The 288,358-nt window shown below is 43.2% G+C and overlaps 4 protein-coding genes across 8 annotated transcripts; 2 read left to right on the forward strand and 2 right to left on the reverse strand.

Annotated features, from left to right (window-relative positions):
- The first annotated feature begins 7,591 nt into the window (after nucleotides 1-7,591).
- RAB5A (RAB5A, member RAS oncogene family) lies at nucleotides 7,592-62,900 on the forward strand. The gene is made up of 6 exons (XM_040352977.1): nucleotides 7,592-7,749; nucleotides 33,086-33,346; nucleotides 49,276-49,427; nucleotides 56,376-56,498; nucleotides 58,306-58,399; nucleotides 61,757-62,900. Exons 2-6 carry the CDS (start codon nucleotides 33,181-33,183, stop codon nucleotides 61,870-61,872), a joined length of 651 nt encoding a protein of 216 aa, XP_040208911.1. The 5' UTR covers nucleotides 7,592-7,749; nucleotides 33,086-33,180; the 3' UTR covers nucleotides 61,873-62,900.
- A 15,304-nt stretch (nucleotides 62,901-78,204) lies between these two features.
- On the reverse strand, nucleotides 78,205-108,353 carry PP2D1 (protein phosphatase 2C like domain containing 1). The gene is made up of 3 exons (XM_040352978.1): nucleotides 108,276-108,353; nucleotides 94,091-95,058; nucleotides 78,205-78,927 (listed from the first exon to the last, which is right to left on the reverse strand). Exons 1-3 carry the CDS (start codon nucleotides 108,314-108,316, stop codon nucleotides 78,236-78,238), a joined length of 1,701 nt encoding a protein of 566 aa, XP_040208912.1. The 5' UTR covers nucleotides 108,317-108,353; the 3' UTR covers nucleotides 78,205-78,235.
- Nucleotides 108,354-111,486: 3,133 nt separating this feature from the next.
- Nucleotides 111,487-217,100, forward strand: KAT2B (lysine acetyltransferase 2B). 4 transcript variants are annotated; one of them, XM_040352979.1, is made up of 18 exons: nucleotides 111,488-111,758; nucleotides 155,488-155,614; nucleotides 157,820-157,965; nucleotides 158,127-158,216; nucleotides 167,654-167,835; nucleotides 172,019-172,210; nucleotides 175,351-175,457; nucleotides 178,973-179,092; nucleotides 183,257-183,393; nucleotides 186,653-186,861; nucleotides 189,782-189,908; nucleotides 193,847-193,957; nucleotides 198,578-198,721; nucleotides 202,757-202,871; nucleotides 206,473-206,509; nucleotides 210,089-210,147; nucleotides 212,854-212,968; nucleotides 216,801-216,889. In XM_040352979.1, the coding sequence occupies exons 1-17, from the start codon at nucleotides 111,570-111,572 to the stop codon at nucleotides 212,946-212,948; spliced, it is 2,187 nt and encodes a 728-aa protein (XP_040208913.1). In that variant the 5' UTR covers nucleotides 111,488-111,569; the 3' UTR covers nucleotides 212,949-212,968; nucleotides 216,801-216,889. The 4 variants fall into 4 exon arrangements, with proteins under 4 accessions (XP_040208914.1, XP_040208913.1, XP_040208915.1 ...); XM_040352981.1 differs by having other exon boundaries at nucleotides 212,884-212,968; XM_040352980.1 differs by lacking the exon at nucleotides 172,019-172,210 and having other exon boundaries at nucleotides 111,487-111,758; nucleotides 210,084-210,147; nucleotides 212,884-212,968; nucleotides 216,801-217,100.
- Nucleotides 217,101-230,068: 12,968 nt separating this feature from the next.
- Nucleotides 230,069-258,679, reverse strand: SGO1 (shugoshin 1). 2 transcript variants are annotated; one of them, XM_040352984.1, is made up of 10 exons: nucleotides 258,524-258,679; nucleotides 251,463-251,619; nucleotides 251,169-251,365; nucleotides 250,164-250,265; nucleotides 247,389-247,447; nucleotides 245,656-245,786; nucleotides 239,291-240,106; nucleotides 237,727-237,933; nucleotides 235,824-236,022; nucleotides 230,069-230,735 (listed from the first exon to the last, which is right to left on the reverse strand). In XM_040352984.1, exons 2-10 carry the CDS (start codon nucleotides 251,602-251,604, stop codon nucleotides 230,606-230,608), a joined length of 1,983 nt encoding a protein of 660 aa, XP_040208918.1. In that variant the 5' UTR covers nucleotides 251,605-251,619; nucleotides 258,524-258,679; the 3' UTR covers nucleotides 230,069-230,605. The 2 variants fall into 2 exon arrangements, with proteins under 2 accessions (XP_040208918.1, XP_040208917.1); XM_040352983.1 differs by having other exon boundaries at nucleotides 245,647-245,786.
- Nucleotides 258,680-288,358: the final 29,679 nt, after the last annotated feature.

The following is a 288,358-nucleotide window of genomic DNA, read 5'->3' on the forward strand; positions in this document are numbered from 1 at the left end:
GCGGCGGCCTCGTCGGGTCCGGCGTCCTTCTGCGGCTTTGGGTGTCCTCTTCGGCGGGTCCGGCGTCCTTCTGCGGCTTCGGTTGTCCTTCTGCGGCGGGTCCGGTGTCCTCTTCGGCGGGTCCGGTGTCCTCTTCGGCGGGTCCGGCGTCCTTCTGCGGCGTCCTCGCGGCGTCCTCTTGTCCTCCCCGCTCGTTTCCCGCGCCGAGTTTTGAATACTGCGCCAGCATATACCGAGCGCAGTACACTCAGGCAGGCTCGGCAACTGTCGTGCTCACGTCCTGTATGTCCAGGACGTGACCGCGGAAGAAGCCGAGACTGGCCGACTATACCCGAGTGTACTGCGCTCGGTATATGTCGGCGCAGTATTCAAAACTCGGTGCGGGAAAGCGGGTATCAGCGTATATCGCGCACCCACGATTTTGCCCTGAAAATTTTCAGGGCAAAAAAGTGCACGATATACGCCAATAAATACGGTATATATTAAATTGGTTTGCACAAAGGTTATGGCGTCTACAAAATACATGATATTTTTATGGCATTTTTATAATTTTTTTATAAATTGTTTACTAGTAATGGCGGCTATCAGTGATTTTTAGCAGGTCTGCAACATTGCGGCGGATAGATCGGACAACATACTGACATTTTTGAAACTTTTTTGGGAACCAGTGACAATATTACAGTAATCAGTGCTAAAAATATGCATTGATGTGAATGGGCACCGTAGAAGATAATATGATATCCATTGTCATGCATTGCAGAGTGATGGCAGACGCAAAGTCCAAAGCGAGATAGAGGAAAGAGTAACCGCTCAGATGAACCAAAGAGCCTTCTCACTGGATCCAAACCATGGGTGTCGGCGATGCAATAGTAATGCAAAAATAGGGGATAACTTGGACAGCCGCACTCCAAAAAACGTTCCTTTTATTGAAACTGGTCACAAAAAATACATGCCACAGCAAAAATTAGAACAGAATCTGACGCGTTTCACACCATTACACAGTGCTTAATCATAGCTCATGATTAAGCACTGTGTAACAGTGTGAAACGCGTCAGATTCTGTTTTAATTTTTGCTGTGGCATGTATTTTTTGTGACCAGTTTTAATAAAAGGAACGTTTTTTGGAGTGCGGCTGTCAAAGTTATCCCCTATTTTTGCACGATGGCAGACGCAGGTGAAATCGCACTAGTGTAAACTGGACTTACTGTTTGGCTAGAATTATTTTTTTCTGTTAGCTGTGCCCAACCTGGAAGCTGTGGGCCTTGACTACAGAGTGTTGCCAGGTTTTGAGGCTCTGAGCCCACACACAAAACAATTTGGCGAAATGGTGTGCCCGCGTTTCAACACTAGGGTTGCTTAGCAAAAGTCCACATCAGGTTCGTTCTGTGTAGTTTCAAAAGTTCATCCAGTGCTGGTGTGATAGAATTCTCTTTAGCACTACCCTCGTAGGAGCTGCTGGTTAGTTTTGGGCCTTGCACGTTACATCGTTCCTCGTCGTCTAGGGGTTGAGAGTCAGCAAAGAGTTCAATGTCCACAAGTTATAGTTACTTTTCTTTCAATTTTATTTCCAAACAACCTGTAGAACTAGAGGGGTAAAGGATCAGGGGAAGGTTCAGGCGCACAAGGCAGATCACTGGGGAATTGCTAAACTTCAAAGTCACACTCACCACTTTCTCTTAAGTGGGTATTGCTTACCCGGATAGGCCCCTCTCACCTGGCCTAGCAGCCGGGATGATGCACGGACAAGAATTATCTCAGTCTCTGCCACAGACTGGTTGCAAGTTCAGATGAGGGATTCCGGAATCCTCTGCCACAGGATTTGATACCCGAAGATCCAGCCTTACAGTTCTGGAGCCTTTAAGCCAACCCGGCACACTGTAAGGTATTGTAGGCTTCGGTCAGGGCCGGCCCTACCATGGGACCCGATGGTACCATTGTACCAGGCAGCACTTTCAGGGGGGCAGCACATTTCCTGCCTGCACACCATCCCATTCTGCCAGCTCCACTCTCCACTCCACTGTGGGGCTAATTGCCGCCCGACCGCTCCTCCCGTTCCGCTCTCCGCTCCACTGTGGGGTTAATTGCATGAATAGAGCCATAACAGGTCCTTTTTATACTCCTATATACATGTATAGAGCCATGATAGGTCCACTTTAGTTATCATGATATAAAATAATGGATGTGGGGGCATTATGGTGGGCGTAATTTTTTGGGGGGGGGCAGCATTTCATTCTTGGTACCAGGCAGCACAATGTCTTGGGCCGGCACTGGCTTCGGTACATCCTTCAATAAGTTACCAGGCCTCTCCCGAAGTACCAGCCTTTCACTTTGTCCTTTCCGGGACAGGTCCTCCCCTGGCTTCCTCCATTGAGTGGCTTCCTCCCGCAGGACAGACAGCACAGGATTACCTCCATGGTGTAGGCCCCAGTCAGAATAACTGGGCCTATCAGGCCGGAATGCAGCCTCGGGCCAGCTTGGTCCCGAGGCTAAAAAATCACACAACACATACCTCGCACCAGGAGGGCCACGAGCTGAAGAGCTTCGAAAAATGGCCTCTGCCCCTTAAGTATCCTTTCCCAGCATGCCCAGTGGGGAGACCACTCCCACTGGGCTGTTCCCCAGGAAAGACACCAAATACACCATGACCTCCCTTAGTTCCAACATTGGCCTGTGGTGGTACCGCTACCTACAGGCAAACAAAGGGAAATTCCTCCAGGCTGATTTAGCCCCAATTAACAAAGTCTGAGCTAAACTACCAGCCCAGACACCCTCTAAATTTGACATCAGGAGCAGGGCGCTACATCTACATACTGTACATTGTAACAATAATCTTGTTACAACATAGTTATCAGTCAAGTATTATGTTTACACAGGAGCCTCTATCTTTGCTCCTGAATCCAATGAAGAGGACATATCTCAGTGATTTTCTTGAGTAAAACACCTGAAACAGGTAGAGAAGATTGGGGGTGTAGAAGGTACTGTAGACCAAAAGTATTTTCCTTTTGGGCAAGTGAGGTACATATCTTGTACACCAAAGGTCCTGTAGCAGTGGGACAGACAAGCATAGACCCCCCCCAGGAGCCCTGGGCCCCTCCCGCCCTAATGTGAATCAGCCACTGTCTAAATCTGGGGTCTGGCCAAGGGGTAGGCAGGAGAGGTGACTGCCTTGGGCACTTTAGCAGGAGAGGAGCGCAAAAATATCCTGTAAGCTATGGAGGTGAAATAATTAACGGTTCATAGCAAGGTGGTGCACTTTGGCTTTTTTGCCTTGGGCAGCAAGGTGGTGCACTTTGGCCTTTTTGCCTTGGGCGCTAAAAGACCTTGCCCTGTCACTGTCTAAAACCAAAAACTGTTTTGGGGGCTGGGGCCAAATACTATTTTAACTCCTGAGAGAAATGCATGGTTGCTACTGCTTAATAAAATTCTCACTGCCTGGCTATCTTAGGCCCAGAAAAAGCATGGAACAAGAAACATCAGCGCTGGGCCAGAACACCAAAAGGTGACAACCTCTAATTGTGTGCTCACACTGGCCCTTTAACTGCTTCCCGCCCGGCCAATAGTAATATGACGGCCGCAGGAACCTTTCGCAAATCCAGGCGGCAGTTATATGACGTCCTGAGATTCCCGCAGTGTGGAGCGCACGCACTCGCTGCATCACTGGGGACCCGATGCACATGCCCGGTGGCCGCGATGTCCGCCAGGCACCCCGCGATTGCTCGTCACAAAGCCAGGGATGTGGATCTCTGTGTGTAAACACAGAGATCCACGTCCTGTCAGGGAGAGGAGACCGATGGTGTGTCCCTTGTACATAGGGACACCGATCGGTCTCCCACCCTTGTGAGTCCCCTCCCCCCACAGTAAGAATCACTCCCTAAGGAAAACATTAACCCCTTGATCGCCCCCTAGTGTTAACCCCTTCCCTGCCAGTGACATTTTTACAGTAATCAGTGCATATTTATAGCACTGTTCGCTGTATAATTGTGAATGGTCCCAAAATAGTGTCAAAAGTGTCTGATCTGTCTGCCGCAATATCGCAGATCGCCGCCATTACTAGTAAAAAAAAAAAAAAAAAAAAAAAATGTCATAAATCTATTCCCTATTTTGTAGGCGCTATAACTTTTGCACAAACCAATCAAAAAATGCTTATTGCGATTTTTTTCGCCAAAATATGTAGAAGTATACATATTGGCCTAAGAAAATGTAAATGGGTGATGGTGACTGCGCTGTGTAACTGGGGAGGGGTAGAAGCAAAGAAAGGCCCACCACGTGGGCAAAATGGCCACTGAGGGCAATAGCCACTATGGGCAGGCAAAGTGAAGGCAATAAACCCAGAAAAAAATCTCCTGCAAGCAGCATCTTTGGATCTCCTTCCCATTTAAAACAATGGGAAACCGCGGCAGTACCGCCCGCAATACGCCTCTATAGAGGCGGTATTAACCCTTTATCGGCTGCTAGCGGGGGTTAATACCGCACCGCTAGCGCCCGAATCCCGCGGCAATCTACGACGGTATAGCGCCGCTATTTTTAGAGGCGCTATACCGCCACCGCGGCTCCCGTCCCAGTGTGAAAGGGGCCTTACAGCGTTTTAACGTTAAAAATAGCGCTATTAGAAAGCTTATAAAATGCTCTCCATGCATCTCAATAGACCCTTTCACACTGAGTCCTGCAAGCAGCATCTTTGGAGCAGCTTTTGGGCGCTGAAAAAAATGCTCCAAAAAACGCCCCTCTCAATTAAAAATAATTGAAAGCGCTGTAAAAACGCCTTACCCTTTCACACTGAGGCACTGCAAAAACGCCCTAAAACGTTAGGGTCTTATCAGTGCTTTACCAGCACATTGGGATTGCAGATGAGGCTTCGCTCGAATAATGCTCGAAAAACGCTCAAAAAACGCTTGAATAACGCTCGAAAAATGCCCCTGTGTGAAAGGGGCCTTAGAGTTACACAGGAGGTCTGGGGCTAGAATTTCTGCTCTCGCCCTGATGTTCTCTGTAAGACGTGTGCTTTTTATCGATATGTGTGAGAGCTTTAAACTTTTCTTCATTATTTTTGTTATTTAAAAATTTGCTTTTAACACTACCTTTATTTAACGGCCAGGTAAACAGGGAACCAAAACCATAAGTGATGAAGCCCCCCTTTAGGAAGGGGGCTTTCAGATCCCGCCCCCCACCATGTGAATGGGTATCGGCAGGGCAGCCATCAGAAATTGTGGGGCCCCCTACACAGCTTTAGGTCTGGGCCCCCCTGATGTCCTCCTCCATGGGGCCCACTGACCTGGCACCTGACCTCACCCCACCACGCACAGTGGGCCCCGACCTACACACACCTGGGGTCTGCCCACCTTTCCACCCTCCCTTGCATCTTGGCAGCCAGTCCGCTCTGACAGCAGCTGCATTGTATTAAAGATGGCATGGGTTGTGACCCATGGTCTGGGCCCCTTGGACGTGAGGACCACTTACATGTGTACCGGCTGTACCCCCCTGATGGCGGCCCTGATGGTTACTTTTCTTATCTTCCCAACATCACTCCCTGGTCACCCCACAGACACTGCAGGAAATCCCTCCCCATTCTGCCCCAATCATATGCTCCGCACTCCTCTCCTGTACATACCGCCCCCATCATACCCTCCACACTCCTCTCCTGTACATATCGCCCTCATCATACCCTCCACGCTCCTCTCCTGTACATACTGCCTCCATCATACCTTCCGAACTCCTCTACTTTACACACAGCCTCCATCATACCCTCCGCACTCCTCTCCTTTACATACTGCCTCCATCATACCTTCCACACTCCTCTCCTGTACATTCTGCCTCCATCATACCCTCTGCACTCCTGCCCCCATCATAACCCCCACACTCCTCTCCTTTACATACAGTCTCCATCATACCCTCTGCACTCCTCTCCTTTACACACTGCCTCCATCATACCTTCCGCACGCCTCTCCTGTACATACTGCCTCCATCATACCGTCCGCACTTTTCTCCTGTAAATACTGCCCCCATCATGCACTCCTCTCCTGTACATTCTGCCCCCATGATACCCTCCGCACTCCTTTCCTGTACATTAGGGTGACCAGACATCCCCGGTTTCCAGGGACAGTCCCCGGATTGAGGACACTGTCCCCGGACCAGGTCTGTCCCCGGATTTGTCCCTGGATTGGATTTGAACAGGGGCTGGGGCAATTTCAAAGACAGTCAGTGCAGAAGTAAAAACAATTCTGAATTACACCCCCCGGTCCCCAGCTCCTACTAGCTTAGGGGGATGTATTTTTCCATTATCTGTGCCCCTTTCTGATGATCATGTGCTGGTCGGAGCGTAGGGAATATTTCTTCAGTTTCGGGTGAATGCCCATTCAGCTCCGCTCGCAGGTTCTTCTGGCTTGGCTCAAGTCCGCCTGCCTGCTTATCTCCGTGCCTTCCCTGGCGGATTGATTTTCCCTTGCTCCCCACCCAGTAGTAGCCGGGGCCCAAAGAGTGAGACTCGAGAGGCTGTAAAGCAGGCGGCAGTGACGGGCAGAAAGTCGCTGATTGCTGCCATTACTAGTAAAAAAAAATATGTCCCCGGATTTCATTTTAAAAATCTGGTCACCTTACTGTACATGCTGCCCCCATCATACCTTCCACACTCCTCTCCTGTACATACTGCCCCCATCATACCCCTCCACCCTCCTCTCCTGTACATACTGCCCCCATCTTACCCCATGCACTCCAGTCCTCCAGATTCAGATGTAAAGGGAAACTGCAGAATCAGATGTAAAGGGGAACAAACCATGTGCATTCAGATGTAAATGGAAACGCTGTGGATTCAGATCTAAAGGGGAACTCTGTTGACTCGGATGTAAAAGGGACTCTTGTGGTTAATTCCATATGATTAGAAATGTTATTTAATCACAAAAATATATGTATAGTGTATACTACATTAACAAAATTGCTATGCATTGCTTTGTACAGAGATAATGAATTTAATGTACTGAAAAAAAAAAATTTGGCGTGCGCTGCTTAAGCGTTCGGGTTTGGCTTGATGAAAAGGTGGCAACCCTAGCTCAGGGCGCAGAGCACTGTGAACCGAGCACACCCAGTTGTGTGGCAAAAGTGAATAAATATTCACACTGATTCTCCTCCTGGCCAATCAGTTTCCCTGTTGGCTAAAAGGACAAACATTCCGATTGATTGCTAAGTAGGAAGGAGGAGACGGAAGCCGCCATGATGCCCGCAGAGGGGAAGGGTGAACCCTGCTGCCCGTTGCCCAGGTGAAGCGCTGCCCGCCATAGATGTTGTAGGTGCTCCGGACCCAACCGAACGAACCAATGGGGGGGTGTGCACTGTTTGCCCCCCCCAAAAAAATGTTTTACCACCAGCCGCCAATGACATTAATAATGTTATACCGATACATAGAAAAACTGGAATTTCAAATAGTGTTTTATTGAACGTTCACTTTAATAGCTCATGGTAAATGTGTGTCCTGTAAATATTTATGAATACATCTGACAGAGTTGGGAGGGATGCAGTCCTTCCATTGGCTCAATATGACGCCCCCCATGCCCATCCCACACACCGCACTATTGTGTACACAATCACACCAGTTTGTCCCAGCGGCTTCCCGTCTGTGCAGTGACGTCACGGAGGTCATGTGATCGGGCCAGAGCAGAGCCATCGGGCAGCCCAGGAAGCTGGCGGAGGAGGGAGAGCCCGGACAGGAAACCGATCACCTGATATGACTGGCCGGTGACTGTGTGGCCCCGTGTGTCCGGTAATAGCGGGGAGCCGGGGCTGTGCTATGCTGTGTGAGGAGGGGGAGGGGGACTGGTGACATGGAGCTGCGTGTGTTGTTATTTACATGGCGCCGAGCAGACCTTTAGAGTCCGGCACTGGGGACCCGAGTCAGAGGTCTGCTTCTACTCCGCTCATTACATACAGAGACAGGCTGAGCCCGGTACCGGGGACTGGGAGGAGAGGAGAGGCTGTGCCACAAGGCCTCAGCTCCACCTCTCTACACTTCTAGTGACAGGCACAGCAGAGTCCGACCAACCTGGACACCTCCACAGGCCGGCCAAGCCCGACACCTCCACAGGCCGGCCAAGCCCGACACCTCCACAGGCCGGCCAAGCCCGACACCTCCACAGGCCGGCCAAGCCCGACACCACCTCAGGCCGGCCAAGCCCGACACCACCTCAGGCCGGCCAAGCCCGACACCACCTCAGGCCGGCCAAGCCCGACACCACCTCAGGCCGGCCAAGCCCGACACCTCCACAGGCCGGCCAAGCCCGACACCACAGCAGGCCGGGCGCCACCATAGGCCAAGGCCGGCCACCCCGGTGCTAACGCAGGCTGACCTTAGCATTCGCTCACCGTGCATTGTCAGAGGATACAAGAAAGGGCCAGAGACTGAGGAGGAACGGGGTAAGAGGAGAGGGCGCAGAGACTGAGGAGGAACGGGGTAAGAGGAGAGGGCGCAGAGACTGAGGAGGGACGGGGTAGGAGGAGAGAGCGCAGAGACTGGGGAGGACGGGGTAGGAGGAGAGGGCGCAGAGACTGAGGAGGGACGGGGTAGGAGGAGAGGGCGCAGAGACTGAGGAGGGACGGGGTAGGAGGAGAGGGCGCAGAGACTGAGGAGGGACGGGGTAGGAGGAGAGGGCGCAGAGACTGAGGAGGGACGGGGTAGGAGGAGAGGGCGCAGAGACTGAGGAGGGACGGGGTAGGAGGAGAGGGCGCAGAGACTGAGGAGGGACGGGGTAGGAGGAGAGGGCGCAGAGACTGAGGAGGGACGGGGTAGGAGGAGAGGGCGCAGAGACTGAGGAGGGACGGGGTAGGAGGAGAGGGCGCAGAGACTGAGGAGGAACGGGGTAGGAGGAGAGGGCGCAGAGACTGAGGAGGAACGGGGTAGGAGGAGAGGGCGCAGAGACTGAGGAGGAACGGGGTAGGAGGAGAGGGCGCAGAGACTGAGGAGGAACGGGGTAGGAGGAGAGGGCGCAGAGACTGAGGAGGAACGGGGTAGGAGGAGAGGGCGCAGAGACTGAGGAGGAACGGGGTAGGAGGAGAGGGCGCAGAGACTGAGGAGGAACGGGGTAGGAGGAGAGGGCGCAGAGACTGAGGAGGACGGGATAGGAGGAGAGGGCGCAGAGACTGAGGAGGAACGGGGTAGGAGGAGAGGGCGCAGAGACTGAGGAGGAACGGGGTAGGAGGAGAGGGCGCAGAGACTGAGGAGGAACGGGGTAGGAGGAGAGGGCGCAGAGACTGAGGAGGAACGGGGTAGGAGGAGAGGGCGCAGAGACTGAGGAGGAACGGGGTAGGAGGAGAGGGCGCAGAGACTGAGGAGGAACGGGGTAGGAGGAGAGGGCGCAGAGACTGAGGAGGAACAGGGTAGGAGGAGAGGGCGCAGAGACTGAGGAACAGGGTAGGAGGAGAGGGCGCAGAGACTGAGGAGGAACTGGGTAGGAGGAGAGGGCGCAGAGACTGAGGAGGAACGGGGTAGGAGGAGAGGGCGCAGAGACTGAGGAGGAACGGGGTAGGAGGAGAGGGCGCAGAGACTGAGGAGGGACGGGGTAGGAGGAGAGGGCGCAGAGACTGAGGAGGGACGGGGTAGGAGGAGAGAGCGCAGAGACTGGGGAGGACGGGGTAGGAGGAGAGGGCGCAGAGACTGAGGAGGAACTGGGTAGGAGGAGAGGGCGCAGAGACTGAGGAGGAACGGGGTAGGAGGAGAGGGCGCAGAGACTGAGGAGGAACGGGGTAGGAGGAGAGGGCGCAGAGACTGAGGAGGGACGGGGTAGGAGGAGAGGGCGCAGAGACTGAGGAGGGACGAGGTAGGAGGAGAGGGCGCAGAGACTGAGGAGGAACGGGGTAGGAGGAGAGGGCGCAGAGACTGAGGAGGAACGGGGTAGGAGGAGAGGGCGCAGAGACTGAGGAGGAACGGGGTAGGAGGAGAGGGCGCAGAGAATGAGGAGGAACGGGGTAGGAGGAGAGGGCGCAGAGACTGAGGAGGAACGGGGTAGGAGGAGAGGGCGCAGAGAATGAGGAGGAACGGGGTAGGAGGAGAGGGCGCAGAGAATGAGGAGGAACGGGGTAGGAGGAGAGGGCGCAGAGAATGAGGAGGAACGGGGTAGGAGGAGAGGGCGCAGAGAATGAGGAGGAACGGGGTAGGAGGAGAGGGCGCAGAGAATGAGGAGGAACGGGGTAGGAGGAGAGGGCGCAGAGACTGAGGAGGAACGGGGTAGGAGGAGAGGGCGCAGAGAATGAGGAGGAACGGGGTAGGAGGAGAGGGCGCAGAGACTGAGGAGGAACGGGGTAGAATACAAGAGACAGCCTATATAAAATAAAGACCATGCTAATGAAGCTTACTAGAAAGCCTTGACCCTCTAAACATGAGTGGTTATGGTAAGCGTGTGTGACTATCTCCCAGGGGGTCCACTCTTCCACATGTCCAGAATATCCACCGACTCCACTCCCACATGTGAAAGGGTAATATGTGCTTAAAAACAAATAAGCACACAATAGTGAAATCCCTTTAAAATTGAATTAAGCACAGTATGCACTCACATAGGTTCAGTAGTAACAGCGCTTCAAACAAAATAAAGCCAGCATCCTGATTGGAGAAAGTCCGACCAGCATGGGTGATGATGTCCCCACTTAAGGCAACGCCCTACATGTATCGTCAGACACTGTCGGCTGAATCTGGGACAAGGACTCTAGCACTGAATGCACTTCTGTGATCTCCAGAAGTACAGCCAAAAAAAATAAAATAATCTTTTGCCGGAACCCTTGCTGAGAACGGCTGCATTACAGCATTTAAAGTTCAATAGTAACCTAATACTACTTGTGTGTTTGTTTTTTATTCTTCAATGTCTTTTAGTCACCATCCCACACATATGGGTGTGTTGGATGCTCATGGTTCTCTGTGGCTACTATGACACTGTTGTGTTCCTGCAACCCTCAATAGAATTAACTGAAATAAAAGTTTTTTTTTTGGGTGCTTCTTCATATTACAGCGTGTCAACCTGTTAGTACAATCATTTTTGATATATAGAGAACTGCAGACCATACATGGTGCAGTTTTCTTTCCTTCAACCACTGATTGAAGGGGAAAAATGGCTCGATTCCCTCATCAACACAGTCTGTGTTGATGAGGGAATCCTTCCTGCTGCGCTTCTGTATTATGAGAGCGGAGGGTTTCCCAACTGTCAGAATAAAATAATCCCTGCTGGCAGCTTTAGCTTGCCAGCCTTCTAATGCAAACTTGCATTACAAAGGTTGTGGACTACTGGTAATGGACTGAAACCTGACGTCAGAGTCTCTGTTTTGATCTTTGAGAATGAATTGCTTCACAGTACAAGCAGTTAGAGAGGTCGAGGCATGGCTTGTTTAAACTCTTGTAGAGCTTGGTAAAAATGTTGTAAACCATTTAATGTCCATTGCCTGGGCACAGTTGGACATTAAATATTGTTGATGCTGCAGCAAGACGAAGGCCGTACAGTGATGACGTCACTTCTTGATGAAACTTTTTTAGGCTTTAGCCAGTCAGCATCAGATCTGCTCCTGTCTGATGCTTTTTGGATCATCTAACATTGTGTTGTTACAAACTAAGGAAGGTCATCGTTCTTTCAGGATCTTATGTTTGATTTGTAGCAGAGATGGAAAAATTATAATGGCATTCGGGAGCCAGTCTTTCCAATCCAGGAGCCAGCAGGCCAACTCCATTGACCTCGAAACTTAGGAGCCAGCATTGATCACCTGGCTCCTGGGATTTGTAAAGCCCTGAATTATTATAGGGTGATAAGTGTATTGTAACACCATGAGACTTGTCTTCCGGCTTGCTGTTATTGATCTTTGTTCTTGCCTATGCAATCCATTTTTTTCCCCTTGTAAAGGAACAGATATAATAAACTGAGGACATTATAGGCTGAATTCACATACATGTGCTACAGTTGTTGTGAACAGTCACTATAAAGCCACTTTCACACAAAGGGTCCTATCAGGTCTGCCTGTTAGTTTTTCAGGTGAACCTGATTTGACCATCTATTCACTTCTATGGACCGGTGGGTGTAAACTGACCTGTGGTCATTTACCCCAACCTATCTCCGAACCAATCCGCTTAAAGAAAAATGCAAGGGGTTTGGAATCCCCAGCAGTACAAACAAACGGCAACTTCCCCAACCTATAACTGACCCTAACAGCAAGGAGCACATGACAGGGCGACGCATGTCAAACAGAAACAAAGAATAAGTCCTAGCTCAACTTGCCAACCAACCTTCAACAAACTGAATTGTCCTGTCTGCGGATAGTACTGGGGTGCCTTGTCACAGCCCTGCAGCTTATGCATGTATTTGTAAATGTGCTCAAATGAAACCCCTGTTTTTTAACGTGAACTGTTAATACTATTTGGTTTGTTGCAGGCTGGTTGGTAAGTTGAGCTGGGATTTTTTTCTGTTTTTGTTTGTTTTCCCCCTATACAAGTTAAGGCCAAGTAGAAGTACTGATGCTTTTTCTCAAGTACTTGTGAATACCAATGCCTATTTTTAGTGTCCTGTGACCATTTTTTAGAGCTCATTTACACCATAGATAAATGAAAACTGATGAAAAACCTGCACAGATTTCACTTGCAGAGACATCAGTTTCAGTATTGTTTTCATGTGCATTTCAGTGAGTTTTCATAGCCTGTTCACATATGTGCTGGCTGGCCGAGGTGCGAATTCAGTCTGGTTCAGGTGCGATTTCTTAACTCCTACACTACAAGTCGCATTGGAATAGCACCTGAACCGCTGAATGAAATTGCACTGCAAACCGTCCCGCACATATGTGAACCAAGTCTCGTGTTCTAGTATTTAAACATTTTGCACAAGTACTCGTACAAATGCTTAATATTGGCATCAATACCAGTATCACTGGAACGCTAGAAGGTGATCTGTCCTCCTTCGTCTAGACCAGGGGTCTTCAAACTACGGCCCTCCAGGTGTTCAGGAATTACATTTCCCATCATGCCTAGTCATGTCTGTGAATGTCAGTTTTGCAATGCCTCATGGGATTTGTAGTTCCGCAACAGCTGGAGGGCCGTAGTTTGAGGATCCCTGGTCTAGACGGACCGGTTCAGAGGGCAATTGGGTGTAAACAGACAGTAAAGAGTCCATTTACTCCCAGCTGCCTGCTGAGCTGTCTGTGTCCGCTCTGCAAAAACGGTGTGGACACGGACCTGTCATCAGGGAATCCGAGGACAGATCCCCTGCTGATCTAATCACAGTCCACTCTGTGTGAAAGAGGCCTAATACACATTTTAAAAATCAACAGTGAATGTTGGTGCATCTGTTGCAATTTTTTTTATTTTTTTCACTTTTCTTAATATTTACATCTAAAACGTGGATGGAAACTAGCTTATTTGCTTTATCTGAAGCAACATTTTCCATACGCTGTATACTTACCTGGTTAGTTCTTGCCTGTATGAGAAGTTCATACTGTTTAACTATATTGAGGCAATGAGTAGAATACTGCTATTGATGAGGCTGTGTTTGTGTTGTGTATAAATTGATTTTGATTACCAGTGTATATAGAGAACTAAGATTATGCATGTAGGAAAAATGGTCAGGAAGGACAATGGGGTTGATTTGCTAAAACTGGAGAGTGCAAAATCTGGTGAAGCAGTGCCATGGTAGCCAATCGGCTTCTAACTTCAACTTGCTCAATTAACCACTTGCCTACTGGCTGGGCACTATTACTACCTTCCTGCCCAGGCCAATTTTCATCATTCAGCACTGTCACACTTCGAATGACATTTGCGCGGTTATGCAGCACTGTACCCAAATGAAATTTATATAATTTTTCCACATCTGGTCTTTCACGGCAGCCACCTAATGAGACCTCGGCGGCTGTCCTGAAAGACTTCTGGAGAAGACATTACCAGTAAGTAACTCCATTTTTTCCCCCACACAAATAGAGCTTTCTTTTGGTGGTGTTTAAAGAGGAAGTAAATCCTTCAGATCGAAGCCCCCGCAGTCGTCCACGTCGTCTCGGAGTTACTTCCTCGTATCGCGGCTCCGGAGCCGCGATGACGTCGCACCCACGCTTGCACGCGGGAGCTGCTGGTAATAGCACGACGACTGAAGCAATGGCACATAGGTGCCATTGCTTCAGTTTGCCCCACATACGGTCCGTGTTCATCCGATCCCCCATAAGGGGAGAGCGGAGGAAACACAGTGTGCGGGGACCGTCCTGTCAGCTGCCAGCTCAGTGGGGATTTTACGGAGGATCCCCGCTGAGCTTTTACGGACACACGGAGCAGATCATTACCCGCCCGTGTGAAAGGGCCCTTAGGTTGCACATATTTGAAAGATTATCATTAAAAAAAGGGTTGCAACTTGTCGCTCAAGTGTGAATGGAGCCTTAATAGTTGGCAACAGACATTTGTTTTGGCGGTCTCTAACAGTCTGTTAAAGATATATGGATTAGATGACTTATCCAATCATATGTTGCAGTGATCAAGAGTCCAGGCTTTTTGCCCTTCCTATGGTATGCACCTTTGCACATTGGACTTGGGTACGGGATTTATTGACTGATGCAGTTTTGTTTTTGGCATATAACATTTTATTACAAAGTTTTTCTCTCAAATGTACCCACAGTTTGGCTTGTAGTCTTTGGATTCCTATTAGTCTTAGAGCAGTTCACACCAGACGTGGTTCCTCTCAGTTCCGTGTGCTTTTTTTCTGCACAAAATGCATGCACAGTGTTTTCCATGTATTCCAATGGCTCTAGTTCACACCATGCAGTCAGTTTCTGTACCGGAAGCTGACTGCATGGTGTGAACTGTACAGAACTGCATTTGGTGTGAACTGGCCCTTAAGCTGGCTATACACTCGTAGAATTCTGTTAGAAATCATTAATGGGGTCAAATGGACATTCATTTTTATCCACAATGACAGGATAAATCGAAGGAGCAGGATAGAAACTTTTTTTTTTTTTTTCTTCAACCTGTGATTTTCTAACCGTGTATGTGCTTTTTGTTCAGAAAATTACATTCATTCCGAAAATGAATGTTAAAAGCAAACCGATTTGAAGAACTTTCAAATGACATTCGTCCAGACATCAAATATACAAAAAAAATGATATTCTATCTTCCTTTATTGTGCTACTCTTATATATTATTAGTGAAGATTACTATGTAACAAGTTAGTGTATTGAATGTTTTTGTACATTTACCCCCGGTCCATACACCAGTGCAGCTTTGAAATGGTGCTACTTCAGCACCATTTCAAAGCTACAGATCAATGCGATTTGGATCAGCGATTACATTGCGACTTTAACAGGAGCCAATGCAAGTCACAATGAAATCGCAAAAAAGTAGTGCAGTATCTTATTCAAAGTCGCTGTGACTTGAGTCACAACAATTTTAACAGTTCCATTCCTGGCAATAGGGTGCGACTTGTCATGCGATTTTGAACTGTCAAATCGCATGATAAATCACACTGGTGTTAACCAGGGCTTGAGATAGGTATAGGATTGATATGGACAATCCCAGAACCGTATAGATTTGCCAGTGTAGCTCTGGTACATGGGCATCTTTTATTTCAGCCAAGCATATCTGTCAACTTTTGAAATGGGCCAGTAATGGGCAATGAGGCCGTGAAAAAAACACCTTTGGACAATATTCACTCCATGCACGATCAGCCTTGTATTTTGTTCAGATTTCATTCTGTTGTTGGCTCATTACTTAGACTTGCTTGTTGGCACTATGAAATACTACTTCAGTATCAGAAAGCACAGATTTCAGAAACGTTATTCTTCCAGATATGGGATTTGTAAAAACATTCAGAGCCCCTTGTTTTACAGACTATTCCAACTTGTTTTAGATAAAATGTATTGTGACAAATGCTATTAACAAAGAACTGCAGGTTCCAGTGTTCTGCTTCACTGAAGAAGGCAGATATCACTCTCAGCCTTTTGTGAGTTGGGCAGAACAATAGAGAAATCATGGTAATTGCTTGTACTGTTGTGGAAGTGTAGAGCTATTTCTGAATATTACTTTTCGGGGCAAATTTAGAAGGATTAATACAGGATATTTCAGAAGCCCCAGAAAAATAATATGCATCATTTTTAAATATTTTGATACTTTCTTAGCTGGAGGTAGACAAATTCCTATAACCCAACAGAGCAGGGTAGGATAATCTAGTAATGGCAATTCTGAGGAGCCAAGCATTTTTGCTCCTGATGACATCCATAGAAGAGGCTCCTAAAAGTTACGCAGGCTATAGGGCTGCCTATGGAACCAAAGCCTAGTCATTTGGCCATAATATCTCTGCTGAAGGAATATTACCATTCAGAATTGGCTGATCATGTCATGTAACAGAGGTCTTGTGCAAAGTGCCTAGAGATTATTTTATGTGCTCAGCAGACAGTTGCATATTCTACTGGAAAGCTAAATATTTTTAGCCTATTACGCTTTATTTACGCATTTCAGCAAGGTTTTTAATTATAGGTCAACTTTTAATCTTTTCCTTAGTAATACAAAATGCAAGTTGGCTGATGCATTTTGAGGGATAGACTCTCTTCCTCAGAGCTCTGAAGAAGAGGGTCTTTCGCTCAAAACACATCAACCTAATTTCTCAAGTAATACAGTAGGCTGGTGTGCTCATTTTTTGTTTGTCTGTGTGTTTTATTTTTTTTTTTATTGAAATTTTCCCTTATCGGACAAAGCGCTGCAAGGCCGTGAGTAGGCCTTTGGCATCATAGGGATATTCCTCTCCATTTCCACATTTGAGTGTGACAGTGTGTTTGAGTCTACAGATAATCAGATACAGATAATCCTCCATGCAAGTGCAATTTAAGGCCTCATTCACACGGGCATACTAATCCCATATGCCTGTGTGAAGGGCCACCTTCAGCTACACAGGTCATGCAGGGGCATTAGGACAGCCTGTTGAAATCAGCGACAGACCCCGGCTGCATGGACCTTCACAGGCATCCCAGAGACTGATGCACTTGTCAGGACGCAGTCAGACTGCTTTTTAATCCATGCAAAAATAAAACACATGGAAGAGCCCTTTGGGATTCCTGTGGTTCAACACCAAAACTGCAGTTCTTGTGGGATGTTCCTGGTCTGCAGTGGTCATGACCTACCAAAGTGGTCCAGGGAAGGAAAACTGGCAAATCGATCACTATAGGGTCATGGGCGGCCAAGGCTTGTTAATGTATGTGGGGAGTGAAGGCTAACCTGTGTAGTCTGGTCAAATAGAGTTACTGTAGCTCAAATTCTGAAAATGTTAAAGGGTCACTAAAGGATTTTTTTTTTTTTTTTTTTAGCTAAATAGCTTCCTTTACCTTACTGCAGTCCTGGTTTCATGTCCTCATTGTTCGTTTTTGCTCTGATGTTGCTGTAATCCTTCTCTGTTCTGGACACTTCCTGGTTGTCTGTTTCCTGATGACCACAGTACTGGGAGATTCTAGTTTCATTTTCCAAACTATCACTGTTCTATGGCTCTGTCCAGCACAGAGGCAGGATAACATGCAAAAACGAAACTAGAGGTACATTATACGATTGATTTTTCTCTATTTTTAATCAATTTTAAAAGGAATCAGTTAACTATTATGTCTCCATACCCTGTAAACAGTCATTTTGCCTCTAGTTATACGCTAGTTTAATGTTGCTTTTGATAGAAAGGTATCAAAACACAGTTTGTTGCGAATGAGGCTGCAGACCGGTGAGCTGACCGATGTCCACAGCCAAAACTGCCTACAATGGTCATTTTGAGCATCAGAACCATGAAAAAAAATAGTTTTAGCTTTTAGTATTACTTTATTATAAACTATTTATATCTCCCTTCCACCCTTTATATAGCTCCATGTCTGACTCCTAGTTAAAATGCCCATATATCCTACTTCTGTGTGTATTTATTATATATAGTATGTAAGTTATATATTTTATTACCGGTACTTTAACTTTTTCCCAGTATAAATGAACCCCTTATAGTAGCGATTATCTGTTCTTTTTGTTACTATAAAGTGCTAATTTTAGTTTGTTTAACCCCAAAAAAGCATGCTGCTGCTACTAAACATCTTAGGCCTGGTTCACACCTATGTGTTTTTTGGTGCTTTTTGCAGAAATGCACTACAGTTAATTTAACAAATTCTTAGTTATGATGGCTGCATTTGTTTTCTTTCTTTATGCGTTCTTTTTACATGGTGATCTGGCCAGTAAGGGCCCTTTCACATGGACGTGTCTGTGTACGGACTCTGTTATGCTCAGCAGGGATCGCTCCGTGGATCCCTGCTGAGCAGGTAGATGACAGGCCTGTCTCTGCACACTGTGCAGAGACCGACCTGTCAGAGTGCCGCTCTCCCCTATGGCATATTGGATGAAGACAGACAGAAAATAGGGTTTCTATCCGTCACACTTTGGCGAGTCGGATGTCACCTTAAATGGTATGCCCGTGTGAAAGGGGCCCAAGTCTGTCTTTCAATAGAACAAGTTGTTTTGCAGCAGTTACAGGGTGGAGACAAACCATTTACTACTGATGGGTTCTTACAATCATCAGTTTTTATTTCCGTAAAATGTTTGCTGTTTGTGTATCTAAATCTGGTAGTGCATCTAACCCTTCCCTCCTCCCAGATTAACAGTGCTGCTGTCCAAAGGTGCCCCTGTGATCTTTCATCCAGAGTGGGGGCGCTCTAATACAGGAGGTGTGTTACTGACCAGATCACCAGGTGAAAGCAGGGGAAAAAAGCCTAAATAAACTAATACAGCACCACAACCAATGATTGGTATATTTTTGGTTTGGGGTTTAATACCACTGTAAAGGATCTGCTACTGATGCTTTGAAGCCAGATAGCATACATTCGGAGGTCTAGCAGAGTCCATGCTTCCATGGGACAGGAAAAAGGGGACCTACTCAATATTAGGTGGGTGGTGGTAAAGTTTTGGCTGATCAGTGTGTACACACAGTCACACACTCACACACAGTTTTGTATTGCATACAAGTTTGGTTATTGTGTGGGTTCCTTGTTTTAGAATATATCCATTTGCCACTGGCCTTTGGGGAATCACTGGTGTCACTCTTGGTCATAGTTGAGATCTGCTTATAAAATGAATAATAAGGAGATAACTGCTGCTATCGATTATACTGTACGCTCGTTGCCACTGTTTTGGGCACATGGCCTTTGATGGTCCACATGTCCAAAACCCGCACTGCCAAGTGTTATATAATTATTAGCTGCAGATGTCTCATGAATTATTTATTCATTCTCCTGTTAACATGCCATTATGCTTTGAGTCCTTTATAAATATTTATATTGTCCATTATTTCTTCTTCTAGGGCTCTGTAACAGACCTCCAGGGGAGAAGGGTGAAGAGAAGGGCAGGTTTTGCAGTACACCAGTGTCTGGGCTCACAATCGAAGGGTCTGTTGCATGGAAGTCCAAGGAAAATTCCTCCGGTTTTTAGGGGGAACTGTAGTCATATTTTCAACCATAGCTATTATGAAAGAATGAGGTTTATTTTTTTAAATCTGAACTTGTTTTGATTGAACGTTGATTTAAATGGATTTTTGGTTCCTGACCAAGTGGTCCTGGCTCCTCCCTCTTGCCGAGTGTCCCCCAATAGCAAGCCTCTGAAGACTGCGTTCGTCTTTTTTAAACATGTGTACTAGGAAAAGTGTGCTGTTTCAGGCTGAATTACTAGGGGTGTGTCACTGTAGTTGCAGAGAGTACAGAAGTTGTGTATTGGTATAGTGGTAAGTGCTTAGGAAAGTTTCATCGGCCACAGGTAAATATTGCGTCGCAAAGCTGTGTGAGTGTACAACAGAGGAAGGGGGAAGGGTGAGGAAACCATCTGTAAATGCTGTGAATGTTTCTTTATCATTTACCTTAAAACTCTTTATAATTCGCTAAGTATTTGAGTTTTTAGATGTGATTGTTTTAAATAAAATGCATCAAACTTCCCAAATTCTGAACTGCTTTAACAGTTATTATCTGCAGGCAGTACACATGCGTTCTACTAGTCTGTGCCATATTGGGTGACTCCATTGACTATGCTATTTTTTTATTCCACAATTTATCACCACTGACTGCCGGCAGAATACAGTGATCACTGCTGATGACTATAGTGGCTATAGAGCCAGGTTCAGTGCAACCAGCCTTCCCATAGATGGATCGAATCTGAGCCAGTTGCTGCTGAACAATTCGAGATCCGATTCATCTGTTACCGGCTATAGTCGGAGAAGTCGCCCTGCAGGCTTGCATACAGACACCATTTGTAATCGGAGCTGTGAAGAACTCCTAGTAAGCTGCACCTTGACATTGAAACTACCTGTCGCCACACCTGACTTTCCAGGCACTTCACCTTTCTGCCACTGCAAATATTCCACCACCGATCCCATGTCGCTGATCCCACTTGTCACCTTTACAGGGATATGCAGAGGAGGATGGGTTGAGCCTGGAGTTTCTGGGCTTTCTGCCCACTTCTCCTGCTTCCCGTGACAGCTCCTACCCAGTGCAGTCTGGCCTTTGGGTATTTGTGTACGCTGTGTATGTTCCCAGGGGAAGGCAGAGGACGTGCACAGCCCCAGGGTGCGAAGAGGAGGAAAGCCAAACACTGAGATGCCCACCACCCCTTGCTACAGAGCCTTTCCAATGGGACCATTCTAGAAGTCAACATCTAAATCTATTCTTTTATTTCCTTTAATTTTTAAATTGAATGTCAGCACTACTGTTCGTTACTCCTCCCTTCTAAACTATTCAACCTTCTATAGTATAGTATTTTAATTATGTAATCCAAACTAAAGGCCCCCATAGACATCCCTGCTGAAGTCTTAGAATAATTATAGGATGGTTATGCATGTCATAAATGCAGCGCTTCTTCCAGCATCTGCTGACTTGTTTACTTAACTGGAAACACAGATTAGTTTAACAGCTGCTTGTTACTATAGGCAGCCTTTTGGATTATTTTCTGACACATTGTTAAGAAGTATGAGACCAAAATAAAAGTAACATCCGTACTCTCCTTCATACTGCCGCATCTGTGTGATGTTGCAGCTCTCCCACATTGGCTCTAGGACTGTCGCATGACCATTGATCAATTCTTGGTCTGCTTTGAGCAATGACTGTCAGTCACTGCTCTCCTCTGTGCTCACTGAAGGGCTGGGCTGGGCGTGGGAGTGACTGGCTCCAGCTCTCCACCACGCTCTGTAAGGCAGAGCCAGCTGTCAGTCAGGCAGTGAGGATGGGTCCCGACACTGTTGTTGAAATGCTTCCCAAGCCCAGAGCCGCTCTGTCTAGTCAACTGATAGTGGTCAATAGCTCATATATTGCATTTCACCAATTCTTTGGTGTAGTGGCTGTGTTAGGCTGGGTTTACACCTATGCAAATTGAATGCAGGTTTCCCTGCATCCAATTCGCATAGCAGGAGAATGTAACTGGCTCTCTATGGAGCCGCTTCACATATCTCCGGGGGCGGCTGCGGAGCGCACTGCACAGAAACGCTGTACTTTTTAACTCTGCTTCAGGGCCGACTTCAGGCAAAAATTCAATCCTGAACCGGAGAATAGTGTTCCTGTGCAATCCACAACTGGTTCCAGGCTTTTTTTCTTCTCTTTTTCATCTTGCCTAGTGATCCTGCCGTTTTAATACACTTCCTGTCCCAGGACGACATGCTCAATCACAGTGCCGACTCTATGGAGGAGAGGTGTTGTCACTCTAGAACAGGGGTGCCCAACCAGTGGCTCGGGGGCCACATGTGGCCTGCGACCTCTTGCTCTGGGATGGCTGGTTTGCAAGCCCAGATTGCAGGTTGCCGACCTGCCATCCGAGAGCATCAGTGTTGTAAATGAAGCCAGCGGTAGAGGAAGCAAGCGGCTTTTCAGAAAGTGCACCACACCTGCAGGATATAATAGACGTCTATGGCAAAGTTCAGCTAACCGACAGGAAAACCACAGGTACACTGCACCGCAATAGACCATCAGTGTAAAAGCAGCCTTAGGCCCCTTTCACATGATCGGTCCGACCCAATCAGACCCTCGAATCACCTCTATGAATCGGCAGGTGATTAGAGGGTTCATTTAAACCTGCCTACCTCCAATCCGATCCGCTAAAAAAAACAAAAGTGGATCTGTCCCCTTCAATCTGATTGGATAGGAGAGCCCATAGAGTAGATTGGGCTGTGTCAGACTGGACATAGACCTGTCATCTGCCCACTCTGCTCATTGTGGCCCGCGACTGGTTACCAAGTCGCTTAAGTGGCCCTCGGCCTTCAAAATCCGGGGCACCCCTGCTCTAGGACAAGAAGTGTGGTGGGGCTATATAAATCGCATAGATGTACTGGGCATGATTGATAATATTGCAGAGTGCACAGAAACTTACAAGGTTATCAGATTTCTGGCAGGATCAACATGTGCACTTATCGAACAGATGTAACAAATATGGTATATTTTCCAAAAGGGACAGATAAGAGAGTTCACTGTTTACAAGTTGTCAAAAGATCCCTAAACTTGTAATGTTTGCCTTTGTTACCATACCCTTGTCTATATAAAGATCCATCCTATTGCACAGGGCAGCACCCCTTCTTTTTTTCTTTTTTTTTGTGATTGTAGAACTTTATAATGAACCACACTAGTATCTTGTCACAATGTTGCGTAACAAATAATGCAGAGGTATAATACATACTCTAGTGCAGGCAAGTGATGATATATATATATTTTTTTTTTTTCGTGGAAGCACAAGAGGGGCTGATTTATTTTGCCTATTGTCCAACTGCAGTACATCACCACGCCTGATCCATTCTACCGCTGGCCTACTTTCTCTAGTTGATGTGTTCGCATAAAATGTCTTGTGATGAAGGGAAAACCAGGCGAGACATTTATGTGGCTAAAAAATACTTTTTATATCTTGCTCAACGTAATTTATGCAGTTTCTTGTCTTGCCATGATGAATTTTGTATCTGGTTTTGGAACGCTATTTATATTTGCGCTGCATGCAGTCTATCATCATCTAGTATCACAAAATGAATCGGGCTACCTCTGCTATACACAGTTTAAAATTAGTCTGTGCTTTACTTCCAAGTAGGACAGGTTTTGTGACAGCTTTGGCTTGCCATATAAAACAATGATCATTTCATTGGAGTGATTGCTTTTACATGTTAAGCAGGCATCACCACTGTCCTTTTTTTTTTTTTTTTTTTTTTTTTTAGACCCGACGATTGGCTCTCTTGAAATAGCAACTGATGCAGCTGTTATTACAATCAGCGGGAGGGGATGTTCTGCGGCTTGCCTGGGCTCTCCTGTCCTACCAAGAGATCCAAGCCACTGGCCAGAGACCGGAATCGGCTTTAATCAGGTCTCAGATGTAGTAACCGAGAAGCGACGCCACTTCTGGTTTTATTCCGCAGCCATAGGTGATCTTGGTGCAGAGGAGGGGTTTGGGGTCTTTTAAACCCCAGATGCCTCCATAAAGAGTACCTGTCAGTGCCTATTGCAGTCACAAGGGATGTTTTGCAGTCACAAGGGATGTGTATGTTCCTTGTGACAGCAATAAAAGTGATCAGAATTTTTTATTTTTAAAGGGACAGTGTAATCCTCCATGCTCATGCTCTAAAGCAAACGCATATGTAAGTCGTGCCAGCAAATGTAAACGGTGTTCAAACCACACATGGGAGATATTGCCGAAATCGTTAGAGCGAGAGTAATAATTCTAGTGAAAGATCTCCTCTGTAACTCTAAGCAGGTAACTGTAAAACATTTTTTTAAAGCTTCGCCTATGGAGATTTTTAAATACCATAGTTTTTTTTTAACCATTCCACAAGTGTGCTCCCTTTTAAAGCGTGACATGTTGGGTATCTATTTACTCGGCGTAACATCATCTTTCACATTATACAAAAAAATTAGGCTAACTTTCCTATTTTTTTTTTATTCATTGAAGTGGATTTTTTTACATATAAATTGCGTTTAAAAGACCATTGTGCTAATACAGTGTGACATTAAGCATTGCAACGACCACCATGTTATTCTCTAGGGTCTCTGCTAAATACACACACGTGCGCACACACAGTTCGAAGTGATTTTTTAACAAAAAATACTGATTTGAACTTGTAGGCAACAAATGTCAGAAATAGGCCTGGTCTTCAAGTGGTTAACCTGTGATGGGAAAAGTGTTGGCTGTTGGACATTTTACTAGTTATCGTATAAAATGTGGTTCTATTGAGTTCAATAGTTCCTTACTTTTAACATTCTGCTGTTCCAATAAAGGTCTTTAATGAAATTGCTGCACCCAAGCCTTTGGAAGTGTTTAATGTACTAATCAGGAGCAGTATGAGCTAGGTATCGGCTTTTAGTGTGTGTGTGTGTGTTAGGTTTGTTTTGTTTTTTCTCTTAACAGCTGCATGCAAGTCATAGTTGTATGATAGCAGACTCTCATAGCTTGTGCTTGGCTTCCTATTCCAGTTGAAGGTTACATCACACTTAACAACTAGAGGTGTGTCCACAGCTTGTAGAATTTCTCTGAACCTTAGTCAGCTCATATCACCTGCCAGGTATGAACAGGTCCTAGCAGTCTGGAATGTAAAGCTTTCAGACCTTTTGTGTTTCATTAACTTTACTTGTCAGAAATGTAATAAAATAGTACTCGGTATCTTATTGAGTTACAAAACCTTTTTATTTTTTTCTCTTTTCTAAAAATGGAATTCTTTGTATTTAAAGAATTCCATTTTTAGAAAAGAGATAAAAATAAAAGGTTTTGTAACTCAATAAGATACCGATTACTATTTTATTACATTTCTACATTACATTTAAATATTTTTTTTTCATAGGTGTATTAACCTATGAAAAAAAAATATTTAAAGGAAAAAATAGATTGTTTTACTGTTTGTTTGTTTTTCAGACAGAACCTATAATATATTATGAATGACAGACTCCCTTGTCATAGGCAGATGGCTTGATGACTTATGCTGGCCATCCAAAAAACAATGTCTGCCTCCAAAAAAAAAAAAAAAATCATAAGAACTTCTTGGTCAAAGGAATTTTCAGACCCTTTATGTGGTTTTCATTCAGAACACAGAGTAGCCCCGAACCGCCTCTTCTGTTGTGCCCACTGGCACGTTGGGCTTCTCTTTTAGGTGTGCTGTTATAGTAAGTTGCTTCCTACGGTGGAATACCTGTGGGCTCACTCCAAAGACAGGCTGTATGCATCTATTGACACACACAGCATTACTTGGTCTAGCCCCCACTTCCTCCTCACTAAATTTGACAACCGTAGGAACCAATGCTTCTGCATGTCGGCCCCTGTGTGAAGAGGGAGATAGGAGAAAAGACTTGACAGGCACAGGCATGTGGGCTGATCCTGACCATATAGTTGTGATGTTTCCTGAGCCTGGACCAGCTCGGTGACATATGCCAATAGTGGGCTTCAGCCCGCTGTAAATGGGTGAGAGGAGTGCAAAACTAACTGCACTCCTGTGATCCGCAGGAGAAGTACAGCCAAATGAGCTTTGGTTGTACTTCTCCTTTTTAAGGTAAAAATACATTTTGGCTTTTAAACCCCTTTTTATAGGTCCAACAATGTGGAATAAGGTAATACTGAGTTTACCTGTACTATAGTCTGGTTCCTGGCTCTAGACAACCTATGGTTCTTGGCACACAAATGGTTTGATAGGCACAAGGATAGGGGGTTGTTTATTGTATTATGCTAATCCCCTTTGTACTTGTCTGTATTTTTCTGTACTACAGGTAATTTGTCATGGCACAAGGGAGCTGGGCCAAATAAATCACCCTGCAGATGGCCCACAGGAAATGCAGACCACAACCCAGGGTGATGGCTGTTCCCTTGTCCTTTTATAACATTGCTCCCTTCATCCGACTCAAGGCCAGCAAAAATGTGGCCTGTCTGACAAAATCAAACTTTTGTCCCTTTTTTAGAACCTTCTGCTTCCAGAGGACAAAAAACACTACACTTCTTTCCTCTTTCCAGACTCTGTTCCTGAATTGGAAATGGAACCTTTAAAGGCAAAACTTTTGATGGTGAAATGGCAAAATACAAAGGGGAAATGCACACTGTAGCCAAAGCTGTATTTTTTAACCCCTGCATTTTATGAGCCACAAGTTATAGCTTTTTGACAGATGCTTTCCACTGATTGGTGTGCACTAGCTTTTTCTTCACATTCACATCACCTGGTTGGCCACAGCCAAAACAAGCCCCCATGAGTGCTAAAAAGCTGGTTAAGTCAAAAAGACTTTTGCGCTGTATAAATATTGGCCTAATCCTGAAAGGGTATTCACTCCTCTTAACCACTTGCAGCCCGCCAATGACAGATTGACGTCGGCAAAGTGGTTGTAGAATCCTGACTGGACGTCATATGACGTCCTCAGGGTTCTGAGCCTCTGCGCGCCCCCGGGGGCGCGCATCGCGGCGATTGTTGTTGCAGGGTGTCAGTCTGACACCCCGCAACACCGATCAAGGTAAAGAGTCTCTCACGGAGACTCTTTACCACGTGATCAGCCGTGTCCAATCACGGCTGATCACGATGTAAACAGAAAAAGCCGGTAATCGGCTTTTCCTCACTTGCGTCTGTCAGACGCGAGTGGAGGAGAGCCGATCGGCTGCTCCTGTGACAGGGGGGGGTTTGTGCTGATCGATTATCAGCACAGCCCCCCGAGGATGCCCACTGGACCACCAGGGATGTAAAAATAAAAGGTATGCCACCCTAGACCACCAGGGATGAGGACACACAAAATGGATGCCAATCAGTGCCGCAATGGATGCCAATCAGTGCCCACAATGGGCATCACTGATTGGCAGGCATTGTTTGGCACTGATTGGCATCCATTAGTACAACACATACGATAGTGCCCATCCGTGCCGCCTTATCAGTGCAGTACCATCAGTGAAGGAGAAAACATACTTATTTACAATGTTTTATAACAAACAAAAAAAACGTTTTTTTTTTTTTCTAAATTTTTGGTCTTTTTTTAATTTTTTTTTTTTTTTAGCGGAGAAAAAAAATCCCAGAGGTGATCAAATACCACCAAAAGAAAGCTCTATTTGTGGGTACAAAATGATGAAAATGTAGTTTGGGTACAGTGTAGCATGACCGCGCAATTGTCATTCAAAATGCAACAGCGCTGAAAGCTAAAAATTGGTCTGGGAGGGTGTATAAGTGCCCTGTATGGAAGTGGTTAAGCATTTTGCTCAAATTTATACTATGAAAAAGAAATGCCTATAGCCCAATCACCTCATTCTGGGCTCCAGTCATTTTTCTCTGATCGCATAAGCGATTTTCACTTGGTACAGAGTTCCGCCCCATCCAGCTGCAGCCTGCAATACTTTGATAGGCTTCAGGGCTGGACGCTGCACCTGCCCCTCTTTTTGCAGCACTAATACACCAAGAGGGACACAGTAAATGGATGCCCTAATGTGCCAGGTGCCTTATTTATTAAACACCATATATGGACTAAATGTATGTATTGTAATATTTTATAATTCCTGTTCTCTTCACATTTAGAACCATGGTAGGTTGGTATGATGACATCTTTATCTTTGTGCCTTCAAGCATTTTTAATAAGTCTCCGATTAAGCCGTCTAGCATAGTTTGTGCAAATACTACTGTGGTGTATTTTCCATTCATGTAAAATAATATGCATGGTTTTAATAGGATTAGCGATGTGAAAGCACAACTCTTTTATTGTCCCAGTTAATGTGTTGTGTGTGTGTGTGTGTGTGTGGGGGGGGGGGGGGGGGGGGGGGGGGCAGCAGCATTGTGTCATTCTAGCCATTTCAATAGTATTACTGTTACTGAAAGTTAGATCTTCCTACACCAGTGAAGCTTCTTGGCTGGGGAAGGCTGCCGCATAGTGTTGTTCAAAGAACTGCCCGAAGAATGTAATAATTATTCACATTGGCATGCACAGGATAAATAATAAAAAGAATATTGGTGCCTGATGTGTAGTAATATAGAACAGTGAGACCCCCATACCATATTTCCATTTTACTTATAGGATTTTATGCCAGAAGCTTCCTTTTTTTTTTTTTTTTTTTTTAATTCTTGGATAGACTGAGGAATACTATAACTGTTCCACTAGACAAAGTAGAAAGTGAGGGAAAATCTGCCAGAATAACTACAAATCTAATAGGCTCTAGCTTTCTTCTACTCTACAAAAGAGATGTATTTGTTTTGTGTTGCTATTGGAGATTCCCCTTCACTTCCAGTCTAGTAAAAACGCAGAGCCTCAAATGGCAAAAATCTGACAGGTTCTAACCCTTGCCTCCATCCCCTGCATAACTGTTGCATAGTGTTCCCTATGTGTGCACATATGTACTGTAACTGATGCAGTGTTCCCTATGTGTGCACATATGTACTGTAACTGATGCAGTGTTCCCTATGTGTGCACATATGTACTGTAACTGATGCAGTGTTCCCTATGTGTGCACATATGTACTGTAACTGATGCAGTGTTCACTATGTGTGCACATATGTACTGTAACTGATGCGTAGTGTCCTCTGCATATACACTCATGTTACCAATGCACAGTGTCCCTTGTGAAAAGTCACTTATGCATAGTGTCCCCTACACTCACTGACAGACACACAAGTCCTGCTGGCACACATGGATTCCTCCTGGGGACCCTGGCGCACACATGCTCTCTTCACACAAGCAAACACCGAGACACTCTCAGTGTTAATTGTTCATTTTTTCTTTTAGAGGTCATGAAATTACAATCAGTGAGACTGATAATTTGATGACCAGGCTGTCAGATATTATTATAATTTTTTTTGGTGTGCAGAAAGCAGTAAGCGGGACTTGGGGCTAGTTTACACTTGTTTCAAAACAAGGCTTCAGACAGGCTTTGTTAAAGCTCTCTGATTGCCAGTCAAAGCCCCTGTCACTAAATAAAAAGGTTGGCTTACAGTCCTGTGAACACCTTTTTGTTTGGGTATAATTTTTGAAGCAAAACCAAAGCAATGTCGCTTTAGTGGTGCTTTAAAGCCTCAATGGAAGTCTATGGCAAAGCTCGCTTGAAGCAACACACACACAAAGCACAGTGGAACCTTGGATGGCGAGTAAAGCGGTTAACGAGCGTTTTGCAATATGAGCATTTTTTTTTTTTTTTTTTTTAATCCGGACTCTGTTGGCGAGTGTTGTCTCGCAAAATGAGCAGGATTCAAGACTCAGCGGTGTGCAGTACCACATTTGGCTACAGGGGCAGGGGGAACTGGAGGTGTTCGTAAATGCTTCGAAACACTCAGAAATACTCAGTTTCCGAGGGGTTTCCAAATGCAGCCGAATGGTCTGAGTATTTGAGTCTCTCCGGTGCCCCCACCTCTGGCCACATGTACTTTGGCTCCCGCTGCTGTCAATCAGTTAGTTAGCCAATCAGGGGAGAGAGGGGGCAGGGCCGGGTTGGGGCTCCATGTCTGAATAGACACGGAGCTGTGCCTTGCTGTGGGGCCACTCGACAGAAGGGAGGGGCCAGGAAAATAAAAGAGGTCCCGAGAAGAGGAGGATTGGAGTTGCTCTGCACAAAACCAACTGCACAAAGGAGGCAAGTATAACAGGTTTTGGGCGGGTTATTAAATTGTTCCTCTGTTTAAACATTAACCCTTTATTTACTCTAATTAGTCTTATTAAATCTTTATTCTACTTTACCATTTAATTACCGTATTTATTGGGGTATAGCGCGCTCCCGCGTATAGCGCGCACCCCTAAAGTTGCAGCGGATTCCTGTGGAAATTTTTTTTTTGTACTTGCAGTTTTGGTGTCTTGCGCGGCGGCCTCGTCGGGTCCGGGGTCCGGCGTCCTTCTGCGGCGTCCTCCCGCTCGTTTCCCGCGCCGAGTTTGAATACTGCGCCGGCATATACAGAGCGCAGTACACGTGTATTGTCGGGCAGGCTCGGCAACTCTCGCACTGACGTCCTGTACGTCCAGGACGTGAGCGCGGAAGGAGCCGAGACTGCCCGACTATATCCGAGGGTACTGCGCTCGGTATATGTCGGCGCAGTATTCAAACTCGGCGCGGGAAAGTGGGTATCGGCGTATACCGCGCACCCACGATTTTGCCCTGATTTTCAGGGCAAAAAGTGCGCGGTATACGCCGATAAATACGGTAATACTTTCCTGCTGATTTTTTTATTTTTTCTATTTTATAAACTATTTAATAATAATATTTTTTTTTTTGCTTTGTTAATTTAATATTTTTACGTTTTTAACGTATATTTCCACCTTTTACATTGAAAAAAGCGCACATTTTTTAATATATTTAATTTATAAAATAACTTTTCCAATGCTTCGTACCATTGCTAACAGCTGAAGTGTAAAAAAAAAAGACCCTAATATAACGAATGGTAGTTTTCTTTACACATTACAGTACATTATTTTTCATTAAGTTTCTTTAAACATGATCGAAGCAAAGAGTATTGCCATCTTGTTTGATAACCTAATGTTTAGGGGTTGTAAATCTTTAAAATAAAACTGTTCTTCAGAATCGTGAGACTCATGGTCTTTATTCTAAGCAAATAAATTGTGATTCTCAATTTTTCCAGAATTGTGCAGCTCTAACAGGTTTCGGCAATTGTATTTCATATTTGTAATACTCCTTTATACTGCAGCCAATCTTTTTGTGAGTTTCTTAGTGAATGTAATCAATTGGCATTCTATATCCCTCCCAATGTTTAGCAATAGGAAGACATGAAGAAAGAGTGAGTAGAGTGTAATTTACCTCTGTGTGTATGCACTCGTGTGACTCTAAAGTCACATTGCCTGCACAGATGAGGAGAAAGGAGAAAATTAACAGCTTAGTAGGGAACTGAAAGTGGAGCATGCTCAGTAGATGACAACAGCTGGTTTACACAATCGCAGGCTGCAGTAGAACATGGAGAATGTGTGACGCTTAAAAATAAAGAATTGAATAAAAAAAAAAGACTGTTGAAGGCAGGAACAACTAATATATTTTAGTACATTTAGCTTTGTGAGAATGTGAACTCTGTTGTATAGCATTTAATGAGAGTTTTACATATTCTGGGTTTAAATGACACTTTAAGGGCTTGTTTTTACTTACAGTTGGGTAGGGGGATTGTGGTAAAAATGGGAGTTTGAGCAATGTATTTTACTGCCCCCCCATCCGTAAGCTGCAAAGGCAGCAGGATGGTAGTGTACACATGCCTGCTAAATGTGATAATATTGAGGCTGTTAAAAAATTATCACCCCTTACATTTCAATTGGGCCATGTACTTTTTGGAGGGGCAACAAGCACTGGAAATGTTAGCGAGGAAAGGGTATTGGAACCCATGGATAGAGAGTGATGCACACCCCTGATATGTCTTGAGAAAAGAGAAAATTACCCCTAGGGGCTTTGTGCTGCAGCAAGGAATAGAAACGTACCAAAAAATATATAAAAGTATGAATTTATTTAAATATGTTGTACGGAAAAAGCCCCAAACAGTAGGGACTCAAGATATGAACTTGGTAAAAAACATAAGTCATACATGGCAAATAAAAACACAAGGTAGAACAAGTACAGACATAGCATAAGTATACAAATACTATGGGCGAAAAACACCCCTCCGCCACCCACAGCCATATAGGTAGATGGCAGGATGCGGGTAAACCTCCTACAAAAGTGGACTAGTGTAGAAAATCCCACTGCCCGCCTCGGGGCGCGGCTTTGGCGCGCTATCTGGTGACCTCTCGTAGGCCCGGGCGGTACCTCTCTTGGTGGTGCACCTGAATTTGGAGTCCTTTTCTACACTGACCCAGGGGAGCTCCTCTCCCCTTTTTCCACCCCTCTGGTACCCCCCGGGGGAGTTTGATGGTGCGGCAGTGGTTCATCTGGTCCGGGTCTACGCCTTCCATTGGACGTCTTGGGTGAGTGGCAGTGGGATTTTCTACACTAGTCCACTTTTGTAGGAGGTTTACCCGCATCCTGCCATCTACCTATATGGCTGTGGGTGGCGGGCCCTCTTTGTGTTCTTCTGTTATTATGTCCCACTTATCTATATGTATCTCTCTTTGTATGTATTTTCTTTCTTACAGAACCTATGGCAGCGTCTAACTAATACTCCCTGAAGAAGACCACTACTTATAAAAGGTCGAAACGCGTAGGGGTGGTTTTCGCCCATAGTATTTGTATACTTACAGTACTGTTATGCTATGTCTGTACTTGTTCTACCTTGTGTTTTTATTTGCCATGTATGACTTATGTTTTTTACCAAGTTCATATCTTGAGTCCCTACTGTTTGGGGCTTTTTCCGTACAACATATTTAAATAAATTCATACCTTTATATATTTTTTGGTACGTTTCTATTCCTTGCTGCAGCACAAAGCCCCTAGGGGTAATTTTCTCTTTTCTCAAGCACTGGAAATGTATGCAGGCCATACATGGGTCGCATTCCAAAAAAAAATGTTTCTTTCGAAAATCGGATATTTCCCACGTTTTTTGTAAGCCCGTGGTGCCACCATTGATTTGGAATTTGACCAACCAAGCCTTCAATTTTAGCTCATGTTGCTACAGAAACAAATTTTCATAGCTGGGAATCTTCTTTCCTTTCCAGGAATTTTCTATTCTTGTGCTAATGCACATTTCGTTTTTATATATTACTCACATGATTCTCCCATCGTTCAATAGGTTAGTTTTTCAAAAAAATTTCCAACATGCCCGATCGCTCGGTTGTTGCTGTGGCCCACTAATGGTGCAAAATTTAAAGTAAAATAATTTGAAAAGTTTTTCGAAATAAAATTCTTTGGGAATTAGAAACATGTAATGCCAACCTAGGTCTAAGGAAAAACGGTAATGGCAAATAAATTAATATTTAGTTTTTTTTTAGCAAGGAAGGGTTAATGGGCTATTTGTTCTTTTACAGGTGCATCCAAAATGGATGCCTTAAAATGTATACGGGGAATACAGCCCAGTTGCTCAGGGCTTCGTTTTTTTCACCCAAAGAAAGCTGTAGTGCATCCGTCTATCCCCATTCCTTGTGGAAGTTAGTTGGATTGATCATGGAGCTGGGGGAGTGGAGTTGCACAGGGCAAAGTGCATGAAGTTGATAATCTATGTGATTTCCTCTCTAGATAATGAATTTAAACTAATAATTCTTTTTAGCTTTGTGCCCTATTAAAGTATTTTCTTTTTTATTTTCAGATACCCAGAAGGACCCCTTAAGTGATTCCTCAACTTCATTGCTGCGTGGGCTGTTGTACAAACTTTCATAAGACTTATCTGTCCAAATTTTAAATATGGCTAATCGAGGGGGAGCCACAAGACCCAATGGACCAAATGCCGGAAATAAAATCTGTCAGTTCAAGCTAGTGCTTCTAGGAGAATCTGCAGTTGGCAAATCTAGCCTAGTGTTGCGCTTCGTAAAAGGACAGTTTCATGAATTCCAAGAAAGCACAATTGGAGGTTAGAAAATGATTCACTACCGTTCTCTTTTTTGCACTTATTGAGACAGTGTTTGTGTTTTGGTGTTACTTCACAATTGCTACTTTACTATATTATTTACAAGTTTATTGAAAGATACAGTTTTGCTTTGACCTAAAAATGCTCCACCTCTCAAACCTGCAATGTCTATTTATTTGTATTGGTTCCCAGAGTTAGTAATGCTCACCCAGCAGAGCTCTACTTGCTAAGAGGAATGGAGATTGACAGCAGGACTTTTACATGGCTGCACTCCTGTATGCAGCACCTTGGCCTGTAATTTATTTTTCACAAGGTGCACAATGTTTTTGATCCTCTCTCTTAAAATATAATTAGCATTGGGTGCTCTCTGATACTTTATGTAATGGCACAGTCACATTTGGACTTTCTGCGAAACTGCTGTCCACAGGAAAGTGGAGATATTCCTTAAAATGGAGGTTTTAGATATGCAGCCTGATAGACCATGTACTCTTTCTGTGAACTGAGAAAAGTGTGTGGGCCACTCAGGTTCGATAGGGAGGGTTTATGTAGACAGTGCATCTGCAGCTGTTGCTAGAGTGCTAACTGGGGATGGAGCCCGTCATGGCTCCTGCAAGGGTGACCCCTGGAAGTCATACATCTATGATGTCTTGCAGCAATGAATAGAGTGGCAACCTCAGCCTGGACTCCGACCAGGCCACGCCCCCCAACATGTTTCCCTATGACTAAGCTCGGGGGGGGGCGGAAGGAAATGCGTTGGGGCGTGGCCTGGTCGCAGTCCAGGCTGAGATTGCCACTCTATTCATTGCCGCAGGACATCATAGATGTGCGACTTCCATGGGTCACCCTGCCTTCCTTTTACTCTTTCTGTGAACTCGGTTGTGCTGTAAAGTATATCTAAGCCAAGGAGCAAACAGTTAATATGCTGCATTTTACCAGTTCTTAGGTGTTAGTTGTGTATCCATTTGCTTTATTTAGACAGTTTTTCCATTTATATTTTCATGTTGCTCCTGTCAGTAACACACGTTGTTCTAGTTTGAAAACACTAGGAGCAGAGTTGGCTCACTAGAGTGCGCTCTCAGCCTGGACTCCAAACACCTTCCACTCCTCACCTTCATAACATCGGAAAGAGGTGTTCTATAGTTCACAAAAGACATTGTGTGAGTTGGTAACATTGTATGAGATTTCACTTCAGTGCACATGAAGTGACAGGGACTCTGGATTTTTATGGCAGGATAGATTATTTTTTTAAACTTTTTCTAAACGTATTTTTTTTAACTGATTTAGTAAGTGTGCAAAAAAGGGGGCAATATTCCCCCCCCCCCCCCTTCTTCTTTTTTTTTTTTTTTTTTTATACCTTTTCTGGCCAACCTGTGATACCATCCTTCCCACACATGCACGTGGGAGTCATGGCCGTAGTACGGTGCTCTGGAGGGATAGCACAGGTATGCCGTACCTTCAGAGCGCATGCGCTGGTGACATCACCTGCTGCATTCCATGTGAATTTTTCCTAAACGGTGCAAGTTGGGAGTGTGGGTCGGGGAGCAGCGACCACCGCGATTAACATTTTGTTTTGCATTTTTTAATAAAGGATATAAACTGGCTCCAGATTTTTTGGAACTCTGCTTTAAGTGCGGAAGAACTATACTATTGCTTAATTGCACCTAAATGAAATGTTTTCGCAAGTAGTTAATTCATTTTATGAAAGTCAAACGTAAATTATCTTCAAAGCAAGATCATGTAGACTTGAAGTGCATGTCAGGGCACTTTAATGACCCTGCAAGTACAGAATAATGCTTGTTAATCTGCAGAAATGCATTTGGCTCTTTCCTTCTGATGACTGACACCACATGATCATGGCATGGAATAGTGTCAGCCCTACCCAGTTTTCTGTTAAAGCAGAGTTCCACCCATTTTTTGTTAAGTCAGCAGCTACAAAAAGTGTAGCTGCTGACTTTTACTAAACGGACACTTGCCTGTCCAGCGATGCAGGCAACCGGAGCCTTGCTCCTCTGCCCCTCCTCTCTGTGACGCTGTCATAGCAACTGTGGGGCACCCAGCCGTGACTGTTTACGGCCGGGCGCGCATGCACGAGTCGCACTCTGCTATTGGCCAGGCAAACTTCTGGGACCTGTGATGTGTGCCAGAAGATTGCTGGCAGAAAGGGGCCACCTAGGGTGAGAGGAGTCGCCGCCTTGGGGGCCGAGAAGAGGAAGGAGGACAGGAAGTCCCACTAAAAAGAGGGTACCCCCCCCCCCCCAAAAAAAAGACGTGCCAAATATGGCATGTAAGAGGGCAAGGAGTGCTTAAAGCAGAAGTTCCACTTTAAACCACAATTCTTTCCACTCGTCTCATCTTCAAAACATAGAGACTAATTGCTCTATAGTTCAAGATAAAAACTGGGAGTAGTCTGGCAAAGGAGGCATATACTGGACAGCTCTGAATTTCAGACACTATCAGTAAATGTGTTTTATTGCACTTGCTGAACAGATATAACACATTTAAAGGGAGCAAATGAGAAATTCATGGTCAGGTTTTACATTTTTTTTTTTTTTAAGTGATTACATCTGAATGGAGAAGAATGTCAAGCTAACAATAGCCTTTATATGATCTTCAATGCCAGCTTAAATAAGTTAGGTGAAGTGCAGTCACAAGGTACTGTGTTTGGAAAGCATTTTCCCACAGCATGGGCCTCACACCATTATTCATTTTTATCCTTAATATTGAAAAAGGCTTCTTTCAAGATATGTCCAAACTTCACAATGTATGACTCATTGTATAGTATATGTGAAGAATCAAAGGAATGAGAGAACTGTGCATGAAAGCTAAATCATGTTGGTGAAAATAAATAATATAGCTCTGATATGTGGCATCAACTAAATATGGAAAAAAGAATGACTGTGCTCTGCAGTGGCAATGCTTCCGGTCAGATATGTTGATGCCGACTAAACGGCAATATTCTCAAGGAGTAGAGATGTGTGTTTTTTGTTTTTTTTCTGTTCTTGGCAAGGTACTTTTTGTGTATGCAACAATCCTCTGACCCTGAGTGCGCTTTTTACACAGCGCTTGGCTTTTAACGCCTATATGGAGCTCTGACTTGCCTCCCATTATCTAGCAATTTAATAAGTTGCTCAGGGCAGTGTGTAGTATTAGTCCTGTTCAGAAAGACAATGATCCTTACAATGTGCGAGATCTATCTGAGGTCTAAAAGAACAAACAATGCTGACATGGCATCGCCCTCCAGTGTATCTCAAGCCTATTGAACATTTGTGAACCTTTTAAAAAGGGAAAGTGTGAAATATATTGTAATATAACAAAACTCTCTGGGTCTACTGAAATAAATATTAAATATACACTACCAGTCAAAAATGTTAGCACACCCCCATTTTTATTGAAATTTTAAAATGTTTAAATCCAGTGAATAACTTGATATGGTACAAAGGTAAGCAGTAAAGTAATGGGTTAACAACTCGGTTGTTCTGCAGTAATAGAAGTAAATTAAGCCTTGAAAGTTTACGCTTGCAATTCCTGCAGGTATCTTAAGATTTCTTGAATACTTACACGCTTTCTGTCTGTATAAAAGCAGTGTTGAAACTGTGTTACTACACCCTCTTAAGCAATATTTGGACAGTATTATACTGCAGGAAGTGGTATATTGCTCTCAAAATTGCAAGAAAAAGGCAATTATGACCCTTAAAAATTGCAAAGGGAGCCAATGTGTCAGTGAATACAGTTTCCTACACCATTTAAAAGCACTTGGAAACTGGAGGAAACTCTGACAGGAGGTTGTCTGGCAGACCAAAAGCCACAACAGGTTTAGAAGACAACTTTTTGAGAGTCAACCGCTTGAGGGACAGGCAGCTCACAAGACAATGGCTTCAAGCACTGCTTAACACTGATTAAAGTAAGCAAGTCTCCGTTTCAACTGTGAAGTAAAGACTTCAAGCTGCAGCTGTAAGAACACCATTGCTAAGATGGCAGAATAAGAAAGAGGCTTGCCTGGGCCATGAAGCATTGCCAGTGGACTCCAGAAGACTGGAAGGTCTTCCGGACCAATGGATCAACATGTATCTGCCGCAAGGAAAACAATGCATTTGCCTTGGACAGCAGTTTTCGGGGGGCAGTGCTGCTGCTCCCAGGCTCACTCTACCTGCCACTTCACCCGCTGCAGTAACCCCCGCAAACCCAATGCCCTGCAGCTGTCGGCTGCCCTCCCACCGACTATGGGAGCTGCAGGGCACCCATAGAGGATCGGTTTGTCTAAATCCTCCCTTTAGCGCCCCCAACCTTCCTGATTGCCAGGCGCCATTTCCATGCAACTGCTGGCCAGCTCTCCCACTTCCCCCTCCCCCAGTTGCAGAAGCTGCTTTTGCAGGAGATGTGGATAGGCGGGGGCTGCTCCATGCAGTTGCTGGTTGGCTTTCCCACCTCCCCCTCCCGCCGGCTGGTCATGCTACACTGTACCCAAACGTTTTTCTGATGGGTACTTATGGATGGCACCGATGAACACTGGGTGGCACTGCTGGGCATCACTGATCTGGCAGGCATTCATAATGCTGACAGTGCCCATCCCTGGTGGCCATGGGGGACATATAAGCTGATAAACAATCAGCGCAGACCCCTCCTGTCAGAGTCGCCGATTGGCTCTCCTCAAGTCTGGAAAAGCCGATGAACAGCTCTTCCTGTTTACATCGCGATCAGCCGTGATTGGACACGGCTAATCACATTGAGAGGCTCCGTCTTTACCGAGATCGGTTTAGTGGTGTGTTTTTTGCTGGACGTCATATGACGCCCAGTCAAGATAACTGAACCACCACCCGTCATTCTGCTATAGGCCAGGCGGAAAGTGGTTAAAGAAACGGTGTATATGTGTATGTGTTAAAAATATACAACCTCTTTAAGACCTGAACTGTGGAGGGCAGGTGCAGACTGGCACAGAGCCAACTCGCACTCTTGCAGCAGATAATGCATGTCTGAAAAGGAGGTTTACACACAGCTGGTATCATCCACATGAAACTTTATTGGAGACTGCTCAGACAGAACACCATGGCATGCTCCAATAAAGTTGTTTGTGGATGATAACATTGGTGCGCAACCTTCCTTTTCAAATGGCATAGAATTGTATTATTATTACAAGTATATGTCCAGAGCATCCCAACCTTTTACATCAGAACCCCTTCACCATCAGAAGTCAAGAGTTCCCCAGCATCTCTATATCCAAGTCCATCCCCTTACCTTGTGCTACTGCCAGGAAGAAGCTGGGGGCAGTGCTGGGAAGCAGAAATGATGGGGTCTGGAGGACCAGAGGAGGCTGGAGTCAGCTGATTATTGAGAATAAGGGGTGCTACAGCTGCAAAGAAAGGAACATGTTCTGTAGGATGAGTTCTGTTCACTAACTACTGGGGTGGGGGGCAGAGACTACCTCGTCTGCGGCTGCATGGAGAAGCACAGGATCTGGCAGAGTTCTGTCATTCTCTCTGCTACCGACTGCTGGGTCAAGGTGGGGAAGGGGGGGGGGGATTGCTGCTGCAGGAAAGGTGCCAGCGCCACATGAAATTGTCCTGGCAGGACAGATTCAGCCAATGAGCCTTTGGTTTAATATGTGATGTACTGTATATTTTCAAAGGAGGAACATGACTATAAAGCAATACTCCTACATATGTGTTTGGTAGCTGTTAAGTGTCACACCACTGCACCCAAGGTTTCCAAAGTGATGCAGTGTTTGTATAGTTACCCCCAATAGAAACGATCATCAGTTCATATGTGCAGTATGTACAATGGCAAATATTTCAGTTAAAAAGGGGGCAATATTCATTTTCGAGTGCCTCTGGACCATCAGCATAGCCACCAACAGTATATGGTTCTTAGGGCAGTAGACCATTGGAAAATTGAGTATTGGGTGCCTAGCTCAGCTTTCCATTTCTTGAAGGGAGACCAGCATAAAATACAGATATACCTGTCAAGTTGTTAGTCAGCATAGGAATATCCCCTTACATTAGAGGTTTGTATAAAGCAGTGTGCAATTTGGCTATAGCAGTAGTATTTGGACCTAGAAGAGTGAAACTTTCTTTGGAGGGTGTAAAAGGAATTTAGAGCATCGTGGGAGTAGAAGTCTCTAACATGTTGGATTTCACCCATTTTCCAGAAATAAAGGTTCAGATCGGGGATAAAGAGCTGTAGTACAGCAATAGGTATCCAGAAAGGGATCCTATTGTGTCTCAAATGTTGCATTAAAGTGATTGTAATGCATGAAGGTAAAAAACCTTCAGTGTGCAGCAGCCCCCCTAGTATTTACCTGAGCCTCCTTTTGATCCAGGGGAGCCTTGATTCAATCACAGCCAGTCAGCCAATCAGGAGATGGAAGGGTGTGACCAGGCTACGGCTCCGAGTCTGAATGGAGACACAGAGCTGCGGCTTGGCTTGGGTGCCCCCATAGTAAGCTGCTTGCTGTGGGGGCACTCGGCAGGAGAAAGGGGCCAGGAGTGCCGATGGGGGACTGGAGAAGTGGAGGAGGGTCAGTTCTGTGCAAAACCACTGCACAGAGCAGGTATGACTTGTTGTTGTTTTTATATAAAAAAACAAGACTTTCAATATCACTTTAAGTAAATATTTCTTTATCGTACATCACGGGACACAGAGCGGCATATTCATTACTATGTGGGTTATATGGAGTACCTTCAGGTGATGGACACTGGCAATCTCAAACAGGAAGTCCCCTCCCTATATAACCCCCTCCCATAGGAGGAGTACCTCAGTTTTTTCGCCAGTGTCTTAGGTGTTGGTCACGGAATAGCTTTGCCTCCACATCCTTGGGATCAAGGCAGGCTAACCGGATCTGTCCAAAGTGCCTCAGTGCCAAAGTGGACAGTACCCGGGCCCCCAAGCCGGGGGTTTTGCCTATAACGCTTCTCTCTTTAGAGAGCTGGACCCTGGGCCCAGGACTTAGAGCCTTTTTTGTTAAAGTGCCTAATGTAACCTGTTTGCCAGGGTGCTGTATAGGTCCAGGACAGTGGGTTCCTTCCAGGACCCCAGAGCCTGAAGGTCTACTACGCTACCCACGGAGATGGGTGAAGATTGGACCGCTTGCTGTGCAAGGTCCTGCGGCATGGAGCAGGTAAGAGGGGGGGCCTGCGGGACTTGGTTCGACAGCGGGCCCTCCAGGGATCTATGGGGAGGTTAGCCTGTGTATGCTCTGGCATTGGCAGTTGGGGCCACTATGTCTAAGAAAGACAGGATGGTCTGGATATTTTACCCCCCAAATATTGGATTCCCTGGTCTGATTGCAGGTAACCATCTGGCTGCGCGCTAGGTGGGTAAAGGGGGCTGTGGGCCTATACCTTTCCCAGAACTTAGGTCTTAACCTACCAAGAGTTCCTACCTGGCTGGGTGTCAGGCCGCAGGCAGCTGAAGCCTAGCCCGCTCTGTGTCCGGTAAAGGGATGCTTTAAGGCTCCTCTGCGCTGTGGCATGTATCCTGCATAGCAGGACTCCTGGTGTCTTCCAGCATGGCCCCCCCCCCCCCGATAGCGGGCGCGTGCATGAGAAATAGCAAAATTTCGCGCCATTTCGGAGGGGGGGGGGGGCGGGGCGTCAGGTTCATAGGAGGAAGGGGCGTCCCTTCCTCTGTGATGTACAGCTCATTCAGTCTGAGCCTGGAACAAGGAGGACACAGAGCGGCAGCGCTGCGGCTGAGAACAGTGACACCCGGTGGCGCAAGCGAGTATTGCAGTTCTGGAATTCAGAACTAGCTTAATTTTGTCCAGCCTAAAAAATCCTTATGGCAGCAGGTGGATACTAGCAAATTCTTCTGTGGGGGACAGTGTGCTTTAAAAAAAAAAAAAAAAAGAGAAAATATCTATCTCTATCTATCTATCTATCTATCTATCTATCTATCTATCTATCTATCTATCTATCTATCGGAAAAAAAAAAAAAAAAACTTTTCTTTTGAAAAAGAAAAAAGCACTGACTGGATTCCCCACCAGGTTTTTGGTCATCAGTAGTACTGTTGTTCCTTAAACCACATATATTATCTCCTGATTACAACAGTTGTTGTATACGGGGGTACCTCGGTATTGTACCATGGCTCCCAAAGGCTCGGGATCAAAAGGGGTCAAAAAACCAAAGGGTTCCCCCTCGGATTCTGAGGATACGAGTCAAGCTATGCCGGTACTCTCCCCACCTGTCAACCAAGCAGTGGTGGGTGCCTTGGGTGAGCCAGTAGGGGGGTCTGGTGCTGAGGCTGGCCCAGATCCACCCAACCCTGTGTTTATCACAGAGGAGATTCTAGCCGTCTCCCTAGGAGGGCTAGAGGAAAGATTGGCAGCTATGATCACCAGATCTATGCCAGGCAAGAAGCGGACTAGATCCCCTTCGCCTAAGGGTGTATCCTCGGATAATGAGGTTCTTTCCCCGGAGGAGTTAGAAGATCAGGAGGATCAATTGGACCAGAACCTAGAGGGTTCAGACATTGAGGAATCTACTGTAGAGGAACCATTTTCAGCCTCCCAAGCGGAGAGTTTATGGATACAGTATTTGACAGACATGGTCCGCTCGGCCTTTAAGATGCCCTTACCAGAGCCTCAGCTTCCGGAGGTTTCCTCTTTGGGATCCTTAAAAGCGCCCTTGAGCAACGCAGTTTTTCCGGTCCATCTTCTGTTAGAGGAGTTAATCTTCCAGGATTGGGTACGGCCGGACAGAATTTTTCTGCCGCCTAAAAGATTTTCTATTATCTACCCTATGGAGGAGAAATTTGCCAAAAAATGGGCGCTCCCAGCCGTGGACGCAGCCATCTCCTGTGTAAATAAATCATTAACGTGCCCGGTGGAAAACATACAAATGTTTAAAGACCCGGTGGATAAACGTTTAGAATCACTTTTGAAAGCCTCCTTTGCTACGGCAGGAGCAGTGGTACAGCCAGCTGTGGCTGCTATCGGGGTCTGTCAGGCTTTAAAGGACCAGACAAAACAGATGCTTAAGGACATTCCTGCCCAGCAGGCTGAGGAGTTATCTGATATTCCCAGAGCTTTGTGCTTTGCGGTAGATGCTATAAAGGACTCCATCCAACAGGCGTCTCGTCTATCTCTATGTTTGGTGCATATGAGGAGGCTCTTATGGTTAAAGAACTGGGCGGCCGAACCACCATGCAAGAAACTGCTGGCGGGGTTCCCCTTCCATGGAGGGCGACTCTTCGGGGAAGATCTGGATAAATACATTCAGACTATTTCAAGTGGCAAAAGTACCCTTCTACCAGTAAAAAAGAGGTTCCGGGGGCCCGCCTTTAAAAGGCAGCTTTCCCCTATGCCGAGTACCTCAAATTCCAGGCAGTATCGACGGCCTCCTGCACGATCCAACTTTAACAATAAGTCGCAGGGACAGGCCCCTGGGGGCAAGAAGCCATGGTTTCGCAAACCAACAAAGCCAGCCCCTAAGTCTGCTTTATGAAGGGGCGCCCCCACTCACTCGAGTGGGGGGAAGGCTTCGTCTCTTTGCAGAGGTTTGGGAAGCCGACATCCCCGACAAATGGGTCCAGTCATCTGTGGCCACAGGCTACAGATTAGAGTTTCAAAAGTTTCCTCCGCCTCATTTCCAGGAATCAAGGGTTCCGAACGATCCAGCAAAAAAGGCCTCGCTGCTAGCGGCATTGGATCGTCTGCTTCGCCAGGGCGTGATAGTAGAGGTACCAGCCCAAGAGAAGGGGCTAGGTTTCTACTCCAATCTGTTTGTCATACCAAAACCCAACGGCGATGTCAGACCCATTTTGGACCTAAAGAGTCTAAACGTTTACCTAAAGGTCCAGTCATTTCGGATGGAATCCGTTCGGTCAGCAGCCGCCGCGCTCCAGAAGGACGACTTTCTGGCGTCTATAGACATAAAAGACGCTTACCTTCATATACCGATCTTTCAGCCACATCAAAGATTTTTGCGCTTCACGGTGGCCCAGCGTCACTTCCAATTTGTGGCGCTCCCTTTCGGGCTGGCTACGGCCCCCCGGGTATTCACGAAGGTCCTGGCTCCAATTCTAGCCAATCTAAGAATCCAAGGGGTCACGGTCCTAGCATACTTGGACGACCTCTTAATCATAGATCACTCGGCTCCTTGCTTGGAGCGAGCAGTAGCCCTCACGGTTCAGTACCTGGAGAGGTTCGGTTGGATCCTAAACCGAGAAAAATCAGCATTTCAACCCTCAAAACAGTTGAAATATCTCGGCATGAGGTTAGACACGGCTCAGCAGAAGGTATTTTTGCCCCTGGTAAAGGTCAAAGCTATCAAAGAATTGATTCGATTGGTTCTAAGCAAAAGAGAGCCAACCATTCGCCTATGTATGCGTTTACTAGGCAAGCTAGTGGCCACGTTCGAGGCGGTACCTTACGCACAGAGCCATACTCGCGTCCTACAGGCAGCCATTCTAACAGCTTGGAACAAGAAGGCCCAGGCCTTGGAGTTTCCTTTAACTCTATCATCAAGAGTCCGGCAAAGTCTGGGCTGGTGGTTAAACCCTCAGAATCTGCTAAAGGGAAAATCTTTCTCCCCCATAGCCTGGAAGATAGTGACCACAGATGCCAGCCTGAAAGGCTGGGGAGCGGTCTTGGATGGTAGCACTCGCCAAGGTACTTGGGCAGAGGCGGACAAGCAGCTGCCCATCAATATCCTGGAGCTCAGAGCGGCTCGGCTAGCCCTCGAGGCTTGGACAACCAAATTGCAGGGGTCCCCGGTGAGGATACAATCAGACAATGCCACAGCTGTGGCATATATAAACCACCAAGGGGGAACCAGGAGTCGCGCCGCTCAAAGAGAAGTAAGCTTAATTTTTTTATGGGCAGAAGCTTATGTACCCTGCATATCGGCAATATTCATTCCCGGAGTGGACAACCTGCAGGCGGACTTCCTAAGTCGCCAAACTCTGTCGCCAGGGGAATGGTCTCTACATCCCCAGGTCTTCCGGACAATCTGTCAGAAGTGGGGTGTGCCAGACGTGGATATCATGGCATCAAGGTTCAATAAGAAACTAGACGGGTTCATATCCCGGACAAGGGATCCGATGGCCTGCGGAACCGATGCGTTGGTGTGCCCTTGGCATCAGTTCAAACTTCTGTATGCCTTCCCCCGGCTACAGTTACTACCCCGCCTGTTGCGCAGGATCAGGGTGGAGCACAAACCAGTCATCCTGGTAGCTCCAGCATGGCCCAGGAGGGCATGGTACTCACTAATCCTAAAGATGGCAGTGGGAGACCCTTGGACGCTTCCTCTACGGCCAGACCTACTCTCGCAAGGCCCGATCCTCCACCCTGCATTACGGCGTCTAAACTTGACGGCCTGGCGGCTGAATTCCTGAGTCTCAGGGGTAGAGGGCTGTCTAGGCAGGTAACCTCTACCCTGATCAGGGCTAGAAAGCCGGTCTCCAGGGTGATTTATTACAGGATCTGGAAAACCTACGTAGGCTGGTGTGAGTCCAAGTAATGGCTTGCCCGCAAGTATACCATTGATCGAGTGTTTAAGTTTTTCTCCAGCTAGGAGTGGATAAAGGCCTGGCATTAAGCACAATCAAAGGACAGATTTCAGCTTTGTCAGTGTGGTTTCAGCGGCCGCTGGCCACCCACTCGCTGGTTAAGACCTTCATGCAGGGGGTCTTGTGTATTAATCCTCCAGTTAAATCCCAGCTTTGTCCGTGGGATTTAAATCGGGTTCTGTCAAGTGTACAGAAACAACCTTTTGAGCCACTCACTCGCTGGTTAAGACCTGCTTGCGGGGGGTCTTGCGTATTAATCCTCCAGTTAAATCCCCGCTTTGTCCGTGGGATTTAAATCGTGTTCTGTCAAGTGTACAGAAACAACATTTTGAGCTGTTGGCTTAAATTCTTTTGGTTTCACTGACAAGGAAGTCAGTAATTTTGGTCGCCATGATTTCCGCCAGAAGAGTATCGGAGCTGGCAACCTTATCCTATAAGGAACCATATCTTATTTTGCATAAGGACAGGGTCGTTTTCCGCCCTCATCCTTCCTTCCTTCCTACCAAAGGTTATATCCAGTTGTCATCTAAACCAGGATTTGGTATTACCATCCTTCTTTCCTGAACCTACTTCCAGAAAGGAAGGGTTGCTGCATACCTTGGATATTGTCAGGGCCATGAAGGCCTATCTTAAAGCTACAGAGAAGATTTGAAAGACAGAGGTGTTGTTCTTTTTGCCAGATGGGTCCAAGAGAGGGCAGGCAGCTGCAAAATCCACCATCTCGAGGTGGATTAAACAGTTAAACACTCAGGCCTACGGCTTGAAGAGGTTGACTCCTCCTTTATCAGTAAAGACTCATTCTACCAGGGCCATGGGCGCCTCCTGGGCAGCACACCATCAGATCTCTATGGCTCAAGTTTGCAAGGCGGCAACCTGGTCTTCAGTCCACACGTTTAAAATGTTTTACCAGGTGGACGTTAGAAGGAATGCTGATACAGCCTTTGAGCAGGCGGTGCTGCAGGCTGCGATTTAAGACCCTCAGAATCGGGGGCACCCTTGAGTTAAAATTTAGATTTAAATTTATTTTTTCTCGACTAAGTTGGATTTATTATTGTTATTTGAGTATATCTCTAAATTAAATCCTTTGTCTTGGGAAGATGTCTCCCTCCCCTCATTAAAAGCATTGCTTTGGGACATCCCACATAGTAATGAATATGCCGCTCTGTGTCCCGTGATGTACGATAAAGAAAAAGGGATTTTTAAATACAGCTTACCTGTAAAATCCTTTTCTTGGAGTACATCACGGGACACAGAGCTCCCACCCCTCTTATGGGGACCATTTTGGGAGGCATACTGCTTGCTACAAAACTGAGGTACTCCTCCTATGGGAGGGGGTTATATAGGGAGGGGACTTCCTGTTTGAGATTGCCAGTGTCCATCACCTGAAGGTACTCCATATAACCCACATAGTAATGAATATGCCGCTCTGTGTCCCGTGATGTACTCCAAGAAAAGGATTTTACAGGTAAGCTGTATTTAAAAATCCCTTTTTTTTGCCAGTCTTTAATAGAGGCATATATAGTTGGCATAAATGTAGTGGTAGTGAAAGGCGGTCCGTAATACTGAGCAGCCACACATAAATTCTTATCTGTTGGTATATTGTAAAGGGCTGTGCAAATTGTTGGTGCTATATACTGTTAATCCTAATATAATAATAATTTAAGGCTGCAGCAATATCTACTTATTATGGCTGTTTTTTTAGATCTCTGATTTTAAAGATTTTAATGTTTAGAGAAGTGATGCTTCTCAAAGCATACATGTTTAAAATGTATTAAACTTTTATATGCTTTTTCTGTGAGGAGCTTTGGGACCTACAAAGGGTTTAAAGATATTTTATTTTTACAATAGTGCTTCTCTAAGATCGACACAGTGGGGGATTCTGGGCATTTCTCTCTACTCCTCATTAGGAGTATAGTAAAAACCTCCTGGCTGGTAAGTGCAAAACACTGCATCAGTTACTTGAGAACCCATTCAAGGTAATGCAGACAAAAGTGGTCTTCTAGGAAGAAATCTTTTTTTTTTAAACGGAATGTTTAGTGGCTTTGTATATATTCTTTATTTTTACCATCGGGGATAAAAAAAAAGAAATACAATTCCAGGCATGAAACCTCATCCTCCTCTAATTATTCTGCATGTCAGGTACTTCTCAAAAAGCCAGGATTTCTTTCATCTTTCTAAATTTAGCAGCAAGCTTAAAGTGGGAACGTGATTTGGGGTGCCCATTGTCTGAGGAAGATTGGGACTCTGTCCACATGAGTCACAAAAGCTCCTTGAACATCAAATGTGCAAGAGAACAGTTTTAAACTAAGAACTAGATGGTATCGTATTGTATGCGTCTGCAATACTTAAATTCTACCCTGAAGCTACAAATAAATGCTGGAGCTGCAATGCAGATGTGGGAACCCTGATTCACATTCGGGGGCAGTACCCCTGTTTAAGGAGGGAGGTTCAAGGCATAACTGTGTCTGTAAGAAGTTGTTGCTCAGATTGTAGCTACACCATACCAGTCTGTCTAAACATCAGTTTTTCAATTCCCTAGCAATGCATATGGTGAGCACAGAATTGTTTTCCTGCGTTAACAAAATGGCAGATTTGGAGGAACTGATAAATATCACGAAGTATAGTGCTCACTACATTGCTGGTTACATTGTAGATCCACAGCTGAATACAGTAATCTGTTAGAGTCGGTTCACACTAGGGCGACACGACTTCCAGCGCGACTTTCAGAGGCGACTCCGACACGACTTGAGCATGAACCACAGGGTGATCTGGGGCGATTTACAGCACGACTTGAAGTTGTCTCCAGGACAGGAGACTTTCCAGTGGCCAATCAAACAACAATCAGCTCTAGGGGAGGGAGGGAGGGGGGCAGGAGAGGTTTGCCTGAGAAATGTATGTTATCTTCCTGGAAAGTCGCTTCAGTTAAGACAGTGATCAGACTTGGATCAGACTTGGATCAGACTTCCATTGAAATCAATGGGTACAAATCGCCTACAAGTCGTGTGTATTAACACCACTCCCATTCACTCCCATTGTTTTTCTCGACAGCGCGACTTGGGACGACTTGAGGCGACTTCAAGTCGGATCCCAAGTCGCCCCAGTGTGAACCGGCTCTTAAATGGCATTGTTTAGGTACACTTTTAGATACTTTGAGTTGCATCAACATAGGGAGCATCTTGGATGCTCTCCTGCTTGGATTTCTGCTCCCTTTCCCCAGCTGCATGCTCTGCTACCAATCTTCTCTTCCTTTTTTCCTTTCTTTTTTCCTTTTTTCTTTCCTCCAAACCTGACTCCAAGGGGTTACACATTTTTCCATTGCTGGGCTACTAGTGCAAAATCTGGTGGAAGAAGTGACTACTTATGTTATTTTGACTACATTCTGGTGATAATTGTATTCTTTGGTATGCTTCTTAAAGGGGTTTTAAAGGTACAATTTGTTTTCCTAAATAGCTTACTTTACCTTGGTGCAGTCCTCCTTCACTTACCTCATCCTTCCATTTTTCTTTTAAATGTCCTTATTTCTTCTGAGAAATCCTCACTTCCTGTTCTTCTGTCTGTAACTCCACACAGTAATGCAAGGCTTTCTCCCTGGTGTGGAGTGTCGTGCTCTCCCCCTCCCTTGGACTACAGGAGAGTCAGGACGCCAAATACACTAATATACAGTTCTTTTCTCTATCTGCAACGTAGAGAGTGTCCTGACTCTCCTGTAGTCCAAGGGAGGGGGCGAGCACGACACTCCACACCATGGAGAAAGCCTCGCATTACTATGTGTAGTTACAGACAGAAGAACAGGAAGTGAGGATTTCTCACAAGAAATAAAGACATTTAAAAGCAAAATGGAAGGATGAGGTAAGTGAAGGAGGACTGCACTAAGGTAAAGGAAGCTATTTAGGAAAAAAAAATTTACCTTTACAACCCCTTTAAGCCTCACCCTGTAACTTGGTCACCATGTTTGTGTTTGCCTTGTACATTGTTTTATTTTTTTTGCAATAAAAAAAATTGTGAAAAGAACGTCAGGCATGAAATATTTCCAAATAATTTTAATCAGCAGTATGTTTTTCACATTTTCTATAGACTGTTATGCAGTTTTAAAGTCTCTTGTTTTCAGAGTTCTTCAGCCCAAGCTCTGATTGCATTTTTAGATAACCCGTAGAGCTTTGTGAATTCTTCTTTTTTTTTTTTTAAGTGAATACATATATAAAATGTGTGAAGGTAACTTTAATTTAGGAATCAAATGTTGGCAATAACTATACTACTTCCAGTATAATCGTAGCATTTCTAAGTGTATGCTTAGGCTCATAATAACTTGAAAAGGTTTATATGTATTTGACTAAAGTTTCAAATAAGGTGTTTTTTTTTTTTTGTTGTCGTGTTCTATTTTAGAGTAAAAGTTTAAAATAAGGCCACGTTTCTCTTTCTTATTTGATAGCGGCATTTCTTACCCAGACTGTCTGCCTTGATGATACAACAGTAAAGTTTGAAATCTGGGACACGGCTGGTCAAGAACGATACCACAGTCTAGCTCCAATGTACTACAGAGGAGCACAAGCTGCAATAGTTGTATACGACATCACAAATGAGGTACTGTGTGTCTTTTATCCATTCATCTTTTGTATTTGGCTTGCTTTTGCATATATATGTGTGTATATTCCAGAATCTGCAGAAGTTTATAGATGCATCATTATTTCTGGGACTGATTCTGTAAAGGGAAATGGTAGACAGCAAAAAAAAAACTGCTACCGTAATAGCCAGAACATCCACCCATAAACAAAACTGTTATAGAAGCATGCATGTCATTCTGAAATACAAAATGCCCATCCTACTTATGTGCAGATTTTAAAGTTCAGGTAAAGCCACTCCATCAGTTTTTTTTTTTTTTTTTCTATCCTTGTCCCTTAAGGGAGATTTCACTTTCTGTTCCAAAGACAAAGCAGAAGGTTAGGGGCGATCTTCCCAAAGTAAGAAATCTTCTTCGTTGTCACCTACTCCAAAAAAGTTTGGATTTGGTGGACAGTGATCATCAGGATCAACGATGAGCATGAATCAGCCCAGCAAAGACAACACTAAAATCCTGACAGTCTTTCCTTCGACCTATCTATCCAAAGTTGGGGGGGGGGGGGGGGGGGGGAAGCATGATTTACATGCACTTAAATATTTTTGTGTTACCCAGATCAATTTATAATTAGGAATTTTTCCCCAGCTTTCACTTGTTCCAGGTCTGAGGCTGCATTCACACCTGAGCGTTTTGTAGCCTGAAGCACGATGCTCAAAAACGCTAGAGGGGAAAAAATACATTATTCCCTATGGAGATGGTTCACATGTCCACGCCAATACGCCGAACGCCTGAAGCTCAAACAAGTTCCGGACCCTTTTTTGACGCGCGGTTTGGTCGTTTTTGAGCGTTTCCATTTCCCATAGAAAGTAATGGAAACGCTTGATTCAAGCGACTAGCTACGAATCGAGCTACGGGTGTTTCGTCGCTTTAATCAATGGAACATTTCACCCAGGCAGAAGATTAAAAAAAAATCTACCAATATAGCAACAAGTGATGAAAAGATGATCATTTTTCCTATTGGGTAAAATTAAAAACGTTGAAATACAAAAACGTCAGACGACGCTGTATGCAAAAGCGCAAATAAGCATGAATACGCGCGACAAAACGCCGGAAAAAAAGACCGAACGACCGACGCTCAGGTGTGAATGCAGCCTGAGAGATGTGAAACCTAGGCAACCAGCACTTTAAAAATGCAGCCAACAATGGCAAACCACTTCTTTTTTTTTTTTTCTTGTGATGGGTGAACCCTAAAGGTGCATGAAACTGAAATGCATGCAAAGGGCATGGCCCATCTGGTTTTTATTTTGTTTTTGCTGTACTTGGGCAGAACATCTTGCTGCCAAAACCCACTTACTGGTGGACATCATGATAGTGTGGAAGCACCATTCTATCTGCCTTTGTAAAGTGTGTGCTAGGTGTCCCCAGCTTGTAATCTCACTAAGCTTGATGAACTTATTCTCCCTCACGTATTTCTGGTCCTCATCAGCACCTGATCCATCCGACACCTCTAGGGGTGCGACGGATCAAAAAACTCACGGATCGGATCGATCCTCGGATCAGGAGTCACGAATCGGATCATTTTCGGATCAGCAAAAAAAAAAAAAGACAAATCTTGTTACACCCACCAGAGTTCTATATTTCATAGTTATTTTCAACACAAAATGGAGTTTATATGCTTAAATACAGTGTTTGGAAATCCGACGGACTGTTTACATGTTACATTTTAAAAGCAGCAGCAAACCTGCTGACCTTACATGCTTGCTAATGTGACAGAACACCTCTGATTTTCACATTTAACTAAATGTGAAAATCAGAGGTGTTCTGTCACATTATTAAGCATGTAAAGTTTGCTGCTGCTTTTAAAACTAAACAGTCCGTTGGATTTTTAAATACTGTATTTATGCACATAAGCTCAGTTTTGTGTTGAAAATAACTATAAAAAATATATGATCGGACACACACAGCAGGGCTTCACCTGTCAGTGATTATTGTGGGGTATGATGGTGTCCCCATAGTGTGTGTGTGTGTGTGTGTGTGTGTGTGTGTGATGACAGGTGACACAGTGTGGAGGGGAGGAATGTGTCATATACTCGCAATGTATTAACTACCGTATGTGTTCTGCTCTCGTCCTCGTCCAGAGCTGGTGATGCCGAAGAGCATCCTCCCCCGTCCAGGAACACAATAACAAACACTCGGCCTCCCCCTCCTCCTCCCCCCCCCCCCGGGCTCCGCAGCACTCCTTCTCCCTTCACACATGGCTCCGGCCAAAACACTAACACACGCTGCCTGCTTGTAACGCGCCCGCTGATTGGTTTGGAGGCAGGGCAACTCTGGGTCGTCGCTTCTGTTCTGCATCCTGATTGGCCGAGTGCTAGCGCCTCCTTCTTTCTTGTCAGTCAGTGTACTGCAGTGAGAGGAGGCTGAGGGAGCTCGCAATGTACGGATCACATGTGTGCCGATCCGAATAGGTTGATCCGTGCGGATCACGGATCAATGACGATCCGTTGCACCCCTAGACACCTCCCTGAACCAAAGCAGGGGGGTCATGAAGAATTACAAGAAATTGCAGCCTCACCAAGAAGCCCCTTTTTAAAATCGTGTCTCTTGTTAGATTGAAGTTCTGCTAAACTCAGAGTAGGGTGCACTTTGTGACCTCGCCATAGGACATTTGAAGTATTTCCTGGAAAACCTAAGCATTTAATTAACCACTTGAGCTCCGGAAGATTATAAATGTTTTACTTATTTTACATTTTTTTTTTTTTTACTTGATATGGTGGCGATCAGCGACTTATAGGGTGACTGCGATTTTGCGACAAACAAATTTAACACCTGACACTTTTGCTACTTTTTTAGGAACCAGTGACATTAATACAGTGATCCGTGCTAAAAATATGCACCGTCGCTGTACTATGACACTGGCTGGGAAGTGGTTAAACATCAGGGGTGATCAAAGGGTGCATTCTATGCATTAAGATGAAAGGCTTTTCTGTGTGTAGCAGCCTCTCCAGCACCCCCTAATTACTTACCTGAGACCCATCTCTCTCCAGCAATGTTCATAAGTTATTTAGCCATCCGGGAGACTCCTCCTCCTGATTGGCTAAGCCACTCCCGTGGCTGTCAATCAGTCAGTTGGCCAATCGGAAAAAAGAGGGCGTCAAAGCTCCATGTCTGAATAGACACACAAAGCTGAGACTCGGCGCGGGTGCCCCCATAGCAAGCTGCTGGCTGAGGGGTACTCAAAAGAGGGTGAGGCTAGGAGCAGCAAAGACGGACCCGAGAAGAGGAGGCTGCTCTGTGCAAAACCAGCTGCACAGAGGAGGTCAATATAGTGTGTGTGTGTGTGTGTGTGTGTGTGTGTGTGTGTGTGTGTGTGTGTGTTTTTTAACAAGACTTTACAATTACTTTATAACTGTAAGCCTAGCTGGTATTTTTTCTTACTGTGGGGGATGTGCCTTTACTAAAGGAAGGCATGGATCCATGTCTTTCCTCCTGACAGAACGCCTTGTTTACATAGGCAAACTGCCATTCTGACTGTGTACCAAATGATCAGAGGGTGCCACAGGCATCAAGTCTGCGGTACCCGCCCATAAGTGCCACTGGCAGCGTGCATTCGCACTCGCTACACGGAAGTGCAGGATCACGTGTGTGTGTCATATATATATATATATTCTGATCCTGTGCACAGTGGCCACACTGTAGCAATAAAACTGCTATAGGACGATCGCTAAGTGGTTAAAGGACTGTGTTGCATCACTTTTGTAATGTACAACCTCCCATGTCTTGGGGCTTTGGGTTAGTGTTAGATATGCTTAGTTACTATAGGTTTGCGCAAATTGGAATATGAGGCCCTGAATTGTGCATAATTTAATAACAGGTTGTCTGTTGAGATATCCACTACCACGGTTTTCAGTGTGAATCTGTGATCAGTGATTGAGACTTTTGTCCTGCCCAGTGGCAAGAAATCCGAGAACACCAGGTTTGAAGTAATAGGGTTTTGCTCATTCAGATGTTCCACCAAAAAAAACTTCTGCTGCCGTGCTGAGATATGGTAAAGAAGTGGTGCATAATCAGGCTGATGGCTGCACAACAAATGTGACGTTTTTATTTAAAGATTCTTGTTATACAGGATTTATATAGCGCAAACAGTTTGCGCAGCGCTTTACAACATCAGGGAAGACAGTAGAGCTGCACAATTAATCGTTAAATTGTGATCTCAATTGAACCCCCCTGACGATCTCTATTGCAGGGTTTGCCGATTCTTTCATATAACAAGTGGAGAGACTTATCTGCTCACTCAGCTGTAAAAAGAAAAAATCCGGGCAGTCTGCCAAGTTCTTAACATGAAACATTGTAACTAACACTAACCACTTAAAGTCTAAATCTTTTTTTGACACTTGTTTCTTAAGTTAATATCAATATTCTTTGCTAGAAAATTGCTTGGCACCCCCAAACATTTTTTTTTCATATAGAGAGAGAGAGATATTTAGCAGAGACCCTATGAAAATAAAATGGCAATTGCTGCAATATATTATGCTACACTGTTTGCCCAGGGGTCTTTCAAATGCAGTTTTTTTGGGAAGAAATGCACTTCAATGGGAAAAAAAACAAAACTGTAAAGTTAGCCCAATTTTTTGTTTTTTTTGTTTTAATGTGAAAGTTGATGTTAACACCGTGAGAATCATGGTCTATCTTCTAAGCCAGGGGTCTTCAAACTATGGCCCTCCAGTTGTTCAGGAACTACAATTCCCATCATGCCTAGTCATGTCTGGGAATGTCAGAGTTTTACAATGCCTCATGGGATGTGTAGTTCCCCAACAGCTGGAGGGCCGTAGTTTGAGGATCCCCGTTCTAAGTAAAGAAATCGTGATTGTCATTTTAGCCAGAATCGTGCAGCTCTAGATGACAGTACAATACAATTCAATACAGGAGTAATCGGAGGGCCCTGCTCATTAGAGCTTACAATCTAGAAGGGAGGGTCAAGTGGCACAAAGGGTAGTAAAGGGTTAGTAAAGGTTTCAAACATACATCAAGGTGCAAAATGAGATCTGTCCAGTTTCGAATTTGGAAATGTTTACAAGGTTTACCATATCTAAACAAAGGAGCACCATTACATCTGAGTGGCCAGCCTTGGATAGTGCCAGCCTTGGATAGTGGGACGAGAAGGAGTGCAGCGAATTCTTGCATAGTGCTTGTTGGAGAGGAGACCCGTTGCTACATATATATGTATGAAAAGCAGCTCCCCAATTTAGATTTAATTTGATATTTTGAAGAGCTGTATTTAATGAGAGAGAAAATTCCATGAGCTTCTATGTCAAAAAACAATGAAGGTTGTTCCTCTTCATTGTCACTGTATGTAAGTGTTGGCCATGACTGAGCACTGTGCTGCTTTCATGCTTGGCTGCCTTTTAAGTCCCAGCAGACATAATGTGTCTGTTTTTCCAGCACAGTCATTTATTGTAGATTAAGAAAAGTAAAAGTTGAGAAACCCTTTGCCTGTTGAGATATAAACACTGTCCTAAAGGCAAATTCTAGCTTATGCCATGTTCTTTTCAAGTAACACAAAAGGACCTCTTTGTGACATCTTTGACGGAGTACGATTATCTAAAAATGTAATATAATAATGCCATTTACATAGCCATGTGTTTTGGTTCTAATCAGAGCTTAATGTATTATTTGTGCAGCCTAATGTTTTCACTTATCGTTTCTGCTCCATTGTTGCCTTAATACTTTTGTGTTGCAGAACAATATTATAATTTCAAAACGGAAATATTTTGAGGAGTTTTTGTTCTGTTTATCTTTTTATGTAAAATATATTTTTTACTTTTTATTTTTCATCCTTGAAATCACTTTTCCTTTCTTCTAAAAACCGAATTACAGGCACGAGTATCTGTTTGAAACGCATACAGTACAGTGCATCTGGAAAGTATTCACTGCGCTTTCACTTTTTTCACATTTTTAGGTTTTAGCCTTATTCCAAAATGCATTAAATAACAACGTAAACATTTGTTTGATATCTTTGCAAATGTATCGTGTGCACGAGAGCCAGCTCGGAATTTGTGTGTGTAAACACAAATGGACATAGGTTTGAATCCTGCTGAACTGGCTGAGATTCGTACCATGTATGGGCAGGCTGAATGTACTCAAGTTGATCGATCAACTTGGGTGCAAAAAGCCTGCCAGATTTTACATGCGATTTTACATGCTATTGGCTCCCACTGCTGTCAATCAAATCCAGTGACATGGGAGCAGAAGACGGGGCTGAAACCTGTCTGTGTCAATGAACGAAGTAGTGGGACTCTGAAGCGTGCCCACACAGGTGCCCCCATGGAAAGTGGTTCTCCGCGGGGGCACTTGATGAAGAGGAGGGCCAGGAGTGCCGGTAAGGTACCCCAGAAAAGGATCTGGGCAGCTCTGTGCAAAACCCTTGCACAGAGAAGGTAAGTATAATATATTTGTTGTTTGAATAAAAAAAAACAAAAAAACGTTTTAACCCCTTTAAACTGGTTGCGTTTGAAATGTTAAAAATACATTTATTGATTTGGTATTCATAAATACAGTGCAGCATTAATTTGTGTCTTTTCTATCTGCCTGGAGTTCAGCTTCAGAATTTTAAGATATCTAGAAGGGAGTTCAGTATTCTCAGTCAGACTAGCCTGTGATTTGCCTTTATCCATGCATGGGAGTTCTGCCCCACTAATAGAGTATCCATTTGGGACCAGCACAGCCCCCCCCCCCTTGGTTATAGTCTGAACTCCATTATTTATTTTTGAAGTATGACAACCAATCAGAACTTCTGACCTACACAGTATGTGACATGGTAATGGCCACTGAATAAGTTATTTTGTGTGGAGGCTGTGTGTAGATTAACAGTAGGTAAAATGTTGTACTGTTTGAATTTTAAAGTACTATATTTTAATCCTGCTGCCATACAGAAGCACACCATAATCTAGACTTGTGAATTAAATATGTTTCAGGAATCGTTTGCAAGAGCGAAGAACTGGGTGAAAGAACTTCAGAGACAAGCAAGTCCCAATATTGTGATAGCTTTGTCTGGTAACAAAGCCGATCTTGCTTCCAAGCGGGCTGTGGACTTTCAGGTAAGCTTGGCCTTTCCTGTTTAATTCATAGAATCTATTTTATACTTCTCACCTATATAATAATGCCTTTATCATTTGTGCAATAGAATGTGTTTTGTATCTTCAAGTAATTGCAGTGTTTTTGTCTTGGTTACATCTGCATGCAATACAAAGCTATAATTATAGAGTATAATTGCTATTTCTGTCATTCGTCTTGTACTTACGTTTGTTTTCATTTCAAACCATTATAATTGCATTTTACTTCCTTTTATATCGTGGTAAACCAATGTCAATGGATGCTTGATTTTTATTTATTTTTTTATTTATTTTTTTATAGTGTGTGTGATCTGATGTCGTTATTACCAGAATGTACACCGTGTTCGGTAGAATGTGTTGCAGCACATTATCTTGATTACAATTGTAAACGGCCTTTATCATTAGAGAATGAAAACTGAATGTATGCCAATCAGTGGCGTCGCTTCAGGTATACCAACAGTTGGGTTCTTGGGACTGTATTCTCACTCCTATACAGAACTATTGATGAGAGGAGGCATTTTAGCAATTGGAAAACACTTTATCAATCAGGTGTTTTGTGAACAAAGCCTGGTCTGGATCCTACCTCTGCAAACACATTAGCTTAGCCTAGGTTTACACTTGTGTAGTTCGGGAAACCCCTTGATCTGTGCACCTTTCCTGCACTGCATTCATATTGCGCTGCCCTTACAATCTACAGCAGGTGTCGGTGCAATCTTAACGACACTCCAAACACAGTGTGCTTTGGCCGCAGTTCCAAAATTGGTGCATGAACAGCTTTGGTGTAAAATGAATGAGCTGAAATCGCAACACACTGAATTGCATGTAAATTAAAGAGGAATGTCGTGCGGTTCCTGGGTGATTTTACTGTTCATCATGTGAACCAAGGCTAAATGCAGGTGCTTAAAGCGGTTGTAAACCCGCATCTATTTTATTTTTATTTTTTTCACCTGCAAGGAAAAAGCCATAATGAGCTAATATGCACCGCATATTGGCTCATTATGAAATGCTTACCTCGGATTTCGCAGCTCCAGCGCTGTGATTGGCTGGAGCGGCGATGACGTCACTCCCGCGCATGCGCGTGGGAGATTTTCTTTCCGGCATGGGTCAGCAGGGCCGCCCCTTCAGCCGAGGATCCCCCCTGCGCATGCGCCGCTGCAATCAGCGTCGCATTGCGAGGGGAATATCTCCTAAACCGTAGAGGTTTAGGAGATATTCTTTATACCTACAGGTAAGCCTTATTATAGGCTTACCTGTAGGCAAAAGTGAAAAAAAAGTGGGTTTACAACCACTTTAAATTGTAGAGATCTACATTTAAATTCATTGAAGTGCTAGTCAAGGGGGATGTGACCATTTCCTTTTTAAAGGGTTAGTTCGCCTTTACAGGAAAAAAAAATTAAAAAGTGAATGAACACCCGGCCTACACCCAATCAGAATTGCATCCGGCAGCCAAACACGTGTAGTAAAGCCATTGGGCGCTGTAAAATATTCAACTCATGGGGGCTGGTCCTCAGGTGTCAAAATCACCCTTCATGTTTTCCCTTACACCAATTGTTTGTATGTGCCTCCATAAATGTATTACTTGGTTACAGGTTGTGAGCAATGTCCCTCTTATTCCTAAGATAACAAGTGCTAAATGCTTTTATATAGGGATACATTTATAACATGGAAAGGACCCAGTTGGTGTGAAGTAGATTTTACAGTTTTACTAATGGAAAATTCCTTTAAAATAAACTGAGACAATCTTTATCCTTCTACTGAATGTTTAATGAACACGCTTTGAATTATTTTACAGGAGGCTCAAGCTTATGCAGATGATAACAGCTTGTTGTTTATGGAGACTTCTGCCAAGACATCAGCAAACGTGAATGAAATATTTATGGCAATAGGTAAGTGCATCTGCCACACAGGAGAGGCAATATGGATTGCATACAGTAAATGTATTTGTATATGTTGTATGAAAATTCAATATGGAAAATGGTTTAAAGTGGTTGTAAACCGTTAGGGGTGCTCAACCGTTTTGAAGAGCATAGGTGATTTGACTCTACACCAAAAATCCCCACTGTACTACTGTTCTGCTTTTTTTTCTGGAACCTAAAGCACTAGTGTGAGCTATGCAATTGTAAACCATATAACCTACTTTTTATGCATTTTGTATTCAGAAACCAAAGCACTGGAACGCATGTGGTGTGAACTAGCCCTAAAAGTGTAAGGTGACCTTACACTGGACCCCAGGGTGTTCATCATTTCCATCCTTTTGTTTTGGCGATTTCTAACTTGAGTACACTTTAAAGAACTGTATCCAATCATTTTTAATATGTATCGTAACTTTTTATTATATTCTGTATTAATAAAGATTTGTTCACTTTTAACTATCTAGAAATACTTTCCATTTACTTAAAGTGACCCAATACCGTTAAAGTCCCACTCTGAGGGTTTTCCTCTATAATTTAGGGATGTTGGTACCCCACTAGCTACTATTTTTTTATTCACAGTTTGAAAATCTGCAAAAGTGTTCTTTTTTTTTTTTTTTCCAACGCTATGTAAGAGAATTGAGATTGCAGAAAAACATTAGGCCCCTGTTCACACAGGTGTGACTTGTCATGCAACTTCACAGTTATAATTCGCATGACAAATCACACGCCATTGTTGGCAATGGAACTGATCAAATTGTTGCGACTAAGAAAGGTTCCCGCACTGCTTTTCTGCCGATTTTCATTGTAACTTGCTTAGACTTCTGTTAACCACTTACAGGCCGTTCTGGCTCACGTGCCCGCTGCCCACTCGCATTGTGTCCCCCGCCTTGCAGTGGACGCACACCCTTCAACGGCTCTTAAAGGGGACGACGTACCCATACGTCATTTTGCAGCAACATGCCACTTTGCCGACATATATCAGCGTGAGCCGGTTGGCAAGAGGTTAAACTAAATTGCAAGTTACAATGAAATGTGAGGTGCAAATCGCACTGATCTGTGGCTTTAAAATCGCGCTGAAGTAGCCAGTGTGAACCAGGGCTAAAGGTTGTAGTCCTTGCACTCAATGGGCAAAACAATATAAAGAGACAAAAATTACTAAATTGTTAGAAGGGGGTGTTTTTCCTTTCTACTACTTTCTTCTTATGAGTATTTCTGGACGAGAATAGAGGTCAAGCACCCAAACATCACTGGCTGTGGCCTTCCCTCATGGGAATAAGCATTTGGCTGAAGAAAAAAATCTATTTTACGTTTTATTCATCCATTTTTTATGATTTTATGATTTTTTTTTTTTTGTTTAATATATTTTTATTGAAAAAAGGAATGCAGTCACAAAAAATAAATAAAAAATACTCAGAAAATAAGTCGTTGGATTAACATACAGAGTGTCAGCAAGATTCATAATAAGAGCTGCTTGAGTAACCCGAACATACAACTTAATAGTAAAATAAAGAAAGAGGAGGAGAGGAGATAAAATGGAAAGGGAGGGGGGGAGGGGTCAAGTAGATAGGCTGGCACCCATGGCAACACAAGTGACTTTAAAATAGTTAGTTTAGTAAAACCTCAGAGGGGGGGTTAGATCCTCCAGTGTTAGTAGAAATGAAATAACGGGGAGGGCGGGAGAACAGTTTAAGACGCATGGGTATCCTGAGGGGCCGAAGATATGATGTCCTTATAGCAAGGGGTGTTAAGGAACGAGGACCATGGGGCCCAGGTTAAGGTATATTGTTTAGTAGTGTCTCTTGCGATGTGGGCGAGTTCTTCCCTTAGACTTGCTTCAGATACTTTTTGTAGCCAAGACTTCATGGTTGGAATTGTAGGTTGACCCCAGAGGGTGGGGGTGAGAGCCTTGGCTGTATTTAGGAGGTGTGGAATGAGTGAGCGTTTATATCTTCCTATAGGCATTGAGGTAACGTGAAAAAGAACTGTCCATGGATCAAAAGGTAGGTTAATTTTGGTGATTTGATGGATCAGGTCTACCACTTCAGACCAGAAAGGACAAATGAGGAGCCAGAACCACCAGAGGTGGCCATGTGTAGTGTCATGTCCACAATTTCTCCAGCATAGCGGGGAGTTAAAAGGGAACATGCGTTGAAGTTTAACTGGTGTATGTTGCCATCTGGTGAGAAGTTTGAAATTAGTTTCTGCCATAGAAGAAGCCAGTGAAGGTACATGTGTAAGTTGGAGAACTTTGTCCTTTTTCTTGTCTGTAATAGTAACACCCAGGTCAAGCCCCCACTTGGTCAGGTAATTCGGATAAGTATGGCTTTGCAATTCAATAAGAGCTTTGTAGAGCTGGGAGATAGTGTAGGGGGGGGGGGGTCTTTATGAAGGAACACATGTTCAATACCATTGAGATTTTTAATGCCTGTAATGGTTGGGGGAGTGTCTGAAGAAAGCAATTCAGTTGGTTGTATCTCCATTTGTCCATATTTTCATGAGTATGATGGCAGGCAATGTGTTATGTGGGAGGTAATCTTTTATTGGGTGAATTTGGGCGTCTCTAGATTATAATGGCCTTTACACAATGAGGTTGATTTACTGAAACTGGAGAGTACAAAATCTGCTGCAGCTCTGCATAGAAACCAATCGGCTTCCAGTTTTTTTGTCAAAGCTTAATTGAACAGGTTGAAATTAGAACTTGTTTGGCTACCATGCAGGTTTTGAACCAGTTTTGGTAAATAAACCCCCAATTTGATCTAATTAAACATCATCCACTGGGTATTGGTAACTACAGGTGCCAGCTGTTGCCTTTTTTTTAAGGCTCCCTTTACACCTGTGCCAAAGGTTGCCGGTTTTGTGCGTTTGTCACACAAAGGCATAGGCCAGGGATATGCAATTAGTGGACCTCCAGCTGTTGCAGAATTACAAGTCCCATGAGGCATAGACAGCCACAGCAGGCATGACACCCAGAGGCATGATGAGACTTGTAGTTTTGCAAGAGCTGGAGGTCCGCCTATTTGCATATTCCTGGCATAGGGCATCCTATTAATTTGACTGTGCTGCCCTACATGTGACAAATGTACCAAAGTAGCTCCTGCACCTTTATTTTGCAGCGAGCCTTGCATGTTTTTGACATTTTTGTTTTGGCACACTAAACACGCACCTGCTAGTTGCTTTTAGCCATGCACTGTTGGTGTCTTTTTTGTAAGCATTCCTGGAACGCAAAGGTGTGAATGGGGCCTAATACATATTTTCTTCATTTGCCGGTTCTGTAATAAGTGTTTTGTAATAATTCCACTTCTCATCCTTTTTGTCTCTCTATTATTACAGCTAAAAAGCTTCCCAAAACAGAACCACAGACAAGTGGAGGCAACACGGCTAGAGGAAGAGGAGTAGACCTTACTGAAACTGCACAGCCTAGCAAAAGTCAATGCTGTAGTAACTAAGCCTTCATGTACTTTTAAACTGTATTGATATTCTCTTGCTTCCTAATTGTTAAAATAACAATTGAGTGTTTAACCCTTTTTCAGCCTCAGTGCCGGCTCTCCAGCGCAGTGTGCTGCAAGTCCCCTTGGTATTAATGACATTAACATGGCCCAGTGAGTCTTTAAACTTGGAGACTTACAGTGTGAGCTCACTCCTAATACTGAGTTCTTTAAGTGCTGAATCTGGTTTTTAACATGCATGCATTAATTTCTAAGAGCAGTTGAACAGTTTTGTGTAGTAAATACACTCTTAATATTGAAATTGAATTTAAAGGCAAAAAATAAAATACTGTTGCCCCATGTCGGACCTTGGAAATAACTAAAATAGCTTCTATCTGTGATGAATTGCAGATCCGTCTGCTTAGTAAAATGACAATTATTAACTCACAATAAAACCTTTTAATCATTTTGTTCTAAGTAAATGATTTTTAATAAAAGGTGAAGATATAAAATGGTTTCTTCTTCACAGTATTCATTGAATTTCACTTTCTCTCTAGGTAAAGTGTACATTCCGCTTCTTAATATATAACAATCAGCCACTAATTGTTCTGCTTCTTAAATAGGAAAATAGTAAACATATACTGTTTGCTTCCACCATTGTTTCTCATTAGATCTTTGGGGGATAGACTTGTTTTATTTTAAAAGCAAATCCTTAAAATCATGTTTGAATCCTGTGAGCTTTATTATTCAAAGTGATTCGAGATGTAATTTTTTTTTTTTTTTCTTCATGGAACACAGAACACTCTAGTATCCGTTAATTCTGCTTTTATGGGGTTTATTTTTGTCTTTGCCCAGTACAAATACAATGTTCTAACGATTATGTGTACTCCATTTAGTTCTCTTAAAATTGGATGGTAAAATTGTATTGTAAATAGGGTACTGGATTGTAGTCTTCATTTATGTTTAATATGTTCTGTTACTTGTAAGATTTGGTTAAAATTGTACAGTTACTAAAATGATGAAATAAAAAAGCTAATGTTTTTCCTCTACCCGTATCTGTCTTTCTGTGATATTACACACACATGTGTGTATATATGTATATATGTATATATATATATATATATATATATATATATATATATATATATATATATATATATATATATATATATATATATATATATATATATATAAAAAAATTCTTAAGGTTAATGTAACTGATTAGCTTGTACCTGTTAACTACTTAAGCCCCAGACCATTAGGCAGCCTAATGACCAGAGGACTTTTTACAATATGACAATGCGCTACTTTAACTGGTAATTGTGCAGTCATGCAATGTTGTACCCAAACGGAATTTGCGTCATTTTTTTCCCCCACAAATAGAGCTTTCTTTTGATGGTATTTGATTGCCTCTGCGATTTAATTTTTTGGTCATTATAAACGGAGTGTAAATGTCTAAGCGTATATTGGTTTGCACAAAATGTTATAGCGTCTACAAATTTAGGGTACATTTTCTGGAATTTACACAGCAGGAAGGAATTTACACAAGGAAATTGCTGATGAGAGGCATGTTGAGCCCATTGAATATTTTAATTTTTTGTCCCAAGTGATTGAATAATGACACAAAATTTAAAAAAAATTTTTTACAAAAAGTTGTCACTAAATGCTATATCTCTCACACATGCCATGGTTATATGTGGAATTGCACCCCAAAATACATTTTGCTGCTTCTCCTGATTACGGGGATACCACATGTGTGGGACTTTTTGGGAGCCTAGCTGCGTACGGGGCCCCGAAAACCAAGAACTGCCTTCAGGATTTCTAAGGGCGTACATTTTTGATTTCACTCCTCACTGCCTATCACAGTTTTGAAGGCCATACAATGGCACAAACCACCCCCCCCAAATGACCCAATTTTGGAAAGTAGTCACCCCAAGCGATTTTCTGAGAGGCATAGTGAGTATTTTGCAGCTCTCATTTGTTTTTGAAAATTAAGAAAGAAAAGAATGTATTTTTGTCTTTTTTTTTTCAATATTTTAAAACTTTGTGACAAAAAGCGAGATCTGCAAAATACTCCCTATACCTCTCGGCAAATAGCTTGGGGTGTCTACTTTCCAAAATGGGGTCATTTGGGGGGGTTTTGTGCCATCTGGGCATTCCATGGCCTCTGAAACTGTGATAGGCAGTGAGGAGTAAAATCAAAAATCTACACCCTTTAGAAATGCTGAAGGCAGTGCTTGCTTTTCGGGGGCCCCGTATGTGGCTAGGCTCCCAAATAGTCCCACATGTGTTATCCCCCTACTCAGGAGAAGCAGCAGAATGAATTTTGGGGTGTAATTCCACATATGCCCATGGCATGTTTGAGCAATATATTATTTAGTGACAACTTTGTGCAAAAAAAAATTGTTTTCCAGCAACTTGTGTCAAAATATAAAAAAAAAATCTATTTTGTTGCACTAAAACACACTATATTGCCCAAATGTTTGGTGAAATAAAAAAGATTTTAGGCCAAGTACATGAATACCAAACACGACATGTTTTAAAATTGCGCAAAAACGCGCAGTGGCAACAAACTACATACATTTTTAGTCTACTGCTAAAATTACTGCCCTCGATCTGACCTTCGCGGTGATGCCTCGCATGCATGGTGCAATTGCTGTTTACATATGACGCCAGACCGACGCTTGCGTTCGCCTTTGCAGGGTGTGCTTTCTTTTATTATTTTTTTATTATTATTTAGCTTTTTTTATTTTATTTTTAAACTGTTCCTTCCATTTTTTTTTTTTTTTTTTTTTTATCATTTTTTTTTCTCAGGGAATTTAAATATCCCCTATGGTAGCAATAGGTAGTGACAGGTATTTTTTTTTATTATTAGATCTCTCTTCGGCTCTCAAAGCATCTGACCACACCAATATTGGTGTGATAAAATGATTTCCCAATGGCGCTGTTTATATCCGGCAAAATCTAAGTCATGAAATGCTTGTAGCTTCCGGTTTCTTAGACCATAGAGATGATTGAAAATGTTCTGGTCTCTGATCAGCTCTATGGTCAGCTGGCGGAACCATGGGCTGCATTCTCAGGTTCCCTGTTGGGACAGGGGAGCCAGAGAAAACCATGGAAGACGGTGGGGGGGGGGGGCATTCCCTCCCACTGTTTGTAAAAGCAGTCTAGAGGCTAAATAGCCACTAGGATTGCTTTTACATGAAAGCTGACCGCTGGCTGAAAAGAATGATGCCAAGATGATATATAAACCCGCAGGCAGCATTCTGGTATAACCATTCAAAGTCCACCAACATACCAGTATGTTGCTGGTCCTTGTTGAGCATATGTTGTAATCCTTCTTCTCTTTTTTTTTTTTTTTTTTTTTTTTTCCATGCAGCCTGTTGGCTGAATGAAAAATAGATTGATTGGTGGGTATGCCCACCTATAGAATACCGCTTTTCATCCACCCACTTTTTTTTATATATGCCTAAGCATGGGGGCATCCTCCTGCAAAAGTTAGGAGCAAACCGCTCCGCTGCAACCATGCTTCGGCATATATGCTCTTTTTTTTTTCGTGGGAGCAAACGCTGTTGCTATCAAGATAAATAAATCTGAATGTTATACAGATGTAAAAACAGATGTAATTTTTTACATCTGTATAACATTCACTATCTATAAACTTTTTATAGAGATATTCTCTTTTATATGCACATGAATCACCAAACACACATTTTCTCCCTTTCATTCGGGTTGTTTCACCAGACACTCTCACCCACCTATTGGTTTAACTAATTGGACACCTTCTGTTTTCTTGGGTCTTCAGTTATATGATCTCATTAAGGTTGTATATGTATTTGATATATTTTGTATTTTTTAGCTATGACTAAGCACTAGTTTCAGTGCGAAACGCGTCAGGGTCGGGTTTCTATTTCATTTTGCTGTGACTTGTAGTGATGTCCTTCTTTTAATAAAGGCTACAATTTGTTCAGAGTGCGGCTGTCCAGAGACAATTTGTGTTCCTGCTTTGCTAAGTGCATTGCCTGCACCTGAGTTATCTGCAGCGGAGGATATTCATCTGGGTTCCCACCTGGAGCGGCTATTCCCTTTTCCCTTGCATGTATAGCCTGTGGCTTTGTCACAGAGCTTATACATCTTGACTGCATATCTGGCACACTTGCTGGGAAGGTACTGTTTGAAAGACAAGCGGACAGAAAATTTAATCAGGAACTCATCAACGCAGACAAGTTGATGGGGAGTATACAAGGCTGCAAAATGTTCGTTGAAGTGGTTTACGAGGGGCCGATTGTATTCAGGATCTCCACGAGGACGATAAAGTTCATTGTTGTTGAAGTGCATGAACTGCAAGATCTGCTCATATCGTGCCCTGGCCATGGAGGCAGAGAACATGGGCAAATGGTAAACTGGGTCAATGGACCAATATGACCGCAACTTACTCAATTTAACTATGCTCAGAAAGGTCTTAAAGTCGGAAACTGTAATTTGTTTCCATTCTTTGGCAAGGGAGGACTGGGGATTGGTGGCAATATATTGACCAACATACAATTTACTTTGGCCTGCAATAGCTCTATAGAGATCTTCCGTGAAAAGTGGTGAATAAAAATCAACTGTTTCCACCTGAATTCCGGGTTGGCCAGTGAATGGGGGAAGTACAGATGCTGCATAAGTGGTGGGCTCCCAATTAGGATTGGCGGATTCTGCAGGAAGAACACTATGGGCACGACGGGCCTATCTTTGTCATCTTTGTGGCAACGGGACACTACTTGTGCTTGCCAGCTTGAACTGCACTTATGGGACTCGCCATGTCACCAAGTGTTACTGCAGTGCTGGATGTACGACCAGGGTGTACTAGGCCGCTGGTGCTTGTCAGTTCACTAGAAGGATGAGCGGCACTAGTACTACTCTGCTCCATATGAGAGCCCTGCGGTTCTTGCACCTCAACAACAGCAGGAGAAGAATGGGGTCCGGTACGCCTGACTTTGGCAGGGACCTCAACTTCATCATCAGTGCTATCTGTCATGGAGCCGCTGTCGTCTACAGGATCCTATTCTGAGCCTGAATCTGACAGATGAGTGACTTCCTCTTCACTATCTGTCGTGCTCAGAAATGTGTAGGCAACGTGTCAGCAACTGTATCAAACGCTACCAAAAAACTGTTGGCGATCTCAGGGATCAGGCCTGACTCTGCGAACACTGCAGTTGTGTTTAGTGTTTTGTAAGTGACAGTGATCGATACTGCACTTGGGTGGGCTGGGCGGAGGGGCAAAACACAGGTGCTAGCAGGTATCTGGGCTGATCCTGCTAACACTGCGTTTTTGGGAACCCTAAACTGCTGGGGACGCTAGTATAGATCTGATCAGATATTGATCCGTTCAGATACTATACCACCAAGGGAGGTGTATGCTGCGTGCGTGGGTTTTTGCTCTACTGGCACTAATCTGGTGCTGCCTGGGATGACGCAGACCCTATCTGACACCAAAACCTAACTGATCTCATCCGCCGGGTGATCAGGAGGTTAAACCTTTATTGGGTAATAAATGGCGGGTGCCCTGACGCTATAAAAAGCAAACTAACTAACCAGTCTCACCCGTAACACTTTATATGGGGATCACTGGTGAAAGGGTTAACTAGGGGGTTAAAACCTTTATTGGCTAGTAAATGGGGGTACCTGATGCTATAAAAACCTGACGGTGAACCTAAATAACTGGCTACCTAGTGTCACCCGTGACACTAATACAGCGGTCAGAAAAAAGATCGCTTAATGACACTGGCGACACGGGGTCAAAGGGTTACTTGGGCGGCGATCAGGGGGTTAAACCTTTATATGGGGGCGTTAGTAGTAGGCCCCTTTAGGTTTAGGGTACCCCCCTAACTGCCCTGACACTTTTTGCAGTCACAAATGACACCAAATGTGATCAGTAAAATATATAAACACGGCAAACAGTGACTGGGGGTGATTGGGGGGTGTTTTGTGTGCCTACATGTCCTGGTGTCAGTGTACTGTTGTGCACTTACTGTGAGATGTCTTCCTCTCCTCGTCGCCGGACGAAAAGACCGCCAGGAGGAGAGTGACATCACTTCCTCTGCTTCTGTTTAAAGTTTCAGAAGCAGAGGAAGAAGCTGATTCGTCGGGAGCGATCGTGAGGAGGTGGCCATAAATTGGTGGCCTCCCCCTCATCTCGGATCGCTCCTGCAATGATGCCGACCGCCACAGGCACTGGGGGGGGGGGGCCTGATTAGGCATGGTCATTTAATGCTGTACCCAAATAAAATGTGTAATTTTTTTCCAGAAATAGAGCTTTCTTTTGGTGGAATTTGATCACCACTGCAGGTTTTTTTTTTTTTTTTTCTTTGAAAAAACTTTTTTTTTTTACTTTCTGCTATAAAACATATCCAATAAAAAAAAATTTAAATCAAGTTTCTTCCTAAATTTAGGCCAATATGTATTCTGCTACAACGTCTTCTGAAGCGGTTATAATTACGAAACGTGCGTAAAGCGGTTACACGCACGCCCTCACGCACTTCCGGGTTAACCAGCTGTCTGTGTTTGGAACGCACGCCGTTCCCAGGCTGGCGCTGACATTTCTTAGAGAACACGAGTGCTGTGCTGGGAAGCTATTGTTAGTGTATAACTAGCTGCACACCTGCTTTCTTTTTGTTTTTAATACTTTTTATTGGGAACTCCGTTCCAGTTTTATTATTGATTCATTTTTACTTTTGTAATAACTTGCCTATTTTGTGCATGCCACGAGTGGCAGTGCGAATAAACTACCACCCATTTTTGAACATACTACACTATATGAGCTCACTTTTTTCCCTGGAGGAACTCGGATAGCCAAGGAAATCTGAACCACCGGGATTGGAATCTTTCACCCAGAGGACCCAGGAAGGAGAAAGCCCTGCCATCGGAGATTATACACACTTATGCACTTTACCCCTGCAGGGGTGAGTGTCTCTGGTGAGTGGGGACCCAGGAGGGGGAGCACCGGAATCACTGCGAGAACTTTCACCAACTGTATACTGTGACTTCTCACCTTGATTGGAATCATCTGTTCACGAACTCTATTGTTTACTATATCGTTTTTGATTTTTGATTTTTTCTGTTTTGATCACCCTACGTGGATTAATGAACTTTACTCTTATGAGTTTATCACTTTTGGACTAATTGATGATTACAAACTTACAACTTCCGAGTTGTTCACCTATGCACAGCCGATCCTGATCCAGCGTATCTCATGCTGGGAGGCGGCCACTTGTCACCATACATTTATTGTATTTGTGTTTATTAATTTTGTACTGGTTTTCACTTAGTGCACATTTTGGCTTGCTCACTTTTGTGACTGACTGTCACACACACTGGGTACCTTGTGATGCCACTTGGTCCCTCTACTGTCATACTCACATTTTATATACATTTTATATACAGCCTACTACATGATTGAGAGTTAGACTGTATTGCATACTCACACCAGGAACTTTTTGGGTGCTTGTGTTGCTTGGATCCCTTCCTTCGGTTCACACACTAATTGACATATTTAACCCCAGTTGAGATAGCGCCACGACCCCCACACCTTTTCTTTTACTCGTTTGTAAGTAGTGGACTGCCTGTAACGTCTACAAACTATGGAATATATACTGGAATATTTTTTATACTAGTAATGGCAGAGATCAGCAACTTATAGTGGGACTGCGATATTGTGGTGGACAATTGAACACTGACACTTTGCAGTAACCAGTGACACGAATACAGTGATCAGTGCTAAAAATATGTGCTGCTGCTGTACTTATGACCCTGCCTGGAAAGAGGTTAACATGTAGGGTTATCTGTGTGTGCCTAGCCAGTGTGTTTCTGTTTACTATGTGTGCTGCCTTTTATTAGGGGAAGAGATTTTAGTTCCAGCTTCGCATGAACATAGAATCCATCCTTCTCTCCCCCAGAACATAATTCTGCTTTGTTTTTATGTAGGCAGAGCTCCATTCTGAGTCTGCCCGACCGGCGAGTGCCAGCAGACATTGAGTGCCCAGCCCCTGCAGACTGGCTTCTGCTGCGAATAATCACAGCAGAAGCAGCCCGCTTGCGCCCCTTGCAGACAAAAGTGTGGGATCACATGTATATATGTGATCCGGTGCACAGCTGCCACTCTCTAGCAGCAAAACTGCTATAGGGAGGGCGGTCAGCAAGTAGGTTTTTTATCATTTATTAATTTTTTCCATCAATTTCACTACTGATGCCTCGTACACACGTACAGGATTTCCAACGGGAAATGTTCCCGTCGGAAATCCCGGTTCAGTCTTTCCCCTATGCACGGCCGGTTTTCCCAACAGGAAAACTGTGATGGAGTTTTGGCCGGGAATCTCGCCCATGTGTATGCTCCATCGCATCACGAAAGTCCGCCGGATTTCCCGGCAGGAAAAAAGAGAACTGGTTTTTGGGCAGTTTTTCCGTCTGAAAAATTGCAAGGAGCATACACACGGCCAGGATTCCTGGCCAAAAGCTTTCCTCACAGTTTTCCCATCAGGAAAACTGATCGTGTGTACGAGGCTTGACTCTTTGAAAATCGTAAGTTTGAGGGAAAAAAACTTTTTTTTTTTTTTTTGTTTCATGAAGAATTGGATATCGGCAGTTGAATTGAGCACAATAACCATTAGGAAATAGAATAAGAAAGGGGGCACAATAGGAGCCCACTTAAGTGGGATTGTGGCCATCACATGTGTGAAGTTGTTAAGGGTTAAAATGTATTAATAGGTGTGCAGTAAGATGTATAGGATGTTTTAATTTTATGTACTGTGGCTTTAAATTTGGGATCAACAGCCAGCCAATGGGATGCATCAGAAGTTTCTGGTATCCAGGAAGGCTTTATAAGGATTGGCTGGGCTGGGAATCTCCCTCTTTTCCTGTCAGCACAGCACCTGTGGAAGAACTTGGCACATCACCTGTGGAAGAACTCCCCCCTCTCCCTCTCAGGTATGGTGTCCCTCTTTAAGAAATTGCTGGAGAAGGCAGGCAGTGAGGGGGATGAAGAATGGTTAAAGCGTTGCCTGACGCTGGGGGATTTGGTTCCTGAAGGACAGTTAGAAGGAGACACTTTGGGCTCTGGTGCGGTCATTCCTATGGAGCAGCAGAGCAGCCAGGAGAGAGGGACAGAGGACAGTGAGCAGCCTGTCAGAGCGCGGAGGAGCCAGCCTCCGGAGCGGACCGGAGAGGGGGAGACAGCTTCTGAGGTGGAGCGTGGGCGGAGGGATGTAGCCGCCGAAGATGGCGGGGGAGGTCCCGCAAGCGTGCGCCGTTCAACACGGCAGAAGAGGAACTGTTCCCAGTCCCCTGCCAGGGGAAGCGCCAGGCGGGGCAGGGCTGTGTAGCCCGCGGCAAACGTGGGGAGGGGGCGCCCGCTCCCCCCACGGTAAGCTAATCAAGAGAGCCGGGTCATTCCCAGAAGACAGGAGCCACAGACTCTGCACAGCAGGCAGGAGCCTGCATCAAATCTGCTGCTCTGAGAAGCTGTGATGCCTGACGCTGCACAACCTCCAGCAGTGGGTGAGTGTACACAAATACAGGCTTTAAATGTACTTGTTGACTCCTTGTCTTCCCTGGTGAGAACACTGTCACCTGCTGTTCCTTCTGTGCCTACTGTTATGCTCAGCCCTTTACCCAGCATGGCCCCTTCCCCCAGCCTAAATGTTTCTCAGCTCCCCCCTGTTGTTATGGCTCCGGGGAGTATATCTGGGGATTGTAGCATTCCTGTGGCTAGAGTTAGTGTGCCAGAAGCATGTATGAAGGAAGTAATGCCTTGCGAGATGTCCCCCCTGGGGTATCACCTAAGCTTTTCGGTAAAAGAAAAAATTTGGTGGGGGGAGTTTATTGACATACTTTCCCTGTTGCCCTCGCAGAAGGATTTTATGGTTAAGCCGGAGAAAAATGACAAGCAGGAGGATGACAGACGTAGGCCTATTCCTAGGTCATTTAATAATTGGTTGCAAGCGTTTTGCATATTTGCTGACGTCATATCAGACCGGTATCCGGAGCGCAGTAGTGGTTTGTTCCAGCATGTTGATCACATTTTGGAAGCGTACAAGAGTTTTGGAGGGCTTGGCTGGTTTTACTACGATGAGTCATTTCGGCAAAAATTGTCGGTCCACCCCTCGCTGCGATGGGGTATGAAGGACGTTGGGCTGTGGCTGGATTTGCTCGCCCCGCAGAGGTCTGGCATTACTAAGTCGGCTGTGGTTACCACTTCTGGCGCAGTTTATAGGAGAGGGAGCTGTTTTGCTTTTAATGACAGCCAGTGCCGCTGGAATGCGGCTTGTAAATATAGGCACGAATGTTCCTATTGTGCGGGAGCTCACCCCGCAGCCAAGTGTTTAAAAAAAATCAGCAAATGCTGGGGCTAGTCAGAGTACAAGGGATATTTTTCCAAAGAGCCTGCACGCCAGTGAGGCTGGAAAGTATGCGCCCATGGTTGGAAGGCTATCCAGACCAGGTGACAGCGCAATTCCTCAGTAATCGTTTTCACCTCTCGGATGTGGGACTTGACATTTTTAATTTAGGATTGCAGTATGGAATCGAGCAGGCCGCGGTGTTGGGGTGGGGCCGGGCATGATAGTCAAGCCCGGCTTGTGGGGCGTGCTATTTCATGATACAATGAGGTAATGCTGCTTGAGTTCCAAAAATTAAGCAGTTGCACAGTTGGTTGGTTTTCATTAAAATATGATGTTTGATTTGAATAATAAAAGTTTATATGGTTGATTTATTTTATCGTGTTTAAACCAATAAAAAATGCTGCGGCCTTTATTTGCCAAACTTGGGTCAGTATATTTATTTGATTGTACCTGGAGTAATGTTTTATGGGGAATATGTGTGGCCTACAGTCCCATGATTGTTTTGCTCAAATTTACTTTCAATATTCTACCCATCTATGGTGGGTCTAAAGCACAGGATATTTCACAGCTGTGAATGGGCAAATTAAGTGTCTTTTTAAAAACTTAATAAAATAAATGACATAAACCATTATAGTTTTTACTTCATATGGGTTACAGTTGATCCATGAATTGCTAAATTTTCGCAGGAATATTGCTTGTGATACAAAAAGTTGTCTCAATGCAGCTTACTCTATATATGTTCTATATCTCATTGCAATAGTTGCACTTCTCCATTTCATCCAACTACAGGAGGATTTTACAAGGCGGGATATTGAAGAAGTTTGTGTCGTTGAGTAAAGACACATGATCCACTTCCTCTAAAGTACATCTGAAAATAGAGCTTTGAAGGCAATCAGTAATTCTGATGAAGAAGTGAAGTGTGAGAAAAAATGGTTGCTAGAAATCTCCATCCGATCATACTTCTGACTAGAATGATTAAGAATTTATAAAATAATTGTTCCTTATAGCACTGGTACTTTCAATTGGCAGATGTGGATGGTACTCTGCCAGCTAGATCCTTAATAATGACCCCAATAGCAGCACGGCATTGTAAAGAATATCCCTATGCTTACTCTGCTGTTCATTTTGGGAAGCATAAGCCCAAATGTAAGCGGGTGCAGCAAAGGGGATTACAGATGAATGTTTTTAGGGCAAATTCAGGTATGGTAAATGGTCAAACAGGGTAAACCTCTGACTAGAACACTTTTATGAGCGTGTTGGTCATCCCATTCCAAAACCATGGGTATTATTGTGAAGTTACTCCCCTGTCACCCATTATGTGGCTATTCCACTCTATACATACAGTGGATATTAAAAGTCTACACACCCCTGTTAAAATGTCAGGTTTCTGTGATGTAAAAATATGAAACAAAGATACATAACCTTTTAATGGGATCTATAAACTGTACAACTCAATTAAAAAACAGTCTAAAATCTTTTAGGGGGGAAGTAAAAAATGTATGTGGTTGCATAAGTGTACACGCCCTCTTATAACTGGGGATGTAGCTGTGTTCAGAATTAAGCAATAACATTCAAACTAATGTTTAAATAGGAGTCAGTACACACCTGCCATCATGTAAAGTGTCTCTGATTAACCCCAAATAAAGGTCAGGGGTTCTTGTAGGCCTTTCCTGACATTTTCTTAGTCGCATCCTACAGCAAAAGCCATGGTCCGCAGAGAGCTTTCCGACCCGCGGAAAGGCAAGGACATATATATACGCCCATCTGCCTGTCCGTGCCATTTTGCGGACGTAAATAGTCGTGCGGCGGGCGTTAAGTGGTTAAGCTATAAATTATGTTTGTTCCAGGTTAGCTGTTATGCTTGCGCCACCTACTGGCCAAACATTAATATAGTTTATAACAAAGCCATCCAGCCACTTAAGGATGTGATGTAAAAATCATCACATCCTCTTTAGTCAGGAAGTGAAACAGCCATAGGGATCAGCATATTCAATCTCATGGCAGCAGCCTAGATGCTATCTCTCCCCATCCATGGCATCGGAGGTAAGAAATCTTCCCTCTTCTCCTCCACAGGCTATTAGGAAAAGGAATTAGTAATTTCAGTTACTATTTTATGTAATGGTATAGTATTCTTGTTGTTTTCAGTTTTACCACATATCACATGTGTCATTCACACATGTATTAAAATCTGCAACGTGCAATAAAAGACACAGACCAGAAACTGCAGTCGTTTGTGTGTGCACAAAAAGGTCATCTGCCTGGATAGCCAACCATAGACTCCGGGAGTACGGAGGGCGAGGACATAAGGAATGGCTCTTAACCACTTGAGGACCCCTTCACGCCGATATACGTTGGCAGAAGGGCACGGCTGGGCACAGGTACGTTGCCTTTAAGAGGCCAGCCGTGGATCACGCACGTCCTGCCACGTCCTCCACTCGTGACCTAGTCCTGAGCTCCGTGACCCATGGACCCGATCACCGCCGGTGTCCCGCAATCGGGTCACAGGAGCTGAAGAACGGGGAGAGGTGAGTATAAACAAACCTTCCCCGTTCTTCTCTGTGGCTTGTCACTGATCGTCTGTCCCTGTCATAGGGAACGATGATCAGTGACGTCACACGTTCCAGCCACGCCCCCCCTACAGTAAGAAACACACAATAGGACACACTTAACCCCTTTAGCGCCCCCTAGTGGATAACCCCCTTCACTGCCATTGTCATTTTCACAGTGCATTTTTATAGTACTTTTCGCTGTGAAAATTACAATGGTCCCAAAAAAGTGTCCGATGTGTCCGCCATAATGTCGCAGTCACGAAAAAAAATCGCCGCCATTACTAGTAAAAAAAATTATTATTAAAAATGCCATAAAACTATCCCCTATTTTATAAATGCTATAACTTTTGCGCAAACCAATCAATAAACGCTTATTGCAAATTTTTTTTTCGCAAAAATATGTAGAAGAATACGTATATCGGCCTAAACTGAGGGAAAAAAAAAATGTTTATATATTTTTTGGGGGTATTTATTATAGCAAAAAGTAAAATATATATATATTTTTTTTAAATTGTCGCTCTATTTTTGTTTATAGCGCAAAAAAAACAAAAAACGCAGAGGTGATCAAATACCACCAAAAGAAAGCTCTATTTGTGGGAAAAAAGGACGCCAATTTTGTTTGGGAGCCACGTCGCATGACCCCCGCAATTGTCAGTTAAAGTAACGCAGTGCCGAATCGCAAAAAGGGGCCAGGTCCTTTACCTGCATAATGGTCTGGGTCTTAAGTGGTTAATATAAGCCAGCTTTCAGAGTTTACATGCATATGCAAGAGGCCTTTTTAATGCTAATACACTTGGGTCACTGAGAATAATTGTGGATACAGTAACTATTCTGAAAAAAAAAACATTATTTCTTCCCCCCGCCCTCCTCTATAAAGAAAATTATTTCAGTGCACATATTGTGCATGTGAATTATGTTCTTCTGGTTAAATTAATAAATAATTTTAGACCTTGCTCAAGGGATTATTGGAAGTGAGAATTCTTTTATTTTTTCACATTTGAAGAAAGCGTTATCACATTAAGTGAGCCGTATGGTAACATGCTGTTTGAAAACCAAAGGCTAAATGCTGAATGCTTAGTCCACATTTTCCTTTAGGAGACAATTTCCGTTATCTGTAGGTCATGTAATTGTAATTGCTAAGAGAAAACCAGGCCCTTACAAGTCCTAAAATGTGTTTGGCCTTTCTGGAGCACTTATTTAAATAACTGACACAATCCAATTTTTTTTTCTTATTTTCATTTTATATCTCTATTGCTTTTATGCTCACAAGCTTTAACAGAATTTCTGCTTCCACCCACTCTCTTGACACCTGTAATTAATTACCCTATTTGCCATTCTGTGATAACACATTATAATATAGGTAATATTTTTGAGTGTTATCACAGTATAGCACTAAATAATGAGATAGAAGTGAGTGATGAGTACAGGGAATCCAGATAATAAAAATTCCCAGAAAGCTACAAGCCTGAACCTGAGCAAGCATTTATGCAGCTTGTATGTTATATGTGCAAGTTCCTATGCATGGCTCAGTATAAGATTGCAGGGTTACTTGTGAGTGAATGGTGAGTTCTTAATGATCATTTTGGAAGGATAACATTTATGGCATTAAAAACAAAGACCAAGATTTGTATCTTTTAAAGTATGGATGAACACAGGACAGTTCAATCCAGTAGTAAGGCAGTAAACTGTTTTTGTAAACTATAATTGCTTTTATTACAAAGAGCAATTGGACATTGAAAGCAAAAACATTTTGTACTTAATTTTTTCTCTTTATTTGGCAATCACGTGACTGTACAGCCTCCCACACATCCTCCTTCCCCACAGTGTAGCCTGTATATCTAAAGAAAATGGTCAGGCAGAGCATTTGGTTACACACAGCAGCAAAAGTTAATTCTCCTTGTGTGTGTGTGTGTGTCAGAAACCATGAATCGGACCGAAACAGAAGTACAGTTAAATCACACTTGTTTAATAATATAAATAAAAAGGTAAACCGAGTAAGCGTAGTCAAAACATAGCCAGAGTTCAGTAACCGGATCGGGTAGTTGGACAAGCCAATGTCGAAGAGCCAGCGATAAAGGTAGTAGTAGAGCAAGCAGGATCTGTAGCCAAAGGAAACGTCAGTCAAGCAGGTCTTCAACAGGAACGCAGGAGAAAGTCTCTTGTGATGTTAACACAGGTGAAGACAAAGAGCAAATGAACTGGAAGGCTTTAAGTAGGTAGAGCTGACGAGCAGGATCATCAACAGGTGGATCACTGTGGAGAGATGGGTGCTGGCAATTAGCTGCCAGCTGAGCTGCCAGCACAGAGAAGGAAGGGCTGAGCCCAGCCCTGATAGTATGCTATGCTCTTACAGGCTGAAGATGCAAAAGGCTGCTTGGGGGAGTGTGGTGGACGTATTGACTACAGGAGATACAGGCGCGCTGTGGTTGAGCACAGCATCCTGCATCTCCAAGAAGGGAGTTCCGATATGCAAACTGACCCCATCAGATACCGAAAGCAGAATCACCAGGGATTGACAGCAAAGACAAGAAAACTGAAAATCTTTTTTTTTTCCCCGTGGATGTTAATAAATAGGCACATAAATTTAAAAAAATTACATTTTGAAGTAACATACACTATACAGTATGTAGGTAGCATCTGGCTATCCTTCAACTTGAAAGCAAACTTTCTGTTTCCTATATGCTATAAGAGAATTGACAAGACCCTGAAACTGAGCTGCAGCACGGTGGCAAGACCATACAGTGGTTTAACAGGACAGGTTCCACTCAGAACAGGCCTTGCCATGGTCGACCAAAGAAGTTGAGTGCACATGCTCAGCGTCATATCCAGAGGTTCTCTTTGGGAAATAGACCTATGAGTGCTGCCAGCATTGCTGCAGAGGTTGAAGGAGTGGAGGGTCAGTGCTAGGGTTGCCACCTCATCCCTTTAAAAAGGAACACATCTGAATTACACAGATTCTGAGGCTAATTTAATGCAGATAAGGCACCAAGTGAGTTTAATTACCACCTTAATCAGCCACAGAACCTGTGTAATTAATATGTGTTCCTTTTAAAGGGATGAGGTGGCAACCCTAGTCAGTGCTCAGACCATAAGCCGCACACTGCATCAAATTGGTCTGCATGGCTGTCATCCCAGAAGGATTCTTCACTCCTGTTTGCTGTGTGGAGGGGGGTGTGTGTCTTTCCTCCAATCAGCTCTAATATAGTGTAACTGCAGCTCTCTGTGATACTAACAGACCGAGAAGTATTTTAACAGGATTCTACTGTTTTGAAGGGGTGTAGGGAAGAGAAGACTGCAGATAGACAAGTAAAACCTATGTAGGAGAATTTGTTTGATCTCTGTGTATAACCTGAGGCCAGTCATTTCACTGGGTAAATAGGAGGGTTTACCATCACTTTAAGGGGAAATATTAGAAGGCAAATTATAAGCAGATTAAACTACAACTTTAATAACATTGATTCAGAGATCAGAAAATGTAGCTTTATCCCATCCAGGTAGGAGTATGAGACATATTGTAATATTTTGCTGAGATCCTGCTAATATAGCAGTCTTTATTATCTGATGGCAAACATAAGCTGTAGTCTCACCATGATTTTCATCTGTGTTGTGTATATTAGAATTGCTAGACATGTCTGTTCTTTGGCAATCCGTAATACTGTTCAGCATTTCTGACTTTTTATCATCGTCCCCATCATTATCTGCAAGATATTCAGATGTCTCTACATTATTGTGGTTCTCTTGCATGTTATGTTCCTGAAGGTTGAGTTCACTGTTAAAATCTTTTGATCTGGCACTAGGTGTGCATCCTGAAAATGCTGCTAGTAGGTCCTGTACCATTGTGACAACTTCACAATCACTAAAGACCTCCCATAAGCCACTTGATGCAAGAATGAGAAACTGGCATGTGCCATATACTGGAATGGAAATCGTATGAGGTGTGGGGATGACTGAAGCCTTAAGTTTGGGATCGCCATGGAAACCAAGTCCTCTGGTTATTCTGCTGCATCCTTCGATTAAACCACAGTCTTCATTGGCACTGACAGATCCACCACGTTCCAGAACTCGTTGCATTTCTAGAGGATTGCCAGTGCTATGATCTCTCGTAAGGCAGTAACTTTTTCCATTTCTACATAAAACTGCCTTAAGGTTTCCTGTAAAATGAGATTATAGTATTAACTAAACAACCAATGTTTCCACACAATTTTATGTTACTAAAAATGTTTAATTTAAGTCAAAGATTCCAAAAGACCTGTTCAAATCTATATGCTTTTATCACATTTCTCATGCATTAGGAATATATAAGAACTTTGTGAGAGGTGAGTAATGCCTCGTACACACGATTAAAGTTTTTGATGGAAAAAGTCAGACGGACTTTATCCATCAGAAATTTCAACGATGTGTATGCCCCATCGGAAATTCCGATGAATTCCATCAGAGTTTACATAGAAAACATGTTCTCTTTTCCTCCGATGGAATTCCAATGTGAATTTGTTCAGATAAAGGTCCGATCGTGTGTACGGGGCATACGTAATGAAAAGTATGTTGCAACAATGGTTCACCTGATTAACTCCTGTGATCCTGCTCACAAAATCTTAGCAAGTAGTATCAGGCGATCGCATCAAGGGTACCCTGCTTCCATAACACTAGATCTATGCTAAAGTTGGAAGCAGATAAGTTGCTACTTCTTAGTAAAAGATACTTGCCCCTGATTTCAGAAAAAAAAAATCCAAAGTATCTTTTATCTGCATAGCCCCATATCCTCTTTATTTATCCTTTCCAGGTGACTTCCAGCTACAAAATGAAAAGTAACTGGCATGTAAGATTCTGGCAGTTTCTCATGTTCCATTTCCCATATTGTGATTGATTAACACACTGGGAGGAAACATTGTAACACGTCACAACAAACTGTTCTAAAACTTGTATATTTTTGTTATTTAGAACCTGTTCAAGGTCTCTGGAGGCAGTTCTCTGAAAAAAACATATCTGATGACAAACCTGTCTCAAACTACTAACCCATCATCAACATAAACATCCTCTTAGTTGAAGATGGGGGATTTGTTTATGGTGAGCAATAGCATGAAACCACCGATAACTAGTTTAGTGTTACACCCCTTCTTGATAATAACTGTATTAATTTTCCCTAATAGGCTGCCTCAGTATTCTACTAAACCCACTAAAAGAAACAGTAGATCCCACACTGGTATCATTTAGTGCATGGAGGGCTTGGCGTGTTTTCTCGGCAAAGAAAATGCAGGAAAAAAGTATCACAAACTATGCATAAGGGAGTTAAACATACAGGAGGGAGGGTTGGGTTCAGGGCAGCCATCACAAATTTTGGGGCCCCTTACACAGCTTTAGGCAGGGCCCCCCTGGAGCAGAGATACGAGGGGGCCCTACTCTCTCCTGCCACGATGATAAGCGGGGGGGTTGTGGTAAAAAAAGTGTCATCTCTTCTCTCTCCTGCCGTGAGATGATAAGTGGGATCGGGGGGTTGGTGCTGACGAACAAAACACAGTCAAGTCAAGTCTTCTCTTCTCTCTCCTGCTGCGAGTTGCTAAAGTCAGATGAAAAAAAAATGGGGGGGGGGGGCAGGCCCCTCTTACGAGTTTCTAAAGGTGGGGGGGGCAGCCAGGTTTGTGTTAAAGGAAGGGTTAATGTGAAGGAGGCCTAGGTTGCAACTAAGTAAATTAGAAAGTGTCTTTTTTTTTTTTTTTGCAGGCTAGTTGGTTCACCTGATTAACTCCTGTGATCCTGCTCACAAAATCTTAGCAAGTAGTATCAGGCGATCGCATCAAGGGTACCCTGCTGTTTTGTATGTATAACACATTATTCATGTCCACCTGTCCAATCATTTTTTTTATATAATGGCTCCATTAAGGGTTGATGGACCAACAGCTTGAGTATACCATTCCATACTTCCTTTTCTCAATGTCACTCCTTGCTGTAGGATTTTAATGATTGTATAAGGTCAGCTGGCAGAAAGGACTACTATTGTGTGTTATGGGTATGCCCGGGAAAAATCCCTACTGGTGTTACCTGAAAAAGTTCCATGTCCAGACTATGTCAGTTGGCTGCCCTTGGTGTAAATGCGAACCAACTCTCCCGAGGAATATATTGGATGAGACATTCTAATGCCCCGTACACACGATCATTTTTTTCCGTCGGAATAAACTCCGACTGGTTTTTCCGACGGAATTCCGCTCAAGCTGTCTTGCATACACACAGAAACACCACATTCTGACTGTCCAAAACACGGTGACGTACAACACTACGACGAGCCTAGAAAAATTAAGTTCAATGCAGGCTGAGCACGCGTCGACTTGTTTCCGAGCAAGTGTATTTTTTTCTCCGTCGGAGTTCCATACAGACAAACGGAATTGCCGATTTTCCAAAAGAAAAAGTCTGATTGGGCATACACACGAAAATTCCGGCTGACTTTTTTCATTGGAAGTTCCGATCGTGTGTACGAGGCATAAGGGTCTTTTGGTATGGTTGGAAGATAACTGAAAAGCCTTCAGAGATAATTGTTTGACTTCTTTCAGCAGCCACTTTCAAAGCATTGCTGAATCAAACATAAGAGCCAAGCTGTCTTGGAACAAATAGTTCAGTGATCCCAAAGGCAGCTGACCTAAAATCCTTAATAACAGAAATCAAGTGGTGTATTTTAAATGAGAATGCAGAACATCATGTTCTTTCAGCCGCTTCTAAGCTGAGACACGTGTAGGCTAATTTTTAACTATATTATTACATTTATATAATAAGAGAGACAACATATATGACAAGTATTGACATGAACCATTTCCCTAAGTAGTTTCTATAAATGTACTTATCATAGATCTAGGCAATATAAACGTTCAACAATCTGTGCTTATGTGATTATACAATAAGGGCACTTAAAATAACACCATAAAAAGGAAAACTAACTAAATTTCAGGATACCAAAACAAGGATCCTAATTAAGCTATGTTATACGTCAATGAAACTTGTTCTAACCCAGGATAAGTGCTTTATAGTAGCTGCATTTGGTCCTAGTTCCCAATATGAAGAAGAGGAACTTCCAGTCTGCCACAGAGGTCCCTTCTCAATCCTTATCATGGTATCTTGGGGAAGAGTAGCAACAACAACAGCAGCTGCAGTTCCATAGGAAACCCTAAGTAATCTAATGAATAAGGTCTCTGATGTGAACAGGAGACTCTTATGTGTAGGGGACTCTGATGTGAACTGTGGATTCTGTTGTATAGAGGATTTGTTATATAGGGAACTCTAATGGGAACAAGGCACTCTGTTGTCTAGGAGACTCTGATATATAGGGGGCACGCTGATGTGAATGTAGGGCCGGTGCTACCACTAGGCAAACTAGGCAGCCGCCTAGGGCGCACTGCTGCCTAGGGGCGCCCGGCCGTGGGTTTCCCTCCGCATCTGCAGGCTGCAGCATGTAACTAACTCAGTCTCAGGCAGCTGCTCTGTCTGACCGTAAGAGATGCAGCGCAGCATTGGAACAAGTGCTAGAGGAAGCAGAGCTAATGCCTTCTGTATAGCACCGCCTCCTCTCACATGTCCAGGGCAAAGATGATGGAGTCAGGGGTGGAGCCAATAGGGGGGGGGGGCAAAATTAGGTTTCGCCTAGAGTGTCAAAAATCCTTGCACCAGCCCTGTGTGAATGTGGGTCTCTGTTGTATAGTGGACTGTTTTATATAGGAGATTCTGATGTGTGGGGGGCACGCTGATTGAAATGGGGGGATTCTCTGGTATAAGAAATTCTGTTGTATAGGGGGCTCTGATGTGAGCAAACAATATACATTGGACACACAGGGGAAAAAAGCCATGGCTGGGCAAAAAAATACAATAATTTAAAGGTAGGCACTGGCTATCAGAACTGGTTAAAATCTTTTTATCTTTTTAGTTGCTTTTTGAAGGTGAAAGGCTATAATTTAAGTTGCATTTTTATGGAAATTACAACTTAAAAAAATCTATATACAATTTACAGAGAACATTACCAAGCACATCCTGGTTTTAGAAAAGGGAAGTGCTTAGAATAAAGGAACATTTTCTGTGCCTATTTTTTTCCACACATTACACATATCATAAACGTTCAAGATCAAAGTATTTCCTGAGAATGGAATGTGGAGTGTCTCGAGCTTCTGAAGAGATAGTGAGCCATAATGAAAATCGGAGAAAATTCTTCACTGTGAAAATTGCCAGTTAATGGAATAATCTTTTATATGTGTCAGCACATTATTTGTACAGTCTGCTTAATACATTAGTCTTCAATCCACTACCCTTTAACCTGTAAACCAGGAAATGTCTCTGTTCCTGATATAGTTCTAGTCTTCCATTAGCAAATATATACCCTGGTTTGAAAAAATATATGCTTATTGTTTGGCTAAAATATATACTTATACAGAACTGCACTTCCTATACAGTATTTGTGCCTTTTTTTTATATATAAAAACAGCTCCAAAAGGAATTCATTCAGATCTACAGATTCTTGTATCGCTGGTCATTTGAAGAAAAAAAATTTAGACAATTTCCAAGGTCCTGGAGTGGCCCTGCCAGTCTCCAGACCCTAATCCCAAAGAAAATACTTGGAGGGAGCTGAAGGTTCAAGTTACCTAATGTCAGCCTCGAAGCGTTAATGATTAAAACTATGACCTGCAAAGAGGAGTGGGACAAAATCCTTCCTGTGATGGTGGCCAACTATAAGAAACGTCTGACCTCTGTGACTGCCAACAAGGGTTTTGCCACCAAGTACTCAGTCATGTTTTGTGCAGGGGTCAAATCCTTATTTCACCCAGTAAAATGCAAATCAATTTATACCTTTTTTGAAATGCGTTTTTTTTTTTTTTGGATTGTTTTGTTCTTATTCTGTCTCTCACTGTTAAAATAAACCAACCATTAAACTTATAGACTGGTCATTTCTTTGCAAACCTACAAAATCAGCAGGGGATCAAATATTTTTTTCTTTCACTGTACATCATATTATCACGATACCATCCACAGGCCAATGAAAGTATGGAATGTTTTAACTGAACATTTAAACATGGCCTAAAGCAGGGGTGCTCAACCAGTGGTATGGGGGGCCACATGTGGCCCGTGGAGCCCTCTGATGTGACCGGCAGAGCCCTGTGATGTTTCCCATGACCTCCTGCTCTGGGGTGGAATAGAATAGAATACTGTTATTAAAGGTCAGTTTATTACTAAAATCACAGTGTATATATGGGCATATCTGTTCTGCAGTGGTTACTGGGCATGCTTTCAAACTGATCCGCAGGTGCAGAGCAGTTTACCTGCGGGTTACCTGCACTGAGCCATAGACTTCTGTTATTATCTGCGAGTTTGGTGAGCTTTCTGAAAGTGCACCAATCCTCCAGAATATAATAGAAGTCTATTGCAAGCTGCAGGAAAGCCAAAGTGACACTGGGTTGCACTCGCCTTGGGCCCCTTTCACATGGTCATTTTGACCAATTGGACCCTCTATTCACCTCTAAGTAGCGGCAGACATAAACCGACTTTTGTCCTGCCTCCAATACGATCCGCAAGAAAAAAAAAGAGTATAAAAGAGCAGACACGCACATGTCATCCACCCGCTCTGCTCATTGTGGCCCGCGACCGGTTACCAAAGTCGCTCAAGTGACCCTCGCGCTTTAAAGCGTTGGGCACCCCTGGCCTAAAGACACACTTGCTTGAGGGACTCTTCTTCAGCAAAGCTACAACCACTGTTCTGCAACACTACAGGTCAGCTCCTCACAGCAGCAATGGGGGCTCGCCTTCAAAACTGAAGATTGGTCATGATCTATGTACCCGACTCACAAGTTTAAAGCCACTAAATAAAGCAGCAGAACCCTGAAACCTACAAGCTAGAGTAGGAGGTACCAGATGGTAGCATAAACTTAAAGTAATGCAAAAAGAAACATCAAGACAACTACCCTCATTTTTGGAATAGGATGTGTGGTAGTTGTGCTCTGCCACCTAGTGGTGTGTGAACAGGGCCGGCCTTAGGTGTTCAGGCGCCCTGTGCAAGCTAATCCTGTGGCGCCCCCCCCCCATCTTCACCCCTTGCCCCCTGGTCACCTAAACCTACACAAAGTGGCTGTCCGGGGCCCCTCTATCCTCTGCCGGGAGCCTGGGGAGCGACAATGAGGAGGAAAAGGTGAAGCAAGAGTCAGCGGCACCCCTAGGTGGCAGTGCGCCTAGTGGTAGCACCGGCCCTATCGTTGTCACCTTTTCTTCAAGCCAAACCCGAATACTTTAGCGGCACTATACACTATATGATTTTAAAGACCTGGAGAAGAGTAATAATGCATCACGCTTAGCACGCAGTGGCAAATTAAAATAAAAACAAATGCAGCACAACCTCGCCCTATAATTATAGACAGAGAGAGAGGAGGGGGGGCGACAGAGAGAGAGGAGGGGGGGTGACAGAGAGAGAGGAGGGGGGGCGACGGAGAGAGAGGAGGGGGGCTGACAGAGCAGATGAGAGCGACCTTAGGGAGACACACAGCAGGCAAGAGCAGGAGCAGGCGCAATTATCCACAGCCCAGCCCCGCCTCCACATGTTACCAGCAGCCTCCGCCTGGCCAATCGCAGACCTTCATGTCATGACCCGTTCGTCCAATCACAGAGCACCCGCTGGGTTTAGACAGCACCGGCACTGTATGATACTGTAGGAGGCACGGGATGCGAGGCACCACTCCAGGTGTGGCAGCCGGGGCCAGAGATCCGCTGCCACTGGCCACATGACAGTGGAATGTGTGCCTGGGTTTCCGGTGGGTGGAAACCTGGGCACATGTGTCAAAACCGGACAGGTGGCAACCCTAGCCGGCCCTGCTGCGACTCACATTCTGCGAGCTGTGATGGCCGCACGGCGCCCCTGTTGCCCATGGCGCCCTGTGCGGCCGCACAGCTCGCACACCCCAAAGGCCGGCCCTGTGTGTGAATATAAAAGTACCAATAAAGGCAGAAACTGTGTGACAAGCCATGTGCAATAAATCTAGCTGCTACTATCACCAGGATGTTATCACAAAACAACAATAAATGAATATCTAAAAAATGTGATAGCGCTACTGCAATCTGACAAATAATACATAAATCCCCAAAATATGTGCTGAATAAATATACAATCCTATAGTAAATGTATAAAAAAGTTGACTGAAACAAAAAAATCTTCTTATATAGAATGTGTTTCAAATTACACTGTAAGAAAAAAGTGCCTCTTCACCAGGTGAAATGGCTGCTCCTTCTTAGACCCTGAAAAGGTCAAACTCGTTCACAACTAATGACAATTTCTATCAGGAAAAAAGGCTCCACACTGATCTATAATGGTTCCCACCAAAGTCCTGCAGGGATCAAACATGCTTTGCACCTCGTATAATTCTCCGTTAAAGGTTGCCTCAGTGACCACCAGCAACTTCAGACCGACATGCAAAAATATAAAGTGCCTCCAATAGTGCAGTACCAGGTGTTAAATGGAATAAAGCTCACCCACCCAGCTTCATCTATTAAACTCACAATTATTTCAATAAAAAACAGCATATAACATATTTAAAATCCAACAGGTTTCACGTATGTCACCGCCAGGCTCTACCTCTACGCGTTATGCCTCCATCCACGTGGCTTCATCGGGAAGGCAAAAATTCATCTGCCCTCCAGATGAAGCCACGAGGATGGTGGTGTAACACACAGAGGTAGAGCCTGGCTGTGATTTACGCGAGACTTGTTGGAATTTTATATGCTGTTTTTATACCATAATAAATGTGAGTGTAATTTATGAAGCTTGGGTAGTGAGGTTTCATTCCACTTAACACCTGGTACTGCACTATTAGAAGCACTTTATATTTTCATGTTGGTTTGGAGTTGCTTGTGAACTTCCTGGAGGCATTCTTAAAGGAGAAGCACAAGGAGTATACAGAGTGCATAGTGGGTTTGACCCCTGCAGGGTCTTTATGAGAGTCATTGGAGATCAATGTGGAGCCATCTGCTGATGTGAATCATTGTGAGCTATCAGCGTGTTTGACCCTATAAGGGTCTATAAAGGAGGTGAGCATCCATTTCACCTGGTGAAATCATCGTTTGGTTTATGAAGCACGTTTCTTCACAGTGAAGCGTTCATTGCACTTGTTTTCATACGAAGACTCTATTTTATTATTTTTCTTATGCATTTATTTTATATCATTGTCTGTTTCATCACAATTATATTGTTTTTGGACTTTGGTTGTACGCAATTAGCACTTTATTAACATCTTAACACTGTTTATCACATTATTTCCATTATTTATCACTTTTCAGCAGCGCTATCACGCTTCATATATGATACTTATTGCAGTTTTTGTGAAAACTTTTAGGTGATAGCAGCAGCCTATTATTTATTATTACACATTGTGGGGCAGATCCACAAAGAAGTTACGCTGGCGTATCTATTTATACGCCGCGTAACTTCTAGTTTGCTCTGGCGTATCTTTGCTTTGTATCCACAAAACTAGATACGCCTGAAGCTGTGCTAGATCCGACTGGCGTACGTCTTAGTACGCCGTCGGATCTAAGGTGCATATTTACGCTGGCCGCTAGGTGGCGTTTCCGTCGATTTCCGCATCGAGTATGCAAATTAGCTAGATACGGCGATCCACGAACGTACGTCGTAAGCCGTTCGCGAATAGGGCTTTGCGTAGAATGACGTTCACGTCGTAAGCATTGGCTTGTTGCGGGTTAATTTCGAGCATGCGCACTGGGATACCGCCACGGAAAGCGCATGCGTCGTTCAAAAAACGTCATTTACGTTACATAAAACACGCCCCATCACATCCATTTGAATTGCGCGCCCTTACGCTGTAAGTTACGGCGGCGTAGTGTATCAGAGATACGCTACGCCGGACACAACAATGCGCCAGGCTACGTGGATCTGGCCCTGTGTTTGCACTCACATACCATTAGGTGGCAGCACACAACTATCACAGTATCAATTAGTGTTAGAATTATTGCTCTCGCTCTAAGGATCGCGGAGATATCTCACGTGTGGTTTGAACATTGTAACATTGTTTACATTTGCGGGCAGGACTTAGGACTTATGTATGCTCTTGTTTCTGCGCGCTTGCACGGAGGAATAGGGCGCTTTAAATTATTATTATGTTTTCTTATTTATTTATTTTCTTTACACTGTCCCTTTAAAAATAAAAAATATTTTTGATCACTTTTTTTGCTGTCACAAGGAATGTAAACATCCCTTGTGACAGTAATAGTCAGTGACAGGCACCCTTTATAAAATATCTGGGGTCTATAAGAGAGCCCGAGCAAGCTGCGGCAGCCTGTGGTTTCCCACTGCTTGTGAGAACGATCAAGTGATTTTTATCATAAGAAAGCCAATCGTCGGCTCTAAAAAACGGTACCAGGGTGATGCGTGCAGCTGCATGCATCACCTAGGTACAACCCCTTCAAGCCAAAGACCGCATATTTGCGTTACGTCGGCATGAAGGTGTCAATAATTAATTTCGCTGGTATCACGTGACATAAAAAAGTTGTAACTACCACCATTTTATTCTTAAGGGTCTCTGCTTCCAGGAAATGTCTAAAGTTTGGTGGTTTAACTAACCTTCAGGCCTAAAATGTGGATTTTATTACATGTGAAAATGGCTCTGGCACAAAGAGGGTTAAAGAACTTCATTATGATTGAACATGGCATTGTTTTAAAACAAGGAGCTGTGAAAATCTATAAATAAAACCAATTAACAGTTTTAGCTCCTTCCCTGCAGTGGGAATCCGCTAATATGCAGTCCTGTGTCTCACACCTTATAAATGATTCTGTCTGTCAGACCAACTTCCATAAAACAGGATAAGGAAAGCTGTTGTTATATTATTGGAAGAGAACATGCTGGCTCAGGCCTACTCAGCTATGACATGCTAAGGATAAGACCTGCCCACACACGTCCAATTTTTATTAAAGTGTATCTAAACCCAAGAACGAAAATGTTCTTGCAGCTTTCTCAAACCTTTATTTGTGAAAGAAGTTATTGGCTTTGATATGCATTTCCAAAGCCCACTTACTACTCCTGTCCATGACATATGTCCTGGAATTCCCCAGCTGTCGCCTGCCCCCTCTGAGTGTGCTCAGAGGCCCCTGTGTCTCACTGCAAATTGGCTTCCCTTGGCTGTCTATATATGAATAAAGAGTTTCTTATTCTACACTTGAATCTGCGCCCTCTGCTTTTGTTTCATGTGCTATCAGTTGAAGGATTCTCCCAGATCTCTCAGGGGAGGTGCAGTGAAGGTGTTTGATGATAACCCTGTCTACCCCATATCTATGATTTTTGATATACAGTATCTTTCATTCATTTACATGGACAATTTATCAGTTTTTAACCTACAAATTGTTTACTTTTGAGTGATGCTACCAGATTGTGTACTACAGTTCCAGTTTTCACCCTCTAGTGTTTTTATTTTGCTTGTTCGGCAATAAAAGCACAGAAGAATCTCTAATGCCTAGAGCACACAATCCGAAAAGCAGACAAAAAATACAGCTTTCAAATCGATCGTACGATAATCTGATTGATAGTACACAGCTTTCCAGAGCTGATCACTACAGTTCATTCAAAATTATCCAAAGGGACAAACACGAAAAAAAAATTCATGCAATACCAGAAGGAACGATTTTTGTTTAATCAGTAAAGTATTTGTCTGAAAAAGAACAAGACCGCGCATGCTTGGAAATGAAAGAATATAATACAGTACATTACATCACTTCCGAAATTGTATTCTGACGTCTGAAAATTTTCGGAATTTAGTAACATCTTAATTTTCGATATAAGACTTGCATTCAAAAAAATAAAACAACGATCATTCATTCGATATTCTCATTGTGTGTACCCGGGCTTAAAGTGGTTGTAAAGTCACATGTATTAATTACTTTTTTTTTTAATCAGAAAATGTATTAACCACTTGACCACTGGGCACGAAAACCCCCTTAATCACCAGACCAATTTTCAGCTTTCGGTGCTCTCACAATTTGAATGACAATTACTCAGTCATACAACATTGTACCCATCTGAAATTTTTGTCCTTTTTTTCCCACAAATAGAGCTTTCTTTTGGTGGTATTTGATCACCTCTGCGGTTTTTATTTTTTGCGCTATAAAAGAAAAAAGACTGAAAATTCTGTAAAAAAAAAAAAAAAAATCTAGTTTCTGTCATATTAGCAGGTTATTTCTCACACACAGCATATGCATACTACAAATTACACCCCAAAACACATTCTGCTATTCCTCCCGAGTATAGCGATACCACATGTGTGCGACTTTTACACAGCGTGGCCACATACGGAGGCCCAACGTGCAGGGAGCACCATCAGGCGTTCTGGAGCACCCAGGCCAATTCTGACATTTCTCTCCTACATGTAAAAATCATCATTTATTTGCTAAAAAAATTACATAGAAACCCAAAACATTATATATGCTTTTTTTTCAAAGACCCTAGAGAATACAATGGCGGTTGTTGCAACTTTTTATCTTGCACGGTATTTTCGCAGCAATTTTTTGAACGCGTGTTTTTTTAAAAAAAAACAGTTTTGTGCTTAAAAAAAAAAAAAAACAGTAAAGTTAGCCCAATGTTTTTGCATAATATGAAAGATGAAGTTACGCCGAGTAAATAGATACCCAACATGTCACCCTTCAAAATTGCACACGCTCGTGAAATTGCGCCAAACGTTGCTACTTAAAAATCCCCATAGGCGACGTATTGCAAGGTATTGGAGTATTGAGGGTATTGCGGAGTATTGGGGGGGTATTGCAGAGTATGGGGGGGTATTGCAGAGTATGGGGGGGGGTATTGCAGAGTTCGTGAAATTGCGCCAAACGTTGCTACTTAAAAATCCCCATAGGCGACGTATTGCAAGGTATTGGAGTATTGAGGGTATTGCGGAGTATTGGGGGGGTATTGCAGAGTATGGGGGGGTATTGCAGAGTATGGGGGGGGGTATTGCAGAGTATGGGGGGGGGTATTGCAGAGTATGGGGGGGGGGTATTGCAGAGTATGGGGGGGTATTGCAGAGTATGGGGGGGGGTATTGCAGAGTATGGGGGGGGGTATTGCAGAGTATGGGGGGGGGTATTGCAGAGTATGGGGGGGGTATTGCAGAGTATGGGGGGGGGGATTGCAGAGTATGGGTGGGTATTGCAGAGTATGGGGGGGTGGGTATTGCAGAGTATGGGTGGGTGGGTATTGCAGAGTATGGGGGGGTGGGTATTGCAGAGTAAAATAAAAAAAATGATGAGTGCAATACTCTGCAATACCCCACCCCATACTCTGCAATACCCCACCCCATACTCTGCAATACCCCACCCCATACTCTGCAATACCCACCCCCCCAGGGTGGGTATTGCAGAGTATGGGGTGGGGTATTGCAGAGTATGGGGTGGGGTATTGCAGAGTATGGGGTGGGGTATTGCAGAGTATTGCACTCATCATTATTTTTATTTTGCAGAGTATTGCGCAGGGATGGCTGGATCTGTGACTGCAATTGTCACAGATCCAGCCCACAGTGCGGCGGCTGCTGCTGCCGCCCGATCCCCCCCCCCTCCCTCTCCTCTCACACTGTACCGAACGGTACAGAGAGGAGAGGGAGGAACCGGCGTCATTACATGACGCCGGTTTGTTTACAAGTGATCGCGCCGTCATTGGACGGCGCGATCACGTGGTAAGGAGCCGCTTCCATTGGCTCCTTACCGCGATCCGTGTTGCTGCGGGTCCCGTGGACCCGCCGAGCGCCGGTGATCGCGTGTGCGCGCCCGCTCGGGCGCGCAATTGTGACTCTCTGGGAGGACGTATATTGACGCCCTCCTAGAGTTAGGTAACCGCCTTGTAGCCGTATTTCGGCTATAGGGCGGTTACCAAGTAGTTAATTACTTTGATTGTCTCGGTTTTAGGTCACTGATCAGTACAGTGTGTGTGTTTTCCTAAAATTATCATGTTAAATACCTTTGATGCAGAGCTGTGCTGTGCTATCATGTGACCTTCCTCTGCTTTCCTTCCTGAGAGCACAATGGGAGGGGCTGAGATTCCCCTCTGATGAATGCAAGCTAGCATAGGGGGGACACGTGTCTGCACAGCAGGGCTGTGCAAAGAAGGTATTTAGCATTATATTTTTTTACTTTACAAGCACTGGAGCAGCTACAGGGAATATAATTACACAAGCAGCAGAGGAGGGGAGGGGGAGGGAGGGAAGGAGAGGAGAGGGGAGAGAAGGAGAGGAGAGGGGAGGGAAGGGGTGGGGAGAAGATCGGCTCTCACACAGACTATCGAACTGACAAGGAGGGGTGGGGAAGATGCAGAGATGCTCCAGAGATAGCTGGATGACGGAGGCACGTAAACTGACCACGCTATCAGTGATCAGCAACCATGATAAACGTGGTCATTTTACAGAGGGGAATACAGGAACAGGCAGGATGAGCCAGATATTGTACAACATAGAAAGGGACAATTGGCATGGTAAAAGCACTATGCTATATCTCGTGCCTTAAAGGGACAGGAGCATGCTTGTTTGTTTTTTAGGGGTTACAAAAATGCTCCATACACACGATCAGTTTTCCTGTCGAAAAAAGTCAGATGAGAGCTTTTGGTCAGGAATCCCGACCGTGTGTATGCTCCATTGGACTTTTTTCCGGGAAAACTGCGGGAAAAGCTGGTTCTCTATGTTCCCGACGGAATAAATTCATAGCAAAAAAAAACGTTCGTCTGTATGGAATTTCAACGGGGAAAAAAACATGCATGCTCGGAAACAATTTGACACATGCTCGGAAGCATTAAACTTCTTTTTCTCGTCTCATCGTAGTGTTGTACGTCACCGCGTTCTTAACACTAGAAAGTTCAGAGAACTTTTGTGTGACCGTGTGTATGCAAGCCAAGCTTGAGCGGAATTCCGTTGGAAAAACCATCCAACTTTTTTCCGACAGGAAATCCGGTCGTGTGTACGGGGCATTAGTCTTCCCCACTCAGCCAAAAAGGTTTTTTTATCTTTTTCTGTTCTCCATTGGAGAGATTCTTTTGACTTCCACATAGGAAACAAGGAGACACTAATGCCGCGTACACACGACCGTTTTTCATGACAAGAAAAATGAAATTTTTTAAATTGGTCATTAAAAACGATGTGTAGGCTCCAGAGCATTTTTCGCGACGTGAAAAATGGCCATTAAAAATTTAGAACATGCTCTATTTTTTCTCGCTGTTTTTCACGTCGTGAAAGAAGGTCGTGTGTAGGCTTTAACGACGTGGAAAATAACGTTAATGCTCAAAAGCAAGTTATGAGAAGGGAAATTTGCATAATCAAGCCCAAAGGCGTCATTCGAATAGAACTTCCCCTTTATAGTGCCGTCGTACGTGTTGTATGTCACTTGAGCATTTTTTTTTTCACGATCGTGTGTAGGCAAGGCCGGCTTGACAAGAATCACGTCGAGAAAAACATTGGCCCAGATTCTTAAAGGACTTACGACGGCGCAGCGCCATGTACGTCATCGTAAATCCTAATCTGGCCCGTCGTATCTATGCGACTGATTCTTCTAATCAGTTACGCATAGATATCCATTAGATCCGACAGGCGTAAGTCTCTTACGCCGTCGGATCGTAACTGCAATTTTTTTTGCCCGCTAGGTGGCGCTTCTGTCGATTTCCGCGTCAAGTATGCAAATTAGCTAGATACGCAAATTCCCGAACGTACGCGTGGCCGACGCAGTAAAGTTACGACGTTTACGTTAGGCTTTTCCCGGTGTAATGTTGCCCCTGCTATATGGTGGCCTAAGTGCGGCGCAACAATGTTAAGTATGGCCGTCATTCCCGCGTCAAATTTTTTTAAAGTTACTTCGTTTGCGTAAGTCGTCCGTGAATGGGGCTGGACGTCATTTACGTTCACGTCTAAACCAATGACGTCCTTGCGACGTCATTTGGAGCAATGCACACTGGGATATTTTAGGGACGGCGCATGCGCAGTTCGTTCGGCGCGGGGACGCGCTTCATTTAAATGATACACGCCCCCTACCCGCCGAATTTGAATTCCGCCGCGTGATTTACGCTACGCCGCCGCAACTTTACAGGCAAGTGCTTTGAGAATAAAGCACTTGACTGAAAAACTTGCGGCGGCGTAACGTAAATCGGATACGTTACGCCGCCGCATAGATACGCCATTCTACGAGAATCTGGCCCGTTGTTTTTTCTATGACATTAAAAACGGTCGTGTGTATGCGGCATAATGGGAGCACCAACAGCAATGAAAAGTTTACAGAATGCCTATCTTCCTCACTGTATGCAAGACAGAAAACATATTATGGAAAGGTTATACTTACCAACATTAGCTATATGAATCACACCAAGCCTTCTTTTGTGTTCTGTGGGCATATGCATGGCTTCTGTATTGTCATTGGTAAATCCATCCAGTAGACAGGTCACGACAGCGCACCCACTCCACCGTGACTTTGAATTCTCTCCTCTTCCTAACTGCAACATTCTATCCATGCGCCAGAAAGCTTTAGCATGTGCTATATGTATGCCTTCAATATTAACGTCCTTTGCGTCTCTTCTATTGCCTATTGTGAAACTGTCCTCTGTTTCCTTGTAGTCCTCCTTAAAGACTGTATCAAAAGAACTAACAAAGACCTTTTCTTCTCCAGTCAGTTTATATGATGCGTCTACCCGTGACATATGATCTAATAATAAAATAGGAAGCTCCGATGCTGCAGCACATGCTGATGATTTTCCATGATATCCATCAAAAATGCCAACAAAACAGGTATTTTGTCTTTGCCCATAGTTATTAAGAATGGCAAATGAGTCTTCCATGTCACTTTGCCAAGATGCATTTCTCTCAGAGCAAACGGCAATAGATCTTACTATATCATTTTTTATATCCAAATTATTAACTTGATCAATGGCTTCAGTAGGCGTGTTCATTTTATTAATATTGGGGGTTAAGAAAAGCAATTTTTCTTTTAAAATTTCATAAGAGTGATTGATCTTCTGGCATTCTCTCCGTCTGTATTCCGAAGATGCTTTTATACAAGATATTTTTTGTTCTTTTTGAACGACGAGGCTGGGAAGAACTGATGGATTGTCGCCTGTTTTATAGCCCAGTAAAGAACAAGCTTTGTGGTGTTGTTTGTGGCGTAAAACGTTACACGGATTGATGTGTTCTTGGCATATACAGCAAGTGAACCATAAATCGTTAATATGAGACCTTTGCTCTTCTTTATCGTCTACATTCTGTACTTCAGTGTTTAATGTTTCTACAATAGTTGGCAAGCGTGAGTTCTTCATTCTAAAGCGGAATAGATACAATCAATTTTCGCAATTCTGATTGATACAAAACAATGAAACATTCTTTTTTGCGCACCACAAATAAATGATTTGTTTAAAGTGGTTCTAAAGCCATAAGGTTTTTCACCTTAACCACTTCAATACAGGGCACGTCCCCCCTTCCTGCCCAGGACAATTTTCAACTTTCAGCGCTGTCACAATTTGAATGACAATTGTGCAGTTATACAACACTGTACCCAAACGAAATTTGTATCATTTTCTTCCCACAAATAGAACTTTCTTTTGGTGGTATTTGATCACCGCTGGGGTTTTTTATTTTTTGCTAAACTTTCACTGATGGGTACTGACGGGCACTGATGAGGCTGCATGAATAGGCATTGATGAGGTGGCACTCATAAGGTGACACTAATATGTAGAATTGATTGGCACTGATATGCAGCACTGATGGGCACCGATAGGCTACACTGATATGCAGCACTGATAGGCGGTGCTGATGAGGCACTGATAGGTGGCACTGATTGGCACTGATAGGTGGCTCTCATGGACATTGATAGATGGCACCAATGGACACTTATAGGTGGCACTGATGGGTACTGATAGGCAGCACTGATAGGCGACACTGATGGGCACTAATAGATGGCACTGACGGGCACTAATAGATGGCACTAATAGGTTCCGTGCAAAAGACTGTTCAGTTCTTCACGGTATATTGTCAATAAAATGCGATCATGTCTGCTTCCAGAAAATGTAAACACTCTGGTATGTCTGCGTGACTGGCTAAAGTGATGCCTACTTGACTACTATAAAGTGACTGACAGTGAATATACTGGATACGTTTTATAATTAAAGTTAAACTAACTTTCTACGTTTTTCTTAAAGTTTAATAAGAAAAAATTACTTACGTCAGTGCTACAGTTTAAATTTAAAACGTATTTGTGTGAACTGTGAAGTCATGGATTGTGGAAACTAACTAGTGTCGGGTGATTGTAAATAGTGTATACCATATTTACCACTGACTAATGCAGAGTTGCAATGCAAGGAGATCAGCTAAAAGTAGTTGAATCTGTATGTGCATTATAATTATTAGTCGAACACGAAAATTTTAATCAGTAGCAGCCCTAAAAAAAAACTGCAAGACAAAGGCATAATGAGCTAGTATGCATAGCATACTAGCTCATTATGGAATACTCACCTTAAATCAAAGCCCCTGTAGCGTCCCCGTACACGGCTCTGACGGGTGACATCGCTCCCGGAGTTACTGGTAACGGCACACTAACTGTAACAACGGCATAATACAGCAGGATATCTCCTAAACCGTGCAGATTTAGGAGATATCCAGGGTAGCTACAGGTAGGCCTTATTATAGGCTTACCTGTAGCAAAATGTGGACTGTAAGGATTTACAACCACTTTAAATAGTTTAAACTTTAATTTGTTAGTCACTTAGACTGCAATCTACTAGTCCATCTAACCCTACCCTATCCATAGGCTGCTGTCCATGGGTGGCTATGTTGGTCCTCCATTGATGCACAGGAGTGAGTGAGTGTAGCCACCCTAAGACAGGTTGAGTGTTACTGTCCGGATCAATTGATAAATATAAAGAAAAAAAAACAGTTAAAACAGGAAATCAATGCAGCCACAACATCTAAAGATTTGAAATTGGTTTAGATAGGCTTTAATATGATTAACGTTGTAAATATAAAGTCATTTATACTGTACCATTCCTCGTGATGATGTGTGTTCTAAAGGTGTATATGGTAGGTTTAAGGGTGGATGTTAAACAAAGTAAAAAAAAAAATTCAAGCAAAAATAATTCCAAGTGCCAAGTGGACGTCTTTGGACGTCATTTAAAGTGCATTACCCGCGTGCGCAACTGGGGGGCGCGCAGCGGGTAAACACTGTCTTGGCACATCGCTGAAGAGCCGATGCGTGTACCTGGCCGCCACAATGTCCACCGGGTACACGCGATCGTCGGTAAGACAGCAGGAGCTCCACGTGCTGTCAGAGGAGAGGAGACCGATCTGTGACCCTTGTACATAGGGACACAGCATCGGTCACCTCCCCCAGTCACCCCCCTTCCCCCACAGTTAGAACACACCTAGGATACACATTTACCCCTTCCTCACCCCTAGTGTTAACCCCTTCCCTGCCAGTCATATTTATACAGTAATTAGTGCATTTTTATAGCACTGATCGCTGTATAAATGTGAATGGTCCCAAATTTGTGTCAAAAGTGTCCGATACGGCCGCCGCAATATCGCAGTCCCAATAAAAATCGCAGATCGCCGCCATTACTAGTAAAAAAAAAAATAATAAAAAAAAATCATAATTCTGTTCCCCATTTTGTAGGCGCTATAACTTTTGCGCAAACCAGTCGCTTATTGCGATTTTTTTTTTTACAAAAATACATCGAAAATATACGTATCGGCCTTAATTGAGAAAAAAAATAGTTATTTTTTTAAAAAAATTGGGATATTTATTATAGCAACAAGTAAAAAATATATATATATTTTTTAAATTGACGCTCTTTTTTTGTTTATAGCGCAAAAAATTAAAACTGCAGAGGTGATCAAATACCACCAAAATAAAGCTCTATTTGTGGGGAAAAAAGGACTTCAATTTTTGTTTGGGAGCCACGTCGCACGACCGCGCAAATGTCAGTTAAAGCGACGCAGTGCCGGAAGCTGAAATTTCGCCTGGGCACAAAGGGGGTTTATGTGCCCAGTAAGCAAGTGGTTAAACATGCTGCAGTTGGCACTTATAATCTGAGGATAAGCTCATATACAATTCTAAAATAAAATGATAATAATAAATCATAATTCTCGTTAATAATAGCAATGAAAAAAAGATAGATTCAGAGTGGTTGGTATGGATGCTCTTCCCATTGTTTTATTTAATATGTTTTAGATTGGTATATCTTATAAGAAGGTATTGCCAATAAATGTGCCAATGTTTGGAGGCATTTTAGGTAAACAAATGCATCAGAGCCACCATGTAAATATGTTATATAATTTGTGGGTACATACAATAATAAGGTTGGGAGACACTGCAGTAAAGAATGAAGTATAGTAAATATGGACATTGCAATGCATACTGTACATATTACATTGTAACACACATGGGTACTAGTGATAGATGAAGTAAATATATTCTCTAGGATTACGTATTAACAAGGTAAACTCACCTGCTAAGTTAATGGCTTCTGATCATTACCAATACAGTGTGTAGGTGCAGCACAGGTTATGTCTTTATCTTTGTCTATGTACCTGGGTGTTTACCTGCTGCTATAGTTACCATCACCTTAGTCACAGACAAGCCTGGTTATCACCTTATATATACACACTGAATTGTACACTGCTTAATTACTTAATTAATAAGAATCATTTCTCTTGTTGGTGGAGAAAACATCACTTTCAATTGAAGAGTTTTGCTGTATCACTGGGTGTTATCTTCAGTCACTTATACATGGACTTTTATTGCGCTGCACTTATATATATTGCTGCTTTTAATTTCCACTTTAAATACATATTTCCATCACTAGAGCCCGTAGGCACTTAGGCCCAGATTCACAAAAGAGATACAACGGCGTATCTCCTGATACGCCGTCGTATCTCTGTTTTAGGGTCTTCCTAACTATGCGACTGATTCATAGAATCAGTTACGCATAGATAGCCCTTAGATCCGACAGGTGTAATTGAATTACACTGTCGGATCTTAGGATGCAATACCTCGGCCGCCGCTGGGGGGAGTTCGCATCGTAAACCATTGTCGGGTATGCAAATTAGTAGTTACGGCGATCCACAACGGTTTTTCGCGTTCGCTACGTCGCTGCTAGTCTAGTTTCCCGTCGCAAAGTTAATCGTCGTTTTAGCTGCCCTAACTTTACACAGCCCACGTATGTGCTGTATAAAGTATGGCCGTCGTTCCCGCGTCGAAATTTAAAATTTTTTTGTTCTTGCGTAAGACGTCCGGGAATACGACAATACGCTACGCACGTCGCCGTTTAAAAAAATGACGTCACTTCGTGCAAAGCACGGCGGGAATTTCAAAACGGAGCATGCGCAGTAGGTCCGGCGCAGGAGCGCGCCTAATTTAAATGACACACGCCCCTTTGAATTACGTGGGCTTACGCCGAGGCCGCCGGCGTAAGTTTTCATGCAAGTGCTTGGTGAATCAGGCACTTGCGATGAAAACTTGCGGCGGTGTAACGTATCTACGATACGTTACGCCGCCGCAGTTCTATGTGAATCTGGGCCACAATGTTTGGTACCCAAACAGCACCACCAAGTTTTACACAGAACATTTCCCTATTTCACAACTCTCAATTTTTGAGTGGACATTGTGATAAGGAGTAAATAAGCTTATCCATTTCATGACTAAGCCTATTTCTGGCATTTGGTGTTTACAAGTTAAAATCCGTATTTTTTGCTAGAAAATTACTTAGAACCCCCAAACATTATGTATATTTTTTTAGCAGAGAATCTAGAAAATAAAATGGCGATTGTTGCAATATTTTATGTTACACAGTATGGGGCAGATCCACAAACAATTATATGGGCGCAGCGTATGTGAGATACGCTACGCCGCTGTAACTTACTTTTGGCAGCTTTGAATCCACAAAGAATTTGCGCCGTAAGTTACGGCGGTGTAGTGTATCGCTCGCGGCGTAACGGCGCCTAATTCAAATCGGCGAGTAGGGGGGGTGTTTCATTTAAATGAAGCGCGTCCTCGCGCCAAACGAACTGCGCATGCGCCGTCCCTAAATTTCCCGCCGTGCATTGCGCGAAATGACGTCGCTAGGACGTCATTGTTTTGACTTGGACGTAACTTACGTCCATCCTGTGATTCACAGACGACTTACGCAAACGAAAAAAAAAATTCAAATTAAACGCGGGAACGACGGCCATACTTAACATAGCAGATCTAACTATACGCCACGAAACAGCAGCTTTAACTATACGCTGGAAAAAGCGGACTAGAGACGACGTAAAAGAATGCGACGGCCGCTCGTACGTTCGTGGATCGTCGGAAATAGCTAATTTGCATACTCGACGCGGAAAACGACAGGAACGCCACCCAGCGGACGCCGAAGAATTGCATCTTAGATACGAAGACATACGCCTGTCGGATCTAACCCAGATGCCGTCGTATCTTGTTTTGAGGATTCAAAACAAAGATACGACGCAGGAAATTTGAAAGTACTCTCTCTGTGGATCTGCCCCTATTTGTGCAGTGGTCTTTTAAACGCAACTTTTTGGGGAAAAAGACACTTTCCTGAATTAAAAAAAAACAAAACAGTAAAGTTAGCCTAATTTTTTTTGTATAATGTGAAAGATGATGTTACGAGTAAATAGATACCAAACATGCCATGCTTTAAAATTGCGCACACTCGTGGAATGGTGACAAACTACGGTACCTAAAAATCTCCATAGGTTACAGGTTAGAGTTACAGAAGAAGTCTGGTGCTAGAATTATTGCTCTCGCTCTGACGATCACGGCGATCCCTCACATGTGTGATTTGAACACTGTTTACATACAGTATGCGGGCCTGACTTCCGTATGCGTTTTCTTTGCTGTGCGAGCTCGCGGGGATGGGCGGGGGGTGGGTTTAAAAAAAAATGTTTTTCTTATTTATTTATTTTATTTTAAAAAATGTACATTGTGTCCTGATGGGACAGGAGGCCCTGTAAGAGCGGTGGAAGGCGGCTGGAGGGGGATGTCCCCTCCCGCTCCTCCAGGATAACAACTGAGCAGCTTTTAGCCGCATCGGTTGTTATCCCTAAAAAGCCAACTGCCCGCTGTAAAAAATTATACTGGGATGATGCCTGCAGCTGTGGTATAACCCCCTAAAGCCGAGGCCGCATATATGCGTATGCTCGGCGGGAAGGGGTTATATCAGATGACTATACAATAAAGCATTGCCTCTGTCACCTATAGGAACAAGCATTTTTTGCCTAAGGGCTAATGTATACAGGCGTACACTCCGTACAGCATGCTGCATTCATATCCAAAATATATAATGATCTGAACGTAGCAGCGTTGTAGGCCCATTCACACAGCATGGACAAAGCTCCAGTTTAGTCTATAGTGCTTAGCTGCCTGAACTAAAACAAGAAATCTCTGCATTCAATGTTTGAAGAGGAAAGGATTGCCGGTACTCCCCACCAGCCCAGTTGAATAAACGATAAGGAGCGGCCTCAGCATACATGTCTCCACCAAACTACACACCCTGATGCATTTAACCCATCCACCTGGGCTTAGTCATAAGGACACAGGGATCATGTTCTGGGACACAGGGATATGCTTTCACTTCTACTTTGAGCGACGGCAAAAGCAATATAAGCGCACAAATGTTTAAATGCATATGTATAAGTGGACTGTATGCACTGTCGCTGCTACCTAGTGAATTCAGGGCCAATATGCTAAGATAAAGCATCAACAACGTGTAGGTAGTGTTTAAGGCACATGTGCAGAATGACCTTGGCCTTCAGTCATCCAGAATAAATGAAGTCCAAGGTCATGGGACTGTAGGCTGCACTTCTCCTCCCTAAAACAATAAAGCTCTAATCATTGTTAAAAAAAAAAAAACAGATATACAAAATATATGGTACTAAGCGGTCGTAGGCACCTTTATTGGTTTAATAAAATTGAAAAACAAATAACTTTATTGGATTAATTGAAACTTCAACACATATCGCTCAGTCATCGAACTCGAGCAAGATAAAATAAATGATTTATTCAACAACGTACCATGTTGATACAAGGGTGACAAAACCACATAAAGTGCCAGCGACAAGGGCGGGAGGGTAGCTTGCCGAGCTGATCCTGGTCAACTGCAAGGAGAGCCCATTTACAAAGTCCTTATATACTGCTGGGCACTAGGGATGAGCTTCGTGTTCGAGTCAAACATCGTATGTTTGGCCGTTCGTCGAATAACGAACGTGCGTGAAAAAATAATGTAAATCAAAACGTGACTCATAAAAATAACAGATGTGATAAAGTAAAGGAGCCAAAAAACTGTGGCAGAATTATACAGAAAGTCTATGTGTGGTGGTCCCAAAGCCAAGTACAAGTGTTGGAAGGAAAGAAAATCTTCAGTGCAAACACCTCTTGTGCTTCCTAGCAGCTCACCTCACAGCTGTAGCACGGACAGCTCAAACAATCCTTAAATAAGCACTCAGTGGAAATGGATTCATGACCTGGCTCGGTGGGGGGAGGGGAGCCGTGTATTCCCGGTACGTATCCTCCTCACAGCCGCATTTCCCTTGAGCCCCGGCCCCGTACAGCCCGCTGGGATTGTAGTTCTCTCCTGTGGAGGCGGCTGGTCGGAGGCGTGGGGGGGGGACTACGAATTCCGGCATGCAGTGCGGCCAGGCTGTAGGATCTCTCAGGGCCGGGGCCCCCCCGGAGCTCTGCAGTGTGCGGTGGCGGAGAAGTCCGGGCTGGTGTGTGTGTGAGGGGAGAGGAGGGGAGGACGGAGAATCCTGAAGAGGAGCTCCCTCAGTGCGGGGGTGTCATGTTCCCCCAGCTGCAGCATACTGCCAGGTTTTCTCCAGTGATGAGGAGGGAGGGGATGATGAGATCACTGACTCCACGTGGGTGCCTGATAGGAGAGAGAAGGAGGAGGAGGCACATCTCCAATGAGGCAGGATGCCCTCCAGGGGCCAGCTTAAGGGCAGCACACCGACTGCATCACAACGCAGAGCTATGCATGTGCATGGCGCTGCTGTCTCTCAGCATTATTCCAAAAGTTCTTTGGTGTGGGCCTTTTTTGAGACGAGTGCATGAGATCGCACTGCTGCTATTTGCAACATATGTCTCAAGCGTATCTCGCGTGGCCAAAACATCACCCGCTTGGGCACCACATGCTTGACCAGACATATGTCGACCTGCCATGCAGTTCGTTGGCAAGCGTACCTCAAAGACCCACAAAGAACAAAGAGGACCACTCCTTGCTCCTCATCAGCTGGGATCTCCAACCCCACTATACCCTCAGTCCTCTCTGAAGCCTGCACTGATAGGTCTGAATGTGTAGAATTAGGTGTGCCACAGCCAAGTACTTGCGGGCAGTCTACTATCGGTACACCAACGTCAGATTGTACCAGGCAAATTTCCCTGCCCCAGCTGCTGCAGCGCCAAAAGAAGTTCTCTCCCAGCCATCCACATGCCCAGCGGTTGAATGCTAGCTTAGCTAAATTGCTAGCACTTCAACTGCTGCCTTTCCAGTTGGTAGATTCTGCCCCCTTCCGTGAGTTTGTGGAATGTGCGGTACCTCAGTGGCAAGTTCCTAAACGCCACTTTTTCTCACGGAAGGCGATTCCGGCTCTCTACCGGCATGTGGAAGTGGTAAGGTGCATATTACTGCTGACTCATGGTCCAGCAGGCATAGATAAGGATATTACCTATCTTTCACGGCACATTGGGTGACTCTGCTGGCAGCTGGGAAGGATGCAGGACAAGGTACAGTAGTGTTGGAGGTTGTTCCGCCACCACGCCTCCAAAATGCTACTACTGGTTGTGACACACCTCTCTCCTCCACCCCCTCCTCTTCTTCCTCTGTGACCTCTTCCTGTGCTGATTTGTCCTCTGAACCAGCGGTGCTCCGTAGGCGTTCAAGGGGCTATGCAGGTACGCAGGCAAAGAGATGCCATGCGGTTGAGCTGGTGTGCTTGGGGGACAGGAGCCACACTGGGGCAGAGGTTCTGTCAGCTCTGCAGGGGCAGGCTCAGAGGTGGTTGACGCCATGCCAGCCTAAGCCAGGAATGGTGGTTTGCGACAATGACGCCAACCTCCTCTCCACCCTCCGACAGGGAAAACTGACCCATGTGCCCTGTTTTGATCATGTCCTTAACTTATTGGTGCAGCGGTTCTTGGGCAGGTACCCGGGCTTACAGGATGTCCTGAAGCAGGCCAGGAACCTCTGTGTGCATTTCCAATGGTCATATAATGCCAGTGTTCGGCTGGCAGACCTCCAAAATTAATACAACTTGCCCAAGAACCGCCTAATCTGTGACATGCCCACCAGGTGGAACTCTACGTTGGCCATGCTGCAGCAGCTGCACACACAGCAGAGGGCCATCAATGAGTATCTGTGCCAATATGGTACCAGGACAGGGTCAGGGGAGCTTGCTTTTTTTTCCCCACGCCAGTGGGCCATGATCAGGGATGCATGCACTGTCTTGTCACCATTTGAGGAGGCCACGGGGATGGTGAGCAGTGATAGTGCATGCATCAGTGACACTGTCCCTCCTATCCACTTGTTGGAGCACACGCTGCATGTAATAATGGACAGGGCCCTTGAGGCAGAACAGAGGTAGGAGGAGGAGGAGGAGGACTTCCTTACCTCTCAAGGTCCCCTTTATCCAGACAGTGTTCCTGCTTGCCCGCCTATCACACAGGAAGAGGACGAGGAGGATTGTGTCAGCATGGAGGTGGAGCCTAGCACTCAGCATCAGCAGCAGTCTTTAAGGGGTAAATTACAGTCCCAAGAAACCCATGGACGTGGCTGGGACGAGGTGGCTGAGGATCATGTCGTCCTCAGTGACCCAGAGGACTCTGCACCGAATGCCTCAGCAAACCTACGTTGTATGGCCTCCCTGATCCTGCAAAGCCTGCGGAAGGATCCTCGTATTCGTGGTATCAAGGAGAAGGATCATTACTGGCTGGCAACCCTCTTTGATCCACGTTACAAGGGTAAGGTTACGGACCTTATCTTGCTGGGGCAGAGGGAGCAGAAGATGAAACATCTTCGGGAGGCCTTGCAGAAAGGTCTGTGCAACGCATTCCCAGAGACTGGGAGGTTACAAAATCCTGGTCCTGGAAAACGTGTTGCTGAGGCTTCGGTCAGTCAAAGAAGGAGCGGTGGAGAAGGTGGCCGTCTGACCGATGCGTTCAGATAATTTTTTAGTCCGCAGCCCCAAGGTATGACCGGTTCCAGCAACCATCGCCAGTGTCTGTTTTACATGGTGCAGGAATACCTAGGGGCAAGATCAGACCTGGACACCTTTCCCATCGAAAATCCTCTGGCTTACTGGGTCTCCAGGATGGATCACTGGCCAGAGCTTGCACAGTATGCAATTGAGCTACTGGCTTGTCCTGCATCCAGCGTTCTTTTGGAAAGCACATTCAGTGCTGCTGGAGGATTTGTAACCGATCACAGGGCGCGCCTCTCCACTGACTCGGTCGATCGACTGACCTTCATAAAAATGAATCAGGTTTGGATCACCACCAGCTACCAAACACCTGATGCAACTGAATAATTTTTTTGGAAATGTCAGATCCCTTCAAGACTGCCTATGCTGATGCTGAGTGACTATCCTGTTATGCTGAGTGACTATCCTTTTCCTCCTCAATGATCATGCTGATAGCTTGTAAGAACATTTTTGGTTCTGGGCACTGCCACCAGTGGCTAAGGCCCAATTTTTCAGCCCCTGTTTAACAGGGGCGGGTAATTACAATTTTTGATGCAATACTTTGCAGCAGGGCTTATTCCTGCACTCCAACTAGAGTATCTGTGAGGGGTTGCAGTGTTGTGGCACCAACACCAGTGCCTAAGGCCCAATTTTTCTGCCCCTGTTCAACAGGAGCATGTAATTACAATTCTTGATCCAATATTTCACAGCAGGGCCGATTCCTGCGCCCACCAAGAGTAACTGTGAGGGCTTACAGAGTTGTGGCACCAGCGCCAGCACCAAAGGCGCTGGTGCCTAGCTCACGACAGTGTTGACTACCTCACATTTCTAAAAATGAATGAGGCATGGATCTCGGAGGAATTCAACACATGTGACCAGTAGACCATGTTTGAATCATGGCAAATTTTTGGGGCCTGTAATGGCCGACACTTACTTCTGTATCCGGTGAATGCCTATTGTACCACCAGCCATGTAATACAAAGTTGTTTGCTGTCAGGTGAACGCATGTGGGCTATTTTTTGGGGCCTGTAATGGCCGACACGTACTTCTGTATCCTGTAAATAGCTTAATGTACCTCCAGCCACAGATCACAAAGTTGTTTGCTGTCAGGTGAACGCCTGTTCTTCGCTTAATACTTCTGGTAGATCAGTGTCCATGTTGTGGGACTATTTGTGCACAGCTAGTAAGTATTTTGTGGCTGCAAATATGACCTGCAGGTTTTTAATGTTCGCCTGCCATTAAAGTCAATGGAGCCCGCCTCGAACTTGCGGTTCGCGAACATTTGCGAAAGTTCGCGGTTCGTGTTCACGAACCGTCCCGTCAGATGTTCGTCCATCACTACTGCAGAGGATGCTATCTTTTGGTTTGGCACCAAGAAATATAGGCCTTCCAGACCCTATAACAAATGGTCCTTGAAGACAGCTTCCTTGCATTAATCAGGGTAGTTACCACGGAACCTGAAAGCCCCCAATTATTTAGAACGTGGGCTTCAATAGCCAAACCGATAAATTTAGCAATTGTAAGGCATGATGGAACACCGGCCCTTGAAATAGAAGGTCAGGACAATATGAATGAACTCTCTACTATCACCCTTACGATCTCTGCATACCAGGATCTTCTGGCCCATGCCGGGGCTACTAAAATTACCGGCCTCCATTCCTCTTTGATTCTGCGAAGGAGCCGCCGTAGCAGCTGAAGTGGGGGGGGGGGGGGGGAACACATAAATCTGTGAAAACTGATCCCATGGGTCACTAACACATCTGTCCCGTATGCGAGTGGATCCCTTGTCCTTGACACAAAGTTGTCCATCTTTCTGTCACGATAAGGCTACGGGCTTGAAGGCCAATTGCAATAGCAGTGGCAGGACAGGCATACAGGCAGTCACTTCTGGCAGATGACACAGGCTCCCCTGAGGTGCGGAGTCTAAGTACTAGCTGGTTTTCCCCAGAGCTCCTGATGGTGGAGATGGATTTAGCTGAAAGCTAGTACCAGGTCGCGGTCCTCATGTTTTCCCCACCAGGGTGTGAGCAAGCCGGGGTCTAATAGCGGATAAACAGACAAGGATGAAACAGCAGCAGTAAACAAGCCAAGGGATCAATCACGGCTGCAGGTTGGGATCAAGCAGTAGAGAAGTCAAAGAACAGGCCGAAGATCAAACACAGGTGGTTGTAGATTGGGATCAGGCAGTAGAGTAGTCCAGGAACAGGCCGAGGGTCAAACACAGGTGGCTGCAGGTACAAATGGCAGCAGGAAAGACAACAGCAAGGCACTGGCAGGGAAGCCACAATAACCTGGCAAAGAGGAAGTGCTGAGACAAGACTTTTATAGGAAGTTCATGGGAGGAGCAAGGGGTTCAAGGCAATCAAGACACCAAGCAGAGTAGTCTAATGGATCAGATAGGTTTATTCAGCAGATCAGACAGGGAGCTGTCCAGCACCCCAGATAGCTCAATAGGAAGAGTCAAGGCCAAACACAGAAGAGGTCCCAGGTTCAAGCCCAGGTCCTGACACTTTCTGTTGAACCTGGACGCCAATAGATAATCTGTAAAAACATGTATCTTCAGCAACTGTGTGCTCCTAGCAATTGTGCGTTTTAGCTAGTTTGTAAGCAAGCACCCGTTCAACTGCAGTTGGTCGCATACTTAGACCTGACGGAATACCAAGCACATATGCACTATACTGGAAATACAACTCCTTAAAATGCACCCATGCTCATGTTTTTTCAAATGTACTTTAAAACATGCATTTAAAGTGGAGTTCCACCCAAAAATAGAAACTTTCATTTTTTAGAATTTCCCCCCCTCCTCCAGTGTCACATTTGGCACCATTCAGGAGGGAGGAGGGAGCAGATACCTGTGTAATGCAGGTATTTGCTCCCACTTCCTGGCATAGATCACCACGGTGACCTACGCCACTTCCGGCGCCTACTCTGTCCTCCCCCGCTGTCTTCTGGGAGACACACATATCCCAGAAGACAGCAGGGACCATGCATGCGCAGTATGGAACCAGGAAGTGAAGCCGCAAGGCTTCACTTCCTGATTCCCTCACCGAGGATGGCGGCGGGAGCAGCTGAGAGCCGACGGACAGATCGGCTTTGGGTGCCGACATCGTGGGCATCCTGGACAGGTAAGTGTCCATATATTAAAAGTCAGCAGCTGCAGTATGCTAGCTTTTAATAAAAAAAAAATTGGCGGACCTCCGCTTTAAGCAATACATTTGCAAGCACGTATACTACGCTGCTCCTGCCTACAAGCAGTTATTAACACCTTTAAAGTGAACTGTATATCATCCAGGGGTGTATCTACTTACAGTTGTACAGGCCCCTCAGATAGGTAGTAAATACGCAGCATGTAATCATGACTTGTCTGCACCCAGTTCTCCCATAGCAAGTACTCACGGGCCACCGCAATGTCTCCAAAGGCCTAACCTGCTACCACATGGCATGGCTGCCCTTCCACTTCCTGCCTATATAAAAATAGGCTAAACTTGAGCAAACCTGCGCCCTCTAGCGGCTGGGGGAGAAACAGCAGCCCGCATGAGTAAAAAGCACATAGCATGATTGAACAGCACACTGCTCCCAGTGGCCACCGGGAAACAGACAGTCAGATCTCTCTTTCTTTTTTAAAAGAGAATCTGCAAACAAATGCAGACATACCATTCCCATCGTAGGACTCTGTACATAACAGGAGTCCAATCTTCACCCATCACGGCAAGCTTTGTCATGACGGACCTTCAAGGACTGGGTCCCCTTTGTATATGGGGTCCTCTCCCTTGGACCTGTACAGTACCCTGCCAGAGCAACCTTTGGTATAGTATATGTGCCCAAGGTGCTGGATCCCAGGGTCCAGCCCTCAAAAGAGGAGCATTACAGGCAGGCAACCTCGTTCTTGGGTACCATTCACTTTGGCCCTTTTTGGCACTTAGAACGGATCCGACAGCATAGCTTCTTGATCCTGTCAAGAATATTCTTTGTGGAGCTTACTCTTAGCACATCATTAACTGTTACCGACACCTTAGACACTGGCGAAAAAATTGAGGTACTCCTTGTATGGGAGGGGTTATATAGGGGGGACTTCCTGTCTTTTGAGGGTACCGGTGTCCATTTACCTATAGGTGGCGTATAACCCACATAGTAATTACTGCTCTGTGTCCCGTGAGTGATTTACGATATAGAAGCAAAAGTTCCCCCTTATATCAGTAACCCCACCCTTTACCTGTGTATTCACTCTGCCAAAGGTAGTTTCTGGTGACCAGAGTCCCACCCGACATCAGAGTTCCTGGCGTTGCCCTTTCTGGTGACCAGAGACCCCTCTTATATCATAGTTCCCCCTTAGATCATGATCTGCAGCGTTCTTCTTTATGTAAGAGTTCCCTTGCACTGTAAGGGGGAATCCTGCAGACACTGATGTATGGGCACTGGTGTGCGCAGCCCATAACATTAGGGGGTGCCTGCCAGTTGAGAAGCAGAGGGGGGTGGCGCCAGTCTCCTGCGAGTTGCGAAGAGCGCGGGGTCGGCCACCAGTGCCCGCGACTTGAAAAGCGGGGGGGGGGGGTTGCCACCAGTCTCCCACGAGGTTGAGAACGAACCGGGGGGGTGGTTGCCGCCGGACTCTCGCATGCTTGAAAAGCGTGGTGGGGGGGCGGGACTGATCTTCATGTAAATAGAGAGATATGTTTTTTACATTTTATTTAACTTAAAGCAGAGGTTCACCCTAAAAACAAGTGTATACCATTACATCCAGCATACTTCTGACATGCACAGTATGCTTTTTTTTTTTTTGCTGTACATACCGTCTTATTATTCTTTTCCACCCGGCTTCCGGGTTCTCACTCCCGCGGGGAGTAGGCGTTCCTATGAAGAGGCGTAGTGTCATCTGGGACTTAGCCCAGATGATTGACGTGCGGATAAGGCACATCACACGTTCCGAAAATAGCCGAACTGGGAGTTGGCTCTATACGGCGCCTGCGCACAGTCTAGGAGCCGTGTAGAGCTGACTGCGCAGGCGCCGTATAGAGCCGACTCGCGGTTCGGCTACTTTCGGAAAGTTGTGACGTGCCTTATCCGTCGGTGGGAGTTTTTCTCAGGCACGTCAATCATATGGGCGAAGTCCCAGATGACATTGCGGCACTGCACAGGAACGCCCAGTCCCGCGGGAGCAAGTACCCGGAAGCCAGGAGGAAAATACAGATAATACCGTATGTACACCCCCCAAAAAAAACACTGGCATACTGTACATGTTTGGGGTATGCTGAATGTAATGTTAGATACTTGTTTTTTGGGTGAACCTCCGCTTTAAACACATTGCTAATGTTTAAAATAGCTACATTTAACTATTAATATTTGCACTGAAAACTGACATTTAATGCACCTTTTGAAAGTGTCAGTAAAAAATGTGGTCCTGTCAGTAAATTTCATGATCTCTGCTAGTAAAACATTGGTGCTGTTTGTAAATTTTTGTAAATTTTGGTGTCCTGTCAGTAAATTTTACTTTGGGTGGTTGGCAACACTGATACAGAGATATGTGAGGTAATGATATGTATACAGATACAGAAATATGTGAGGTAATGCCATATATACGTACTGTATACAGAGATTTGTGCGGTAATGACACATATACATATATTGCATACAGATATGTGATATAATGTATATATATATATATATATATATATATATATATATATATATGCCACTGCCTCACATATCTCTATATACAGTATATATGTCATTACCTCACATATCCCTGTATACAGTATATATATCTCACATATCTCTGTATACAGAACAGAATATATGTCATTACCTTACATATCACTGTATACAGTATGTATATATGCCACTGCCTAACATATCTGAGGTAATGACATGTATACATACTGTATACAGGGATATGTGAGGCAATGACATATATATATATATATATATATATATATATATATATATATACACTGTATACAGAGATATGTGAGGTAATGACATGTATACATATTGTATACAGAGATATGTGAGTTATATATACTGTACTGTATACAGGGATATGTGAGTTAATGACATATATACCATATACAGGGATATGTGCCGTAATGACATATACATATATATATATATATACATGGCACTCAGAATATATATATATATATATATATATATATATATATATATATATATATATATATATATATATATACTGTATACAGAGATATGTGAGTGAATATACAGAGATGTAAGGTAAATTCTGAGTGCCATGTAATGTTGTGGACATTCCTAGCCATGTATGAGGAGTATTGTGGAGGAATGATGTATGTGATGATTGTAGGTGTGATGAGCACGGTGTATATAGAAGTGTACACAGTCCCTCTCTCTTCCTCTGACGTGAGGACGGTGAACAGATGAGGGAAGACATGATGATGAGGAGGAGGGATGGAGTGGACAGTAGAAGGGAAGGACTGGGAAGAAGAAGAAGAAGGAGGAGGAGGAGGCGGTGATGAGCGGCGGCGGCCTCCCTGCTGGGGGAGCGGCTGTACATCTCGTCACCTCGCCCAGGGATCTGTACACCGGAGGGGGGAGGGGGGCATTCTCCTCCCCTGGCAGGCTCCAGTGCCATGTCGGAGGCAGAGGGAGTCTCCGCGGTGGTAGCTCAGGGCTCTCCGGCCGGTGGAGGAGGAAGGGGAGCGGAGAGCCCGGCCGGGGGAGGTGCAGCGCCGATTAGAATCGCTGCCAAGAAGGGGCAACTCCGCTCCGCTCCCCGGGCCAAGAAACTGGAGAAACTCGGAGTGTACTCCGCCTGTAAGGTAATCACACCGGGCACGGCGGTCTGTGTGTGTGTGTGAGAGAGAGAGAGACAACTTCACCTCCACACTGTGCAACACAACACAACACTGTTCAACACTGACACTACAACGCCACACTGTGCAACACTGACACTACAACACAACACAACACTGTCCAACACTGACACTACAACGCCACACTGTGCAACACTGACACTACAACACAACAAAACACTGTGCAACACTGACACTACAACATAACACTGTACAACAATGACACTACAACACCACACTGTGCAACAATGACACTACAACACAACACTGTGAAACACTGACACTACAACACTGTGCAACACTGACACTACAACAACATACTGTACAACACCGACACTACAACACCACACTGTGCAACACTGACACTACAACACCACATTGTGCAACACTGACACTACAACACAACAATGTGCAACACTGACACTACAACACCACACTGTGCAACACTGACACTACAACACCACATTGTGCAACACTGACACTACAACACAACAATGTGCAACACTGACACTACAACCCCACACTGCCCTGTCACACTGACACCACAACATACAAGACTGCTGACACAGCATGTCCCAGTGTAAAACAACACACACCCAGCACTGCAATAATGCTAACATCACATGGTATAGCATTGACAACAAAAACACACAGCACTACAAGACTGCTGACACAACATTTTGTAATGCAACACTGACACAACAACACACAGCACGACAAGAGACTGCTAACACCACATAGTATAGCACTACAAGAGACTGTTGACATAACATGTTATAACATTGACAACAACAACAACACACCCAGCAATACAAGACTGCTGACACAACACATTGTACTGTCATACTGAAACAACAATATACAAGACTACTGACATAACACATTATAGTGTAACACCGACACCCAGCAATACAAGATACTGCTGACATAACATGTTATAACATTGACAACAACAACACACCCAGCACTACAAGCTTGGTAATATAACATTTCGGGGTGTAACACAACACACCCAGCACTACAATTCTGCTGACACAGCATGGCATAGTGTAAATAAAGCCTGGTACACACTATAAGTTTTGTTTTTTCCTTTATCCCAGCGGGCTGAATTAAATAAACTGACAGATCACTGCACTAACACAAGCAATGTTAGTACAGGGATCTTCCCCGCCACCGCCAGAACACACCGATTAGCGCTCGCAGCCATTGGCCAGCACTAGACTAATAGTTTGATTTTCATATGGATAGTGTCCTCACTGTCATAGTTGATTTTCATTTCAATATCAAAAATGAACAAGTTGAATTTTTTTTTTTTTAAACAAACAATTTTCTAATTATCTGTGGTTTGGTCATTCAAAAAAACAAAATAAAAAATGAACTGACATGTGCATGAGCAATAGAGGTAGTAGTAGAAAATCAATGGAAATAAAACAACGTTTAATGTTAAAGACAGTCGAAAAATTGTTGAAAGTCGCTGGAAAGTTTCCAATATAATGATTGGGCCATCAAAAGAACGTTTCAATTTTTTTTATTTGTTTTTTATTTTAATTTTTTTGTTTTACTCATCTATGGCCAGCTTTACGCTGCCACAATACACCCAGCACTACAAGACTGCTGACATATGTCATAGTGTAAAGCCTCGGACACCTGATGAGAATATTGGCCCCCCCCTCCCGCCGCTCTCCCACGCCCTCCGCCGCTTACCGGAGCCGGCGGTAGCGGCGTAGGCGATCGGGTTCTTTCAGCTGCTGTGTGGGGATGCGAGTGAGGGCAAGATGGCCCCCACCTGTCCCCATAGCATTGTTGGGCGGAAGTGACGTAAAAAAAGTCAGTCCTGCCCATGCGGGAATTTTTTTTGTTGTCATTTTTTCAAATGATAACATTTCCATTTTTTTTTTTGCATTTAAGTCTAAATATGAGATCTGAGGTCTTTTTTACCCCAGATCTCATATTTAAGAGGACCTGTCATGCTTTTTTCTATTACAAGGGATGTTTACATTTTTTTTTATTTCAGTGTAAAAAATTATAAAATAAATTAAAATAAATAAGAAAACAAAAAAAAATATTTTTTAAAGCGCCCCGTCTCGACGAGCTCTCGCGCAGAAGCGAACGCATACGCGAGTAGCGCCCGCATATGAAAACGGTGTTCAAACCACACAAGTGAGGTACCGCCGCGATCGTTAGAGCGAGAGCAATAATTCTAGCCCCATACCTCCTCTGTAACTCAAAAAACGAAACCTCTAGAATTTTTTAAACGTCGCCTATGGAGATTTTTAAGGGTAAAAGTTTGACGCCATTCCACGAGCGGGCGCAATTTTTAAGCGTGACATGTTGGGTATCATTTTACTCGGCGTAACATTATCTTTCACAATATATAAAAAAATTGGGCCAAATTTATTGTTGTCTTATTTTTTAATTCAAAGAAGTGAATTTTTTCCAAAAAAAGTGCGCTTGTAAGACCGCTGCGCAAATACGGTGTGACAAAAAGTATTGCAATGACCGCCATTTTATTCTCTAGGGTGTTAGAAAAAAAATATATAATGTTTGGGGGTTTTAAGTAATTTTCTAGCAAAAAAAACTGTTTTAGTCTTGTAAACGCTGAATCTGAAAAACACCTTCTGTCCTTAAGTGGTTAAAAATGGTTAAAAGGACTGCACTAAGGTAAAGGAAGCCATTTAGGGAAAAAGAATTGTACCTTTACAACCCCAAAAAAGGGGAAGCTCCACTTGTCTGCCTCCTCCCCGATGCCACATTTGGCACCTTTCGGGGGGAAGCGGGTACCTGGTTTTTGACAGTACCCGCTCCCACTTCCAGCTGAGTTCAAAGTTCAGCCCCCCTCCTCCTTCCCCCGCAGACGGCCCATTCACAGAGCGCAGTGTGATTCGCGCATGTGCAGTAGGGAACCAACTCTGAAGCCTCAAGGCTTCACAGACGGTTTCCCTTAGCGGAGATGGCCGCGGCTGCACCCGATAGCCGATTGAGAAATCGGCTTGGGTGAAGATTCCTGCTGGATTCCTGGACAGGTAAGGCCCCTTTCACACTGCCACAGCTTAAAAGTGGCACGAATTTACCGCGATTTTGACGCAGTTTCAGGGAATGCCTGTGTAAACTTGCATGGAAGTCACACCAAAGTAGCACAGGGACTACTTTGAAGTCGTCACGACTTGAAGTCGCTCATATATGAATGGTTATCATTGGAAATTAACGGGGGGCGACTTGTCATGTGACTTTGCAGTCCCAAGTCGCAGCACAAGTCGCACAAGTCTGAAAGGGGCCAAAGTGTCCTAATATTAAAAGTCAGCAGCTACAGGATTTGTAGCTGCTGACTTTAAAAAATAATTCTGCAGGAGCCTGGAGCTCTTCTTAAAGGGGTTGTAAAGGAATTTTTTTTTTTTCATAATAAGCATCCTTTACCTGCAGACATCCCTCTTTTCACTTCCTCATTGTTCGTTTTTGCTCAGAAGTTGCTCTATTTCTTCTCTGTTCTGTTCACTTCCTGCTTGTCTGATTTTACTGACCACCGTGACGGGAGGCTTTACTGCGGTGGTCAGTGACGTGCTCACCCCCTCCTGGGAACTACATCTGTGTGGCAGGACGCTCTCTACGTGTTAGAGACTTCAAGGAGGTGTGAATTACTGGGTGTGCCGCAATGCATACTGGGAAATGTAGTTCTTACATGAACAGGTTCCGCAAACCAGGAAGTGAATGAGAGAACAGAAACTAGAACGCCGGAGGTGATATAGATGAAGGAATTTAATAGGTATTTACTTGTTTTTTAACAGAATCATTACACTATTTTATTTTAGGCAAAAAATTGTTTTCCTTTAGTGACCCTTTAAGTTCCAATTTTTTTTGGAAGCGATGTAATGGGTTGTATTGTATTGTAATGCATTCTTTCATTTCCGAGCATGCGTGGTCTTGGTCACTTGAATTTGTTGGATGCATACTGTACTGATTAAACGAAAATCGATCGTTTGCTTTGGTAACGTACAAGAATTTTTGTTGGTTGTGCTTGTCCCTTGGAATAATTTTATATGAACTGTTGTAATCGGCTCCCGGAAGCTGTAATTATCGTACGATCATGTATTTTTCATCTGATTTTCTCATGGTATGTACTAGGCGTAACACTGACACAATACACCCAGCACTACAAGACTGCTGACACCACATGATATCACTTTAACAACAACAACACACCCATCCGTACAACACTGCTGGCACATGTCATAGCCTAACACGGACACAACAACATCCAACATTACAAGACTGCTGACACAGCATTCTCTGCCTTGGCACAGTCCTACTCTGTTGTCACCAGGGCAGATGAGTTCAGACATGTTCAGGTCCTAGTCCAAACCCACCCGAGCTATCCCACCAAGAACTTGTCACTGTACAAGGCTTATAATAAGCAGCCGAGGCATTCCCCCGCCCACAGCCATACATATACATGCCCCTTGTATACATGCAGGGAGGAAATGTCTCCACTGCTCATGATTGGCTCTGTATAGAGAGAGCGTCCTGGTGGGATCCCTCAGGAGGGTTTGACTTAGGATCCGAACACACACCTGAGCTCACATGTAAACAGTTATTGTTCACACAGTAGGCAGAGGGAAGTCTGTACAATCCAATCATATACAATAGTACACTGAGACACTGTGACGGAGCAGAGCAGGACTCTTTATATTCCAAGACACAACAATCAGCCAGTGGTAAATACTACAGACAGCTACTGGAAGTGTGCTTTAGAACTGATGTAGTGTTTTGTCTTTGAGGTCACTGTAATGTGACGCTATTTACACAGGAGCCTCATGCGGTGGAGTACTTGTGACAGTGTTGTGTGACATGTGAAACCATAATATTGACATTTTACTGCTAGTGAGTGTTGCTAGTTAGGAAATAAATCTGCTACTATAAAAGAAGACAACGTGAGTGAACTGTTATGCCCTGTACACACGATCGGAATTCCCGATGGGATAAACGCCAATGTAATTTTCCGTCGGAATTCCGTTCAAGCTGTCTTGCATACACACTGTCAGACCAAATTCTGACCGTCCAAAATGTGGTGACATAAAACACTAATGCCGCGTACACACGATTATTTTTCGGCATGAAAAAAACGTTGTTTTTAAAAAATGTAATTTCAAAATGATCGTGTGTGGGCTTCACATCATTTTTCGGCTTCTGAAAAACGTCAATTTTTGTTTTCGAACATGCTGCATTTTTTAACGACGTTTTAAACAATGTCGTTTTTCGGGTTGTAAAAAACGATCGTGTGTGGGCTAAAACGACGTTAAAAACCCGCGCATGCTCAGAAGCAAGTTATGAGACGGGAGCGCTCGTTCTGGTAAAACTATTGTTCATAATGGAGTAAGCACATTCATCACGCTGTAACAGACAGAAAAGCGCGAATCTTCTTTTACTAACACTGAATCAGTTAAAGCAGCCCCAAGGGTGGCGTCATCCGCATGGAACTTCCCCTTTATAGTGCCGTCGTACATGTTGTACGTCACCGCGCTTTACTAGAGCATTTTTTTAAAACGATAGTGTGTGGGCAACGTCGTTTTAATGATGAAGTTGGAAAACGTCGTTTTTTCTACATGCCGAAAAACTTCATTTTTTTTCATGCCGAAAAATGATCGTGTGTACGCGGCATAAGACGAGCCGAGAAAAATGAAGTTCAATGCTTCGGAGCATGCGTCGACTTGATTCTGAGCATGCGTGTTTTTTTATCCGTCGGAGTTCCACACAGACAATCGGAATTTCCAATAGGATTTTTTTCCATCGGAAAAAAATAAAACATGTTCTATTTCTAAACTTCGACGGAAAAAAGTCAGATGGGGCCCACACGCGGTCCGAAGCTCCGGGACCGCGGACCCGATCGCCGCTGGAGTGCGGCGATCGGTCCCCGGAGCTGAAGAACGGGGAGAGCCGTATGTAAACACTGCATCGATCGAGTGATCCCTTTTATAGGGAGACACGATCGATGACGTCACATGTCACACCTACAGCCACACCCCCCTACAGTTGTAAACACACACTAGGTGAAACGAAACTCCTACAGCGCCCCCTGTGGTTAACTCCCAAACTGCAACTGTCATTTTCACAATAAACAATGCAATTTAAATGCATTTTTTGCTGTGAAAATGACAATGGTCCCAAAAATGTGTCAAAATTGTCCGAAGTGTCCGCCATAATGTCGCAGTCATGAAAAAAATCGCTGATCACCTCTATAAGTAGTAAAAAAAATAAAAATTATAAAAATGCAATAAAACTATCCCCTATTTTGTAAACGCTATAAATTTTGGGCAAACCAACCGATAAACGCTTATTGCGATTTTTTTTTACCAAAAATAGGTAGAAGAATACGTATCGGCCTAAACTGAGGAAAAAAAAAGTTTTTTTATATATTTTTGGGGGATATTTATTATAGCAAAAAGTAAAAAATATTGCATTTCTTTTTAAAAAAATTGGCGCTCTATTTTTGTTTATAGCGCAAAAAATAAAAACCGCAGAGGTGATCAAATACCACCAAAAGAAAGCTCTATTTGTGGGAAAAAAAGGACGCCAATTTTGTTTGGGAGCCACATCGCACGACCGCGCAATTGTCTGTTAAAGCGACGCAGTGCCGAATTGTAAAAACCCCTTGGGTCATTTAGCAGCATATTGGTCCGGTCCTTAAGTGGTTAAGGGATACCAGTTATCAGTTACATTGAGCTATTAAAGAAGCAAGCTTTCAAGGGGTTCTTTGTGCGGCATTAAAACTGTGAAAACTACAGATATTTTTCACTTTCATATTTTTCTTTGAATTATTTTAGGGATCGACCGATATTGTATTTTCGGTATTGATATGATACCGATATTTCACCTCTCCTACCGATAGCCGATATTTTGTAAGTTTAATTACTGTTTTTGCTGTCACAAGGATTGTAAACATCCCCTGTGACAGTAATAGGCATTGGCAGGTACTCTTTATGGAGGGATCTGGGGTCTATAAAACCCCGAACCCCTCCTCTACACTTGAAAGTATTAAAAACGTCAAGATCAGCGTTTTTGAATACTTTATTTTTTAAAACTGGCGCCTTTAACAACTTTCGGGCCGCTGTACGCCGATATACGTTGGCACTTTGAAGAAGGATATCTTTGTTATAGCAGAAGCTAGCTAACCATAACCCCGGTATCCTCTTCTTCAGTGGGCGGTCTGGTTTTCAATAATAGTGGTCTCTGCGGTGGATTCGCCGCAAGATCACTTTTATCTGCGGCGGTGAAGCCCCCTCCCCTCGTGCTGCTCTCTCTTGCCCTCAGCCACTTACCGGCAGAGGCGATCAGGTCCTTTCTCCTGCTTTTTTTTATATATTTTCAAACACGCCTCGTCCCGCGGAGCTAGTGTGCAGAAGCAAACGCATATGTGAGCAGTGCCCGCATATGAAAACAGTGTTCAAACCACAGATGTGAGCTATCGCCGCGATCGTTAGAGCGAGAGCAATAATTCTAGCCATAGACCTCATCTGTAACTCAAAACATGCAAACTTTAGAATTTTTTAAACGTCGGCATTCTACGAGCGGGCGCAATTGTGAAGCGTGACATTTATATGTGAGCAGTGCCCGCATATGAAAACGGTGTTCAAACCACAGATGTGAGCTATCGCCGCGATCGTTAGAGCGAGAGCAATAATTCTAGCCATAGACCTCCTCTGTAACTCAAAACATGCAAACTGTAGAATTTTTTAAACGTCGGCATTCTACGAGCGGGCGCAATTGTGAAGCGTGACATGTTGAGTATCAATTTACTTGGCGTAACATTATCTTTCGCAATATAAAAAAAAAAAAAAAAAATGGGCTAACTTTACTGTTGTCTTATTTATTTATTTTTTCCAAAAAAAGTGCGCTTGTAAGACCGCTGCGCAAATACGATGTGACAGAAAGTATTACAACGACCGCCATTTTATTCTCTAGGGTGTCAGATTTTTTTTTATAATTTTTGGAGGTTCTAAGTAATTTTCTAGCAAATTTTTTTTTTTTAACTTGTAAACAACAAATCTCAGAAAGAGGCTCGGTCCTTAAGTGGTTAAGATGCCATTAATCTGGGAAGTAATGTCATGACCTTGCTTCCTGGCTACTAGATCCGAGACCCGAAAAAAGTATCGGCTTTGTTCGGGTCTTTGGCCAGCCGATGGACATGCAGGCTGGTTGCTCGGGGATCCCGGTGGGACTTTGACGTTGCTTCCAACCGGCATTGGTATGGAGCAGGGTGGGGGGCCATTTCCCCCTCACTCAGCTTCATACCACACATAGAATAGGTCCAGATTGCCTCTGCCGCTACTGACGGCCCCGGTAAGAGGCAGAGGGCACCGGAGCGTGGTGGGGGGCCTCTCCCCCTGCCGATAAAAGTCAGCTTGCGACGAATCCGCCACTGAGACCACTTTTATCTTGAACGTTGGACGGAGCGATCACGTGGTAAACCGCCGCTATCAGCGGCTATTTACCGTAATCCACTGGGTCCTCCGGACCCGGCGGTCACGGACATTCCCGTGTGCGCGCCCCAGAGGTCGCGCGGGAGCGCGATTCTGGGAGGACGTCCATGGACGTCCTCCCAGAGTTAAGCAACCGCTTTGCAGCCGTATTTCGACTGTAGGCGGTGATCAAGTGGTTAACAACTGAGGTTCATTTGGTAATTTAGACTTGAATTTCAAGGTAGGACAGCACTGGGAAGGTCCCAGAGTTTCTTCCCAACCAGAGGTGTCTCACCAGCTCCAATTAGAGAGACCTCTGCAGTTTACTTCCTCTAAGTCTGATGCCGCGTCCACACGACCGATTTTCATGACGAGAAAAATGCAATTTTTTAAATTGGTCATTAAAAACGATTGTGTGTTGGCTCCAGAGCATTTTTCTCGACGAGAAAAATGACCATTAAAAATTTAGAACCTACTCTATTTTTTCTCGTTGTTTTTTACGTCGTGAAAAACGGTCGTGTGTAGGCTTTAACGACGGGGAAAAAAACGCGCATTCTCAGAAGCAAGTTATGAGAAGGGAAATTTGCATAATCAGTCCAAAGAGTGGCGCCATTCGAATGGATTGTCCCCTTTGTAGTGACGTTGTATGTGTTGTACGTCAACGCGCTTTGCTCAAGCATTTTGCTCGAGATCGTGTGTATGCAAGGCAGGCTTGAGAGGAATCACGTCGAGAAAAACATAGGTTTTTCCATGACATGAAAAACAGTCGTGTGTATGCGGCATAAGACCTTGCACATGAGGCTCTCGCACAAAATCCCAGTGTCCCAATTCACAGGACTGGATGTTTGAATTGAACACTGTTGCACTTGACTTGAGCTTAGTCATGCCCATTGAATCAAATAGGTATGTAGAGCAACTACTTGCCATGTACTTACCTGCTCAGCCGCAGGAACATTGCAGACATGGCCTATCTGAATATAAACAGAGCAGTGTTCACATTAACCTGGTGAAGGACTTCAAAGCACAAGCAAAGAAAAGTTATGCAGGTTGAAGAACACCATTTGATGAAAAAGTTGCAGGCCTACTTCTAAATGTATGTTATGAGGATCCAGTGGCTTTGAAACAGGTATATAGATCAGCGGTTCTGTCCTCACTTGCTGCATACTTGCATTTGATGCACTTGGAATGTATTTAGTTGATTTAAACTGAAAGTTCAAGTGGACTTTAACCACTTAAGACCCGGACCTTTATGCAGGTAAAGGACCTGGCCTATTTTTGCGATTGGGCACTGCGTCGCTTTAACTGACAATTGCATGATCGTGCGTTGTGGCTCCCAAAAAAAATTTACCTCCTTTTTTTCCCACATATAGAGCTTTCTTTTGGTGGTATTTGATCATCTCTGCGGTTTTTATTTTTTGCTTTCCTCAGTTTAGGCCGATACGTATTCTTCTACATATTTTTGGTAAAAAATCGCAATAAGCCTTTATTGACTGGTTTACGCAAAAGTTATAGCGTTTACAAAATAGGGGATAGTTGTATGGCATTTTATTAATATTTGTTTTTTTACTAGTAATGGCAGCGATCAGTGATTTTTTTCGTGACTGCGACATTATGGCGGACACATCGGACACTTTTGACAAATTTTTGGGACCATTGTCATTTTTACAGCGAAAAGTGTTATAAAAATGCACTGATTACTGTGAAAATTACACTGGCATTGAAGGGGTTAACCAGAAGGGGGCACTGTAGGCGTTAAGTGTGCCCTAAGGGAGTGTTCTTTCTGTGGGGGGGCGTGGCTGTGTGTGTGTGACGTCACTAATCGTCGTTCCCTAACACAGGGAACAGACGATCAGTGACAGCCACACTAGGAAGCATGGGGAGAGGTTTGTTTACACTTACCTCTCCCCGTTCTTCCTCTCTGTGACCCGATCGCGGGGACGGTCACGGAAGAGAGGACCGGGTTGCGAGTGCGCCCTACGGCTGGGCTCTTAAAGGGGACATACATGTACGCCCTTGTGCCCAGCCGTGCCATTTTGTCGACGTATATCGTCGTGCGGTGGTCCTCAAGTGGTTAAAATCTCTGCTTAACATTGGAGCTGAAGGGTGCTTTTGAGGCTTCAAGAAAGCTGCTCAAAGAATTGTTACATTTCTTGTAAATGCATTTTCAATTTAGTGCTCATCAAGACTGGTGTTGACAAGCAAGGAAAAACAAATGTCTTGTGTTTGTAGGGCCTTGGGTGTTCTTGAGTTCCTGAGCACCACTGCACTACATTGTGCCAGCTTACAGCTTATACAAAGTAAATTAGGGGAAGCTTCTACTGCTTCATGGGAGCTAAACATTTTTATGGCCCCTCGATTATAACATGAGTGTCAGCTCACATACAGTAGCTCCTTTAAAGTGGTTGTAAACCCACTATTTGGACTTTTACCTACAGGTAAGCCTACAACATGGCTTACCTGTAGGTAAGGATAATATCTCCTAAACCTGCACGGTTTAGGAGATATTACCCCCGCAATGCGGGCGGCGCATGCGCAGGGGGGACTCCACGGCTGAAGGACCGGCATCGCCGGACCCTGCCGATTTTAAATCTCCCGCGCGCACGCGCGGGAGTGACGTCATCGCCGCTCCAGCCAATCACAGCGCTGGAGCGGCGATACCCGGAAGACACGCCGGAGCAAGATGACATCCTGCTCGGCGTGGACCAGGTAAGTGGTACACACCTCGTTCCGAGGTAAGTATTTCATAATAGGCTAGTATGCGATGCATACTAGCCTATTATGCCTTTTGCATTGCAGGTTTGGGGGGAAAAAAAAAAAGTTTATGCGGTTTACAACCGCTTTAAATTATTTGACCAGACTTTTAGATGTTCTTCAGAAAGAGTATATTTTAAAGAGACCCTGTCACTTAATACATCGCATGTAAAAGTACAGCTTTCTTGCAGCATTTTCCTTTCCATAAACAATTTTATATACACTTGAAAAGTTTATTTTGATATTGCTAGAAAATTTTATTTTTAGGCCTTGGGAAGAGTCAGTTCCTTAGATGGCCCCCTCCTTCTCTGCATAATGCTCTCCTCTTCGAGAGCGTCCAATTACTCTTTGTATTGTCCTAGATTCTCTGGTCCTCTTCTCACCTCTCTACATAAGTTTTTATATAGATGCTTGGAACGAACCAAAGAAAAATTCTATAAAGTGCCAAAAAGGAAAGTCTTCTGGGGCTGCTTCCATTTTTTCTAAAATAGCAGCACCCAGAAGCAGTCTCAGAGCTTTCAGATGTCTACACTAATGGGGATTTTCCAGGTAAATACATTGTATAAAATATTGCAAATACACATAATATATAACCTTATGTGAAGATTTAGTTGAAATGAATGGTCTGGCAACTGGCTCCCTTTAAAGTGGTTGTAAACCCTATTTTTAAACTTTATGCTACCGGTGAGCCTATATTAAAGCGGTGTTTCACCCTAAAAAACAAGTTTCTATGATAACATCAAGCATACTAGCTACAGTATGTCTTTCTTTTTTTTTTTTTTCGCCGTACTCACAGTTTACTGCCGTAATGAAGTTTCAGACTCCCCGCGGGGAATGGGCGTTCCTATGCACAGGGAAGATGATTGACGGCCGGCTATGGCGCGTCATGCTTCCCGAAGATAGACGAAATAGGACTTGCCTTTTCATGGCGCTATACGGCGCCTGCGCACAGACATCGGAGCTGACTGCGCAGGCGCCGTGAAGAGGCAAGTCCTATTTCGGCTATCTTCGGGAAGCATGACGCGCCATAGCCGACCGTCAATCATCTTCCCTGTGCATAGGAACGGCCATTCCCCGCGGGGAGTCTGAAACTTCATTACGGCAGTAAACAGTGAGTATGGCGCCAAAAAATAAAATAAAGGCGTACTGTAGATCGCGCTAGTATGCTTGATGGCATGCTAGAAAAAAAAATGTTTTTTTTTAGGGTGAACCCCCGCTTTAAGGCTTAAGCCTCATACACACGGGCCAGAATCTCGTCAGGAAAAAAACGTTGTTTTTCCTGACGAGATTCTTGGCAAGAATCTCTTGCCGCCTGAGTGTACACACACTCCTTTCAAAAGAATTGTGGTTCTTTTGAAAGGCAAGAACACGGTGATGTGCATATGCTCGTCACATTCAATGCCGTCGCTGCCATCTTGCTTCACCCTACCTATGTCATGGAAGCTACGGCGCATGCGTCAAAGTCATTTCGAGCATGCGCGGGTTTCCATGGCGACAGGTAAGTATGCAGATGCTCGGGTTTCTCGTCGGGAAACAGGCCGACAAGAATCTCGACAAGAAAATAGAGAGCAGGATCTCTATTTTTCTTCCTCGTACACACGCTCAGTTTTCTCGGCAAGAAAGCTCTTTCTTGCTGGTTCTTGCCGAGAAAACCGAGTGTGTGTATGAGGCTTTAACTGTAGCTAACCAGGATATCTCCTAAACCTGCACGGTTTAGGAGATATACCCTGTCCCCTGCATGTGCGGATGACATCGAACATGCGCACTAAAAGCAAACTGACGCAATGGCACCTATGTGCTGCTGCATCAATCTGCGTGCCGTTACCGGCGTCTCCCGCGCGCATGCACGGGAGTGACGTCATCACGGCTCTGGCCAGCACTGGAGCAGCGAAACTCAGAAGTAACCCCAGGACGAGGACGGCTTCAGGGGCTTCGATCTAAGCTAAGTAATTCATAATGGGCTAGTATGCTATGCATACTAGCTCATTATGTCTTTGTCTTGCAGGTTTTTTACAAGAGTTTACTTCCTTTTTAAGTCCTTCGCTTTTTTTTGGCAGGCCAGGCCATTTTTAGGCCATTCTAAAGTGCAATGAATATGTATTGTTTATATACAGTATTTAAAACTTCTAGAATAATCACAAATGCATTGGACAAAGTAGACAAAGATTTTAGTGAAATGCAACATTGGATTGGCCCTTGTTCTTGTCTGTAGTGTTCTTGTATCTTATGCACATTCCTCTGTGTGAACACCGGATGAAATATAACCGTGCATTCATGTGTGAAAACAAGAGCAGCAGGCACAAGCCACAAGGTTATATAACTAAACCGCTGAAATAATATCCAATACATAAGCAGTTATTAAGCACTGACCCATCATAGCGCACTGCTTAGAAGCAGAGCAGACACCCATTAGCATTCCTGTGTACAGTTGTATTGGAAAAATACAAACACTGTATAGTAATGGACACTGCTGCATACAGCTTAGCCATTATTTATACAGCAGTGTGATAGCACACAATTAGCATCCGAGTATTGTCCTATATAAACTCAGTTACATCGCTTTTATATAATTAGTAATAGACTAGAAGGTGTGTAGCATTTTGAATCTAGTCTTCTAAAAACGGTGTATTTTGTGATGAATAGTTTTATCAGTAAGCCGATTATTTATCATGAAAGTCATATTCAGTCATACCTTTACTTTAGCCAGGGGAAAGCAGCAAATATGGAGAGCTTCACTTGTTGAGTTTTTCTTCTGTCATATCAAGTAAACAAATACTAGACTATGCCCATGCTGCGTGGTGGAAATATCATAATAACCACGTAAGGACTGGAAGATTTGCCCTCTTAAAGCGGAGGTCCACACAAAAAGTGAACCTCCGCTATTTGGAACCCTACTTTTGGCGGTATTTGATCACCTCTCTGGTTTTTATTTTTTGCGCTGTAAAACCAAAAACAATTAAAAAAAAAAAAAATATATATATATATATATATTTACTTTTTGCTATAATAAATATCCCAAAAAATAATGGAAAAAAAAAATTTCTTCATCAGTTTAGGCCAATATGTATTCTTCGCTTATTGCGATTTTTTTTTGTTACCAAAAATATGTAGAAGAATACGTATCAGCCTAGACTGAGGAAAAAAAATGTGTTTTTTTTTTAAATTGGGATATTTATTATAGCAACAAGTAAAAAATAATGTATTTTTTTCAAAATTGTCGCTCTTTTTTGTTTATAGCGCAAAAAATAAAAACCGCACAGGCGATCCAATACCACCAAAAGAAAGCTCTATTTGTGGGGAAAAAAGGACGTCAATTTTGTTTGGGAGCCACGTTGCACGACTGCGCAATTGTTAGTTATAGCGACGCAGTGCCGGAAGCTCAAATTTCACCTGGGCAGGAGGGGGGTATATGTGCCCAGTAAGCAAGTGGTTAAGACCCCTTTCACACTGAAGCAGTTTTCAGGCACTTTAGTGCCTGAAAACCGTCTCCTATTCATTCCAGTGTGTCTTTTCACACTGGGGCGGTGCGCTTGTGTGATGTTCCGAAAAGTCCCGCAAGTAGCATCTTTGCGTATTTAGAATTCCCAAAACACCCTGCCCATTGGAATGAACGGGCAGCGCTTTCCAAGTAAGATAAAAATAAAGTTGCGCAACTTTATTTTTGTCTTAATTTATTTGGTGTATATCTCACTTTTTAGTTGCAGCTCTTTAGGGTTCATGCATTAGCGCGGTATCTTTCTTATTTGTATATTCAGCGCTTTCCAAGTGCCTGAGAAGCGTTTTTGAAAAAAAAGCAGCGCAAAAACACAGCGCTTTCAGTGTGAACGGGTTCTTAGACTTTATATTTCAACATTACATTTCCAGGTGGAATCCCAAGCACCAAATTAGTATTATTATTTTTTCTGTTTGAGGAAAGAAAACATGAACTAATGAAAATAAATACATTTCAAGATGCCATTAATGTATGTTCATCTAGTTATGACTTAATTGTAGGAAAATACATTCAATTATGAGTCTATTTCTGATCTAATCAACAGAATATTAATATGGACAATATCAGAGAAAGAGACAAAACACAGTTTTGTTGTGCAATCAAGATTACGTTCAGCTTTTCATTTTCACGTATTCATTTCCTGGCCAACACACTCTACACCCACATGACTACACAACAAACCACCCAGTATTCTGCCAGTTTATAAATTGTTGTATGTTTACAGCCTAACTGTAAGGTGTATATATATACATATATGATGATATCTAGATGACAGAAACAAATAGCTCCTGCCATTGCAGAATACCTTCATAAACAAAGGAAATGTATCCACTAACAGTTAATGATCAGCTCTATACAGCCACTGAAATACCCAGGGACAAACTCTTGAAATACAAACAGTCTGAAAACAGCAGAGTGCCAATTGTGGTTATATATAAACCACAACTGAATGTCCTACGAAATGTAGCCAAGAATTTACAGCAGCTTATACTCCACAAGAACAATAGACTAAAGGAAATGTTCCCAGATTTGTTTCTTCTCTCCTGTAGACAGCCGTTCAATAAAAGGAACACGACTGTCAGAACTGTGAAATTCTAGGCAAAAAATTAAATCTAATATTCCTTTCTTTGCAACAAAAAAAAAATCACTTTTCTTATGATGCACGGTTTATTTTATTCTGTACATTTCAAAAATGTTCCTGGTCCTCTACAAACCCCCCCACCCCCCCATGTATTTCTGCTGTCAACCAAAAAGGGAGTGCAGTATGACTAATGCCGTGCACACACAACCGTTTTTCAAAATGCAATTTTTTTAAATGGTCATTAAAAACGATCATGTGTGGGCTCCAGAGCATTTTTCTCTACATAAAAAATGGGCATTAAAAATTTAGAACATGCTCTAATTTTTCGCATCGATTTTCACAGTCGTGTGTAGGCTTTAACGACCTGAAAAAAACACGTATACTCAGAAGCAAGTTATGAGACAGGAGCACTCGTTCTGGTAAAACTAGCGTTTTTAATGGAGATAGCACATTAGTCAAGCTGTAATAGACTGAAAAGCACGAAGACTGAAAAGTGCGAATCGTCTCTCACCAAACTTTTACTAACAGGAAATCAGCAAAATCAGCCCAAAGGGTGGCGCCATCTAAATGGAACTTCCCCATTATAGTGCCGTCGTACGGGTTGTACGTCACCATGCTTTGCTTGAGCATTTTTTTTTTCAGGATCGTGTGTAGGCAAGGCAGGCTTGACAAGAATCACGTAGAAAAAAAACTTCCTTTTTCTAGGACATTAAAAATGGTCGGCTTTAGGAACTCCAAGGCCACGTACACACCACCGGATCTCCGCTGGAAACGATCCCCGGCATGCTAAGAAATTTATATCCGCTTGAAATCGATCGGCCCGAGGAATCTCCGCGGATAAATATCCGCTAGGCCGTACAGACGACCGGATTTGTCCGATGGAACTGATCCGCGGATCAATCCCAGCGGATAGATCCGGTCGTGTGTACGGGGCCCAAGAGTTGCCTGCATTCTATCAACCAGTAGGGTACATTTGCACATGTGAACATGCATACAGTTTATAGGCAATATTCTACGTAGGATCTGATCCTTTGTAAAAACATGCTCCCCGTGTGCATGGCACCTTAAACGGGTCAAGTTACCATTCCTGTAAGACTAGACAAGGAAAAGTGATAGACAATATAGTCACTTATCCAAAACACCTCTCAGCAGCTCACAGTAATACCAAATTCTGTTTACATGACCAAATAATAAAACACAAAAAAATTTAATAGTGGTCCTTTGTATACATTAAAGCGGAACTGATTACTCACCTCCATTCCAGCGATGTGACAGTTTGATCACATGCTGGCTGACATCTTCTCCGCAGGCTTCTTTGAGACGATACGTTTTTATCTTCTTGATTGGCAGGGATGACATGACACTTATGCACATGAATGATAATCCTTCATTCTGATACCCTGACACTATGTCAAGGATGTGTGCTGACCTGGGCGTACAATGTATATTCAATAGAAGCTTGTGAACAGGCAGATAGGTTTGTTCTGTTGCAGTAGAAACATAGGGGAGTAGTAAAGCTGCACGATTAATCATTAAAGAATCAAAATCACTGTGTGTTTGTCTGTGCCCATGTGCAACAGTGAGGCTAATGGAAGTGGTTTCATAACCACTTAAAGAGGAAGTAAACCCTCTTAAAAAATCCCCCCCCCAAAAAAAACTGCAAGGCAAAGGCATAATGAGCTAGTATGATTAGCATACTAGCTCATTATGAATTACTTACCTTAGATTGAAGCCATCCTCGTCTCCCCCTGCGGCCGCAGACATCTCTCCCGAAAGGAAGCTTCCAGGTATCGCAGCTCCTGTGATTATGTGAAGAGAAAGGGAGCGCTAAAGCTATTATATTTGATTAATCACCTAAATATAAATATAGATAATTATCAATAAATAAACAGCAAAATTCGTTATAAATGGTGAAATAACACAAAATGAATGAAATCACAGCAAATAAGTTATATAGATAAAGTCCATATGGATGCAAACTCCCAAAAGGAAGATGTCTTAATCCAACAATGTGCAGGAAAAAAGTCCAACCAGTCCAACCAGTGAAATTAAAAAACAAGCGCTTGAGAGATGGTTTCTCTTAATCAATAAAGGTCCACACCTCCACCGTAAATAGAAGAAAATCACCACAAACAAGTGCTCATGGTTTGCACCATACCGCAAAATGTTGACCACTTTAATTAAAAAGAGGTCGAATACGCTTTTGGAATAACCACAGATTCCAGAAAAGGCTCTTGATGTCTTGATTCCCATAATCACCATCACATGGAGTAAATCAGAAAAGAGAAAAAGATCGCCATAGAATAATATCGTTTTTTAAAAAAGAATATGTAAGACAAGCAGCGCCAAATGGCCCCTTACTTGAGAAGTGCCTTTACCCGGCACTGAGGCTGGTCGGCGTTGGGTATTGTGTGGAGAGAGACGGTCCCACGCTCTAGGAAGCGTGTAGCCAGCGTGCGTTCCACCTCTCAGGAAGAGCGGACCAGCGTGACCGGAAGTACGGAGATTGTGCGTCACCAGTGCGCCTTGACGTACGTTTCATGATTGCCACGTCGTCAGGAAGCCTTTTCTGGAATCTGTGGTTATTCCAAAAGCGTATTTGACCTCTTTTTAATTAAAGTGGTCAACATTTTGCGGTAAGGTGCCATCCATGAGCACTTGTTTGTGGTGATTTTCTTCTATTTACGGTGGAGGTCTGGACCTTTATTGATTAAGAGAAACCATCTCTCAAGCACTTGTTATTTAATTTCACTGGTTGGACTTTTTTCCTGCACATTGTTGGATTAAGACATCTTCCTTTTGGGAGTTTGCATCCATATGGACTTTATCTATATAATTTGCTGTGATTTCATTCATTTTGTGTTATTTCACCATTTATAACAAATTTTGCTGTTTATTTATTGATAATTATCTATATTTATATTTAGGTGATTAATCAAATATAATAATTTTAGTGCTCCCTTTCTCTTCACATATTCACATTGTTACACACCACTGTAATTTTGGGGTAGCAGCTTATATATATATTTAATATATATTTTTTATCAACTTTCCTTTTTTTATTGGCGCAAGATTTTACCTCCCAAGCTCCTGTGATTGGCCGGAGCCGCGATGACATCACTCCGCGCATGCGCATGGAAATGGCACAGAGTTTTGTTTCTTCCCAGCGCATGCAGCGTTTGTTTTTCCGGCGGACTACAAGTGAAATATCTCCTAAACGCTGCATGTTTAGGAGATATTTCTACTACCTATAGGTAAGCCTTATTCTAGGCTTACCTATAGGTATAAGAAAAATATAAATCACGCTACCTCGACCACCCTTCTTGGTCAACGCAGACGCTCAACAGTCATGTGATGGTGATTTGCAAAAAACAAAAAGCACTTGGGTCACAAAACATCAGCTAAATATGGGTTTTGGCTCTGGATGCGTTAATAAACAGTCCAAAATGTTGACAATGAAGAGTCCATTAGATAGCAAGTAATGAGTCAAACACCCGTGCATCTGTGCCACAGTATGAATTGGTTATAAACGTGTCCAAAAGAAAAAGAGTGACATCTCCACCACACTGAGGCCCCATACACACCATAGAATCTATCCGCAGATAAATCCCATCAAATGGGTTTCTGCGGATAGATCCTATGGTGTGTACACGCCAACGGATATTTATCCGCAGAGAAATCTCCCCTGGGATGGATTTCCAGCAGATGGATATTTGCTGACATGCACAACAAATCCATCTGCTGGAATCCATTCCAACGGATGGATCCGCTCGTCTGTACAGACTTACCGGATCCATCCGTCTAAAGGGATTCCCCGCACGCGTCGTAATGATTTGACGCATGCGTGGAATTCCTTATATGACAGCGTCGCGCCCGTCGCCGCGTCATAATAGCGGCGACGGCGCGACACGTCATCGGCAGAGGATTTCAGCGCGGATTTCAATGCGATGGTGTGTACACGCCATCGCATAGAAATCCTCTGAAATCCTCGAGAGGATTTATCCGCGGATACGGTCCGCTGGACCGTATCTGCGGATAAATCCTCTCGTGTGTATGGGGCCTGATAGGTTGGCCTCTTACCGAATTCCCACGATCCCTTATGACAGGGGATCAGAAACAGCATATAATAGGTCCCAATCTCGCAGTTTCAGATATGCAGTCCTAATGGATCTCGTTTTCCAAAAAATTCCAACAGCATCAATGCCCACCATGTAAAAAATAGTGACAGCTCCTCATAGTGCATTAAATGTGTAGAAAATGTGTTAAAAGATTAAAATTGCACTTACAGTTATGCAGTTTAAAATTTGCCTTGAATCTAATGTGCCGGCCGGTACACAAAACTCTCAGGCACCCGTCCACTGGGGGAACGTTAGGAGCTTCTTGGGTGACGACAGCGCTCTGCTCGCCCTACGTCCGTTTCGTAAAAAATGTACTTCTTCCAGGGGTACGAGCAGTGCGCTGCGTCACCTCTATATATAAGAACACAAATAAAACTAAGCCTCCCTTCCGGAGGCGCACACGCTGATTGGCCAGAGGGGGAGCCAATCAGCAGGTCCAGCCAGCCATCTATGATTGCTCACCAGAGGGATTGAACGGCTGTCTGCCGATGTAAACAAGGCAGACCGCCGTTCTGTCAGAGATGAACACAGTAATCTTGTGTTCCTGCTAATCTGGAACACGGATCACCGTGTTTGTTCATCTAGTGAGTCCATCCCCCACACAGTTAGAAAGCATTCCCTAGGGACACATTTCCTGCCAGTGTCCCTAGTACAGTAACAGTGCATATTTTTAGCACTGATTCCTGTAGTAATGTCACTATTTCCCAAACAAGTGTCAAAAGTGTCAATTAGGTGTCCGATCTGTCCGCTGCAATGTCTCAGTAACGCTAAAAATTGCTGATCGCTGCTATTACTTGTAAAAATAAAAAAATGGCATAAATATATGCCCTATTTTGTAGACGCTATACATTTTTTTTTTTTTTTTTTACATGTAGCAGAATACATATTGACCTAAACTGATGAAGAAATTAGCTTTTTACATTTTTTTATTGGATTTGTTTTATAGAAAAAAGTAACACTGTTTTGTTTATAGCGCAAAAAATAAAAACCGCAGAGGTCATCAAATACCACCATAAGAAAGTTCTATTTGTGGGAAAAAAAGGACATCAATTTTGTTTTTGTACAGTGTCGCACAACTGCGCAATTGTCAGTTAAAGTAATGCAGTGTCGTATCACAAAAAAATGGCCTAATCATTAACCACTTGACCACCTCCCCATGTCAAAAAGACGTCCTGTTTTTAAAGTTGAATATCTCAGGAACGGCAGCAGCTGCTGCCACAACCGAGATATTCATCTTTTCAGGGGGCGGTGGTGTACACGATAACGGCGGTCTCCGCGGCGGATTCGCCGCGAGATCGCCGTTATCGGTGGCGGGAGAGGGGGCCACCCCCTCCCGCCGCTCTCCCGCGCCCTCCGCCGCTTACCGGAGCCGTCGGTAGCGGCGAGGGGATCCGATGTGTCCGGCAGCTGAGCGGGGATGGGACTGAAGGAGAAATCTCCTTCGCCTGTCCTCATAGCTCTGCTGGGCGGAAGTGACGTCAAAACGTCAGTCCCGCCCAGCCTCTTAAAGAAACATTTTTTTTTTTGTCATTTGAAAAAATGACTTTTTTTTTTTTGCATTTAAGTCTAAATATGAGATCTGAGGTCTTTTTGACCCCAGATCTCATATTTAAGAGGACCTGTCATGCTTTTTTCTATTATAAGGGATGTTTACATTCCATATAATAGGAATAAAAGTGATCAATTTTTTTTTTTTTTTATTTCAGTGTAAAAAATTATAAATCGAAATAAAAATAAATAAGAAAACCAAAAAAAATTTTTTTAAAGCGCCCCATCCCGACGAGCTCGCGCGCAGAAGCAAACGCATACGCGAGTAGCGCCCGCATATGAAAACGGTATTCAAACCACACAAGTGAGGTATCGCCGCGATCGTTAGAGCTAGAGCAATAATTCTAGCCCTAGACCTACTCTGCAACTCAAAAAATGCAACCTGTAGAATTTTTTAAACGTCGCCTATCGAGATTTTTAAGGGTAAAAGTTTGACGCCATGCCACGAGCGGGCGCAATTTTTAAGCGTGACATGTTGGGTATCATTTTACTTGGCGTAACATTATCTTTCACAATATATAAAAAAATTGGGCAAAATGTATTGTTGTTTGATTTTTTAATTCAAAAAAGTGAGTTTTATCCAAAAAAAGTGCGCTTGTAAGACCGCTGCGCAAATACGGTGTGACAAAAAGTATTGCAATGACTGCCATTTTATTCCCTAGGATGTCTGCTAAAAAAAAAATATATAATGTTTGGGGGTTCTGATTAATTTTCTAGCAAAAAAATTGTGATTTTCACATGAAGGAGAGAAGTGCCGGTGGTCAAGTGGTTAAGGGGGTAAAACCTTCCGGGGCTGAAGTCAGGCCCGGATTGGCCATAGGGCAAACCGGGCATTTGCCCGGTGGGCCGCGGCCGCCCGGGCCACTGTTCTGACTTGCGGGGCCAAGGCAGGCTGCTCTTTAAGCCCGCGCCGGTCCTCCGACCTTTCCGCGGCCGCCCGGCTGCCTGTTTAGCTTCAGGCTCAGCCTTCAGCATCGGCATCAGCAGCTCCTGAAGGGGGAGGCACTAGAGGAGACACCGCAGCCACCAGTGAAGTTCAGCCGTTGGTGCCGGGGGGCATGACCAGGAAGGGAGAGGAGCCTATTACAGCCTGTGTTCTGCCGATGGGATCTCTCAGCAAAAACGTAAGTGCAGCCCCTGTAACCTGAATAGGAGGAGCGGTGGCTGCATATAGAAGAATAATTCTCTCCATCGTCCCCCCGCGGTCTCTGAATGCCTGCTTCTGCTCCTCTCCCTCTCGCAGGCATTCAGGTACTGCGGGAAGAAGATGGAGAGAATGATTCTTCTATATGCAGCCACCCCACCGCTCCTCCTATCCTGCTTATCTCTGCTGTCCCCCCAGTGCTCTCTAGTCTCTACCCCCCCAGTGCTCTCTAGTCTCTACCCCCCCAGTGCTCTCTAGTCTCTGACCCCCACAGTGCTCTCTAGCCCCCCCAGTGCTCTCCACCTCCCCCATGCTCTCTGCTGCCGCCCACCTCTCTTCCTGTGCTCTGCACCTCCCCCCTGTAATATCCACCTCCCCCATGCTCTCCGCTGCCCCCTGTGCCCTCCACTTCTCCCCCAGTGCTATCCAGCCCCCATGTGCTCTCCACCTCCCCCATGCTATAGGCTGCCCCCCTGTGCCCTTCACCTCTCCCCTTGTGCTTTTTACCTCCCCCTGTGCTCTCCACCTCCCTACATGCTCTACGGTCTCCCCCTGTGCCCTCCGCCTCTCCCCCTGTGCTCTTCACCTCCCCCAATGCTCTCCAGTCCCCCCAGTGCTCTCCACCTCCCCCCATGCTCTCCACCTCCATCCTGTGTTCTTCACCTCCCCCCCTGTGCCCTCTGCCTCTCCTCCTCTCCCTATGCTCTACACTTCCCCCTGTGCTCTTCACCTCCCCCCAATGCTCTCCAACACCCCCAGTGCTCTCTAGCCCCCCCCCCAGTGCTCTCCAGCCTCACCTTCTCTCCACCTTCTTCCTGTGTTCTCCACCTCCCCCCATGCTCTATGCTGCCCCCTGTGCCCTCCATCTCTCCCCCTGTGCTCTCCACCTCCCCCATGCTCTACGCTCCCCCCTGTGCCCTCCGTCTCTCCCCCTGTGCTCTCCACCTCCCCCCATGCTCTACGCTGCCCCCTGTGCCCTCTGCCTCTCCCCCTGTGCTCTCCACCTCCCCCCATGCTCTACGCTGCCCCCTGTGCCCTCCACCTCTCCCCCTGTGCTCTCCACCTCCCCCTGTGCTCTTTTCAATTCCCCCTAATTCTCTACAGAATCCCCCCTCCTCCATCTCTCCCCCTGTGCTCTCCACCTTCCCAATGCTCTACGCTGCCCCCCTGTGCCCTCCGCCTCTCGCCCTGTGCTTTTCACTGCCCCCTGTGCTCTCCACCTCCCCCATGCTCTACGCTGCCCCCTGTGCCCTCTGCCTCTCCCCCTGTGCTCTCCACCTCCCCCTGTGTTCTTTTCAATTCCCCCTAATTCTCTCCATCCCCCCCAGTGCTCTCTATACCCCCCAGTGCTCTCCAGCCCCCCTCTTCTCTCCACCTCCCTCCTGTGCTCTCCACCTCCCCCCATGCTCTACGCTGCCCCCTGTGCCCTCCGCCTCTCCGCCTCTCCGCCTGTGCTCTCCACCTCCCCCTGTGCTCTTTTCAATTCCCCCTAATTCTCTACAGCCCCCCCCCCCCAGTGCTCTCTATCCCCCCAGTGCTCTCCAGCCCCCCTCTTTTCTCCACCTCCCTCCTGTGCTCTCCACCTCCCCCCATGCTCTAGGCTGCCCCCTATGACCTCCATCTCTCCCCCTGTGCTCTCCACCTTCCCAATGCTCTACGCTGCCCCCCCTGTGCCCTCTGCCTCTCCCCCAGTGCTTTCTAGCCCCCCAGTGCCCTCTAGCCTCCCCTGTGCTCTCTAGCCTCCCCTGTGCTCTCTGCCTCCCCTGTGCTCTCCAGCCCCCCGGTGCTCTTTAACACCCCAGCCCAGTGCTTTCCACCTCCCACATGCTCTACGCTGCCCCCCTGTGCCCTCCGTCTCTCCCCCTGTGCTCTCCACCTTCCCAATGCTCTACGCTGCCCCCCCCTGTGCCCTCCGCCTCTCCCCCTGTGCTTTTCACTGCCCCCTGTGCTCTCCACCTCCCCCATGCTCTACACTGCCCCCTGTGCCCTCTGCCTCTCCCCCTGTGCTCTCCACCTCCCCCTGTGCTCTTTTTAATTCCCCCTAATTCTCTCCAGCCCCCCCCAGTGCTCTCCAGCCCCCCCAGTGCTCTCCACCTCCCCCCATGCTCTACGCTGCCCCCTATGCCCTCTGTCTCTCCCCCTGTGCTCTCCACCTCCCCTATGGTCTACGCTGCCCCTTGTGCCCTCTGCCTCTCCCCCAGTGCTTTTTAGCCCCCCCTGTGCTCTCTACCTCCCCCATGCTCTACGCTGCCCCCTGTACCCTCTGCCTCTCCCCCAGTGCTCTCTAGCCCCCCAGTGCTCTCCACCTCCTCCCATGCTCTACGTTGCCCCCCTGTGCCCTACGCCTCTCCCCCAGTACTCTCCAGCCCCCCATTGATCTTCACCTACCCCCTGTGCTCTCCACCTCCTCCCATGCTCTCTGCTGCCCCCCCTGTGCCCTTCGCCTCCCCCCAGTGATCTTCGCCTCCCCCAGTGATCTTCGCCTCCCCCAATGATCTCCGCCTCCCCCATGTGCTCTCCTGCCCTCCCTGTGCTCTCTGCCCCACCCTGTGTTTTTGCTTCCCCCTGTGCTCTCCAACCCCCCACTCCATGTGCTCCCCAGGCCCCCATGCTCTCCAGCCCCCTTGTGCTCTCCTCTTCCTCCCTGTGTTCTCTGCCTCTCCCCCGTGCTCTCACCCCACCCCATGTTCTCAAGGTTCTTCCCGGTGCTCTCTCCCCCCGCTCTTTCCCTGTCCCCTTGCCCCCTGCACCTTTGCAGGGTTTCCCCCTCCCCTCTCCCGGGGGATCCCTCAGGATGAAAAGTGGAGAAGGAGCCGGTTAAGATGTCATGGGCTGCTCATTTCAAAATGCCCGGGCCTATTTTTTGTGCCAGTCCGGGCCTGGCTAAAGTGCTCAAGCTTTGGCAATAAAACCTGGAAGCTGATTGGTTTCTATGCAGAGCTGCGCCTGATTTTGCACTTTTCAGTTTTAGTGAATAACCCCCACCATGTCTCTTCTGCAATAAAGAACTGCTTGCTCACATTTATTTTTGTTGCAGGTTTGTTGCACTTTAAGTGGGCATGATAAATATATCTTAAAATGTGGGCAATTTCAGCACTGTGTGAGGATTTCAGGGTGGCTTCTTAAGCATACATGATAGGCAAACTGCAATTATAACTGTTGCTTCTGTAGGATCTCCCTTGCCAGTGGGAGGGAAATAATCATAGGCAATGCCTGGCTTATGCTCTGCTTAATCTTTAGTACATGATTAAGGGCAGTAGATAAAAACATGACTTTATTAAAGCTCACCAGCTAGCTGCTGAGTTCATAATGAATTTTAGATTGTTCCCTCTCTTCAACTAAAATATTTAAGGGAAAAAAAGGCACATATGATACTGCCTTGAAGTAATAAATGGGACAGCTCATTTACTGTGTCCTGTTGTCTAAAGTAACATATAGTGGTGTTCTGCATCCCTTTCTTCTCTATTATTATAGTCAGGACTAGAAACATAAAATAGAAAAAAAAAAATTTTTATTCAAATAAATATTTCAAATATTGCAAATTTTCTTATTTTGCCTTTTACTTTAAAGCTAGCAGGCAGTGATTTATTCTGATGTGAAATTTGGAAAACAGGAGGAAAAGATCAGCTTTTATTATTTCTAGCAATTTCTACTGCTGGGATATAGACTTAAACACAATCCAAATATCCGAGGAAGAATTGTACGATAATCGGATCATTTGTACAGAGCTTTAGAGAGCCGATCACGACAATTCATCGGATATTATTGGATCGGACAAGCATAAAAATATTCCTCGTACGATACCAGATCGTAAGATTTTTGTTTAGTCAGTACAGTTGTTGCCCGAAAATACAATACAAATACATTACTACACATGACATCAGTTCCGATTTCTTTTTTCTGTCGTAAGAGAATTTTTTTCGTTTAATGATTTTTATTGAAGTTTTTATCTTAACAAAATGATAGAAGACAATGACACATAAAAGTACAGAGCCAAGGCAATCCAGATTAACAGAGCTATGGAGTCATACTCCCATTGGACATGCTAACAAAGCAATCTAAATCAACCAATCTATTGCACCAGTAGTTGTAATACCAGCCTCGTGACCGCTATAAAGGTAGTCAGGCTTATAGAATACCGCCGCGCAGGTCCCGTGACTCTCGGCCCCCCCGGACGCCCCTAAAGGGTTTACACTGCGTCCCGTGAGCCAAGGCCCCAGAGCCCCGCGCGGCAATGAACAGTAGCGTACAACCTACATGGAGCAGGAAATCTGCCTGCAACAGAGCAAGCAGCAAATATAAAAGCATGTCACAATACAACTAAATAAACATGACAACACAACAGAGCACCAAGAGAGGTGCAAAAAAAGAGAAAGAGAGAGAGACACGTGGGATGGAGAAAGGAAGAAGAGGAACAGAGAGATGCAATTAAGAATAGATTGGAGTGATCCCGCCCCCAGGCTGGACCCCAGGTAGTAGAGACACATTGCAGTATGTAGCCCAAGGCTCCCATGTGGACCTAAATTTTTCCGATTGGTCCGCACATTTAGCAACGATTTGCTCCTGTGACATTATCCAGGAGACCTTCCTCCTAAATACCCGGTAGGAAACTGAAGGCTTCTTCCACGACTTGGCTATGGTCATTTTGGCCCCCAACAGTATGAAAAAGGATAAGCTCTGGGATTGTTTAGGAAGGCCAGGGATACACTGGTTCAGCAGTGCGACATTAGGCTGAGGTGGTATCACTGTCCCCAGCAAGGATCCGATGGTACGAAAAACCCGTACGAGAATTTTTATGACTTTAGTAACCCATCCAATTTTTACTTGCGGCTATTAAGCAACAAACGTCGGACGACCTGTTGTCCGATTTTCAGATCGTGTGTACGGGACATTACAGTGCATGCTGATTCTTCATGCGTGACACTTGTGCATTCCCCATTAATTCACCTGGTCCCCTCAGCTCCAGTCCCTCTTTCTGGTTTTAGCGTAGCTTCTTTCCCTTGTAGGGTCCTAAGGAGTCACATAAGGAGGCTCCTGTCCAGGACTAATGCCTCGTACACATGATTATTTTTCGGCATGTAAAAAACATTGTTTAAAAAAAATGTAATTTAAAATAATCGTGTGTGGGCTTCACATCATTTTTCGGGTGCTGAAAAACTACAAATTGTTTTTTTTTTCCGAACATGCTGCATTTTTTAACGACGTTTTAAACTATGTAGTTTTTCGGGTTGTAAAAAACGATCGTGTGTGGGCTAAAACGACGTTAAAAACCCGCACATGCTCAGAAGCAAGTTATGAGACGGGAGTGCTCGTTCTGGTAAAACTACCATTCATAATAGAGTAAGCACATTCATCACGCTGTAACAGACGGAAAAGCATAAATCGTCTTTTACTAACACGGAATCAGCTAAAGCAGCCCCAAGGGTGGCGTCATCCGCATGGAACTTCCCCTTTATAGTGCCGTCGTACGTGTTGTAAGTCACCGCGCTTTGCTAGAGCATTTTTTAAAAACAATGGTGTGTGGGCAACGTCGTTTTAATAATGAAGTTGGAAAAACGTTGTTATTTCTACATGCCACAAAACTTCGTTTTTTTTCATGCCGAAAAATGATCGTGTGTAAGCGGCACAAATTTGTCATCAGATTTACCAGTTTGACCTCATATTAAGCAGGGCTTGACAAATTTGCTTGGAATCTAGGAGTCAGCTAAAAAAGATAGGAGCCAGGAACGCGCCCCGTCTCGCCGAGCTTGCGCGCAGAAGCGTCCGCATACGTGAGTAGCGCCTGCATATAAAAGTGGTGTTACAACCACACATGTGAGGTATTGCCGCGATTGGTAGAACGAGAGCAATAATTCTAGACCTAGACTTCCTCTGTAACTCAAAACATGCCACCTGTAAAAAAAATTAAACGCCGCCTATGGAGATTTTAAAGGGTAAAAGTTTGTCGCCAGTCCACGAGCGGACTCAATTTTGAAGCGTGACATATTGGGTATCAATTTACTTGACGTAACATTACCTTTCACAATATAAAAAAAATTGGGTTAGCTTTACTGGTGTCTTATTTTTTAACTAAAAAAAGTGTATTTTCCCCAAGAAAGTGTGCTTGTAAGACCGCTGCACAAATACGGTGTGACAGAAAGTATTGCAAGGACCGCCATTTTATTCTCTAGGGTGTTAGAATAAAAAATATATATAATGTTTGGGGGTTCTAATTAGAGGGAAGGAGATGGCAGTGAAAACAGACAGGGGAAGCTCCATTTTCATTGCTGGTTGTCTTGTCATATCAATGGCCACCACAAGATGGCGCCAGATCACAGAAGGAAGTATAGGCCTGCAGAAGGCTGCAAGGCCGCGGCCTCAATTACCGGCCGGCGCGGCCCGATGCGATTGTGCAGCGGGGGAGGTGGGGCGCACGGAGACACAGGATACCCCAGCTGTGACGCCCCAGTCGCAATTGCCACCTGGCGCACGTGGTTTGTCGAACCCTGTTATATGGTTTTGGTACATCTGAAGACAAAGATCTGCAGGAAAAGTGAATAGTGTGTATGGGGCTTTAGAGTGGCAATCGCCTCTGTTGCTCAAGCTGCTGATGGACAGCATCTGGCACCTGTGCTGTCCCTTATGATTTAGTAAAGAGTGTACACTCTCGCCATCAGGAAGTTAGTTGGAACTGTGCAGTCGGACCTGGAGAAAGCACCAGTGAATTCTTAAAAATGTAATTGCTTGGGAAGATATGTTAACAACATAATGTACTGGGGAATGTTTGACTGGTAGAAGAGAATACTGTATATTCATTTTTCTTTGAGGACTGTATTTGCAGGATCAACAGGTAATAAACTATGTTAAAAGAAATTGTGATACTGCGCTAACTAACTAAATAAAACAGAAAATAAATGAGCTGCAACAAAAATTGTGATATACACACAATATACAATCAGAAACAAAACAAATAAGTTGCGCTAACCATAAGTGAGTATAAATTATCAATTTGATTAATATAAATATAAATAAATAGTATCCATAAGTGTCCAAAAAAACAAAAATAAGAAATAATGAAAGTTCAAATTAAGTGAATAAATTGTTGATTATGATGTGACTAGCAAACAAAAATCCTCCACCGGTGCAGTAGATGAATAAATGTCTATGCGCTTACCAGAAGGGCAAGCAAACAGGGCTTGCAGCTGGAAACCCCCAGCAAAAGGTCTTTTAACAGAAAATGCCACCGATGATCCGGGTGATGTTCCTCCAATTGTGTGGATAGATACGAGATCCAAGGAGCATGAAAATAAATATATATACAGCATATGGTGATGTACCGTAGATGAAACGAAAATAAGCACATCAAGGTAAAGCCGCCACCAATAGGAATCACCAAATAAGGGGGACTCTTACCAGATATAAAACATTAGAATGCTTGTGGCCAAACCCAGCCAGGGCCTTTAAGAGGTTAACTCCAAAAACACCAACCAGAGCAGACGACTCTCTCATTGCAGTGCAGTTTTCATTTCCTGCTTGTTCGTTTTTCCTCTGAATTAGAGTTCTGTCTTGTCATTTCTCTCCACTTCCTGGTTGTGTAGATAAGAAAATGTCCACAGAGCGAGGAGTTCTCAGTGTGGTCAGTAACGTGCTCGCTCCCTCTGCTTAGACTACAGGTCTGCGTGAGAACGCTGTGCACGTCTCTGTAGACTGCAAGGAGCTGTGAGATCGTGGGTGTGTCTGACACACCCACGATCTCACAGCACCTTGCAGTTAACCTCTTAAAGGCCCTGGCTGGGTTTGGCCACAAGCATTCTAATGTTTTATATCTGGTAAGAGTCCCCCTTATTTGGTGATTCCTATTGGTTAGCGGCTTTACCTTGATGTGCTTATTTTCGTTTCATCTACGGTACATCACCATATGCTGTATATATATTTATTTTCATGCTCCTTGGATCTCGTATCTATCCACACAATTGGAGGAACATCGCCCGGATCATCGGTGGCATTTTCTGTTAAAAGACCTTTTGCTGGGGGTTTCCAGCTGCAAGCCCTGTTTGCTTGCCCTTCTGGTAAGCGCATAGACATTTATTCATCTACTGCACCGGTGGAGGATTTTTGTTTGCTAGTCACATCATAATCAACAATTTATTCACTTAATTTGAACTTTCATTATTTCTTATTTTTGTATTTTTGGACACTTATGGATACTATTTATTTATATTTATATTAATCAAATTGATAATTTATACTCACTTATGGTTAGCGCAACTTATTTGTTTTGTTTCGAATAAACTATGTTACTGGGCAAACTCAGAATAGGAAAAACTGCTGTTGTAATGCTAGTGAAATACTGCATCATATGTCATTTCTGTTTTTTGCCTTTAGTTTCACCTTAAATTGATATGCATTACAAATGTATGTGTCCCAATGATGTCATATGACGAAACACATTGGGCGGGGTATGGAACAATCCTGTGCTGGAGACTGCCTGTGGGTTGTGCTGAGCCGAACAGGATACTGAGGAGGTACACGTATCATGAGGAGGTACAGGCACACTGAGGAGGTACAGGCATACGGAGGAAGTACAGGCATTCATAGTAGCAGCAACACAACTTTGTTCTAAAGCTATAAATGCGGTTTTCTTCTATTCTCTCATGTGAGTGTGTTTTATTTTTAGTTAAAATATCACGGTGAGCACTATGTTTGTTCTCTGACTGTCTCTCTTGAGCACTGGTGAGACTTATCCCGGACATCTGAGTTGCCTGAGCTGCAAAGATGATTACATGGAGGACCAGGTGTCCTTGTGAGCTGTACAACTGGTTCAACACTGATTTTGGTTTCCATTGTCAGCCTTGGAAGTGATCTGTATAAATGTGCATATATCACCCTTATTGTGAGGGTGAGAAGGTGCCCAAAGTGGACAATTGGTCTTCTGCAATTGAACTTCTCTTAACTGGTTACAATATTGATTGTGGACTGATTCAAGGACTTGGCACTATTTATTTATCGTATATACTCGAGTATAAGTCGACCCGAATATAAGCCGAGGCACCTTATTTTACCACAAAAAAATGGGAAAACGTATTGACTCGAGTATAAGCCTATGGTGTCCATCTGCATGCCTCACTCTGTCCATGTCCATGCCTCACTGTGCCCATGCCTCACTGTGCCCATGCCTAGACTGACGTTTAACATGAGAGTCTATGGAAGGGGTGCCGGCTTTGAAAAATCGGTGCTCCCCTGCCGTAGGTCCCCCGGACAACAAACTTTGCACACTTGTGAAGGAAGAGTGGGGCTACATTTGTGCCAAGTTTGGGGTCCAGGGGACCTACGGCCAGCTGGTACCGGGTCCCCAAACTCCAGGAGAGGCGCAAAAAGGTGACTCAAGTATAAGCCGAGGGGGGCATTTTCAGCACAAAAAAAATGTGCTGAAAACTTGGCTTATATGCGAGTATATACAGTATTCAAGTTTATTTTACATATTCATCTCTTTATTCATGTTGCACTATTTACTTTGGTTCAGTTGCATGATTTGCATCTTATATACTATGCCACTTTGATTTTTTTTTATTGGACACTGGGACAACAACTTGTGATTGATTTGGATTGATTAGCGTAGCAAACACATATACATACAATGCAGAGGTGCATACGTTTTTACAGACTCTGGTTCGGTTTAGTAATCCTGCCATGGAAATATACTGTAGGTAACGACATGGCTTACCTCTCCTCCTTATCACAGTTTTATTGAAAATTTTGAGAAGTTTATTGAATTCAAGGATACTTCTATTGGCATAGCAGTTCACCGTTGTACCTCTATCACATAAACGTATAGATTAATATAATTTTTCTTACCTAAAAACTATATGTAATGCATTTCTATTGAATTATGACACCACTTTCTGTACCACTTTGTGTACCCAATAAACATTGGGCCAGATTCACAGAGAATTGCGTTACGCTGCGGCGGCGTAACGTATCCCATTTACGTTACACCGCCGCAAGTTTACAGCGTAAGTGCTTGATTCACAAAGCACTTACCTGTAAACTTGCGGCGGCGTAGCGTAAATCCGCCCGGCGCAAGCCCGCCTAATTCAAATGGGGCGGGGACCATTTAAATTAGGCACGTTTCCGCACCGAACGTACTGCGCATGCGCCATCCCTAAAATTTCCCGACGTGCATTGCGCTAAATGATGTCGCAAGAACGTCATTGGTTTCGACGTTAACGTAAATGGCGTCCAGCGCCATTCACGGACGACTTACGCAAACAACGTGAAATTAAAAAATTCAACGCGGGAACGACGGCCATACTTAACATTGGTTAGACCACCTAGAGGGCATGCTTAGTTTTACGCGACGCATCTCTACGGAAACAACGTAAATTTAGATCGACGGGCAAAGCGGACGTTCGTGAATCGCTGTAACTAGTCATTTTCATATTCTACGCCGACAGCAATGGAATCGCCACCTAGCGGCCGGCCTAGAATTGCAGCCTAAGATCCGACGGTGTAACACAGTTACACCTGTCGGATCTTTGGGCTATCTATGCGTAACCTGATTCTATGAATCGGACACATAGATATGACAATCGTATATCAGGAGATACGCCGTCGTATCTCTTTTGTGAATCTGACCCAAAGTTTGTAAACAAAAATAAATGTTAGTTGCTTGGGGTGCTTTGCACACTGTTCATACCTAAATTCAGTTCCACTTTAAACATCCAGGGAAATTACATCATGTAATAGCTCTGGTTTCAAAATGAATGTGTTTAGGAAATGATGTGGTCACAAATGCAGATGTCTCTGTGCACAATTTGGAGTGCAAACACCTCTCTCCTAAAACCCTTCGACTCATTGCAAGTTCTAATGGTCTCATTATAGCTGCTGTTTCTTACATGCCTAGATGGCAGACTTGGTATATAGATCATTCTCTTCTATCCTCACACATCTGTTATCCCTCTGGCAGTGTGTGCGCTCTCCCTGCATTGTGAAGATGGAGCACTGAGGTGGAGCCTAGTTATTTTTTATTTTGCTTTGGCTCCAGTTGTTTTGCTATGACAGTTTGGAGAGGCTTGGCTTTAACTTGCAGCTTTTGCTTCTGTTTCGGAGTAACCCTCCCTTTGGAGACTCTTCATTATTTTTAACCTCCTGACTAATATTAACTGCTTGCAGAGTTGGCAGCTGAATCTGATTTACAAGAACAGTCGGAGGTTTGGACAGATCATCCCTGAATTTTTTTGGGACATCAGCTTGGCTGCAGATTTTCCCTGAAAACAATTATAAAAAAAATGGCATAACAAGCCTTATCTACCTGATTTTTTTTTTTTTTTACAAGCAAAAAATATCAACGCTAACATGGATCTTAATTGCGGCATCTTAGTGCTCATAATCTATTAAATAAAAAAGATGTTAGTTGGAACACCAGGTGTTTTTTTTTTATTAAGAAGAAGCATGTGTACCATTGTTCTGCAGAGAGAGAATTACTGTCATACGCAATCTACAGCTGAGTGACAGACAAGGAAAATTGTAACAAAGACACAAAGAAAAAGCGAGTATTTGCCTGGCAGAGATTATGCATATGAGCTTTCTACAAGCCTAACAGTAAAACAGTTGTGCATAGCACTAATCCCACAAGGGATCAGTTGGACTTTCACATGCTTAGTGAATTGAGTAAGGGTGTAAACATGATTCTGCAAGAAGGAGTTTTATGAAAATGATTTTTTTTTTTTGCAAAAAGCATTATGTGCATTAAAAACCTATACTGCAAAAAAAAAAAAAAAAAAAAGAATTTGGGGTACGGTCGTTGGACCCTCTTATTGAAAATGGTTGCTGATCCAGTGGCTGTAATACTTTCTCAATCACTGAATTAGAAGTGTGCGGTTCAGAAGTTGTGACTTCACTGGCTGAATGCTTGTTTTGTGTCAATGATTCATAAAGCATGGAAACCAGAGTTGACCAGGCAACTAGCATGGCTAGAAGAGGATCAGCAATGACAGCTCCCATACTTCCCTTAGTACAGATTTCCTTAAAAGTGGACACATACAGGCGGTCCCCGGGTTACAAACAAGATAGGGACTGTAGGCTTGTTCTTAAGTTGGAACAGGTACATTGTTTAAGTGTAGCTCCAGCCAAAAAATCTATTTTTAAGCTTTTTGGATAGTATAGGGAAGGGTTATCACCCTGCAACGTTTGTTTTGCTGTCTGTGTCCCTGTTCAGAAGATTTCACCTTACTTTCTGTCCTAATGACAATTGGATCCGTGGAGACACCTTTTTACGTTATTAACTCTTATGCCCCGTATGATCGGAATTTCCGATGGCCTAAAATCTGATGGAATTTTTTATCGGAATTCCGTTCAAGCTGTCTTGCATACACACTGTCAGACCAAATTCCAACCGTCCAAAACGCGGTGACGTAAAACAGTACGACGAGCCAAGAAAAATGAAGTTCAATGCTTCCGAGCATGCGTTGACTTGATTCTGAGCATGCATGGGTTTTTTCTCTGTCGTTGTATACGTTGCGTTGTATGTTACCAGGATCAGCTTCTTAAAATTGTCTTAGGAGAGAGGAGCTACTCAGCACCAGAGCCCAAAGGGAAAAGAAATCCACCGTTGTGTACCGAGGGGACTGGCCATTAAGAAGGCAACAAGTTTTTTCTATGAATAAAATTGGACCTTCAATCTTTATACAGATAATTGAAGAGCCAACTGCCCTCTGTGGGAAGCGGTGTTTAAGGCATGGTGTGACTACTTTCATCCTGGTTTAAGGAATAATTAAATCCTGTTTAACAAGGTTAGGTAATTTCTGTGATTATTTTTATAGCTACTGTGTGATCTATTTAAAGCCGAGTTTCACACGAGGGAAGCTTTGAATTACAGCAGTAGATCTTAAAGGCATTTGCTCTTACGTTCTTCTGTTCTTTTCCTAATTTCCCTGGTTGCATGGTCTAATTGTTCTTAATATCCTGTTATACACAGGTGTTCATTTCTGAACTTTTTTTTATCCTATCCCATTTTCCTTGCTCCCCCAGTGTATTGTGGTTGTGGTTCTGTACTGTTTCACTGCCTTCCAGGAAAGTGCTAACCATGTTATTAATTTGCATAAAGAGTGTGTTAATGGGTAAGTAATTGGACACAATTAATTTGTTTAAGCTCAGTAGAAGCTGTGTCTCAGTCAGCTCTTCGTTTTTGCCATTTGTTGTTTTAACCTGTGTATATGGAGAGCCATTTGGTCAAACAACATCCTTTCAAATCCCGCTGTTACAAATGTCGTTAAAAGTCTGTTTTAGCAACATTGCTTTATGTTGCAGTTTTGTGGATCATAAAGACCACCATACCTTACGAACCAGTACTTTGTGTAATTTAGTGGTTTCTTAAACTTGTCAAAGTAAAGGAATTATTTTCGTCCAGAGTTTTGGCAAACGTACATATGTTAAGAAAACTGTACTAGTATAGGCCTGTCAGTTCTGGCTTTCATACTGATCCAATAATTTCAGTAATTGCTGAGGACTGGTCCAATCTGTTGTGTGTAACACACTAAGTGCGTTTTTTTGAAGGGCATGCCAAGGCACCCAGCCAGCGCAGTGTATATATACAGTATATACAGTGCATTCATAAAGTATTTACACCCACTTCACTTTTTTCAATTTTGTTATGTTGCATATTATTTTTTTCTCATTAATCGACACCCAGTACCCCATGATGACAAAGTGAAAACCGAATTTTAGAAAGTGAATTTATTTAAAAACTAAAATTAAAGATCACATGTATGTAAGTATATATATATATATATATATATATATATATATATATATATATATATATATATATATTTATATATATATATATATATATGTATTATGTTGGGTACTCTCTCTAGAGACAGACCAATACAACCAAATGCCTATTGAAAGAATTAAAAGAAAGATGGGGGAAGACACCACTCCCTCTAAGGTGATGGGATTTTAATTGGATGTGTATACATCTGTTGTCAAGGTAAGCACACATACGATAAAAGAGTTAGAAAAATATAAGAATTTTATTACATAATATCAGATAAAAGTCACATAGTCATGTTGATTTGACCATGAATTGATACTTAGTACAAGAAGTTGAAAAGATGCTTTGGATATGCAGACAACGCCGACATGTTTTGCAGATTTCTGCTTCTTCAAGGCAGTTCGGCATGCATCTATAGCTTCATCTAGGTTACATAAAGCATACCATTAGTATTATATCAAGTTAGCATTAAACATAAATAAAAAGAATGCTAATATAATAATTGCGAAAAATATATATATGGAATTGCTGGTTTGAGCGACCACGGCATTATACAGGAAACAAACACCATTATGTACCACCCGCGGCAGGTATTCAGACCCTTTACTCAGTACTTTGTTGAAGCACCTTTGGCTGCAATTATGGCTTCAATTATTTTTGGGGATTACGCAACGAGCTATGCACACCTGGATTAGAGGTGCCAATCTTCTTTGCAGATCCTCTCAAGGGCAGGTTGGATGGGAACCTTAGGTGGACAGCCATTTTCAGGTCTCAGCAGAGATGTTCACAACACTCCTGTGTTGCCTTGGCTGTATGCTCAGGATCGTTGTCATGTTAGTAGATGAACCTTTGGCCCAATCTGGGGTCCTGAGCAATGTGGAACATGTTTTCCTTGAGGTTATCACTGTACTTTGCTCCATTCAGGTTTCCCTGAACCCTGACCAGTCTCCCAGTCCCTGCTGCTGAAAAACACCCCCTCAGCATGATGCTTCCATCACCGTGCTTCACTATTGGCATGGTATTGGGCAGGTGATGAGTGGTGCCTGGTTTCCTCTAGACATAACATTTTGAATTGACACCAAACAGTTAAATCTTGGTTTCATAAGACCAGAAAATCTTGTTCCTCACAAGTCTGAGAGTCCTTCAGGTGCTTTTTTTGCAAATCCTAAGTGGGCTTTCATGTGTTTTGCACTAAGGAGAGGATTCTTTCTAGCCTCTCTGCCATAAAGCCTATATGTGAGGGGGCTGCAGTGATGGTTGTCCTTCTGGAACTTGTCCTATCTCCACACAGGAATTCTGGAGCTCAGTCAGAGTGACCATTCGGTTCTTGGTCACCTCTCTTACTAAGGCCCTTCTGCCATGATTGTTCAGTTTGGCTGGGTGACCAGCTCTTGGAAGATCCCTGGTTATGCCAAACATCTTCCATTTGAGAATTATGGAGGCCACTGCGCTCTTGGAAAACGTTCAGTGCAGCAGAATTTTTATAGCCTTTGCCAGATCTGTGACTTGCAATTATCCTGTCTCTGGGCTTTGCAGGCAGTTCCTTTGACCTCATGGCTTTTTCTCTGATACAGTATGCATTGTCAGCTGTAAGGCCTTTTTATAGAGAGATGTGTGCCTTTCCAAATCATGTTCAATTAATTAAACTTACCACATCTCCAATCAATGTGTAGAAACATCTCAGCAATGATCGAGAGAAATGGGAAGCACCTGAGCTACATTTCAAGTGTTGTTGCAAAGGGTCTGAATAGTTGTACAAAAAATCAGCTTTTCCTTTTTTCAACATTTCTAAAATTCTGTCTTCATTGTCATGGGGTACCGAGTGTAATTAAATGAGAACAAAATGAATTTAAACAACTGTAGTATCAGGCTGCAACATAACAAAAGTATGGGGTGTACCTGCAGCTCTGTCCTACTATTAGGAACTGAAAAACGTCAATATTCAGCACACGTGCAAGTTCATTGGTGCTGCGGCATCTAAATATTTGTAGAGTGGTTTACCATACTCATCTCACTGCCTCACTGTTGTAAAATATCATAAAGCTGTGATACTTGCACTACAGGTGGCCAGTCTGGGCTGCACAGTTTCTGATGGTGTAACAGTGATTTACAAAGCAAATATATCAACCAAATTAATGTGCATGTCCAGTGGGACCCAACGTTGTATAGAAATGTGCATAAACACACTTTATATGCAGTATAAATTAGTTTGTACAAGATCATGTCGTCCTTGCCAGCTACCTCTACTCAGCAAACCCTTTCATTGACAGTGGTGGGCTTTGAAAATTCATCCCTGGAAATATTGTTTCTGACATGTCTGACATTTCCAATTACTATTCTCTTTTTATCATTCATCCCTTACCACTATTTCACATTATTTAAGCCTATTTAAACATAGTACCAAGGATCAGTGTTGAGAGTTTAGATATACTGTTTTAGCAGCAAAAGGTCCTTAGGAAATTATAATTATTTGGAACTATTCTGTATATATATAATTGTATATAAATGCAGTCTACAATAAAATACACCTACAAAATAGGATTTCCCTTAGTGTTAAAGTTAAATTCAAATTAAAAAATTTACCTCTCAGCAAGTTTTTTTTAAGAAACAATATACTATGGCCCAGATTCACAAAGCACTTACACCGACGTATAACAAGTTACGCCGACGTAAGTGCAAATGTGCGCCGTCGTATCTGTGCGCCAGACCCACAAACTAATATGCGCCTAAGAACAGACTACACCCCGCCGACGTATCTTGCTTACGCCGGCGTAGAGTGTGAGCACACTTAGGCTGGGAGCATGGTGCCGCTCCCATTGATTAGCCATTAAAACATGCAAGTCAGGGAAATACGGCGATTCACGAACGTGCGTGTGCCCGGCGCATGCTACGCGAGATGCGCGTAAGTTGTATGTCCGGCGTAAAGTTATTCCCCATAAAGGAGGTGCAACCCAGCAACAGACATGCTCAGGTCTGCACCAGGGAACACAAGCCGGCGTATTGTGCGTTGGATGTGTGGGCTGAGCGTACGCTATGTTCACGGCGTACGCAGTGATCCGGCGTAGCTTAGGCAGTTTTGCCGGCGTGGTTGTGAGCCGGCGCATAGGGGTGCGTCCACGTCACGGCGCATGCCCAGTTCGTGATACGTACCTGTCTGGCGCTCGGCCCATCATTTGCATGGGGTCATGCCTCATTTGCATGGGTTCATGCCCACCTACGCCGACGTGCGCCTTCTAAACCCACGCCACGCTGGCGCAGCGTTGGGAGCACTGGCTTGCTGAATGCAATGCTTGCCTCTCTGCGCTGCATTGGCGTAGCGTACAGTGTGTGCTCTGCTCTCTGTGAATCTGGGCCTATATATACTCGAGTATAAGCCGGGATTTTCAGCACTTTTTTTGTGCTGAAAAAGCCCCCCTCTGCTTATACTTGAGTCTCCCTGCCTCACTGTGGCCATCTGCAGCCTCACGTACATGATCTCGAGCTGTGACATTCAGTCTTAACAAAGCCCCGCCTCCTCCTCGTCCGTGATAGGCTGAACACTGACTCACTGCTGGGAAACTGAATCAGTGTTCCGTTACGGATGAGGAGGAGGTGGGGTTTTGTTATACTGAACGGCCACCGATGATGTCACAGCTCGAGATCAGGTACATGAGGGTGCATATGGAAACAGTGAGGCTTTATATGGGAACAGTGAGACTGCAAATAGGCACAGTGAGGCATGCATATGGGCACAGTGAGGCTTCATATGGGCACAGTGAGGCATGCATATGGACAGCGAGGCTTCATATGGGCACAGCAAGACTTTATATGGGCACAGTGAGGCTTGCATGTGGTCAGTAAGGCTTAATATGGGCAGTGAGTCTTCATATGGACACAGTGAGGCTTCATATGGGAAAAGTGAAGCTGCAAATGGGCACAGTGACACTGAAAATGGGCATGTGAGGCTGCAAATTGGCACAGTGAGGCTACAAATGGGCACAGATGGGCATTGTTGACCCTGTTTTTCACTTCCTCTTTTCCGCTTATACTCGAGTCAATACGTTTTCCCTTTTTTTTTGTGGTAAAATTAGGTTCCTCAGCTTATATTTGGGTCGGCTTATACTCAAGTGTATATATGGTATGTTTTATGTCCAAAACAAAGTCTTGCCCGCCAGCAATGTTTTTCTTTGTAAATATAAACAGAGCCACGCATTTGCAGCTCAGTGTACAATTAGGAAAGAATGTACATGCGCATGCGTGGTTCATTGTATAATTGTGGCATCTGCTGGGTGCTGGGATGAACTCCAGTGCAAATGCATGCCTCAGTGTATCAACCCAGCATTTGCTGTATAAATTAACTTTAGTGTGTATGTGCAGAATTTGGGTTACCTCAGTTCAGTCAACTTTGATGGTCAAATACACTGAACCGAAAAGAAGAAAGGACAAAGATGTCAGCAGCACTGATGGAGTGATGAGGGACATCGCAGTCATTGCAGCACTGAAGTGGGGCACTTTGGCAGGTAACGCTGCCGTAATGTGCAAATATGCTTTGCATACTAGCACATGCTAGCAAATACCCTGGGCACTGGCAGCAGCAGTTGAATTTAATTGCAGTAATTAAACCTCATTATTATCACACCCACCACTGCTCTAGAAAAGATGGCTTTAAACTGTGGAGAAGTGCTGACACTGGGTGTATGAGCACATGGATTTATAAGCTTATACACTGCATCATTTCTGAGCTGCTGAGCCTAATTAGAAATAGTTCCTCCACCTTCATGTTAAAGTGTTTGTTACCTAAAAATATATATTTTTTAATGGATTAATTACCCAATGCGTTAGAATATAATGTACTTATCCGAATACCACCACTATAGCTTTGAAATATAATTACACTGTTTCATTTATTTAAGTCTTAACTTTAACACTATTACTGTAATGCAGTGGCCCTTTAAGGGTTTAAATGTTAAAGGGGAGGAGTATCTCCGTTATAAACTCGTCAATGAGCCCACTGCATTTCTCTGATGAAGCTCATGTGGTTGTGCGAAATGCATAGACGCTATGGTGCCATGCAGCTTGGCCTTCTGACCACATGCGTAGCTTTTGCTACTGCTTTACTCTGCACCACACGGAGCTATAAGGCATCACAGAGAATCAACATACAGCCCCAGCCGGGAAGAGTCTCGAGTAACCCGCACCTGAATGAGTTTTTCAACCATGTTAACTGACTCAGAGACTTACTTACTGGAGACTATGGGAGCTTGATGGTATCCATATCCTATGGTCAGGGATGGACCTCGGAATCAAGCAGCATGGCGGGTGAGACCCTTCTATGGGACGCTGTAGTCCCGCAATAATCCTCTATCATATATCATACATGTTAGGCCTCACATCCATAAACTGTGGCAGCTTTTTCATATGGGAGCCAATTCTCTTTACCACATGTCTCCCTACAGCCAAGTCCATAGGCTTTCAACATCTCTACCTCACATCCAGCGGCATGTGTATCTGTGAATGTCCTTGGACTACTTGCTGTCACTCTTCCCATTTTACTGACACATAGTGGCTGGCTTCTTAGACTGTTACCTCTGGTCTTGGATTATTGATACCCTTATTTTACCATTTAGATTCTAGGCATCCTTGAACTTCATATAGCTATTGTTTTCATCACTTGGTGTCGCCAGATGATGATTTTTAGACTTTCAACATCAACATCATAATGTTTTAAATGTATTGGTGAAGGTTATTTTACTTCTTGGCTACTCAGCCAAATGCTACAGTCTATAATTTTTTTGTATCAATACATTTTTGTATTTATACCGCAGAGTGATTCCATTTGTGAAGCCCTTGTATAAACCCTGTTGGTTTATTTCCTTTGTTTAATATGGTGGCAAGGGTCAGCTAAGTCCGCAAGTAGCAGCACGAAAAGCACATTACTTTGACTTTAAGTAATGTCCCTTGTGCTGATTTAAACTTAAGGCTTTAACCACTTGCCCACCGCCTCATGTCAAAAAGACGTCCTGTTTTTAAAGATGTATATCTCGGTAACGGCAGCAGCTGCTGCCACAACCGAGGTATGCATCTTTAGTGCCGACGGTCCTTTAAACGATAACGGCAGTCTCCGCGGCGGATTCGCCGCGAGATCGCCGTTATCGGTGGCGGGAGAGGGGCCCCCCCTCCCGCCGCTCTCCCGCGCCTTACGCCGCTTACCGTAGCCGTCGGTAGCGGCGGAGGCGATCGGGTCCGTTCGGCAAGTGACTGGGGACGAGACTGAAGGAAAAATCTCCTTCGCCCGTCCCCATAGTTCTGCTGGGCGGAAGTGACGTCAAAACGTCAGTCCCGCCCAGCGTCTTAAAGCAACATTTTTTTTTTCTGTCATTTAAAAAAATGACAGTTTAATTTTTTTTTCTTTTTTTGCATTTAAGCCTAAATATGAGATCTGAGGTCTTTTTGACCCCAGATCTCATATTTAAGAGGACCTGTCATGTTTATTTCTATTACAAGGGATGTTTACATTCCTTGTAATAGGAATAAAAGTGATATTTTTTATTTTTATTTTTATTTCAGTGTAAAAAATTATAAAAATAAATAAAAATAAATAAGAAAACAAAAAAAAAAATGTTAAAAACGCCCCGTCCCGACGAGCTCGCGCGCAAAAGCGAACGCATAGGCGAGTAGTGCCCGCATATGAAAACGGTGTTCAAACCACACAAGTGAGGTATCGCCGCGATCGTTAGAGCGAGAGCAATAATTCTAGCCCTAGACCTACTCTGTAGATCAAAAAAAGGAAACTTTTGGATTTTTTAAACGTCGCCTATCGAGATTTTTAAGGGTAAAAGTTTGACGCCATGCCACGAGCGGGCGCAATTTTTAAGCGTGTCATGTTGGGTATCATTTTACTCGGCGTAACATTATCTTTCACAATATATAAAAAAATTGGGCAAAAATTATTGTTGTCCCCAAAAAAGTGCGCTTGTAAGACCGCTGCGCAAATACAGTGTGACAAAAAGTATTGCAATGACTGCCATTTTATTCCCTAGGATGTCTGCTAAAAAAAAATATATAATGTTTGGGGGTTCTGATTAATTTTCTAGCAAAAAAATTGTGATTTTCACATGAAGGAGAGAAGTGCCAGAATAGGCCCGGTGGTCAAGTGGTTAATTTAAACAATCTAAATTAAGAATATTTTAGACATTGGGATCTATATTCAACTGTATAACTAAAGGATAACATTGAGTGTTCCAAGGTTCTCATTGATAAGGTGGTATGGAGGTAAAGAAAACATATAGGAAAAATGGCTGAAACAATTTATGGTGCAGTTATTTTGTTTGTGAACAAAGTAAACATGAGTGAACTGGATATTTTTTTTCTCTCAGGCTGATGAAACATGCAAGTGCAACGGCTGGAAAAATCCAAATCCTCCCCCAACACCACCAAGAATGGATCTTCAGCAGACTGTTGTCAGCCTCACTGAGCCATGCCGTAGCTGTTCACACACTCTTGGTAAGGCAGCACCTTTTTTTCTCTTTATAAGCCCATCTGCATGGACATGCTTGTTATCCTTGTTTCTTTGTTTCTGTTGGGTGCTCCAGTTTATTCCCACTGTCTAAAAGCAAATACAATACATGAATTCTAACTAAATTGGCTGTGTGTGATTCCGGTAGGGCCATTAAACTATAAGCCCATGGGGTCGAGGACCTCTGTAATGATTCAGTGCTCTCGTTGAAGACATCCTAGAATATAAGTTCTATAAATTATGTGTTACGTTGTTAATTAACAGTTGACATGTGGATTACTATCTCATGTAAACAGAAAACTTGTGTTTGGCTGGAGTATATAAACCTTCAATATAAGTAATTTCTTAGTAGTTCATTCCTAAAATCTAACTTTTGTTAGATTAAAAGGAAAATGCATATGATACGTTAGTACAGCCTCTTCATAGCATTTTTTATTTTTTTTGTCATCCTGACAGAGGATCCATTATGCCACTAAAAGTGACAGTTACATATGTTGGGACAAACCATATAACACTGCTGAAGTGGTCACAAGGGCCAGCTTTTTTTCATGAAGTTCAGGCCCTTTTTTTACACTTAGGCAATCTGAAATCATAGGCAAAATTGGCACAAATCTGGCCAAAATTCCAAATTTCAATTTTACTGAAAATGTGCGAGAATCATGGCAAAACGTGTGTGTAAATACTGGCTCGGGGCCAAAATGTGGTCCCTGACTGTCTTTGACGCAACAAACAGGGGCCTTCAACTTTATTTTAAAAGATGAAAAAAACACAAAAGAAAACTTATTGTAATTGTCTAAAAATATAGCTAATTTAAAGTCAATGGCCCAGATTCTGAAAGGGCAACGCAATGTACGCCGTCGTAAGTCCTAATCTGGGCCGTTGTATCTATGCGACTGATTCTTAGAATCAGTTACGCATAGATATCCAATAGATCCGACAGGCGTAAGGCTCTTACGCTGTCGGATCTTAAATGCATTTTTTTTTTGCCGCTAGGTCGTTTTCCCCATCGAGTATGCAAATTAGCAAAATACGCAAATTCCCGAACGTATGCGCGGTCGACGCAGTGAAGTTACACCGTTTACGTTAGATTTGCGACGCATAAAGTTGCCCCTGCTATATGAGGGGCAACCAATGTTAAGTATGGCCGTCGTACCCGCGTTGAAATTTAAAAATTTACGTTGTTTGCGTAAGTCGTCCGTGAATGGGGCTGGACGCCATTTACGTTCACGTCAAAACCAATGACGTCCTTGCGACGTCATTTAGCGCAATGCACGTCGGGAAATTTTAGGGACGGCGCATGCGCAGTACGTTCGGCGCGCAAACGCGTCTGATTTAAATGCTCTACTCCCCCTACCCGGCTCATTTGAATTAGGCGGGCTTGCGCCGGGGGATTTACGCTACGCCGCCGCAACTTTACAGGCAAGTTCTTTGTGAATAAAGCACTTGCCTGTAAAACTTGTGGCGGCGTAACGTAAATGACATACGTTACGCCGCCGCAGTTTTACGCCCATCTACGAGAATCTGGGCCTAAGTGCCCTTTCACACAGGGTGGATCCGTGTGCGGGCTCCCCTTTGCTCAGCGGGGATCGCTCCGTCGATCCCCGCTGAGCAGGCAGATGACAGGTCTGTCTCTGCACACTGTGCAGTTACCGACCTTTCAGAGCGCCGCTCTCCCCTATGGGGGATCGGATGACGACGGACCGTAGTGTCCGTTGTCATCTGATCCGATCCACCAGACAGATGGAAAAGTAGGGTTTTCTCCATCACACTTTGGCGTGTCGGATGTCAGCGGACATGTCACCGCTGACATCCGTGGCTCCATAGAGGTGCACGGAGCGCCCGTTCAGGTCCGCCTAAAAAACTGACAGGCGGACCTGAACGGTCCGTACAACTACGGGTATATCTAAGACTACTCTGCCCACAAGGTGACATTGCTGCTGCACATTTTCACAGCAGAATGAACAACATTGTCATTCTGTTCAAGAAAATGTGAAACACAATACATCTATTGGCAGGATCAACAGGTAATAAAAATGTGTTACAGGAGGACTCAGAAAAAAAACGCTGTGTTAATACTACTGACAGACTTTATAGTTAATATTTGATTTTGCTCACAGTTACACTTTAAACACTTTTTCAATTGATCTCATGATCTTGTTTTTCCCTGTTGCTTCTTCTTCTTTTTTTTTTAGCCTCTCACGTTTCCCATTTAGAGAATGTGGCGGAGGAGGAAATTAATAGACTTCTGGGAATTGCACTAGATGTAGAATATCTGTTCACTTGTGTACACAAGGAAGAAGACGCTGATACTAAACAAGTCTATTTCTATCTATTTAAGGTACTTAATACAATTCAGGGTAGGTTTAATGTTGATAGATACGGTACTTATTAAATGGGGCACAAAAGATAAGTTGGTGTAATGGGAGATGCTTGTATTTGAAAGATAAAGCCAATCGAGCAATTCTTTTTTTCTTTTTTTTTATTCCTCTTCACACAAAGCTTTTAAGAAAATGCATTCTACAAATGGGGAAACCTGTGGTTGAAGGATCATTGGAAAGTCCTCCATTTGAGAAGCCTAGCATTGAACAGGTAATTGCAGTTATAATTACTTTTTTTCCTATTAGTTAAAATATATATGACCCCCTAACTGACCGTCCCTTTTTAACTTTATTGTGCAGAGTATGCAGTGATTGTGTCCTGTAGAATATAAATGCTGCCTTGGGCATTGAAACATTTTTCAGGTCATGTTTTCTGGCTTTCTGATGACTGGTGCCACTTGGAACAGGAAAAGAGGGAATACAGGAACACAGGCACAAATAAAGTACTCAATTGGGGATTGGTGTTTTTTCTCCTATTTTTCATTACTTCTTGTCCAAATAGCTGGTCTTAAAAGGAGAGCAACTGTAACAAAAAAAATTGGCTCTAAGCTTTCCGTAATCTAAATTTGAAAAATAAAAAAGGTTTTGGCTAATCTTCAACTTTAATCTCTACCGCCATTCAGGATAATCAGCAATATAGTTTAAATACGCTTAAGCCTAAAATGACTGTTATGAACTGGGTAAGAGGGCTGCCACGGCAGGTCTCCCTTGAAGAATGCTAGTTTCCTGTCTGTGTCTTACTTAAAGCAGAGTTTCACCCAAAAGGCAAAGTTCTGCTTTTAGCTCTCCTCCCCCCTCCACGACTCCCTGACTTGCATTGAATTCTATTAAAGAATGAATGGATGCGTGTTTATGCGTGTTTATTAACATACATGTACATGTATATGCACGTACTGCATTTAGATGCCTAAACTCGTACTACTGGCAAGAATATTAATTTTTGCCTGCATGTAAGCAAGTACAGTTAGGTCCATATATATGTGGACACAGGCACAATTTTCATACTTTTGGCTCTGTATGCCACCAGAAAAAATGTATACGAAACAATCAAAATGAATTGCAGACTTTCAGCTTTAATTCAAGGGGTTAAACATAAATATCAAGAACAAATTTTCGGAACTGCAACCATTTTTATACACAGTCCCCCCATTTCCAGGGGCTCAAATGTAATTGGACAAATGAATATAATCATAAATAAAATGTAAATTTTTTAGATTTTGTTGCGAATCCTTTATTGGCAATGACTACCTGAAATCTGGAACCCATGGACATTACCAAAGGCTGGGTTTCCTCCTTTATGATGCTTTGCCAGGCTCTAACTGCAGCTGTCTTCAGTTGTTCTTTGTTTGTGGGTCTTTTTGCCTTTAGTTTTGCCTTCAGCAAGTAAAATGCATGCTCAATTGGGTTGAGATCAGGTGATTGACTCGGCCATTGCAGAATATTCCAATTCTTTTCCTTCAAAAGCACCAAGGTTGCTTTTGCAGTGTGTTTTGGATCATTGTCCAACTGTACTGTGAAGCGCTGTCCAATTAACTTTTCTGCATTTGGCTGAATCTGGGCTGACCGTATATCTCTGAACACTGCAGAACTCATTAGGCTGCTTCTGTCGTTTGTCACATCATCAATGACCCAGTGCCACTGGAAACCATGCATGCCCATGCCATCACACTGCCTCCACCATGTTTTACAGATGACGTTGTGTGCTTTGAATCATGAGCTGTTCCAAGCCTTCTTCACACTTTTTTCTTCCTGTCATTCTGGTACAGATTAATCTTAGTTTCATCTGTCCAAAGAATTCTTTTCCAGAACTGGTCTGGCTTTTTTAGATGTTTCTTGGCAAAGTCTAGTCTGGCTTTTCTATTCTTCAGGCTTATGAATGGTTTGCACCTTGTGGTGAACTCTCTGTATTTGCTCTCATGAATGAAGTCTTCTCGATTGTTGACTACAATGATATGCCCACCTTCTGGAGAGTGTCCTTCACTTGTCTGAATGTTGTGAATGGGTTTTTCTTTACCATAGAGAGGATCCTTAGGTCATCCACTACTGTTGGAAATCCAGGCCTTTTTATGTTGCGGAGCTCACCAGTGTGTTCTTCTTTCCTCAGAATGTACCAAACGGTTCATTTGGCCACTCCTAATGTTGCTGCTATCTCTCTGATTCATTGTTGAAGCCTTACAATGGCCTGTTTCACTTGCATGGATAGCTCATTTGAGCACATGATGTAGGTTCACAGCAATATATTCCAAATGCAAATACCACACTTAGAATCAACTCCAGACCTTTTACCTTCTTAATTGATGAAGATATAACAAAGGAGTACCTGGCCATAAAAAACACTTTTGATTGTCCAATTAATTTTGGTCTCTTGAAAAAGGGGGTTGGCTATTCTTAAGAGCTGTAATTCCTAACACAAACAATGCATGTTTAGGAGATATTTACAGTACCTACAGGTAAGCCTTATTATAGGCTTACCTGTAGGTAAAACATAAACAAATGGCCTTTACTACCACTTTAATAATTTATAGTGTAAATATGGAGTATGGTGTTTTCAGACTTACATATACTGTACATTGTAGTATAGAGCCTGATATATCAGCACAATCATCTTCCAGTTATAATTATTTGCTGGAAACATGAATAGTTCATACTTTAAGTACTGCAGCTCATATCATTTATGGTTATTTTTTCCCCAAAATATTGGAGGCTTACTAATCATTTAGATTAGTAACTGATCAACTGATTCTCCATCAAAGAAAAAAAATATTTAATTAAAAATGTAACTATGTATACAATATCATATATAGCATATGCATGCTTGCTGTCTAATTATGTTCAGGCCCACTGTAATGTTTCTAATATATTTGTTCCAATTTAGTTTCTATTTTAGCAGAGTTGTTGTGCACTCATTTTACAAATGATGTTTTGCATGACTTCCTTTGTTCACTTCAAATTCCCATTCACATAACTGCACATAATAAAACATGAAGTGCTGAATCAAAGCTGACATTCTGAAATCATTATTACTGCTCTACTGACAACATACAACTCTTATAAAAGGTGGACTGTGTAGCCTTTGCGCTCTGTATGTTTTTTTTTACCCTTTTAACATGGGATATTGGCTAGTTTGTGTTATATTCAGTAGAGAATAGTTAACGTAATATTAAACATTCACTTTTTTTTTTAATAACAATTAATTAATGTTATGTTTACCTGCTCTGTGCAATGGCTTTGCACAGAGCAGCCCTGACCCTCCTCTTCTCGGGCCCCCTGCTGGTGCTCCTGACCCCCCCCCCTTGCCGAATACCTCCCCTAGAAAATCGTTTGCTAAGGGGGGTACTTATGCAGACTCCCATCCGAGCCCTGCTGTCTGCACCTAAAGACACAGACAGGGGGTATTTTTCCTTCCACCACTCACTTGTCACAAGATTTGATTGACAGCAGTGGGAGCCAGCGGCTCCTGCCATTATCAGTCTACCCTGTGAGGGAAGAGAGAACAGAGAGAGACACTTCTCTCCTTCACAGCGCTGAATCGGGATTGGGCTCAGAGAAGTGTAGGGGGCGGGGGGGGGGCTAGGCGTGATTCTCAATACAAAAGCTTTTTTACCTTAAAGCGGAGTTCCACCCAAAAGTGGAATTTCCGCTTTAAGCACTCCTCACCCTCTTACATGCCACTTTGGCATGTAATTTTTTTGGGGGGGGAGTGGAGGCTTCAGTAGGAGTGGGACTTCCTATCCCACTTCCTCCTTCCGCCCAGGGACCACCTTGGCGACTTCTCTTCTAGCCTTAGGTGGCCCCTCCCTTTAGGCGATCTCCAGGGACACGTGACAAGGCCCCAGGAGATTGCCTGTCTACTCTGAGCACAGCGCGACTCGCGCATGTGCAGTGAGTGCCCGGCCGTGAAGCCGAAAGCTGTCACGGGCAGGTGCCCACACTATTAATGGAGGCGCTGGCCGGAGAGGGGGGAAAGGAGCGGAGCTCCGGGCGGCTGCATCGCTGGACCGTGGAGCAGGTAAGTGTGTGTTTATTAAAGGTCAGCAGCTACAATTTTTGTAGCTGCTGACTTTTAATAAACACTAAAAGGCTGGAACTCCGCTTTAATGCAGAGAACTTCACTCAATAGGGGAATGTTCTTCTCATCCTCATCCTCCCCCCTTCTCCTTCACATTTGTCACATATTTTTTTGAAGGGGGTACTTGGTTTTGACAGTTACCCGCTCCCCTACTTCCGGTCAGATTGTAGCAGCAATCTGAGTGGAAATTCAGCCCTCGCCTTCCCCGCAGCTTTCTGGGACACATCACAGGTTCTAGAAAGCTGCGGGACGAATCAAATGGTGCAGTGCGGCTCGCGCATGCGCAATAAGCGGCTGGCTGTGAGTGTCTATTTATTAAAAGTCAACAGCTACAGTTTTTGTAGCTGCTGACTTTGAATTTTTCAAAATATGCCTGAAGCACCTCTTTAAGGTAGAAAAAACCTTAAGGCTTTAGAGCCACTTTAATAAAGTAACACAAATAAAACATCAGCATAAATGTTAACATATTGTGGGGCAATGCCCCTGTACTGGAGGTACATAATTACCATTACTTTACTTCCCTCTGTCTGTTCAGCCACTGAGAATACTTGGCACTTTTAGTAGTAACTTTCTATGCTTTTTATGAGATATGGCTAGTAGTTCATTGGTCCAGCAGTATTTTCCAGGGGGTGGCGATTTCCCAGCCTTGTTGGGAATAGAGGGACCTGAAATTTACACAGAGCTTCCTTTCATCTCTTCCAACAACTGAAAAAAAAGGAAAGGAATAGAAAGGTATCTGCTATTGGGGAGGTGGGTCTTGCTCTGAATAGGCAAAGCATAAGTTTGCTTTAAAAGTTGGCACAATTTTATCAGCAAGAATTTTGGCCTACCAGGTGTATTTCACTTTGCAAGTAAAATTTTCTGTACTTATGAAATTGATCCTATGCCGTAAACAGTGTAGGTTATAATTAACCCTAACTAACCCTGAGATGACAGCTTCACAGAGTATAAAAGGAATTTGATTATACTAATAAGTGTAATTACATAGAAAAAACCTCATACCAAGGGGATTGGAAAACTCTCTGACTCTCCTAGGATTTGATCCTGAGCTCTGTGCTGTTTTATAATAATAAGGAATAAGGCAACATACCAATTTTCATCCAAGCAACGTGACAGATGGGTTTAAACTTTATATACATTCACTTTTCCTAAAATATTTGCCGTAAGCTTTGCTGCTTGAGAAGTTATTATAAAGATACTATAGTGACCTCTGTGCAGACTGGCCCTGTGGCAGTTAAATGATTTGCTATGGCTTTATGCTCTTGTTGTTATTGGAAAACTTTTTAATATATATATCTTTTTTTTCAAAACACAACAACATATTAGTACTGTTATTCATTTTGACTTAAAGTAGTACTGAACTCTAAACATGTTTGTATATTCTACTCCCACGTCCTTAAACAATTATCTGGCTCCCTGTCACTGCTGCTGGCTTCAGTGTTGCTCCCCTCACTGCCTGATATTACAGAGTTGTACGTCTGTGGATACACAGCTCAGAACATCACATGACCGAACAGGAGCACGCACGCACGCATGCACGGGTGTCTCCTTCGCACATGAGTTGCTGCAGGAGGCACCAGAAGGAGGGAAGGAACCTACAGCTTCAGCAGGGACTGCTAGAAGAAGATGAAAGTGATGCTTCTGTGCAATATCATTGCACAGAATGTGTGTTACTTTTTAATATTTACTTAAATTTTTATCCCTAATTGTTTAACTTTTGGAGCTAACGTCAACTAATGTATAATGAAAGTATAATAAAAGAATAATAGAAAAAAATAACAGTATCTAAGCCCTAGAAGCAAAAATGCAATACATTGAAGCTTACTAGTTCTTAGATGTAGTGGCTTCATTTGTTTCCTTTTTTTTTCTGGCTTCTTTCCTTTATTTGTAAAATTAACAGATCAAAAAGGAGCAAATAATATGAGTTAATTGAGTTTACATACATTTAAGTTCAGCTAAACCCTCCTATTCTTTACAGGCAAGAAAGCTGCCTTCTTAGCCTCTGTTTGATCTGCATTTGCTATGGTGCTGCACATGTTATCAATTATGATACCAGACATTTGATGGTTTGACAGTTCAGTGAGAGTACAAGCAACTGTGACAGTTATCATTCACAACGTGCCTCAAATGTAACTGTTTTGAGAAACAGTCAAAGTGGAAGTCCTGCTAGATCACTTCATGCTGACCCCTTTTGCAGGTATAGCTATGTAAAACTAAATGTCTATATTGTGTAAAATCCAGTCCCCTGTTCTGCACACAATGCTCGGTTGCTCTCCATCTTTAGGCATTTTTTGGCACTGTTGAAATTGTAGAGAGTGATCTGCTTACAGTCTTAGCCCAGGTTTACACTGGGCTGCGGGAATGAAGCTGTGCAAGTTCAGATGAACTCTCACGATTTCACTACCGCTAGTCAACTTCAATCCCGCAGGTTTCTGCACAGATATCAATTTAAATCGCGGCCCGAAATCTCGAAAAGTACTACAGAAACGACTTTTTGAAATCGGTGCAGCGCCATAGATTAGGATGGTGCCATTGCCGGCAAATACTGCCGATTTGACATGTCAAATCACATGTCAAAACACAGTAGTGTGAAACAGGGGCTTAAAGTGGAAATAAACCCTCCTATCTTTTACAGCCAAGGAAGCTGCTTTTGTTTTAACTGCAACTGCCATGGCACTGCACATCAGCCATGACATCAGCCATTGGATGGTTTGACAGTTTGGCTGAGGACACAATCAACTCAAATACCCTGTACACACAATCGGTTCGTCTGATGAAAACGGTCCGATGGACGAACCAATCGTGTGTGGGCCCCATCGTTTTTTTTCCCCATCGGTGTAAAAAAATAGAACCTGTTTTAAAATCTTCTGATGGTTAAAAAACGATCGTCTGTGGGGAAATCCATCGGTCAAAAATCCACGCATGCTCAGAATCAAGTCGACGCATGCTCTGAAGTATTGAACTTAATTTTTCTCTGCACTTTGTTGTGTTTTACGTCACTGCTTTGGACACGATCGGATTTTTAACTGATGGTGTGTAGGCAAGACTGATGAAAGTCAGCTTCATCGGATATCTGATGAAAAAATCCATCGGTCCGTTTTCATCGGATGAACCGATCGTGTGTACATGGCAAAATTGTTTTTTGAAACTGGTAAATCGATGGGTTTGGTTCCACTTTACGATTTACAGCTGGAGCTCTGGGCTACAGCAAAATGGCAGCCTCCAGCAAGAAGAAACAGGAGCAATGCTGGAGGCAATTTACAGCGCACAGTAATTTTGGTAGCATAATTATTCCTTGCTAAAGATTTTTTATCAAGTTGTTATTGGTAAAGTTCTGCTTTAACTCCTTCCCTCTTCCCGACCCTTTATGAGCTTCTAAATGCCAGGGTAGACAGGCATTCAGAACATGTGACCACTGTGATTGGCTGTCATAGCAGTCACATGTTCGAAAAGCTTTCCGGTCCCTGCCAGCACAGATAAGTGTTAAAGCCAACCCGCTGAGAGGCCACATATATGCCTCGCGTCGGTGGGAAGAGGTTTAACATTATAGTGATTAATAAGCAAAGTTAGCTGTTACAGTGAACCTACTGTAGTTTGTTCCTGCCATGTTATATTGTGTTTATTTGCACCATCTAGGGCTTACCATCTATCTTATATATACATATATATCTTAGGCCTTGTTCACCCGGGACATTGCATCCGTGTCCTGTGCTGGGCCGTGTTTGCATGTATCCCCTTTCCAGCATTCCAGTAGCAGTCTATTGGAATGCAGTGGCTGCACAGACACAGCCGTTGCATCCAATGTGGCATCCGTGCAGGTGCAGGTGCATGTCACTTAACACATTCAGAGTGAGTTTGGGGACCCACACAGATGTCATACTGGAACGCAGTGGATGTGTCCGTGCAGCTGCTGTGTCCCATTAGACATGAATGGGACTGTCTGCGCGAGGATGCACAAAAAACCTGTGCATCCCTATGCAGGGGGCACGGATGTAATCGGCCCATGTGAACAAGGTCTTAGCGGTCACCTGTTTTTATGTTAATATGGATATAATGGTTACAGGAACTGCATCCCTGCACTGGTTTCTCAAGACACATAGTAGTTGGAACTGTGGCAACAGAAAGTTGTTAAAATGCAACTAAACCCTATCGTTTTCAGCCAAGGAGGTTGCTATATTTGCCTCTGTTAAATCTACAACTGCCATGATGCTGCACATGTGATCAGTTATGACACCAGCCATTGGATGGTTTGACAGTTTGGTTGATAGCACAACCAATGGAAGTGTTACATTTCCGGCACGTGCCGGAAATGAAGCGGTTTTATGGATGGGTTTACTTCTGCTTTAACAACATTGGTATTAGGAGTCATAGGTGACACTTTAAATATACCTGTTCTATATCTAAGATGATACTAAAGGAAGTCAATATTAAGATTGGGATTTTTCATTTACAAAGTTGAAGTATATCTAAAGGCAAGCCTATTTTTTTTTTTTTGTTTCAGATAAGGTAGATATACTTTGAACTTTGGCATGTAATTTATGTCTCTATATAGGAAAGTTGATGTTTGTATACAGAGTTCTCTGGATTTTGAGGTTCATGAGGCTGACCGAAAAATAGTATCTGCAACTACCTTTAATAGAATAAGTTAAAAGAATAAGTTGTTTCTTAGAATCTTTTTTTAGATCTCTTAGATGCCCCTTTTCCTAGCATAGTACTATACTTGCCTGAAAAACAGCTCTATGGTGATCTTTGCTGTGCTGCTACCTGTCACTGCACATACAGTATTTTATTTAGAATGTTAATAGCCCTGCACCTGATATTCTGAGCTCCTTAAAGGGGTTGTAAAGGTTCATGTTTTTTCACCTTTATAAACACACTGGTTTCTCGGCCTGGCTTCTCGGCTCATTCATTGGTTGATTGATAGCAGCGCAGCCATTGGCTACTGCTGCTGTCAATCAAATCAATGATGTGGCATGCCGGGGGGCGGGGCCGAATGATACAGTCGGGCGGCTATGGCCACAGGCTGTATCACGGGAGCGCACCCGCAACAACTAACCCCCATGGGAGAGAGCTCCCATGAAGGGGGTTAGTTCTTGTGGGGAGGAGCCGAGAAAGCCGCCGAGGGACCCCAGAAGACCACCTTTAAGGTCCCTTTAATATAAAGCCAGGCCGTGGCTTGTCAATCTGTTGAATGTTTAGACATTGATGTCAGTGGAGTTCAGGCCACATGTGCAAGTGACGCAGTGAATAACTGGAAAGATTTGTAAGGGTGAAGGGTTGTGGCAGGTAAGTGTCACCAGGAACCTGCATTGTAGGTAAGTATTGTATATTTTGAAGGTGCTTGGGGATTAAGTGGGGCATACAAATTACAATATTTGGTGTAGGGGAAAGGAACCCTGACCACCAGTTCTCTTTCTGCTGTGGTGTTTTCACTGCAAGTAAGAACATGAAAGCTAGAACTCACAGTAATATGCTTGTTTAATAGAAAACAAAACAAAAATTTGAGGCTTATGTAATAAGAATAGTGTATGTTAGGTATTTTAATATGAATATTTCTGGTTTGTTTTATCTTCTTAAAGGGTGTAAATAATTTTGTACAATACAAATTTAGCCATCTACCTGCCAAGGAAAGACAAACTATTTTAGAGCTGGCTAAAATGTTTCTGAACCGTATCAACTACTGGCATCTTGAAACTCCATCACAGAGAAGGCAGAGATCCCAGACAGAAGACATTGCTGCATATAAAGTCAACTACACTAGGTAATGTTATTTACTCCATAGCTGAGTAAACATTCACTTGCCTAAGTAAATAGGAAGTACCTGGATAGCTTAAAGCAAAAATATTACTAAATGTATGCGTCAGTATGATAAATCTTGTAGAGCTGAACAAACATCATATCAAACTAAATATGCAATAGACTGTATAGTTCCTTCTGTTGTATGTGTTTTTCAAGATAATGAACATTTTATGAAATTAAGAATTATTAGTATATTTGTCAGTATGACAGCATTGTTATCATAATTATTAATATCAACTTATTGCATTAATAAATAGCTGGGAAACTCTCAGGAGCCAGGTAATCGATATGCCAACAATTGTTAGACTTTACTTACCGTATATACTTGAGTATAAGACGAGTTTTTCAGCAATTTTTTTGGTGCTGAAAATGCCACACTCGACTTATACTAAGGTCACCTTTTTGCGCCTGATCTCCCAGATTTTAAGAACCCGGCACACATGTAGCCCCACTCTTCCTCTACAAGTGAGCAAAGTTTGTTGTCTGGGGGACCTATGGCCGGGGAGCACTGATTTTTCAAACCCGGGCACCCCTTCCATAGACTCCTATGTTAAACAGTAATTTTTCCAGTGATTATGGGGACCCGGTACCGGCCGGTCATAGGTGCCTTGGAACTTGGCACACATATAGCCCCATTTCTCCTCTACAAGTGTGCAAAGTTTGTTGTCTGGGGGACCTACGGCTGGGGAGCACCGATTTTTCAAAGCCAGGCACCCCTTCCATAGACTCCCATGTTAAACAACAGTCTAGTCATGGGCACAGTGAGGCATGGGCACAGTGAGGCATGGACACAGTGAGGCATGGACACAGTGAGGCATGAACACAGTGAGGCATGAACACAGTGAGGCATGCACATGGACACAGAGGGGCAAAGTGAGGCATGCACATGGACACCTTAGGCTTATACTCGAGTCAATACGTTTTTTCCCAGTTTTTTTGTGATAAAAAAAAAGCAAAATGATCACTATTGTTTCTGGGCTGTACTACGGGTACAAAAAACAACTAACATACACATATGTGGTATTGCTGCAATCGTCAGGAGCAGAATTTATTTGGGGTTGTTTTTTTGGTGATAGATTATGGTAGTAGCAAGAAATAGACAGCTAAATTAAAACAATTTTTTTCCCACCATTTTAGGACAGTTTTCATTTGATATTACAAAAATAAATCGGGAGATATCCACTAATGTCAAGTACACACGATCAGTCCATCCGATGAGAATGAACCGATGGACCGTTTTCATCGGTTTACCGATGAAGCTGACTGATGGTCCGTCGCGCCTACACACCATTGGTTAAAAAAACGATCGTGTCAGAATGCAGTGACGTAAAACACAACGACGTGCTGAAAAAAATGAAGTTCGATGCTTCCAAGCATGCGTTGACTTGATTCTGAGCATGCATGGATTTTTAACCGATGGTTGTGCCTACTAACGATCAATTTTTTCCCATCGGTTAGGAATCCATCGGTTAAATTTAAAGCAAATTGGCTTTTTTTTAACCGATGGTTAAATAACCTATGGGGCCCACATATGATCGTTTTTGACCGATGAAAACGGTCCATCAGACTGTTGTCCTCTGTTTAACCTATCGTGTGTACGAGGCCTTAGATTTACCACCAAAAGAAAGGCCACTCTGTCCTGAAAAAAATGCTGCATAATCCACCTGGATGAACAAAGTAGTTGTGATGATATGTACAGTTTTACTAACACGACAAAGTTGCAAAATTCGGGCATTAACATTTGTTACTAAGGGGTTATTAAATATTATGTTATATTATTGATTTTGAAGCTGAAGTTTGGCTTCAAAAACGTTGCTTTAACCGCTTGGCAACCAGCCGCTGTCATTATACAGCGGCAGGTTGACACGTTCGTGCGAGCCATCGTAGCTGTACGTCAGGCATCTAGGCAGGAATAGCAAGTGTGCGCGCACCCGCTGCACTGCTAGGGAACCGATGCGTGTGTCCGTCAGTCGCGATGACTGCCGGCCACGCACGATTGCGGGCACGAGAGCCAGATTGTGCGTTCCTACTATCTAGGAACAACGATCTGTCTTCTCCTTTAGTCAGTTCCTTCCACCTACAGTTGGGACACAGTTAACCCCTTGATCGTCCCCTAGTGTTAACCCCTTCCCTGCCAGTGACATTTACACAGTAATCAGTGTCTTTTTATAGCACTGATTGCTGTATAAATGTCAGTGCTCCCAAAAATGTGTCAAAAGTGTCCGATCTGTCTGCCACAATGTCGCAGTCCCGATAAAAATCAGATCACCACCATTAATAGTAAAAATAATAATAATAAAAATGCTATAAAAATGCCACAAATCTTTCCCATAGTTTGTAGATGCTATAACTTTTGCACAAACCTATCAATATACGCTTATTGTGATTTTTATTACCAAAAATATGTAGAAGAATATATATTGACCAAAACTGATGAAGAAATTTGATTTTTAAAAACATTTTTGGGGATATTTATTATAGCAAAAAGTAAAGAATATAGGGCCAGATTCACAGAAGAGATACGACGACGTATCTCCTGATACGCCGTCGTATCTCTGTGATCCGCCCGTCCTAACTATGTGACTGATACATAGAATCAGTTACGCATAGATAGCCATAAGGTCCGACAGGTGTAATTGACTTACACTGTCGGATCTTAGGATGCAATTCTATGCCGGCCGCTAGGTGGCGATTCTATTGCGGTCGGCGTAGAATATGCAAATGACTAGTTACGGCGATCCACGAAGATCCGCGCGTTCATCGTAATCCCGTACGTCGTCCCTAGTCGTTTTTACCCGTCGCAAAGGTACACCTGCTTTAACATGGCTTATCTTTAGATCAGCCATGTTAAAGTATGGCCGTCGTTCCCGCGTCGAATTTCTTTTTTTTTTTGCGTAGGACGTCCGGGAATACGAAACGCTGTAATGCACGTCGCATTTAAAAAAAAACATCGGGGCGCTGTAATTTCGCGCAATGCACGTCGAGAAATTTGAACACGTAGCATGCGCAGAACGTTCGGCGTGGGAACGCGCCTAGTTTAAATAGTGCCCGCCCCATTTGAATTAGGCGGGCTTGCGCCGAGCGCATTTACGTTACACCGCCTAAAGTTTACAGGTAAGAGCTTTGTGAATCAGGCACTTACGCTGTAAACCTGCGGCGGTGTAACGTAAATGGGATACGTTACGCCGCCGGGGAGTAACGTAAATCTTTGTGAATCTGGCCCAATTTTTTTTTTTTTGAAATTTACGCTCTTTTTTTTTTTTTTTTGTTTATAGCTCAAAAAATAAAAACAGCAGAGGTGATTAAATACCACCAAAAAATAGCCCTATTTGTGGGGAAAGGGGACATCAATTTTGTTTGGTCACACGTCCGTGCAATTGTCAGTTAAAGCAACGCAGTGCTGTATCGCAAAAAATGGCCCAGTCAAGAAGGGGGTAAATTCTTCCGGGGCTGAAGTACTTAAATAATTTGCTCAATAGCCACAACGGTTAAAATCCACTCTGAGTGCACCAAATGCCTTTGCAAACTCAGGTTATTACCATGTAACAGTGACATCATCGTTGTTCTGCATTTAGCCCGTTCATGGAGAAAAGCAGTGGAAGGGACCTAATAGGCCCATGCACTATATGCTGCCTGCTAAAAACTGCAAGCGGGTGTCAGATACAAGACCTGAATCACAGAGGCAACATTTCACACAGGAATACTATACAGAACTGGAAATAATTCATACAACACACCAACATTCAAGTACAAATAAACATGCTCTTTGTATTTAGACAATATTCGCTTATCCTGGAGTACAGTTTTTTTTTAAATATAATGTATTATTGAGTTGAGTGGCATGGTCAGGTTGTTATGGGGGCTTTTATTTTTTATCTTTTCAAAAAAAGATTTCAATGTTTAACGGACACAAAAAAGCTGCCAAGACTGTTGTTTTATGAAGATGGAGATTACTAGAAATGTTACAAAACACAAATTAGTGTTCATTCAAACACAAATATTCATTAAGTAGCATTTAATGAATGTGCAGGTTATTTTCTTTTTCTTTTTTTCTTTTCAGAATAGCAGATAAATATACGTTTGGAGTAAAAAATGGTTGTATTTGTTCAGGAAAAATAATGAAATGTCTGTTTTTATTACTGCAGGTGGCTCTGCTACTGCAACGTCCCCCAGTTCTGTGACAGCTTGCATCGATATGAAACAACACAGGTGTTTGGCCGCACATTGCTGCGCTCTGTCTTCACTGTAATGAGACGTCAGCTGCTGGAACAGGCCAGACAGGAGAAAGACAAACTGCCACCGGAGAAGAGAACACTAATACTGACTCACTTCCCAAAGTATGACAAATCCCAGAACACCTGTGTTGTTTTATTCTGTGTAAATTCTCCTGCCAGATGTATGCATACAGTATCTGCCAGAAGTGAAAATGTAAACATTAGTGTCCTATACTGAAATAGGCTTGTTATTGCAAGATATCATGGCTCTTACAATCAACTTAATGTAGAAGCTCCTCCAGCACTTGGGGCTTCGGCTTGGCATCCTACAGCTTTTGCTAACTGTCCCTAACAGACATTCCACTGGAGGGGGAAATTCCAAAGAACAAAACCTTTACCATAAAATATGGCTGCTTAATACACCCTTTTTGCTTTGGGTAGCAGGGAGGGCTCAGCAGACAATAGAGGCAAACACACGACATGTTCTCCTTTTTAATGCTTTGTATTGCAAATATAATATAGTTTTCAAGTTGCGTTCATAACATGCAAAAATTATATACTTGCTATGCCAATGCTCTTTTTGAGGAACTATACACAGCATTTTCTCAAAAGACCCAGATAGGGAAATGAGCATTGAATTGCTCAGAAAAGAAACAGATACCCAGGGTGGGTGTTCATATTTAGGTTTTTGTGGTTTACTGCAAAATTAAGTTACTTAAAGTGGTTGTAAACCCACTTTGTTGACTTGTACCTACAGGTAAGCCTATAACAAGGCTTACCTGCACGGTTTAGGAGATATTCCCCTCGCAAATGCGCCGCTGATTGCAGCGGCGCATGCGCAGGGGGATCTACGGTGAAAGGACCGGCAGCCGCCGGACCTTGCCGAATTTAAATCTCCTGCGCGCATGCGTGGGAGTGACGTCATCGCCGCTCCAGCCAATCACAGAGCTGGAGCGGCGATACCCGGAAGACACGCCGAGTCAAGATGATATCTCGCTCGGCGTGGACCAGGTAAGTTCTACACACCTCGTTCCGAGGTAAGTATTTCATAATGAGCTAATATGCGGTGCATATTAGCTCATTATGACTTGTGCCTTGCAGGAGAATTTTTTTTTTGATGCGGGTTTACAACCGCTTTAATGGCACTAAGTTTTAATATAATACAGTATTATTATTGTGCCTTTTTAAAGGGGAGTTCCAGCCGTTTTTTATGTTTATTAAAAGTCAGCAGTTACAAAAAGTGTAGCTGCTGGCTTTTAATAAACAAACACTTACCTGTTCCACGGTCCAGCGGCGCGCCGCCCAGAGCTTCGCTCCTCTCCCCCCCTTCTCCGCCGGCGCCTCCATTGTAACTGTGGGCACCCGGCCATGACAGCTTTCAGCTTCACGGCCAGGCACTCACTGCGGATGCTCGAACGGCGCATCGCTCTCTGAGTGGACAGGCGATCGCCTGGGACCTGTCACGTGTCCCAGGCAATCGCCTACAGGGAGGGGCCGCCAAAAGGCGATATGACGTATCGCCTAATCGGTCCCTGGGTGGAAGGAGGAAGTGGGACAGGAAGTCCCACTCCTACTGAACCCCCCACTCCCCCCCAAAAAAATGACATGCCAAATGTGGCATGTAAAGGGGCGAGGAGTGGATTAAGCGGAAGTTCCACTTTTGGGTGGAACTCCGCTTTAAAGTGTAACTTAACTCAGAAAATGAAGAATTTCTGTGTTATAGAAACTTTTTCAAATGTTAGTTAAAATTCCTCCTTAAAAATAGAAGTACACTTCTTGGTATGTGAGGGTGCCTTGGCATCCCTGTTCTGTAGACTTATAGCCAGTGTTAATTTTGTCGACTAAAATGACTAAAACATTTTAGTCTACTAAAATACGACTAAAAACAATTGAGATTACCAAAATACGACTTAATCTAAAATGGCATTTTAGTCAAAAGACTAAAATGGGACTAAAACTAAAATGCCATTTTATTGTAAAGACTTAAGCCCCGTACACATGATCGGACCTTTGTCCGACCAAACTCCATCGGAGTAAAAGAGAACATGTTCTCTATCTAAACTCCGATGGAAAAACTCTGATGGGCATACATCTGACTTTTTCCATCGGAAATTCCGATCGTGTGTACGAGGCATAAGACTAAAACTTAATTTAAATTTAACTTCAAAATTACACTGGCCTGTAGTGCATGTTCATACCTCAATACCATAAATAATAGCCTATTAGATTTTTCACTCCAGCAGTATATAATAAGTTTGGAAATTGTAGAGAAATGTTAACTAATACATTACAATTTAATTACACTCATTAGGTTTTAGACGACTAAAATACGTTTTAGTCGACTAAAATGTACTGGAGATTTTAGTAGACTAAAACGTAGGAAATTTTAGTCGACTAAAATGTACTCGAGATTTAGTCGACTAAATACGACTATAAATACTAAATACGACTAAAACAATTGCAGAAGACTAAAATGGGACTAAAACTAAAATACCATTTTAGTCCTAAGACTAAAACTAAATTGAAATTTGCTGCCAAAATTAACACTCTCATAGCTACATATCTGCAGTGTGAGATCTAAGACAATGCTACTTTTGCTAGTTTTAGAAGTTTTGATTTGGAGATGTCACTCGAGCTGAAGATGTGCTCAGTGCTGGGACAGAATCTTCCAGCACCTAAGGTGAGGATGATAAATCCTCCCCCCACCCCGCTTTTTAATTCAGCACGCTAAAAACGAATGAACAGTAGCAGGTATAAGATGCTTTTGATCGTATATACATACTGTATAAGAAGATTTTGAAAGCACTCATTCATAGATGATAGTTTACTTTTTGAAAGAAATGTGGCAACATGGGCATCATTGGATGAGAGAATCAGGCATCATTGGATGATAGAATGTGTGTCATGTCACATCTTCAGTGTGCCCTAGCTGTCACACATGCACATTGTGAATTCCTGAGGAGGAGGAAACCATCATCCTTTGCACTACAACGCTACATCATCACCATACACCATCTACACTACCCATAACACACCACAAAGGCTCCACGTCACATGTAAATTACAAACAGTTAAAGATTAGTGTCAAAGCTGTTTAAATTAAGAAGAGTTAATGCTTTCTGTACATTATATTGTCAAGCTCAGGCAGCTGGTATAATCAGATGAGTTAATGTGTCATAAAAGTTTATCTGCTTAGTTCCTTATTACAGCCTTATTGTATAAATTTACACTTTATGTAACTATGTGGTGTATTTCTGGTTTAGATTCCTGTCTATGCTGGAAGAGGAGGTTTACAGTCCGAATTCTCCTATATGGGATGAAGATTTTATGTCTTCATCTTCTCGAACAAGTGAGCTTGGGATTCAAGCAGGTACTTTAAAAACAAAAACTTTTGAGAAAACCAAATACTTTTCTGAAAATCCAAAAATCTACTATGCTATTTAGGTCTTATATCCTTTGGATATAACACTGGAATAAAATGAGTTACATTTTATTTTAAGTTTAATTAAATATATTTGTGGATATCAAGTCATTTGTTTTCCTTTTGCAAAAATTTTCATCATTTTGAATTCTATTTACATGTTTTTTTGTTGTTATGATTGAAGGATTTAGTTGTCTGTCAGTAGGAAAAGCTGACTTGCAGCTTTTTCTAGAAAAAGCTTCATTAGAATCAGTGAAAATGTGCAACTGTGTGCAGAAACACTGGAAACAATGAACTGTAGACCGCATGCCAAAACTATTATTTTGTTATTTCGTTGAAGGGTTGCAAAAGCATGTTGGCAGTATAATGTACATGCTTTAACAGTTTTGCAATTTAGATGATTTGTAGAAAAAAATCATTAGCTTAATGCCGCGTACACACCATCACTTTATGTGATGAAAAAAAATGACGTTTTTAAAAACGTCACTTTAATTGACCGTGTGTGGGGGAAAACGTTGTTTTATGTCTTCTAAAAAACGACCAAAAAAAATTGAAGCATGCTTCAATTTTATGTGTCGTTTTTCAAAACGTCAACTTTTACTTCACAGAAATTGACCGTGTGTAGCAAAAAACTTCGTTTAAAACGACGTTTTTTTCACCCGCGCATGCCCAGAAGCTACTTATGAAGCGAGCTTCAATGGAAAAACGTGGTGAACGTAACCTCGCTTTGCTAGAACATTGTGAGAAAAACGATGGTGTGTATGCAACTTCGTCTTTGAAAATTGAAGTTTCAAAAACATCATTTTTTACTTCACATAAAATGTTGTTTTTTTTCATCACATAAAGTGATGGTGTGTATGCGGCATAACACTTTCTGAAGCATTGAACCCTTTGATTTTTAGTGATAGCTAAACAGGTCGGATCAGCATACCAACAATGACATAAATTTTCAATAGGATTGGTCCAGCTGCATAGTTGGGAGCTGGCCATCAAAAAGGGTGTAATATGTGAAGAGGAAAGGTATCACTGCAGAAGCATATTTGGGATCTGTCTGCCGTTTGATGGCTTGAGGCCTCGTACACACAACCGTTTTCCTCGACAAAATTCATCAAGAAAAATGCTGGCAGAGCTTTTTTGCCGAGGGAAATGGTCGTGTGTATGTTTTTCGTCGAGAAAACTGTTGTGGATCTCGACAAGAAAAAAAGAGAACATGTTCTCTTTTTTCTCGTCGGGAGTCTCAGTTTCCTCGTCGTGTTTCTCGTCGGGCTGGTTTACGACGAGAAATACATTCGTGTGTATGCTTAGAAACGGGCACATGCTCAAAATAAAGTATAAGACAGGAGCGCACCTTCGGTAAAAGTAGCGTTCGTAATGGAGATAACACATTCGTCATGCTGTAACAGACTGAAAAGCGTGAATCGTCTCTCACCAAACTTTTACTTAACGCGCAGTAACATGGGATTAGTAAAAGCAGCCCCAAGGGTGGCGCCAGTGGAATCAAACTTCCCCTTTATAGTGCTGTCGTACGTTTTGTACGTCACCGCGTTTGAGAACGACAAGATTTTGTCTTGACAGTGTGTATGCAAAGAAAGCTTGACAAGATTCTCGACAAGCCTGACAAGAAACTTGTCGAGGAAAACGACGTTTCATTTACGACGAGATTCTCGGTCGTGCACACAGGGCAGAAAAAACCCAGCTTTTATTTTTTCAGTCTGTAAACACAGCTCTATGTTGGCCTATGTGTCCATGCACACATAGGTGTTTACACAGGTTTTAGAAGAGAAGCATTTAAAGGCTGAAAAAAAGCATCACCAACACGTTCAGTAGAGGAGTGTTTTGGCAGAAATAACACATGCACGTGCATAAGTTTGCGTTAATGGTAGATGGGTTTAGGTGTGTTTGCACATTTAATGCCATCTAATGGCCAGAATAAATTCTGGCCAATAGGATGCATTAACGCCAAATGCATTAACGCGCATAAACATGTGAAAAATGCAGCCTTAATTGCATTTTTAAGCAGCCTTTCTCCTGCCAAACGGCATTTAGAGGAGCTGAGCAAAAGCTCAGTGTGCATAAGGCCTTAATATTATAATATACATTCAAGTTAAACAGATTCAGGTTGGCAGCTCATGTCATTAAACTGGATTGAAATGAACCTGCAAAAAAAGGAAGAATTTGCCCAGAAGGCTCAAATGAACTTAACTATGGTGGGAAGAAGAAGGAAACCCAAGAGGGCACAGGAAGAATAAAATGTAGAAATTCCCTCACTCGCTACCAAGGGGAATAGCAGAAACTCTTGAGGGAGTCTATAAGGTATGCCGCAGCATAAGTAGATGGGCTGTGTCAGAATTTACTTTTACTAGAAAGTTGGAGTTTGGCCTCAGTTCATAGGAAATACTGGCCTTCTACAATGTTTCTTTGTTTTCTTGCTCCCCCAAAATTATTCCTGAAGTTTGCAAATGAAGAGCCAGTCAGAGACAGAGAAGATAGAAGACCTTTTGGATTATTTGTTTGCCTTTATAAAAAATTGGTGGACATTTGGATTAGTTGTTTTCTTATAAAATTCTTTGTAAACCATGTGGTTCATCTTCTTGAAGCACTCATCCAGTGCCGAAGAGCAGGGCATACAGTTTGTTAAAAATTAATAAGGCTACTTTCACACTGGGGTGTTTTTCAATCGTTATTCAAGCGTTTTTCGAGCGTTATTTGAGAACGTTTTTCGAGCGTTATTCAAGCGTTATTCGAGCGAAGCCTCATCTGCAATCCCAATGTGCTGGTAAAGCACCGCTAAGACCCTAAAGTTTTAGTGCGTTTTTTGCAGTGCCTCAGTGTGAAAGGGTAAGGCGTTTTTTACAGCGCTTTCAATTCATTTCAATGGAGAGGGGCGTTTTTGGAGCGTTTTTTTTCAGCGCCCAAAAGCTGCTCCAAAGATGCTGCTTGCAGGACTCTGTGTGAAAGGGTCCATTAAGATGCATGGAGAGCGTTTTATGAGCGTTTTAATAGCGCAATTTAAAATGCTAAAATGCTGTAAAAATGCTTCAGTGTGAAAGGGGTCTAAGGGAGAAGGCACGTTTGCAGCATTCTTGCTATGGCTGCTATGGCTGCTGTGTTGGGTTAGTATTGTTTAGGAGGTTGTCAATAGATCTCATAGCATTTTCAGACGTATGTTACTGTTAGAGGCATGGAAAATCCATTAACCGTTTTTCTGAAACTACATTGTGGTTATATTGTGTTACAAGTATTGTTTGTAGTAGCAAAGTGTTGAACGTTGTTATTTTTATGTTATGCTTAAATATATGCACTAATTTTAATTAGATCAGACAAGATTGATTATGTTGTACTTTATGTATTATATATGTATGTTAGCTGTTTCTGATTTCAATCTCAAACATTTACAGGGTGTCCAAATTATTACCAAGAAATGTAACTGAATTGTTTTACCTTCTTCTCTTTTAACACTGTAGTTATCACCAATCCTCCTGTTTCAAGAACAATTCCATATGTGGCCAGCCCATCATCAGTTGATCAGTCCAACAGTGGAAGTTTGAGTCCCTCTGGCAAACCGGCACTTGAATCAAGCCTTGGTAATTACCATGCTGATGACTGATACTTCCTGTTCAAAAGATATCATATATCATGTTAAAGCTCTTGAATTCATCATCCAAAATTCTCTCTATAATTAAATCTGTTTATTCATTTTTTAAAGAAAATAGAAATTGTACCAGTTGAGATAAAACACAGGACCACCAAACATTAATAGGGTTGCTTAAGCAGCCGAGGGGAAATAAACAGACTGTTTTTCAAAGATGTGAACTAAGAGCCGAGAGATCAAATCTACTTCAGGGTCACCATGTGTAAAAGTAAAGATGATTGAATAACAGATATAAGGGGTATCCTAAGCAGGGTGACAAAAGAGTGAATGCATTTCACGTTTTAGACAATGCTGTTACTGTAAATAGTGCTAGAATTCTCAGCAAAAGAGAGAAATTGTCCATTAAACTATTTAGAGAGATTTTTCAATAATCTGAGAAATAACAAATCATCGGGAAAGATAGCACTCAAGCTGGGTGCATGAAAGCAGGAGGTGAGAACTTTTGTGAAAAGGTCCAGGCACTTTTTAATTTGTTATGCATTGAAGAAACTCTATCAAATTTTTTCTGGGCCTTTGAAAATTGTAGTATATAGCCATTAGTGGGCATACCAGAAATGGGAAACTTACAATGCTAGGTAGTGCAGCACTAGTACATATTAGGTTGTCCTTGTTGAGGGACTTACTAATTTTAATGCATTGATATGTATTGATAATGCAGTGATGCATTGACATGTATTTTCTTTAAATTAACACTAGAGTATGTTATTTTATAATTAAAGATACACAAACCGCATATTGCATCTTGAAACTTGGATCCATGGAACAAGTGCAGTTTCTGGGGTATGCTGATAATTTAGACAATACCTGTTGCAAAATCTAAATCAGATGCACTGTTAACATTCCATCCTCTGTCATGGTCAATAAGATCTTTAAGCCCAGGTTCACACTGGGCTGCGGGAATGAAGCCGTGCAAGTTCAGCTGAACTCGCACGATTTTACTCCCGCCTGTCAGTCCCAATTTCGGCCGCGATTACAGAGACATCTGTACAGATGTCAATGTAAATCGCGAGCCAAAATCGCAAAAAGTAGTACAGAAACTACTTTTTGAAATCGGTGCAGTGCCGCAGATGCGGCATCACACCGATTAGGATGGTGCCATTGCTGGCAAATACCGCTGATTTGACATGTCAAAACGCATGTCAAATCGCACCAGTATGAACCAGGGCTAAATGCTGAAAAGGTAGAAGAGAGCAACTGTTTCGATTTTTATCAACACCAAATCAATAACATATTTAACTGACAACAGTCATTAAAAGTAAATGTATGAAGAGAAGACCAGGCAGCAGCCTTACAAACTTAAACAACAGAAGCTTGGTGCTAAATAGCCTTGGAAGCACTGACACTCTTGTTGGAATGGGCCATGATCGGGAAAGAAGAACCTTGCCCTCGATACCATAGGCTTGAGAAATTAACTGAAGAATCTCAAACATACAGGGAAATGGGGAAAAGGGAGGGCGCAAGTTGACCACTATGTTTAGGTGATCAATATGGATACCTATAATTGATCATATACCCTGTTGGGTTTTGTTGCTGTAACCAATAGTCATAGCTATAAATAAGGGGAGAGGGGAAGGGGGAATAGCCTAAGAGAAGGCTAATGTATAAAGGGGTTACCAAAAGCAACAAATGATGATCTAACCAGAAAATGATACAAAATGATTTATTGTAGTATCAAGTAAATATAAAAGTGCAGTAAATTGCGAACTATATGAAAAAATTGAATCATTTAAAAGTAATAGATTGCCATGGACATAAAAAACAAACAGGACTCACAGGTTACAAAACATAGACACAGCACAAAAATTCATTGTTAACGTAGGTAATAAGCATGTTCCCACTGTTGTTTTACTCCCTATTGTGTCATTTTCTTCCCTTCCCCCCTTCCTTACCCGTCCCAACTGTCAAAATAAATAATTTTGTATCGTTTTCTGGTTAGATCATCATTTGTTGCTTTTGGTAACTGAAGAATCTACCCAGAATAATGGATTGGGAAGTAACTCGACCCTTACAAGGACATTTTGGCACAAGACATTAGACTATCCAAACAAAGCCTTAAATTTCAGATAAGCTCAAACAGCTAGAAGAACATCCAAAGTCTGAAACACCCTTTCCTTAGGATGCTTATGATTAGGAGAAGAACAGTTAGCACAAGCTCCTCATTTTATAGAATGAAGAAGCAACCTTAGGTGGGAAAGAGGACTAAGGCCTCAACACCACCTCATCCTTGTGAAGAAGCAAGGAAAGGCAGCCAAGAAATAAACATGTTCGTCTGTCCCTTAAAATTCAAAGTGTCACAATAATGAAATATCAGTGCAATTTAAAAGCATCAAAAAGAATGGTGATAAACACACTGTGCTCCAACCGTGTATAACTATTATAAAACATACGGAAAAGAGTGTCCATCAAAAAGTGAGTGTAATATCATCAAAGGCTGTGTTAATCTTCAATGTAAAACTTCTGTGTTCACCATCAAAAGCACACAGAAGCAGCTTACCAGAGACTAAAACCAGCCATGCATGAATCCAAATTTGGCTTGTTCAGCAGGTAATTTTGATCCATGTATGGGCAGGCTGGTAGTACAGAAGTCAATACAATCAATGTATTCTGATGGCAGGTAAGTCTCCCCACTCTCAGAATACAAAAGCCCAGCGGTAGTGATTCCCCTATCCACATCGAATGTGTGAATGGGGGAATTGGGTCATTTGTTTTTGTTCAAATTGTTGGTTGAACAAAAATGTGTGGGCTACCTAGGACCTCAGGTAGTGGGAGGTATTAGAAAGCTTAATCACACCGAGGCACTCCAGGTGTAATGTACATACTGTAGTGTCTCAGCTACTCGTAACTCCATAGAGGTCAAGCCAGATGGTAACCAACAAGGGGGATAAAACAGAGGAACTTCATATTGTAGCATGAATTGGCATTCCATTTATTTAAAACAGAGAAGTATTCACATATAAAAAATAAAAAAAAACAGCAGGCGTGATGTTATCACTTCTTAGCTCCATCTGATGTGTTTCTTCATAACATACACCATCCAGAGGCACAGGAGTAGTGGTAAGATAGAACACAGGTTCCAAGGCAACATCAAGGGGGTGTAATGAGTACTCAATAGTATATGAAATCCCGAATCATTGTGCAGTAGATAGTTCTACTTACTTATAGCCACAAAAATGTTTATAAAAAAAACTTGGAACTAGAATTGCTGTAAATCTGAGGGGTAGATTTGAAATGAGGGGAAGCTCTGCTGATTTTATCATCCAATCATGTGCAAGCTAAAATGCTGTTTTTTATTTTCCTTGCATATCCCCCTCGGATCTACAGCGACTGCATTTCCAAGTGCACTTTCAGTGCAAGTTCAAGTACAGGCATACCCCACATTTAAGTACACAATGGGACCAGAGCATGTATGTAAAACGAAAATGTACTTAAAGTGAAACAATACCTTTTTTCACTTCTAGGGTGTAGTAGGGGGTCAGGGGCTGTATTTGGGGTGTCAGGAGCTGTAGTTGAGGTCTCAGGGGCTGTAGTGGGGGTGTCAGGGGCACACTGGAACAGGGCGGGCTATGCTCTCGAAGCTTCAGCTCCTTCTACTGCATCTGAAAAATGTCTGTACAGTACTTGTAAGGCACTTTACATACACTCGGGGGTATGTCCTTACTCGCGAGTGTATGTAAAGTGAGTGTACTTAAAGCGGGGTATGCCTGTACTGTAGGATTGTGGATTTGTGGATTTGCCTTTAGTAAATAACCCCCTCTGACTCTCTAAGATGCTCTTTTTATACCTAATCATGTTACTGACCTGTTTCTAGTTAGCCTATTTAGTTGCAAAATGTTCTTCCAGCTCTTCCCTATTAGTACCAATTTGTCAACTCTTTCTTGCCCTGTCCCAATTTCTTTAAAATGTGTTGCTGCCTTTATTTGCAAAACTCATTTTATTTTTAAAATCGTACATTTTCTCAGTTTATACATTTTATTTTTTTTCTATTGTGAACAAAATATGGGTTTATGCGAATTACAAATCAATGCATGCTGTTTGTATCGATTATACACAGTGTATTCACTCAAAATCACTAAAAAAAAACATCACTTTTTTTCAGGTGACAAAAGGAAAAGTAGTGAACCTTATTCTGCAGAAGAATCCAAAAGACCCAGAACAGTAGGAGACATTCCTATTGAACTAATCAATGAAGTAATGTCTACTATCACTGATCCTGCTGCCATGCTGGGCCCTGAGGTAAGTCTACAATATCATGAAAAATGGTATCATAACTTTTCCTTATCATGGTCATTTTATGCTGATGAGGAATTAATAGAAAAAATGCACAATGCATTTAGATAGATGAAAAACTTACATCAAGCAAAGTATTTTATAAGAAACATTTTAGTTGACATATTTCTCCTGCAATAAAGAAAGTACACTGCAAATAATATTGTCATGGAAAAAGTTAGCCATGTCAAATATAGGTTTAATACCATGAAGCAGACCATGGTTCTGCAAAGTGAAGAGGAAATGGTGAGAATTTGGATTTTGTTAGTTTGTGTGGATATTTGAAAGAAATATACTTAAAGCGGCGTTCCACCCAAAAATGGAAATTCCGCTTTTCGGAATCCCCCCCCCCCCCTTCCGGTGTCACATTTGGCACCTTTCAAGGGGGAGCAGATACCTGTCTGCAGGTATTTTGCGCCCACTTCTCCTCCGCCCCCCCCCCCCGCTGTCTTCTGAGAGACACAGATCCCAGAAGACAGAAGGTACCACTGGGATCGCGCAGCTCAAGGCTTCACTTCCTTATTCCCTTACTGAAGATGGCGGCGCCTCCACCCGAGAGCCAAGGGACAGATTGGCTACGGGTGCCGGCATCATGGGCAACCTGGACAGGTAAGTGTCTTTATTTTAAAAGTAGTATAAAGTACAGTATTTGTAGCTGCTGACTTTTAAAAAAAAAAATTATAATTTGGCGGAACTCCGCATTAAGTCTAGTACACACTACTAGTTTTTTTTTGTTAAACCCAGCGGGTTCAACGAAAACAAAATGAAAACTAAGATCGGAGCCACTGTACTAACAATCTGATGTTGGTACAGTGCTTTTCCCTGCTGAGCTATTGTGTTCTGATAGGGGGACACCCCTCTTCCCGCCAGAATGCTCTGGTCAGCTCTTACAGCCATTGGTCAGTCGGCTGCGGGTTTTCCAGCATGCTGTTCCGACAGAAACTGACCGGTTGGCCGGCTTCACGGCGGCCTGTTTTTATTAAACCAGTCGATGTTGCCTGACATTCAGCCTGTGTGTAAATCCAACAGTCAGGTCCAACTTTTCTTGGATGTATTATTTGTTAAAGTGAGCCTGACATTAAAGCTCTCACACTTCATATAAATCAATAGGCAAGTGTCATTGTTGCAAAATCACATTATTGTTTTGAGTAACAATGTACCTTTAGCGTAATATAAATAAATAAAAACAATTGCTATGCTTGTGGTCCAATATGTGACTAGCCATTTGGCCTTTGGCTACTAGAAACATTTTGGGTGTTTTGTGTAATTAGAATCTACAGAGTTTATTTATTCCATACAGACAAAACCTGACTTGTAAAATTGCAGTGAGATAATTGGCAAACACAACCAGGAAACAAAGCCTGCATATGTAATGATCCAGTGTAGTCACAATGTGCACAATGTCACAATAAAGGCAAACTATACTATACATAGGAGCAAGGCTATTAAAATGCCTTGGTGAAAATATTTAAACGTATCTCTCTCACATCTACAGTAATGTCAAAACCATTAAATAATAATGGTAATGTTTAATGGATGCATATTCCCCAGCTTCTTAAAATTATTTGCCTGTTAGATTTGACTTGAAGTGGAACTTTAGGCCCCAAAATGAAAATAGGCAGACAGGTAGGATTTTTATTGTAGAAGAGCAATGCCCAATCGGACGAACTGCCGCACAGTGACGTCATCTCGCCAGTGACAGCGGGCAGCAAATTGAGACCCAGAAGCTGGCGGCCCCAAGATGTCATTGGCACAACGCTGGATTCAAGGTGAGTAAAGTTCAACTTTAAGCCTACTCTAATTTATCTACTGTTTTAATGATTTAAAAATAACATAAACTAAATGGCATTTTTTTTTTTTGCTAAAGCAGTGTGTGACATATGCAGTGCCATTTTCACATAGTATACATGTTTCCACATTTATTCTCATACCTCGTTGCACCTCAGTGCTGCTGCTCTTCTGCAGTCTCTTTGCAGCATATCCCTGTTTACATGCATGCAATTCAGCAATAGCTACATGGCATTTCTCAGGGCGGGTTTCTTGATGAGGATAACAATGAATCATGTCTGGGTAATGTGTGTTGAAAAAGCCAGTGGGGATAACAGTGAACCATACCAGGGAACGACTTGTGGTCTCCGGGCCAGATCCACAGAGGGAGTACGCCGGCGTATCTACTGATACGCCGGTGTACTTTCAAATTTCCCGCGTCGTATCTTTAGTTTGAATCCTCAAACCAAGATACGACGGCATCTGGGCTCGATCCGACAGGCGTACGAATCGTAGATGCAATACTTCGGCGTCCGCTGGGTGGAGTTTGCGTCGTTTTCCACGTCGGGTATGCAAATTAGCTTTTTCCGATGCGGCCGACGCATTCTCTTACGTCGTCTCTAGTCGGCTTTTTCCGTCGTATAGTTAAAGCTGGTATTTTGCAGCGTATAATTAGACTTGCCATGTTAAGTATGGCCGTCGTTCCCGCGTCGAAATTTGAATTATTATTTTTTTGCGTAAGTCGTCCGTGAATAGGGATGAACGTAATTCACGTCTAAGTTAAAAAAATGATGTCGTTGCGACGTCATTTAGCGCAATGCACGGCGGGAAATTTAAGGAAAAGCGCATGCGCAGCTCATTCGTCGCGAGGACGCGCTTCATTTAAATGAAAGGCCCCCTACTCGCCGATTTGAATTAGGCGCCGAGAGATACACTACGCCGCCGTAACTTACGGCGCAAATTCTTTGTGGATTCAAAGAATTAAAATGTAAGTTACAGCGGCGTAGTGTATCTCACATACGCTGTGCCCATCCAAATGTATGTGGATCTGGCCCTCCATTTTTTAGATTGTAAGCTCTAATGAGCAGGGCCCTCTGATTCCTCCTGTACCAAATTGTAATGTAACTGTAATGTCTGCCTTTATTTTGTTAAGCGCTGGGCAAACTGTTGGCGCTATATAAAACCTGTATAATAATAATTAATAGCCCGTGTGACACCAGGTAAACAGGAACAGAATGTTGCCACTCTATACCAGAAGGTGCCTGTACAAGGATCCCAATGGTTGGTTCATAATTGATTATTTTAATAAAGTCATAGATGTAAATGTTGAAATTAGGCTTACATAAACTATAATATACAGTACTAAACTTCTCCTTTTTGTTAAAAATAAAATAAAATTAAAAGGATTTACTCAGCTGTTACTTATTCATTATTTTCGTTCCATTTCATATTTTTAAAGACCAGCTTTCTGTCTGCTATTTCTGCGAGAGATGAGGCAGCCAGGCTGGAAGAGCGCAGAGGTGTGATTGAGTTTCATGTTGTTGGGAATTCTCTTAACCAAAAACCCAATAAAAAGATCATGATTTGGCTTGTTGGCTTACAAAACGTCTTCTCACATCAGCTACCAAGAATGCCAAAGGAATATATCACCCGCCTTGTCTTTGATCCGTGAGTTATTTATGCATGTGAAAATATATATTTTTTTGCTATCTCCTGGGTTTCTTTCTGCTGATGTTTCATTGTAGTAAAATGAGTGTTGCTCTTCTTTACACCATGTTTAGTCAGTAATGTTCCCTATTGGTGATCGTTTCAGTAGAAGTTTTCAAATGTCAGACCCTTATGCTATTGTATTATGTACTGTTCAGATACATGCTTGTGTGTTACATTGTTAAATTAAGTGACCTGCAGTTATTAATTTATATTCCACGCCAGCAATTGTGCTTTTGTTTTTGTACAAAGCTTCACTAGCACCTGATGTAATGCAGAACCCCATGCTGAAATCAACAACTTGAGATTTCAGATGCACTATTCTTTGAGCACTGATTAGAAATAAAAATATATTCAAGATGCCATCCATCAAAGGCATGTGTTTTCCTTGTGAAGATCTATTCAGTGTGTTAGTCCTACCCTGATCAAAGAAAAATGTGTGCCAGGTGAGGAAAAGATGCATGAATATGCTTGAAAAAGCTTTTCTGCTCTTGTTAAACCTGGACTGTAATGCAGTAAATCATTTCATTTGTATGGGTTTCTCCAGTGAGAAAAATAATAGTAATTATATTTCTTAATAAAACTCTGCCATTCTGTTCAATTCAGTCATTGTCAATTTGATAAAGTCCTATCCACGCTATTCAAGTATCCACTCTCACACTTGTTCAACTCAGCTAATGTAGTTGTGCATTGAAAATATAAAATCCTAACATATAAAATCTTAACATGATAAGCTCCCTATGCCAATCTCTGTATTATATGCTGCTGCATTTGATTTCTGGCAATGACCAATTGCAGCTCATTAATAGAAGGTAAAGATGCTGAGGTCTGGAAAAGAGTGAAATTGGGCAGTCAATATTATTTAAGAAGAAACCAAAGAGAGGGCCCCAAGGGGACTTTAAGGGCCAGTTCACACCAGACGCAGTTCCGCTCAGTTCTGTGTGCTTTTTCTCTGCGCAAAATGCATGCACAGTGTTTTCCATGTATTCCAATGGCTATAGTTGGCTCTAGTTCACACCATGCAGTCAGTTTCTGCGCCAGAAACTGACCGGAAACTGACTGCATGGTGTGAACTAGAGCCAACAAGAGCCATTGGAATACATGGAAAAAACACTGTGCATGCATTTTTAGTGCAGAAAAAATGCACACAAAACTGTACGGAACTGCATCTGGTGTGTACTGGCCCGAAGGCTAGATTCACACCTATGCAGTTTTAGTGCTTTTTGCATTTTGCAGATTTGCACTACAGAAGATGTTCCATAGGAAACCATGTTAAATGGACTGTAGTGCAAATCTGCAAAATGCAAAAAGCACTAAAACTGCATAGGTGTGAATCAGGCCTAAAGGCAGTAGTCAATCAGATAACAGAGGTACACACGTGTATATAAAACTAAAGTTTATTAATACATCATAAATTGCTGATAGTATACACCAATAATATGGTTAGAAATAAGAGACACAAGATGCAAATGTGATACCACACAATTGAAGCAATGCTCATGTTCTGGAACACATGGTCAGTCTCATGTAGTAGGAGGCCAGGCCGGACAGGCGTTCACAGAGGTCCCAACATGTTTTGAAATATATTGTAATTTCTTCTTCAGGGGAATATCAGAGCATATTACAGTTCTCTAAAATTGTATAGTGATAATATGTCGGTAAGCAGTTTCAAAATAATAGAGGTAAAATATCCATGTATGCATCAACATTTCAAATACTCACAGCATGTATAATAACACAAGCATATAGGTGTGGTAGCAATAATCTCCAGAGTCTGCCTGACCGCATTCATCTCAACAAAAGAGGAGATGTCAAATCCCAAATAAAACAATGGGCCACAAAAGCAGAAAATGGCAAAGATGGCAACTGGCACCAGAAAGGAAAACTGCTCACGAAGATCACATATAGGGAGCCGTCCTGAGAGCAAAAAATAGGAAAAATTTGTAGTATTTAAAGGATCACATTTAAAAAAAATAAAAATAAATGCACATCTTTTTGCAGGTTACAAAATGTGCATTCATTTTTATTTTATTTTTTATCAGGAGCCTGTAAAGCAGGGGTGTCAAACACAATTTTATCGTGGGCCACATCAGCATTATGATTGCCCTCAAAAGGGCCGGTTGTATCTGTAAGATTAGATGTCCAGCACATCCCCTCCCCTTACATTAGATGTCAAGAGCCACCCCACCATCAGAAGTTGAGTCCCCCCACTCTCCCTTACATCACAGTGCACCCCCCTTTCTTTATGCTGCTGGGAAGAAGCTGGATGCATTGCTTGAAAGCAGAAAGTAAGGGTCTGGAGTAGGACCAGAGGAGGGCTGGAGCTCTCCTGCAGCTGCAGGAGAGGTGCGAGGGCCACATGAAATAGCCTGGAGGGCCGGATTCGGCCCGCGGGCCTTGTGTTTGACATCTGTGCTGTAAAGCATTGCACCCATGATCAGCAGATCGCTGGAGCAATATTAGGCTGCTGCAGACTGTCAGTGTAGCTATCTGTCCGTACCTTGTACAGGCAGGCAGTTACTGAATGACAGGATGCATCAGTGAACAACCTAGATTGTTAATCAACGCCCTGGCAGTTCAGAACTACAAGCCGGCAGACGCAATGGCTGATGGTAGTTGTTTTCCCATTCACAGAACTCTGTGAATGAATGACGCTGCATCTTTCACTAAAGTACCTCCCTAGAAGATTTCATTAAAGCTTAAATACAACCCTTCTGAGGTGTACAGCATCATAAAGAGTTTTTGGAAATTTATATAGATCACTAAAAATGATGGTATAAATAAATGCACCATTCTTAAAGCTAATTTTCCCTTATGTTTTTAGGAGTTGTGATGCTACAGTCTGAGCAATTGATGTTTCTAAGAACATTTCTGTTTTTAGGAAACATAAAACACTTGCTCTTATCAAGGATGGACGCGTCATTGGGGGTATCTGCTTTCGAATGTTTCCAAGCCAAGGATTCACAGAGATAGTCTTCTGTGCTGTGACTTCAAATGAGCAAGTAAAGGTGAGAAATCATTATCAGTATTTAAAGCGAAGTTCCACCCTAAAAATGAACTTTCTATTAACAGCTTGCCTTTAACCGCTTGTCGACCGCCCACTGTAGTTTTATGGCGGCAGGTCGGCTCGGCTGCACAAAATCACGTAATATAACGTGATTTTGCATTGCGGCCACTAGGGGCGCGCGCCCCCTGCCCCCCCTGGTGCCGATACTAGTGCCCGTCGGGCGCGATCACCGCCAGGCACCCACGATCGCTCATTACAGAGCGAGAACCGGGAGCTGTGTGTGTAAACACACAGCTCCCGGTTCTTTCAGGGGGAGAAATTACTGTTCGTCTTTTCATACAATGTATTAACAGCGATCTGTCATTTCCCCTAGTCAGTCCCACCCCCCCTTCAGTTAGAACACAATGAGGGAACATGATTAACCCCTTCCTCACCCCCTAGTGTTAACCCCTTCCCTGCCAGTGACATTTTTACAGTAATCAATGCATTTTTATAGCACTGATCGCTATAAAAATGCCAATGGTCTCAAAAATGTGTCAGAAGTGTCCGCCATAATGTCGCAGTACCGATAAAAATCCCAGATCGCCGCCATTACTAGTAAAAAAAATATTAATAAAAATTCCATAAAACTATCCCCTATTTTGTAGACGCTATATCTTTTGCACAAACCAATCAATAAACGCTTATTGCGATTTTTTGTAATAAAAATATGTAGAAGAATACGTATCGACCTAAAACGGAGGAAAAAATATGTTTTTTTTTATATATTTTTGGGGGATATTTATTATAGCAAAAAGTAAAAAATATTCATTTTTTTTCAAAATTGTCACTCTATTTTTATAGCGCAAAGGATAAAAGCCGCAGAGGTGATCAAATACCACCAAAAGAAAGCTCTATTTGTGTGGAAAAAAGGACGCCAATTTTGTTTAGGAGGCACGTTGCACGACTGCGTAATTTTCAGTTAAAGCGAGGCAGTGCCGAATCGAAAAAAAGTGGCCCGGTCATTGACCAGCAAAATGGTCCGGGGCTGAAGTGGTTAATGTAACCATCTGGCTGTTACTAGGCAGATTTCGTAATCTGCCTAGTTCCTGGTCATAGGTGGTTCAACTTCCTGTCCTAAGACCCCATTGCCTCCTGGGAAATGATGACTCTCATTTCCCAGGAGTCTCTGGGCATTACTGTGCCTAAAAATGCACCTCTCCCTGAAAACCAGGAAGAAAAAGGAACTGGGCTTCACATGCCCACACATATGATGGATAAGGCCACAGCATGACCTGGAGGATATAAGGCAAGTGTTCGCAATGATTTCTGGAACGATTGGGGAGCTATTAAAATGTTTTGGGGACTTTTTAATGTAATAAATTTTAGCTTGCAAAAAAATAAAAAAAACAATTATGCCCGCAACCCCGCTTTAAAAAAAAACAAAAAACCCTGCTCCTTTAATCCAGAAGGATGAATGTTCAGTAAATGTACAGTGGGTATTTCTTTTAGTGAAACCTTCCCTGTTCTGAATCACAGCTTTTTCTTGAACATCTGTTTATAATGCTCATAATCAAATGACTATAATTTTCTACTAGTATCCACCTTACCTTACACCAATAAATTCCCAGCTGCTGTAAATGATATCTCTTGGATCCTAATTATGTTCTTCAATATGCAGTTCATGTCAGTAGAGCCAAGAAGGATAACAGTATGGTTCGCTACATAAAAGGTTAATGCCAGTATATCTAGCTGTGCGAATACATGGTACCTTTACCGATCCCGATTACTTCTTGGAAGAATAAATACACTGGGTGGAGTAAGGCATCATTCCACACTAGTGGAGTGCATCATGCAGAGAAGTAGGAAATGCTAGTGGTGGTGCACGGTTTTCTATGTATGATTAAGCTACCTGTAGTGATCCAGAGTGCTGGGCTGGGCACCAACTAATAAAAGTGCATTGCGTTTGTTTATGCTATTTTAACCACTTCAAGACTGTACATTTACACCCCTTTTCCTGCCAAGGACATTTTCAGTTTTCAGCGCTGTCACACTTTTACTCAGTTATGCAATTTTACTCAATTTATGATTTTTTTTTTTAATCATTTTCTTGAGCTTTCTTTTAGTGGTATTTAATCATTACTGGTTTTTTTTATTTTTTCTATATAAATTTTAAACAGACCATAAATTTTAAAAGAAAAACAGTTTTTCTTCGTTTTTGTTATACAATTTTAAAAATAATTTATCTTTCTTAATAAATTTAGGCCAAAATGTATTCTGATACTTTTTTTGGTAAAAAAAAAAAAAAAAAAATCACAAATGAGTGTAAATTATTTAGTCTATTTGAAAGTTATAGAGTCTACAAACTATGGTGTATATATATTTGAAAACAACATGGGCATACTTAAAATTCCGCCCTAAACATTTTTTGTGGATACTGCATGTGTGAGACTCTTTTTTTCACTTATATCCCCAATTTTTTTTTAAAACAAGTCTATTTGTGTAAACAAAACAATCAAAATTTCATTTGGGTACAGTGTTGCATGACCACGCAATTCTCATTGAAAGTGCGAGAGCGCTAAAAGCTGAAAATTGGCCTGGGCAGGAATAGGGTGAAAGTGCCCAGTATTGAAGTAGTTAAACGTAAGTACTCATTCTTGCTGGTAATTAGAATCTTTAATATTTGCAAACGAAATGAAGGTTTCCTATATAGAATAATGAGCTGCCAGGTTAATAAAACTGATATCAGAACCAACTCAATCATAAAGTTTGTAGTGTACATAGATTTTCAAAACAAAGGAGTTTTCTTGAACTTTGTTTTATCTCATGGTTACTGTGAAATTGTGTGAATGCATCAATGCAGTGCATGTTATCTCAGCTTGCAGAACAAACAGCCGCAAAAATTGAAATATTGCAGAATATAAAGCCTCATGCTACATAACTAAGCTCCATTTCATGCTGAATAAACTAAATTATTAATGTATCTTAAATAGAAAACTAACTTCAGATAGATTTTTTATTACAAAGGCATTTTATTAAAATAAATTTGATAAAAATCTGACTTTTTTTTTTAATTTCTTTTTTTTAAAATCATTGATTTTTATCCACCCTACCAAGTAGGCAAGGCCTCCAGAGCTACATATCCCAAGAGCTATTACCTCATGCACAGTGTGTGGCAGAAAAATTGTCAATATACAATATACTGTATGTACGTGAAGTAAGACAGAGAGGGTCGGGGATAGGAGGAGTTCTGTAATCCAGCAGGTAGAATTGAGAACGCTGCTTGGGATTGCTGGGCAGTAGGGACAGAATTGGCAGCTTACTACAGGAACTTAATAGCTTACTGGACTTTTGTCAGGATCATCAGATATTTGTTCTTGCAACATTTTTTCTTTTGTTCTTGCAGCTTTTTTAAAGAGAAAATGGGGGTTATTTACGAAAGGCAAATCCACTTTGCACTATAACTGTAAAGTGCACTTAAAAGTGCACTTGGAAGTGCAGTCACTGTAAACCTGAGGGGTAGATCTGAAATGAGGGGAAGCTCTGCTGATTTTATTATCCAATTATATGCTGTTTTTTAACTCCCTTTCATGTCCCCCTCGGATCTACAGCTACTGCACTTCGAAGTGCACTTTTAGTGCAATTTCAAGTGCACTTTGCACTTGTAGTGCAAAGTGGATTTGAATCTTGTAAATAACCCGCATATATTTTAGATGTGTTCTGCACATGTTTTGTTTTCATTTTTTTGGCCCAGACATTTACTTAAAAGAAAAAAAGTAGTATAAATGTTTAGATGACTTTGTAATCATCTTTACCCAAGTCCAGATTATTGCAGCAGAAAAAGAAGAGAAAGAGAAGCATACTATGTAACAGTGAAAATCTAGTAATTGCTCTAGATAACTGTATTTTCAAAGGGCAGACTTACCGGGCAAAAGTCATTTTTCATGTTTTATCTTGCAGGGTTATGGCACTCATTTAATGAATCATTTGAAGGAATATCACATCAAACATAATGTATTGAATTTCCTCACCTACGCTGATGAATATGCAATAGGCTATTTCAAGAAACAGGTACAATGAGTTACTGCAAATTAACATTCATTACAAATGTATGTATGCGTATATTGTTCTTTTTTACAACCGCAGATTGGTTAGTATTTCAGTAAAAGCCTTATTCAGTAGAAGATAGAGAAAAGCAGACAGACTTTTTTTTTATTATTTCACCTAAAATGTATATTGCCACAATTCGGTCAGAAATTTCATTTTTATGAAAAAAAAGGAAATGTAATTTTACTTTAGTTTCAATAGACATGCATTCACTGACATTCACTTGCATATAAATGAAGAAAAGCAAACTTTTAAAGATGTAGAAGTCAAATAAAAAAAAAAACACTCAAATAATAATACAAACTACAGTGGATATAAAAAGTCTACACACCCCTGTTAAAAATGTCAGGTTTCTGTGATGTAAACAAAAATGAGACAAAGATAAATAATTTCAGAGTTTTTCCACCTTTTAATGTGACCTATAAACTGTACAACTCATTTGAAAAACAAACTGAAATCTTTTAGGTGGAGGGAAGTAAAAATTTAAAATTAAATATGGTTGCATTAGTGTGCATACCCTTAAACTAATACTTTGTTGAAGCAACTTTTATTTTTTACAACACAATGGGGGTTATTTACTAAAGGCAAATCCACGTTGCACTACAAGTGCACTTGAAATTGCACTGGAAGTGTACTTGGAAGTGCAGTTGCTGTAGATCCGAGGGGGACATGCAAGGAAAATAGAAAAACAGCATTTTAGCTTGCACATGATTGGATAATAAAACCAGCAGAGCGTCCCCTCATTTCAGATCTACCCCTCAGATTTACAGCGACTGCACTTCCAAGTGCACTTTAGTGCAATTTCAAGTGCACTTTGCACTTGTAGTTTGCAGTTGTAGTGCAAAGTGTATCTGCCTTTCGTAAATAACCCCCATTGTGTTTTCAAAATTGTCGCTCTTCTTTTGTTTATAGCGCAAAAATAAATCACAGAGATGATTAAATACCACCAAAAGAAAGCTCTATTTGTGGGAAGAAAAGCTCAATTTTGTCAATTTTGTTTGGGAGCCTCGTCACACGACCGCGCAATTGTCAGTTAAAGCGACACAGTGCCGAATTTCAAAAAGTGGCCCAGTCATTTTGCAGCCAAATGGTCCGGGGCTGAAGTGGTTAAAGCAAATCTATCCCCAAAAATATTTGGGGCTGCCATTGCTGACCTCCTTCTAAAAATTCTAGATGCTTGGCTGCTATGGAGACTTGCTGTCTTTGCTATTTTTGAGTCTCAAAATTCTTAGATGAAGAAAGTCAGAGAAAAGTAAGAAGTCCTTATCTAATGTACATCACTTGATCAGTGACTCAAAGAACTGAAGCCATAGAATCAGCATGGGAACCAGGTACATATCAATTTCAGAGGATCACATGAAAAGGCTGCTGCTTACCGATTATCTGTTTAGGCACCCAGGTCACGTGGCAGGAAGAGGAGGAAGTCACATGCTCCCCCATACCCGAAAGTACGTAGTATTCTTCATGTTCCAGGTGACCAAAAGCAGTGGCAGTAAAGGAAAAGGTAGTTTAAGTGAGGTAGACATTAAAAGTGAACTTGTTTCTTTTGTGTGCATGTGCAAAGAACAGGTTTACTTTAAGGACCACTTAGTCTTTATAATCTATTGAATAATTGTTGTATTTTGTTGGTCAGAATGGAGAGCAATGTTTTCAAGTACATATTTAGAATAAGGATCAGATAGCTCTTTTCAGAAAAACTAGATTTATACTTTGAATAATATCAGGATAAGGGATTTGTTAAATCATTAGAGGGTTCAATTAAGAAAACCTTTCATTGGAAAGGCATAGAGGCTTTCTGCCTTGCTGTCATTCTGACCTTTTTGTTTCAGTACTCTTAGGGCCCTTTCACACGGGGCGGATCAGTGATGATCCGCCACCGTGTGTCCGTCAGCTCAGCGGGGATCCTCCGTAAAATCCCAGCTGAGCCGTCGGCTGACAGGGCGGTCCCCGCACACTGTGCAGGGACCGCCCTGTCTTTTCTCCGCTCTCCCCTATGGGGGGATCGGATGAACACTACCGCGTGTAGGATAGGATTTGCTTCCGTCCGCAAAATCAGAGCTTTGAGGAGGCGGGTGATTACGGGTGTCAGCGGATGTTCATCCGCTGACACCCGCAATCACATAGGGACCAATGTATGTCCCGTTTTCATCCGCAAACGGATGGATGAAAATGCGGACATACGGTACGCACATGTGAAAGGGGCCTTAAGCCTTGTACACACGATCAGTCCATCCGATGAGAACAGTCTGAAGGACCGCTGTCATCAGTTAACTGATGAAGCTGACTGATGGTCCATCGCGCCTACACACCATCGGTTAAAAAAACGATCGTGTCAGAACGCGGTGACGTAAAACACAACGACGTGCTGAAAAAAACGAAGTTCAATGCTTCCAAGCATGCGTCGACTTGATTCTGAGCATGCGTGGATTTTTAACCGATGGTTGTGCCTACTAACGATCGGTTTTGACCTATCGGTTAGGAATCCATCGGTTAAATTTAAAGCAAGTTGGCTTTTTTTTGACCTATGGTTAAATAACCTATGGGGCCCACACATGATCGGTTTTGACTGATGAAAACGGTCCATCAGACCGTTGTCCTCTGGTTAAACTATCGTGTGTACGAGGCCTTAAAGTGATTCTAAAAGGTGTTAATTTTTTTAAATAACAAACATGTTATATTTTTCTGCTCTGTCCAATAGTTTTGTACAGAGCAGCCCCGATCCACCTCTTTTTGGGTCCCCTGCCGGTGGTCCTGGCTCCTCTCCCCTGCCGAGTGTCCCAAATAGCAAGCCTCTTGCTATGGGAGCATTTGAGTAGGAGAGATAGAGATTGCCGCTCCAGGCAGGTCTTGTTGGGTGCAAATGTTCTTCTTAGGAACTGAGGGTGCTGGCAATGCACATGGCAATTAAGAACAAAAGATGATCAGGACAGCCGCACTCCAATCCAACGTTATTTTAATGTAAAAAACTGCAAGCAGGCGCTACAAGTCACAGCAATGGAACCTAGGACAGCTGACGCATTTCACACTAACTTTAGTGTTTACTCAGATGAGTAAACACTAAAGTTAGTGTGAAACGCGTCAGCTGTCCTAGGTTCCCTTGCTGTGACTTGTAGTGTCTGTTTCCAGTTTTTTACATTAAAGTTACGTTGGATTGGTGTGCGGCTGTCCTGATCCTCTTTTGTTCTTAATTAGCATTTGAGTAGGCTCGATCCTGAGCCGCATTCCTGTGATTTGACATTGTCCAATCAAACACAGAGCGTGCCCCCTGCTCTCTCCTCATTGGCTCACTGGATGTGATTGACAGCAGAAGGAGCCAGTGGCTCCCGTTGCTGTGTGAGCCAATGAGGAGAGAGTGACCCGGAAGAGCAGCTGCTCTCATACACATCGCTGGATCAAGATGGGGCTCAGGTAAGTATATGGGGGGGGACTGGACCAAGAAAGATTTTTACCTTAAAGGATAATTAAAGGTTCCTTACTTACCTCCTCTGTGCAGTTTGGTTTTGCACAGAATGGCCCCCGATCTTCCTCTTCTGGGGTCCCTCAGTTGCACTCCTGGCTCCTCCTCTTCTCGAGTGCCCCATCGGAGAAGTGGTCTTCCTCGGGGCACCAGTGCGGGTGCACTCCCGTGTCCTGCTGCTGCTTCCATTGACATCTCGGCTCTGCCCCGCTACTGTGTCATTGGATTTGATTGAGAGCAGTGGGAGCCAATGGCTATGCTGCTATAAATCTATCCAATCAGGACCCGAGACACTGGCTGGAGTGGGCGTGTTTGTCCCCGGAGCAGGAACCATCGGGCTCATGTAAGTAAAAGGGGGGCTCTGGGGGGCAGGTGCACTACAGGTGGTTTTTAACCTCAATGCATAGAATGCCTTGAGGTGAAAAACCACGAGGGGTACAACCCCTTTGATGCATAGAATGTATTAGGGTAAAACAAAACTTCTGCCTTTAGAACCATTTTAAGTCACTCACCCCAAGCATAGATGGGTAAGAGCTTCTGGCTTTTCTCTGAATTTTCTACATGTTCCAGGGCAATGAAGCCTTTTATGGAGCATTTTTAGAAGAGGTCCAAGTTTTTCAATGTTGTCCACCAGTCTCTTACCAGTGAGAAATGTTGCCCTTTTAATGCTTTAAGTAACTCTACTCCAGGGAAAAAAAGATTACATTTTCTAGCCCCTGTACCTAAGTAATTTTGCATTAAGATTGATTCCGAACCCCATAATTACTTACCTGACTCTATGTGGGCCCAGGTCATTGGCAACTTTAGCAGTCAAGGCAGTGCCCACATCAACCTCCTCCCACACTGTTTCAAGTAAGTATTTGGGTTCTTCAGTTAGTTAAAGGGAGGTAGACCTGGAGAAGAATGTGTTTTTTTATTGACCCGAGATGAGATTTAAATTAAAGCTCCAATTCAATTTCTTGTGTATTATTTTACCCTAAACCTTAACTCACTTATATCATACATACTTTTGGTGCATCAGTCATAATATTTCCAAACTGACCAGCCTTTTTTGCTTTTACAAAGGTAGCTGAATCTCAAAGCAAATACAATCTTGGTCTAAGATTTTTTTTTCTTACATCTTTTAGGGTTTTTCCAAAGACATTAAAGTACCTAAAGCACGTTATGTTGGATACATAAAGGATTATGAAGGAGCCACTTTAATGGGATGCGAGTTAAACCCGAGGATACCATATACAGAATTTTCGGTCATCATAAAGAAACAGAAGGAGGTAAATTACTATAAGGCCCCGTACACACGGCCGAGGAACTCGACGTGCCAAGCACGTCGAGTTCCTCGTCAAATTCTGGGATGAAGCCGCCGAGGAGCTCGGCGGGCCGCCTTCTCCCATAGAACAACGAGAAAATAGAGAACATGTTCTCTATTTTCTCGTCGAGCTCCTCGGCGGCTCCATCGAGCCAAAACTGTACAGACGACAGAGTTTCTCGGCAGAATCCGGGTTTTGACCGAGTTTCTCGGTGAATTCTGCCGAGAAACTCTGTCGTGTGTACGGGGCCTAACTGTTTTCAAACCAATCATATCAGTGATTTTATTGGAGCATGCCAGGGAAGACATGCCTAAAGTGAGATGTGGGCATAAAGATCCTATATACTGTATAGCATAAGGAGACTTTGTTTGAATTCACCAACATGAAATGTGAGTTTTTCTATACTCCTGCATCTCTTAACTTTTTATATGGCTACTTTTAAAGATGCATAAATAACTACAAAAAAGTACAAAAGAATAACTACAAAACTCTGTAAAATACAGGCAATACCAGCCACTGCTACAGTAACAATTCAATGCACTTGTGCCTTGACCCCAACAAAGGACATTAAAGCATAATTATAACAAGATAATTTTTTTTAGCTTTGGATCGAGTGAGAAGAGTCTTAACCTCTATCAGGTTCCTTTACTATGGTTTTTTAAAACAGGAAGTGAAGGAAAATCTCCCTATTGGGATACAGACAGCAAAAAACTTGCTGGGGTTTTCAACCATTCTATACATAAAACTGAAAAGTATGTCTCCTCCAGCCAAGAGCTATCATGAGTGTTTGGTACTCCAGAGAGCTCCAATCCTCTTGTCTTTATTTTACATTAAAAAAGGCAAAAAACTATGACGCTATATTGATGAATATCATATTATAGAAGGCCTTGGATGAAACAAGCCATGAGAGTCTCTTAAAGAGGAGCTCTGGGCTCCCCCCTTAAAAAATTTAAAGTCAGCAGTTACAAATACGGTAGCTGCCGACTTTTAATATTAAGGCTGCGTTCCATGCGGGCGAAGGTGGGGCGCCGCAGCGGCGGACTAAGCTAGAAGTGGGAGCGGGTACCTGTCAAAAAGTTGCAGATGTGTGTGTGTGTGGGGGGGGGGGGGGGGCAGACAGGCAGAGCTTCCACTTTTGGAAAACACTGTAAATTAATGTAGCTCATCTAGCAAGGTCCTAAGTAACCTATAACACACATTAGAAATAAACAGAGGGCACCTGCGTCTAAGTGTAGAAGATTTATTAAGAAGGGTTAATCAGCATTTCATCAGACTCAGGTTGACATCATCTGTGGAGCTGTAGGATGTTGCAGGGATGCGGCTGGAAAATGCAGAACTGTTCCAGGAAACTGCTGATGTAAAGTCACTCTCATCCAATCGGCTCGTTGCATTTTTATAATCTTTTTACTAAATCTTGAACACTTAGATGCTGGCGCCCTCTTCTGTTTATTTTTTTATTTTACATGGCAATGCACAAGCCATTTCCTACAGAATACTTGACCGTTGTTTTCCATTTCTTATTTTTCTACCTTGATGTGCACACAGGACATAATTGATCACTGGACAATTGCTCTTGATGCACTGGATGTTTGCATTGTAGTGCACAAAGGTTGTCTAACACATTTGTTACTACACTAAAACACTATAATAAGTAATACTAAGGGCTGTTATACTGTGCATGTCTCAGATATGTCTTCATAAGAATGATGGTCAGGGAGACATCTAGCTGTAATTGATTGCACTGGGACACAGGGACACTGGGACTGCAGTATCTTCTTACCTCTTCTCAATGTGGAGGTTGAAAATTGTCATTATTGTCCTTGGACTAGCTCAGAATGATCTGATCCCTGTCTGAATATTGTTTATGACCACCCTTAGTTTGTTAAATTTAAATGGTAGTCTACTTTATATGAAAAAACATAATCATTGTTATACCCTACCATTTCTAAATCATCTAGTGTTTATCTGCCCTTGTATGTGTGGCATTCCAAACTGTAATTTCCTCACAATCTTTGTAGCAGCAGATATACAATATCTCACAAAAGTGAGTACACACCTCACATTTTTGTAAATATTCTATTTTATCTTTTCATGTGACAACACTGAAGAAATGACACATTGCTACAATGTAAAGTAGTGAGTGTACAGCTTCTTTAACTGTAAATTTGCTGTCATCTCAAAATAACACACAGCCATTAATTTCTAAGCTACTGGCAACAAAAGTAAATACACCCCTAAGTCAAAATGTCCAAATTGGGTCCAATGTGTCAATATTTTGTGTGACCACCATTATTTTCCAGCACTGCCTTAACCCTCTTGGGCATGGAGTTCACCAGAGCTTCACAGGTTGCCTCTGGATGTTAGAGACCTTGCACTCCTCCACCTTCCGTTTCAGGATGCACCACAGATGCTCAATAGGGTTTAGGTCTGGAGACAGGCTTGGCCAAGACATCAACTTTACCCTCAGCTTCTTTAAGAAGGTAGTGGTCATCTTGGAGGTGTGTTTGGGGTCGTTATCATATTGGAATACTTTCCTGTCGCCTGGTCTCCGAATGGAGGGGATCATGCTTTGCTTCAGTATGTCACAGTACATGTTGGCATTCATGGTTCCCTCAATGAACTGTATTTCCCAAGTGCCGGCAGAACTTATGCAGCCCCAGACCATGACACTCCCACCACCATGCTTGACTGTACTCCTCACCTGGTTGCCGCCACACATGCTTGACACCATCTGAACCAAACAAATTTATCTTTAGTCTCATTAGACCACAGGACATGGTTCTAGTAATCTAGTAATGTCCTTAGTCTGCTTGTCTTCATCTTTAGAAGAGGCTTCCTTCTGGGATGACAGCCACGTAGACCAATTTCATGAAGTGTGCGGCATATGATCTGAGCACTGACAGGTCAACCCCTTCAACCTCTGCAGCAATGCTGGCAGCACTCATACGCCTATTTCCCAAAGACAACCTCTGGATATGACGCTGAGCATGTGCACTCAACTTTTTTGGTCGACCATGGCGAGGCCTGTTTTGAGTGGAACCTGTCCTGTTAAACTGCTGTATGGTCTTGGCCACCATGCTGCAGCTCAGTTTCAGGGTATTGGCTATCTTCTTATAGCCTAGGCCATCTTTATGTAGTACAAAACAATTTTTTTTCAGATCCTCAGAGTTCTTTGCTATGAGGTGCCATGTTGAACTTCCAGTGACCAGTATAAGAGAGTGATAGCGATAACACCAAATTTAACACACTTGCTCCCCATTCACACTTAAAACCTTGTTACACTGATGAGTCACATGACATGGGGAGGGAAAATGGCTCATTGCGTTTAATTTGGACATTTTAGGGATGTACTCACTTTTGTTGCCAGCGTTTAGACATTAATGGCTGTGTGTTGAGTTTTTTTGAGGGGACAGCAAATGTACACTGTTATACAAGCTGTACACTCACTACTTAACATTGTAGCAAAGTGTCATTTCTTCAGTGTTGTCACATGAAAAGATATAATAAAATATTTACAAAAATGTGAGGGGTGTACTCACTTTTGTTTGATACTGTATACTTCTAAATAATTGTACTAAAGGACTACTATTGTGAACAATATTGTATTCCACAATTACACAGACTGATCTGTCAAACAAAAGTAATAGTCACAGGGGTTGGGACAATCTGTAACACCTTGATAGTGAACCTTAAAGTGTAGCTGTAGACAAAATGTTTTTTTCTTTGGGGAACACGGTATAGGGTTGGAACCTCTGTCAAAATGTTATTGCAATCTGAGTCCCGCAATCAAGGAGATTTCACTGAACATTCTGTTCTAAGAAAAACAACAGGCGGTGAGACAAAACAACATTTATTTTGTTTCTTTCCAAGTGACAATGTTTCTCCGGACAAATAGTAAAGATGAACCCACCCTTATGGGAACACAAACGGCATCTTAAACTAAACTAGAAAATAAAGTTATGGCTAGAGTTGTACAAACACCTTTATTTACTTTTACAGATCATCAAGAAAATGATTGAAAGGAAGCAAGCACAAATAAGAAAAGTATACCCAGGACTATCGTGCTTTAAAGAAGGAGTACGGCAAATACCGATTGAAAGCATCCCAGGAATCAGTATGTTTTATTTTTGTCTAGTAAAACCTTGTTGACCAAAAAAGAAAACACACCTAATGTGCTTGTGACCATGATGCATCATAGACTGTAGACACTAGACCATTCTATGAAATGCTTATTTATCTTGCAATCTGGGTCCCAACCAGAGCCTTATGCCCTAGTTCATGGGTGCTCAACCTGTGGCTCTCCAGCTGTTGCGGAACTACAATTCCCATGAGGCATTGCAAGCCGCTGACAGGTACAAGCATGTCTCCCAAAGGCTGAGGCATTATGGGAATTGTAGTTTTGCAACAGCTGGAGAGCCACAGGTTGAGCACCCATGCCCTAGTTGTTTTGCAGCTAACTGTAGACTCCCATGCACACGGGCCATCTGCCTTTAGTGATGGTTCACACTGGAACTCGCATACTGTGCGCATATCAGGTAGCGTGTGTGCGATCTGCTGCAGGGTCAATAGAATCCTAACGACACCCCGAACACAGATCCCAAACACATTATGTTTGCTTGCACCAGATCACTTGGTACTGCTGTACCATGCGATCCTGTCGCAGCTCCCCTATGTTCCAGTATACCAATAATGTACCTCTGTTGCACAAAAATACAAGTTTTCTTTGATTTTTGAAAACAATGCCTTCCATCACTTCAGAAACTCCCTATAGACCCAGACAGACTAGCCAGTAAGACAAAGGAAGGAGTTTAGAAGCCGGCCCCATTAGCACACCTTCACCTGTTAACTACGTTTTCACAGCGCCCCAGCATCTCTACAGGTGTGCATTTGCCTGGCTTCCCCCAGAGTCCCTTCAGATGGGCTCAGGGTGCATGCTAAATTCCCTGGAGCCACATGCAGCCCACAAGACACTCCTGATGTAGTGCACAAGCCTGCCTGGTTGGATACAGAGTGATTGGATTGATGGTGTGTCCTCCTATGGTATAGTTTTGGTAAATCTAAAGGAGATTGTACAGAGACTGTTCAATCGAGTTATATAGTTTATGGCCACATTTATACACCTAAAATTACCTAGTTGCGCTTTCATTGTCATTAATTGTTAATGACACACCAGACAGAAGCAAACACACATTTTGCCACATGAAAAAGCAGGTGACAAATGCAGTAAAATAACATGCAAAAATGTCCCATGAGCTACTTTGCATCGTGTAGCGCAGTCCATTGAAATCAACAGACTGCCCTATGTGTGTCACTGGAAAAACGAGATAAAGAACATGCACTTCCACTACTCTAGGCGTAAATGGGGCCTGAAAGTGAAATGGATGCGTTTACACAAGAACAACGAGGCTCCATTCACATCTGTGTGTTTCCAAACGCATGGCAAACTGCACAGAAAAGAAGCACTTTGCCATGTGTTTCAGAAATGCTGCAAATATGCATTGTGCTTGTGTTGTCATTACATGATAAATGCAGCATATGCACCAAAAACTGTGGTAACGCACCATGCTCTGCTCCACAAAAGTTTTGAAGCTTCTCTGGGGTGATTGTCCTGCGTAGGGCAGCCCATTCAAGTGAATAGGCTGCCCTATGTGTGATGAGGAAAACGCTCTAAAACACCCAAAACAAACACATGCAGGAATGTGAGTTTTCACGACGTGGAAATGTGAATGAGGCCTGACAACTGCATGTCTCTGTCCATTCCCTCTTATAAAAATGCCCATACACTATGCAATCTGATTGTACAATCTCTGTACAATTTCCTTTAAATTTACCAGAACTATGGAATAGAAATACACACCTAATCAATCCATTCAATTTTTATGCAGTCAGGTAGGCCTAATTTAGATTGTACAATCAGATTGTATAGGAAGTGGTTGGAAGGTAGTATTGTAATGAGGGAGGTGTGGTCCAGAGTGGTAAACACACCCTATCATGCCCTCTTCTGTGATGCAACAAGGAAGTGATGGCTTCTGGGAGATGATCTAACAGTAATGTCACGTACACACGATCGGTTCATCCGATGAAAACGGACCGATGGATTTTTTCATCAGATATCCGATGAAGCTGACTTTCATCAGTCTTGCCTACACACCATCAGTTAAAAATCTGTTCGTGTCAGAACGCGGTGACGTAAAACACAACGACGTGCTGAGAAAAATGAAGTTCAATGCTTCTGAGCCACTTGATTCTGAGCATGCATGGATTTTTAACCGATGGATTTGCCCACAGACGATCGTTTTTTTTCTATCGGTTTTTTAACCATCAGATAATTTTAAAACAGGTTCTGATTTTTTGTACCGATGGGAAAAAAAACGTTGGGGCCCACACACGATCGATTCGTCCGATGTAAGCGGTCCATTGGACTGTTTTCATCACACGAACCGATCGTGTGTACAGGGCATTAGTGAATGCTGATACAAACTACAGGAAGTGATGGAATCTGAAAATCCATTCAAAAATACAAAAAAAATGAAGATTTTTAACATCCTGCAGACAAGGTAAGTGAGAGATAGACACATTTGGATGGATGGGCCAGAAATGGCATTGAAAAACGCTTCTATTTATTATGAAAAGTTAACTTTTGCCTGAAAAGGTGAACTTTATCCTTTAAGCACACTAGGTGTTTATGCCGCGTACACACGGTCGTTTTTTGTGATGAAAAAAAACGACATTTTTAAAAACGTCATTTAAAATGACTGTGTGTGGGGATAACGTTGTTTTATGTCTTCTGAAAAACGACAAAAAAAAAAAATTCGAGCATGCTTCAATTTTTTATGTCGTTTTTCAAAACGTTGTTTTTTGTGTCATAAAAAATTACCGTGTGTAGGCTAAAACAACGTTTTTAAACCCGCGCATGCTCAGAAGCAAGTTATGACGCGAGCTTGAATGGAACAGAGTGCCGCCGTACGTGCTGAACGTAACCACGCTTTGCTAGAGCATTTTGAAAAAACGATGGTGTGTAGGCAACGTCGTTTTTTAAAATGAAGTTTGAAAAACGTTTTTTTTTCATGAGAAAAAAACGACCGTGTGTACGCGGCATTAGGGATTTCCTAATTTCTTGTTGCATCATTGTAACAGGAAGCGAAGATAAATCTCCCTAATGGGCAATAGACAGAAAAGCATTAAAATATGGTTTTTCCCTTCCTTTCTATATGCCAAACTGAAATAAACATATTGGCTATGCATAAACATGTAATGTTGCAGCTGCCTCCTGGTAAGTTGTTAGTCTGTCACAATAAGTACAGTGGCTCTTATATGAAACTTTTGTGCTTTGCGCCCCAGTATGTGACTGAGTTTAAATGACATAAAACAGATCACAAACCAAACTGGCTATCTCTACATTCCAGTGGAGTCCATGATAACACAGACGTTAAGCATATTTAGAGAATATTTCTGTGAAGACATAAAAATGGCAACCATATTTAAAACAAAAAGATGATACCTGTTTATTTTTTTAAATACAGCATTTACAAAGATAAGGATCTTTATTTTCAGCATAGCATATGTGATGTTCAAATCTCATTGAAAGGAAATTGTCACTTAAAATTATGGATCTAAGCATGGTATTTTAGCTTTGTGAATTGAGTCTAATGTGGTTTCAAGTTGTCTTACTGTTACAAAATTGAGGTATAGCTTTTAACTGTTTTGTTTTTCAGGAGAGACAGGTTGGAAGCCGAGTATAAAAGAAAAAAGGTAATCTATATTCCTGTTGCACATTAAAGATTTATTTTATCACAGATACTGTATAGTTTATATACATATTTTTCAGATATATTTAGTTACGTTTACATAATTTTAGTCCAGATGTCACAGCAAAAACTCATAAAACATTTTAAAAAGAGTTCAAGTGTAGCAATTTTGATAGCATTAAAGTGGATGTAAACCCGAAATGTATTTTTTCTTTGCTGTCACAATGTACAGTATAGGATTTCCTATCATCTGTGCCCAGTCTTGCCACACAGAGTTAATCCAGCTCTGAGCAATCCTCTTTTATTGTTCAGTGAAATAAAACGGACTTACAGAGAAAAACCTTAGTCCGTTCCGCCCCCTTGCTGTGAGTGACAGGTTATTTCATATCTCATGCACTAGCCTGGAGACAGGCATTATTTTTTAATTCCCACCCCCACTCCTTTTCTGAAGTCATGTGGTTACTTTTCTGGATTTTGACTGGATGCTAGTGATCATAGCAGAATTCAGTGTAATGGCCTGTACACACGATCCGAATCAATATTGTATGAAAAATGTCGTCCGAGGAAGAATCGTCCGATAATCGGATCGTTAGTAAAGGGCTTCCGTGAGCCGATCATGACAGTTCATCCGATATTATTTTATCGGACATGCACGAATATTTTCCTCGTACGATACCAGATCGTACGATTTTCGTTTGGTCAGTACAGTTGTCGTCCGAAAATACAACACAAATACATTACAACACATAACATCACTTCCGATTTTTTTTTCTGTCGTACGAGAATTTTCGTGACTTTAGTAACCTATTAAATTTCTACTTGCGACTAGTAAACGGAAAAAGTCGGACGATCTGTCGTTCGATTTTCGGATCGTGTGTACGTGGCATAAGGAATACATAGGAAAGAATGCATGTTGACAAGGGGAGTGTAGAGGGTGGCGGGGAGTCTACTGACATCACAACTCCACCCACCGAGCTCCAGACAACAGATCCACCCACATAATCTTCAGATTTTCAGTTCTTATAACAGACAGAAGGGAAACATTTGACAGGTAAGGGTACATGCAGGAGGCTTGTATATCCTTATAGATCAGCACTATGGCAGTAGTTTAGAAAGGATGAGAGTGGGTTTACATCCACTTTAAAACAGACATTTTTGTATTTTGTGTGCTTTATGCCAAATAGTTTTATTACATATTTATCCTGCCAGTAGAGTTGTTTTTTTCCCAACCTCCAGTAACAATGCAGTTAATTCCACATCGCACTGTAGGGTCGTCACCGTGGGACAGGGTAGTCTTTGATGGACATGTCGTTTTTAAATATACTGTTAAGTAAAAAAAAAAAAACTGGCAATGACGGCCCCCCAGCCCCCCGCCGGCTGTATCACAGGAGCGCGCCTGCAAGAACTAGAGAGCTCCCATGAAGGGGGATAGTTCTTGCGGGGAGGAGCCGAGACGGCCGTCGAGGGACCCCAGAAGACCAGGATCGGGGCTACATTGTGCAAAACGAGCTGCACAGTGGAGGTAAGTATAACATGTTTTTTTTTTTTTAAATTGGAACCTGTAGGCCCCTTTCACACCTGCGGATCATATGTCTGTATTTCATCCATCCGTTTTCAGATGAAATACGGACATACATGTATCCCTATGGGATAGCGGGTTTTAGCGGATGAACATCTGCTGACACCCGATCTCATCGGTGCCCACTATGCTCTGATTCTGCAGACAGAGGAAAATACTTGTTTTCCGTCCGTCTGCGAATCGGATCGGGTGAACACGGACAGGCGGTCCGTGTTCAGCTGATCCTCCCATAGGGGAGAGCGGAGATCTGACAGGCCCTGTCATCTGCCGGCTCAGCGAGGATCAACGGAGCGATGAGACATGTACGGATCCTCACGGGATCCGTACATGTGAAAGGACCCTCAGTGTCCCTTTAAATCTCATCCCCAGAAAATGCTTTTCAATTCGTTATAATTTTATTTTTTATTTGGAAAAAACTATACTATAACTTACTATAAGGATAACGGCTAACTATTGTTAGCACCCTCAGCAGTCTATTATGGATTGTTCTGTTCAGGAACTTTTAGGCCTCATGCACACTGGATGTTGAAATAATGTTATAAAAACAGCAGTAGTTTTGCAGTGAGTTTTTCAACTTTTTCCAGCTTTTTTCAACATTTTTGCAATAGCGTTTATTAGCGTCTTTTGCATTTTTCGCAGGTTTTTTTTTTTTAAGATTTTTTTTTTCAATGGATCAAAAACGTTAAACGATGAGCGTTTTATTGACGTTCATCAGCGTTTATCAGCATTAGAGCGTTTTTACAGCTGAAAAGCGTCTCTCAGAACCCACTAGTTTTTTTTACTGCTCAAAAAAGCCACTGCCCATGTGTGCTTGGACATACAGGATAACGTGATGGAGAGATTCCAAATATTTAGTAACTACTGCAATAGGGAACAGCCACAAAAAAGATACACTAAGCATCTTTCCAAATAACAATTCTGTTGATTTAGTGCATTGAAGTTTCTAAAAAACAATGATTACGTTACATTAATATTATAATGTTGCTTTTATGGCAACTAAGGGTGTTGCATAGGCAGGCTAGTTTCTTTTCAGGACTCAAAAGAATGCAAATACATAATCAAAACTTTATTAATGCTGTGTACATGATGAGTGCACTGTGCAATACATAAAAAAAGTATACAAAATGGAATACAGTTGTATACAGGTTTTACAATTTATTTCAATCCCAACATTTGTAATTGCTTTTTTTGGTGGATAGCGTGGCTTCTTCTAAAAACTGTAAAATTAACTGATCCACTGGCATAATCAACACATAATAGGCATTTTGTCATCCATGTGGGATAGATTAGTAGACTAAATCTGCGTTACTAATACTTTTTTCATGGAGCTTTGTGGTGAGGGTTAGCTCCCTGAACGCCAATCAAGGGTAAAGCATTGTGAGTGTTAGTATAACTGCAGAAGACAGGTTGTTCTCTGCCAGTTTTGAGTACCAGGTTTATCTTTTGAAGTTAGTAGCAGTAGCATTATTGAAGCTTGATTCTTGATTATCCATGGCGGTCAAATAAATATTGCAGACCTCACGTAGGTCTGCATTTGAACCCAATGAATAATCTGTATGTAGTATACAGGCCTACTTCATAAGCCTGAAAAAGTCATATGCTTCTGCTGTACTATCTTTAGATTACCTATAGTAAAAAAAAAAATTAAAGAAAAAAAAAATGTACCCAAACCCATCAAATGTCCCCTATAACAGCTCTGATTTCAGTATCTGAAATCCTATTTTGTTGTCTGGTCTGCAGAGCTTTGCACATAATTTATTTATGTGTTTTTAGTGAACACCTTTACTTAATGTACTGTAAATCTCCCACAAACCAACGGGCAACTGAGCATATGGAGACAAAAGTTCTAATTGGCCACGTTTGTTAAAGGTTTATTGTTTTTTTTTTTGTTTGTTTTAATAAAGTTAGTTGGTATAATTGCCTCTATATACTTTGATTTATTTTTCTGTCTTGCTGTTTTTGTCTTTTTTTTGTTGTGTTCTTACCTTCTTGTTTCAAGTAAAGAGCCAAAAGATCCAGAACAATTATACAACACACTCAAGAATATTCTGCAGCAGGTAAAGGTAAGCATCAACAAGTATAATGCAGGGTTCTGTATCTTGCAGAGTTCTGTGCATAAGCTGCTTGTTAGGTAAAGCCTAACTCTGGACACAACAAAAAATACCCTTGAAGTGGGACCCCCAACCCCCCATCCCATCCCACACAGCCAGGGTTAATTGCTTATTATGTCTAGGGACTTTGTAATAAAGAGAGATATTTACCTTTTAACGTGCTTGTTATATCTGGCTTCCTACCCCTGCTTCTTAACAACCAGCTTATACTGATTGGGCAAAACTTTGCCCAAACAGGGCGCAGAATGCACTGTGCAGTGCGCAGTGTATTGCGGGGCGAACACCTTGCAAATTTGGGTGTTCCCCGAACGGAGCATACAGCCAATGTTCGGTCCTAACTCATGTTCGGGCCGAACTGTTTTACCATACAAAAAACAGAGGTGCAATCAGCGCAAATATATATAGATCAAAAATAGGTAAAGTATGTGTATGTAAATAATTTCAAGTGAAAAAGACCCCCAGGGTTCAGATCACCAGTAATGCCAGCTGAACACAACAGGATAATCACAAAAATCCAAGGAGATACAGAAAAATATACGAAAACAGTGCAGCGCAAAACTATAACAAATAATACACTAGTATTATAAATATAAAAATGAAAATTAATATTAATAAAGTCCAATAGAGCAAAGTCCAAAAGTGCCAGATGTAAACGAATCTTCACCACGTGATATAAAACACCAAACTTAAAGTGATCCCTCCACCGCTAGAGATGGGTACTCTCACCTTCGCAAGTGGACCACTGGCATTTCAGAAGTACAATCATCTAAGTGTCAAGGACGGCAGATGAGCGATGTAGTAAACAGGCTCCTGAACCCCCGCACGCGTTGCGTTGTTCAACTTCCTCAGCGGGGCGGGGCCTGGTACGTCGCCGTCTAACCTTTAAATAGCTGGTCGTTGTCATAGAAAAGTTCCTGCGACACGACGCAAATACGTCGTACAGAGCGCCCAACCTCATGTCCAATTGTGCGCAACTTTATTGTTCGCACACAGCTAATCAACATGGAGAAAAAATGACTATCGCCATCTCATGGTCAAAAAGAAAAATACATCAAAGTTATTACATTTGAAATTAAGCAGTTTCTAGATCGCTCAAAAACCGTCCTGAGAGTTACAAAAATATAAAAAATACAAAAACATATGAAATATTAACATAAATAAATAAATTCCAACATGTTAATACAATAGATAACTATACTAAATATTAAATTTCATTGATAAAATCAGGTTAGAATCCATTAAAAAATTTAAAATATGTATTTAAAGGTAATTATATGTAATTATACTCGCCACATCAGCCAGAGAGAATCCTTTTGGATATTTGAGGCCAAAGTTCTCGCCCCTGAAGGACTGAATGTGGATTTTGATCTAAATTGCTTCATATAAAATAAATAGGTATTATTTTAAATACATATTTAAAACATTTTAATGGATTTTAACCTGATTTTATCAATGAAATGTAATATTTAGTATAGTTATCTATTGTATTAACATGTTGGTATTTATTTATTTTAAATTTTTTAATGGATTTTAACCTGATTTTATCAATGAAATTTAATATTTAGTATAGTTATCTATTGTATTAACATGTTGGTATTTATTTATTTATGTTAATATTTCATATGTTTTTGTATTTTTTATATTTTTGTAACTCTCAGGGACGGTTTTTGAGCGATCTAGAAACTGCTTAATTTTAAATGTAATAACTTTGATGTATTTTTCTTTTTGACCATAAGATGGCGATAGTAATTTTTTCTCCACGTTGATTAGCTGTGTGCAAACAATAAAGTTGCGCACAATTCAACATGAAGTCGGACGCTCGGACGTCGGATGCTCCGTGTGATGGTCCTTTGTGTGAACAAAAAACGCCGCTCACAATTGGACATGACGTCAGGCGCTCCGTAAGACGTATTTGCGTCGTGTCGCAGGAACGTTCCTATGACAACGACCAGCTATTTAAAGGTTAGACGGCGACGTACCAGGCCCTGCCCCGCTGAGGAAGTTGAACAACGCAACGCGTCTGGGGGTTCAGGAGCCTGTTTACTACGTCGCTCATCTGCCGTCCTTGACACTTAGATGATTGTACTTCTGAAATGCCTTTTTTGGTCTGGCCAAATGTGAGTAGCCTGACTTTTTAAGTCTGTTAATAAACTTACTTAGTTTAACAGAGGGCACTTTTTTCAGTGTGGAGAATCTGGGGCCCTGTTAGAGATTTCTCTTTGCTTCCCATCCTGATGACAATGAAAGGAAGGCATTGTTTTTTTAATGTTAGGCTGGAACCCCTGGCAGCTTTTGTTTCTGTGTTGTTGTTGCTGGTTTTACCTTGCTATCTGTTAAAATGTGTTCTCAGAGGGATAGAAAGTGAGGGAAAATGGCTCTACAAGATCAGCATGTAGCACTGAAAATCTGACACGTGTTCCAACCCTCCCCCTACTTCTTAGCTGGACATGCATTTTAATTGGCTGCAGCTTAGACTTTAATGTTATGTAACTACTGTTTTGTTATGATGTTCATCTTAACCATCAGTCAGATCCAAGGGGTATCCTACCAGTAATGAGCTTAGTTCCATCAGCCAAATTAGCTTTATTGTTTACAAACAAAGATTAGTGACTTTTTGTCTTAGTACATAACGACCCCTATGTTTTTATCCTAATATAGTAATCCTTATGGCTTTCCCTTTAATTCAAGAGTCACCAAAGTGCTTGGCCGTTCATGGAACCTGTGAAAAGAACAGACGCTCCCGGGTACTATGAAGTTATACGATTCCCCATGGGTAATAATGTTAATGTTTTTAATGAATTGATTTTATTATAAATTTGTTGATTCATCTGTATGGATATCTCCTCTCATTATGTGCATAATAGTGTAAAGTAGAACAGGTAGTAGTGTTAATTGCATGGCACCCACTAAAGTGAACCTGTCGTTTTGATCTTTCAGGGCAATATATATATATATATATATATATATATATATATATATATAATTTAAATGTTTTTAAATAGCTTAGCCTCCCTGGCGGTAATATTCTTTCAGCACCCATTTTAGGTGCTGAAAGCGGTGCCATTATTTTGCATGAAAATTTGGCGTTTTACATTGTAGGCCTGTAATTCTTAGAAATAACTCACTTAAATCTGTCCAAACAAGTCTAGTAGACATCTCGGGTATGATAAAGTTTGAAAAACAAAATCATAAATTATAATATAATAAATAACTATAAATAATTATAACAAATAATAATATAATTATAATAAAAATGATTCAATAATGTAATCAAATCAAAAACACAGAAATTTGCTCAGTTACAGAATTGTCGCTGTCATTACTTTTATTTTTTGATGACGAATTTTCCCACAAATCGCTATCGCACAATTCTGCAAGTGATTCTAATTATTATCGCTGTTTTCTAGCTGCTCTAAAATCACTTTTGACATAAAGGAACAGTTTTGGTTGCTATGGACAATCTACAGTTTGCAGGCAGAAAGAACAGTTTTTATTATATAAAAGAACATGTAGGGCACTGGGCAGACCACTAGGGACAAAGGGGGTGTGTATTTTTTTACATACAGTACTGTAATCTATAAGAGTGTGTGTTTATTTACTTTTTTGAATTTGGCGCCGATCTCCGCCCCCGTACGTCGTAACGTCGCAGGGAACGGAGCTCGGCGGCACACAGGGACTGTGTGAATCGAGCGAGGACACCGCTCAATCACACAGCGGAGAGGCATCGTAGGATCCAGGGACAAGGTAAGTAATTCCCTGCCTGCGGATACTGCGAGGCGATCCCGAGTCTGGCTCGGGGTTACCGCTTTTGGTTCTGAAATTCCACCCCGAGCCAGACTCGGGAATACCGCCAGTGGAGTTAAATCCTCTACACTAATACTTAATACTCCTCTCTGTGATCCCCTTTTGTCTCATTCTCCAGCAGGGGTCCTGAGTGAAAAACCCTGTGTAAGCTCTGCACTCTGCATTAGGGTTTGCACAACGCTAGGAAACTCCACTTGGCTCAAGCTTGGTGATTCATCACTGAGACACTGGTCACTGTATTGAGTGAGGAAGGGAAGATGATCCCATGCTCCCCATAACTGGAAGTAGTGTATTTCACAGGGCTTTTGTCTGGTTAGTGGAACAGCAGGAGAAATATGAAGAAATTAAATATTTAAAACAGAGGGTGCCCTAAATGTAAGAGTAACAGGTTTTACATGAATAATCAAAGGGACATGTTTACTTGAATCTGAGTTTTAGATCATTAATTGTATCCAGGTTCAAAAAAATCATTTTTGTGATTTCCTGCTGTGCAACCTGCCTGTTCCATGTGTGTGGGTGTCCCAGCCTAGGGCTGTACTAGAACATACTGGTCTGCATTTTCACTGGTTCCTATCCAGATCCATTCGGAATACAAAATACTAATAACTAAAGACGTTTAGCAAGGACTTCCTTAAATACTTGTATGAAAAGTTGGTTGGGTCACAGATGACAACATTTCACAGAAAGCATTAAAGAGAGTCTAAATTGTACGAATAGGACTACTCTAAAATATTAGTCAGGCATTACGCTTGGTTCAAACCTATGCATTTTTTAGTGCTTTTTCAGTTTTACAGAAACACAATACAGTCCGTTTAACATGGTTTCCTATGGGTTTAGTTCACATCTGTTCATTTTATGGAAAGGTCCAGGGACTTTTTTCTGGCTTTCGGTGCCATCAAAAACGTGTATTGAAAAACGCAAAATGCACCTGGAATATGCAACCTGCATAGGTGTGAACCAGGCCTAATGCCGCGTACAGACGGTCGTTTTTTGTGATAGAAAAAAACGATGTTTTATGTGCTGAAAAAAAAACGACGTTTTTCAAACTTCATTTACAAAAACGATGTAGCCTACACACCATCGTTTTTTCCAAAAGCTCTAGCAAAGCGCGGTTACGTTCAGCACGTACGACGGCCACTCTGTTCCATTCAAACTCGCGTCCTAACTTGCTTCTGAGCATGCGCGGGTTTAAAAAATGCTTCAATTTTTTTGTCGTTTTTCACAAGACATAAAACGACGTTTTCCCCACACATGGTCATTTTAATTGACGTTTTTAAAAACGTTGTTTTTTTTCATTACATAAAGTGATGGTGTGTACGCGGCATTAGATCATGAATCACTACTGAACTGTAAAAAGCAGGTCCTGTGGCACTGCTGGGCCACATATGCTTGAGCAGTGGTCTGCACTGGTGGGGGGGGGGGGTATCAATATCAATGAAGTTGAATGATTACCATTTAACATGCAGAGTTGTTGCAGGTCATTTAACATAACATACTGACTTCTGGTCACATGACCCAGACCTGAAGTGCCATTGAACTTTTCTATTACAGTAAGCTTCTGATTATTTTATGCTCTTATAATGCCACCCTAATGTACAGGCCATCTAATAAAGTGAATCTAACGTTACAGGTTCAGTCTTCTTGAGGCTGGATTAACACCTATGCATTTTTAGTGCTTTTTGCATTTTGTAGATTTGCACTACAGTCCGTTTAACACGGTTACTTATGGAACACGTTCTGTAGTGCAAATCTGCAAAATGCAAAAAGCACTAAAAGTGCATAGGTGTGAATCCAGCCTTTATGCCGCGTACACACGACCATTTTTCATGACGAGAAAACGCCATTTTTTAAATTGGTCATGAAAAACGGTCGTGTGAATGCTCCATAGCATTTTTCTCGACGAGAAAAATTCTCGATTTTTTTTTTATTAGAACCTGCTCGATTTTTTCTCGTCCTTTTTCACGTCATGAAAAATGGTCATGTGTACGCTTCAACGAGGGGGGGGGGGGGGGGGAGACGCGCATTCTCAGAAGCAAGTTATGAGACTGGGAAATTAGAAAAAGCATTTGAATGGAACTTCCCCTTTATAGTGCCGTTGTACATGTTGTTGTACGTCACCACGCTTTGCTTGAGCATTTTTTTTTCCACAAACGTGTGTATGCAAGGCAGGCTTGAGAGGAATCACTACAAATCATGTTAAGAAAAACGTTGTTATTTTTCATGACATGAATAACGGTCGTGTGTACGCGGCATTAGGGTTAGTTTACAGAACCCCTGGGGGAATCTGTAGGAGGTGATGCCTTTTGAAAATCATATCCTCGCCAAAAAAACAATTCACTAAGTTAACCTAAATAACTTCATTAAGCATGTCCTATTATTTATTCTTGTACAAAGGTACAAAGGCCCTATTGTTTATTCAATAGTGAAGGAAGTCTTCACTCTAAAGTTAAAGCCCGAATCCCCCCTTCCAGGTCAGTGTTTGATGTCAGCTCTGCTATGTTCCATTTAGTCTGGGGAAAGCCGTGGAAGTGAATTGGATAACTTTCAATGGTCAGATCATTGCTGTGCTTTGCAAAGCCCAATGAACATCTCAGTACACCCTTTAAAACTTGGTGGTTGGGTTTTTTTTGTCAGGTGCATAGTGTCTCCTTTTTGACATTTGTGTAATTAGCTCCTCTATGTACCAATGTATTTTTCTTACCAATCATATTTTAACTTCACTGATTATAACATATGGTGACATCACATTATGCGGCTTGTTAAACACTCAGTTTGTGTATATATGTTTTTTTTTAATGCAGACCTGAAAACCATGAGTGAACGGGTGAAGAACAAATATTACGTGACTAAAAAGTTATTCATGGCAGACTTGCAGAGGATCTTTACAAACTGCAGAGAGTACAACCCGCCAGAAAGTGAATACTTCAAGTGTGCAAACATCCTGGAGAAATTCTTCTATACTAAAATTAAGGAAGCTGGACTCATAGAGAAATGACGAGTGACAGCAGTCTGTTACGTGCCTACTATTAGGCTGGATTCACACCTATGCATTTTTTTGTGCTTTTTGCAGATTTGCACTACAGTCCATTTAACATGGTTTCCTATGGAACACATTCTGTAGTGCAAATCTGCAAAATGCAATGAGCATTAAAAATGCATAGATGTGAATCAGGCCTTACTGGCCCACCTACTTTTCTGTGTAATATACCAACCCCAATATTTGCACTTGTTTTAGTACATGCTAACTCTTATCATACTGGCTATTTTTTAGCAAGCTGATTTTTTAGCATTTACCTCTTTTGTTATGTCTTTTTTTTACAGATTTTATTAGAAATGGTGCTTTAAAAGTTTTAGAGCAGAGTATATATGTAATGTTGACCTGAACTGTTTTGTATATTTAGAAGTGTTTTGTATAAAAATGTAAAATTAGGATTTGATGTGGCTTCTTAACCACTATACATATAACACTCTTTAGCTTCGAGTGATAATAAGTTACAGATTTGCTTATGCTGGTCATAAGTTAAAGCATATTCTACTTACTCCCACTTTAATTACAATGCAAACACTAATATTTGGCTTTAGAACGTATGTGTTGGGGGGGTGTGACCGACACGCGGACAGGATGGGTGCGTAAGAGCAGATCACCTTGCATCGGACCGATCAACTCGCGCGTCAGTCTGCTTTCCACCGGCTATCTCGGCATCCCTGAGCTGTGCCAGCACACCCACTAGCCCTGTGGTGCCATGTCGCTTAAAAGAAAGTAGGTGTTCCTGCCATGTGGCATCTTGTTTCACTCTCCTGGCTGTCTTGTAAGGTTGCAGGGAGACTGTGACACTTCTCAGACTGATGTGACATCATTCTCCTTTAAATGATGTGACAGTGACACATACGCAGTGGCACACTCACATGGGAACCTCTACTGTCAGCTATAAAATCGCTCCCTTGCTGTTCCTGAATGCTGCCAGATTTCCCTCACTAGAAGGGGTGCAATTCAATAGAGACTGGCAAGTGGTCTGTTAGTGTTTCCGAAGCTGGCAAATTGGCTCAAATGCCAAGAATGCCAGTGTGAATGCCATTTTTCTGAAAGTGTCTGCTTTCAGAAAAAAAAATTTTTTTTAGAGATGGGCAGTGAAGGGTTAATTCTTGCAGTTTTAATTTTTTTTTGTGAAAAAAAACAATTGTACTTGATCACATTCCGTTGTGCTCGCTATTTTCTGTACCTATAAAATCTGGTAAACATGCTGGAATTAGATGCCGGCTATGCAATAGAGGATTTTAGGCTTAAATTCTCAATCACAGGGTATTGAATGTAAAGGAAAAGGGTTGGGTTAGAAGGGAGTAGGATAGAGCGCAGCAGGTTTTCTGTAGGAATTACTGGCAAAGAAAACTCATGAAATCAGTGCTTTTGCATTTAAAAACAGAAAATGCTTAAAGGGGTTGTAAAGGTTCGCTTTTTTTCACCTTAATGCATCCTATGTTTTTCAATGTAAAAGTCAGCATCTGCCAGCAATGCCTGTTTTGATGACAACTGTTAAATTTAGATTTCCTGTCACTTTCAATCTCAGAGGATACACAGATGACAACATAAACCTGACAAAGGCTCTAACCCTTCCCTGCTCTGTCTAAAGCTTAAAGAGAACGTTTGGGCTGGACATATACTTTAACAAAGTGTCTGTTTATTTATGACATCCAGATTCATACTTTGCCAACCAGTACGTGGGGAAAAAAAAGTTTAGAATTTGGTTGGGTCCCATTGGATTCTTCCTCCAGGCACTTACAAATGACTCTCAGAATTCTTTACAAACTACCTCTACTCTACACCAACTGTATGTATTCAGAAAAGGCGCCATGACAGGCATGGGTATAGCTGCCTTAGGGTCGTGGATCATCAGCTGCTAGCTGACTATAGCGCTGATCATGAGCAGTACTTCCATTTTGTGCTTCTCTGGGTCATGTTTTTGCAAAACATTTTAAAAAGGTACTTTTTATACCTTGATTTTCTTTATTTACCGGTAAATATCGAATTAGCACTGCTAAAGTATCATGCAGTTCTCAGTTGTAATCAAAATCTCTAATTTATTTTTTTGCTAATGTGTAATTGCCTATATTGTTAAAAGTGTTTATATCCAATTGACATTATTACACAGAGCTGCCCTTAAAAGACACTTTATATGTTTTATGTTGTCCCTAGTAAAAAATATAACACTGATTGAGTGACCAAAATTGACTTGCAAAAACACTTTTAGAACTGTACAACCTAATGCCTACACTGGAAAATATATTATTTTTGACACTTTTTTAAGGATTGGAGATTTTGTATTTTATGGAGTTATTTTTGCTTACTTTGATTACACAAGGATGTGATATTACCTCCCGGCAGGCTAATGATTAGCATCATCTTATTTTCTGGCACCCAATCTATCCAGGACAATGAAGCCGAACAGCAAGTGAATGATATGCAAATCATGAGCCTGACAACTCCATCTGTGGCTTCTAAAATCGATTTTCTGCTCTGTGACAGAACCCCTTAAAGCAGAGGTCCGCCCAAAAATAAAAAATAAATTAAAAGCCAGCAGCTACACATACTGCAGCTGCTGGCTTTTAATAACAGGACACTTACCTGTCCTGGAGTCCAGCGATGTCAGCACCGCAGCTGATGTTTCCGTGTGCTGCCACTGCCATTGTGGGTAAGGGAACCCAGCAGTGTAGCCTTAAAGCTTGACGCCAGGAACCCTACTGTACTTGCGGAGGCCCCGCTCCTCTCTCCTACTGGCAGTTACTCCATGGGTCATGGCACAGAGTCCCAGAAGGTATTCTGTCCCCCTAAAGGTGCCAATTGTGGCACTGGAAGGGAAGAGGAGACAAATGAGCAGAAGTTACAATTTTGGGTGGAACTCCGCTTTAAAGAAGTTCCACTGTTCGTAAAGCATATACATGCTTTTTCTGAAAGTTAAGCACCATTCAAACTTTAATTAAAAATTTTGGATATAATGTGCTTTTTTACTGTTCTATAACCATTTCTAATTTACCCGTCATCATACTAATGAGCTGAATATTTGTTGCAAGGTGATGACAAAGCTGGAAGTAGTGTAATACCTGGGGGGGGGGCAGAAATGAGGTGAAACACATAAACACAGCAATAAAACTTATGGAGCAGAGTGGGGAATTAGAAGTTATTTTAAGTTTAAGACTGATGGTTTAATATGGCCTTACTTCCTGTTCTGATGTCAGCTGTCCCCAGTGAGAACACAGCAGCAAAACGTTTTTTACCTTTCCTTATGCCATCCAAAACTTGGCTTTAAAGCAAAACTCCAGGATTTTTTTTTCTTAACTGAAAGGTAAAAGCAAGTTAGGCAGCATGCATCAAGACAAACCAAAACTTGTTTTTACCCTGCAGATTTAAACAAAATAGCTTGGAGTTGTGCTTTAAAGGCCAAGTTTGGGACTGAGAGATGGAAACCTTGCCTGCACTACAAGAGTTAAATGATTGTTAGCTCCGGGGGGAGCTGAAGAGGATCTTACATCTCGCTCTGGCAGGCGCTCTCCTTTGCTCTGGGCAGTAGGCAATCTATTGGGGTGACCGTGTACAATTAAGGGATATTAAAGTGGTTGTAAACTTGCAGTGCAAAGTGCATTTGCCTTTCGTAAATAACCACCATTGTGTTGCTCAGTCACACATCCCCCACTCCCACCTCACAGGATTTGGCTGGACTCAATGGCTCCCGCTGCTGCCTGAATCTTCTGTGAGACTAGGGAGAGGAAAACTGCAGCCGGGCATAGTGCTGAATTGAGAGAGGATTCAAGTGTGTGACTGGAGCCCAGAGCACCTTAATAGATTTGGGAAAGTAGGTTCATGAATGGAGAAGGCCTACAGGAGTAAGGCGTAGGATAAGTATTACTCATTATCCCTGTACCGCTAGACGAATAAGTAACCGTAATTTTTTTTCTTGTGCCTGGAGTTGGGCTTTAACTGTTTTAAAGGAGAAGTACAGCTAAAACGTGTTGGTTGCATTTGATCTTGTAATCAACTAATTTTGTTTGAAAGGCCCTAAAATTTCATTTAGAGCTGCTACTTGAATGCAAACAGGTTTGTGCCTAGAACAAGTGCTTTGCAATATGTGCAGTTTTTCCTGAATGGAAACCTTATTCACTGTTCGAATTCTGTTACTTTGCGGGAAAAACTTCAATCTTGCTTTTCTCATGACTATGGTTGAAAATGATTGTCAATATGACCCCACTATTAGAAAATTGAACTAACCTAAAATGAACCTACTAGTATATCAGATCTCTTTAAAGTGCCCGTCGACTTTGAACCAGGAAAGTGCATGCCCATTGATTGTGATCTGGGCTTGCCAACCTGCCATCTCAGAGCATGAGAATGCGGAGGAAGCAGGCGGCTGCAGAGGGAGCAGGAGCTGCATAAGTCAGTGCTTCCTCTGTAGCTCCGACTCCTGTCCAAGGCAGAGTGATACCTATTACAGTTCACCTGGGACCTTTCTAGCAGCCTGGAGAGCGATGCCAGCAGAAGCTGGAAGAGGAAAAAAGGTCAATGTATTAAACAACACATACACTGCGCTTTTGCAATGGGCATATTAGCACTTATAAAAGAGGTTAACAACTATTAGGCTGCTTTCACACTGATCTGGGGTGCAGTGCACTTGCAGCTTTCCTGTGGGCTAGCTGCACGGAGCCATAGACTTCTATTCAATCTTGCAGGTTGGGTGCGCTTCCCGAATGCAGGAGTTTAGGTGAGCTTTCAGAAAGTGCACCACACCTACAAGATATAATAGAAGTCTATAGCAAGGTACCCGGTGTGGGAAAACCACAGTGCAAAAGCAGCCTTATAGGGGGATCAGGGCAGTAAGGGCTTATTTACATTTGCAGTTTGGGGGGCGGTAATACCTCATAGTTGAGTTGTTTTTAACACACGCTCCCCCCAACCACTTGTGTAGTGTCAGAGGTTTCAGTAACGACACCACCCCATGCTCCAGGGCACCTGTGCAGCCTCCCTGGCACATTCTGTTTTACACAGACAGGAGGAGCGGCAGTGGCGGAATATACTGGAAGCCATCCTTTTCATTTCTGTATGCTCTATGGCAGGGATATGCAATTAGCGGACCTCCAGCTGTTGCAGAACTACAAGTCCCATGAGGCATAGCAAGACTCTGACAGCCACAAGTATGACACCCAAAGGCAGAGGCATGATGGGAATTGTAGTTTTGCAACATCTGGAGGTCCGCTAATTGCATATCCCTGCTCTATGGAGAATATATAACAAGCTGCCGGAATCCCAGGTCCCAAACTGTAAGAAGATCCAGCAGGGGTTGTACCCTTTTTGTAATATCTATTTTTAAGTACTTTAAGAATCAACTGTTTTCTCATTAAATGACTTACTTGTGCAAGGTTTTCTTTTTTTTACGAATACCCACTCATATATATTCTATAACTGGAATGATATTGTCATTTGAATTTTTAAACCTTCAATAACAAATTGAAATTAAGAATTGTGACTATAACATGCCCCTTATTAGTTACTGGGTAGTGACACTGTTGTTTGTTAAGGCTGTCCTATTTATATACTAAAAGCATTTTTATGGTTTGTAACTTAAAACAAATTGTGATATTTTTATATAGATATTGTGCAATAATGCTGGAGTAGAATATGTGGTTTTGCAGATGCTTTATATAGCAAAATAATATACCTTTGTAAAGTTAATATATTGTATTTGTTTCAGATTAGTTTTAAATTATATAAAGATATTTTGGCATTGTCTTTTTGTGTAAAAATATTCACAAATACTGTGTATATTGAAAAAAAAATCAGCTTAGCTAACATGCATTTAGATTTTTATGTAAATATCAGTTTGTCAAAAACACTTTGAATAATCCGTGGCAAAACATTAAAAATCCTGTAACATATTTTTGATATATTCTGTGTTTATTGAAAGAGTTGTATGACTTTGTAAATGTATAGTTTTGTTTTTTCAGGCTTACCATATATACTCGAGTATAAGCCGACACGAATATAAGCCGAGGCACCTAATTTTACCACAAAAAAACTGGGAAAACGTATTGACTTGAGTATAAGCCTAGGATGTCCATCTGCATGCCTCACTGTGTCCATGACTAGACTGAAGTTTAACATGGGAGTCTATGGAAGGGGTGCCCGGATTTGAAAAATCGGTGCTTCCCAGCCGTAGGTCTCCCAGACAACAAACTTTGCACACTTATAGAGGAGAAATGGGGCTACATATGTGCCAAGTTCTGGATCCAGAGAACCTACAACCGGCCAGTACCGGGTCCCCAAATTCACCAAAGAAATTACTGTTTAACATGGGAGTCTATAGAAGGGGTGCCCGACTTTGAAAAAATCGGTGCTCTCCCCGGCCTTAGGTCCCCCAGACAACAAACTTTGCACACTTGTAGAGAAAGAGTGGAGCTACATGTGTGCCGGTACGGGGTCCCCAAAGTCTGGTTGATCAGGCGCAAAAAGGTGACTTGAGTATAAGCCAAAAAAATGTGCTGAAAAACTTGGCTTCTACTCGAGTATATACAGTATATTTTCAGCCACCTCTAGTCTGTTCCAACTCTGATATTTCTCTCATACTGTACATGTAAAAATCAGCATTTTTGCTAGAAAATGGACTTGGAACCCTCAATCATTAGATACACACAATGTGCAAATGTTTTAAGGCAGGTGTGAAAAGAATGCTGTAAATTAAAGTGATTAGAAAGCCTTCTGGGGTTTTTCATTAAAATAATGAACATGTCATACTTACCTACTCTGTGCAATGGTTTTGCACAGAGCAGCCTGATCCTTCTCTTCCCCGCCCTTGGCTGGCTTGCTCCCGAGCCAGGGTGTTTGCATCTATTCAGACACACAGCCCCGCCGCCTGCTCTCTGCTCACAGGTTTTGACTGACAGCAGCGAAGCCAAGCCTGTGAGAGCAGGGACAGGGGAGAAAGCTGTTGCAGACGTGCATAGCACAAAGGTCAGGATCAGGTGATTTTTATTTTTAGGAGGGGCTGTGGTAATAAGTGTTAATAGTTTATTTGTATCGATTAACAAAATGGAAAGTAAATTACGTTTTTCATTGAACCCAGCAGGTTGGTTGTTCCAAACATCTTGAGGAATTAACCACAGATCTTCTGTCTTTTTATGTAATCCCAGACAGACTCGATGTTGACATCAGGGCTCTGTGGGGTCCAAACCATAACTTCCAGAACTCCTTGTTCTTCTTGATGCTATTGAAGATAGTTCTTGTTCGGGGTCCTGCTGCAGAATACATTTGGGGCCAATCACACATCTCCTTGAAGACATGACATGATGGTTAATTATCTGCCTGTATTCCTTAGCATTTACTTGCGCGGGAACCTCCACCATGCTTTAGGCCCCTTTCAGACTGGGGCAGTATGTGCGGTGGCGGTAAAGCGCCGCTATTTTTAGCTGCGCTTTTCCATTGGAATTGCGGCGGTATTCGCACTCTGCTGGTGCAGTTTTACCGCCTGCTAGTAGCCGAAAAAGGGTTAATACCGCTCTGCAGAGCCGCAGTTTCTCATTGCTTTCAATGGGAAGGAGGTGGAGGAGTGGAAAACACACTGCTCCAAAGATGCATCTAGCAGGAATTTTGGAGCGATCCTGCTAGCACAACGCTTCAGTGTGAAAGCCCTTTGGTGCTTTCACACTGGAGAAACAGCAGACGCTTTCAGGTCAGTTTGCAGGCACTATTTTTTAGCACAATAGCGCCTGCAAACCGCCCCAGTGTGAAAGGGGTCTCACTGTTGCCTACAGACACTCAATATTGTACCACTCTCCAGTGAGCAAAATGTCTTATTTTTTTTAGCCAAATATTCCATAGCAGCAGTGCTGAACTTTCTCCATTTATAGACCATTTGTCTTACCGTGGACTGATGAACAGCAAGGCTTTTAGAAATACTTTTATAACCCTTTCCAGCTTTATGCAAGTCAACAATTCTTAATCGTAGGTCTTCTGAGAGCTCTTTTGAGCGAGGCATCATTCACATTAGGCAATGCTTTATGTGAAAAGCAAACCCAGAACTGGTGTGTGTTTTATAGGGCAGGGCAGCTGTAACCAACACCTCCAATCTCATCGATTGACTCCAATTGGCTGACACCTCACTCCAATCAGCTATTGGAGATGTCATTAGTCTAGGGGTTCACATACGGTTTCCACCTGCACTGTGAATGTTTACATGGTGTGTTCAATAAAAAAACATGGTAACATTTAAATATTTGTGTGTTATTAGTTTAAGCAGACAGTGATTGTCTATTGTTGTGACTTAGATGAAGATCCGATCACATTTTATGACCAATTTGTGCAGAAACATATCATTCCAAAAGGGGTTCACATACTTTTTATTGCAACTATAGGTGTCATTGAAGTCAATAGAAGCCAGATAGTCTCCTTAGTAAAAGGAAAGTGATGACAGACCTGGTGGAATATATGCAAATCTTCTCAACGCAAATGAAGACATTTAGAAGTTTGAGATCCAAAATGGGACTGATCCAGGTTTAGGAATAATGAACAGGTTGGGGGGGGGGGGGGGGGAATCCTTGAAACCATTCTGTCACAGGACATAAGGCAATGACACCTTGGTCCAAGAGAGCTCCACGTAGTGTGGTGATATAGGAAGGACACCGGTTTCACAGTCCAGCACTTTAACCATCCATGTACTGACAGGTGACCCATGTAACATATTTTGGGAAGCCTCCAGCAGTCACAACTGAAGTTTAAAGTTCAATAAATTTGCTTCATACTTTTCATGTTAAGATTGCTTTTAAAAGGGGTTTGACCAGTCAGCCAATATGGGGGTACACATGGACCAAAATCAGCGGGTACAGTAGAAACTGTCTGACCTTTGACCCGTGTGTACATATTTGTCTGACAGAAGTCAATCTCACGGCCAACTTCTGTCAAACAAGCATGCTGGAAAATCAGGCATCCAATCAGTGTGTACTAGTGGGGTGGCAGTCCCCGTCAAGACACAATAGCACAGCAGGGAGATCACCAACATCACATAGTTAGTACAGTGAGCTCCTTTATTTTTAGCCCAGGCATAATAGCAGTGGACTGTAACTCCTCAGACAAGCTCATCAGTCAAAGACTGGAGCAACTCAAACCGTGTCTCAGTGGCTTATGGCTCAGAAGTTGCCAGGGTCATTAGTAAATCAGATCTAGAATCTGCAGAAGAAAGTGTGGGGACATGGCTTTAGCTTCTGCAGTCAACGTGAGCAAATAACTGGGTGATTGGTGTCATTACAACTTGCATGACTGCAGTAAAAAGGGGCAGAGGAACTGGTCACATCCAGCAAGGCTAAAGAAGACTCCAATGGCAGAATAGGAGCAAAAAGAACAGGATTCCAGACTGCCAACATTAGCACCATTAGTAGGCACACTGCAAGCAACCCTGTGTCTAGAATCAGACGTTACCACATGGTGGCAAGACAATATAAGGCTCAGTGTAATAAACAAGGCCTCAGGTACTCTTAAAAAACAAATAACTGGTAGCAGGGGAGGGTCAGATGGCCAGAGGTGATCAGTCATGGGAAGTGGGTAGCAAGAATGCATTGAAGTTCCATGCAACTCTTAGCAAGCAAGAACTATTGTGTATGTATGTAGATGGGACCACTCTATACCACACATGAAGGGCACAGGCAGCAGAGCATCTCTTATTAAACAGTTTCGGCCAAGTTCACACATGCAAGCCGTAGACCACCATTTCCAGTTACTTCTTACCCAGGTCTGTCTTACTCGTGGTCCAGGTCAGAGCTCCCAAAAAGTTCATCCAAACACTCAGTGCCCACACCAGCCAGAGGGGGCCTGAGCCACAGCTTATACCAGCAGGGCGAGCTCAGCACTTGCCATTCCTGCTAAATTGCCCACTTTTCACTAGATAAAGTACACAAGCCTGTTACAGGCTTGATAAAACCGTCCCACGTTAATAAATGGTTGGGCTTCTAAAACCATCAACAAAAGAAAAGAAAAAAAAAAAAAAGAAACACACAATTGTACAAATACCAAAAAAATTCAAAGTTTTATTTAAATACTTGAATACTATATCATTTACATGACATTTTTCACAAAAGCATAAGCAATACAAGTTTAACGCAGACCTAAAAAGCCGAGAACAGATACGCATATTTTACCACCCAACGATGTCCTAACACTTCAGAGGGACACACCAACAAAAAGATTGGATTCTGATAACTGCAATTAAATTTTTTTTTTTTTTTTTTTTACTTCACATGCCAACTTTATCATTTCCTGCTCGTGGACATGCAGATTAAGCTGCTAGTAGAAGGAAAAGTGCTTTTGTAAATACAAGTCAATGGAAAATGCAAAAGCAGTTTGCTACAGTCTAGAATGTCAAAATCATGTTTAATGCACCCAAGAATTATGAATCCTCTCACCGATTTCAAAGGCTAATGGAATGATCAGTTATTAAAACTCATTTGTGCTGAACTTGGCCACAGAGGAAAAAAATAAATAAAAAAAATGGTATGATCAACAAGAAAAAAATAAATAAAACACCACACAAAAATATAAGTATTCATGTGACTGCTAACTATGGCTGAAGTAGAGATCTACAAATGGTCAGAGCCTAGGACAGGTGTTCATTGCATTATTTGTAGTTTACATTTTAGGACAGCAAAAGACATTTAAAGTGCGGGAAAAGCCTGTCGGCTTTTTTTAACATTTGTGCCCATTTAATACAGCTACACAAAAAAAAAATGTTTTATCCCAGACAACTATATTGCAGATTAAAACAAACATGTGGCAGTTATTTAAAAAAAACCACACGTTCCAGCTAAAAGTTCAAATTTTCATTGCAAAAAGTACATAATCCAGAACACTTAAAAATATATAGTATTGCCTGAACAGTGCCATCTGAATTTGTAGACCTTTTAGGCTTCAGCTTGTCTAAGAACAAAGGTGCAACACAAGCCTTTCACAAATCATTTCCAGCAGCCTGTCAAAAAAAAGTTAATCGTGCTAAAGCCCAGCAGAAGGGTGTTTGAAGATTGCTGAAGCCTTGTTTAAAGCGACATCCAGCAATGCTCCTAAAACCTGTTACACATTCCTATACTGGAAATTAAAAAAAAAAACATCAGAAAAGCTTCCTAAAACTAGCTGAAAGTTTTACAGCATTGCTTGCTGTACACACTTCTCCTGAAGCTTGTATGTACAGGGCATAAAGACAACCTGATAGAATATGGGTACCGCCACTAAACGCTTGAAAATGCTAGTTGCCTGGCTGTTAGGGCCCTTTCAGACGTGCGGACCATATGTCCGCTTTTTCATCCATCCGTTTGCAGATGAAAAAGGGACATACATTGAGCCCTATGCGATTGTGGGTGTCAGCGGATAAACTGACACCCGTAATCACCCGCCTCCGCAAAGCTCCGATTTTGCAGACGGAAGAATGTCCTATTTTTCTCTTCCGTCTGCGGATCGGATTAACACTGACAGACGTCCATGTTTATCCGATCCCCTCATAGGGGAGAGCGGAGAAAAAACAGGGCGGTCCCTGCAGTGTGCGGGGACCGCCCTGTCAGCCGCCGGCTCAGCGGGGATATACGGAGGATCCCCGCTGAGCTTACAGACACACGGAGGCGGATCATTACTGATCCGCCCCATGTGAAAGGGCCCTTAGACTAATCCAGTGGCTTAAATACTTTTAGAAACTGACACACCAAGCATGCAAACGTCCTGACTCTACTCTGGTTTTACTACCTGCAGCCCTTCTGTAGTATCTCACAAACTATTAAATCTAGAGATAGGAGTCTAGCCTTGCAGACTCTGATCAGCAAATGGCAGCTTCCTTTTTTTTCAGAGAAGTTTTACCTTAAAAAGGTACATTTTTTTGTACAATAAATATCTTCCTTTACCTTAGTGCAGTCCTCCTTTACTTACCTCATCCTTTGATTTTTCTTTTAAATGTCCTTATTTCTTCTGAGAAATCCTCACTTCCTGTTCTTCCGTCTGTAACTCCACACAGTAATGCAAGGCTTTCTCCCTGGTGGGGAGTGTCGTGCTCGCCCCCTCCCTTGGGCTACAGGAGAGTCAGGACGCTCTCTACTTTGCAGATAAAGGAGCTGTGTTAGTGGGTGTCTTGACTCTCCTGTAGTCCAAGGGAGGGGGCAAGCACAACACTCCACACCAGGGAGAAAGCCTTGCATTACTGTGTGGAGTTACAGACAGAAGAAGAAAGGACATTTAAAAGCAAAATGGATGGATGGATGGATGGATGAGGCAAGTGAAGGAGAACTGCACTAAGGTAAAGGAAGCCATTTAGGGATAAAAAAAAAATAAAGAAAAAAAAATAAAAAAAATGTACCTTTACAACCCCGTTAAAAAGTATAAGGGAAAGGCAACTTTTTTTTTAGTTCTAGAATGGGTCTTCAAACTACAGCCCTCCAGTTGTTCAGGAACTACAATTCCCATCATGCCCAGTCATGTCTGTGAATGTCAGTGTTACAATGCCTTGTGGGATGTGTAGTTCAACAGCTGGAGGGCCGTAGTTTGAGGATCCCTGTAATCTACATGAACTGAAAAAGGCACCAGAAACCCTGTTGGTTTTTACTTCATTGTGTGCCCCCATTAGGGAGATTCCCCCGCTCTATTTGTCTTGTTTATCATTATCAAAGTAAAATGAATTTCTAGGTTGTCCCCAGAGAAGTAAGAGGGTAATTTTTCCGAGAGATCCCCTTGATTTGCAGGAATGTCTTCTCTCACTCCCTGGTTTGGCTACAGGATTGAAGTGAAGGTAAATCTCCCTAATGGGAGGTAGAGCAAAGATAACCGTACAGGGGTTATAAACACTCCCTTATTCGACCCAAAAATGGGGGAAATAATGCAGGACAAACCACCTGTTAAACCACCTGAGAGCCTAAACAATTTGCTGTTGCATCACTCCCATGTCATTTTAGCAGAAGGGATTTTGCTGTATTATATGAAAACCAATTGAATATAATGGTGCACCATACACACATACTTTAGCTGAGCAAAGTAAAAAGCAGGAAGAGTCTAGGAAGAAGGCTACACAGATTGTTGGTAAATGTTTTTTAATCAAGAAAACTATATTTTCTGCGAAACTGTGGCAGTACAGGCCAATGACCACACCAAGATACCTATAAAAGTAGAACTAAACCCTCCTATCCTTTACAGCCAAGGAAACGGCCATCTTAGCCCGTTTTCATTGCCATGGTGCTACACATGTATTCAGTTACGACACCAGCCATTTGATAGCTCGACAGTTAAATTGAGAGCCAACACAAGTACACTAACTGATAGACATACCCTGAATGCAGCGGTTTTGGGGAACTTAAATCTGTGGGTTTAGTTCCGCTAAATATCCACAAGAATCCAGTATCACATGGATAACGCCCCTATGATACCTAGGAACCTCTGTAACCCTTTCAAGTTTTTAACCTTCTCATGGTTCCTTTTTAGAAGTGCATGCCAAGACAAATATACATTGTACACTTACATATTTACAAAAAGTATATTTAAATATTTACAAAAAAAATTGTAATATATACACACACACGGGGGATGACTTGTCCGTTTTCATGTCATTAGCCGTCATCTACGGCAGCCAACAAAGGCCTCGTTGTATTTTGATAGAGATTGTCTGGTCAGTGATTTCCGGTTCTTGAAAATTGGGGAGCTTAAAAATTTTGTATCCGTAAAGGGATCACCTCTTCGGAGTTTCCTGAAAGAGAAGGAAAACAAAATACATGTCTCAAAATTACTTTAGGACTTGGACTTGAATACCTCACCTCAAATGCTGCCATGACCCCTTTTTAATTCCAGATGGAATGGGATGAAAATAGAATTTTTTGCTTTTTTAACCACTTGCCAACCCGCTCACAGTAGATGTACTGCGGCATACCCTTACATCAAGGTGCACTCCTTTTTTGGCAGCACGTCCTCTGCTGACCAGTGCGGTTATTGGACACAGCATGCATTTGGCAGCAGATTTCAGCCAATGATTTTGACGATTGTCCAATCACAGCACAGAGTTCTGTGTTTATGAACACAACAGCGATTTGCCTGGAAAGAGTGAAACCGGGGTCCTGAGACACAGGGGAGTCAAAACATTCATGCCATTAAAGCCAGTGACAGAAGAGTAGTGTGGAAGATCGGGCCTTGTGACAGGCAGCCGAGTCAATGGTTCATCCAACAAGTTTACTATGTTGGAATACCACTTTTCTTCTACCAAGCTAGGAAGATCAGAATCGCTGGACCACCTTCCATCCAAATCCTACAAAGCAGATGGTGGTAGAAACTAAAAAAAAAAAAAAAAAAAAAAAAAAAAGTGGGAAGGCAATGAGGAAGAACTGATTCCACAGCGTTACCAGAGCATCTACAGCAAATGGGGGGTCCCGGTCCTGGATATGAATCAGTCCAGCTTTGCATTGAACCTGGGAGACCAGAAGATTCACATTTTGTGTTCCCTACCTTTGGCAGAGCTCTACAAACACTTTTGGGTTAAAAGCCCACTCTCCGGTGTCAGTCATTTGAGAGCCGAGAAAGTCCACTGGGCAATTTTTGCACTTTGTCCCAGAAAATTGAGGGCAGCAACCTCTCCTGTGGTAACCAAGACCCCTGAACCAACATATTTCACAGAATTCCACCCCAGTCCATTCATAATCAGTATCCCCAGAACAGAGGGAGGATTGACCCCCCCCCCCCCCCAAATCATCATCCCGACAAGATCTACCAACCTAAAAGGACCGTCTTATTCATTGAATGTGGATGAACCGAACCAGTCCCTGCCTATCCCAGAGTCCTAATGTAAAAGGGAAATGAAGGGAGTGTGGAACAACTCCACCTAAGTTCTCAGAAAGGCATTTGTCTTGGGGTAGGATCACATCCAGGCCAAAATATTCCAAACTTTGGATTGGGCCTAAGGCCAGCTTCTGTAAATCCAGGACCCAGCCAAACCTCTCCAACGTTGGCACAGTTCGAGTCACAATAAACTCTAGAAGCAGATCGGACTACTCCCTTAGAAGCAAGTCTTCCAGGTAACCTAGGACAGGAACACCCCAAGTACATAGGAGCTCCTTGACCAGGGAAAGCACCATAGTTAGTACTCTGGGGTGCAGTGAACAGGCTGAATGGTAGAACCACAAAATAGAAGTTGTGTTTTTTCCACTGCAAGCTACAGGAACAGTTGGTAAGGTGAGTAGCAAGTGATATGCAGATATGCATCCTTGATATCCACAGATGCAAGAAAACCTCCCTGTTAGAGGGAGGCAACTTAAAAGAGGATGTCCGGCCCAAAAAATATATATTAAAAGCCAGCAGCTACTGACTTTTAATATTAGGACACTTACCTGTCCTGGAGTCCAGTGCCGTCCGCAGCAGAGGACGAGCGATCGCTCATCACTCTGCTGCTCCCCCCGCCATCCTCAGTGAGGGAACTAGGAAGTGAATCGCTCCGGCTTCACTGCCTGGTTCCCTACGGCGCATGCACGAGTTGCGCTGCGCCCGCCGATTGGCTCCCGCTGTGTGCTGGGAGCCGAGTGTTTCCAGCACACAACGGGGGGGATACGGGATGTGATGCAATGCCCGTCTTTTGCCCGTGAATGCTGGGCAAGTATCTGCACCCCCCCTCCTCCCTGAAAGGTGTCAAATGTGACACCGGAGGGGGGGGGAGGGCACCGATCAGCGCGAGTTCCACTTTAGGGTGGAGCTCCGCTTTACCGGCACTGATTGCATCCAGAACTTCTGCACACTAAGAAAATTATAAGTACTGCGAATATATTTCTGTGTGAAGAAACTGTCCCAAACCAAATATATGCAGAACCACAAAAAAAACACAACCTATGTGCTACAACAGCGCTTGCAAAACCAATCACCGTTAATACCGTGATAAAAAAAAAAAAACTACCGTGATAAGTAGAGTACTTAGTCACAAAAATGATCAAAGCTGGATTCAAAGTGAAAGTCCTTTAAATGAGCTGTAGAGGTGTGCTGTGCAACACCAAAATAATGCCTTGTGGTGCTGCCGTGTCATGTGCTCAAGTGAAGATCCCCACTCACTTTTAAATGTCCTTATTTCTTCTGAGAAATCCTCACTTCCTGCTTTCTGTAACCCCACACAGTAATGCAAGGCGTTCTCCCTGGTGTGGAGTGTCGTGCGCGCCCCCTCCCTTGTACTACAGGAGAGTCAGGACACCCACTAACACACAACTCCTTTCTCTATCTGCAACGTAGAGAGCGTCCTGACTCCTGTAGTCCAAGGGAGGGGGCGAGTACGACACTCCACACCACGGAGAAAGCCTTGCATTACTGGGGGTTTTAGTTGATCATAAGCTCAATAATGGCATGCAATGCCAAGCTGCGGTTTCCAAAGCGAGCAAAGTCCTTTCTTGTATTAAGAGAGGTATGGACTCCAGAGAGAGAGATATAATTTTGCCCCTGTACAAATCATTAGTAAGACCTCATCTGGAATATGCAGTTCAGTTTTGGGCACCAGTTCTCAAAAAGGATATCGGAGAACTGGAGAAAGAGTGCAGAGAAGAGCAACCAAACTGATAAGAGGCATGGAGGAGCTCAGCTATGAGGAAAGATTAGAGGAACTAAATTTATTCACTCTTGAGAAGAGGAGAATAAGGGGGGATATGATCAACATGTACAAATATATAAGAGGTCCATACAGTGAACTTGGTGTTGAGTTATTCACTTTACGGTCATCACTAAGGACAAGGGGGCACTCTTTACGTCTAGAGGAAAAGAGATTTCACCTCCAAATACGGAAAGGTTTTTTCACAGTAAGAGCTGTGAAAATGTGGAACAGACTCCCTCCAGAGGTGGTTCTGGCCAGCTCAGTAGATTGCTTTAAGAAAGGTCTGGATTCTTTCCTAAATGTACAGAATATAACTGAGTACTAAGATTTGTAGGTATAGTTGATCCAGGGTAAATCCGATTGCCTCTCGGGGGATCAGGAAGGAATTTTTTCCCCTGCTGTAGCAAATTGGATCATGCTCCGCTGGGGTTTTTTGCCTTCCTCTGGATCAACTGTGGGTATGGAGTTGGGTGTATAGGATTGTACTGTGCTTTTTTATTTTGTTTTTTTGTGGTTGAACTGGATGGACTTGTGTCTTTTTTCAACCTGACTAACTATGTAACTATGTAACTGTGTGGAGTTACAGACCGAAAAACAGAAAGTGATGATTTCTCAGAATAAGGAAATTTAAAAGCAGAATCGAAGGATGAGGTAAGTGAAGGAGGACTGCACTAAGGTAAAGGAAGCTGTTTAGGGGAAAAAAAATTAAAAATAAAAATTGTACCTTTACAACCCCTTTAAATAGAGAATTCCTTTGACACAAAAGAAAAAGGAGTCCAAGAGATGGTGGAAAGACCAGACAAGTGAATGGAATTAAAGCCACATGAAACTGACGGCCAGGGGATACAGTGAAAGAGGTGCTACATCCAGGTTCCTCTCTACCTGAAGGAATTTGTAAACAGTCAACCCCAATTCTCCCCCTGCTACTCAGTTACCAGTCTGGTCCTCATGTGGAAGCTTCCTGTATGGCGGCCTCTGACAGTCCGTTTCTGTTGCTTCTGTGAAGTCACCAGTCAGTATTGTGCCTGTGCTCGCAGTGCAAGTTCTTGTAAAAAGTCCAGTCACCTGAAGGTGGCAGCATAGCCCTATGATAATGGATATGAAGATACCCTGTGGCCTGGGATATACAATTATGAAATTAAATGAACTTGTTTTTTTAATCATGGGGGGTGGGGGGGGGGGGGGGGGTGGGGGTCATCTCCTAGCCCCACATGTAATAGTGACAGGCCGTCCATCAAGGGGTTCATTAGACCAAGATGAGCACTTCTGGATGCATTAGCATATGCATCTTTCATTTGTAGCAGAGGTAGCTCAGGACTCACTTCTACAGTGAAACAGACATGAGAAGGATAACCTGCGGGCGCCAAAGTGTTTCCGATTAAATCTTCCAGCCTGACCTCCACCCAGAGCAATCTTTTGCCAATGCTGCATGCATATATTACCATCTTCTGAACAGGGAATCTTTCAGGGAAATATACCATCCCGATATTCCAGCTTCAGTGTCCAGCTCTGCAACCCTTAATATTCTGCACTACCTCAATGTGCAATAACCTCTAAAAAATATGTGTGGCTCAAGGATGTGCATGGCAGGTCAATACCGCTGGGAAATTAGGAAAAGGTCTAACCTTTGGATCTCCCAAATGAACAAAAATACAGTGTAGTCAGTCTAGTGGCACCCTAAAAACAGAAACTTTAACCTTAAAGGGGTTAACGCTTTGCGGTTTTTCACCTTAATGCATCCTATGCATTAGGGTGAAAAAACATCAGATGCTTACAAGCCCCCCCCCCCCCCCGGTTTACCTGAGCCCTCAAAAGTCCCACGTCGTGAACGCGCTGGCTACTCGCCCTTATCTTCAGGCTGTTCTCGGCTCTTCATTGGAGATTGATAGCAGCGCGCAGCCATTGGCTCCTGCTGCTGTCAATTTAATCAATGACGTGGCGCGCCGAGTGATACAGTCGGCGGCTATATCACAGAAGCGCCCCCACAAGCCAACCCCTTTGGGAGAAAGCTTCCTATGAAGGGGGTTGGCTCTTGTGGGGGAGGAGCCGAGACAGCCGCCGAGGGGACCCCAGAAGACTATGATCGGGGCCAGTGTGTGAAAAACGAGCTCCGCAGTGGAGGCAAGTATAACATGTTTTTATATTTCAACCCCTTTAAAGATGCCATTGCAAATAAACATTTAAAAAGTGTCAAAACACATAAAAAAAAAAAATAATTTCACTCACTTGGTGAGACTTGGCTCTGCATAATTAACCGTTACAGTACACCGCCTTTTCCTCATGGAGGTTCCCGACAGCTTCCGGCCACTGTCGTTTGAAAACGGAAAAGAATGTTTCTTTGTTTCATTTCTCCCTGAGCACAAAGAATAATTCGTAAGATCAGCAAGGCTGCTCCGCTGACCTGGTAATACTCCTTCAGGTTCACCTGAAAATATATATCCACAATTAAAATAAAGTATTGCAGTTTAAGTAAGCTGTGTAAAAGGGTGGAGAGAAAAGAAAACAAAGACACCTGAAATCACCAAGCGTTTGAGGCCAACCTAAATTTAGCAAGCATGTATATTTGTAGCAATCCTACTCTACGAGGGATTAGCGAGTTGTATGGGTTTAGGTTAGAAAATAAATAAAGCTCACCTAGGTGGATGCAGCATCACTCCAATGCTGTATCTACCCAACGCCGACTGTAAGACGGAGAACTGAGATCAAACACCGCTGATCATTCAGTTCTCGGTCTTCAGAGAGCTGGTGACCGTTAATAGATGGAGGACAGGAGTGGCCGGGCTGCGGAGGAGCGGGGAGGACAGGAGCAGGCGGGGGCGGGCTGCGGGGAGGACAGGAGCGGCCGGGCTGCGGAGGAGGGGGCGGGGAGGACAGGAGCGGCCGGGCTGCGGGGGAGGGGGCGGGGAGCACAGGAGCGGCCGGGCTGCGGGGGAGGGGGCGGGGAGGACAGGAGCGGCCGGGCTGCGGAGGAGGGGGCGGGGAGGACAGGAGCGGCCGGGCTGCGGAGGAGGGGGCGGGGAGGACAGGAGCGGCCGGGTTTATTACAGCCAAAAAAAAAGAGACTGTCTATACTTCTCCTTTAAAGCAACTCCTTAAAGCGGAGGTTCACCCATAGCTTACACTTTTTAGCCTTAGATTCCTGCTCGTTTTGTCTAGGGGAATCGGCTATTGGTTTTAAAATATGATCCGTACTTACCCGTTTACGAGATGCATCCTCTCCGTCGCTTCCGGGTATGGGCATTCCTTCTTGATTGACAGTCTTCCGAGAGGCTTCCGACGGTCGCATCCATCGCGTCACGATTTTCCGAATGAAGCCGAACGTCGGTGCGCAGGCGCAGTATAGAGCCGCACCGACGTTCGGCTACGAGTGACGCGATGGATGCAACCGTCGGAAGCCTCTCGGAAGACTGTCAATCAAGAAGGAACGCCCGCTCCCGAAGACCCATACCCGGAAGAAGATGCATCTCGAAAACGGGTAAGTACGGATCATATTTTAAAACCAATAGCCGATTCCCCTAGACACAACGAGCAGGAATCCAAGGCTAAAATAGAAACAAAAACCGAATTGGGTGAACTCCCGCTTTAACTCGCTGAGTTAAAGCGGTTGTATACCCGCATTTGTTTATTTTTTTTTTACACCTGAAAAGCGCATACTAGCTCATTATGAAATACTTACCTTAAAACGAGGTGTAGGGAACTTACCTGGTCCACGCTGAGCAAGATGTCATCTTGCTCTGGCATGTCTTCCGGATATCGACGCTCCAGCGCTGTGATTGGCTGGAGCGGCGATGTTGTCACTCCCGCACATGAGATTTCATTCCGGCAAGGGCCGGCGGCGGCCAGCCCTTTAGCCGAGGATCCCCCCTGCGCATGCGCCGCTGCAATCAGCGGCACATTGCGAGGGGAATATCTCCTAAACCGTAGAGGTTTAGGAGATATTCTCTATACTTACAGGTAAGCCTTATTAGGTAAAAGTTTAAAAAAAGGGTATACAACCGCTTTAAGCGAAAACGTTCCACTTCCTTAGCAAATCAACCTCTACATATTTTTTTAAAGGTTCTGATCAACAGAAACAGGATAGCCATACGAAATATGCCAGGAAAAAAAAAAAAGTGTAATAGAGACGTACTTAAACTTTTGTCCGCAGGGAAAAAAAGATCTTGATCCATGTTAAGGTCCATGCTATGTTCTACTTCTAAATCCTTATTGCCACATTTTATTAAGGAGTTTGCTTTGTTGCTTTCCTCTGGCTCTGTGGTTTTGTTGAATGGGGTTTGAGGATTCTCGCCTTGACCATTCATACTAATTTTCCGATTTTTCTTTGAGTTACCGATATCTGTAAAAGATGTAATGCAACAGTGAAGGCTGTTAGAGCAAGAAAAGGTAAAAAATGACCCACAAAAATAGTCACTACACAATATAACAATGTGGCACTACTTATTTTATATCATAAAGTGCTTGTGCAATCAAAGTGTAAAACTGAGATGCATATACCTTTAACCAATACCAGACACTTTTACCCCCTTCCTGCCCAGGCCAATTTTCAGCTCTCATCACTGTCACACTTTGAAGGGCAATTGTGCAGTCATGCAACACTGTACCCATATGACCTTTTACCCTTCTGGTGGCATTTAATCACCACTGGGGTTTTTATATTTCGCTAAAATAAACAACAGTTTGCAAATCTTTGACCATTTGCCGACCAGCCGCCATCATACGCAGGTCGGCACGATCCCACGAGCGGTCATAGCTGTACATCGGCACCTTAAAGTGGGATAGCAGGCGTGCCGATGCTCGTGGCTGGCGGTCACAAAAAACGCTGGCGACGCGCTATCGTGGGTACGTGAGGCAGAACAGGGACGTGTGTAAACACACGCATCCTAGTTCTGTGAGGAGGCAGATCGCGAGTTCCTACTAGCAAGGAACCACGATCTGTAATTTTCTCTAGCGAGTCCCCTCCCCTTACAGCTAGAACACACACTAGGGAACACAGTTAACTCCTTGATCGCTATATAAAATGTCAATGGTCCCAAAAAAAAAAAAAAAGCCATAAATCTATCCCCTAGTTTGTAGACGCTACAACTTTTGCACAAACCAATCAATATATGCTTATTGCTGTGTGCAGGATTCAGAGATGAATGATCTTTGAATCCTGCACAGTTTGGACAAATGATCAGTGATTTTGCCACGGTGCAGCTTTAAAGTGGTAAAAAGAAATGAACAAATACTGTTCTTAAAAGCATTTTCTTCCACCCCCTCCTACCCATCATGCATAGCCTGTTAAAAAAAAAAAAAGGGGGGGGGGGAAGATCTGTATACTTAGCCATTTTGTATCTGTGCTGGCCAGGTGATCCTGCAGCACCAGCTTCCCTGTGTCAGTGTGCAGCTGCTGCAGGGTAAAAAGGAGCACCAACAATGGCTGGGCTATGGGGGTCTTTGGGCAACATTACAGGTCACAGAACGCAAAGCCGTTTGGGCACACAAGGGAGCTGGAGCTGCAAACTGACATGACCAGACCGAAAACAAAAAAAATTTAAATAAAAGTTTTTCTTTTTAACACAGGTTATGAAAGATAGGTAGGAGGGAATGTTAATAGTATTAGGCTTCCAATCCAAGTGCTTTGACATTAAGAAGTGCCTTCCATATTTTAATATACCCAATTGTGACAATTTGTTGCTGGAAAAAGCACAAACCTTTTTTAAAGCGATCACTGCTTCTATTTTCCTTCTTCTCAGCCGACTGCTGTACTTTGCTTCTTTTAGATCTGGGCCTTAAAGGAAGTGAAGCTGTATTTTTCTCAATGCTGTGTTGTCTTAACTTTTCCCTAGAAGGCAGATATAAATCGTCTTCCGATTCTTGTTCTTCCTCACTGGTGCTACCCTTTTCCTCCGACTCTTCATTCTCGTCTGGATTTTTGCTTGGTCTGCCTTGGCGGAATGGAGTAACATGTATGCTCTCCTCAAAGACAAAGTCATATGCGTCACCTGAATTTAAAGAACTGTTCATTGTGTCTTTAGAAGATCCTGACTTGCTGGCACCCCTCTCTCTACTCTTGGATCTCGCCCTTGGTTTTGTCTTTTCCCAAGGCTTTTTCAGCTGGACTGTACCTCCTCCCTCTGCTCTGCCTTTTTTAGCTCTCTCTCGTCCTGAGCGCAACTCATTTTTGCCTTTGGACACTTTCTTTGGTTTGGGCTCAGGTGTTGAACTGGATATCTGGGATAGCTTTGTAAATGGAACAATGTCATCTTTTGAGGGACTTTGGCTCATCCATTGATCAGTGCTGTTCTTATTCAAGTTATCTTCCACAGGGGCAATGGGTTCTGATTCAGGAACTTCAATCATAGAATTTCTTAGTAGTAAATTACCCCTAGAGGTCTCTTCTACGCATGTATCTAAATTGGAAGCACGGCGTCTCACAGACACATTTTTAAAATGGTTATAATTGTCTGTAGTCTCTGTGTCAGAGCTTTCATCGTCTGTTCTTGACAGATTCAAGCTGGATTTTCTTCCTAAGACAGAAAAGAAATATGTAAAACAAACCAAAATAATCTTAAGTAATGTTTAGGGTACCATGAGCACAGTCATAAACAGTCTACTGAACTTGCTGGCATTGGCAGACAAAGCCTTAAAAAAAAAAAAAAAAAAAAAAAAAGAAGAGCACATGCATAAAATGTTCCATTCAGTGCTTGCATTCACTGTACACACGTATAGATGCATAAAAACCCATATCATGTATATACCGTATTTATCGGCGTATACCGCAGACTTTTTTGCCCTTAAAATCAGGGCAAAATCGTGGGTGCACGATATACGCCGATACTCGCTTCCTGCGCTGTGTTTGAACCACTCCGCCAACATATACCGAGCGCAGTACACGCGGGTATACTCGGCTCCGCTCGCGGTCACGTCCTGTACGTCCTTTACGCGAGAGGAGCCGAGCCTGCCCGAGTATACTGCGCTCGGTATATGTCGGCGGAGTGGTTCAAACACAGCGCGGGAAGCAGGGGATCGGCAGAAAAACACATCAGACGCCGGACCGGACGAGGCCGCTAGGCAAGACACCAATGAGGGGCATCCAAACTAAGTATTTATTTTTTCCCAGGCATTTTCCTTCCAGATTGGGAAAAAAAAAAATAGGAGAATCCCCCCCCCCCCCCCCCCTTTAAAATAAAATGTAGCTGCTTTCTAGCCTGAAAGTGTCATTTGGGATCGTTTTATCCGGCCAGACATAACATCCAAGTGAAAGATAACACCATGTATAATATATACACACACACACACACACACACACACACACACACACACACACTTTGTGTAATCACTTTTTACAGCATTCAACCAATTCAGCCCCAGAAGGATTTGCCCCCTTAATGACCAGTCCATATTTCACGATACGGCACTGCGTCGTTTTAACTGACAATTGTGCGAGCCGTGCAACACTGTACCCAAAGAAAATCGACATCTTTTCCCCACAAATAGAGCTTTCTTTTGGAGGTATTTAACCAATTGAGATCCGCGCTATAGACGAAAGACATCCACAGCGCGGCTCTCAAGTGCCGGGTGGACGTCCTGTTTACATTCCCCGTACGCGCCGCTGGGGGCGCGCAGCAGGGAAACACTGTGCCCGGCGCATCGCCGGGAAGCCGATGCGTGTGCCTGGCGGCCGCGATGTCCGCCATGTACCCGCGATCGGCGGTGACAGCAGGGACGTGGAGAGAGGAAACCGATCTGTATCCCTTGTACATAGGGACACAGCATCGGTAACCTCCCCCAGTCAGTCCCCTCCCCCCCCCACACAGTTAGAACACACATTTAACCCCTTCCTCACACCCTAGTGTTAACCTCTTCACTGCCAGTCACATTTATGCAGTAATTGGTGCATTTTTATAGCACTGATCGCTGTATAAATGTAAATGGTCCCAAAATTGTGTCAAAAGTGTCGATATGTCCGCCGCAATATCGCATGCCTGAAAAAAAAAAAAAAAAAAAAAAAAAAAAATCATAAATCTATCCCCTATTTTGTAGGCGCTTTGACTTTTGCGCAAACCAATCAATATACCCCAGGGGTCTTCAAACTATGGCCCTCCAGGTGTTCAGGAACTACAATTCCCATCATGCCTAGTTATGTCTGTGAATGTCAGAGTTTTACAATGCCTCATGGGAAGTGTAGTTCCGTAACAGCTGGAGGGCCGTAGTTTGAGGATCCCCGATATACCTTTTTTTGCGATTTTTTTTTTAACAAAAATATGTAGAAGAAGATTTTTTTTCTTCTTTTTAAATTGGGATATTATTATAACAAAAAGTAAATAGTGTTTTTCAACATTTTCTGTCTTGTTTATAGCGCAAAAAATAAAAATCGCAGAGATGATCAAATACCACCAAAAATAAAGCTCTATTTGTGGGGGGGGGGGGGGGGGGGGAATGATAAAAATATAATTTGGGTACAGTGTTGTATGACCGCGCAATTGTCATTCAAAATGCGTCAGCGCTGAAAGCTGAAAATTGGTCTGGGCACGAAGGGGGTTTAAGTGCCCAGTAATGAAGTGGTTAATCACCTCTGCGATGATTTTTTTGCGCCATTAAAGAGTGACATTTTTAAAAAACAATGTAAATAAAGAACACTGGCAGGGATTGGGTTAACACTAGGGGGCGATCAAGGGGTTAACCGTGTTCTGTGTGTATCCAACGGGCAGGGGGCTGTCAAGTACGGGATTTGCCTTGTTTACAAAAGGCAGATCCCTGTTCTGCCTCAGTACTAGGCGATCGTGGGTCGCCGATAGGCAGAGTCCACTTGACCCGCGGGCACGGTCCTGCAGCAGGCCAATATACAGCTATGGCGATTCGAGCAGAAGAGCCAACCTGCCGCCATACGACAGTGGCTGGTCGGCAAGCAGTTAATCTGTTGCCATAGGTCTCTACTAACTCTGCACATCTAAACGCTTCTTTGCAGAACTGCTCAGGTTCAGTTAAATGTGATGGCGACAGTTTGTGTACTGCATTCTTCAAGTCATTCCAAAGATTTTCAATGTGGTTTAAAGTGGAGTTCCACCCAGAGAAAAAAAAAAAAAAAAAGGTAGCCCAAAAATCCAAAATTTGGAAGAAAAAAAAAAAGAAGTGTATACACTCACCCGAAAGAACTGTTGCTATGCGAAGTATGTAATCTGCCTCTTCTGTAGCCGCAGTCTGTCTTCTCCTAGTGAATGGGACGCACTGCTTTCTGGGAACTGTGCGTGTTCCCAGAGAGCAGCAGCCCATTCACAAGTCGGCATGAGACACGCACATGCGCAGTAGGAAATTGGTTCACTGCCTGTTTCCCTTTGTGTGAATGGTGGCGCGGGACGTGGTCATTTTCACTGTGTGCTTTGGGTCATTGTCATGTTGGAAGGGACACCACCTTCCCATTGACAACTTTCTGGCAAAGAGCACCAGATTTCTTGCCCCATCTACTTTTCCTTCTATCCTGAAGAGTACACCAGTCCCTGCTGCAGAGAAACACCCCCATAACAGGATTTTACCACCTCTGTAGGAATGGTGTTATTTGGATGGTGAGCTATTTGGATGGTGAGCTGTATTGGGTTTCCGAAAAAAAAAAAAAAAAGTTTGGTGTCGATACCAAATATTTTTTTTTAAATACACCACTGAACAGCCATAACTTTATGACCGACAGGTGAATAACACTGATTATCTCATGACAAAAGCATTTGGAAATCTGTGGGATATATAAGGCAGCATTTAAAAAACATGTCCATAAAGTTGATGTGTTGAAAGCCGAAAAAATGGTCACTGCAGTTTGTTGCATATGGGGCTGTATATCCGCAGACCAGCCAGGGTGCCCTGCTGACCTGTGTCCACAACAAAAGCATCAATGGGCACATGAGCATCAGAACTGGACCACAGAGCAATGGAAGATGGGGGCCCTGGTGTGCTTTCTTTCACACCATGTGGATGGCTGGGCATGTGTCAATAACACGGGGAAGAGATGACACCAGGAGGAGCATGGAAAGAAGTTTGTCAGCAGAGGCAGTATGATCATTTGAACAATGTTCCGATGGGAAGCCTTGGGGCCTGCTAATGTAATGCGACACGTACGACCTACCTAAACATTGTTGCGGACCAAGTGCCCTGCCACAATGCAAAAATGATTTGAGGAACAAAATGAGTTTGAGGCCTCCAAATTCTCCAGTTCTCAATCCAAATCCAGTATCTGTAGGATGTTTTGGAAAAAGAAATCCAATCCATGGAGGCCCCACCTCACAATGTACAGGACTTAAAGGATCTGCTACTAAAGTTTACCAGAGCAAACTTTCAGAGGGACACAGCCGCTGTGTTCCAATAAGACATCTGTGTGGGTGCATGTCTCTCAATGCAGGGGGAGTTCGGGGACACACCCCGGGCACAAACATGAATGTCATATTGGGACACAGGCAGCCGTGTCTGCATAGTCACGGTGTCCCAAGAGACATTAATGTGAGTAAACACGGTCCTGCGCAGACATACGGTATGGAACCCCATGTGAGCAAGGCCTTATTGAACATACCAAAGTTCCTTTACATCCTAATAGGAGGTACCCATTGGTCATTAAATACTTGTTAGCCGTTTGTGCCTATTACACATTTATTAAAGGGGTTGTAGAGGTACAATTCTTTTATTTTTTTTTCCTCAATAGCTTCCTTTACCTTAGTGCAGTCCTCCTTCAATTACCTCATCCTTCAATTTTGCTTTTAAATGTCCTTATTTCTTCTGAGAAATCCTCACTTCCTGTTCTTCTGTCTGTAACTCCACACAGTAATGCAAGGCTTTCTTCCTGGTGTGGAGTGTCGTGCTTGCCCCCTCCCTTGGACTACAGGAGAGTCAGGATGCCCACTAACACACAACTCCTTTCTCTATCTGCAACGTAGAGTGTCCTGACTCTCCTGTAGTCCAAGGGAGGGGGCGAGCACGACACTCCACACCAGGAAGAAAGCCTTGCATTACTGTGTGGAGTTACAGACAGAAGAACAGGAAGTGAGGATTTCTCAGAAGAAATAAGGACATTTAAAAGCAAAATTGAAGGATGAGGCAAGTGAAATAGGACTGCACCAAGGTAAAAGGAAGCTATTAAGGAAAAATAAATAAAAAAATTATACTTTTACAACCCCAAGTCCAGCTCCAGAAGAAAAACAAAAAAATTCACCCTTACAGTAGCCAACTCCTGCACACATTGCAAGAGTAATGATCAATTTGTCTAGGGAAAGATGAAAACGCTCTATTGCTTACCTTACACCCAGCCCTCAAGCTCCAGCACTCACCTCTACCCAAAGCACTAGTAAGTGGGGCAGAGTCTGTGCCAACGCATATAATAGAATAACCACCCTGTATGGTATGCCAAGGATGCTGGAGAGTCACCAGAGCCAGTCACAGCTTACAGGGGGCTGGTCACAGTACTGGAGGAAGTCTGCTGGAGACGAGGCAAGCATTTACTCTTTAATCTGCACCTAGACCAGGGCTCAAAATTTGAGCTACTAGCCAGGCCTCAAGGTGTACTCGCCACCAGTTGCCCCACCCAACCCCTACCATGTCCAATTCAATAGCTGTATTCCCCGCAGCGAGCCGCCATATACAGCCCCTCCCCCTTTTCCAGGCACTTTGATAGACAGTGCACCCATCCCAGGATTGGACGGGTGATCTGTCTATCAAAGTTTCCCGGACAAGGGGGAGGGGCTGTATATGACGCGCGCCGTGGGGAAGACAGCCATTGAATTGAAAGCCGTCATGTTCCCCACGCTTTAAACAACCAGTCGGCGGCTCCTCTCCTTGCTCGCCCCCCCTGCTCCCAGGCAGCCTGTCCCACACTAGCCAGCCCTCAAAATTTACTCGCAAAATGCGAGCAAATTTTGAGGGCTGACCTAGACTAAATAAAAATTTAAGTCTAAGTTGTTTTGTATTATTTTTTTGCATTTTCTGGAGTTGGGTTTTAAAGCTTTAGTGTACATTTTCTTCCCTCATCTCTGCTGGTTTTATATGGCACATCGAAGGGAATATTTTATAGATATTTTTCAACTGCATTTACCACGCTTGCCTCTAGATGCAGGCCCATTACTGGAGGAGGTTTTCAAAGAACCATCTTTGGGATTTCTTGTCTCAGCGCTCGAGCAGCTGTCCACACTCCTAACATTTTTTACATCTGGAGGTGGTACACACGTCTGCACCCTAGGTAAAACAGAAGATAAAGGTTACACATTTTGGGATATAAATCAAGCCCATTTTCAGGATAGAGAATAGATGGATGGATAAAAAAAAAAACACACACACACACACACACACACACACACACACACGTATTATACAGCAAAATGAACATGTACATAGCAGGGAATGTAGAAACAAGGTTGATTTACTAAAGCTGAATAGACTGCACTTTAAGTGCAGTTAAAACTCATTTTCCCCAGAGCTTAGTGAATGTGGCAACGCTTCACTTTGTAAAGGATACCCAATCAGGTGCAAGTAAATATAAACAGCAATTTTGCTTGCACACAATAGGATGATGCAAATCAAAAGAGCTTCACCACATTCAGTAAGCTCTAGGGAAAAGTGGTGCAACCGCAATTACAAAGTGCAGTCTATTTGCCTTTAGTAAATCAACCCCATAGGCTTCAGCAAAAGGATTACTGAAGCCGGTTATTCAGCTATATTTAAAGAAATACAGATTTTCTTTGTGCTGTTAAAAGCATTACCACCTTCTGCTATGTAAACTGCACACTGGGCTCGATTCATCAGGCTACAGGATTATATACTGCATTATAAAAGTGGATCAAACATGATCCATGATCAAACATCCTTGCATATGAAAAATACAAGTGTATGTGCTCCCAACTTGTTGGTCTCAGCTGACACAGCTTCTGCCCCATTGAAATCCCAAGCACTGTTGTCAGTCCTGCCCAGTTAACCCCTGATGGACTACAGAACTCCAATGCATCAGAGGCCGGAGCTCCCCAGATCAGCAGACAGATAATAGTGCATTAGCAGTGCCCAGGAAAATAGATCCTCAGAATACTTGGTGTACTTCCTGGTATGCAAGGGTGCCTATAGCCTCAAAATGTATACAGTAAAAACCTTGGTTTGAGAGCGTTTTGCAAGACAAGCTGCATTTTTAAATACATTTTGATTTGATATACAAGCAATATCTTAATACACAGGTAGCATCATGTCACAACTGAGCAAAATAAAAAGAGAGGCACCTCCAAGTGTAGCAATATGGTTACATTTAATGAAGGTACAACATTTAGCAACTTATATTACTACACTTAGAGGCGCCTCTTTAATGCCCTGTAGCTACTGCTGGATTTTGCTAATCCCCTTGTGGAGGCTGCCATTTGTGGATGGATATTTTATGGTTACACAACCTGGTCACATTGCTATAAAGTTTTTATATGGACTATAAACTGAAGGACCTATGAATAAATGGTTGTGGAATGAACCATTTGAGTTTCCATTATTTATTATGGGGAAATTTGCTTTAAAATACAAGTGCTTTGGATTACAAACATGTTTCTGGAACAAATTATGCTTGCAATCCAAAGTTTTACTGTATCTTCCAAGAGAGGGTCCCATTTCACTTAAGATCTATTTGTTCTGGGTCAGTGACTTAAAGGATCAAGGCAAGAGACAGCCAAACTAGAAGTGTTCTTACCCTTTAATCTAACTGTCAAGCAAAATAGAATATACAGACTCAAAATGTATATATCTATACATATATACACACACACACACACACACACACACACACGATAAAAAAATATAGATAAAACTCACAAGCCACTACTTGTCTGACCAGAACGTCCCTCCATGGCAGGAGCAGCACCCGTTGAACACTAGCATAAAAAGACAAATATATAGCGAGAAAAATAAATAAGAAAATCCCCACTTCATGATGGAGAATAAAAAAAAAAAATAAATAAATAAAATAAAATCTAGATCCATCTATTTCCCCAGTCACTTCAATAGCACCGTCCCCATCTATGCAACTTTAAAAATAACTCAGTCGCATCAAAGTCACACTATAGCCTCAGGCTATGTTTCCACTAGTGCTACGCCAAAGCAGTGCGACTGACACATTTTGGTCAGGGGGACTTTAAATGAGGGCAATCACAATATAGAGTGAGCACATAGGATATAAAACACAGTATTACTTGTATGCGTTTAATACATAATATCCGATATTTGACTTTAAATGAGAGATGTATAGCAAAAAACAGTCATTGCAAAGAACTGTACCTTGTGAGATCATATACATACACACACACATCGATGCCATGGTACTTTGGCATATAATATTGTTCCACTCAAGACTTTTAAATACCATCCAGACGGCCTATGTTGTGTAGGACTTGTGTTCATTCCATGATATGCCTTGTGAGGGATACATCATTGTGCTGTACCATGAGGCATTAAACTTAATTTTATAGACCATAGACCATAATACATAATCTTCACTTGCAAAATAAATTAGAGCGAAAACCTTTAGCCTAGGTTCACACTGCTGCGAATTCAAAATCGAAAGATTTCGCGGCCACGATTTCGGCCGCAATTTAATGTAAATCGCGGCCCGAAATCGCAAAAAGTAGTACAGGAACTACTTTTTGAAATCGCAGATGCGGCGTCGCACTGATTAGGACAGTGCCATTGCCGACAATTGCCGCCGATTTGAGATGCGATTTGACATGTCAAATCGCATCTCAAATCATTCCAAATCGTACCCAGTGTGAACCAGGGCTGAAATCCATTTACTGCACAATAGAATACCCTCCACCTAAAATGTAAAGATCTTGATTATTGGGCCATACAAATGATCACAAAAAAAAATACTGCTTTCAAAAACAATGTTCCGATAAAACTGATCGTTCGTACAGAGCGGAAAAACGACAGTTCATCTGATATTATCCGATGGGACAAGCATGAAAAGATTTGATGATACGGTATTTGTTTAATCAGTAAAATGTGTCAGTAAATACAATATTCACTTCTGAATTTTTGTTCGGTTGTACAAGAACTTTCGTAACCTCTTCATTTTTGAGGAGATTAGCATGCAGAAAGTGTAAGAACAATCATTTGTAATATAATCTCATGTGCACAAGGCATTACTAATACTGAAGAGTGCATGGTAGCCAGGCAGCCTCCAACTTCAGCTTGATCAATTAAAGTTAAAAAAAAAATAAGATACATTTGGAAGCGGATGGGTTTGCACCAGATGAGATGCACCAGATTTTGCACACCCCAGCTTTCAACCCTAATGGAACTCACATTACTTCTATTTAGCCACCAGTCAGCATTAAAGTGCTTGTAATAGCCCTTTATTTTTTTTTAACCAACATGCCTAAGAGTTTTGCACAGAGTGGCCCTGATCCTCCTTTTCTGGGGTCCCCGGCAGCCCTCCTGGCGCCTCCTCATTGAGTGCCCTCATGAAGAGCCACTTTCCATGGGGGCAGGCAGGCTCCCAAGTCCTGCTGCTGCATCTATTGACAGACAGACTCTGCCCCTCCCGTGTCACTGGATTTGATTAACAGCAGGAGCCAATGGCTGCTGCCATCACTCTAATGAAGACCCAAGACAGCGTCTGAAGCTGCTCTGCTCGTCCTCAACGGTGGAATGATCGGGCTCAGGTAAGAAAAAAAGGGGGGGCTCTGGGGGAGCAGCTGCAGCACAGTAGGTTTTTCACTCTAATGCATAGAATGCATTAAAGGTGAAAAACCCTGAGGGTTTTACAACTCCTTTAAGACCTGCCCTGCGAGTTTGTCATGTGGAAATAGTTTTAACTTTTTTTTTTATAATAAGATTATCCAATTCCACCCCCCCATTCACAAAAAAAAAAAAAAAAAAAAAAAAAACAGTTAAGACAACCTACAAACACCACACAGTTACACATAGGCAAATTATACAAGAGTAACAAAACTCATTACAATTTAGTAGATTTAAAATGAGGATAGTTCACACCATAGACATCAGGGAAATAGTTTAGCAAGAATACTTATTTACAAGGTCTATAATCATTGTGCCAAGCAGTGCTAAAATGTATTTGAAATAGCAAAAAAAAAAAAAAAAAAAAAAAAAAAAAAAAAAACTGTATACTGCTGCGAGTTAAAAAAAAAAAAAAAAAAAAAAGGCAGCGGAGAATGCCACCCACCAGGCCACAGAATTCGTACAATTGCAAAACTTTTTTTCTAATGTCCCTATAGGAAGATCCCCCTCTATTTTTGTTCGAGTTACAAAATGAAGTTGGGGGGATCTGTTTTTTTAAACCCATCTCATAACATCAGGTTTGGATATACAATCTTTTCTCCCTTAAAAATTCCATACAACAGAAATAATGCTTACCATACATTATAATAGACAACTAGCCTGAACTAGATTGAAATTAGGACTAAGTTACTTTACAGTATAAAGGTCATAGCTCTGGATGCACAGTTGGCCACCGAGAAATAGGGATGACTTGCATAACCCACTATGTGGACGAATTATGATGGCACATAAACCTTCCTGGTCAGGTCACAAAGCAAGTAACAGTGCAAAAAAAAAAAAAAAAAAACTCACATCACTTGAACACAATGCATGTGCAGGGCCAAGAAGGTTGGCAGTCTCTAGCAAGTTGTGCGTGACTTTGGCAATTATTTCTTTCAAGGATGCCAACTTTGCCTGGAACATAAGAATAATTCATTGTGATTTTGTAGTAATAAACATGGCATCATTCACCGTTTACCATATTAATAACAAAAAACTAAATGTAAAAAGCAGAGTTCCACGCACTTTTACAACTTTATCTTAAAATAAAGACCACCCCTCCACACTGCTCGTTTTTGGATAATTATTTTTTTGTTTTACCTTTTATGAAGTACTGAGTGTACTCCTGTCCTACCTCGGCAGAGGCTCAGGACGTAATTTCCTCTTGCTCCCCCCGCTGCCTTCTGGGACTGTATGTGTGTCAGAAGACAATGCTGCCATTCAGATAGCACAGTGCGACTCGCACATGCAAAGTAGGAAATCGGCCATGAAGCCTGAAGGCTCCACTGCCGGTTTCCCTTAGTTACAATTGAGGCGCCTGCACTTGAGGCGCCTGCACCCCAGCCGATAGACGGATCAGCCTTAGGGGGCGCCCCCGACATCACGGGCTCCCAGGATAGGCAAGTGTCCTTATTAAAAAAAGTTAGCAGTTACAGTGTAAAATATATATATATATATACACACACACACACACACACACACACACACACACACACAGTGGGGCAAAAAAGTATTTAGTCAGCCACCAATTGTGCAAGTTCATGTGGAAAGTTTCAAGAGTATGAATACTTTTTCAAGGCACTGTAAGGACCAGTCGATGAATACACAGTATGCAGCAGATACCAAGCACCTGACACACCATAAAGTATGTCCAGTGTAGAGTGAGGTGGTCTGCCGTCCTCCATGACTACGCACCAGCCATAATGATTTAGGTGCATCTTCAAAGCAGGGCTTAAGGAAAGGGGGAGGGGGGGGGGGGGAGACAAGAGTTGCAATTTAGGGATATTCATTATTCACAATTCAAATGATTTCACTCACCTCAGATTGAGTGCTTCCCTGTTGAAGGTTTAGCTTTCTTCTCAAAAGAAAGATTTCAAACATCATCCTCTGCTGCTCTCTTTTCAAATGAAGGATGAGATCTTGAGCTTGTCTGGTCTTTAACTTTTCAGCTTCTACAGCCAGAGCCAAAGCTTGGTTATTGGCCTGATAGCTCTTTACAGTTATAGAAGTATTGGCTGAAGAAAGTAGGAGACATTAAACAGCATGTACACCAAGTGTTAATGCATAAACTATTTGGGGGGAAAAAATAAAAATAATATAAATATATCTTACCGATGATCTTGACTTTTGAAGATAATGCCTTACTAACTGATGTAACCTTTGCTAGTTTTTGGGTTCTCTTTTCTTTCATGCGCTCCTTTATATCTTCAAGGCTATCCTGAAAGGATTTTTTTAAACACCTTTCCCTTGCCATGGTTTTCTTGGCACACTGTAAATGGAAAAGGGACATTATTGCAAAAGTATTTAAAGCATAACTTAACAAATGGGCACTGACCTCACCTATAAATGGCCTTTGCAGCAAGGAGCACATGGAAGGGCAATGCATACAAAACCAAAGAAATTGCAAGCTTAACTGACCAACCAGCCTGCAACCAAATTATCCTGTCTAACAGTATGCATTAAAGGGGCTGTAAACCCTCTGGTGGAAGTTACACCTACAGGCAAGTCTAGATTAAGGCTTACCTGTAGGTTCTTGCAGCATCTTCAAGAGCTACACGGTCTCAAGAGATTTTTGCAATTTCCCCAAGCAACGCCGCCTTCTGCGCATGCGCCGTTTTTAAAGGGCGCGCTGTGCCGTTTCAACCCGGGGTCATGCCGTTAAAGGCAGCTGTCAAGCCAGAGTTTGCAGCCACTGGAAGAAGAGGGGTGAAGATTGACGCTTGCTGCCATGGAGGATGACGGCGACATCGCTGGCTTCTACTGCAGGCAAGTGTCACATAATGGGCTACTATGCTTTACCTTTGCAGGGAGACAGGAAGTAGACCCCATCAGAGTTGACTTCCTCTTTAAAAACAGGGTATAGTTTGAACACATTTGCAAAATACATGCATAAGCTACAGAGACCCATCAAGGCACCCCAGTATTATCTGTAGTCCTAACTCAAAATTTTGAGAGCCTCCGCAGTGGAAGCGCACGCATTATAATGGATGGGCAGAGGGAAGGGGAGCCTGGAGGGAACCCACCCCTCTAACAGGCACAGTGGCGCACTGGACATATGCTTGCTTTAAAACAACCTTAAAGGGGTTGTAAAGGTACAATTTTTTATTCCTAAATAGCTTCCTTTACCTTAGTGCAGTCCTCCTTCACTTACCTCATCCTTCCATTTTGCTTTTAAGTGTCCTTATTTCTTCTGAGAAATCCTCACTTCCTGTTCTTCTGTCTGTAACTCCACACAGTAATGCAAGGCTTTCTCCCTGGTGTGGAGTGTCGTGCTCTTCCCCTATCTTGGACTACAGGAGAGTCAGGATGCCCACTAACACACAGCTCCTTTATCTGCAACGTAGAGAGCGTCCTGACTCTCCTGTAGTCCAAGGGAGGGGGCGAGCACGACACTCCACACCAGGGAGAAAGCCTGGCATTACTGTGTGGAGTTACAGAAGAACAGGAAGTGAGGATTTCTCAGAAGAAATAAGGACATTTAAAAGCAAAATGGAAGGATGAGGTAAGCGAAGGAGGACTGCACTAAGGTAAAGGAAGCTATTTAGGAATAAAAAATAAAATAAAAAAATCGTACCTTTATAACCCCCTTTAAAGTGTTACTAAACCCACAACAGTAAAATCAGTCTGTATATGCAGAATAGCTGACTTGTTATACTCATTCTGGAAGAGGTTAATTCTCTGCATTGTGTAAAAAGGCTGTTTATCCTGTACACACAGATGCTTCCCTCCTGCACTGTCTATCTTGGGGAAGGCATCCTGTACATGCTCAGTTGTTTTGCACACGATACATGTTAATACATCTCGCTAGGGCTGCAACTAACGATTATTTTCATAATCGATTAGTTGGCCAATTATTGTTTCGATTAATCGGATAATAGCCTTAAAAAAAATTGCATTTTTATTTTTTTTGGCCCAATTTGTTGTTCAGCAGATTACAGAACACAAATTGCCACAAAAACACATTACATGCTTTTCTGCAGCTTCTCCATTGAAGTATATTGAACCAAAAAAAAACAAAATAGCACCGTTTTGCGTTAAAAACTCCTTGCCCTTTCCAAATACGCAGCAGCTGAAAAAAAATCATGGATGTGAACGTGTCCCATAGGAAAACATGTAAACGAGCTGTAGTGCGTTTCTGCAAAAAAGCACCAAAAAACAGAGGTGTGACCCCCAGGCCTGAGATGTTTAGTAACATAATGGGGTTAAAAAAACTAAAATAATTACAAAAGGAGCGAATAATCACTACTGTAAGGGGTTCATTTTTTTACTGTGGGACAGTGAAAGGAATATTTACAGTAGAAATTTGCTCTTTTTGTACTATAAAGGGCTAATTTTAGTTTTTTTTAACCCAGTTACTGGCCGATTAATCGATTATGAAAATTGTAATCGATTAATTTCATAATCGATTAGTTGTTTCCGCCCTACATCTCGCTATTATACATTATATCATGCTTTGTTGTGTGAACGTTGTTTTTTTAAAGTCAAGTTTTTTTTTATTATTATTATTATTATTTGTGAACTGAGCAGGTCATTGGCACAGCGCCAATCAGCGCTGGCCAGCCCATGGGTGAGGGGTTCACTGATGCATAGAAAATTTCGTCAGAGTAGAGCGAAATCTCCAACATGAACACTCGGAACTGCTGGGACCCTGCAGTTTACCACAGGACATACGGGATATACAGATGAGAAAAAAAAAAGTATAGCGGCAGTATTTTGATATAAAAGATGATTTAGAAGCTGTGTGCACTGTGGGGGGCGGATGAATTGTTTTCATATTGCTGGGTTTAGTAACACTTTAACCTCCCTCCGGAGTTCCGTTTATAAGCAGTACTACAGAAATAAGGAACGTGCGACCAGTGTGCCTGACAGCTCAAATAAGATGTATGCCACATACAGACGATCGGACAACCGTGGATTTTTTTAGACGGATTGTTGTCTCAAACTTCTTTTTTTGCATACACACAGTCACACAAATGTTGTTGGAAATTTCGAACGTCAAGAACGTGGTGACGTAAAACACGTACGACGAGCCGAGCAAAATGAAGTTCAATGATTCCGAGCATGTGTAGGATTTTTGCGCACCAGAATTGGTTACAGATGATCGGAATTTTCCGACAAGAACTTTTGTTGTCGAAAAATTGAGAACCAGCTCTCAAACATTTGTTGTCGGAAATTCCGACAGCAAATGTCCGATGGAGCGTACACACGGTCGAAAAAAGCTCACATCGAACATTTGCTGACGGAAATTCCGACCGTGTGTACGCCGCATAAGACTGAGTTCACACTAGTGCAAATTGGATGTGGGTTTCTCCAACATCAAATTCGCATGACAGGAGAGTGTGCCCGGCTCTCACATCTCCATGGCGTCCGTGAAGCGGATTGGACAAGGGTCCTGTGCGTCTTTTGCTCTGTTTCAGGCCGGATTTGTCCCGCAAAATGAACCGGGACTCACTGGACCCCGTGTTGTGAGCCGCGTCCAAACCCAAAGCTATGTTCACTCTGTTTCCAGGTTTATTTCCAGTAAGTATGAGGTACAATTTTCCATTTTATTTTCCGTTTAGGATAAGAGTGGAGAGGGATTAGAACATCAATCATTGCTGCCTGTATCCCCATTCTCTCTTCGTTTGTCTTGATGGCCGATCACCAAAGTGAAAGAAAATCCCAAATTTTAAATGGTCGCCAAAACAATAACAGAAGGTAATCTTCCCATGGGGACACTAGTTATGGTGACAACCAGAGAATCCTTCACTTTCTTCCTACATGTGTAGTTTTGACAATGGGATAGGAAGTGAAGGGAAATCTCCCCTGTATAACACAGATGACAAACACCAGTCAGGGGTTATAGTCCTCCCTTACTCTAGCCTTCAACTGTACTTGGAAACTCACTTCAATCACATGAATTACAAATTTGTTTATATGACCTGCTTTTGTTTGGATAACAGATTTTTTTTTTTTTTTTTAATTCTCCTTTAACCACTTCCTGTCTGTTTATAAGGGGCCAGTGGTTATACCAAGATCACTGCTACAGCACTGGGAGCCGCCCCCCCCACTCCCAATGCCCCAGCAAAGCCAGCGAGACCCAGAAGTGAAGAGAGAAAAGAGCTGCAGACTTGCATTGCACTGGATAGAATGAGAGCTCAGATAAGTAAAAGGGGAATGACGACACCTAAACATTGTATACCTTAATGCAAGGAAGGTATTAAAGTGGATGTAAACCCAATTCATGAAATCTGAGATGGGCACATATATCTGCAGTGTTTTGTTATCTTTCTCCACAGCACTATGTCCCGTGGCTGTCTCTAGCTCCGTAGCCGTTATCAGCCTGATAACTTCTCACACTTTCTCAGAGATGGGAGACAGAAGTGTGTGTGGCGGAGAGGTTGCTATAAATAGATTAGCAGCCAATCTCCCGTCTAATAGAGCTGTGAAAGCATTTTCATTCTTCTACCAATGAGGAGGGGGTGCCTTGCCTCCAATCAGCTGCTCCCAGTGTAATCCAAGATTTCTCTAACAGTGCAGAATGAGAAAGTGAAAATTATTATCTGATGTAAGAATTCTAAAGACTATATCAAGCTGAAGACAGAAGATATACATGTAAAGCTTATGTAGGGAGATTTGTTTCATCTCTGTATCATCTGAGGCTGTTCACTTCACTGGGTATATTTGGGGGTTTACATTCAATTTAAGGTAAAAAATGTTCAGGCTTTAGAACCACTTTAACCACTTCCTTACTGGGCACTTAAACCCCCTTCCTGCCCAGAGGACTTTTTGCGATTCGGCACTGCGTCACTTTAACTGACAATTGCGCGGTCGTGCGACGTGGCTCCCAAACAAAATTGACGTCCTTTTTTCCCCACAAATATAGCTTTCTTTTGGTGGTATTTGATCACCTCTGCGGTGTTTTGTTTTTGCGCTATAAAAAAATAGAGCGACAATTTAAAAAAAAAAAAAAAAAAAAAACATTTTTTTACCTGTTGCTATAATAAATAGCTCAATTTAAAAAAAAAAAATATCCTCAGTCTAGGCTGATACGTATTCTACATATTTTTAGTAAAAAAAAGTTATAGCGCCTACAAAATAAGGGACAGAATTATTATTTTTTATTATTTTTTTTTTTTTTACTATTAATGGCGGCGATCTGCAATTTTTATTGCGACTGCAACATTATGGCAGACACTTGACACATTTTTGGCACCATTCACATTTATACTGCGATCAGTGCTATGAATATGCACTAATTACTGTATAAATGTGACTGGCAGGGAAGGGGTTAACACTAGGGGGTGAGGAAGGGGTTAAATGTATTCCCTATAAAGTGTTCTAACTGTGGGGGAAGGGGGGGTGACCGATCTGTGTCTCTATGTACAAGAGACACAGATTGGTCTCCTCTCTCCCTGACAGCACCGCTGTCTGTGAGAGCCGGCAATGAGAAATGATCTCATATGAGATCATCTCTCATTGGCCGCACAGACCGCCTAGCAAACGGCCACTCCGATTGGCCATTCACGGCGATCTGTGATTGGCTGTGTCCAAGGGACACAGCCAGCACAGCAGAACGCTGAAAGGGGTGGCCGTAAAAACACGGCGCCCCAGAGAAGTAGAACCACCCTGCAGCTGTATATAGTCGTGCGGCTGTCGGGAAGTGGTTAAATAAAAGTGATCCATACAACTATACAGCCACTGGATCACTTTTACAGGCAGCAGAAGGGAGGTTCTCTCTCCCTTACCATCTGGGAGCCCGGTAAAGATGCAACCAGCACCATTGGTTTCCCCAGACACCGTGAGAGGAGCGGACATTGTCCCTCCCACTGTGTGATGTCATAAACTGGAAGCAGTGAGGATTTTGTCACTTCAAGTCTGATGTAAATAAGCCGTTAAATGCTTGGAGGCCAGAGGAGAGGTATGGGGTTCCATAGACCTCAGATCTCTCCATAAAGATGACCTGTCATGGCTATGCTATCACAATGGACGTTGTAAGAGCAATAGTTGAGATAACAAAATAAAAAATGTAAAAAGCACATTTAAAGCGGTGTTCCGCCAAAATACTGCAGGTGATGACTTTTAAAATGTAGACACTTACCTGTCCAGGGAGCCCGCGATGTCGGCACTGGAAGCTGATCTGTCCCTCGGCTCTCGGGTGCTGCTGCCATCTTTGGTAAGGGAATCAGGAAGTTCCCTAATGCGCATGTGTCACGGTGCGCGATCTGAAGGGTCCCTGCTGTCTTCTGAGACCTGTGCGTCTCCCAAAAGAGTGCTGGGGGGGACGGAGGAGGAGCCAGACATGGCGTAGATATCTGCGGATACTGTGGCCAGCTATGCCCGGAAGTGGGAGCAAATACCTGTATTATACAGGCATCTGTCGTCCGAATTTCAGATGGTGCGTACGAGGCATAAGACACTGCTCACGCCAAGGTGTTCCGGATCACGGACTGATTCGTTGCAAGACACGCAACGCACTCGTGATCCCGTTACTTTTTTTTTTTAAATCACGCACACAAAGTCACAGGACACCCGTCGCCCAACAGATGTTTCGGAGCTTCGTTTAGCCGACAGGCGCGCACAATTTTTCAAGAGAAAAATAAAAATCACACTTTGATTGCGGGTGCCATTGAAAGTTAAGGGATAGCGAGCGCATCCCACATTTTGCGACAATACATCCCGCAATCCCTGGAGGTGGTGTGTGCGCGTGGGGGGGGGGGGGGGTACGGCATCTAATTTTATAGCCTAAAAAAATGCTAAATTCTACATGCATGAGAGAAATGTCAGAGTTGGCCTGGACCGGAACTAGTTAATAAGTGAGCTCCAATTTCAAAGCTTGCAGCTCCGTACATCTGTAGAACTACAAGTCCCAGGATGTAAGGATGCTGAAACAGGTGGTGACAAGACCGATCCATAGGAAGTGGACGGCCAGCAGCCATCATACTTAATCCCCCATGTAATACATGAACCCCGACTGACAAGGCAACCCCCCGAACTGTCCCAGGTCTCCGGAGCTGTGCTGGAAGCAGAAGCCCGGTGTGAAGTCACTCATAGCATTCTAAGTAAACAGTACAGCCGGAGCGTTGCTGTATACACGTTCCTATCAGTATCGGGCCTGTGCGCAGTGCGGCCTCCGGCCTCTCCTACAACATGTCACCGGTGTACACAGCACGGCTCCCCCTCACTCCACTTACCTCCGCCTCACCCGCTCCCCGTAAATCCACAATCCCGGCTACCTCGTACAGTCAACACCGCAGCCAGTACAATTGGGCGTCAGTTTGAACGTGTGGCGCCGTATGCCGCGATTGGCTAGGTGAGCGATGCCATGTGACCGGAATTTCCGACTACATTGAGGCGGATGTTATTGTGAGGATGGGGATGACGCGGCCATCTTTGTTTTGGGAATAGTGAGGGCGCAAGACTATATGTTTTAGGTCGCCTTTTTAATCTTATCGGTGCTGGAACAATTATTGCAGCTTTCACAAAAATTTTCTTTTTTTTTGTCTTTAAGGTTACTTAGAAATCTTCAATATATATATGTTTTGCATTTGTTTAGGATGCACACTGTGTGCACAATTGTTGTTGGTTAAACCTATATCATACTTCCCAACTTTTTGAGATGGGAATGAGGGTTACCTATTAGCAAAAGTATGTAGGTATAAGACACATACCATGCCACGCCCCCTTAAAGGAGAATTATACAAAAAGGGGACGTACTAAACTGCATATTGGGATGATGGGATGATTGGATTATTGGCTGCAATACTGAGAACTCTCACTAGATGTCAGTGCACTTTATACACGTATATATGGTAATGATTCTTTCAGCAACTCGTGACGCGCTGTATGCGCCGGTCGGAAGCATGTCAATCAATTAGGAAGATATGTGGAAAAGTGTAGCGCTAACAGTGAGTATATTGTGATAAAACAATCTAAAATATATTAAACAACACCACAAGTGAACTAATGGTATTGGTATCAATTAAAGTCCATAAATCCTTGACTGGATGAATGAATTGAAATCCAACCAATGTCAGAAATAATGGGTAGCAGGAACAACAGCAGTCCATCCCGACATGTTTTGTTACAAAGAATGAAGTTCTCTTTGTAATGAAACATGTCGGGATGGACTGCTGTTGTTTCTGCTACCCTAATTTTGTGAGCTCGTTTTACCATTGCAAAATGTGAGTTACTCTCTTTTATAATAAATCTTGTTTTTTATACGGAATTATGCTATGTGCGCTCCACTTTCTTCTTTTTCATACTCATCGGTTGAATAATTGATATGCCCTCCTTGGGATTTGCTGTATACCACTGCTTGGTGTGAACCACTCCTGAACTGTCTGCCTGAGGTCTTTATCAATAATACCAGATCGTGAGACGTTTATGGTGTACCCTTCCCAGTGTATCATCTATAACAAAGCTTGATTGGCCCAGTGGGTATATGCCCTTCTGGGTCCAATCCATCCGGTAAGCCCCTTGTCATAAGTGGTGGTGGATTTTTTACTTCTCACCGTCGGATTCTGTTCACTTATTTAGTCATTGAATGTTTTTCCAACACATTATTTCTGACATTGGTTGGATTTCAATTCATTCATCCAGTCAAGGATTTATGGACTTTAATTGATACCAATACCATTAGTTCACTTGTGGTGTTGTTTAATATATTTTAGATTGTTTTATCACAATATACTCACTGTTAGCGCTACATTTTTCCACATATGTATTTCTAGCAATTTTTGATCTCTTTTGCTGTGTTAGCTGCTCCATTATTTTCTATTAGATAGCGTGGTATTTTTTCTTTTTGTAATTTAATCAATTAGGAACGCCCAGTCCCGCAGATTACATACCCGGAAGCCGCGGTGAAAATGTACATAAAACGGTATGTACGGCAAGGATTTAAAAAAAAAACTGCCTAATGTCATTATCACAACTCGCCTAAATGTAATGTTAAACATTTTTTTTGGGGTGAACCCCCGCTTTAATTCAGTATAATTTACTATGATCCTGTTGTACAGCTGCTTAAAAAACAGCAAGTGAACAGTTAAACTTTAGCAACTGCTTCTTGCAACATTGTATCATGCACGGCAGGAAAGAATAACATAACAACAGAATCATTACCATAAATACGTGTATAAAGTGCACTGACATCTAGTGAGAGTTCTCAGTATTGCAGCCAATAATCCAATCATCCCATCATCCAAATATGCAGTTTAGTACGTCCCTACAAAAAGGTGCTTTTTTTAACCACTACTATTTATATTGGCTTTTGAAGTTTACAAATGCAACAATTTAGAAATTGGATGAAAGGCTTAGGACCAGGAAACACTTTTAGAAAGATAAATAGTGCATTTTATTATTGCTGTTACTGATTCAAATTTTCGGGTGTGATTAATCGATTTTTTTAATAGATTAATCGACTAATTTCGATTAATTATAACGCACATACATTTTTCGGATCAGCACCATATAAAGTCCCCACTGTAATATCCACAGACATCTCCCCCACTGTAATATCAACAGACATCTCCCCCACTGTAATATCTACAATCACCCCCACTGTAATATCTACAATCACCCCCACTGTAATATCCACAATCTCCCCCACTGTAATATCCACAATCACCCCCACTGTAATATCCACAATCTCCCCCACTGTAATATCCACAATCTCCCCACTGTAATATCCACAGACATCTCCCCACTGTAATATCCACAGACATCTCCCCCACTGTAATATCTACAATCACCCCCACTGTAATATCCACAATCTCCCCCACTGTAATATCCACAGATATCTCCCCCACTGTAATATCCACAATCACCCCCACTGTAATATCCACAATCTCCCCCACAGTAATATCCACAATCTCCCCCACTGTAATAGTTACAATCTCCCCCACAGTAATATCCACAATCTCCCCCACTGTAATAGCCACATACATTTCCCCCACTGTAATAGCCACAATCTCCCCCACTGATTTACACTAAAATGCAATAAAACAAATGTCGCTTTAAGAGCTATGGGCGGAAGTGGCGCTTTGACGCCGCTTCCGCCCTGCAATGGTATGGAGAGAAGTGGGGGCCATCTTCCCCTCACTCGTCTCCATACCACAGAGGAAAAAGGATCCGATTGCCTCCGCCACTACCGACGGCTCCGGTAAGTGGCGGAGGGCACCGGAGAGCGGTGGGGGGGGGCCCTCTCCTGCCGCCGATAAAAGTGATCTTGCGCCGAATCTGCTGCAGAGACCACAATTATCGGAAACCAGACTGCTCACTGAAGAAGAGGATACCAGGTTTATGGCAGCTAGCTGCTGCCATAACAAAGATATCCCTCTTCAAGTGGTTAACAAGGGGGCCCTCAGATCCCCCCTATGTGAACAGGTATCGGGTACATTGTATAAAAAAAAGTGTCCCGCAATGTAAATCCATCGTCAATCATGCTGCCCGACAGACCCTAAAAATAGAAAAAACAGAAAAAAGCTCCGCCTTCATGGGAGGCCTCCCGATAACTGCTATCTCTTCGCTTTGATAGCTTTTATATAGGCAAAGGAGAGACCACCCGCTGATGTAACTGGATGACACTGCCCCCTCTGACGTCACATAATGTCTCAGGGGCAGGATCATTCGGTTATGTCACTGGATGGCCCCGCCCATTCCTATATAACAGCTGTTAAATCCAAGAGACAGTAGTTCCCGGGAGGCCTCCCATGGAAGCAAAGCTTTTTACATTTTTTGGGCAGCGTGATTAAAGATGGATGTACATCGCGGAACCCCAAAGCACCCTCCCCATGTTGAATGCAAGTGGCCTGGTATGGTTCATAAGGGGGGGGGGGTGTTCGCTCATCCCCTCCCTTTCCTGGCCTGCCAGGCTGCATGCTCGGATATGGAGAAATTGGAAATTTGAAGTTAGATTGTATGGGCAAGGGTTTAAAGCGGTGGTTCACCCTCCTTCACATCAGTCTAGCATTACATTCGGCATCGTAGCGTGAGCTACAGTATGCCGGTCTTACATTTTTTATCCCCGTACTCACTATGCTATTGCACATTGAAGATTCCGACTCCCGCGGGGAATGGGCGTGCCTATGGAGAGGGAGGATGATTGACGGCCGGCTCTGGCACGTCACGCTCCCCGAAGACAGCCGGAGTAGGTCTCGGCTCTTCACGGCGCCTGCGCACAGGCTATGCGCAGGCGCCGTGAAGAGCCAAGCCTATTTCGGCTATTTCCGGAGAAGCGTGACGTGCCAGGGCCGGCCGTCAATCACCTTCTCTCACCATAGGAACGCCCATTCCCCGGAATCTTCAATGTACAATAGCACAGTGAGTACGGGGATAAAAAATGTAAGACCGGCATACTGTAGCTCGCGCTACGATGCCGAATGTAATGCTAGAATAAACATTTTTTTTTTTTTTTTTTAATAGGGTGAACCCCCGCTTTAATTAGTAAGTATGCGTCTCATGTATGAGTATCTTGTCCATACAATCCCTGGGGCATTTTTTCCAGTTTCTCCTCTATTGTGGGATGTGGTCCGGGTTTCAAACCTCTAGACGTTCAGTTAGCTCCAAATAGTAATTCTGCATGCTCGGATAAGGGTCTGATATGGATTTTGGGGGCGACCCCATGCCATTTAAAAAATAATTGCAGTGGAGTTCCCTTTTAAATTTATTAGTGAAACAATATGCAGCGCTAAAAATTCTTATAAAGAACAAATTATGCATCAATGTGATGATAACACAATAACCTGTGAGTGAGTGTCCATTTGAAACAACCAGCACAAAAAGAAAAACACAAAGGAAAAAGTCCATCAATATGGGGTGTATGACCACATCCTCATCTTTGGAAAAACTTTCTGCACGGTAGAATCGAAAATAGATGGAATACTCTTACCAGATGTCGTGGATCTGCTTGTCAGCGACAGCAGATCATAAAGGCATGTAAGGGATCGGCTCGGCTCTGCTCGGCTGGATGTTGGTACAATGGTAGACTCACCACGGGGTATCCTGTTGAATGGTTGTAGGCCTGGACTGGAACCTCACCGTAGGTGTACTCGCTCCAACTCGAATCCGTGGACAGGAACCAAGAGTCCGATTCCTTAAACGCCAACTGGTGATGCGAACAGTGGTGTCCACTGATGCAAGGTGCACACTGGTATGGAGTTTTGAAAAAACTTTGTATCCAAGCAAGTCATGCAGGGAAGAGAAAGAAAACAATGCTCCGGATGGTGCAGGTAAAAGAGGATAGGTTTTATTGAAATAAAACCAATGACATAAAAGTGATCACTTCAGTAAAAAATTGAGTAAAAGCAATATGGGGTGCAGGTATAGCAAGCCCGACGCGTTTCGTCCAAGTGGACTTCAACTGGGGCATCGATGCCCCAGTTGAAGTCCACTTGGACGAAACGCGTCGGGCTTGCTATACCTGCACCCCATATTGCTTTTACTCAATTTTTTACTGAAGTGATCACTTTTATGTCATTGGTTTTATTTCAATAAAACCTATCCTCTTTTACCTGCACCATCCGGAGCATTGTTTTCTTTCTCTTCCCTGCATGACTTGCTTGGATACAAAGTTTTTTCAAAACTCCATACCAGTGTGCACCTTGCATCAGTGGACACCACTGTTCGCATCACCAGTTGGCGTTTAAGGAATCGGACTCTTGGTTCCTGTCCACGGATTCGAGTTGGAGCGAGTACACCTACGGTGAGGTTCCAGTCCAGGCCTACAACCATTCAACAGGATACCCCGTGGTGAGTCTACCATTGTACCAACACCCAGCCGAGCAGAGCCGAGCCGATCCCTTACATGCCTTTATGATCTGCTGTCGCTGACAAGCAGATCCACGACATCTGGTAAGAGTATTCCATCTATTTTCGATTCTACCGTGCAGAAAGTTTTTCCAAAGATGAGGATGTGGTCATACACCCCATATTGATGGACTTTTTCCTTTGTGTTTTTCTTTTTGTGCTGGTTGTTTCAAATGGACACTCACTCACAGGTTATTGTGTTATCATCACATTGATGCATAATTTGTTCTTTATAAGAATTTTTAGCGCTGCATATTGTTTCACTATTTTATTTTCAATTTTTGTCATATTGCTTGTGTGGCTGCTCACTTGATATTTAGATCAGCGCAGTATTTTCCCCTTTTCACCTTTTAAATTTATGCCAGACCCAAAGGGTCTGGTATGGATTTGGGGGGGCTGCACTGATTTTTTTTTGTTTGGCATGGACTTCCCCTTAAAATCTATTTCAGATCCGAAGACCCTGGTATGGATTTGGGAGGGACCCCACACTGTTTTTTTTCCATTCTGTCATAGGGTTCCCTTTAACCAATTCAATACACTGTATTATATGCTCTGTAGTGATGGAGGAACATCTGACGGGGCGGTTCACGTACGCTAATCGCAAAATTTCTCAAATGTTCGCGAACCGCAAGTTTGCGACGGGCCCCATTGACTTTAATGGCAGGCAAACATTAAAAACCAGCAGGTCATATTTGTAGCCACAAAATACTTACTAGCTGTGCACAAATAGTCCTATAACATGGACACTGACCTACCAGAAGTATTAAGCGAAAAAACGGATACAGAAGTAAGTGTCGGCCATTATAAGCCCCAAAAATTAGCCCACAGGCGTTCACCTGAAAGCAAACAACTTTGTATTCTGTGGCTGGTGGTACATTAGGCATTCACCGGATACAGAAGTAAGTGTCGGCCATTACAGGCCCCAAAAATTAGCCCACAGGCGTTCACCTGACAGCAAACAACTTTGTATTCTGTGGCTGGTGGTACATTGGGCATTCACTGGATACAGAAGTAAGTGTGGGCTAGTACAGGTCCCAAAAATTAGCCCACGGCCACAGGCGTTCACCTGACAGCAAACAACTTTGTATTCTGTGGCTGGAGGTACATTAGGCATTCACCGGATATGATCCTGCACACAGGCCCACTGCTTTCAGAAAATGCCCCTGACCTGAGCTCATCATTGTGCATCCATTTCAAATGCTTGTATGTGACATCCCATACAAGCATGTGGGCTGGATGTGAGAGGTGGATCAGCAGGATGAGTGTGCCAGGACAGGTAGATGTGTCTCAATCTCTGCTTCCTTTAACCACTCTGCATATCACGCATATCATAGATGAGAAGAGGGTATAGCGGTGGAGCAGATGAGCAGGAGGGTACAACGGTGGGGAAAATAAGTAGGAGGGATTCAGAGGTGGAACAGAAGAGCAGGAGGGTACAGCGGTGGGGAAGATGTGCAAGGAGGTACAGTGGTGGAAGAGATGAGAAGGAGGTTCAGCAGTGGGACAGAAGAGCAGGGGGGTACAGTGATGGGCCAGATGAGCAGGGGGTTCAGTGTTGGGGCAGAAAAGCAGGGGGTATAGCAGTGGGGCAGATGTGAAAGAAGGTGTATTGGTGGGGCAGATAAGCAGGGGGTTACAGTGGTGGGGCAGGAGAGCAGGGGGGACAGTGGTGGGGCAGGAGAGCAGGGGGAACAGAGGTGGGGCAGAAGAGCAGGGGGGTACATAAGTGAGACAGATGTGCAGGTGGTACATTGGTGGGGCAGATGAGAAAGTGGGTTACATTAGTGGGAAAGATGAGTGTAGTGATATAAAAGTGTCCAACACAGAACCATAAGATCCAATGTAGTGATCTCAATGTCCAATAGTGGAGTCTGGTTAGATAATTGATATTTAGATGTTAGTATGATGACTATAAATTTGTTGTTCCGCAGCAACACACAGGCTCTCCAGAGAATGCATGTTATTTTAACTTCCAATACAGAATAAAGTCCAAAGTCTACAGACAATACAAAATCCAACAGAGCATATAATTCAAAGTCTCTTCTCTAGACCTGTGCCAAGGCTAACTGAATGCCAGCTTGAATGTTTAAAAAATACTGGTCTCACACTGGAGGGAGGGGTTCTTTCAGGTCTACCAAATGTTTCCCTGAATGAATACCCCCTCAAGTCTAATTACCATCAATAAATACTTCCTTATGTATGTAAGAAATGTACCCTTTGAGGCAGGCCATACCTCACACTCGGACAAGATTAACACATCTAAGGGTCTTCAGCTGTCCCTTTAATATGTGTTTGGCCACTAACCCCTTTGGTCAGCAAACACCCTTTGATGTGTAATCTTGAATGCCTGTAACACATATATACCATGCCATACATATAACACAATATTTTAAATACCTGCACATATATATTAATATTACAACATATTCCCCCACTTGAGTCGGTTCTAACTACTAGAATTGACTCATAATTCAAACAACAAACATCATTATGGTTTGAGGTACTGTATGCTTTACAATGGCTCATATGAAATATTAAGTTGAGACTGGTTACATCTCTCTTCACCAACCTCTAAAATATCCCCATAAAACAGTTATTAGATAATATAACTTTAGACCATGACTGAAAAAGGATTCAGTAAACATCCGTGGCCCGTATAGCTGTTAGGCCTCATTTCAAAGATTGCTCTCTCTCTCTTTTTTTTCTTTTTTTTTTAATCACATCACGATCTTGAATATTGTGCAAAAACAAGCTGATTTCATCGTCCATTCTGACTTCATCACATCTCTCACCATCTCACTGAAAGTAAAGCTTGGTATGTTTTGGGAGGTCCAATCTACATAAGTCCAGGATTCTCTCATCTCCAGGCTCAAAGTTTTCATTTTCAAAATATGCTTTTACACAAACACCAGCAAATCCTGAAATTCTACTTCCATCTTTATAGTAAGAAGAACCATTAATGTATCAGCAGTCGCTTTCAAGGTCAAAAAGGTTTGGATACGGCAGTAAAAATTCTGTGCTTCAAACTATTTCCTTGCATTTGACACCTTCAATCATTAATCCACCAATCAGGCCACTTGGTTCCTTTAACATCAAACCTTCAATATTCTGAATTTGTTGATTGCCAGCAACAATTTGCTTTCGTAATGTGCTGTAGGCCGACCCCTTATTGCCTTTAATAGAGCTGTTGTCTGTACCATTCAGTCCATAATTCCACCACAATGGTATACCAACATCCACAGCAACCCTGGTTTGAATCCGGGTCACGGCACCAATGTAGTGATATAAAAGTGTCCAACACAGAACCATAAGATCCAATGTAGTGATCTCAATGTCCAATAGTGGAGTCCGGTTAAATAATTGACATTTAGATGTTAGTATGATGACTATAAATGTGTTGTTCCGCAGCAACACACAGGCTCTCCAGAGAATGCATTTTATTTTAACTTCCAATACAGAATAAATTCCAAAGTCCACAGACAATACAAAATCCAACAGAGCATATAATTCAAAGTCTCATCTCTAGACCTGTGCCAAGACTAACTGAATGCCAGCTTGAATGTCTCAAAAATACTGGTCTCACACTGGAGGGAGGGGTTCTTCCAGGTCTACCAAATGTTTCCCTGAATAAGTACCCCCTCAAGTCTAATTACCATCAATAAATACTTCCTTATGTATGTAAGCAATTTACCCTTTGAGGCAGGCCATACCTCACACACCTAGGTAGTCTTGGACAAGATTAACACATCTAACGGTCTTCAGCTGTCCCTTTGATATGTGTTTGGCCACTAACCCCTTTGGTCAGCAAATACCCATTGATGTGTAATCTTGAATGCCTGTATGTAACACATATATACCATGCCATACATATAACACAATATTTTAAATACCTACACATATATATTAATATTACAACAATGAGCAGAGTGGATTCAGTGTTGAGGCAGAGGAGAAAGGAGGTACATTGGTGGGACAGATGAGCAGGGGGTTACAGCGGTGGGGCAGAGGGGTGCAGAGGAGAAAGGAGGTACATCAGTGGCACACATGAGCAGGGGGAACAGAGGTTGGACAGATGTGCAGGAGGTAAAGTTGTGGGGCAGATATGAAAGGGGGTTACAGTGATTGGGTAGATGAGCAGATAAGTTCAGTGTTAGGACAGATGAGAAGATGGTTCAGTGGTGGAGCAGATGTGCATGGAGGTACAGTGGTTGGGCAGATGAGAAAGGGGGAACATTGGTGGGGAAGATGAGCAGGGGGTTACAGTGGTGGGGCAGAAGAGCATGTGGTACAGTGGTGGGGCAGATGTACAGGGGGTTACAGTGGTGGGGCAGAAGAGCAGGGTGGTACAGTGGTGGAGCAGATGTATAGGGGGTTACAGTGGTGGAGCAGATGAGCAGGGGGGTACAGTGGTGGGGCAGATGAGCAGGAGGGTACAGTGGTGGGGCAGATGAGCAGGAGGGTACAGTGGTGGGGCAGATGTACAGTAGTGGGGAAGATGTGCAGGGGGTTAGTGGTGGGGCAGATGTGCAGGGTAGTACAATGGTGAGGCAAATGCACAGTGGTGGAGCAGATGTGCAGGGGGTTACAGTGGTGGGGCAGATGAGCAGGGGGGTACAGTGGTAAAACAGATTTTCAGGGGGGGGCAGTAATCTGAGGTGTGAAGGTGCATGAATTGGGGCTGATCTGAGGCTTGAGAGTGCAGGATATTAATTTCTCACTACTAATGTAGTTTAAAAAAAATTGTCATAAAATCAGCATGCTCAATCTCTTTGAAAACATTTAAAAGGTTGCCTACTCCTGGTCTAATGTGACCCAAGGAGATCATACTGACTTTCGAGAAGGTAAAACTAAATTCTCTCCTGCTCCAATCCTGTGAAAATCCAAATCCATTTTTTTTTTCTGAGGGTGTTGCTGTATTTGTTTCAATTTTGCAATTAAAGCCCAATTCCACAAGGTTCCGGGATTAAAGGGACAGAACTAGACATGTCAAACTAATGTTGGCTTGTGCATTGCATAGTTACTCATTATGTGACACTTACCTGCAGGCGAAGCCCGTGATGACCCTGTCTTCCTTGCTAGCAGCGAGCTTCCATTCTTCACCCCTCTTCCGAACTTCGGCTCTGTGATTGGCCGGAGTCGCGTGACGTCACTCCCAAGCAGTGGCGGTGTGTCCATAGAGGGCGCAGCGCCGCCCCCTCTCGCGCCTGCACCGTCACTGAAAAACAATACATAGATTCATGCATTGCATGAATCTATGTATTGTCGCAGCTGCCGCCCACTGCCGCTGCCGCCCCCTGGCGAGTGCCTGCCATCTGAATAACGCCAGCTGGTTGGCTGTGGAAGTGTCTATCAGAGCCAGCTGCACGGCGATTTGTAAATATCTCCTAAACCATGTAGGTTTAGGAGATATTTCCAGCACCTACAGGTAAGCCTTAATCTAGGCTTACCTGTAGGTGAAAGTGGTAAGGGTTTACAACCACTTTAACATTTAGCTTTGCTGCATGCAACAGGGTTTTACTTGTCGGATGGAAGCATTTGGGCAGCTGCGTTGCCGCCCTAATGCTTTCACAGACCCCTGTAAAGTGCTCTGCTATGTATCCCATACTCTGCTTGCCCATCTGCGTGCCCAGTACCAGCATAGCGGGTGCTGCAGGGTAGAGGGGAGTGCAAACATACGTCCGTTCTCCTCCCCTTCTTTTTCCTGACCCGGAAGTGATGTGTATGTCGTCACTCCTGGGTCCCCATTGACATTTTTCATTGGCCATCAATGCTGGAAAAATAATGTAATAAAGTATGATGTGCATTGCATTCAGTGGAGCACAGGGGGTCTTTTAGAACCCAGGTGTCTCATTATAGAGATTATGTCACCAAAAAATCAGCACATAGGGGACTTTTTTGTCCCCTATGCGATGAAGAAATAAAGTTAAGTAAAAAAAAAGCCTCCCTGATGCTGTGGTGAAATGTTATGCTAACAACTTTATCTCCATGGTGTGGAGAAAGCCTCTTGAGCGGGGAGGGGGCGAGCAGGAGTGTCAGGACGCCCACTAACACACAGCTCCTTTCTCTATCTGCAACGTAGAGAGTGTCATGACCCTCCTGCTCTCCCCCTCCCCCCTCAAGAGGCTTTCTCCACACAGGGAGAAAGCCTCGCATTACGGTGTGTAGTTACAGACAGAAGAACAGGAAGTGAGGATCTCTCAGAAGAAATAAGGACATTTAAAAACAAAATGGAAGGATGAGGTAAGTGAAGGAGGACTGCACTAAGGTAAAGTAAGGTATTTAGGGAAAAAAATTGTTTTCCTTTACAACCCCTTTAACAGCTTGGGGGTAGGAGGATTGAGGAAATATGAGCCAGCAACAGTAATAGCCCAATATTTGCTGCCAGATAGAGCAGCACTGTAAACCAGGGGTTGTGTTTCAGGTTACAAGCAGCCTACTGTTGCTGTAAAGATTTACTTCAGTTACAGGCAGGTCTACAGTCAGCAGCAGAGGTGGCTCTCTAATTAGGCAAATTAGGCAGTCGCCTTAGGCCTCGCCCCCACACGGGGCATTGCGGCCGCCTAACATACCTAAAGAATTGGTTAGAGAAAATTCTATAAATGGTGAATTCATAGTTCATAGAATTTAAAACTCTTAATATATGCAATTTATACAGTTAATTTTTATCGCTTGAATTATTTTTCCCATTATGGATGTGAATGGGGGCCTCATGTCTCAGATTTGCCTATGGCCACACAAAGCCTAGAGACGCCTCTGCTGTGTGACCTCCAATTTGGGGGTCTACCTTTCTTTTTTTACTTGGAAAAACCAACTTTATTTATTTAAGGCACATATTACAAGACAGGTCAAATACATTTGACAATAAAAATACAGTGTCAAAAGGTGAAATGCATGCTCATTCTTTGGTTACTTAGATACCACGGGTCCTACATTCACATGTTCAAGAGGAGCATTTTAATATGGAACAATCCCCAGATATGGCACAATCAGACACACGTTTCTCCATCCTCTAGCCATCTGTCCCAAACCTTGGAATACTTCTGTGTGGAGCCCCTGTGTGTATAGATCAGTTTCTTAAATGGTAAAGTGTCATTAACAGCCTTTTTCCACATCCGTAGAGTAGGGGGCAAATCCTGCATCCATCTCTGGGCAATTACTTTACGAGCTAAAAATAATGTTTCAGATATGAAAATTGTGTGATATTTATCCACCTCTATGTCAGGCAACAGCCCCAAAATACACAGCTTAGGGTCAAGTACCACAGGGGATCCCATATTGTCATGCAGAAAGCGGACAACCTGCATCCAGTAAGTCTGAATATTTGGACAACTCCAAATGACATGATAAAAAGTGGCACTCGTGGACTAACACAGACGACAGGTCGGATTGGGTGTGCGGTGGAATTTGGCCAGTCTCAGCGGTGTCAGGTAGGCTCTATGAACAATGTAAAGTTGCGTCAGTCTGTCTGACAGTTTAGGTGATGTAGCCTTGGTCCCCTCCAATATTTCGTCCCAATCTGCACCCTCTATTGGGCCTATGTCCCTCTCCCAAGCCGTCTTAGCCTTCTGAGTAACGGCTACTGTACCCCGATGTCTAATGGTGCGGTACAGGTGCGAAATAAGTTTAGAGGGATCGCTCCCCAAAACAATATCTAGCACCGGTGGGGGTTCTGTCTCCACCTCCAGAGATGGTAGCTTGGTTCGGAGTGCATGTCGGAGCTGCAGGTGTCTAAATACTAAGTGCTGTGGGAGCGAGAATTCCTCTCTAAGTGCGTGAAACTGCTTAATCCCTGAGACTGATAGGACTTGGTGCAGGTATATTATTCCGTGTCTGGCCCACACCACCGAGTCAGGGACCCCTACTAGCTCTGGCATATGGCTGTTAAGCCACAGTGGAGTATGGGAATAAAATTTCCCAACATTCTGTTTTTTAAGGGATATTTCCCAAACCTGTTGGTGATGCTTTAACATCCCCGAGTTGTACCTCGCGGTCTTGACTGAAGTGGTGTATGCGCCGGGTGCCCGGGTTTGTCGCAAACTAAAGCCCTATAGCGTTGAATTTCCGAGGTATTGAAGTGATATAAGTGAGAGAGCTGTGCGGCCAAGTAATACTCATGGAGATCTGGGAGGGAGACACCTCCCATATCCGTCGGGTTCTTTAAAATGTGCCAAGCAAGTTTGTGTCTACCACTTCCCCAAACAAAGGAATTCAGAATAGCTTCCATTTGCTTGAAGATTTTTAAGGGAATGTATAGAGGGGCGTGCCACACCATATATAGAATTTTGGGCAAAATAATCATTTTTATAATATTTATACGCCCCATCACCCCTATGGCTAATCTAGCCCACGTTTGCGTTTTGAGTTTGATCATGTCAAACAAAGGTGCCACATTCAGAGGTGTATAGTCTGTTAGTCTCCTGGTGACCTCAACTCCTAGGTACCTAATCCTGGACACTCTGGAGAGCGGCAGTGGTGGGGTGACCACAGGGGGGGGGAGACATCTATGGGGAGAATTTGGGACTTGTCCCAATTAATGCGCAGTCCCGAATAACCACCCATTCGTTCAATAAGTCGCAGCGCTGTTTGCAGTGATGGTCCCTGATCTGCCAAGTATAGAATGGTATCATCCGCATATAGGCCTATCTTATCAACAGTGTTACCCCGACGCAAACCCTGAATATCAGGGTGTGCTCTAATTGCGATAGCCAGTGGTTCAGCGGCCAAGGCATACAGCAAGGGGGAGAGGGGACATCCCTGACGGGTACCCCTCTCCAGAGGAAACCGCTCTGAGAGCCACCCATTAACAAAGATTCTTGCCTTGGGAGTCTGATAAAGGAGTTGCACCCATTTTATGAAATGCGATCCAAAGCCATAATTATGTAAACATTTCCATAGGTAGGGCCACTCAACTGAGTCAAAGGCCTTGGCCGTATCTAGTGCCACCACCACCCTGGTTCCTGAGTTATCGTGATGCGCCTGAATATTCATGTACAATCGTCTAATGTTCATGGCCGTATTCTTCCCTGGCATGAACCCTGTTTGGTCCCTGTGAATAAGTGATAATATAACAGCATTCAGCCTATTTGCTAATATTTTAGCAAGGATTTTAATATCCACCTGCAGTAGCGAAATTGGTCGATAAGATTCAGGGTAGTGGGGGTCCTTACCAGGTTTGGGGAGTACTATGATTTGGGCTTCTTGCATAGATTCAGGGAGTATGTTAGTAGTAAAGATGGACTGATACAGGGCCTTTAGCCTGGGAACAAGTATATCTGAGTATGTAGCATAGAATTCTAGAGGGAGTCCGTCCATACCTGGTGCTTTAGATTTGGCTAATTGGGCAATCGCCTCAGCAATATCATTTGCCACAATAGGCGCATCTAATAGTTTAGCCTGCTCTTGGTTAAGCCGAGGAAACTGAATAGTGGCCAAATAGGACCGCAATTCCTCAGGTGTGTGGGTTCCCTGAGACCTATAGAGGTTACTATAGAAGTGCTGAAATTTAGCTGCAACTTGACTTGGGTCGGTAATACTACATCCATTAGAGTCAGTAAGCGAAACCACAACCGGTGGCCTATCATCCAAATGAGCCAGATATGCCAGCAGTTTCCCCGCCCTCTCCCCCTGCTCATACACTCTCTGCCTGCAGAAAAAACCCCGCTGTTTAGCTTTCTCCGTGTGCAATTGCGTAACCACCCGTGACTGGAGTCTGACTCTATCAAGATTTTCAGGGGTTGGACTGGCTGAATACTCGGCTTCTAAATCTCGAAGTTTGTCTGACGTTACATACAGTATAGCTGTAGAAACACTTTTATGCCTATTTATTCTGGCGGATAATAGCCTACGGGCGTGCGCTTTAAAGTCGTCCCAGTGTGAATTAAGAGTATAGGGCCCCTGCAGTCCATCAAAAAAGAAGAGCAGTTCTCTCTCTATGGACTCATGGTCCGTGAGGACCGACAACCAGTGGGGGTTAAGTCTCCACAGGCGCTCAGGGGAGGCCACCCGAAGAGACACCATCATCCAGCACGGGGAGTGGTCTGACAGGATCCTGGGGGCAAACCCTGAGCCTGTAACCCTAGGCAGCAGCGCCCTGGAAACGAGAATATAATCTATCCTGGACATTGTGTTGTGGCTAGCCGAGTAACATGTGTATGCTCTGGTCGTGGGGTTGTTGTGTCTCCAGACGTCAATAAGGGCAAACTCCGTCAACGTACGACTTAGTCTAGTGTGTAATGGCTCGTCCGAGCCAGGGTCAGCCCGCATAGGGCGATCAAGTGATGGTGTCATTGTATTGTTAAAGTCCCCCAGCCACACCACCGGTAGCGATGGGTATCGAGCCATGTATGCAAGGCCCTCCGTCACCACATCTGACCTGTAAGGAGGGGGGATGTAGCTAGCTAGAATCAGTATAGGGGCACCCCCCACAGTGGCATGCATAAAAAGGTATCTACCCTGCCGATCCGACTCCACCGACACCAGCTCAAAAGGAGTAGATTTAGCCACCAGCACCGTAAACCCCCTAGACATGCTGGTATGTGTGCTATGGTATGCCCACCCCACCCAGGGGCATTTCAAGGCTGCCTGTAAGTGACCCGTGACATGCGTTTCCACTAAGGCGATGATGTCAGCCCTCTGACCCTTGAGATTGTTCAGTACAGCCGTACGTTTGATTTTATCCCGCATTCCCCGCACATTCCATAGTATGAATTTAATATCTGCCATACTGCCTAGAGGTGTAATCTGTGTGCACGGATCCGCAGGGTATCATCCCTATCATGAGGGGTCTCAGGATCAGCACGCAAATACCTATACATATTACAGGCAGTTCCCGTGCCGATGCGGTTCTATCATTCTCATTACTAAACAAACATATTGCATATTTGGTGAGTGCCCCTTCAAAATCATTCCAAGTAAGTAACATGTGCACAACGGTGCCAACATTCCCAATGCTTTGATCCAAGGATCCAGCATTTTCCTTCCCTCCTAGCTTCTCACCTCCCCAACTTGGTGGAAGCATACAGTCCCTTGCAACCTTTGTTAGACTTAGCTTCCAGCCATCAACATTAGCTGGAGGTATTATACTTATAAGGTAGTAATCAGAAAGACATAAAAAAATGAACAAACAATAGGGGTTGCAAACATAACGGGGGCGATTTTTCACTGTGTAGCGCAAGAACAGGGCACTAGACATGTCCCACACGTCTCTTCCTGAGTGAGACTCACGCTGCAAGGATACATAGTCAACTCTGCGTACTAAAGTTCTTGGGGGCCTCAGCCCTATGGTATCTCTACAGAGGTGCTGTGGAAGCAACTAGGGGTATGTGGTGTTAGACTCTGTGGTCCAGTCAGCTCCAGGCCAAGGGCCGTGTGTCCAGGAGTATCGCCAAGCCACGCCCCCCCCATCCCCAGGGAATCGTGAGGTCCGAGCCCCCAATGATGGGGCCTCCATACACACATCATATGATGCGCGGGCAAACAGTGTTTTTTTGGGGGGGGGGGGGGGGGTGGAGAGAAGAAAAATAGAGGGAGCTTGCGTGCGGATAAACAAAAAGGTAGTGAGATAGAACTATCCCCCACAGCAAAGGGGAACATTTAAAAACAGAGTGGGGCCCGCCAGTATCTGGCAATAACAACAGAACTCACGTTATCGGGCCATGCAGTTGTTCAGTCAACCGGGCGTCCTCGCTGATCCAGCCAATGCGCCGCCGCCTTTGGGTCTTCAAAAAATAGGGCTCTGCCATTCTCCTCCACTCTCAATCTGGCCGGGAACAACATAGCTAATTTAAGGTGTACCACCCTGAGCCGCCGCTTCACATCCTGGAATTGTGCCCTCTTTCTTTGGACTTCATTAGAGAAGTCGGGAAACACTGCAATATGGCCGCTTCCCAGGGCGATGTTACCCTTCTCTCTAGACAACCGAAGGATTTTATCTCTGTCTCTGAAATTAAGAAACTTGGCGATAAAGGTCCTGGGGGGGGCTCCCGCAGGTGGAGGTTTAGCTGGGATGCGGTGCGCCCTCTCCACTGCAAACATAGCAGAAAAGGCTTCCCTTCCAAAATGTTGGATCAGAAGGGATTCCAAGTATTCAGCGGGGTTGTTACCTTCAGCCTTTTCAGGTAGACCGATGAACCGGAGGTTGCAGCATCTCAGACGGTTTTCCATGTCGTCCTGATGAGCGTGTAGCTGGTGGTTCTGGTGTTGCAGGTCTTCTGTAGTGTGTCTTAGGGGGTGCAGGATGTCCTCCGCCGCTCCGATACGCGTCTCAGCCTCGGTGACCCTGTCCTTTACCTTAGATAGGTCCTGGCGCAGAAGAGAGATGTCAATCTTGACCTCATCTATTTTGGCGGTAAGTGTTCCCTGCAGCGATGCAATGGCATCTAGTACCTTGGCTGTATCCGCGCCCTGCTGGACTGTCGCAGAGCTTGTGGCGTCACCATCTTTGGCCTGCGGCTCCTGATCCTGATGGCGGTATTTTGCCAGCTTGTCCACCGCCTCAGAGGCCCTCTTCGGCGGAGACATGTTCCCCCCCTGCTCCGGTGTGTGACCAGGCTGTCACCGAGTGGCGGCAGATGGCCGCTGCTCCCGAATGAAGATCAGAGCCACAGACTGTGCCCCAGGGCAATCGCAGGGTCTGTCTGCAACCCCACCGAGGTCCCAGGCAGGTTAGTGTGACTCCAGGCCGATCCCCCCAGGGGGGATGGATTGCTGAGGTGCCAGGGATAGCAGGCAAAAGTTCTGGAGGCCGTCTCCGGGTGGACCAAGATGGCCGCCGACCCGAGAACCAGGCCGAAATCATGGACCCTCCCGCGGCAAGGAACAGGGCAAGGCGTACCTCTGTGATGTCCCCAGGCCTTCCGGTCACCGTTGCAGGGGGCGATGGAGTGTTAAGGTGTCCGGGGGAGCAGCAGCATGGGCAGGAGGTCGCCGCCGGGAGGACCAATATGGCCGCCGAGACGAGGTTCAAGCCGAAATCGCGGCCCCTCTAGCGTCAAAGACAGGGCGCGGTGTGCCTCGGCGGTGTCCCCAGGCCGTCCGGTCCCTGTTTAAGGAGGTGCTGGAGTGCTGAGAAGCCAGGGGGAGCAGATGTATCCGCCGGGAGCCGCCGCCGGGAGGGCCAAGATGGCCGCCGCTCCGCAACTAGGCCGAAGCCGCGGCCTTTCCTAGGACAAGTACCGGAGAGTCCATCCACAGCGGTCCCAGGCGGCGTTCTATCGATCCGGCAGGCCCCAAAAGCAGCAGATGATGCAGCCCAGGTCCCCAGGTGCATGTAATAGCATCAGATGCCCAGGATACAGGTAGGATTGCGTATTAGGATTATAGGCCAGCGGAGCTCTCTCTAATAGTGACCTACTCCATTGCTGTCCAGGCCACGCCCCCCGGGGGTCTACCTTTCTGGTAAGAGGCTAAATAAAGGTGGTATAACATTGAACACTGGAGGTCGAGGATTTTGAGTGTTTATTTTGGGACATTAAGCACTATATTGAGCATGGGGTACTTCTTACAAACATGTGTTTAATAAAAACTTTTCGCCTACTGCAATACCAGATGAAAATAGAAGAAAGGAAGCCTAAAATTTAAACAAATGCAGCCATCACATCTAAGAATTGGTAAGCTGCAATATATTAAATGTTTGCTTTTAGATTCAATTCTGCTTTAAAACTGCATGGGCAATTGCACTGTACACATCAGAATATGGTGTTGACATGTGGATCAACATTCTGAATACTGGTTGAGTGAATAATACTATATACCTCACATCAAAAATCTAGAATGCAATGCCAAGCTGCTTCTAACAAAGGGGATTAACTCCAGAGATAAAACGATAATTCTCCCGCCCTAGACTCTGGCCTGGCCGCACCTAGAGTATGCTGTCCAGTTCTGGGCACCAGTCCTCAGGAAGGATGCACTTGAAATGGTGCGAGTACAAATAAGGTAAACAAAGCTAATAAAGGGTCTGGAGGATATTGGTTATGAGGAAAGGTTACGAGCACTGAACTTATTCTCTCTGGAGAAGAGACCCTTGAGAGGGGATATGATTTCAATTTACAAATACCGCACTGGTGACCCCACAATAGGGATAAAACTTTTTCGTGGAAGGGAGTTTAATTAGACACGTGGCCAGGGGCGTTGCTAGGTGGCAAGAAGACCAGGGGCTTCAGCCCGAGGCCGGCCCCCCGGGGGGGTTGTGGGGGCGTCTTTGGATCCGGGATGGTCATGGCGCAGGATCTTTTGGCTGGACAGTGGGGTTGTGTGGTGGGGGGGTAAGCTCACTTGCTGCCTGACTTACCATTGCCCATCAATTTTGAACACTAAACTCACCTACCTGACACACTGACCATTACACTGACTACCTGACATACGTACACCTACCTGACATACACTGACATACGTACACCTACCTGACATACACTGACATACATACACTAACTACCTGACCTGCATACACCTACCTGACATACACTGACCTACCTGACATACACTGACTGCATACACCTACCTGACATACACTGACCTCACCTACCTGACCTACATACACTACCTGACATATGGGGGGGGGGGGATCCAGGGTGGTCGTGATGTGTTTTTTTTTTTGGCAGAGTCCTGTGTGTCCAGAACTGCAGGTAGGGGGCACAACTGCTGATCCCAGAGGAGATAGAGAGTCTGGCTGCAGGGAGCTACGCATTGTAAAACAAATGCAGAGCCTGAACAATGGAGAGGACTGAGAACTGTCTCCAGGGAGGGGGTAGAAAGCCTCTAATCTAGCTAATGCTGGCAATGGAGGCCTATGTGCATTGCACAACATTTCGTCTGGACTGTAGGGGACCACCAGAGACAAGCATGTGTGTGTGGGTTACCTTTTAAATACCTTGCTATCGGCCCCGATCGCTCCTCCGCTGGCCTGATGTCTCCTGAGTCCCGATCGCTCTGAGAGCCGCCCACCCGAGCTCCGAGCGGGGATCATCTCAGTGATGTGGCTCGGCGGTATTGTAATTCCCGCCTTCTGGAGCTTGCAGCGCCTATGATGGATGTCACACGTCCCGCGGTCCCGGCATTGGACCAGTGTGACGTCCATCATAGGTGTTGCAGGCTCCAGAGGCGGGACCTGCTTTCGCACTCGGCAGGACTCGGCGCGGCAGCACTCGGTCTCAGTCAAACTCGGCAGGACTCGGCTACAATCGTCGCGGCAGCACTCGGCAGGAATCGGCCACACTCAGCGCGGCGGCACTTGGCCGCGCTCAGGATCAGAAAGGTCCCGGTGCTCGCGGCTAACAATGCAGAGCTAAATGCCTGTGACTCAGGGCTTTACGGGGACCCATTCGGGGCTCCAGCCCCCTAAGCCGGGCCTAACGACGCCCCTGCGTGATGTGGCCACTCATTAAAATTAGAAGAAAAGAGGTTTAAACTTAAACTACGTAGAGGGTTCTTTACTGTAAGTGTGGCAAGGATGTGGAATTCACTTCCACAGGTGGTGGTCTCAGCGGGGGGCATCGATAGTTTCAAGAAACTATTAGATATGCACCTGAATGACCACAACATACAGGAATATACAATGTAATACTGACATACAGGTATAATCACACAAAGGTTGGACTTGATGGAATTGTGTCTTTTTTCAAGCTAACCTACTATGTAACCTACCATGTAACTATGTAAAAAGCATTAAAGTGAATGTAAACCCAATTTCTTTTTTTGCTGTCACAATGTAGAGTAAAAGATTTCCTATCATCTGTGCCCAGTCTTGCCACACAGAGTTAATCCAGCTCTGAGCAATCCTCTTTTATTGTTCAGTGAGATAAAATGAACTTACAGAAAAAAACTTTAGTCCGTTCCGCCCCCTGGCTCTGAGTGACAAGTTATTTACATATCTCATGCTAGTCCCCCCTCTTTTTCTGAAGTCATGTGGTTACTTTTCTGGATTTTGACTGAATGTTAGTGATCATAGCAGAATTTAGTGTAAGGCCTCGTACAGACGACCGGATCTATCCGCTGGGATTGATCCGCGGATCAGTTCCAGCGGATAGATCCGGTCGTGTGTAGGCCCGAGCGGACAATTTTCCGCGGATAAAAATCCAGCCGACGGATTCCCAGCGGATAAAAATTTTGTAGCATGCTACAAAATCTATCCGCTGGAATCCAGTCCAGCGGACTGATCCGGTCGTCTGTACAGACTCACCGGATCAGTCCGTCCGCTCCCATCCCTCGCATGCGTCGTAATGATTCGACGCATGCATGGAAGTGTTCACCTTCCAGCGTCACGCACGTCGCCGCGTCATCGTCGCGGCGACGGCGCGACACGTGACCGCGGATGTTTTCCACGCGGATTTTGATCCGATGGTGTGTACAAGCCATCGGATCAAAATCCGGAGGAGGAATGTCCGCTGGAAACGGTCCGGCGGACCGTTTCCAGCGGATAACCCCTCGTGTGTACGGGGCCTTAGAAATACAAGGACAAAATGCATGTTGACAAGGGAAGTGTAGAGGTGGGCGGGGAGTCTACTGACATCACGACTCCACCCACCGAGCTCCAGACAACAGATGCACCCACAGAATCTGCAGTTTTTCAGTTCTTATAATAGACAGAGGGGAGACATTTGACAGGTAAGGATACACACAGGAGACAAGTATATCCTTATAGATCAGCACCATGGCAGTAGTTTAGAAAGGATGAGAGTGGGTTTACATCCACTTTAAGAGTGATCAAATCAAGCTTACAGGCTCTTTAAATTGTTTGCCACTAGACCTCATACTATTCATTTGAAGAAGAGTTGTTAAAACTGCAGACCTTGAAGGTAAGTTCAGTTAACTCACATAAAAAGTAGACACTGTTGAAGAAGTTTGGAGTGACTTTAAAATTATGACTTTCAGAAGAGATTTGCATAAACTGAAATACAACAACATATATTTATTGACCGTGCCATTAGGATTATACGTACACGTTTCTTGCAGCTAAAAGGGCGCTAAATCAAATTTGATGTCATATGTTCTGAGTTTATGAGCCATTTAAATTGTACCTGTACGCTCCTGGTGAGCTGAAATCTGTATCTAAAAATAATGTGATCAGAATAATTGAAGACAAAGTATTAAATGACTAAGCCCAGCAAGGCTAGAAAGTTTTTTTTTCATAAACAAACTTCACGTCTTGTAAAACTGCAGAATATATAAGCAAATGATGATAAATATTTATAGCAGATATTAATCATGTATACAACAAAGAATTCTTAAAGGAGTTGTAAAGGAAAAAAATGTTTGCCTAAAATTAATGTCTTCATGGCAGACAGACATAATAGTGTAATGATTCTGTTAAAAAACGAGTAAATACCTATTAAATTCCTTCATCTATATCACCTCCGGCATTCTAGTTTCTGTTCTCTCATTCACTTCCTGGTTTGCGGCGCTCGTTCATGTAAGAACTACATTTCCCAGTATGCATTGCGGCACGCCCCGTAATTCACACCTCCTTGAAGTCTCTAACACGTAGAGAGCGTCCTGTCACACAGATGTAGTTCCCAGGAGGGGGTGAGCACGTTACTGACCACCGCAGTAAAGCCTCCCGTCACGGTGGTCAGTAAAATCAGACAAGAAGGAAGTGAACAGAACAGAGAAGAAGTAGAGCAACTTCTGAGCAAAAACGAACAATGAGGAAGTGAAAAGAGGAATGTCTGCAGGTAAAGGATGTTTATTATGAAAAAAAAAAAAATTGCTTTACAACCCTTTTAAAGAGGTTGTCAAACCTAAGCGCTGCCCTTCAGCTTCCTCTTATTTCTTTTTGGCTAAAGCCTGGTACACACATCTAGTTTTTTGCCGTTCAGCCCAGCAAGTTGGAAAAAAACTTGATACCCCGCTGAGCTGTTGTGTTCTGATGGGGCAATACCCCCCGACAAGAACACTCTGATCAGCGCTCTAAGGCCTCGTACACACGATAGGTTAACCAGAGGACAACGGTCTGAAGGACCGTTTTCATCGGTCAAAACCAATCGTGTGTAGGCCCCATAGGTTATTTAACCATAGGTTAAAAAAAAGCCAACTTGCTTTAAAATTAACCTATGGATCAGGAAGCGCAGTTCTGATACCCGTTTCCCAATTGGCTGAAAGGTCAGGCGATATTATTGGACACCTAGGAGGAGGAGGAGGGGATGCACGGCGGAAGTCGCTGTGATCCACAACACAGGAGGAGGAAGAAAACTGCAGGACATGCTGCCCGCTTCCTAGATGGGGAAAGTGCGGGGCTTTAAAGTCCCAACCGACCGGGGGGATGTCTGTTTGCCCCCCCCCCCCCCAAAGAAAAATAACACCAGCGGTCACTGCACATATGCATGTAAAGGGTTTACACTACCATCATAGCTTTTAAAGATCATCTGTACTGAGATCTAACATGGTAAATTAATCTTCAGGCCAGTTACTGAGTAACAAAATGCCTCCAAGGGGCCCCAAGAAGCCTTGCAAGTTTCACTTTTTGGAAATTAGAGCACATGCACTCCCCCTTGCATCACACAATGCAATGCAGGCATCTCTCAGTTACTTGCAATGGATGTAGTGTCTGGAGAGAAGAAGCTCCTTAGAAGTCAAAAGCTGCTTAGAAAAATAATCAGGGGTTCCTGGGGTACACCTCATGCCTACAAGAATACAAAAAGTTTTAAAAAAATGGCAAAGGGAGCAGGACTTTTACGTGCCAAAAATGAACACACAATTTGTATATAAAAATATACATTTTTTTAAATATCCATTTCTTTAAAATGACAATAACTGTTCAACCAACGTATATTTCATACAATACTGCAGTCACCTCTTGCTCTACATGTTTCACTCATTAGAGCTTCCTCTGGAGCTTTGAAAGTACTTCATAAAGTTGATACTACAAAAGAAACAAATAACAATGAATATGTAAATAAGGTATTGTGACATTCATGTCAAATAGAAAAATACATGATATAGCATTACACAGAATTTTAATTGCATACAATCTTTTTCCTTTCAAATGACAAGCTGAGAAGTTGTGCCTATCAGATGCTTTAAAGTGGATGTAAACCCACTCTCATCCTTTCTAAACTACTGCCATAGGGCCAGATTCACATATAACTGCGGCGGCGTAACGTATCGTCTATACGTTACACCGCCGCAAGTTTTCAGCACAAGTGCCTGATTCACCAAGCACATGCGTGTAAACTTACGGCGGTGTAACGTAAAGGCGTCCGGCGCAAGCCCGCCTAATTCAAATGGGGCGTGTACCATTTAAATTAGGCGCGCTCCCGCGCCGGACGTACTGCACATGCTCCGTTTTGAAATTCCCGCCGTGCTTTGCGCGAAGTGACGTCATTTTTTTGAACGGCAATGTGCGTAACGTACTTTCGTATTCCCGGACATCTTACGCAAAAAAAAAAAAAATTGAGATTCAACCCGGGAACGACGGCCATACTTTAACATGGCTCGTCTAAAGTTAAGCCATGTTAAAGCAGGCTTAACTTTGCGACGGGAAAAAATGACTAGCGACGACGCAACGAACGCAAAAACCTTTGTGGATCGCCGTAAAAGCTAATTTGCATACCCGACGCTGGGAAACGACGCGAACTCCACCCAGCGGCGGCTGAAGTATTGCATCCTAAGATCCGACTGTGTAAGTCAATTACACCTGTCGGATCTTAGGGCTATCTATGCGTAACTGATTCTATGAATCAGCCGCATAGATACGACAAGAGATACGACGGCGTATCAGGAGATACGTCGTCGTATCTCTTCTGTGAATCTGGCCCATAGTGCTGATCTATAAGGATATACAAGCCTCCTGCATATATCCTTAACTGTCAAATATCTCCCCTCTGTCTGTTATAAGACCTGAAAAACTGCAGATTCTGTGGGTGGGTCTGTTGTCTGTAGCTCTGTGGGTGTAATCGGGATGTCAGTAGACTCCCCGCCCACCTTAACACTCCCCTTGTAAACATGCATTTTTTCCTATGTATTCCTTACACTAAATTCGGACATCCAATCAAAATCCAGAAAAGTAACCACATGACTTCAGAAAAGGAGTGGGGGTGGGAAGTGGGAAAAATAATGCCTGTCTCCAGGCTAGTGCATGAGATATGTAAATAACCTGTTACTCACAGCAAGGGGGTGGAACGGACTAAGGTTTTTCTCTGTAAGTCCGTTTTGTTTCACTAAACAATAAAAGAGGATTGCTCAGAGCTGGATTAACTCTGTGTGGCAAGAATGGGCACAGATGATAGGAAATCGTATACTGTACATTGTGACATCGCGTTTACATCCATCCACTTTAAGGTAAATTTGTTTTGCCTATAGAAAAAACTTCAGTTCTTTTTGAAAGACAATGAATTATAATTATATAATTATAAGGTTTACTTAACCAAACCAAACTTATATGTTAATCCTACATTCCAGAACATTGTCCTCTCTCTATGACTGCAAACTTGCCCCTTTGACCTAGGCCCTAGAGGAACCGGACCTACTCAATTGATTCAAGTGGTTTGATTTTAATAGATGGATATCAAAATAGAACCAATTTGTTCCTCATTTCCTAGGAAACAAGCAATGTTCTGCTGAGATGTAGAGGAAAAGGAAACAGCAGGTGAAATTTCCTGAAGCCTAAAAAGCCCAGGTACTGACTTGCAGCACTCCTGTTGTGGAGATCTGTTTTTTCAAAGACAATCAACTAGCACAATCCTAAAAACAAAAAAAAACAAAAAAACAAAAACAAAAAGGAGCTATATGTGTATATCTTGTGAGTGATATCTTTGGGATAATAGTTGCTATCATGGAGGGGGCTGAGGTCACAAGTCAAACTGAAGCAGAGCAGCATCATTACAGGTGAGCATTAATTGATAATTCCCCTGCAGATGCTAGATTGAAAGCATCCCCTTCTTGCCGAGGTAACGGTGACCGGTGAATCCCACGTTCCTTGTTTGCGTCTTTCCTCTCCATCTCTACATTCAGTTTCCCTACACTAACTTCAATTACATGTAATTAATGTTTTTAAATAATGCGTTTGTTGTCAGAAATCCTCCACGGAAGGTGGGATGTGGGGTTCACCGTTCAACTTTATGCAGTACTTTCAAAGCTCCTGAGGAAGCTCTAATGAGTGAAACATGTAGAGCAAGAACAGTTATTGTAATTATAAAGAAATTGATATTTAATAAAAAAAATATTTTTATATAAAAATTGTATGTTAATTTTTGGCACCTTAAAAGTCCCCGCTCCCTTTGTCAGTTGTTTATACTTTATTTAATAGGATGTGGTGCCTGACTTTGATCTTTCATTGCCCTGACCCATAACAAAAATACAAAAGGTTAGTTTAACCTTCTACTTCTTCATACAGGTTTGCTTTAAATCAGAGGCCTGTACTGGCATGGATACAATTTGCAAGCACTCATGTTTTTTTGTTTGATGAAGCCTTCATTTTTTATTTAATGTTTAACATAAGATTAATTTGTTTCTAGATAAGCAGAGTCAACTGACACTAATTTTACGGTAACATGATGCATGAGTCATATATTCGGCTACAATGACAAGAACATCAATATCTTATTCTCAACAGTGGCAAACTAAGGTAAGGTGAAATAAAAGACATGCAGCAAACCTTGCTAATTGTTAGAACACAGGACAGAGTATAAAGAATATTTAAAGTACTGTATTTATTGGCGTATAACACTCACTTTTTTACCCTGAAAATAGAGGGTAAACTGTGCCTGCGTGTTATACACAGGGGGCTGTGGAAAGTTTTTTCCTGAAACTTCCCTCTTAAAGTTAGGGTGCGTGTTATACGCCTGTGCGTGTTATACGCCGATAAATACAGTAGTAACAATTTGGACTATTTCACTTAGGGGTGTACTCATATCTGTTGCCAGCGGTTTAGACATTAATGGCTGTGTGTTGAGTTATTTTGAGGGGACAGCAGATTTACACTGTTATACAAGCTGTACACTCACTGCTTTACATTGTAGCAAAGTGTCATTTCTTCAGGGTTGTCACATGAAAAGATATAATAAAATATTTACAAAAATGTGAGGGGTGTACTCACTTTTGTGAGATACTGTATATCAACTTGTGTATAATATTTTAGCTGTGGTTAAAAAAAATGTGATTGACTATAAGTCCACATATAGTCAGCCATTTAACCACTTCAGCCCCGGACCATTTTGCTGGTCAATGACCGGCCACTTTTTGCGATTCGGCACTGCGTCGCTTTAACTGACAATTGCGCGGTCGTGCGACGTGGCTTTTCAAACAAAATTGGCGTCCTTTTTTCCCCACAAATAGAGCTTTCTTTTGGTGGTATTTGATCACCTCTGCAGTTTTTATTTTTTGCGCTATAAACAAAAATAGAGCGACAATTAAAAAAAAAAATGAATATTTTTTACTTTTTGCTATAATAAATATCCCCCAACAATATATAAAAAAACTATTTTTTTCCTCAGTTTAGGCCGATACATATTTTTCTACATATTTTTCGTAATTTTTTTTTGCAATAAGCGTTTATTGATTGGTTTGCGCAAAAGTTATATCGTCTACAAAATAGGTGATAGATTTATGGCATTTTTATTAATATTTTTTTTTTTACTAGTAATATTGGCGATCTACGATTTTTATCGGTACTGCGACCTTATGGCGGACACTTCGGACACTTTTGACACATTTTTGGGACCATTGGCATTTTTATAGCGATCAGCGCTATAAAAATGCATTGATTACTGTAAAAATGTCACTGGCAGGGAAGGGGTTAACACTAGGGGGCGAGGAAGGGGTTAATTATGTTCCCTTATTGTGTTCTAACTGAAGGGGGGTGGGACTGACTAGGGGAAATGACAGATCGCTGTTCATACATTGTATGAACAGACGAACAGTAATTTCTCCCCCTGAAAGAACCGGAAGCTGTGTGTTTACACACACGACTCCCGGTTCTCGCTCTGTAATGAGCGATCGCGGGTGCCCGGCGGTGATCGCGCCCGCTGGGCACTTGCATCGGCACCAGGGGCGAGCAGGGTGCGTGCGCGTGCCCCTAGTGGCTGCAATGCAAAATCATGTTATATTACGTGATTTTGCGCAGCCGAGCCGACCTGCCGTCGTAAAACTATGGTGGGCGGTCAGCAAGCGGTTAATATCTTTTGATTACATATTTTATGTTCATGTTCATCCATTGGTCCAGATAATAATGTACAAAGAGCATTATGCCGCGTACACACGATCATTTTTTCGGCATGAAAAAAAACGTTGTTAAAAATGTAATTTAAAATTATCGTGTGTGGGCTTCACGATGTCGTTTTTCGGGTTGTAAAAAATGATCGTGTGTGGGCTTCACGATGTCGTTTTTCGGGTTGTAAAAAATGATCGTGTGTGGGCTAAAACGACGTTAAAAACCTGCGCATGCTCACTGCTCAGAAGCAAGTTATGAGACGGGAGCGCTCGTTCTGGTAAAACTACCATTCGTAATGGAGTAAGCACATTCATCACGCTGTAACAGTAAAAAAATTGTGAATCGTCTATTACTAACAGGAAATCAGCTAAAGCAAGGGTGGCGTCATCCGCATGGAACTTCCCCTTTATAGTGCCGTCGTACGTGTTGTACGTCACCGCGCTTTGCTAGAGCATTTTTAAAAACGATAGTGTGTGGGCAATGTCGTTTTAATGATGAAGTTGGAAAAAACAACGTTTTTTTCATGACGAAAAATGATTGTGTGTACGCGGCATTAGAAGACACATCCAAAGTAGACTTTACATTACTAATAAAGCACAGGCATTTTACAGGCTCTTTCCTTAGTGGCTTTGTCACGAGTGATGCACAGTTTTACTGCCGCAGTTTAATGAAAGCAGGATAACTAAAGCTGGATGAAGATACAACAAGAAATCTGCTCCACTCTGAAAGACGACAAGCAAACCAGCATTTGACATTTATTTTATATGAAGTCAGATTCCCACTCTCTATCCACTAACATGCTTCTTCTCTTCCTTCTCACATCGGTGTCTTCTATCCTCAAATTATCCTTACTCTACCCCTCCACTCTACCCTGCAGCATGCACATATCACCCTCACTCCTACCCTCTCCCTACTACTGCACCGATCATCGCCTGTATTTGCTGCACCCACATGCTGACATAAACACCAGGGCCATTAGATACGTGCGCTCATGCACATCCCACTACCATCTTGCCTTCTTCACCCTTCTCCTTCTTCTAGTCGTAGGTGACATCTCTCCTAATCCTGGTCCGCCATTTTCCAA

This window comes from Rana temporaria, chromosome 5 (assembly GCF_905171775.1).
Source record: "Rana temporaria chromosome 5, aRanTem1.1, whole genome shotgun sequence".
NCBI classification, from domain to species: Eukaryota; Metazoa; Chordata; class Amphibia; order Anura; family Ranidae; genus Rana; species Rana temporaria.

Bases quoted from the DNA above. Each gene is read 5' to 3' on its own strand.
- PP2D1 (XM_040352978.1), bottom strand. From the start codon at position 108,316: ATGCTGCGTATTTACTACCTATCTGAGGGGCCTGTACAACT. The intron at 95,059-108,275 runs GTAAGTAGATAC...ATTCCGCTTTAG, and splicing joins TCTGAGGGGCCTGTACAACT to AATGAAGAACTCACGCTTGC. The intron at 78,928-94,090 runs GTAAGTATAACC...CTCATTTTACAG, and splicing joins GATTCATATAGCTAATGTTG to GAAACCTTAAGGCAGTTTTA.
- KAT2B (XM_040352979.1), top strand. From the start codon at position 111,570: ATGTCGGAGGCAGAGGGAGTCTCCGCGGTGGTAGCTCAGGGCTCTCCG. The intron at 179,093-183,256 runs GTAATTACCATG...ACTTTTTTTCAG, and splicing joins GGCACTTGAATCAAGCCTTG to GTGACAAAAGGAAAAGTAGT. The intron at 186,862-189,781 runs GTGAGTTATTTA...TTCTGTTTTTAG, and splicing joins ACCCGCCTTGTCTTTGATCC to GAAACATAAAACACTTGCTC.
- SGO1 (XM_040352983.1), bottom strand. From the start codon at position 251,604: ATGGCAAGGGAAAGGTGTTTAAAAAAATCCTTTCAGGATAGCCTTGAA. The intron at 250,266-251,168 runs GTGAGTGAAATC...CTTATGTTCCAG, and splicing joins AGGGAAGCACTCAATCTGAG to GCAAAGTTGGCATCCTTGAA. The intron at 247,448-250,163 runs GTGAGTTTTTTT...TTTTTATGCTAG, and splicing joins ATGCATTGTGTTCAAGTGAT to TGTTCAACGGGTGCTGCTCC.
- RAB5A (XM_040352977.1), top strand. From the start codon at position 33,181: ATGGCTAATCGAGGGGGAGCCACAAGACCCAATGGACCAAATGCCGGA. The intron at 56,499-58,305 runs GTAAGCTTGGCC...ATTATTTTACAG, and splicing joins AGCGGGCTGTGGACTTTCAG to GAGGCTCAAGCTTATGCAGA. The intron at 58,400-61,756 runs GTAAGTGCATCT...CTATTATTACAG, and splicing joins TGAAATATTTATGGCAATAG to CTAAAAAGCTTCCCAAAACA.